This window comes from Alnus glutinosa, chromosome 5 (assembly GCF_958979055.1).
Source record: "Alnus glutinosa chromosome 5, dhAlnGlut1.1, whole genome shotgun sequence".
In the NCBI taxonomy this organism is placed as follows: domain Eukaryota; kingdom Viridiplantae; phylum Streptophyta; class Magnoliopsida; order Fagales; family Betulaceae; genus Alnus; species Alnus glutinosa.
In genome coordinates, this window is record NC_084890.1 from 9682359 (window position 1) to 9970716 (window position 288358).

Genomic DNA, 288358 nt, shown 5'->3' on the forward strand with positions numbered 1-288358 from the left:
TATTTGAATTAAACTTGAGCTTAATGTTTAGGTTGAAGTTTTTAAACCTATAATGCTTTGATTGAAATGTGCAGGAGGAGTTCTATCTACCTGTATCAGTTGACATGCGCAGGGCACAACAGGAGGCGTGGAATGATATTGGACGTAAGCACCGCTCGTGGAAGTCGAGGTTCAAAACCCAACTAGGAATTGGAGACGGTGACACGCCCGAGAGTATCCGTGCGAGAATGCCGGAGAAATTTTTTGAGCAGTATGATGCAGAAGATGTAGAATTCCTGCTGAGAGATTGGTGCAGAGAGCATAAAATCGTATGTAGGCCAAAAAATTGTCAACTATTTTTTAATAACAGTTCATTTAATTTTAGTTTTAATTTAAGTGTGTCAATTGTTACATGTTTACTTTCATGTTCAATGCGTAGGCAACCTCTGAACGGATGAAGAGGTTGCGGGAGCGGAATGACCTACCCCATTGTGCGGGATCTAAAAGTTATGCCAGATTTAATCACGAGGAGGTAATTAAATATATATGTTTATGTTTTTAATATTTGTTGGTAATTGTTTTTCTTTTTCTTTTTCTTTAAACTATTTTTATCGCTATCTGTTTGTTATATATGTCAACTGCATGACGACAGGCATGTACATCTGGCACGCCCCCCACTCGCGCCGCGTCGTTCGTGAAGACCCACACAAAGAAGGACGGCACTTTCCTGAACGACCGTACACGGGTCTTATGCGTATGCTACTGATTTAGTTTACTAATATTTTTAAATTATGTGTGATATGTCATTATTCAATATATGACTTTTTCATGTTGACGACGTACAGGAGAGGATGACGCAGAGTTTAGCCAGTGATCCAGCCGCCACGCAAAGCGTCTCCGCAGACACGGTGCGTTGGGCACCGAACGACGCTTACGAACAGGCGATTGGGAGGCCTGAGTATGCAGGGAGGGTTCGGCAGGTTGGCCCGAACGTCACACCTGTTCGAGGGACATGTTTTTCATATAGGCCTCGGTCACAGGGGGGACCATCTCAGGGGACGTCTCGGGATTGGGCCGAACAGTCTCGGAAGATGGAAGAGATGCAAGCGGAGCTACATGCTGAGCGAGCGAGGAATGACCGTTTGGAGCAGCGCGTGCAACAGTTCGACGGCATAGAGCAGCGCTTGCGAGAGATGGAGGTCTTCATGTCCTCCATGGCAGTACCAGCACCATGTGTTGGTAATCAGTCTTCTCCTGCACACGTAGGTAGTACGTCGTCCGTTGGTAGTGCATCTGCAGGTATGGTTTATATTGTGTATAGGACAAAATTAATTTCAATTTGTTTTCATTACCCCTTTAATTTTGCAAGTAATATTATATACTTTAATTGTCTATATTATTTGCAGGTAATTCGACAACGGTTGGTACGTTGTCGCCTGTTGGACGACAGCTGAGCCAGCACTCCACTGTCGCTACACCTTCGCCCGCTACACCATTCATTGCGCAGCAATCGCCGGTGGGCGAGAACACGCCTGGGACGGTACCTCGTGATTCGCAGAGACGCCTTTCAGATTTGTAGATATTTTGTGTAATTATTTTTTGTTCGTAAATATTTGCTTGTTAACGAATATGTTATTAATTATTTGTTTGTGTAGTATGATTTCGTGTTGGTTTTGGGTAAAATAAATGCTGCGTTATTTGTGGTCGAAAATTACAAAATTTGAAAAATTCAAAAAAAAATTTAATTAACCCAAATAAATTTTATAAAACAATAAAAAATTTATTTTTTTTTTAAAAAAAACTAAATTCAGTTTTTTATTTAATTAAAATTTTTATTTAATTTTTTAATTGTATTTTTATTTTAATTAAAAATACAATTAAATAATTAAATAAAAATTTTAATTAAATAAAAAACTGAATTTAGTTTTTTTTTTAATTAAAAACATTTTGACACGTGTATCGGAATACACGTGTCAAATTTGACATGCGTATTCCGATACACGTGTCAAAATGTTTTGACACGCGTATTTGGAATACGCGTGTCTAATTTGACACGTGTATTCCAATACACGTGTCAAAACATTTTGACACGCGTATTGGAATACGCGTGTCAAATTTGACACGTGTATTCCAATACACGTGTCAAAACATTTTGACACGCGTATTGGAATACGCGTGTCAAATTTGACACGTGTATTCCGATACACGTGTCAAAATGTGCAGTTTGTAACATGCACATTTGACACGCGTAATACGCGTGTCAAAGTACACGTGTCGAAATGTTTGACACGTGTACGACACTGTACACGTGTCAAACTGCACGTGGCTATTTCATGCCATTTTTGTAGTGGTACTGGACTTTCAAGGTAGACATTTTCTTTCTTTTTTTCCTTAACTCTCCATTTGTTATGAAAAAGCAATATCGCAAAATTATCGTGACTTCTCAAAATAGTTATGATATAATAGAATAGGTCAAATTTCAGAAAAGGATTGACCATTTTCATCCGTAACTCAAAAATTCAACACGAATTCAATATGAAATTAACGGATTAAGGTTAAAAAGTATGCATTTAATTAAATAAGTCGGACTATGATTAATCTATATACTCTTATACCTATGCATGCCTACGATTTTTTACACGAAATTAGCGGGTTAGGTTGAGGGGTTGGCCTAGACTATAGTTAACTTATATAATTTTATACCCTTATATAACACAAACCCGACATGTGAACACGAATTGCTACCTCCGATTTTTAGATACAAAGTTTAAATCTTGTGATTAAAGATTTGTTACATAACAATGTTAGTGAGAATGGTTTGAGTGTGCGGATTTTTTTTTTTTAAGTTTTTTATATTGTTTTCAAAATTGTGAATATCAAAAAAAAAAAATAAAAAAAAAAAATTGGAAAAACATGTTTGGAAATGTGAATTAAATTGAATATAATACAAAATTCATGTTTCTTAATTTGTCAAATCTATTTAAAAATAATGAATATATGTTTTAATATAAAGATTAAAACGTATCATGAATTGCTCAGACAAACTATATATAAACAAAAATTAGTTCAATTGAACTAATCTGCATCCAGTTCTTCGTTTGTCAAACAGGAGAGAAAGGGAAAAATGATCGTCGGTTGGGCCTCACACTATTGCATTGGGTTGGGCCACTTGATATTTACCAAATCCAGGCCTGACAACTGAAAAAAATAAAAAAAAAATTGAAAAATGATTTGGTAGTTTCTTGCCTTCAACTTGTTTTAAACTTTCTATTTCTCTCTTAAACCCTGAAATTATGGTGATTTTTTTTTTTTTTTTTTTTTAACACATTCATGATTTGCTTCATCTTTTTTTAGTGCTTTTCTTTGATTAACTACCTTCTTTAGATTTGTTCTCAAGCAGCTAAAAGTTTGACATATATATATATATATATATATTATTAACACTAATTTTGTGGATTCAGTCTATTTCTTCTTCTTCTTCTTCTTTTTTTATTTTTTTTTATTTTTTTTTATTATTATTTTTTTAAGTACAGATAAAACAAGATACAAAAATTAAGGAACTAAAAAAGAACCGGATGGAACTTTCCCAAAACAGGGGGAAAAGGATCCAAAGGAAAAAGAAGATACGGGAATGCAGCTAAAAAAAAATTTAGTTGCGGCCCATTTTGCCACATGATAGGCACAGAAGTTTGCACTTCGGTTGACAGAACTAGCAGACCAGCTAATTGTGGATGGAATGAGAGAATGAATCCGAGAGATAGTAGCAGCAATACGCCAGTCTTTTGTGATCAAAGGATTCTGTAGAATCAGAGTGACTGTAGTAGAATCCCCTTTTAGAATAAACGAAGTCGCATGTATAGAGATAGCCAAATTTGTAGCTAGTCTGTTTCTTAATTGGCCTAAATGCCACTAAACTTTTAAAGAATTTCTTGGACAATCATACATCTTGGAAGTTGTTATCATCTTTTCTACTATCTCATATGCACTATGTAGAAAAAAATGTGTGCCCTATCTTGTATAATCTCTCTCTTTAATTAATTGAAATATATTTTATAATCTATATAAAGCATGTTTTTGTACTAGTAATTAATTATTATTTTTTCTTATTTTAGAATTATATCTTATCTCCTTAGATAAACATTTTGTTTTCATCATTGTATGTAATTATATATTTATTTATGAGCATGGTGTCATTTAGTTTGCTAGTAAATCTTTTGCTCTCATACCAAAGACTTGTGATTGAATCCCTTTTATTAATTAGATCAATCTATATATATATATATATATATATATATATATATATATATATATATATATGGGCAGGAGAAGGGGCTACCCACTGTTTAACCCTACCCACTGTTTAACCCAACCTTTTAACAGATAAAAAAGATATAATATTCGTTGCCTTTGTAAAGTAGTCATGGCTATCAACAGAGTCAAAACTTTTTCTTATCAGAACTTTGCTTCAATTATTGGAGACATTTTCATTTGTAACTCCAAATATTTTAACATTTTGACTGTTTTTCGAAGATTTCCCGTGATGTCAATAGAATTTTCAAAAGCATTCTGGAATGGTTATGTTTTTGGAGGCAGCTTCCTAAGTCATCATCACTACTTTTGTGGACATCCAATTGCTTTGGGCAGAGAGAGTGCTTTTGTGCTGGCATGGTCCAGAAATGATCTTAGTGGGGTTTCTTTTTCTTGTGTGACACATGTGGAAAAACACCCATCTCTTCCAATTCCATTGCCCCTATTTTCTTCTCATCTTTTTGTTCTTTTACAGTTTCTTAGAAGAAAAAAAAACCAAGAAAACGATTGTTGAAGGTAGTCAGAATAGGTGAGCTGATGATAAGTAAAATTAGATCATTTGAATCAATCTTGGGTTTGGGCCTAAGCAAGATCAAACTTGTTAATTATGTCATTTTTATGTGCTGAAAAGACTAAATGTTGTTTTACCTAACATATTCAATACCTACTTGACGAGTACTTAGTTGCTGGAAGAAAGTTCATAGAAATTGAGATTCATCACTTTCACATAACTTTTCTTTTAGTTTTCACCGATCAGCTGGAGATAAGCATAAGATAGCTCAAGCTTGATTTGTTAAATTATCGAGCTTGAAATTTGAAGTTATGTTTGATTTATTTAACTCCGAACAAAAATAAAAGAGCCCAAATAAGAAAATTCTTGTTCGAATTTCATGAAATGAGAGGGATTACGAGTTTGAGTATTCCGAACAAGTGAGTCTCGCATCTATGACCGGTTCAAAAGACACTCGGATCTACACCCTCTCTCATTTTTAGTCAAATTTTGTAAAATTGGAGAATGAAATTTCATAGAAGACCAAATACCAATAGCTTGACTGGTCTTACGTAAGATAAAGCAAGGATTGGTAGGCCAAAGGAGATTGGGAAAAGCATTCATGGACCGAAAATGGTTGACTGACTAAAAAGTGGATTAATTTTTGTGCCCCTTGCTTTTTCTACCCACTTCCCATCCCCCCCCTTGTTCTTAAAAGGATTCCTATTTCATTACTTCTTCTATGGCCTTTTCTCTTGGTCATGGCAACAAATTTTTTATTTTTTATTTTTTATTTTTAATTTACTCGATAGATATGCAGAACGATTTTTCATCCCCTTGGAGTGTCATGTGACATCAAACCCAGTTACATATTCACCAATACAACCAACTTGTGGAAAATTAAGCACTCCAATAACAAAATACAGGCTAAAAACACGTCTTACTGTTAAAATATTAATTAAATTATTAAGTCACATATATTATTTTTTTGAAAAATTACAGTTTACCCTCTCAAATTACCACTTATTTTGCGTTTAGCCCCACAAACTGCTAACACTCTGACTCCGGCCCCCCAAACTACCAAAACCTTTGAAAAATGCCCAATTTGACAAAATATTTCCGTATTACCCTTGCCACGTGTCATTTTAAAAAAAAAATAAAAAAGTAAACTAAAAAAAAACTTAATTTTTTTTTTTCAAAAATAAAAAAGGACCATGGGGTGCTCGCAGGCCACCCCCCGACCTCGAAAGCCACCCCAAATGGATTTCGGAGTGGCCTAGGGCTCGGGTGGTGGCGCGCGGCCACCCCCAAGGGATGGGTGTGGTCGCGCGGCTACCCGCAGTGGCCAAGAGTGGCCGCGCGCCACCCTCAGAGCCCTAGGGGTGGCTTACGAGTCACCCCGAAATCCATTTGGGGTGGCCCGAAAGCCACCCCTAGGGCTCGAGGGGTGGTGCTCGGCAGCTACCCCAAACCCCATATATTTTTTTTTTAAAAAAAAAATAAAAATTTAGTTTTTTAAGTTTTTAATTTTTTTTTTTAGTTTTTTTTTTAATTGAAAAATGACACATGGTAGGGGTATTATGGAGATATTTCGCCAAATGGGGCTATTTTCAAAAGTTTTGGAAGTTTGGTAGGCCAGAGTCGGAGTGTTGGCAGTTTGTAAGGCTAAACGCAAAACGGGTGGTAATTTGGAGGGCTAAAATGATATTTTCGCTTTTTTTTTTAATCAATATAGGTTTTTGAAATAATTGGTAATTAGTGATGTTATTTACTGCCACACCATCAATTAAGTTGTATGACAGTCTACTAAATAACATTAATTATTAGTTTTTTAACATAATATCATAATAGAGATTTTGAGTTCTAACCGTGTCTCCATAATTAAACTTTTATTTTAGGTAAAAGATAAATGATTTTGGAGCAGTTTTTGGTACGACTTCACTGGTGATGGGCTATCTACAAAGTAGTTGAGGTGTCAAAGGATTCATCGATATCTTGGGATTTGAAGAAATATGATTCCCTGCCAATTAAAAAACACAACTTTTTTCGTACTAACTTAGGTGAAAAGGAATCATATCTCTTTGAAAAAAAAAAAAAATTATCCTAAAGGCCAAAATTTATATAAGATTCCCTACTACGTAGACTAATCGGTGAAAAGTTGTGTTTTTAATTGGCAGTGAATCATATCTCAGATTTAAATCTCTCTTTATGAGCTAGAAATATGATTATCTACCACCTAAATATACAGCTTTTCATGTGAGGGACTACCTTGCAACATAAATAAGATGATAAAAAATTGTATATTTAGGTGGTAGAAAATCATATCTATATGAGCTATTACGATGGATATTTGTTATCATCCACTTAACAATTTATTTGACTTAAATCATTTTTCATGTACTAATTAAAGTGATTATCTGGTATAAAATGAATGTGATAAAATGATGTAAAAAGTGCATTACTATTACAAAATGTTTGGATTTCAGCCGCCATTAGACACGTAGAGAAACTAAAAGAACTTTCTTATAATTAGATAATATGGAGAAATAGTCTAATAAATATGGAAAGAAAAAAAAAAAATTCAAAACCTAACAACATTTGACATGTCCTCAAAATTAATGTGTTCGATTACGACTCTTGTTTTTCTCGTGAATTAGTCTTCGTCCATTCAAAGCACGTGCAATCCCAGTCTTCAATTTGGACCTTCTCTCTTTCTCCACCGAAAGTTTCGGACACCTATCCTTTTCGGATTTTTCTACGGTGCTGGAAAGAAAAATTAGAGCATAATTACTGTAATTTTTTCAATGATTAACATTTAATTGAATTTCTTATTTATTTTTTTATTTTTTTATAAAATATTTAAAATTAATAAAAAATAAAAATACGTATTTTTTTTAAAAAAAAAACAAAAACAAAAAAGAAAAGAAAAACGAAAAGCAAGGAGTGGTTGGATCACCCATTTAAGACCCAGGGGTGGCATTGGTGGCCCGCGGCCACCCCTTGCTTTTTTTTTTTGAATTTTTTGAATTTTTTTTTTTAAAAAAATAAGTTTATTTATTTATTTTTTAATAAATTTATATTTTTTATTAAGATGGACACGTGTCGCCATGGCGACATGTAACGCTGACGTGGCATTTGACGGAATTTGTTAAAAAATTTAACAGAATTCGACGCTAAGGATCGATTTGTAATTATTGCATACCACAGAAATTTCATGAACTTTTTAAACAATATAAATAAAAAATAATTACGACATACTACATGAACTAACGGTGTAATTACCTTATCTTCTTTTTCTAGCAGCATATTCCTACTTTGAAAAGTCAAAATCAAGACCGATGGAACGTCTCCAAAACCAAAGACATCTTACGGCACTGCTGACCTCACCTTCCCACAATTATGTTGTGTTAAACTCCAAATGCGTGCGTCGTCGCACCGCAAAAGTCTCTTCCTATGACCCATGTATGTCCACATTGATGACGTCATCAAACAATAGTTTTTTTCTTCTCTTTTTTTTTTCTTTTTTTTTACATAAATTGACAACCTACCCTCTATTAAATATTTGTGAAAAATATCTATTTTTATTCTCTGACATATTATTTATTTATTTATTTATTTCTGGACAAAATATAAATGTATCATTAAATTTATAAAATTTATATGTAAATTCTACATCTTCAATAATAAATTAAAAATTAAAAATAAAAAAAATAATACATCTTTTATTTTTATTTATGAAGGCGGAGGTGGCTCCTCTTAACATAATTTTCTATTATGACAGTCATTAATGGTATCCATTAATTTTTTTTTTTAAGAAAAAACAACTGGATAAGATCTTAAGATTTTTTACAATAAAATATTTAACAAAAATATCGTACGGATACATATGTTACTGATCGAGATTGACTTTTAGTAGCTCATTATGCTTTTAACAGTCAAATCCAACTAATTAAGGGTGTTATTTATTTATTTATTTTATATAGATTAAGGGGTGTTATTTAAACGAGTAGTAGTTTGGAATAACAAGTTACAGTGAGTCGTAATTTATGAATGTAAAGGCAAATGAGAATCTAATTTTGGGGGCACAAAGTGCAATTTACCCAAATTCTAACCGATGGTGGAACATTTACTTAGACTTTTTTCTTTTCTTTTTTTGTACGCAAATCACCAATAAAATTCAACAGATCACCTGGAAAATTAAGGTACTTTATACAGAAACTTATAATTAAATGAAAAATTGAATAGAAAATTGAAAAAAAGAAAGAAAGACAAAACGAAGACAAATATATTTACGGGTGGTTTAATATTAGACACCTATGTCCACTACTAGAGAAGAGCCCAATAGGGCTACATTATGCTCTTATTGAATTAAGAGTAATGATTCACTACCACCTAAATATACAACTTTTCACCATCTTGTCTATGTGGCAAGGTGGTCCCTCACCTTAATTTATTTTTAAAAAATAAAAAAACTCAAAAAGTAGTGGGGGACCACCTTGCCACATAAGCAAGGTGGTAAAAAATTGTATATTTGGGTGGCATTGAATCATTATTCTTGAATTAATATTGTGTTCAAAACTCTATTTATATGCCTTACAAATGATTTGAATTTTAAAGTAATCTAATTCTAGTCAAATTCTTTAACTTAGGCTAAACAAATCATCATTTATCACAAAGGATTTATGTCTTTACCATATACTCTAACACCTCCACTCAAATTCAAGTAATTTGTTGAAGCTTGTGTTTGAAAAGATAAATGATTAATTTTTTTTTTTCTTATTTACTTTCTTTTTTCTTTGTTCAAACGGATCTAGTGTGACAACGACGAAATTCTAAACGTGAGTTAGATCTTCAGATCTACAGATGAAATGCTGATGAAATGATGAAAGTGGTAACAATCTTGTGTGGCAATAGCAAAAAGTTAGATGTGAGCTCAACTAGAGCATTAATCAAGTGTGACGCACAATAGAATCTGTTTGTGAGCTTGAGTTGGCAGGTGATGGTGGCATTTGGGTGGTGGCAGCCAAAGTTAGCCATCTAGGGCAACTATAGGCAAAAGAATAGGCCCAACTTCGGTCGATAAGATCGGCCAACAATTGGTTGAAAATGGGTTTGTATCATCAAACAAGACGAACAAAATTGAAGGTTAAATGACTGGGCCAACAAAAGGCCAAAAGATGGGTGAAGGCGCGTCAAGAGTAGGTTTGGCAATCCGGGTCGGCGGGTCGGGTTCGTGTCGACCCGGATGACCTGATTACACAATCGGGTCAGACACGAACTCGACCCGATTATTAATCGGGTTGAAAACCTGAAACCGAACATGACCCACCTGCAAAACGTGTTACCCGAACACGACCCGGGTAACACGTTTACCTTCAACCAAACCAGCAAACCCAATTTGTTCAGAGAAGACTGAGATTTTGAGAAGTAGAGAACCCATTGTTTATCAAAACAAAACCAATACAACTATACAAGCGCTAACAGTAACAGATCTAATGGAAAATTCACCTAAATCAACACGATTAAGCTCTGAAAAAAAAAGTGAAAACAGGTTGATTCGTGAGGCTATGTGAACTGTGAAGGTTGATTCGCAAAGGAGGCGTGAAACTGTGAAAGTGAGAACAGAAAATTGAAAAGAAATGAGATACGAGTCGTGGGTCTTTCGACGGTCATGGGTCAACCGGTCAAGCTCTTCCGGTCGTGAATCAGACGCGGGTCTGTCTTCCGTTCTCCTCCCTTGCCGGCTCCGGTTTTGAATCAGACAGAAGCTCTTCCGGCGGTTGTGGGTTTGTCATCTTCTGAGGGCAAGTCAAGCTTCTCCGGCGATCGTGGGTTTGAGAGGGGGGAGGGAAAAGGTTGGCGCAGAGAGAGGGGGAAAAGGCCGGTCCGGCCGAATGGTTGGCGAACTTGGCGGTTGGGCGGCTAGCGGCGGGCTCCTGGGCTAGGGTTAGTGAGATTGTGAGTATCAGTGGACAATGAATGAGAAATGAGAATCACAAATGGAAATGGGCATTTCGTAGCTTTCGTTTCGAGTGGGTTTTTTTTTTTTTTTTTTTAATAGTAATCAGGTCAAAATCGTGTCTGGCGGGTCAACCCTGTAATCGGGTCATAATCGAGTTGACCCGATTATGACCCGAACCCGATTACAGTAAACCCTAACCCTATTTTCCCGTGTCGTGTTCGTGTCAGGTTCGCGGGTCGTGTTTAAAATTGCCAACCCTAGTCAAGAGTGTGACATAACTAACATAATCTTCTAATGGCGCGTGTGGGAGTGTGAGAGTTCCAATTCGGTTGGTTTTTGTGGGGTCGTATAGATCGGCCAATGAGCTTTTGATTAATGTGGTCAAAAGGTTAATAGGATGGCGAAGAGTCCCAGGGGGGAGGCACCAATGTGGAAAAGAGGAAAACAAGAAGGGAGTTCACAAGACCATTTGGGATCGAATACTATCATCTGATGACTCTAATACCATGAAGAAACTTGTCATTACATGGAAAATTAAATAGAAAAAGAGGAAGAAAGAGAAAATGGAAACAAACGATTTAAAGATATGTTAGCTGCACAACTTTTAAACAACAATTGCACAACAACAATACTTACATGTAAGGGAAAATTATCTCGATCCCCTTTGTAGATGGTTTATCTTTATTTCATTTCTTGTTGTTCTTGTTGTGTGTGTCTTATAAAGCAAGATCTACATATTTTTTATTTTTCAAAAAAAAAAAAAAAAGAACCAAATGAAATAGTCACTCTTGGGTTAATATAATGAGGCATCAAAAGTACCTAACATGGAAGACCTTGTCCCTCAGGACGATCTTTGGGGCATCTTTAATTAATTTAACCCCAAGATTAGCAGAGAAGCTAATCCATTAATTTGTATATATAATATGGATGGAGAGCACAAGTTGGCGTAAAAATAATTTATTTATATATGTTGGCCACGATTCTTTTCACACCAAAATCTAGGGAGCGAGTAGAGAGATGTAATATCAAAAGGAAATCAATTGTAATGTACTAATGTCTACAGTCCACCCACCAACCAACAAGTGGAAAGAAAAGTTGTACGTCCATATATTTCTTCTCTTTGGTTCCTAAATTAAACCTTTCCCTCTTCGCCTATCATATTTATTTATTATTCCCACCATAAGTATAAGTCTAGAGCCACCCCAAAGACTCTTCAGTCTTGAAAGAAAATAAACAAAGAGATCGATCGAAAGCCATGGGTTTAGCCTCCCAAAGCGAGCTACCGTTCAACGAGAACGATCCGCAAGACATGGTTATATATCAAGTCCTGAACGAGGGCTTGGCTACCAACGGCTCCTCTGCACAGCAAAGGCACCAAACCAATGGGTCGGGCGGCCATCAGCTGGAACCGACGCGGACCATTGGCAAGAAACACTACAGAGGCGTGAGGCGCCGGCCGTGGGGGAAATACGCTGCGGAGATTCGTGACTCGGCTCGACACGGTGCGCGCATATGGCTAGGCACGTTCACAACCGCTGAAGAAGCTGCCATGGCTTATGACAGGGCAGCTTTTAGGATGCGCGGCGCCAAAGCCCTCCTTAACTTCCCGGCCGAGGTGGTGGCTGCGTCGACCGCCGGCAGCTTGCAAAGATTTCATCCAAATAAGCTGCAAGACTCGGCAGATTCTTCAAGTGGTAGCTCTAGCTCTAGCACCGTCGGGGAGGCTCAAGACAAATAGCTAGTCATAGTTTTTTCCAAAAACAGATAGAGACAACTCAACATGATCAAAACATTCATGTTTTTCACCATGTAATACAAGGCTATAGATAGATGCATGTTTGAAGGTTTGTATTTTTTGTACATAAGAGGGTGTCTAGCTAGTACTCACAGAGTTTGTGTCGCTGATTAATTTGCCTGCATGCTTGCAAATTGTAACAAACGCACAAATGTACTGGAAAAATTATCTTATTGTTTTGTGTTGTAATAAGAAGAAGCTAGGAAGGCCTTGAGGGCCTGAGGCCACAGAAATTAATATGCAAGAAGGTGATCATGGCTTCAAGAAATTAATGTTTGTCAACAAGAATCATCAAATCCAAGCCCATTTCAATCTAATAATATGCTTTTGATATTTTGGGTTAATTAATTTTTATTTTTTTTTTGCGAAATTTGTTGGATCTTGTAAAATGGTGATCGATTTCTCTCTTAATTTGAGGGTACGTGTTGATCTAATCAGAGACACTCAGCATGTTAAAATTCATCTGCTGCCGTACAGGTAGCTGGACAATTAATTTAGATAAATTTCATATAGACTTTTTCGTATTTTCTGCTTAAATTATTAATAAGAACATGTGGGATCGAAGGCAGGCATATGTCATTAATTAGCTGATCAGAAGACAATTGGGATGATTTATACAGTGATGCCATTGACCGACTAAATTACACATTTCTAGCCTTCTGGAAAGATATAATTAAAGATAAGACTAGACTTTTGTTTCTTTCCACAAGTCACCGATTGATTAATGGAAATAATTTTGATATTAATAAATTAAAGTAATACAAGTAAAACATATATGTACAGCTGGTCCAACACGACAAGCATATTTTTTAAATCGCTTCTCTGCCATGTGGTTAATTAATTACCTCGAGGTTGTCAAATTGTTCCAGAATGTCCCTTACTATTTTTGGAATAAGATCTCTTCAAATTATTTATTCGAATTTTAAGAGAATTTAAACAGGTGATTGTGAAAGAACACTTAAAGTCCGTTTAGATTTACGATTTCAAAAAGTACGATTTTAAAATATCCGATTTTAAAAAATAATTTTTAAAAACACAGTTAAGCGTTTGGCAAAATCACAGTTTGGCCTTTAAAATCGCAGTTTAACCTTTTAAAATACTGTGTTTTCAAAAAAGCATCTCATTGCCTGCAATTTGAATAAGCATTTTTCTGCGTTTTCAAATTGTAATTTTTTAAAAACGCAGTTTTCAAACGGTTCATTTTCTGCGATTTAGTTTAAAATCGCACTTTTTCTCTACGAAATCGCAATCCCAAACGCACCCTTATAAAACTAACTTAATCAAATAAATGGTTGGACAACTTAATTTTTATTTGGTCAAATAAGTTATATAAGTGATCTTTCACAATTACCTACTCAAATTTTTGAAATTCGAATAAATAATTGTAGAAGATCATAATCCATATACGTTTGTTTCTTCTTATTTTTTATTTTGTTTTATTTTTTCAATCGTTCAAAGGTCAAAACTAAGAAGAAATCGACCGATCGGCTATATTCAATGAATAATTATCTCTTCTTCTTCTTTTTCTTTATTATATTTATTCAAATAAAGTGACTTTATGCAGAGACGTAAGGCAACTACTTTAAAGATTTTTCTGGTCCATAATTGAAAGATTTGGTATATATCATGTTATTTATGAAAACATTTGAACAGTCTCATTCATATACAAACATCCAGTAATGGGATTCTATCATGTGGGCTGCTTCATTTTGTTGACCCACTGATGATATATATTCATATATATATATATATATATATATATAACAATTAATATAATATCATTAGATCTCGATCTGCTTATTAAATTTTTTTAAAAAAAATTTGATGATCTTCTTTTTCGCCTAAAGTTTGGGTGTGGATGGGAGGAGGCCACGCTAGAAGATAAAATGGCGTGAAGAAAATGATTCAATAATTAATGAAGGTTGTCTTCATATATGTTGCGTTGTCGATATGAGTAAGACCCGCCACAATAAGCCAAAATGCATTTAGGTTATAGGCTTTGGCTGCTCGACAGTTGTAATTTGTATGCCATTAAGGTAGTCTTTTCCTGTGATATGAACCGTCGCATTCTGTCATTCTAAACTCGTCCAATTCTTTTGTTTTGCCTCGAAAATTCCATAGGGAGTTTGGATTGCTTACGATTAGTCTTTACATCGTTATATATAGTACTTCACGTGATTAGACAATGCGATAATGAAAATTAATTTTTAAATTCTTTTTTTTTATAAGTTTTGACTAATCTAAATATTAATTTTTACTGTTACATTATCTCAGTTGTATGATCATCAGGGACGGAACCAGTCTAAAGTTTTAAGGTTCTAAAGGATGACATTAATTGGAGTACGTTTGGCATCCTTATTGATGATGCTCGTGGAGCCCCTCCTCAAGCGGATTCCTCCTTTTGCTACTCAACTTACGGGGTATTAGCAACCGTTTTCAGTTGTTGTTCCCTTCCCAATGACAGGTTCTTACGCATTACTCACCCATCCGCCACTGGAAACACCACTTCTCATCCGACTTGCATGTGTTAAGCATGCTGCCAGCATTCTTCCTGAGCTAGGATCAAACTCTCCATGAAATTCATAGTTTCATTACTAAATATAATTACTAACCGCTAAACCTTACACGCCATGCATCTTTTAAGGTGGCCATTTAACGGGGGCAAATCCTAAATTATTCTCCTATAGCTACTATAAGAATAGAAATTGCAATAATACAACATTGTTTTTTATTATTTTTTTATGAATTAATTTATGACGACATTAAGCAGCAGTCTTATTCCAAATATGAACTGTCGTCCATCGAGTAATGATACGACAGTTGCTCAATAGTCTAGGCATGGACATCGACTAGCAGTCTAGCTCATTTCGTCATTCCAAACTCATCCATCTTTGTGATGCCTGGAAAGTTTTGAGAGATTGTCGTGTTATGTGAAAATAATACTAACAAAACAGGGAAAAGATATATGGCCAGCTATTTGGGAGAGTCGTGACTTTTTATAGATCTTTTTAAGGAGTCGGGATCTTTGAAATACAAAAAATTATATATGAGTAATGATTCACTACCATTTAAATATATAATTTTTTATCATCTTGCCACATAGGTAAGATGGTGAAAAATTGTATCTTTGGGTGGCATTGAATCATTACTCATTATATTATAAAATTAATAAATCGAAGAACAAAATTATTGCTTAATTACATAAAAGAAAGGGAGAGGTATTCAAGTAAGACTCTAAATTATCTAAGATTATCTAAGTGGCCGGCTAGGACCTGACTTTAGTTAGGACTACAATTTTATTAAGAATCTTATTCAACTTCGAATTTTGAATGATTTTGTCTCTGTATGAGAGTGAGATTTGGATGTATTGGAATTTTGGGCTTTGAGTGATTTTATCCGTGTGATCATCTTTATAGTGAATTTCTTTGTGATTGTTTTTGCCAATGGACGTACCTCATATTGAGGGAGCCATTTCAATCTTGGTGTCCGTTGCGATTGATTTAATTTTGTTGTCTTCTTATTTTTCGTATCTCACGAGTCTTAAAAAATACAATAAATTTCCTAACACCTAACTGTAAGACTAAGACTCTATTAAGAATCTAATTGACCTTGGACTTGGAGTCGGACTACTTATTGACTAAGATATATATATAATGAATAAAAGGGTTACATAAGAGGGTCCTTGTCACTCTGAATCCGTATGGAAAAGAGAATGAGGGAGCCCATGGAAATGTATGCTACCAAAAACATGATTGGTAGCGACTTATTTTGCTAAAACATGTGCCCTAAAATTGGCACTACAAGATATTTTCAAAGCATTTCAACTACTTTGAAATGAAGATAAAATAACAATAATTAATATAGGAGACAATATTAGAAAATCACCAAAAATAAAAAAATAAAAGGACTATTAATGGCTAAAATCGCTAAAAGGGCATATATATATATATATGGAGAGAGAGAGAGAGAGAGAGAGATACTCTTAATTAGACTAGAACACTACCGAGTCTCGAATGCATTACCAATGATTACATCATTATTGTAATGCCTCTGAAAAATTATGAGAAATCATAAAATAGAGTTTCGATAGATATGCAAATTCATTGCTTACAAACAGAACTAGGAAGTCTTGCTTTACTTCTTTAGTTCTGGTGTTAGAAAGATCACCAAGAAAAGGGCTAGTTGATTTGCGGTATATATATCCACGTGGACAAAAATTAGTTATAAATCAGTCTAATAAAGTGACGTATATTCGTACATGTAAGAAACACATGTTTTCTTAAAATAATATATAAGAAGTACATACTATTACAAAAACATATGCATCTCACACGTGTTAAGAGACATTTGTTATTTTATTAGACTGATTTGCAGCTAACTTCTGACCATATCGGATATGGAATCAACGCGCCAAGCTCACTCCCAAAAACAATCAATCTATTGGACTTTTGATGTTCCCTTAATTGGGTGAAGTTTTTGTAGTCCAAAATTGATGCATCTCTAAATTAAAGTAAACTTGTCATCAAATTCTAAACATAAAGTAAACTTGTCCTCACATTCTAATTGGACCGTCGACACCCCAGTGATTACGTGATGGTTGTTAGTGGAGTACTTTGTGACCTGAATTAGGAGATAACCAATGGAACCTAAATAAATGATTGTTAGTCTCTATAGCAATAGTAGTATGATAAGGGCAAGTAAAAATTTGTTAGAATGATTATAATTGAACCCATTCAATGTTTTTCAGCTCAACTAATTAATTGCAGGAGACTCCTCTAACTGGGGCAGTCCTTCATTATCTTTTATTTTGTTGTGACACAATTACTTGGGCAGATACAATTTTTTGCACAGCCCGAATGGAATGTGGGTATTACAAAAACAAGAGAGAGAGAACTGCTAGAATGGTGCCGGTCCTCGGGCCGGTGGAAAAGCCTTCGATATTTAAGTCATTAAAGGATTTTGAGTGGTAGACTGAATGAAGAGTACTATTGAGTTCTGAATACCATACCTCTTTTCTATAGGAAAAATTGCATCATTAGTTCATATAGTTAGCCTAAATTACAAATCGCTCCATCTAATATCAAAATTAATTCAGAAATTCTTGTAATTGGCTTAATTTACAAATCACTCTATTTAGTATCAAAATTAGTTCAGAAATCCTTGCAGTATCAAATTCCGTTAAAAATTTTAATAGATTCCGTTAGGCGCCACACCAGCACCAATAAGATCGCAACTCATGTCGATCATAATAAACAAACATAAATCTATTAAAAATATAAATAAATAAAAATTCAATTTTTTTTTATTTTTATTTTTTCTAAAAAAAAAAAAAAACAAAACAAAAGGAGTGGTTGCCGATTGGGCATCCCCAAAGGCATCTAGGGGTGCCCCCCCTCCCCCCGCGCGGGCACCTTTGGGGATAGTCACGCACTACCCCCAAAGGGCAACCACCCCTCTTTTTCTTTCAATTTTTTTTATTTGTTTGAAATATAATTTTCAAGTTTTATTTATTAATATTTATTAATAAATTTAAATTATTTTTTCTATTAATATCAACACGTATCACTATCTTATTGGTGTTAATATGACACCTAATAGAATCTGTCAAAATTTTTAACGGAATTTAATTTCAAAGAGCGATTTATAAATTAAGCCAACTACAGGAATCTCTAAATTAATTTTGATACTAGAAATAACGATTTATAATTTAGACTAATCACAATGACCAATGATACAATTTTCTCATTCTTTTATGTATGTATCTCTTTTCTTTTTGACATATATAAGACTCCTTCTGAGATGGCCCCTAGTTGTCGTTACCTGACTGCCACGTAGTGGGCCCTTAGTATTTTATGGGCCTTTTCATTGAGTGGGCCTCTTTGTTAATTGTGCTTACGGGCTAGTTATTCCCTTTCTAGTTAGTAGTTGCCCCCTATTCTCCCATGGCTGACCAGTCTAGCCGGTTTGGGTATTGAAAATCTGTTTTTTGCTTGCATTTAAGGGTTATTCTTTTAAGTTTGGCACCGGTTCGTAGAAAATTTCATATAATCCATATGAAAAATTGATATGTGTCTTCTAAATATATAAGAAACACATATTTTTTTATTAATGCTATTAAAAAAACATGTGAGAAGCACATGCTATTAAAAAAGCATGTGAGAAGCACATGCTATTAAAACAACATGTGTTTCTAACATGTCAAGGAACACATGTCCATTGTATATGTGGATTAAATGAAATTTCCTATAAACTGATTTGTAAGAAATTTATATTCTTTAAGTTTTGTCTATGAGTTGCTTCCCCTTTTAAGGTTTTTCCATCTACCATTTTCGGATTGCCCCCCATTCCCTTTTCGGTAGTATGGAGGCGTAAATAAAAATTCTTCGACTTGATCGCAACAATTTTCACCTTGCGATGATATGGTATATCCTTTGATTCAAGAATTTGCTCTATTGTATGAAATCAATCAATTAACTCGTCTAGATGTGTTCTCTTTCGTAATTCGGAATATCAACTTTGATCTCGAATTCTCAAAAATTCATAGGTCGTTCAAGAATAATGATTGGATGTTGGGTTTGCGAATTCAGAAAGTGCAATTTAAAAATAGCGATTTTAAAATGTAATTTTTAAAAATGCAATTAAGCGTTTGGCAAAATCGCAATTTGACCTTTAAAATCGTAGGTTAACCTTTTAAAATTCTGCGTTTTCAAAAAAATATCATATTGTCTGCGATTTGAAAAAATAATTTTCTACGTTTTCAAATTGCAATTTTCGAAAAACGCAATTCCGAAACAGTTCATTTTCTGCGATTTAGTTTAAAATTGCATTTTTGTCTATGAAATCGCAATCCCAAACACACCCTAAGTACTGCAAAAGGAAAAGAAATGAGAACATGAAATTTAAAGAGGAGACAAACTCTTGTCTTGAGATTTGGCTGAAACACTGATCGATCGTGCATGGATACGAATCCTAAAGGAAGGATATAAATTTCTTATAAATTGGTTAGTATAAAATTTTCTATAACTCACATATAAGAGTGACATGTATCCTTTAAAAATGTAAGAAGCACATTTTTTTCATTACTACTATTAAAAAACAGTAAGAAGAATATGCTATTAAAACAACATGTGCTTTTCACATGCCAAAAGACGTGTCAATTTTAGATATAGTTTGTATGAAATTTTCTACAAACCGATTTGTAAGAAGTTTTTGTCCGTCTAGAGGAGGGTGCCGTACGCATACCACAGTTGGCTAAATTTTCTAGAGCCAAGTTCTGAAATTTTGGGGTATCATTATTTCTTTTGGTGTAATATTTTCGTAAGCTTCTCAAATTCAATGGATTCAATGATAATTGTAATTATTTTTATTTTCATGAGAGGCTAAAGATATGGATTGTATGAAATTTCCTACAAACCGATTTGTAAGAAATTTTTGTCCGTCTAAAGGAGGGTGTTGTACGCATACCGTAGTGGGCTGAATTTTCTAGAGCCAAGTTCTGAAATTTTGGGGTATCATTATTTCTTTTGGTGTAATATTTTCGTAAGCTTCTCAAATTCAATGGATTCAATGATAATTGTGATTATTTTTATTTTCATGAGAGGCTAAAGATATGCTTTGTATGAAATTTCATATAAACCGATTTGTAAGAAATTTTTGTCCGTTTAGTGGAGGGTGCCGTACGCATACTGCAATGGGCAGAATTTTCTAGAACCAAGTTCTGAAATTTTGGGGTATCATTATTTCTTTTGGTGTAATTTTCGTAAGCTTCTCAAATTCAATAGATTCAATGATAATTGTGATTATTTTTATTTTCATGATAGGCTAAATCTCCAACTAAGGTTGAAGATGAAGCCTCATGATCAATAACTAGCAAATATATGTTCATGTGATTTGATATTTTCTAAATAAATGAGCTTTGATATTTAAATGTTCTTGCTTCAATTTAATTAATGAGATGAGTATTGGATATGAGTTCAATCATGTTTTTTTCTCATGACTTGGGATAATCTTCATTAATTAATTGCTTGGATTTTCATTTCAAAATAGTAAAATTGAATATTCATTGTGATTCGTTTTATAAATGGATACATCAAATGGATTGATTTTATTCTTATAAGTGAAGAAGAAGATGCATAGGATTTTTATAGAGCCTTAATGAGAAGAATATTATCCATGACAACGTGATAAAAATCAAAATTGTTATGAAGTAAGTTCCAGATAAATTAATGACCATAAATATATTTTGCTATGAATTGATGAGTGTGGATTTCTAAACCTTAGTAATTTGTCGATCGGTCAGTAAATTTTATCTTTTGATTATTTTGGTTTATTCATTGCATATTTTTAGGATCAATTTTAGTTTAATAAAAATTCACTCATTTTTCTAACTAGATTAAGATTTAATTGGTGTAAGATTTAATTGGTTTCTTAACCTAATCTAATTCCCTGTGAGTTCGATAATCCCCAAAATCACAATCTTTCTCTTTTAATTTACTTTATTCTTTCACAGGTATCTCTAAAGAGACCTCAGGAATAGGAAACTAATTAGGCCGTCCAATGCATCTATATACATTGATCAATCTCTCTGTTCTGCTAAATAACCCAAAATGCTGGCCTCTATGAGCAACCAACAAAACTTATGCTAGATAAATGCCTAACTACAGATAATCCATCCCATCTAATTCCATATTTGGATGATCCATATCGGAAAGAAAGTCATCTAGATGTATTTATAAGTATTTTACATAATATAAGAAATTGAGTGTTAATCTTTTCTGGCTCCTATCATTGTCTATGAATAACTTATCCTGTACTTAAGTCAAAAAGAAGACAGCAAACTGTCCAAGTAATCACTCCCCAGGTCCTGAAACTCAAGAACATGATCAGCAAATTCATTCGCTTGTATCTTTTCAATGCTTGTCATTCTCTTCACTGCAGGCTGTTCAATCACCATGTCAATATCTTCTTCCCACTCTCTCAGTGCTCTCTTTCGAGGATTGTAAACTGTGAAGCTATCTTCTTGAGAAGTTATAGAAGAACAGTTCACATAATTTCCTGAGCAATCAAGTTTTAAAGCCTCAGCAACCATCTCAAGTGGGAAGTTAAGATATGCCTTGGGGCCTCTAATTCTCAAAGCCGCCTTGTCATAAGCTAAAGCCGCTTCCTCAGCCGTGTGAAACGTCCCAAGCCAAACTCGAGTGCCTTTTCTTGAGGAGTCTCTGATCTCTGCAGCATACTTTCCCCATGGCCGCCTCCTCACTCCCCTGTAGTGCCGTGTCGCCGCCTTCTCGACTCTTGCTTTCATCTTTTGTAAGCTCGAGCCAGCGCCGTCGGTGGCACTTGCGGGTTCCACATTGTTTTCAGGGATAATACCATCAAGGGGTTCTTCCCAGGCCTCAGCTCCCATTGATATCCACCTTCCAAGACTTGGTAGCCGTCCTAGAATTTCCATCGAGCCATCTATCCCATCAAGACTAGGCAGTCGTTCTTCCCAGGTTCTGGACGATTCTGGTGCATTTCTTGTTCCATTCCCACCAATAAAGCTCGCCCACACGTTCTCTAGAATTGCTCCGGATGTTGCAAGCTCTTCACCATTCTCAGCCATATTGACAAACTCTAGTATCTCCAAAAGTCAGGGGGGGAGGAGATTTGGAATTAATAGAGAAATATAAAAGCATTAGAGCAAGACGCGTTTAATCTGAACAGCTCAGCTATGCTTTATCCTACTCCATCAATGGAAACCCAGTCGGAAACTTGTGGTTTCATCCATTGACCAGCTAAAATGAAGGAGGAAGATAGGATTTAAACACTAAGAAAAAGAGATCAGGTTGTATATTGCGGCTACTATGTTGACTTGTGTGGTTTCTTCTAACCGTTGATTGTGCTTAATCTATGTAGATACTATGTACTTTGTATAATGTAGAGGAAAACCTTCCTGCAATTCATATATGATTGATTGCATAAGGAACAGAGAGGCAGAAGACTTGAAAGCTGGCTTAGAGTGTCATGTACATTTTTATATATATTTCCCTTTGCATTTGTTACCCACAGATTTTGGCATTAGCATGTCTACCTGCATACAGCTTAAAAAACAAATTCGTCTACCTTTTCAGATTTTTGGCCCGTTGTTGGCCCCTTTTCAGTTTTCTAGCTCGTTGTTTATTTAGAGTAATGGACGTAGGTGTCTAACGTAAACCGACCACCTGTAATTCCTTTTTTTTTTTTTTCCTCTCTTGCTTATGCTATTTTTCCCATATTTCTTATTCCCCACATGCATATTTCAACATAGCTATATACAACTTCAAAGCCCTATTATTGCAGAAGACTTGAAAGATCATTTGTGTGCATATTTTCATTTTTTATTCTGCAGGGTCAGATTGTAAGAATTTACATTTTTCGGGGGATTAGCGGAAATATCCCAGATAATAGGAGCCTCTGTGCAAACCAAATTGACCAGTTCATGTTGAAGTTATTGAATTTATAAGGATAATGCTTGTGTAATTCTGAAAAAGAGTGGAAGAGAAGTTAAAGAACTTCGAGGTTTCTTTGGAAATACATATCATAACAAATGCATTTTTTAAATCTTTGTTCCAATTGAATAGTCATAACCTAATATTTCGGCCCAGCCTTTTCAGACATTCCCTTCCTTCAAACTGAAACCTTCAAAGACACGACATCTCATTTCTCAAGCTCTTACAATGAACGTTAATCATATGTTCTTTTACTTTTTCCTCATCTTTTTAAATAACCAACTGTAGGCAATGGGGGATTGCTAATCCACACGTTTGAAGCTGCAAACTAATGAAGTAAAAGCGTAAAAAAAAACAGAGAGCAAATCAGAAGATCATTACCATTAATTTGTCATTTGGGTAGTTAATTTTGCCACATTATGCATGGTAAACAGAAAATATAGAAAATGTTGGGCCAGATCACCCGGTACCCGGCCCACTGACCAGTCGGATCACCCGAGTACAGCCGCAGAGCACCACACCGCATCCAGTCCCACGTGATCTCAACATGAAGTAATCGTTTGCATAAGTCGCTGTACCTCGGACATGCAGCAACATGAAAACCTCCAATGAGAGCGTGCCTTATTACGGCGAATCAGTTATAAGAAGTAGAGGAATGTTAGAGCATTTCCTTGTTCTTTTCACTTCATCTTTTTTATACTATTCTTCAACCATATTGACTTAAGCATCGGAGCTATTTGTCGTCAGCCTACCTTGACAAGTTCTTAGTGTGCTAAACTTTTACTTTTTTGGCTGGTAATTCACATCTTTACTTCAACATGAGGTTTGCTGTTCTAATAGGGAAAATAATAATAAAAAATAAAAAATAAAAAAATCATATGGGCCTTGTGGTTCTTGCTGATGGAGTTGTGCAATGTACCGTAAACCAATCTGCATATATAGTCATCATTACGCTAGCTGGCCATTTCTTGATGCCTAAGAATGGTTTGGATGGATGGATATCGATGGATGAATAACTGAGAAAATTAAGTAAAATACAATTCAGAAGCCCCGCACGTGCACGTGGGAACATAGAATATGAAAAAGAAAACAAATAAAATCAAAACGACAGAAGGGGGGTGGGGGAGGTTATTTATTATTAATTACGAGCTTAACATCAAAGCAAGGGATAATGTATACATATATAGATCGCGGTGATACGAATTTTCAATGTATCTGCGAGGATTGAAAACTGCGCGCGGCGGCAGGGTTTCAATGAGCGCAATAGGAATGTTTTTCATATAATAAGCCCCAAGGTTTTGAGAAATAGCATTTCTTTATTTTCTCTTTCTTTTTGCGGTTTCTTGATAGAAAAATTGGCTTATATACGTGCAAATTGGAGAAGTTAATTATTAATTAGAGATAAATATATTTTTGTCCATATGGTTTGAAGTTTTGACAAATAGTTTATGGAGTTAAAAATGTGTTTAATCACTTCTTAGATTAGCAAAAAAAAACAAAACAATAGTAATTGTTTTTATAAAAGTTAACAGAATTCGTTAATGTGCTAAATGCAACCCCTAAATGGCCAAAAAAAATATTAAAAAATAAAATAAAATAATTGAGGAGGTGACCAAACCCCCCAATGGCCATGAAGGTGGTTTGGCCACCTCCTCTAGTTGGCTAGCTTGGCTTGTGCTTATATGACACGTGATGAGTTCTATCACCTTTTTTTTTTTAATGACATGGCTAATTTGGTTTTGCTTTTACTTATCACATAGTGATTAATTGCATTTTAAAACTCAAAAGGACTATTTGTCAAAATCTCAAACCACATTGACTAAAAATTCATATATCCCTATTAATTAAGCCTTCGTTTGAACCTTAACTAAAAATGCAAAATTTTGAGTTCTATAGGATGCATTTGGTGTTAAGCGTTCTATATATATATATATATATAATAAAGTTACTACACTTTTATTACTCAATCAGATAATAGAGCAAATTGTTCTAACAAAATAATTTCACAGATACATTAAGAAATTCCTTCTATTCAAACCTAATTTATGATATGTTTAACATAAGCTTAGTCAAATCATGCACCGCATTACTAGCGATTCTATTAATATGGTGAATTTGCCAACTAAAAAATGAGTTAGACAACAAGTAAAAAGCACTTGCATCGATGTTAAGTGTTTTTTTTTTTTTGAACAAATAGCATGTTACTAAAGAAAGCCTCAGGGCATGGACAAATATAAGAAGTACCAGACCCCCTACACCCTAAGCCAGATAAATCTGACTTGAACAGCAACTTAAACAAATCATAAACATTGCAGGGACAACAATGAGCCACTCTTTGCAATTAAACACAAACTAATAAAAGAGGACAGATCTAGTACCTAAGCCAACAATTAATAGTCCAGCAACATTTAATCATGACAAAGGCAAACTGTGAACAGAAAAATAAAATAACAAAACAACCCAAAAAACAAAAGCCAAAAACGGTACCGGTGTCGGGAAACGCCTTCAATGGAGACGGCACGTGTAGAACACGCGCCACCACCAGGGACCTCCCACTTTAGCAGACGGCCACCGGAGACACGAGAAACACTGAAACACCACCAGCCGCATCCTGAGAGACAAGTCGTGGTCCTTACGCGCCAGTCCAGGGAGTGACCTCCCTAGCGCGTGCCGAGCGGGGATGTGCGACATAGCCGAGGCTGGGGGGTACAGGACCGAAAGAGGCTGGCGACCACAGTAGAGAGGTGCGTGAAGTGGAAGACCCAACTGAAGTGAGTAGATCTGACTTATAAGAAAACACCTATCCGAAAGAAGCATGGTCAAAAACTTGGCCGAAGCCACTCCCCAACACCAAAAAGTCCCGTGAAGTCTTCTGCTAGGGGACATCAGCCATCACCGGAAAACTCGAGGGGAACAAAAACTCCACAGCCCTAATGGCTGGGGAACACCTAACCTCTACTAAATCTAACCATGGAGGAACAAAAACTCCATAACCCAATGAGGGCTAGGTGAGAACCACCACCGGGAGGAGGGAGGTGTGAACCCCCCCCCCCCCCCCCCCCCCCCCCCCCCCGGAACAACCAGCTTCCGCTCTCTCTCTCTCTCTCTCTCTCTCTCTCTCTCTCTCTCTCTCTCTCTCTCTCTCTCTCTCTCTCTCTCTCTCTCTCTCTCTCTCTCTCTCTCTCTCTCTCTCTCTCGTCTAGGTTGTTATTTGTGTTAAGTGTTAATATAAGATGTCGTCAAATAAAGGACTCTTAGATTTAAAGACACACCCAAAAAAAAAAAGAAAAAGAATGGTGCTAATCCAAAAAACTAAAAAATATAATAGTAATAATTGAGAGCATCATGGGACCGGCTCATATCCAGTTGACATTCTGCCACGTCAATTAAATTTAATCCTACAAACCAAAATAAGCCAAGTGTCATATATGCTAATTTATTCTCAAATCAGTGGCTCGTGATGAGTGCAAAATATTGTATATTTGAACTCCTTAATTTGCATTGGCTAAACCTTTAGTTTTGTTATTTTCTGATTGTTTTTTGTTAGTTTTGCATTGGAAGAAAACGACAGTTTTAAAGTGAAAAAAGCAAAGTTTGGAAAAAAGCACATTTTGAAAAGACCTAAATGAAACATAACCAAATCAATGAAATGATTAAATCGGAATTTCTCTAATTAGAGTCAAAATCGGATTGGATTAAATTTAAGGTTCTACACAAGTCATAGTATTTCGATCATAACCTTCAGCTTAAGTATCGGATTAAGGTGAAATCAATGGCGTTGGAAAGCTAATTCAAAATTATAGAAATCATTGTGAAATAGGATTTTCCTAATTCGAATGTCTGCTATGTTATAAGTGACCCGCAATATAAGAATGCGAATTTCCTTACTCCTAGCGGTTGCAGACACTTCAAACCCTAGCATTCTTTTCTCTTATTAGGGTTTTGAGGAGAAGATGTGCCATTTTGAAAATATGGCTCCAAACCCTAGCATTCTTTTCTCTTATTAGGGTTTTGACAGGTAGATGTGTCATTTTAAAAATATGGGGTTTAACCTAATGTTTTGCTATAAAAACCCCATAATAGGCACCTATTTTTCATCAATCATTGTATGTGCACATTTTCTCCTCAGAGCATTGTTTTAGCTCTCGTTTTGTTCTTTCTTTTGTAAGTTTAAACTTCTTTTGTATTTCCTTTAATTTATTTATAGTTATTTAGTCTTTATTCTTCTTTCTTTCTTCGTCATTTTACTTTATTTCTTTATGTTTTTATTTCAATATTGTTTGGTCTTTTTAGTCATGAGAGGCTAGAATCTTTAACTGAGGTTGAAGATGAAACTTCATCAACGATAACACCTACATTCTTGTCCTGATATTTGTAGATTCAATGTTTTTTTTTTTTTTTTTTTATCATTTTATATTCGAGTTTTATTTCAATTTATGGATTTATTTCTTTAGATTGAGAATTTTATTTTTTAAGTGGATATTTGTTGTGTTTCAACCAATGGATATATCGGTTGATTTCTTTGAGATTGGGATATCCCTTGTGATTTGTCTGACAAACAGATACAATGGATGATTTCTACTCTAAGGGATAATTGTTGTGATTTGTTTTGAGTTGGATTCATCAAATGATTTCACGCTTTGTTATTTAAGAATTTGAATATCGAGCTCATTTGAATCGAATTTATGAATAGAATGCAAGAGTATACTGTTTGATTTGATTTGGAGGATTCCGATACCTTAGTGTTTTTCTTCTTTGTGTTTCTTTACTCATTTTTTATTTCTTTGTACTTAAAAAAATCCAAAACGCGGCTCTATGTTAAAATAGAATTAATCTAAATAGAAATCGATTTTCTTTTGTTTGCACACACTTCCCCGTGGATACGATCTTGCACTTGCATGCACTATGCTACATACGACTCATGCGCTTGCGAGTAAAGTTTAAACATCAAGTTTTTGGCGCCGTTGTCAGGGACGTGTTGATTTGTAAGAAAAAAAAAATCAAATTTTGTTTATATTAATTTTATTTTTCTACAAGATTTTTTTTCCAACTCTTTTTATTTGTTTATTTTATATTTTTATTAAAAATTTTTTAAAAAAAAAATGAGAAGATTTTTTTTTGGATTTTTGGTTTTCTCTTTCGATTGCTGTTCCAGGTTGTGCTGAATCGCTGAAGTCGATTGATTGACATTCTCAGTCGCTCGAGCGACCAGAGCCAGTGCCAAAAAATTCAAAAACATTGAAGCTCGAGCGCACCAACACACGGGGCATCACCTGTGAAGATTCACTAGCTGAAATTTTTAGCCAAAAATTTATTTTTGGTCCAGTCTTGTAAGTTTTGTACGTTTTTATTTTTATTATTATTATTATTATTTTCAGTATCTTTGTTTCATCTTATGCTTTTGTGTTAGTTTTCACTTTTCTTTTATTTATTTTTGTTTGTGTTATCTTCAAGAAAAGAAAAAAATTGCTAGTATGGGCTTACGGCACTATCCAAAAATGCAATGTTTGGGAAAGTTTTGCCTAGGAAAGTCTTAGGATTTAAGAGTATCCTTGTGACCTCCCTCACTTTCCTATAAACTAACCTGGCTGCACCTTGAATAATTCTGTTTACCCCACGTGCATTTTCTTTTTAGTTAAATTTTAGTAAAAAAAAGAAGAAAAAAAATAGTTTAGTTTGTGGGATATCTGCATGCTAATGAGTGAAGGTGAAACATGAATTTTTCATTTGATGATTTTAGTAATTTTTCTGTACAACATGCTTCACATAGTTGCAAAGCGTCAGCTCCTACCAACTACTCTCAAAATTTTCACCCACATGGACCATGTTCATATTGCTCTAATCCTTACCATAATTCGAGTAATTGTCCATCCTAGGAACAACTCTCCAATTTTTCATAAAAGCAAATGAACATGAATTTCTGCAGTTTAGAGTTTGAATCCAATTCAAATTTTTACAACTCGAACTGAAGCAACCATCCTGATTTCTCGTGAGAAGCTCAAGTCATGGGAAATTGTGCTCCCCAATTTCATGAATTGCATCATCCTAAATATCAGCAATTCGAAAACCAAGTCCTCCATCCTTCATCATATGATCCCTTTCCTAAAAAATCTTCATTGGAAGACACATTGAAGATATTTATGGAGAGAACTGGCCAATCCACTATTCAAGTGCCAGAACCAGACTTATCATTAGAAGATATGCCCAAGGTATTTATGGAGAGAGCTGGCTAATCCACCATTCAAGTGCCACAACCAAAGTTATCATTGGAAGACACATTCAAAGCATTCATACATTCAAATAGCTAAACCATGCAAGAGCTTAAGAATGTCACCATGGTCGATATCCCAGCCATTCAAGAGATTGAAGATAGTCTCAAGGCCATCATGCAGAACACATGCCAAGTGATTGCCAAGTTGAAAAGACAGTTTGATTATCTGGTTGCTGAGTTAAACAGAATGGAGGAAGAAGTGCTTCAGAGTCAACTGATGGCTAGAGGGCATTACATGATTGCAGAGGATGAGTCTAACAATCCTCATCATGAGCATGTTCAAGCCACCACCACACTAGAGAGTGAAGACGTTGTTAAGGAGATTGCTAATAAGCCAAGTCTAGAAGATCCTTTAGAAAAGAGTTGTTGTGATGACTCTTTTTTTTTGTATAAAACATTTATAAAACATAAAAGGGTCATCACAGTGGCACGACTACGTGTCGCTCAGCCAACATATGTACAAGCTCCATATCATGTACCTGATATTCAGAGTATTATCTAACAACGAAATAATTATAACACTAAAACTCATAACGGAAAGTGTATCTAAAAATACATGTGGTCCATACAAAAGAGCCATATATCTGTCTAATTGTTTAAAGCTTACAATTATCCACTAATACAAAAGAATGACTACACAAAAGAATTTGTGACACCTATGTCACTAGCCATATACAAAATACCCCAAAAGAGTGAAATCCATAGTCCAACTCATTACGACTGTCGCGGTGTGCTTCAATCGTAATATTCCAAATACGCAGCTACGGGGTCCTCCTCTAAGTCAGGTGTACCTGCAGTCAAAGGGATATCATCTATACGGTTGTGGGGGTTTGCCACATCCGTATAGGTAAAAATGATGAGTTCACTGTCTCAGTACATAATACTGAGACCTCAGTGATATTTAAATTAACTGAGTTTTTGCAAAGAACCAACTTTTTCCTTTCTAGTCTCGCGTACACTATAACAGCTACCAATTTATAAACTTTTGTTTGAAAACCCCCATAGTTGATATAGCGAACACCGACTATCAGAAAACATTTAAAACATACTATGTAGTTGGACTCATGCATAGAAGTTCCAATAGCTTGGACGCAACCACGTATATACCCACCTGCAATAATACTTTTATGTTGGTAGCTCAAATGCACAGAGATCTAATGTTATTAACTGTAATATCACCGTGCCTCAGGGCATTACAACTTCATGTCTATGGCACATAGTTGTCCATGCGGTTACTAGAGTACAACTCCAATATTCAAGCACTTCTTACTGATGTACCACGACAATCCATCTACCTACTCTCAAGTCACACTGATATCACAACCAATAGCATCACAACCAAGTACACCAAGCTTAAAACATGTCATCTCGCTCTTTAGTGCAAGCTTACTATCATTTTTTGAATATGGTTGACACCGAATCCTAGGGCATTACAACTTCATGTCTATGATAATCCATCTACCTACTCCCAGAACACTGTATTACTCATACCGAACAATGACAATACCCTTGTACGTCCAAGCTCAATGTTCTTAAATCATGCAACTAGATGATATCAATATACATAAGCTCTTTGCCATTAAAACTCTTAGGCATATTAGTACGTCTAGCATAAAAACTATAATATTATATATTATGAAAACATCATACAATTTAAATCATGTTATGCTATGCATGCTGATGTGCTGCTGTTAAACTGTTGAATTGAGCTGTTACTAGGTTGCTGCTGGGTTACTATATGCTTTATGCTCTATGCTACATACTCTATGCTCTATGCTTGACCAGTAAATATTGTCTTACTGTGTCATGCTGTTAAATCAAACTTTTCTAACACATTTTAATATTTCATCCAAATCATGCAACAACACAATACTAGATTTTGAAACTGTCATTGATATATTTGAACATACTCTAAAGTACTCATATCAAACAAAACAAATATATTCAACATTCAGTTGGTTCGGATTTATAAAACAACAAATATATTTCGCAATTCTATGTGTATAAAAATAACAATTTCTCAATGAGTAAAATAGCACCTAACTGCTTGCACACCAAAACTTACAAGTCCTAGGCTCAATCCACAAAGTGCCGCTGTACATAATATATTGCATCCATTTAGTTTCCATCCAATTATTACACTAATTTTCACTTTGAATTGCTCTATGACTATTTTACCCAGCAATTGCCTAAACTCATACTTAACAATATCCCTAGGCTTATAAATAAAACCCCCAATTTTGTACAAATTACTAACATTAGAACCTAACCCCACAAATATATATTTTTTTACAAAACCCATGATTAATTTGGGGTTAATCATCACTATCACCACAATTAGCCCACAAATTAACAATCTAATTTTAAATAATTAAAAATCTCAAATTAATTTAATCCATCAAATTATGGTTTCCCCAAACTTAACCCCAATAACAATATTATTAACTCAATGGCCTTTACTAAGGGTTAATCTCATAAAATCCCACAAATATCAAATACCCAAAAATTAAGGTTTGAGGAAAAGCTTACCCAAATTCACTAAACTTCAACCCAAAGTTTGGGTAGCCTCAAGTAAGTTCCAATAAACTCAAATACCTAAATAATATAGAGGATTAAACTCATCTTTAGGATTTTACCCAAAAATCACAAAACCATGAGTTTAGTGTTTTACCTTAAAACAATCGGTAAGAACGTAGATCCGAGTGCAATGATCACGTTTTCGAAAACGGATTGAAGATCCGACTGTTGGATCTTTGTAGATCAATATTTTTGTATGAAAATCCTTAAGAGAACTCTCTCCCCTATTTTCCTTTTCTCCTTACTAATAAGAAGGAATGAGGCACTGTCTCATTCCTGTTTTCCTTTAAGTGAGGTGCATGTGCGCCTCACGTTATTCTTTTTTCTTTTTCTTTTTTAATAGAAGAGGCGGTGCCTCTTTTGGTTGAAGGGTCGTACGGCCCTTCAATGTTCACAATGGTGAGGCCCACGACTGTGCGCCTCATCATTTATTTTTATTTCTTTTCTTTTATTTTTCTATTACTTTTATTTCTTGTTTCTTTTGCAATTCCTAATTCTTTTTTTTTTCGACTTTAAAAATATTCTCTTGCATTTTATTTTCTTGGCTACCAATTACAAGTCTATAGGATCAAAATAAAACCACACCAAATAGGCTTATTTTATTTTATCATAATAAACCCATTAAATATTTTCTAAGATATTACATCCTCCCGTCCTTATACAAATTTCGTCCTCGAATTTGGACATTAGTCCACTATACGATCATGCAAACATGCACTTCTATAGAGAATCTAACGCTCAATCGATATGAATCGAAGAATCATACCTGGGTTTACTCAAACAAGTGGGGATATTTATCTCGCATCTGTTGTTCAAGTTCCCATGAAGCTTCCTCAACTCCGTAATTTCGCCATAAAACTTTCACGAGCGGGATTGTCTTGGTCCTCAACTGTTATTCCTTGCGATCTAAAATTTGTACGAGCAACTCCTCATATGTCAGGTTAGGCTGAATATTAAAAGGGTCATGATTTATCACTTGAGATGGATCGTGAATGCCCACTCAATTATGAGGCATTTCGATATTGTATGCCGAGGAACTTATTTGTTTCAACACCTTGAATGGTCCAACATACCTTGGATTAAGCTTGCCCTTGTTGCCAAAACGGAATACATTCCGCATTGTTGACACCTTGAGATACACAAAGTCACCAACTGCAAATTTTAACTCACGACATCGCTTATCCGCATAGCTTTTCTGTCGACTTTGCACGGTATGCATTCGCTTTCGGATCAGTGCTATCTTTTCTTTCATCACTTGCACTAATTCTGGCCCCAATAACTGTCTCTCATCTACATCATCCCAATATAGAGGCGATCGACATTTGCGCACATACAACGCCTCATAAGGTGTCATGCCAATAGTTGTCTGATAACTATTATTATAGGCAAATTCAACTAGAGGCAAATGATGTATCTAGCTTTCCTTGAAATCCAATATGCACAACCTAAGCATATCCTCAAGAGTTTGAATGGTTCTCTTCGATTGGACGTCAGTTTGCAGATGGTAAGCCGTGTTAAAGTTCAACTTTGTTCCCATTACACTCTGTATTTTCTCCCAAAACCTCGAAGTGAACCGTGGGTCACGGTCCGAAACAATAGAGGTAGATAAGCGTCGAATGTTACACATTCAAGCCCCTTAACTTATATATGTTAATTCCTTAGCATTGTTATTTGTTTGATTTTGTGTTGTTTTATTGTTTTCAGGTTTTAAATAAAGATGCAATTAATTCCATTAATTTTGGGCTTAAAGCACACTTTGAGAAGACTTAGAAGATATGTTTAAGCTTAACCAATCATAATAGAATACCTATATGATGTAGTTAAGTTTAATCAAATCAAGTGAAGGATTAAATCGGAATTTCTCTACGAAGAGTCAAAAATCGGATTGGATTCAAATTTGGATTCTGCATATGTCTCAGTGTTTGAATCATAACTTTTGCTGCAGAAATTGGATTGCAATAAAATTGGTAGCGTTGGAAAGCTAATTAAAAATTCAACAAATATGTCAGAAATAGAATTTCCCAAATTCCGACGTTTAATATATCAAAATCGCCTCGCAATAAAGGACCACAATTCTGGCCGAATTTGGAATCCTTTTCCTACTTGGATTGAAGTTTCAATCTCCTACTTAGACAAGAAGACTCAAGAGACGATTTTTCTGGAATTATAAGAGCTTCTAGGCCTCTCCTAATCTCTATAAATAGGCCTCTAAACATTGAAGAAAGACACACTGCTACCTAGAGCAAATTCAGAGAAAAACTTCTTGAAAGCTTGAAGAGTTGAAGAGAAGTAATCATGGCAAGAGGCCATTGCAGCAACTTCATGAGCGGCTAAAAACCTTTGTAGGGTATTGATGTAGCCCTATCCAAGCACAATGGTTTGATTGTATTTTAATTTAGAGAATTTTAGTTTATGCATGTTGGTTATATAATTATGAGAATTGCTACAATTTGATATTGTTCTTCATCTTTTAATGTAATTGTTCTTCAATTCATAATCAATATTGGTAGAATTCTTCTCTTGTCTTAGAAAGCTTTTTACCTTTATTGAACTCAAATCATTCTTATTTTCTGTGATTATGAGAATGATGATTATACAATGGGTTTAATTGACATATGATCAAGAGGATTAGATAGGCCATGCCTAGGGAAGACGAATCGTACTACATCCTAGTTTAGTGTAATTTAGGTAGACGATTCGTGCCAACCGAAGATGGGTTATACTTTTTCATTGATTGTATGTATCCTATTAAAGACGTAGCTAATCCATGCCTAGGGAAGACAGGTCGTACCGCATCTTAGTAGTTAGGTGGACGGTCCGTGCCAACCGAAGATGGATTATACTTATGCTTTAATATGGTAATTTCTTGTTTATTTATAGCATGCATAGAATGAATTTCTCTAATTAAATATGATTAACCATTGATGTGCGGATAGCGGTGAAGTCAATACTCTACTCTTTCTCTCTCTATTATATTTCAATTCTCTTTTACGTTTATTTTATGCACTTTAGTTAATTACAAATTCAACAATCTTTTCATTAGTTATTTTTAATCTTCATAAACTTGATAGCAATACCCTTGCAGTCCTTGAGGTTCGACACCCTCTCTATAGCCTTATCCTACAAGGATTCGTCCTATTGCGAGTGGTTATTTATTATTGATATATTTTGGTAAACAAAAGACCACATCAGTACTCCATGTAGCCTCACAATCTCCCGCACATATAAATTTGCTAACCTTTCCATCGAGTCAGTGATCTTGATGGGAAGGAAATGGGCACTCTTTGTCAACCTGTCAACAATAACCCACATAGCATCTTGTCCACTTGGTGTTCTTGGAAGACCCACTACAAAATCCATAGAGATCTAATCCCATTTCCACATAGGCACTTCAAGTGGTTTAAGTAGCCCTGCTGCCTTCTGATGTTTAGCTTTAACAAGCTGGCAAGTATGACACTGTGCAACATACTCTACAATATCCTTCTTCATGCCACGCCACCAAAATCTCTTCTTCAAGTCCCGATACATCTTGTTATTGCCTGGGTGGACAGTGTAGCGTGTTTGGTGCGCTTCATCAAGGATATCTCTCCTCAACTCAGTATCACAAGGGATGATTGTTTTTCCACTGCTGGTCTTCAAAGTCCCGTTTTCAGTGAGATAGAACCCATTTGCCTCTCCTTGTCTGGCTCTAACTCTGAGATCTTGCAACTTAGGGTCGCTTTCCTGTGCCATTCTGATTCTTTCAATACTCATAGGCTCTACCACAAGTGCCGTCATAATAGGAGATACACCTGTCATCACTTCATCAATCTGCACAAGGGCGAACTGCTAGGATAGCTCTCCCATAATTTCTTCTAGATTAGTCTCTTCTTCTTGATACTTTCTACTCAATGCATCAGCTACTACATTGGCTTTAGCTAGATGGCAAAACATCTTGCCATCATAGTCCTTCAAGACATCGAGCCATCTTCTTTGCCTCATATTTAAGTCTCTCTGTGTGAAAAAGTATTTGAGACTCTGGTGATCGGTGTGAATTTCGCACTTCTCTCCATAGAGATAATGTCTCCATATTTTCAACGCATAGACAACTGATACCAACTCTAAGTCATGAGTAGGGTAATTCTTTTCATGCTCTTTCAGCTATCTTGAAGCATAGGCCACAACCCGACCTTGTTGCATAAGAACACATCCCAAGCCGTTATTCGATGCATCCGTATAAATCACATACCCAACTGACTCTGTAGGCAATGTCAACATTGGTGTAGTCACTAATCTGCGCTTCAACTCCTGGCTTCACATTTATCACTCCATACAAATGGGACATTCTTCCTTGTAAGAGCAGTGAGTGGCCCTGACAATGAAGAAAACCCCTCAATAAACCTCTTGTAATACCCTGCTAAGCCTAAGAAACTACGGATTTCTCGTACACTAGTTGGCCTTTCCCATTCCACAACTGCTTGTACTTTGGCTGGATCAACTGCTAGGCCATCCTTGCTTACACCATGGCCCAAAAATGTTAATTCTTTAAGCCAAAACTCACACTTCTTGAATTTGGCAAATAATTTCTTTTCTCGCAGCTTCTCCAACACAATCTTCAAGTGTTCCTCATGCTCCGAACGATTGGCCGAATAAACCAATATGTCATCAATAAATGCCACCACAAAAGAATCTAAGTATTCGTGGAATACCTGGTTCATCAAATCCATAAACATCGAAGGAGCATTAGTCAATCTGAAAGGCATCAAAAAAAATTCAAAATGGCCATACCTTGTTCGAATCGCCGTCTTGGGAATATCTTCTTCTCTTACCTTCAACTGGTGGTATCCCGAAAGAAGGTCTATCTTTGAAAATATTGAGGCTCGCTTGAATTGATCAAATAAGTCATCGATCCTTGGTAAGGGGTACTTATTTTTTATAGTAACCTTATCTCAACTCCCGGTAGTCTATACACATCCGCAGGGATCCATCTTTTTTCTTCACAAATAACACTGGCGCTCCCCATGGTGATACACTCGGGCAGATGAAGCCTCGATCAAGCAACTCTTGAAGCTGCTCTTTCAATTCCCTTAACTCTGTTGGTGCCATACGGTAAGGTGTCTTGTGAATAGGATGAGTTCCCGGCACTAAGTCAATAGAGAACTCAACTTCACGGTTCGGAGGCAAACTCGTGATTTCAGAGAAAACATTCGAATAGTGACATACTACCGGAATCTCTTTCAACTTTGCCTTAGTCTCTAGCTTAGCTTGTACATACGCCAAGTAAGCCTGTGCCCCATCTCTAACATTCTTGATAGCTTGAACAGCAGACAGAAGTGGCGGAGAAGACCGCACTTTCGACCCACAATATGTGAACTCTTCCATGCCAGGCGGTCAAAAAGTGATTTCCTTCCTCCGGCAATCCATGTTGGCATTATACTTCGATAGCTAGCCCATTCCCAGAATGACATCGAAGCCCATCATGCCAAATACCGCTAATTTTGCCGGTAAAACTCTCCCTTTGATAACAATAGGACAATTGCCTACATATTTCTTACAAGTGACAGCGTCGCCAACAGGAGTGGCCACACATATATTATGCTCTAAGGGTTTAGTACTCACTCTACATAACTTCACATATGATGAGGAGATAAACGAGTGCGAAGCACCCAGATCAAACAATGCACAAGCAACTCTACCAAACAAAGGGATCGTACCTGTAACTACATCAGTGGCATTGTCCTCAACTAGGACGTTCTCCAAGGTGATAGCATAAACTCGGGCTGGAGCTGTAGGCCTAGGCTAATTGATGCTAGCCAGAGACCCTTGTCCTCTGCTTGCTCCTGACTGTGAACAATCTCTGGCAAAGTGGCCCATCTTGACACATCTGAAACATGCATTCGATCTCATTCTGCACTCTCATGAATGCTGCCTCCCACATTTACTGCATCGTGGATTATTGGCACTACTCTGCCTGATCTGAATGTTCCTCCTTCCCTACCACCCAAAGCTACTACTGGTAGCTTGTTTCTTGGGCGGTGGTGCAGAAGAAGTCCCCATAGACATGAGCCATTTCCTACTCATGTAATCTGCTGTTGCGGTCTTAATCCATATCTCAGCCATGGTGGCAACATGCACCATCTCATAATAATCTGCCACCTTTACGAAAATGACTCGCTCCAGAATTCGTGGCGCCAAGCCACCCCAAAACTTCTTAACCTTGATCCCTCATTAGGAATAAGATATGGAGCATACCTTGATAATCTCATAAATTCCGCCGAATATTGCTCCACAAACATAGACCCCTGTTTAAGCTCTAGGAAGTCCCTTGCACATCGTTGCCTTTGAGCAAGTGGGAAGAAACGGTTCTTTAAACTTTTGCTTGAAGCGTTCCCACGAAATGGGAACTCCCTGTCCATATTCTATCACAAGATGTAGTTTCTTGGATTTCCATCACTATTGTGCTTCACTACGGAACACAAGACTGGCGTACTCAACTTTCTGCTCGTTGGTACACTTAGCCGTTTCGGCTAACCCCTCATAAGAAGTAAGCCAATCGTCGGCAACTATAGCTCCCTCATTTCCATGAAACTCAGGAGGATGAAGTCTGAGAAATAAGGCTGAAATACAACCCTCAGCTGGAGCTCGCTAAGCTGCCCTAGGTCCAGCAGCCATAAAAGCTTCCCAAAACAGCCTAAAGTCAGGCATCTAGGGTGGAGGAGGCGGAGGAGGCGGTGGGGGTGGAGGTGGAGGGGTTTGGCCGCCACTCCCATATGTAGATCCATCTTCCTCAACTCGTTGTACAATTCTACGTCGTCTTGGCTGCATTATCTTGACTGCACCAAGAAAAGCCACATAAACAACATTGTACATAAATTAAATGCATCACCTTATACATACAATGCACACAAAGATTTCAATAAGGCTCTTCTTATCTATGTTAAAGCTTTAAAATCCTAAGACTCTTTTGTATTCTTAGACTCTAAGGCCTCGTTTGGTTTGCGGAATGTCTATTCCATTAGGAAAAGGAATAACTATTCCTAGGAATAGATGAAGGTGAAATGGAATAACTATTCCTATTCTTTTGTTTGGTTGTAACGGTGGAATAGAACATTGCATATGTATTCTTTTGTTTGGTACAGTGCAATATATTGGTGAATGGAATCATATTATAATCAAATTTTCTAAAACACCCTTATAATAAAAATATAATTTATATTCTTATGGACATTTTTTTTCTTTATTTTAGAAACATAAACAATCATATTATGACCTTTTTTTTGTTTTTTTTAATTTCATAGAGTTCATGGCTTTTTTTTTTTTTTTTTTTTTTTCATATACAATTACGCTACAAAATGATTTGTAAGGAAAAAAAAACACACACACACACATATAATCATCATATCACCATCATAAAAAAATAAAAAGAAAAAAAATAGATCATCTGCAAAGTCCTTTTTATTTTATTCTTTTTTATTTGTTTTACAGCAACAAACATTCATTCTTTGCTTACAAAGTAAAATGATTTATAAGAAAAAAAAAATAATAATCATCATAAAAAATTAAATCATCTGCAAAGCCATTTTTATTTTATTATTTTTTATTTGTTTTTCAGCAACAAACATTTGTTCTTTGCTTACAAAGTTTTTCTCAAACCTCCGCCAGGCAATTGAAGTCCTCCCGATATTAAGAGGTACTCATTTTGCTACGTCTAAGTGCATTTTGTAGGCTAAATCATAGGAGGAAAAAAAAAAAAGAAAAAAAAAAAAAAAAAAAGACTAACCCACAACAAATTAAGTTGGGTTGAGAAACAGAGAGAGGGGGATGAGAATATAATTGCAGAGATGGAGAGAGATACTGATGGTGCATTTGAGTAATGAATTTTTGAAATCAGAATTAAATTCTTATTCTGTTTGCGAATTTTGAGTTTTGACTTTTTAGAAGAAAAAAAAAATTGAATAAAATATGATTTGTTTATAAAAAGTTGAATAAAATATGATTTGTTTTTGAAAAAGTTGAATAAAATATGATTTATTTTTGAAAAAAGTAGAATCAGAATTATATTTTATTTTCAACATTTCGTATCCAAATACACCATGAGTTGAGAAACAGAGAGAGAGAAGGATAAGAGACTTGGGTGTTGAGAGAGTTGGGGTTTTTGGGCAAAAGAAGAATTTTATTTATTTCCACAGGAAAGGAATAGGTATTCCACTCCTTTTTTAGTGGAATACCTATTCCTCTTCGTAAGGGAATAGCTATTCCGTGGGAATAACTATTCCCTTAAATAATATACAACCAAACAAAGGAATAGCTATTCAGTAGGAATAGTTATTCCTTTCCATGGGTCTAATCCGCAAACCAAACGAGGCCTAAGGCAAATCCTAAGTTCCGCATTCCGCTTTTCCTAGCCAACCCTAGAGCTAACTGCTCTGATACCATTAGTTGTGACGACTCATTTTTTTTTTTTTGTATAAAATATTTATAAAACATAAAAGGGTCATCACAGTGGCACGACTACGTGCCGCTCAGCTAACATACATACATGCTCCATATCATGTACCTAATATTTAGAGTAATATCTTACAGCAAAATAATCATAACACTAAAACTCATAACAAAAAGCATATCTAAAAATACATGTGGTCCATACAAAAGAGCCATATATCTGTCTAATTGTTTAAGGCTTACAATTATCCACTAATACAAAAGAATGGCTACAAAAAACAATATGTGACACCTATGTCACTAGCCATATACAAAATATTCCAAAAGAGTGAACTCCATAGTCCAACTCATTACGACTGTCGCGGTGTGCTTCAATCGTAATATCCCAAATATGCAGCTACAGGGTCCTCCTCTAAGTCAGGTGTACTTGCAGTCAAATGGACATTATCTATACGGTTGTGGGGGTTTGCCACATCCATATAGGTGAAATGATGAGTTCACCGCCTCAGTACATAATACCGAGATCTCAGTGATATTAAACTATTTGAGTTTTCGCAAAGAACCAACTTTTTCCTTTCTAGTCTCGCGTACACTATAACAGCTACCAATCTATAAACTTTTGTTTGAAAACCCCCATAGCTGATATAGTGAACACCGACTATCAGAAAACATTTAAAATATACTATGTAGTTGGACTCATACGTAGAAGTTCCAATGGCTTAGACGCAACCACGTATACACCCACCTACAATAATACTTTTATGTTGGTAGCTCAAACGCACAGAGATCTAACATTATTAACTGTGATATCACCGTGCCTCAGGGCATTACAACTTCATGTCTATGGCACATAGTTGTCCATGCGGCTACTAGAGTACAACTCTGATATCCAAGCACTTCTTACTAATGTACCACGACAATCCATCTACCTACTCCCAAGTCACACTAATATCACAACCAATAGCGTCACAACCAAGTACACCAAGCTTAAAACATGCCATCTCGCTCTTTAGTGCAAGCTTACTATCATTTTTCGAATATGGTTAACACCGAATCCTAGGGCATTACAACTTCATGTCTATGAGAATCCATCTACCTACTCCCAGGACACTGTATTACTCATACCGAACAATGACAATATCCTTGTACGTCCAAGCTCAATGTTCTTAAATCATGCAACTAGACGATATCAATATACATAAGCTCTTTGCTATTAAAACTCTTAAGCATATTAGTATGTCTAGCATAAAAACTACAGTATTCTATATCATGAAAACATCATACAATTTAAATCATGTTATATATGTTATGCATGCTGATGTGCTGCTGTTAAACTACTGAACTGAGCTATTACTGAGTTACTGTTGGGTTATTGTTGGGTTACTGTATGCTTTATGCTCTATGCTACATGCTCTATGCTCTGTGCTTGACCAGTAAATATTGTCCTACTATGTCATGCTGTTAAATCATACTTTTCTAAACATTTTAATATTTCATCCAAATCATGCAACAACACAATACTAGATTTTGAAACTATCATTGATATATTTGAACATACTTTAAAGTACTCAAATCCAACAAAGCAGATATATTCAACATACAATTGGTTCAGATTTATAAAACAATATATATATTTTGCAAATCTATGATATATAAAAATAACAGTTTCTCAGTAAGTAAAATATCACCTGACTGCTTGCATACTAACACTAACAAGTCCTAGGCTTAATCTACAAAGTGCCGTTGTACATAACATATTGCATCCATTTAGTTTCCATCTAATAATTACACTAATTTTCACTTTGAATTGCTCAATAACTATTTTACCCAGCAATTGCCTAAACTCATACTTAACAATATCCCTAGGCTTATAAATAAAACTCTCAATTTTGTATAAATTACTAACATTAAAACCTAACTCCACAAATATTTTTTTTTTTTACAAAACCCATGATTAATTTGGGGTTAATCATCACTATCACCATAATTAGCTCACAAATTAACAATATAATTTTAAATAATTAAAAACCCCAAAGTTAACCCCAATAACAGTATTATTAACTCAATGGCCTTTATTAAGGGTTAATCTCATAAAATCCCACAAATATCAAATACCAAAAAATTAAGGCTTGAGGTAAAGCTTACCCAAATTCACCAAACTTCAACCTAAAAATTGGGTAGTCTCAAGTAAACTCCAATAAGCTCAAATACCTAAAGAATATAGAGGATTAAACTCATATTTAGGATTTTACCCAAAAATCACAAAATCATGATTTTAGTGTTTTACCTTAAAACAATCGGTAAGAACTTAGATCTGAGTGCAAGAATCACGTTTCCGAAAATGGATTGAAGATCCGACCGTTCGATCTTCGTAGATCAAGATTTTTGTATGAAGATCCTTAAGAGAACTCTCCCCCCTATTTTCCTTTTCTGCTTACTGATCAGAAGGAATGAGGCACTACTTCATTCTTGTTTTCCTTTAAGTGAGGCGCATGTGCGCCTCACGTTATTCTTTTTTATTTTTTAATAGAAAAGGCGTTGCCTCTTTTGGTGAGGCGCATTGTGCGCCTCATCATTTTATTTTTATTATTATTATTATTATTATTATTATTATTATTATTATTATTATTATTATTATTATTATTATTATTATTATTATGTTATTTCTTTCCTTTTATTTTTCTATTATTTCTTTTATTTCTTTTGTAATTCCTAATTCTTTTTTTTTTTTTACTTTAAAAATATTCTCTTGCATTTTATTTTCTTGGCTACCAATTACAAGTCCATAGGATCAAAATAAAACCACACCAAATAGGCTTATTTTTATTTTATCCTAATTTTTATTTTTTTACAGCTGTGCTCAATTTGAATTTGATCTGGATCTTGACATGCTATGTGAGCAAGCTGAGGCCTTATTGGATTCCACCCCTGAGATACGACCTGAGAATGGGGAAACCACAGAGATATCATTCCCTTCTTCATCAGCAGCTGAGAAGGAAGATAAAAATGAGGACTTGGAGTCTGTTGAACACCTGGAGCAAATTGAGCCTCCGTCAACTCCAAATTTGTCCAATGACAAGGAAATGAGTATTGAAGCTCATTCCTTCATCATCATCCAATTTGATGATGAAACAATGTGTAATTCAAATTTGAAGATATGGAAAAATACTCTGTCTATTTGTTTGTTTGTCCTTTTGTTTTAGAAAATTTTCAAAAAAAAAGAAGTGTTATGTTGTTGATTAAGCATGATTACATCGCAACTGTGGTTTGCATATCATTGGTTTATTTAACATCTTAAACACTGCATGTCATTAAAAATCTGAATCTTTTGAGTCATCTGTTGGATTAGAGATACCTTACTTGTTTGAATTGTTTTTCACAAGCACATTAACATTGGTTCTGTGAGGTTTTAGATTTGAATTGAAGAATGTGTATCTTGCGATTTGCAGGATGATTTGTTGGTGAAACCTTGGCTTAAATTCAAAAAAATTAAAAATAAAAATAAATAATAATAATAAAAAAAATCATCGGTTTGAATTCTTATTAAGTAACCAGACCTATTGCCTTACTAAGCATTGAGCGTTCGCATAAAAATATGATAAATTCAATTTGGTTAATTGTATGGCTAATTTGACATCGTAGCCTTTTTGACTTGAGTAATTAATCCCTTAGAGATGTTTTTACATCTAGTGTCCTAAAATCATCTGGTTTGAGAGTCACTAGTCTAACACTCGTTATATAGGTCAATTAGAAAGCATAAGGGAGTCAAGCATTGCATAGCCTATACCAAAAAAAAAAAAAAAAAAAAATGATTTAAGCCTTGGTTGTTTTCATTTGACAAGAATTCTTACGAATTTAAGGGTACACAAACTTTGAGAAAAATTGAAACCTCATGAGTCTATGTTGGATCAGGATCCCCTCAAATTTTTTGCCCAAATTTGATACAATTCGGGCAGGTTGTTGTGAGTAAGCATTTATGAGATTCACCTGACCGGATAAGCAGTTGGGCAGCCCAACTTTTATTTGGTCAGGTGGGTCTCATAAATGCTCACTCACAATTACCTGCCCGAATTCTATCAAATTCGGGCAAAGAATATGAGGGGATCTTAATTCGTCTATGTTAATCTCACTTTACACTGATTGGAGCATGTGTTGTTTCAATTTTTCAGCTATGAGTTGATTGGTTTTTGATGTCTTGATGATGTGATTGTGGGGTTCACCTTGTTAAACCTGCTCATGATGTGTGAACTATGTGTTTGCGTGAAAATCTTTGTTTGTCAATAACATAGTGCTTCAATGTTTGTGGGTATCATTTTTGGCAAATCCTCCCGAGACTTAATTCGTCCACTACGGAGTCATAGGGGTTTAAAAGGCTTGTTGCATAGGGTAAATGCAATCGTTTCTCCCACGACAGCGGACTTATGTTTCATGCTTTAATTTTATTTTTCGTTTTGTTTTACTAAGGGACCAGCAAAATGTAAGTTTGGGGGTATTTGATGAGTGCAAAATATTGTATATTTGGACTCCCCTAATTTGCATTTGCTAAACCTTTAGTTTTGTTATTTTCTTATTGTTTTTTGTTAGTTTTTGTATTTTGGTATTTTGCAGATCATTGAGAGAAAACGACAGTTTTAAAGTGAAAAATGCAAAGTTTGGAAGAAAACACATTTTGAGAAGACCTAGATGATATGTTTATGTTTAACTAAATCAATGAAATGATTAAATCGAAATTTCTCTAATTAGAGTCAAAATCGGATTGGATTAATTTCAGGTTCTGCACAAGTCATAGTATTTTGACTATAACTTTCAACTTAAGTATCATATTAAGGTTAAATCAGTGGTGTTGGAAAGCTAATTCAAAATGTTACAAATCATTGTGACATAGGATTTTCCTAATTCAAATTTCTGCTATATTATAAGTGTCTCGCAATATAAGAACACGAATTTCCTTGCTCCTAGCGGCTGTAGACACTCAAAACCCTAGCATTCTTTTCTCTTATTAGGGTTTTGACAGGTAGAAGTGCCATTTTAAAAATATGGAGTTTAACCTAATGTTTTACTATAAAAACCCCATGATAGGCACTTCTTTTTCATCGATCATTGTATATACACATTTTTTCTTCAGAGTATTGTTTTAGCTATCGTCTTGTTCTTTCTTTTGTAAGTTTAAACTTAATTTATTTAAAGTTATTTAGTCTCTATTCTTCTTTCTTTCTTTGTCATTTTACTTTATTTCTTTATGCTTTCATTTCAAGATTGTTCGGTGTTTTTAGTCGTGAGAGGCTAAAATCATCAACTAAGGTTGATGATGAAACCTCTTAATGATAACACCTACATTCTTGTCATGATGTTCGTAGATTCAATATTTTTTTTATCATTTTATATTCGAGTTCTATTTCAATTTATGGATTTATTTCTTTAGATTGAGAATTTTATTTTTTTAAGTGGATATTTATTGTGTTTCAACCGATGAATACATCGATTGATTTCTTTGAGATTGGGATATCCAATGTGATTTGTTTGACAAACGGATACAATAGATGATTTCTTCTCTAAGGGATAATCGTTGTGATTTGTTTTGAGTTGGATTCATCAAATGGTTTCACGCTTTGTTGTTTAAGAACTTAAATATTGAGCTCCTTTGAATCGAATTTATGAATATAATGCAAGAGTATGGTGTTTGATTTGGTTTGGTGGATTCCGATACCTTAATGTTTTTCTTTTTTGTGTTTCTTTACTCATTTTTTATTTCTTTGTTCTTAAAAAAATTCAAAACGCGGCTCTAGGTTAAAATAGAATTAATCTAAACAGAAATTGATTTTCTTTTGTTTGCACACACTTTCCTGTGGATACGATCTCGCACTTGCATGCACTATGCTACATACGACTCATGCACTTGCGAGTAAAATTTTCACATCAGCTGGCTCACTCAACTTGGCCACTTGCTTATCTTAATTTCTCCTGTCACTACCAGTACTGGTCCATTGCTAACCCTTCCATCCCAACAACGCTTTCTTCTCCCTTCTTCTTTCTTGCTTATCTCGACGGGCATGGTGGTCATTAGTCATGGGCTTCGCACTGAAGTTTTAGGTTGTTGTTGGCCATGACCTCCTTTTCAGAAGTTAGGTTTTGACATCTTTTTTAAGGTCCATACATGGGATATATATATGGTTTTGGAGTAGTTGGGTTCCAAGGGGTTGAACCTAACACATCCATTCTTAGAAAAGGAGAAGCGAAAGGAGGAGGATACATACTTTTTATACACTGGCTAATATTTTTGGTTATGCTCCATTGCTGGAATTTGGCAGGGATGGCTGGAGTCCGACCAATACAGCCAGATTCTGACTATTTTGTCCAGATTCCGGCCAGTTTGGTGAATGCTACAACTTTGCCAGAATCCAGCTAGTATGGTCGGATTCGAGCCGTTTGTCCAGATTCCGACAAGTTTGGCCAGATTCTAGAAATTCTTGCTAAAATCTGACAGTCACCGAATTCCAACAGGCAAGAATCCAACAACTTTCCCAGAATCTGGCTAGTACAGCCGGATTCCTACTGTTTTGTCCGAATTCCAACCAGTTTGTCCGAAATCTGGTCTGTCGGAATTCGGCCATACTGGTTAGATTCCGGCCAGTTTAGCTAGAATCCGACGACGACGACTGGACTTTGCCGGATTCCGGTGATGTTGCTAGATTCTGTTTTACGCCGTTGGTATTTTTTTGTACAAGCCAAACACTAAAAAATATTTTCAGGAAAATTATTTCTTACGACGGAAATTTTACATCGAAACAAATGGAGCATTAATGTTTGTAATTTTCAACCCCGGAGAAATCCCATGCATACATGGGTTAAATTTGGACAGAATATGCTCTTTGGCTAATTAATCAGATATTGAATAGTAAAGGGGAGTAACGGAGATAGTTGAACTTGCCCAACTAATTGTAACAAAAAAGTACGTACTAGGATGTTGTGTATATATATATCTAGTATAGAATTTAGTCCTCTAAGCATAATTAATTGGGACAGAAATTTCAGAAGAAGAGCTCTATATATTCTCTATATATGGTCTAATTAACCTGTTACTGTTAATGCATTAATATTAACAATATGTTGTCTTCAAGGGGTAGCTCAATCGGCTGGAGACCACGCTTTATGAAGTGGATTGGAGGTTACTAGTTCGAATCTTCTCTCCCCCTACTGTGTGAACATGTAAAAAAACAAAACAAAAAAACAATACGTCAATTAAAAACCAAATTAATAAAATGGTTTACAACCGTACTAATTAAATATCCTTCCTTTCTTGTCGCCAAATTGTATTGCCATCGAATGGCATTTCCAGTAAACAAGTAAGGAGTATGGAGTGTTGACCTGGCACTTGGCATAGGTAGTTGACAACCTAAGACTAATCAGACAAGGTTTGGTGATTTGGTTCCCAAACCACAGCAACCGACACTTATAGAAGTCAAATCTACCATACTCGCCGACGTGACCCAACAACAAGATCTCCTACTACATAATATGAAAGATATCTGTTTGATCAGTTACATTCATCATATTATCAGATAACATGGGATTCTCCGATAAACATTCTCTACCTCTTCTTCTTTTCTTTTTCCACTTGTTATTATTCTTCATGTCAACAGCTGATCATAATGATCTACCAAAGCTTGGGGCTTCGAACAAGAAGGTTTCAGCCCTGTTAGTGTTTGGTGACTCCACCGTCGACCCCGGAAACAATAACAATTTAAGCACTGTTTTCAAAAGCAATTTTCTTCCCTACGGGAGAGATTTTGCAACCGGCCAAATGCCCACCGGCAGGTTCACAGATGGACGGCTTACCACTGACTTCATTGGTAAGTCTTGCATAGGCTTGTAAAAGCTTCCAAAGATTGAAAAACTTGTTCTTTTTTTTTCTTTTTCTTTTTCTCAGCTCCTCCTTCCTTTCTTGTTTCCTTTTGCTTCTGCTATTGTTCTTTTTAGTTTATTTCCCTCAAAATCAAAGCTTTTGTTTATGAATGTAAAATGTGATTGGTTTGGTTTGGGTACAGCTTCCTATGTAGGTGTAAAGGAGTATGTGCCAGCATATTTGGACTCAACTCTTAGCATTCAAGAGATGATGACAGGAGTCAGTTTTGCCTCAGGCGGCTCTGGATATGATCCACTTACACCAAGGCTTAGTGTAATTCTCATCTCTCTCTCTCTCTCTCTCTCTCTCTCTCTCTCTCTCTCTCTCTCTCTCTCTCTCTCTCTCTCTCTCGTAAATATAGACAACAAAATATAGTATATGTTTACGCATGCATTCGTACTACCTCAGAGTGGAGAATTGAGATAAGAAATATCATCTGAGGCGCGATCAATTCCTTTCTTTGTTGGAAAGCTTCATAAATTGATAGAAAGGCTAACAGGAACTCATTTAATTTGCAGTAATGGGATGCCACACATCCCTTCCATTTGTATATTTAATTAATTTGCTGTATAATTTGCTCAAAAAAAAAAAGAAAAAGATAAATGGGGCTGCCACACATAATTCCTTTGGTTTTATATATACCTAGTTCTTCTATTTTCTACTCTATTTTAAACTCTAGCTAGTTTATAACACTTTTCCTTTTTCCTGTATTGCTTAGAAAAATAAAATAAAAATTGAGGGGCCATACGTCTCAAATTGAAAAAGGTACACAAACCTTCCTCGAACTATATCATGCAATTTGTAATATTCTCACCAAACTTTGAATTGAAACAATATTGTTCTCTCCCCCAAAACTATTAGAAAATTGCAATGTACCCCTTTTACCTTGCAAAAAGATAAAAATGCCCCTAAATTTTTGCAATTTTTTGATAATTTGAAAAATACATTACTTCGATCAATTCAATTGATATATAGTTTGAAAAGACTTTAGAAACTGAATGATAATTAATTGAAGAGAGTACAAGTCAAATTCTAATGTGGTATACCCAAGCTTGTTTCGTGTTATTTCCAACTGCTTTTAAAAGCAGTTAAGCGGTTTAGTGATTAACGATTATAAACGGTTATACAAGCTAACTAAAACGGTACGTAAAACTAATTAAAACCTTTTTATACACACCTATTTCTAGTTCCTAAAAGGTGAAGACTTTTTTTTATCACTTCAAGTCTACACGGATTACCCAAGTTCTACTATACTAACTATGGAGAATGTTGTCAAAATTTTCAGCAACTCTTTGTTTTGCTACAAAATATATATATATATATAGACGTTTGCTTATCGATCTGGAAATTGAACTCAAATATTTGTGTGGGTTTCGATCAGAATGTAATTCCGATATCAAAGCAACTGCAGTATTTCGGAGAGTATAAGAAAAGACTAGAGTCGGCCAATGGGAAGCAAAGAACCGAAGATCATATTAACAAGGCAATATTCATCATTAGCGCTGGTACAAACGACTTCGTAGTCAACTACTTTAGTTTACCAATTAGACGACGGAGCTTTACTGTCCCAGCTTACCATCAATTCTTGCTTCAACACCTTCAAGACTTCATACAGGTTTGGCTCTCTCCTGCCGCCACTGTTATATATATAATTAACTACTATTAATTAAACTGCATGCAGGCTATATATTTATATATATCCGGATCGAGAAGCTTTACTAATTAACTCTCATTAATTTTCATCATTTTTTGTAATTATCCTTATCCCCTAATGTTTAAAAACTCTTAATTTAGTATATATATATTCAACTTTAATAATAATAATTAATTTCACCCCTCCGTTAAGGTAATTTTGTAATTTAATTTATAAAGTTTACATCGGTATAAGAGTCATTTTATCTTTTGATTGTCTGATTTAACCCGAAACCCTAACAAAAGGGATGAGATCGATTGTTCAAAATTAAAAGTTCGATACACTAATTAAATTAAGAGTTTTTAAACTTTGAAAAATAATTACAGAAGTGAAAAATGTCCAAGGCCTGAGGGGTTAAGTACCAAAGTTTCCCCTATATATCCTTTAGACAAATTTAGGTCTTGTTTGGTAAGAGAGAGAAAATTCTCTCTCCCCCTCTTCACTTTTTCAAAAAACAATTAACTTCAAAACATTCTAACTTTATATCACATATGTTGGTACAGTTTCCGGTACGGTGACGTGTTGCCTTGTGATTCGTTGCCTTCCTCGGTGCTCACTCCCCTCGTAATCTGCAAAATAATAAACGGCTCGTCGGGGGTGCCGACCTCACCCCCACTCCGATGCCTAAGTCAGTTCAAATAAATTTTCTGGAGAATATCAGTAATCTCAATAGCTCAAAGAACCTGTGTGTCTTTTTTAATATCTGACGCCGTAGTCTTATTTATAGACTCACAGTTCACAGTTATAAATCCGCTAGAGTGCTTGGAGTATAATTTAATTAGGAGTCTGAGTCCTAGATCACATAGTCTTGAATCTTGTCTTTCTGATTAGGAGTCTGAGTCCTAGATCACATAGTCTTGAGTCTTATCTTCATAGAATTCAAATTGGGTAGTAGAGTCCAAACTGGATAGGACACTACCCCTTTAGCTAATGTCATTCTATTAGGTACCTTATCCCATATTTGATGGGATAAAAGCCTATTTTGATATATTCTGAATATCTGTCTTTTTGGAGATAACGAATGGTCTTGTACTTGGGTCTGATTTGGCCGGGCCAACCCGATGGGCTCGGCCCCGATACTACCTTAGGCCCACATGTCTTTGGTGTTAATTATTTCTCCAACAACATAAATAATTTTTTATTATTATTTAAATAAAAAAAATTCACTACAATACAAATTTTTTTCACTTTTCCATACAAATTCTTTTTACTTTATATCACATTTATCACTTCTTACTACTACCCCCAACTCACACTCCCTTACCAAACAAGGCCTTATTTTTTCGCTAATCTTTACACCTATTTATCATACTTATTAATTCACATTAGTTGCTGCGACATGCTTTAAGGGTCTTTTCGTGTCAACTATTTAAAACACATTATATCAGTTAATGTAAAATGAGTTGAATAAATAAATGTAAAGAATAACATTATTGTTTATATATATATATATATATATTATGCCAATCCGATGAGGTTTTGACCGCGTTCATAGGGTTTGTGTGACGGAGGAGCTCGAAAGATAGCGGTGGTCGGGCTACCTCCAATAGGCTGCTTGCCAGTTGTTGTCAGCCTTTTCTCCAACACTGCTGCCATTTCCAAACGTGGTTGTATCGATCAGTATTCCTCCGTTGCAAGAGATTACAATCTAATGCTTCAAAACGAATTGAATTTGATGCAACCAAGTTTAGCAAATCATGGTGCTAGAGTCTATTACGTTGACATATATGGACCACTGATCGACATGATTCAAAGCCCAGGAAAATTTGGTGAGTGGATTCTTTATAGTATTCCCAGCACTTGACTCCAGAGAATTATAATTAACAAAATCTAGGAACTTTAAGACAATCCTGACCGTCTGATCAATATTCATGATGTTTGTTTCAGGTTTTGATAAGGTTAATGTCGGATGTTGTGGGACCGGATATGTTGAAGCATCACTCTTTTGTAATCCGACGTCGTATGTGTGCAGTGATGCATCCAAGTACGTATTTTGGGACTCGATACATCCTACGGAAAAGGCTTATCACAACCTCTTCAATGGCATTCGTTCTACAGTAGACCTCATCGTCAATAGTACTTAACAATCGATCATGAATCGATTTTATCATTCCATGGGCCATCAAATTAAATATCTGCTATTAATTAGAAGACATGTTTAAGTGTTTTAAATATACATATGGTATGTGAGTGAGGAATAATTAATGGAAGCTCATGGCAAACTTCTCAACGGTTTTTTGTTTAATGACTGCTTTATTTATTTTGGCATAAAACGTTTTAGTCAAAAAATAATTTCAACTTAGAAAAAATGATTTTTTGAAAATATTTTTTGTGTTTGGCTCGTACGAAAAAAAATAACCGACGGCGAAAAATGACTGATGACAGTGACCAAAATCCTGAGGCACTAGCAAGATTCCCGCACAGCCAGTCGAATTCCAACTGCACTGGCTAGATTCCGACGCCCGACAATGGTCGGAATGTGACAACTGTGCCAAATTTCGGCGTATTTAGCACAATTGTCGGATTCCAACAATACTGGCCAGAATCTGGCACACTAGCCGAATTCCACTCAGTATCACCGGAATATGATACAGTTGCCAGAATCCGGCCACTGCGCTAGATTCTGGCGGCACTAACCAGAATTTAGCCAATGTGGCCGGATTCCGGCAACTGAATCCCAAAATCTGGGGACCTTCAACAATAGACTCGGACTACCAATAATTTAACATAAACAATTTGAGGCTTGATATGGCCTTGAGAAAAGCTCACAAAGAATATCTAACATTGTGCCCACTATTTTATTACTTGCTAAATAATAAAAGTTGTGATCCATATTTAGTCCTAGCTAGTTTTTTTGAGAGGTGACGCCGAACAGAAATATGATTGTTTTAACGGCATGTAACAATAAACAAAAATTAAAAATTGAAGACTGCAAATAAAACTCAATATGAGAGAAAATTTGAAAAGTTTAATTGATCGAGATTGGAGCTCGACCGATCGAGAAAGCATCTCCGCGTGATAGTCCCCCGGCCGCGCAAGAGCGGTAGGTAAAAATGATCAAAATCTACTTCCAGTTTCTTCCTATACCCTTTCAAACCATAAGAAAGCCTGCAGGCTGCATGCAGCCATCGGAGTTCTGGTTTTAAATCAGAAATTTCATTTTTCATATTTAGATCCCAGTTTTTAATTGGATGAAATTAAACCATATATGTAGTTTATACATTTGCAAATCAAGTCGTTATTTAAATATTTAGGCTTTTTCCAACAAATTATTAATTAAAAAAAAAATGGTCCACCTGGAAATTCGTCGTCAACGAAAGGTTGAACTTTGTTATAATAATTTTTTAAAAAAACAAGAAGAAATTAAAGAAGAAGCACGAATTACTCATCCGATTCTTACATTTGAAATAACAATATTAATTAGTTCAAATTCTTAGATTTGAAAGAACAAAATGTCCTTAATTAATTAGCTTAAGAGTTCAACGCCGATCGATTTGACAGCCTCATCGGCGATGATCTTATTCATTTTTTCCGTGGGATGAACAGCATCCCAGAATACGTATTTTGATGGATCTGTGCATGTACTCATGCCCTTGCATGAATCCGCATATTCTATGGTTCCTGTCCCGCAACACCCCTTCGAAGTTTCCCTTAAATCTGCAAAATTTTACAAAAATATTAATTTCTCAGGGCAACTTCATCAAAATGATCATAATTATATGCATGCAGATTATAATCCTCATTAATGTTATGCACTGTATTAATTAATCACTTGTTTTGGCATTATTATAAATCAACTTTCCTAATTCTAAATCAATTCCTAAAAGCATACTCAACATATATATATGAAAAGTTCAATAATTCATATATATATGACTATATATACCCATGTTATCAAAATTTTCAATGTCGTTGTCTCAAGTTTTAACCTCTTCGTTATGATTTTCAGTTAAATTCTAAGGGATGATGCTAAAATGCTCAAAATATATACCCATGTTTTTGCAAATTAAAGAAAAAAAAAAAAAGTAAAACAGAAAAGAAAAAAAAATGATGTGCTAATTAGTGTCATTCTCTTGCCCATCTCTATCAAATTTACTATTAAATCTGTGGGACTATATGTGGATTCCACCAATTTAGTGGTAGATTTACAAAAGAGATGTGCAAGAGAATGACACAAAATGCATCCATTCTTCTTTTCTGTTTTATTTCTTTTTTCTTTAATTAGGGTAAATTTATATTTTTATAAATTTTACATGGGTGTAAAAGACATTTTTCCTGTTTACTAATTTAGCTATAAACTCTAACAATAAGGATAAAATTAAAAAGAGCTGAAACATGAAATACCAACCTTAAAATTTTTGATAATTAACCATTACAATTACATAACACGTGATACTTCAGAGGCCGGGGATAGCTCTAGTTTCTCTCTTTGACCTTTTAGGCCTTAACTAGAGCTGATTCATATGGCTTATATCCTTCAAATATTAATTAAGTAATTAAAATTTTAATTTTTTTTTTTATCATCTTAAGGTTTTGGGATAAAGCAATAATTTAAGATTTTTGAGGTCGAAGATCTCTTCAGTTGACGAAAGCAGGTGGAAATTAATTATTTGTTTAGAGAAATTAATAATTATTTGTTTAATGCACTAACCGTATAGGGTGGGGTTCTGTACAGCATGTTCTATAATTCTGTAGGTATCAACAAACGCAATTTTCATCCCCAACGTTGCCTTGATGCTTTCCAGCTTTTCCCTTATCTTGGAATTGAATGAGAAGGCCGCTGTGTTGTAACTTTCCACACATGTTGACGTGCCCATTAGTGCCTTGACAAGTGGCATGCATCCAAACGGTGGGACCCCAACAACAACCAATCTTGCGGCTCCTAGTCTATGCATCACCTGCCATTTCAACACACTCAACAAACATCATATTTTGAAAATGATGGAATTATAGGATTAATTCCTGAAAAAGTGAGAGAAATGAGAATACATTTATTTTAGAGATTGTTCGAACTCTTATTCTCATCACGTGTTGTCTCGTCCCACCCAAAAAGAGTATTAAATTATTAATTAAATTTATTTTTATTTTTGATAATTTAAATTTTTAGGACAAGTAATAATTTTTTTTTTAAAAAAAAATGAGATCAATGAGATCATATATATACCATGCATAGCCTCACATGTCAGCTAGAAGAATTGATTACCCCGTTAAATACTGTGAAAGGCATAACGATGGAGTAGGATCATCTTCATTTCAAATTATTACGTTGCTTTTTTTGTCGTAAAAAAAATAATTAATAACCATATATTTTGTATTAGAGTAACATTAGAATTCATATTTTTATTCTATAACTATTTCACAATATTAATGTTACAATTTCAACAATGTTTTTATTTTTAATTTTTTTTTTTACCCTAGCTAACTTATCTAAGAATTGTTTGGCACTATAGTACAAACCAATTAATAACTTGTTCAAAACAAGAAGCAAACCAATTAATCTTTTTAGGGAGAGAGAGAGAGAGAACCTCAATGTCATGAGACATGCAAGAGACCAAAAAATTCTGGTACTCTTGAAGGCTGAATTGGTCTGTGCGCATTGATTGCAAGAAGTAGTTTTGCAGGAAGTCATTTGTGCCCATACTCAAAACAAACACAGCATTTCTGATAAAATCTTTCGCCTTCTTCTCACCCACCAACTTTCTCAGGTGGATTTTGTAATGCAGAAAATACTCGAGCTGTTTGGAAACGGGTAATACATTCTGTTTGATCCAAAAACAAGGAACAAAAACATGTGAAAAAGGGTTTATATATATATATATATATATATATATATATATATATATATATATATATATATATATATGGACGGATGGACCTTCTTATTAATGTGGTGAATTTGATTCAAATAAGAAGCTAGGGTTTAAGGACTTCACCGAAATATTGGCAGTAAGATCATCGTAACCTGAAGCAGCTGATGCAAAACTAACACCATGTAGCAGATCTGAAGGCCTTAATTTCGGGTCAAGAAAGGCTGGAACTATTTTCGTGTACCCAATGTCCTCAGCTGAAAAAGGTTATGGAATTGAAACACAGACACTGAGTTTTAAGGTAGGTGTTCACTAAGTTGCAGAATAAATGCTGATATATATAGATATATATGCACAATGACATTCAAACTAATTAAGAGTTGATAAATATTAAGATGTTTATAAAATCAATGTTAACACATCGTATATATACCGTCGTTAGATGCATTTGTTAAATGCATCATTTTTAAATCTAGATCAAGAAAATGAATATCATTTGACGGGCTTGATGATAAATAGACCAACCCAATCTCCTGACAAGGATGTATATCGATCTTCTTAATATGCGCAATGAGATTAATGGCGATATACGACAATTAGAGGCGTGTGATAAATACACAAACCTAATCTTCTGACTAGTATAGATGTATCTTCTTCTTCACATAATTATCGGATGTTATTACATATATATATATAGCATGAGTCCATGTGTGTACGTCATGACTTCTTCGAGACATGAACGAAGTGACGGCATGTTAACAAGTCCTAATCGACGTCTCTCCAATTAACACAAGTTTTCCCTAACCCAAAAAATGATGAGCACAAAGCGACAATTCTACTACTTGTATGTATATATGTATATATATATATATATATATATATATATATATATATATATATATATATATATATATATATATATATATATATATATATATATATATATATATATATATATAATGTGATATAAAAGTGAAAGTAATTTGAAGTTTTTTGTATATTAAGTTGTTTATTAATGTTTTTGCTTTTTTGTTAAAAAAAAAATTCCTAAAAACTATTAGCAAAGCCTGTTTGTTATAACATATAGCTTCCTCTAATGATTATTGAGCTAGCTAGTAAAAGTGCAAAGATAATGCGATAGAAAAGCATGCATTCAAGTGGGTGATGATATGGGTGCGAATTATTACCAATGAAGTCAGTGGCAAGTCTTCCATCACTAAACCTTCCGGTGGGGAGGGCATTAAAGAAGTCCTTCCCATAAGGAGGGAAGTTGCCCTTCATGGCCGTCTGAAGAATGTTGTTGTTGCCGGGATCAACGCTCGAATCTCCAAACACTAGAATACATGTCACGTTATGTCGAGCTGCCAATCCCCTCACTTGGCCCATCTCCACGGCTCGCGAGAGCAGCGGCATCAGAGCCGCCGCCAAGGCCAAAATCATCACCATTGTCACCCTCCTCCCCATAATCGATCGAGCAACTTTTCACAGTGCTAACACTGAAGAGCTGAGAGATACAATTAATTATGTTGATTTTGATTTTGAAATGGGATATTGCACTTTTCCCCATGTCTTCTTAAATAGGCCAGTGGCAATTGTTTTTGTTGGTTGGGCATTTATCATATGTCTGAAAAGATTTAACGATTCTTGGCCATTCTGTCAGGGCTTGGACCGTAGATTGAAGCAGGAATTGAATTCTTGAAATAGGGCACGTAATCCTCGTATTTAATGTGGACACTAGTATCTGGTACCACAGTATCTCACTAGTTGGTCTCTCTATTTGGACCTATTGGCAGAGAATTGCTGGAGAAGCCTAGACAGTGAGAAATTGTATGCGCTCTCTTAAGACTAATTGAATCATTGCTTGATTCAGTACCAACAGGGTATTAGTGAAACTCAAGGTGTCTAACATTGATCAAAAGTAAGTGATTTTCATTGCGAAATTCGAACTCGCTCCCTATTGCGTGCCTAACCACATGGTAATTGCTTGGAGATCATTGAACCACCGTTATTGATCATGGTCACTAGCTCATCTATTTAATTTGATTTGTCCATGTCACGTGGGTAAGAAAATTGATAGTATTTATTTTATGATCATGACTGAAAGCTTGTACATCTAACAGTGTATGATTTTTTAAAAAAAATGCATGTCAATATTGACTTCATATGCACTATTAATTAGATGCATCAACTCTCAATCATAACTATGAAATTGATATTACCTATTTCATTTAAAATTGAGAGGATCCTTATCCTTTTCATGTTGCATGCCCCTTAATTAGGTAGTAAGGGGTAGTTGAATCATTAACTAATTAAGATGTTAAGTGAGATTTAACATGACTAATATTTAATTAAAAATGAAAACTATAAAGAAGATTTGAACTCTGCTTTAATGGGATATTAAATAATTGATTATATCAAAAACTAAAATAATTAAGAATAATAAATTTAATTATTCAAGGGACACACGTGGCCGCACGTGACTTCGGCCCCATGCTCGTTGATTATTGGGTTGGAGATTAGTTGGTCACATTAATTACTGGTTGAAACAATATTAATGGTTGTATATATGTTGCAATCATCTATCAAGTAGGGAATTTTCTGGATTGTTACTTCACGCGCGTCGATATATTTTTGGGGAAGAATTTTGTTACGATACTTTTTAGTGTCTCAAGTAGTTTAAGTGTAACTTTAATCATATTTATATAAGGTTTTGAATATCTATCCTAGGAGTGGGGATCAATTCGGTCGATTTAGTTATAAGCATTTTCGGTTTGGTTACCACCAAAGTCGGTTAATTCACCGACTTTATTTTGACAATTTTTAATTTTGATATTTTCGGTTAAATCAGATAAGTCTGTGAAATCGGTTAAAAAAGGTCGGTTAGTGTTCGGTTCGGTTCAATTGTAATGAAACGATGTCGTTTTGTTTTCAAGAAAACTACAAAACGACGCTATCTTTAATGTTTCGCTTTGGCTCTGTCGGCTATGTAGTGGTTCGATTCGGTTTGGTTAACCGACCAAAAAAAAAAAACTATTCCGATTAATTGAACCGGACCGACTTCGGTATGGATTTTTGAGAAATGATATGGGTACCAATTTTTTACCAAGAGATGAGTACTAAAATGATGTGGAGTTTATTCATTGGAGATGATAAAAATAATTAATGAAAAGAAATGCTACGGGTACCAATAAATAAGTTCAACATCATCTTGGTACTTATCTTTAATTTAATAAAAGATTTGATACCTCTAGCATTTCTCTAGATTATTTTATGCCGACTAACCACCCACCGAAACTCGGTAGAGACGGCGGTTCGGTGGTGGTCGGTAGGTGGTAGTCGGATATTTTGCCCATTTATAATCTATCATTTGCAAGTCGATTTTAATTTTAAGAATATGTCATACTTAAGGTTTATATCGTTTGGTATCACTTATCAGAGCCAAGTTCTATGTTGAGTATAAAATTAGACGCAGCTCGTCAAATACGGAATCGAATGCATGTGTTGTGGCTTTGCGGATAGCAAATGCGAATAGTTCTTATCCGTCCGTATTTTCACACCTATCTCGCATGGCTTAAATACTTAAGCATAATCATGTCCATATAATTTCTTAAACATACTCTCCTTACATACTGGGTTCACTATTTTTCTTTTTGTAATAATTGTTACTAAAAGCTTTGTGCATGAGAGAAAATAACTGTCATGGTGTACAAATTAATCAAATACATAAATTTGACCCAGAAGAGAAAAACATAATTTTGACCTTTATGTTTATCATATCTTATGGTTCATATCAATAGATCGAGTATATATACTAAATGGTGTAGAACGCATCATGGAAATTACAAGCCTATTTGATAAAATTTTGAAAAATGTTTTAACTAATTAATTAAGAAATGTTTCTGCAAAAAAAACTTATTAGTGTTTAAAAACAAAATCCAAAAAAAGAAAAGAAAAATCTACTTGTTGGAGCTAGCCTCCACGAGTGACTGCCACTGCCTTTGTGGAGGTCGCCATACAGATCTTTAGGCCATTATGGGGTCGCAAATAGATTGGTTATCACACAAATCCGAAAGCAGCCACAGCATTAATGGTTGCTAGTCATAATGTAGTGGCCGCCACACAGATATGACAATGGCCACCTCGGTGGCTGCTAAATAGATCTTGCGGCCGGTGACTGGTTTGAGGCAATCAAATAGTTCGGCAAACACCGTGAAGGCCACCAAGAACATCTAACGTCTAACAACCATCGTGATGGCCTTTTGATAGATTTGTGGCCTCCATCCGTGGAGGCTAGCTTCCACTTTTTTTTTTATTATTATTTTTTATAAATAACAAGTCTAAGTATCTACACCTAAAAAAATGAGCATGTATTTTTAATACATTCCTTTACGAAGATGTACAAAGTTAATTTTTTAACAAGTATTTTGCCATATATTTTTGGGTGAATTGCATTTTGCCCCCTACAAACTACCATTTTATTCTTAAGTTAACCTCCAAACTAAAACTCACTGCAACTTAAACGTATAAATTACCACAATTTATACTTCAATTTGCGTCCTGTGTTAATTAAATGGACCATTATTTAAGATGGAAAATGTCAACACATTCCTCTGAGACCACTTTGCATTATGAAGTTGCCCTCATGACTTAAAAAAAAAGAAGGAAAAAAAAAAAAAAAAAAAAAAAGACACAAAGGCATAATTGGTCACCCGTTTGTAACTAGCAGAGGTAGCCGTGCAGCCATCCCAATCTATTGTGAGAGAGAGTTACCCATTTGTTATGGTAATCAGGGTTGTGCGACCACTCCCTCAATTATGTCTTTTGTATCAATTTTTTTTTTTTTTAACGTGAGAGTAATTTGGTAACTCAAACTAGTCTCAAAGCATGTGCCTTGCACGTGCTAATGTTTACATTCCAAATTAAATGATTATCAATTTTAGCATAGGGACAACTCAAAACTTTAAAGTTTCGAGTTGCAATGAATTGTAGGTTAAAGATCAACTTGAGGATTGAGTAGTAGTTTAGGGGATGAAGTGTAATTTATCTTTGAGATGTGTTAGCTACACATCAATATTGTTGTGTAAGAATTATGCAAATAACATATCTTTTTACCTTTTATTTATATTGTATTCACCTAACACATTTTTCCTACAAATAAATATTATTTATATTGTAAAGATCATCTAGAATAAAAACAAAAATATAACCTATAAAACTTTAGTGATAATTCAATTTCTTATACAATTATTTGCAGCAATCGGTGTCAAAGCCATCTTGTCGGCATAATAGATAAGTGGAAAATGAAATGCAAATTTTATCTGAAGCAAAGAGATTGATTTTAGCGAAAGGGAACAATGCCTTCAATGTAGACATCAGTCGCCTGTAGAATAAATACTTTTGTTGAGCCACCTGCCTCCTTCATCACTCTTTTTAGTACTAAAGACCAAAAAAATATTAGAATCTACTCAAATTATTTATTTAAATTTAATAGAATTCGAGTAGATAATTATGAAGATTACTTATAAAATTCACCTTTATCAGATAAATGGTTGGGCAGGTCAAATTTTTAGTTGGTCAGGTGGATCACATAAGTAGTCTCTCACAATCACTTGTCCAAATTCTCTCAAATTTAGTTAAATAATTTGAGAGGATTCTGACAAAACAAAAAGTACTACTCTTTAAGATGCATGAAAGGACCTTCTAGAGACAATTATTGCTTTGTCGGTTAAAGATGGTGGTGGGACATAAAAAGGGAATAGGAGAACCAGCTTCATTACACTGCTTTGATAGTCAGGTTATATAGAATAAATTAATCCTTGATACACAGCCAGTGAAGTGGAAATGATGTGCGCAAACCATATCATATGGCTAGGACCATTTGTACTTACTACCAAACTACCATAGGCGACACCTAACCCGCTCCCATTACCATTTCAGGGTATTAAGACCTTTGTGTTAGCTTATTAGCTAGCTGTTGACGTTAAAATAAACGAAATAAAAGAGCACGTGTTTTTTACGTGCAAAATTAAAACTCTAAATGTATAAAATGATTCTTGAAGGGGTGATCTGGCCGGTCTCAAAAAAATTTTATTTTTTATTTTTAAAATTTTTTTTAATGAATAAATATGTAAATGGGGGTATTAAATCGTTTAATCAAACTGATGATATATATAGTTGAAGCTCATGTTTCAATATATCACGGTTCGTGATTGGTTATGGATCCCAAAACATCTCACATGGATTTCCGATCCTACTATTTTAACTGTAAAGCAACTATTTATTATATATGTCTTTTCTCAATACAAACAAAAAGCAATGCGACAACAAGCCATGCCTTGGAACAAACATGGTACATGGACCCTCTCCGGTAAGGAAAAACAATATATGGTTTGAATTGCTGGCAAATACAGCTATGCTGTTGGTGATTGTCGGAGAGCCTTACCCTTTTCTAAAGTCTACAACATTAATTGGACGGCTAACACGTTGGTTGCGAGATCGAGGTAAAACTATGATACACAACTGCCTTTTTTAATGCTTTAAAATTTCAACAATTACCTATCGATCTCTTCTTCTTCTTTTTTTTTCTTTTTTTTATCATAATATTCTGAGTCACTTATAACCGCACATACCTCTTTTCGTTGCTGTCCAACACATAGTGGAGTCCTTCTACACATGCGCACTTCATCCGTCCCTGTTTAGTCTTTTTTCCACGGGGCTTTTTTTTTTGTTTTTTTTTTCTTAACAAAAAATTTCCCCCATTTTTCAAATCCTCCCCTTTCCACAGTCACCTCCCCCATCGACTGACTACCGCCCACCCTCTCCATCGTCCGACCCTCTCAAACCGTCGTCCCCAGACTAATGGCGACCCAACAAATCGTCGTCCCGCGACCCAGCAAACCGTCGTCCCCAGATGAACGGCGTCCTCGACCCATCTCCATCTTTTCCGACCGACACCATCCCGGCAAGACTCTCTCTCAGACTGGCGACCCATTTCTCTCGGAGATCTACTGACAGCCGTTTCTCCCCATTTCCCCTACCGGCCGACACTATCCCTCGCCCATCTGTCTCTGTCTCTGTCTCTCATCCAACAGACCGAGCGCCGCCTACGAGCACTGCGAATCTCCGACCACCCCGGATCTCCGACCACGGCAGATCTCCGACTCTCAAAAATGTTAAAAATGCGGGGGGTCCGGATATGTCAAATTAAAGATTTTCAAAATAATTTTATTTTTTTAATAAATTGTTAGTGTCACGCTGAAAAGTGACGGACATGAAACGCATGAAAAGCCCATGTTTAGCATTTCCCCACGGTGATAGCCTTAAAGACAACAAGTCTTACCATTTAGGCCACCCCCATTGGGTTGCTCTCTTGTCATTTTACTCGTAAATCTTATTAGAGAATATATATATATATATATATCAGGTTCACTTCCCGATAAGGAGACATAATAAAGGCTAGGATTATATGTAGATAAATGTATATATCCCGAACCAGAGAGTTGGGCAGTGGGTGATAGCCTGATAGGTGAGGGCATTTACTCTCAGTGGATGATGGATCCATGATTTATACCAACCAGGAGATATGTGGCATTAATGTTCTTGTTGGGAAGAAATCCCACTGTTTCTCTTACTCAATCGCTCCTATATGGAACATAATCAAGTCAGTCAAGTGAATTTAAAAATGAGATGGCTAAGAAATAGATTTGTATTATTTTTCAATTAATTAAGATCTGCTCCTTATGAAAATTACTGTATTTATATAGTTATTAACGTGATATTTAGAAGATTACATTCAAATAAAACAATGTTACTGTATGTTAGAAGTTAGAATCCCCTTTGATGAGGGAAACAAATCTTGATATTGATGAAACTGATATCAACGTGAGATCCTATCTCCCCAGCTATATTTAACGGCAGATCAATTGACGACTTTCTTTCTTTTACAGGTAGTCCATCACCGATTAGGCCATCCGAAAAACTGCATTAACAATTTGGCTCCATATGTGGAAACGGCTGTTTTCATCTCTCAAAAATCAGGACTAAGACCGGCTAATGGTACGATCCGAGCTACCCATAAAATAAAATAATAATAATAATGAGAATTTTTTTTTTTTTTTTAAACTTCACCGGAATGTGGTTGTTGACGGTGGCATCGGTGGCACATGGAGGTAGGCGAGGCTGCTTTTGGTCTTGCCAATGTTGGCCCAACTAGATTGGGCAGGAATGATGAAGAAGCTTGTTTGGCCTTGAACTTGTTGAACCAGGTTGAAAGAAATGGGTTGGTCCGGGCCAAAACCCGTGAATTGTTGAATGGATCAATCTGACCCAAAACCCGTTTGGATTGAGGAGAAAATTGATCTGAAACAACCTGGACCATTATTGGACCAAGGTTGATGGTTGGCTTAGGCAACTAAGGCGAAAGAAAACCAGTTAGCTGGGTTGAACCCAGGTTTGGGAATTGGACCGACTAGCCTAGTCAGTTGGTTCGGGCTGTGAATTGGGCAATCTAGCTTGGTCAATTGATCAGAGTTGAGGCTGGTTTTGGGCCGTTGAACTTGTTGGTTTCGAACGGATTGAATCATGTCTAACTTGGTGGACTGGGTTGCCTGGCTGGACAGATTTGGGCCGAATTGGTTAGGTTGGCTAGCTTGCTTGGATGAGCTAGGTTGGGCCCTAAAACTCGGTGACCCTATTTGAAACTAATTTTGGATAGGGTTGACGCGCCAAAGAAGATATGTTTTACATGTAGCGTATGAATATGACGCGCAGAGGCACGTGGTAGCGTGTGAGCGCACTTGGCCCGTGAGATGACGTGTAGAGGATGTTGTTGGTGCGTGGGTGCACGAGAGAAAACTACATAATGTTGAAGCGGCGCATGAGAGGTTCAATGAGGCGAATCTTGACAGTAATGGACTTGTAGGCTTCGAATTTGTTGAGTGGCATTGTTACCGAGGCAGTTTGGACTTTTTTATGATCAACAATTAGATTTGTTTTCTTACATGTGAGCCCTAAATATTAAATGATTGATTTAAAAAAAAAAAGTTGTTAGAGTTGTGCAAGAGTCATTACTCTAACATCTATCACTTTTAGATTTTGTGAGTGGATTATAATTAGAAATATGAGACTACATATTATATATACTTAAATTGTCTGGACATTCATGTCTTCCGTTGTAGTCTAGTTGGTCAGGATACTCGGCTCTCACCCGAGAGACCCGGGTTCAAGTCCCGGCAACGGAACCACTTTTTTAATTTCTCTTTTCTCTTCCCACCTCTTAACATAGCGGGTTTGGCATTTGGCGGGAAGAAAACAATTTATTTATTTATTTATGCATCTGCTTTCCATTTACCCTTTTTTCACGTATATTTGATTCTCCAAAAGATGAATTAGGGTTTAAAAAAAAATAAAAAATTCCTGCTGAGAAGTGGAAGATGGAGAGCCCTAGCATTTGGAGAAGCATCGGAGGAGGAATCGAAGAGAACATCTTGGCTATTCTCGACGCGTCGGATGCTAGAGACTCTCAGGACGCCATCGATGATAGTATGTAATCATTGGACTAGTTATTTGGTTATTTCTCTGTTTGTTATGAGAGTTTAAATTTCTGAACTTTTCCTTCATTTTCTCAGCAACCAAACAGAGGTTAAAATACGAGTAACCGCTGATTTGACCTTTTTTGTCGTTTCATTCTGTTGATTGATGTACAGGGATTGCTTTTCTGGATGCTGTACGCGCTGCTTCGATTGTTCCAGAAAGTGGAACACCTCCAACCAAGTAATTCTCTGAGTGCCCGCGCGTGTTTATTATGAGTTCGTATTTAATTATTCATTTGGAAATAAAGCCATGCTTTTTCATTTTTTGGTGAGGATATTATGTATTCATTTTGTGTGAATAACCACATTTTTTTATTTATGTGAATTTGGTTATGAAGCAAAATGTTTGAGGCGGTGTTCCAAATCTTGAGGGTTGGGAAATCTCTAGAACTGATGATGGCAAGCTTTCAGCTTTTGAATGAGTTAGATAAGGTGCTTAATTGGTCCCTTTATTTTAATTCAATTTACATTTACATTCTCTGATGCCACATAATTCTCACAAGTGCCATTCTGGTGCGAGTTTCTTTCTCAATGCAGCGATACCCTCGGGTGTATTTATCCAATTCAGATAAGTCCAAATCATCGTCGAATGCTCCGCTCGAACTAGTTGTGGTTAAAGAGGTAGTAGATAGATTATGAGTGCCTAATGTGTTTCCTCATTCTGTAGTGTAAACTGTCAGTTTAATTTATACATCTTGTATGATAATCAATAGTAGTTCTATTTGCTTTTAGGCTTGGTCGCCATTTTTTCCTGGCTTGGGTACGAGTAGTAGTGAGAGGGAAGCGGCTGGTAAAGACTCTGGTGGACCACTTGACTCCTCTGTGAGTTCGATTTGCTATTATTGGCTTCTTGCCTTTGTCATACTGCTCCCTTTAGGTAGCATTTTGCACATTGATCGCTATGACTAATCGACAATAATCTGCACTTTTCTTTGTAACTACACAAGCTACTTAAGTTTCCATGAAAACTTTCCTCGTATACGTCTCCTCACAAAAAGAAAATGAAATTACTGAATTGCTTAAGAAATTAAGTTCCTTGAACATTTTTGCACTTTCCTTTCATTTTCCCTTTTGCTTCCCAGATTAAAATGGACTATAAAAGATATCTCAAAGTTACTCCTTTCTTTTTTTTTTGGATGAATAAGTTACTTCTTTCTTTTCTTCTAATTTCTACAAACTTTCTATCTTAAAGACTGGAACTCTTGCTGAATGAAGTTCTGAACCATGCCTTCGAGTCTATAACAAGTAACTTAGCTGTGAATATCAAATGCATGCTTCCATGTGATTATATAACAGGTTTTTGCATTATATGAGCATGTAGACTTTTTCCGTTGTGGGGTGGAAGCTAGAGGTGGTGCTTCATAGCACATAGGTACAGAGTATGGATGATACTTCTTTATGTTACAATAAAAATATTAGTGATGGAAGATGTTCTTTGTTCTTACTATATATATTTACTAGAGTGCGATTTTTTTTTAAAAAAAAAAAAGAAATAGTTGATTTTAAGTGGCTCAATTTCTCAATTCAACCTTTCATTTAAGTGTCTCTGCCAACTGCAGCATTTCCAACTTCTGATACAAGAACTTGCTGAAGTGAATCGTAAAGCAAACTTTCAAACATTAGACACCAAGGTTGGTTTACTTATTTTCAGTGTTTGTTGGATGGGCACGACATATTTGATCATAGGTCATAATAGTGAAGCCAAACATGTTTAATGTAGTCACATGAAGACATGGATGCTTATCTGGTTGGATCATGTTTAGAGTGCAAGTGGATCTTGGTTCTAAACCCTATCTTTACAAGTATAAGCTTAGAGTGCAAAAATGTAAAGATCATTTTGAGGAATATCAATATAAGAACTCATTTATATGCATAAATGAATAGGTACAAAGTTGAATTCATTAGATTGTATACATGTATTTATTGTTAATATGGTGACATGTATTTAGGAAATATAGGAACGGAACCTCATATGGCTGTTGTCTCATATTTTTCTAGTTCATCTTTTGATACACTCTTCCTACTTGTCGAGTTAAGCCTCTTGTAGAGGCACATATTGTAAGTTTGAAAGTTTAAGATAATAATCTAACTGCAGGCACAACCTTATGTTGAGGCATGTATGTCATTTATTTAAAAAGAACAAAATTCCACCCTAAGATTATAACGTCCTTAAAATATGTCAGCCTTTTTCTTGCGTTAAAACTATTATCTCATCTTGTTTTTTTTTTCAAGGCTTGGAACTTATTTTGAAGCTTTATTCTTTATTAATATGATAGGGCATTTCAACTTTTTGCTTGAAATGTTGTATTGTTTGGAGTGCACTAGTTAATTCTTGCATAAAATGCTGTAATGTAGCACACACCTAATATTTTTGTTACTAATGTTAAAGATTTCCTTTCTCTTTCTCTCTCTCTCTCTCTAGAGTGTGTGTGTGTTAATATATACCAGTTTGCAGTATGATTTGCCTGTCCTTATTACGAGTCTTCTGATGACCATGTATGCGTGTAATCATGAACTCCACATTGTAGGTTTATTTCCTAAATGTTTTCACTATTTCTGGTTTGGTTTTCTTATTTGAAATTTTTTAAAACATTATTCATGGAATAGTTTCCTTATTGAGACAGGATACATCATCCAAATCCCCTACTGATATTATCTTTTGTTTTAGATTTCTTGACCTTTAATTCCTGGTCTGCTATAAGTATGATTTATAAACTTTATATTGGAAAGGGGGCTGTTATTTGAGGCTATTCTATAATTTAGTGTGTTATATATGGTAGGTTTTTGCTATCAATGCTGTGAATTTATCATTTTGCTTTAAGACAATTGTGCTAGGTTCTTACTTCTTACTTTATCTTTCTGCAGTCCTTGGGGAGGATGTTGCTGTTCCAGTATCTTGTGAATGTTCTTGAAGGAGATGTACTACCTCGTAACAGTGTACATGAAGGTAGCTGATATCTGTTGTTTCTATGCCTTTAAATCTTTGGGAGGTTTAAGTAGCCAATTGTTGTGCTGCAGAGACTATGAAATGGGCCTTTCTGAGGGAATCTTTTCTCAACATGCTTCTGGTATACTCTTGTCCTTCAAACCATGAACGTTGACGGGATTTTTATGTCTTCCATTATTAATACACTAGTCATTATGTGATGCTGTATATCATGGCTCTTACATTTTCTTTATTTGCACTCAGATTTAACTTCTTAGTACTTCCTGGGAGGTACTATTTCATGTTTATTTGAAAGAATGCAAGGTTGTTCAGACTAGATTTCTTTTTCAGGGGTCAAGAAAATTAAACTACAAAGGCTTAGTGAGGGATTGCTTGGCCATTATGTGTGGACTATCTGAAATTCAATCTGCATTTAGTAATAATCAGATATATCCAGAGAATTCTGTGGCAAAATCACCTGATACTTGTGACACTGCTGTGGCAATTGCTTTGCCTGAAATAGGAAATAAGACCTGCACTGCCATGCAGAAATTTCTGATACTGGTATGTTCCTCAAAATCCTTTAGTTCAGGACATTTTGAATCAGTATCACCTTGGGCTCTAATATGGTTGACCTTTTAGATTATGGAGCTTGATATATCTAAGAAGAAAGCAGAAATGCAAGGTTATACTACCAGAGCTGATGGTGTGAGGTTACTGTTTCTTATTTACTGAAATTCTTGGTGTGTGTGTGTGTGTGTGTTTACGTATGTATATAGTTGTTGGAAGATAAATGCGTACTTGAATTTGGTGCAGAACCCCACTGGTAGAGGTAATTCTGGATGAACTAACTTACAATAGTGAGATCCTTTCCCCATTTCTTCAGGTATTCATCCAAATATGTTCTCTCTCTTCTCTCTCTCATAATGCATGGAAAATATGGTGAAGTTGAAGAAAATAGAAAGAAGGGAGAAGAAAGCTTGTATTCTTCAATATCTAACCATACGGCATATACATGCTTAAATAGAAAACCTAATACAAATTGCTATGGTAATATAGTTAATGCAGATTACAACAATAATGAAAATAAAAACTAACAATAATGACAATAAAATCTGATTAGTAATTAAGTTTCCTAATCAACACTCACCCTTAAACTGAGGCAAAAATATCTCTCATGCCCAGCTTACATAAGGCTGTGTGAAAGACGCTACTGGATAGTCTTTTTGTCAAAATATTTGCAAGTTCTCCTGACTTTACATGTGCAGATTAATCCTGCACACAACTTTTCCTTGATAAAATGCCTATCCAATGTGGTTGGTTCAATCATGTTGGGCTGGATTATGGGCAATGTTTGTTGCAACTTTATTGTCATAATACAATCTCACAGGGTCGTTAAAATCATAACCAAGTTCCTTCAACAATATTTTTAGCCATAATAACTCACATATCTATGTGCCATGGCTTAGAATTTAGCTTTTGCACTTGATCTAGCAACTACCGATTGTTTTTTATTATGCCAGGTAACTAGATTACCTCCCACAAGTGTACAATACCCTGAAGTAGATCTATGATCTGTAACTGATCCAACCCAATCTGCATCTATATAGGCCTCTAGTTTCAAGTAATCATCTTGAGCGAACAACAAACCTTTGCCTGTTGACTATTTTAGATAGCAGAGAATTCGGTAAGCTGCATCCATATGGGATTTTTCGAGGTGAGTACATGAATTGGCGCACTACATTAACTGCATAGGCGACCAATCATTGGTATCTACCAGAGGATTCTCATACCTTTCTCCTAATTTTTTATTTGGCTCTGCTGGATTGTCAACATCCTTACACCCAAGCATCCTTGTTTCCTTGAGTAGATCAAGAACATATTTCCGCTGGGAGAGGAAGATACCGTGTCTTGGTCTTGCTACTTCAATACTCAGAAAATATGTTAGGTTGAAAAAATTTCTGGCCAGTGAACTTGACTCTCCCATATATTATTTTTGTGAAGGGCTCTCATCTCTTGCTGCATTTCTTTTCTCCACTTTGGATCATTAATTGCCTCCTATAAATTTTGAGGAATAGATTTGGAAAACAATTTGGATACAAGGGAACGAAATGAAGTTGAGAGATGTTGATAGGACACAAAGTTAGATATAGGGTGCTGAGTACAAGATCTGTCCCCTTTGCGTTGAGCAGTAGGATGGTCAATGTCATTAATAGAAGGGAGCAAAAAGTTTAAGCTAGGTGTAGAGATTGGGTTACCTTGGTCAAGGTTCAATGCTTGGCATGGTTTTGAGGAAGTGGTCTTACTCTTTTGGCGTCTGAAGTAAATTCTTAACTCCTCCATTGGTGATTCACACGACTCATCAGTCGGTGATGATGCATCAGCAAGTGGCTCCTCAGCAGATGGCAATTGATTTTCATGTTCCGTTAGAGAAGCATTTATAGGGAAAGGACTCACAAACGTCTCTTCATATTCTCCCTTTGAAAAGAAGTCCAGAAAGAGGAAAAATAAGTTTGTGATTTAAAGAAAGTGATATCCATTGACAAAGCATTTTTTCAACGGAAGCTGATAATACTTGTACCCTTTTTGGGTAGGTGAGACCCCAAAAAATGCATTTGAGCACTCAAGGATCTAATTTACCCTAAGTTGAATCATGAAAGTGAACAAAGCAAACACAACCAAACACTCGAGGAGGGATAACAAAATTGGAAGAAGAGAAGGGTGGTGACAACACCTCAATAGGTGTCTTGAAATTCAAGACACAAGATGGCATCCGATTGATGAGATAGGCAGCTGTGAGCAAAGCATCACCCCAATAAGATTTGGGAACATGCATAAACAGTAATAAGGCTCGGGTTACCTTCAAAAGATGCTGACTTTTTCCACTCAGGAACTCTGTTTTGTTGTGGAGTGTTGGCACAAGTGGTTTGGTGAATAATGTTAGGTTCATTAAAATAAGTGCAAAGACCACTAAAAAGGTACTCACCCCCATTATCAGACCGAACAATTTTGATGTAGGTGTTAAATTGTGTTTGAACCATTTTGTGAAACGATTGGAAAACAGAGAACACCTCACTTTTAGTTTTCAGCAAATACACCCATGTGGTCTAAAAAAAATCATAAATAAACGAAACAAACTAACGATAATCAGTTATAGAAACAACCCGAGAAGGGCCCTAAATATCAATATGAACAATAACAAAAGCTTCATAACTTTTATTAAGACTCAAAGGAAAAGACAGCCAATGGTGTTTGGCAAGTTCACAAGTTTCACATTTAAACTTAAAAATATTCTTATGCAAAAAGGAAGAAGGAAACATGTGTTGTAACAACAGAAAAGCTGCCTCAGTCTCTAATGCCAGAGCCATTTCCTGCAATAGTCATCAGAATGTACGATGTGATAAGCTTGTTTGAGCCTATCAGGAGTTTGGGGTTGAGAATCCAAGTAGTAGAGACCATCCCATAGGCTACCACTACCAATCATCCTCCCCATAACTAGGTCCTGGAAAAAAACAGTAATGAGAATTAATGAGGAATCTACAATTCAAATAATGGGTAATGCGAGCAATAGATAGAATGTTAGTGGCAAAGTACGGTACATGCAGTACAAAAGAAAGTGACATAGAGGGTGTTACAGGTCCAGAAGATATGGGTGATAAGGAACCATCAGCCATTTTTACTTTGTCGTTGTCTGAGCATAGACGATAAGAATAGAACAAGGAGGATGTCATATGATAAGAGGCCGCTGAATCAATGATCCAAGGGTTTGATTCGGTGGAGGTTGCATGCAGAGCAGAGGTGAAATTATCTGTATGCGCAAAAGCGGAGGATGCAATGGTGGGTGCGTCCAGTTGAGACTTAAACCAACAAAGAGTTTCTATTTCTTCCTTGCTAAGTGCATCGGTATTAGAAGCAGAGCTCAAAGTAGGTGTGGAAGTTGTCACCTCTACTTTAGAAGAGTGATTTGTACAGGATTGTGGTGCACCTCCTGAATGAGCCCCTCTTCCTCCTGCAAGACGACCATGAAGTTTCCAAGATGTCTTCTGAGTATGTCATGACCTGTTACAATGATCACAAAAATGTTTCTTTCTCAATCTGAGGTAGAATCTATCATCTTACGATCAAGACTCTTGGCATCCCCTTTACTATTGTGTTGGGAGATAGTGTCTAAAGGAGAGTGTTCCTTGCAGCATTCCTCATCTTTGAGTAAGTCTGAGTGGTTGCATCCCAGATTTCCTTTGTAGTGGAGAAATAAATAACCCTAACTAATATCCAGGTGCATAGAATGTAACAACCATGACAGTATCGTTGAATTCTCTGCTTCCAACTTATCATAGGTGGGATCATCGAGGGCTGGTTCTGGGATCTTTTTTTTTATTTAAGTAAAGTATATTGAAAAAGCGCAAAGGGGCGCAACCCATAGTACACAGGACGTATACATGAAGCCCTTAATTCAAAGAAAAAAGAGAGCACCTATCAATGAATTCAAAATAAGAACACTCATGCATAAACTGAATTTTCTCTCTCCACATAAACAACGTTTGTAGCATTATTTTCTTCAAGTTCATCAAATCAGTCTCGCAATCTTCAAAACAACGTGCATTTCGTTCCCTCCATACACACCACATCAAACACAATGGAGCCATACGCCAAATCGGTATCAAAGTCCGATTACCCTTTTGCCCCCTCCAACTCCCCAATATATCTTTCACCGATCTTGGCATTACCCATTTCACCCCAAACATTTGCAGAATCGTCCTCCACAATTCTATAGCAACCATACAATGCAGAAACAAATGGTCAATAGACTCTCCAGAATTCTTACACATATAGCATCACTCCATCACAATAATGTTTCTCTTTCGTAAATTATCCAAAGTTAAGATTTTTCCTGAAGTTGCTGTCCACACAAAGAATGCCACTCTCGGGGGGACCTTAACTTTCCAAATACTTTTCCACGGAAAAGAAGACTGAATAGGACTACATAAAACCTTATAGTCAGACTTTACCTGAAAAGATTTCTTTCGCCCTGGAATCCAACACATTATCCTCTCCCTCACTTCTAACTTTAAGAGTATACAACATCTCAAAAAATCTACTAACCCCTTCCACCTCCCAATCATGAACTGGGCGAGAAAACAAAATATTCCACAGAATTGTGCCATTTTGTTTCTGCATATTCTCCTCCACCCAGGCATCCTTGCCTCTAGCAATGAGAAACAATTATGGAAAAATAGTCTTCAAAGGAATCTCCCCACACCACACATCATGCCAAAATAGAACTTTCGAACTATTCCCGATCTCATATCTCACATGAGCTGCAAAAGCATCCCATCCCCTCCTAATAGTCTTCCAAACTCCGAACCCAAAAGAACCCCAAACCTCCTTAGAGCACCAACCACCCCCCATACTTCCATATTTGGAATCCACCACCTTTCTCCACAGAGCATACCTCTCCAAAGCATATCTCTATAACCATTTACCCATCAAAGCTTTATTGAACATAACCATATTTCTCACTCTTAGTCCCCCCGAAACCTTTGAAGAACAAATCGTATGCCAATTAACCAAATGAAATTTAAATTCATCTCCAATACCACCCCAAAGAAAGTCTCTCTGAAGTTTTTCCAAACGATTTGCCACTCCCATTGGAATAGGGAAGAGAGACAAAAAATTCGTAGGTAAACTTGAAAGAGTACTATTAATCAAAGTTAACCTCCCACCCTTAGATAATTACAACCTCTTCCACCCCGCTAATCTCGCTTCCATCTTTTCAATAACGCTATTCCACATATGAGCGTCTTTATACTTAGCACCCAATGGCAGACGCAAATACTTCAATGGAAGTGAGGCCACACCACACCCAAGAATACTAGCCAACTCCTCCACATCTCCTACCTCACCTACCGGAACCATATCAGATTTAGACAAATTAATTCTCAAGCCCGAAGCTGCTTCAAAACAAAGCAGCAAACACCTCAAGTCTCGGATTTGGTTAGCTATAGGATCACAAAAGATCAACGCATCATCTGCAAATAAAAGATGGGATACCATCATAGCATCTTGCGTACTTGATCCCACTGAGAACCCCAATAGGCGCCCACTATCCACCGTCGCATATATCATCCGACTGAAAGCCTCCATCACCAACACAAACAAAAGCGGAGACAAAGGATCCCCTTGTCGAAGACCCCGTGAGCTAGGAAAAAACCCTAAAGGCGACCCATTGATATTTATGGAAATATCCTATTTTTCCCTTACATTCAATGTATAAAAAGCGTTGACCGTGACCAAGCAAGATAGTTGATCCCATCCAATATCACAATTGTGATATGGAGGGTTGGATTTTCACTTAGAAAGTCATCGGACTCTTTATACCTTTTTTAGACTTCCTGGGGTCTGATTCTTTTCTAACATTTTTCGATCATACATCTAACCAAATAGTTCCAATACACAACCAGGCTTGACAATGATTCAAAATGAATGACTAAGCAAGATAAATCATAATGTAGAAGTAGATATGAAGCAATAAGAAATATACTGGTCTTTTTCTTTTTACCTCACTAAAAGACTTGTAGTTGAGGCTTGTTTGCTGTCGTAAGTCATTGCATTAAACGACATGTCATTTTGTCTTCCACTATATGACTTTGCACCAAATGACTTACAGGCATACAGCTTGGCCCTCCTCCAACGACTTGCAATTTACATTCCAGAAAGAAGACTTATCGTTTTAGCCTTGCAGAACATTGTTATAGTCAGTCATCGAAAAACACACTACTGTCACCGGAAAACATGAGAAGTGTGTCGAAATAACCCAGAGAATTTTGCCTGATGCCTTAGCATCCAAAAGAAAAAAAGAATGAAAAAACACAAAGACACCAATTACAGATTGAATCTTCCAATCTCTTGGTTGCCGTTTTCTCAGGTGAATCAAGGGTAACCAGAAACCACTGTGCTTCGACCACCTTCGGGGTACACATAAAAGAAGGTCATGAGACCCTGAGTACAATTTTAGTAACTCCTACCCCCACGGTGTCAGCATCTGGACAACCCAAGAGTCTTCATTCGAGTTTGTGTTCTCCTATCACCGTTGACAGCCTCACCTAGGATTCCAATGCTCTAATACCAAGTTGAAGAAAATAGAAAGAAGTGAAAAATAAAGAAGGGAGAAGAAAGCTTGTATTCTTCAATATCTAACCATACGACGTCTACATGCTCAAATAGAAAATCTAATACAAATTAATATGGTAATATAGTTAATGCAGATTACAGCAATAATGACAATAAGATCAAGAATAAAATCTGATCAGGAATTAAGTTTCCTAGTCAACAGGTGATTGCCTTGATAAGGCATCAGGCCTTTCCCCGGAAACAATGGCATAGGTGTCAACTTGCACCTCCGACCACATCCTAACAAAACCAATATCTCTTGTTACATATTGACAATGAGGATACATCATTGCCACCGTGATCTACACTATTTGATGACTTTTACGCTAGTTCTAGGCAGTTCTTAAACAACTATAATTTCAGCTGATTATTTAAATCCTAAGTTGGCAGAATTTTTCTGATTGTATAAGTTTTCCCCTGCGTTTATTGTGTATTAGTATTTGCTTTTAGTTTGTAAAGGTCCATGTTTCCTTAGTTTCTGCCTTTCTGGTGATTCTAGTTCTTTGTGTTTTGGTGAGCTATAATTTCAGAGTACTTGTTTTATTAAGGAGGCCCAAGATTTTTTATTTTGGTAATGAGGATGGTTTGCAGGTATTCAATGAACCTAAATGGAAGCTGGAAATAATTTTGCAGTATTTCTGGAAATACACTGCTAAGGTAACTAAGTTGCCAGATTTTTTGTACTCCCATTTAAATTGTCCCCAAAGATTTATGTCTATGGTGTTTTCCATTATATTGTCCTGAAGTCTTCTTGACTTAGTCATGTAGTTCAGCCAATATATCCCACTATAATAATATCTTAGTATAGTTAATTATATCTTATTCTGCACAGCCTTCTATTCGCACTCGGAGATCGAATGGTTCTTCAGATGATGCAACTTTTAGTGGAGCTTTGAAGTGCTTTTCAAGTAGTACTAGCACAAAAGGCATCATAAAAAAGATTGGTATAGAAGTAGTTCAGTTGCTTTTAGCACATGGTTTTAAGGTGATTTTTCTTGTTTGTCAAACAACATTTATATATAATATTTAATCTAGAGTGGTGCTATGAATTGCTTTGTTCTTTTTGCCATTCCTTGATGCCCTAAGCTACAGGTTATTGGCTGTGATGTATAATGTTTTACTGCATGACTCGTTCTTTGCACTATATTTGTCATTACTATATTCTTATTTTTTCATATGAATTATTTCTATATATATCTTGACATACGACGTTAATATATAACTTGGTTTGTCTTATGCTTTGATACTTACCCTCATCTTGTTGATAGTTAATGCCTTGCGTGACAATTTGACCATTTAGAAATGTTGGTCAGTTTTTTGTTCACTTGTTAATCACTTATACCATTTTTGTCTTTTTATTTTAATTTGCTTAGATGACTCTCTTTCAGGCTCATTTGTTTCTATTGTCCGAACAATGTCCTGCTCTAGGCATCTCAGATTTCAACGAAGATGTGAGAGGGAACTCTCTTGTGGAAATATGCAAGAATATGATCTCTGCTTTCAATAGTATGAAAAGAGCAGATGAGTAAGGCTCATCAACATTCAGCAGTTTTACTTGCTTTTGCTAATTCTCTTCGCATGAGTTTTCCTCGTGGTACTTACCAAAAAAAAGAGTTCTCATTATTCTTTGCAATAGTCTGTTATCTGTGATAATTATATAGTGTGAGTAACCAAACCCAGACCTAGACTTTTTTTAAATGATATAACCATACCCCTTTGACCCAAAGAGCATGCTTCTTCCTGTTGTGGTTTGACCATAATTCTTGAATGTAATTGAGGCTATGCTTGTTTTGACGTAAAACGTTTTTCTTATTTTTTGGTGTTTGGTACGACTAAAAATCGTAGTCAAACGAAAAACATTTTCAGTTGACCAAGATAACCTTCTTTGATTTCCGTAAAATAGTTTCTATTTTTTATAAGTGTAAACCATTTTCTGACTTTGAGTTTCTCCTTCTCAAATTGCCGAACATCGGCCAAGGTTGCTAGAAGTCGTCGGGCATACTCCGCGGTCTCTCATTTTTTGTACAAACCAAAAGCCGAAAAATAGTTTTAGGAATTTTTTTTTTCTCAAAAATGATTTCGTCGAAAATATTTTCCGACGGAAAACATTTTACGTCGAAACAAACGGATCATAAAATCTCATATTTTTATTTCTTTCCCATTATTACTACAATTGGTTTGATCCAATGGATGCTGTCTTTGTTCCACTTGGTTAGTGGGATCATAAAAGAATTAATAGAGCACAAAACTATCATGTAAGAAACTGTCTAAATCTGTTGGCCTTGAACAGTCAAATTATTTACCAAAGGCCAAATCAACTTGTGTCTTTCTTATTTAGGTTTCCCTGAATTCAACATGGCATGCTTCCTCCAAAAAGGAAATATTATTTCCTCTGATTACGTTATTAGTTGCAGCATTAGTTTTAATACATTATCCATGGAAGTCTTCATAGTTCATTTTGAATCATGCCTATACTAATTCTTAAACTGAGATAGGACCAGTAGTCTTGATACATTAATATTACATGATAATTTCTAGAAATTCAAAATATTAGCAGTCACTGTCCTTCCTTGAACAGGAAATCACAAAAATTTACATATGCCTTGGACGAAATAATTTGCGTTTCTTACTCATATTAAGAGTCTGCATGACAAAATCTTGAGTCTAATAAATCAATAAATGGGTTGACTATTTCATTATCATGGTTTTTTATTGTTAGATTAATGTTAATTGTAATGGTGTAGGCACATGGAGGTTTTGTCATTTGGAAAGGAAGCTCTGTTTACAGCAGCAACAATACTCTCTACAAAGACATAGGAGCTTGGAATCATGGATTTGTTGTGGAGGATGCCATGCTGCATGTGTAACCTTATTGTGAGCCAGTCCCACATTATACATGGAAGTTTTTTCTCTTTCTTTCTGTTGTTTTCTTTCCCCTCTGTATATATTTTTGGCCCGTCATACTCACGAGCTGACCCAATCACCCTAAGTTTATGGTCCCTGTAATTCAATGGGCTTAGTTTAGTTTGTATATCTGGTTGGCCTTGATTGGATGGGGGACTCACCAGACGAAACAATGGCTAAGAAATCAAATTTTGTATGTCTGAGAAAGACGGCTACTTAGCGAACGAGTTGTATAAGAAGTAAGAACTGCTCCTGGCTGATTGCAAAATGACATTTCGAACTGACTGATTAATTCTGATCGAAACTGCTAGAGAGAAAAGAAATGTGTGCATTCATGAGCTGGTTCCTCGGCATCTAATCAGTTTGTAAGAATTTTCCAAAGTCGTTACTAATAAATTTTTTTTTTTTTTTGTTTGATAAGTCGTCACTAATAATTGAAGCTAAAAAAAATGACTTATTGGATTGAGAAATGATCCCTACACTCATTTTTCACAACAGCTCCACAACAAGCTGACGTGGCTGGTAATATTTTATTATTATTTTTGTTTTGTTTTGTTTTCTTTTCTTTTTGTAAAAAAATAATAAAATATTATCAGCCACATCAGCTTGCTGTGAGGCTGTTGTGAGAAATAAGTGTAGGGATTATTTCTCTATTGGATTGGTGGTGTGAATATAAGTAACCACTATAGGCCCACCTAAGCAGCCGCCATGTGCCAAGTATTCAGGGTAATGAGCAATATATAGCTCACAATTAGATCACAACTGGAGAGAAATGATTGAGGAGGGACTTTTAACTAGCCTCCCTCGCCCATTTGAATTAAAAAAGGCAATTTTATTTAGTAAGTATACCTTTTTATTGTTTTGTTTTTTCTTTTTGAATAAAATTGCATTTTTTATTCAAAATTGGGGAAGGGGGGCCGGTTAAAGGTCTCCCCTCAAATCATTTCTCCATGACCGGATCTTTTTCAATTCATTAGTTCAAAAGAATTGGAGAGGAAGAGGAGTCGGTTCCTTGTATGTGAGGGGCATTGTTGTCATTTCATTTTTTGTTGGACAAAAATGCCCTTCAAGAATAAGGAACCGGATTTGAACCAAAGAGGATCTGAATTCTTAGATCACACAATCACCTTCAAAAGAAAACTAACTTAACAGGTTGTCTTCACATGAAAACCAAACATCCTTATCAATCACTAACATTCATTAATTGACGCAGAACATAGGAAGAACAAAACAAAATAAAGATAAAATCACACGCTAATTCAAAGTCTCACTGAATAACGATATGAATTCACATCGCAATCAACAAGAAAAACTGCATCATTATCATATCAGACCAAGGAGCCTCTCCTATAAAAAGGGGCATACATTTTGTTTTCTCTCTATAATATTTTGTTGAATTTGTTTTTTTGGGTGATTATCTTCTCCATTTTGCAAGAACTCCATCACCAATCCGGCCATTCAAAAATTACCTATGAATTGATGAAAATCAGATTATGTAATGGGTATATTAGATAAATGGGCCTTAGGCCTTGATAGCTTAGTGGGCTTTTATTAGTAGTGGTTTGTAGTCTATATAAATAAGACTAGTAATAGGTATTAAGCATTCAAGTTGATGATATAATTCAGATTTGAATCTAAAGGGGGAGTACCTCGAATCGCTCATAGAGGTTGAGCACCTCGAAATGCTCTAGGAGACCAAACATCTCAAATCGTCCATTTCCATCCAAATTATGTTAGTATTTTCTTTTATCAATTTTGTTCTATCATTTATTCATTTCAATTTCAATTTCTTCTTTATACATACCACTAACCATTACTAATAAAAGCCTACTAAGCTATCAAGGCTTAAGGTCCATTTATCTAATATACCCGTTACAGATTATAGTTGAAGTCAAGTCTCCTCGTTTGTTAAACCTTATGAAATTTAAGGACGACAAATTTCGTCTCTATCACTATTCAAATATCACTCCTTTCACATATCCCTAAATTTAATTTACTTTCGTTAACACGAAAGACTTTGATGTTTACCTCATTTAAAGTAGACCTATGAAATTTAAGTCTTGAGCCAATTTGAGGCAATTTTTTCTTAAAACAATTCATACACCTTTTTGAAATCTATGCACGAAAGAATGATAGAATGCAATTTATCCAGTCTAATATTAAAATTATATTAATTATGTAAAAGTAAATGTTAGATGTTTGTTCTAATAAAAATCTATGTGGCACAGGCATAGCCCACATGGATCATGTATGTTCAATATGCCTGTAGGGTGTCTAGGTGGGTGGTTAAAAACAGCTCCGTATCTACTATTTGTTCGTTCGCATGAGTTACAGGTAGATTTTAACCCCTAATTTCAGATAAGTGAATACCGTAATTGTTATCTGCACATATACCGACAGATATCCGCTTCTGCATACCCATATATGTATTAAAAAAATAGTTTTGTTTTTATCCAAATAAAACTACGTTGTTTTAGGGAAAGGAGTAGGGCTTATGGGTTTTATTAACAAATTAAAACTGGATGTGTACAACGTAGAGGTTTATAGGTGTTAATAGTTCTTTCAATTTACTTGTATTACCCAAAGTTTTTAAGTATATGCATTTTTTTTTTTCTGATTAGAATTCAATTTATAAATATTTGTGTTATCCAATGTTTACAATTCAATTTGTATTTTCTTATTACAATTTACAGGTATATTTAGTTCAAAAATTGGATTAAGCCCATCTAAAAAAGCTCATAAAAAGCTCCTTTCTATTTTTTTTTTTTCCTCTAAAAAAAAAAAAACAAACAAAGAGCCAAAAACTACATGGATGTCACAGGCAGTTAGTACAAAAAAACCGCCCACACGTGCGGTTATGGACAGATTTTGCAAAGTGCGAATATGGATACTAAAATTCGTTTTCCACAAAGTGTGGATGCGAATAAGGGTATTATCTACCCATATAATGCAATTTACACATTGTAGCCACAAATCCACTCGTAATCAATCCCCACAAGAGAGGCAAGCATGCAAGTATATAAGTGGCTTCTATTAGCTACATCAACATAAATCATACCTACATCTTCATAAAAAAATAATAATAAAAATAAAAATAAAAACATAACTCATGCCTACATAAAAAAAAAAAAAAAAAAAAAAAAAAAAAAAAAAATGTGACACATCATCAGTTTCTATAAGACCAACAGACAGGATTATTGTATTTTTTATATAAATTGAGAACTTAATTATCATATTTTAAGCTTACTAAGGACCAAATGAAACTTCATACATTTTTCATGGACCAAAGTACGTGTTTCCCTGAATTAAATAAAAGAATTGTATTGTCCTTAAGATCCTCTCAACAGCAATTTCTCTCACTTCAAAATTCCTTTCTTTATAAAGCCCCTTGATGTCTCCTAAGGTCGCCTCAACAAGCAAATGGAAATACTCTTAACATTGTTGACCAAAATTCGAATGCTTAATTGACCTAATGCTTAGGTGTGAGATAGCTCAAGTGTTCAGGTTTTATCTGTGCATTAGCACAATGTAATCTTATCTATTCGTACGGAGTTTTTATTCATTGAAAAGAAAAAAAAAATTAAAAAAAAAAGGTTTCCCTCACTAGACTCTTTTGCAGACGCTCAAAGAAACACCCATGAGAAGTCTAAGCTTCACTTATCTCCCCCGCCATCATATACTGTTCTAACCTACTTTATCATCTTCATTAATCATCAACTTTATTAAGAACGAGTCATTAACAAAGAAAGCAAGAGAGATCCCAACAAAGGAGAAAGAGCTTTACTGTAGTTAGGAAAATCATGTCCTGTATCCTGTAAAGCTACTTTCCAAATTCTGCAGCATAGAAGTAAGAAACACTGGTCCATAGCCCAATTACAGTTGATCCAAGCACAAGCAAAGCAAGCTTTATGATTCCTCCACTGTACCATTTGTATTCCTGAAATTGTTTAACATTCTTTTACTTAAACAAGTGTAACAAAAAAGAAACAATATAATGAGATGACATCTTAAGCAGCTGCCAGCTGCTAAAGCTCATTGAGGCAGGTACTACTCACTTTGGGGCATGTGAGTCCAGCTGCATCGTGACTGGTCCATCATTAACCAAATTGACCTATATGGCAATGAAAATATCAAAGTCTGGTGTTCTCAAGAAAATAAATGAAACAAAAATTAGAACAAACAGAGAAAAAGGATTTGAACAAGGTATTACCTTCATCATTGCTCCAAATACACCATCTACAAAACCGAAAGTGGAAAACAATTATGAGAAATCAGACATGACCATGATATCTATTACCTAGCACATTGAAGTCTTAATTACAACAGTGTAGTTATTGCAAAGCCTACATTGGATCATAATCTTTTCAAAGAACAAATAGTGTAGTAGGGAGATTAAAACTGGTTAATGCTTTGCTTTGTGGAGTGAACAATTACGGGACGGATAGGAACAATGCAATTGTTATCTAGGGTTTCTCCACAAGTCCCTCAGAAGTTTGTGTCATATATACTTTAAACAGATTAACCCAAAAATCAACTTTCCAGCAAACAGGGTACCAATATCTATCATGAAAATACTAATTACCCCTTCAGTAATAGAATGGCATAGTTCCCAATACAGTATTTGAAAACCATTAATGTAAAAATCATCAGTGTGAAATTGTTTTTCCAGTAACAAAGAAGATAATCATAAAACTGCGAACAATTACATCCACGGGATTCTGTTTAAGGTGAAGCTGTTTGGTGTTGCGTGGGTTATGCCTCGATCAGTGAATGAGATGTTGGGGAGTTGGAGGGGAAAAATGGGCAACCGGCTGTTGGTGCCGATTTGGAGAATGGCTCCTTTGTGTTTGATATGGTGTCTATGGAAGAAACGGAATGCACACAGTTTTGAAGATTGTGAGACTAGTTCTCTTAATTTGAAAAAGTTGGCGATACAAACCTTGTTTACGTGGAGAGTGACACTACATTCTATATCTGATTGTTCTTTTTCTGATTTTTAAGATTTGTGTTCTTCTTTTTCTTTGGATTAAGGGTATCATGTATACATCCTGTGTGCTTTGAGTTGCGCCCCTCTTGACTTTTTTGAAATATACATTACTTTAAAAAAAAAAAAAGTGAATGTTACTTGCTATTTCACCCTCAGTAGCACTACAAATAAAGAATAGTCCCAAACAGCATATGTGCGCCATATCAATTCCACACACTACTAGAACCACGATGAACCACCATAATTCATCAACTATATCAACAAACGTAAGATCACAGAACACATTGGAACACAATGCATACAATGCAAGCAAAAGTTACTAGAATTTTTGAAATGCGCCTAGTTTGTGTTTCGAAACACCTTTAAATGGCTTAAAACATATGCACAACTACTTACATGTTCAAGCAAAAATAGCCATCCATTCACACCGTGAACAATACATTTAAGAATTGACATTTTAAAAGCATAGTGTCAATACTAAGAGTGCGATTAGCACTGTGATTTCGCAATCAAAAAATGCAATTTTAAATCAAATCGCTGAAAATGTATCGTTAGGAGTGTATTTTTTAATATTACGAATTGAAAATATAGAAAATCTGCGTTTTCAAATCGTAGACAAGGGGTGCATTAAAAAACGCACGATTTTAAAGGATAAACTGTGATTTTAAAGACCAAATTGAGATTTTACCAACCTCTTAATTGTATTTTTAAATGTCGCGTTTTCAAATCGCACGTTTTAAAATCACAAACTCAAACGAACCATAAAACAAATCGGCCAAATAAGCAACATCCACATACTGTATTATCAAAATACAACATTTCTGTAACTGGTGCCACCTAATACAATAACAACAACAATATCAAGACAATCAAAACAAACAAAAGTAGCAACATCTACCTTTGATAGCGCCCGGATCATAGGACTTCCGGAACCTCTCAACTAGAGATGCATAGAAGGGCTTCGCCATCTGGGGCGGCATTGCCACGTGGAAGTCCGGCTTGTTACCCTTCAAGAATCCATATAATGTAAACTGACTCACTGTCAAACACCATACACCATCAAAAATTTCACACAATGCCCACTTCATTTCTAACATCGTATCCCCCTATGATGTAATATTATGCTATGTTACCTAGTAGAACTTCATACTTTCTCTGCATTACCTGCACTCCAAAGTGTAATTCAAAAAGACCGTTACCATAGCAGTAATTACAGTTAAACTGGCAGTTATATAAGCACAGGCAAAAAAAAACAAAAACACGAGGGGAAATTGGAAATTACATTTTGGTCCCACCCTTTGCCGGTATTTTCATTAGGGAACAACCTCATATTCAAGACCTTACGACAACTGCACAAAATTAATTCATGAATTCTAATCAACGAAATTGACATTAGATAAACAAAAAATGAAAATAAAAATTAGTACATGTAGTCGGCATCGGAGTCGGAGTCGGACTCGTGGACTCCGACGAGGACGAGCAGCCCCGGTCCAATTTCCGATACAATGCGCCCATCGACCTGGAAAAATGTTATTATGCGCCGGTGACGTAGGATGTGAGAGAGATATAGAGAGAGAGAGAGAGAGAGAGATAGAGACCTCGACGCTTGCGGAGGCGACTCGCTGAACCACGGCTCGCATTGCTGTGATTGGCTGGGCCTTGCTGGTACTGGCCGACGTTGTGGGCTTGGTGCGTGTGGTTATTAAGGAAGGGAAGGCAGAGAGAGTGAGCATGTTGTTTTATTTTCTTTATTGGTCTCGTGAATGACTTGAATTGAAAAGTCTTGATCTGGGCCCAAATCAGTTTTCAATTCCAAATTGGTTTTGGAATCACTAGAAGACGCCGTCTTAGAGTTTATTGTAGCCGGAGTAATACTATATACTATACACTATGTTTTATTTCACAATTGAAGTCGTAGTCTCAGCCAACCGTTAGATCAATTTATGTTAAAAAAAATTGAACCTAATTATTCCAAAATGATGAGACACCACATATAAAATATTTAATGAATTGGGAGGTAAACTGTAGAGCTATGATCTAAACTGCGGACATCTACTTAAGATACAACATTAAATTACAAAAAAAACAAGAAAATAATGAATTTATCATTTAGTTAATATTTTAATACTACCAATCTACCAATTTTAAGTTCTCTGTTATGAGGAAGCTTTTGTGGTTTTGTGTTTGGTTCTTGTTTGAACCGAGTTTCCAGGCCTCTCGAGTGTTGTTTTGTTGTGTTTGAGCAATAAAGTTTTTATTCATCCAAAAAAAAAAAAAAAATCTACCAATTTTAAGTAAGAAAAGAAAAGTCATGAATTGAATCCAGAGGACTCAGATAGCCACCAATTCTCCAAGCATTCACAAAAGCCTCGTCCAAATTGAATCCAGAGGACTCAGGTAGCCAATCGATCATCAGGAGACATGCATAGTACAATCTTTCCTTTTCTCTCCATGTTTTCCTCCCCTCTTCACACCCATTGAACCCATTTTCTCCATGGCAGCTGCAAAAGCTTGGAAAAACTTGTTCTTATCCTTTGCCAAAGCTTGAACAACTGGTTTGGTCCGTGGGTCCAAAAACAAAGCTTGATCCGTCGCTAATAAGCCTAGTTTAGCTTCCAAATTGCCATAGTAAGCGTGGTCAAACGAGAATGGGGTGGTGACATCAAATGGTGCAACAATGTCAGCATTGCCACCATAACGTGGGCATGACATTGTTAGTGCCTTGAGGAGCCTTGGATCGATGGCTGGGTCAGATTGCTTGGTGCCATGATAGTTATAGAGTCTGCTCACAAAATTCTGGCAGTGTGCAAAGCCGATTGTATGTGCGCCCGAGAGGACCACTAAGTCTTCCGTTGTAAGCCCTTTGGAGCCGAAGAGTTTGAGTAGCTCATCGACGGTGGAATTTGCGCGCGGGATATTTGAGGCTACCCTTGATGCCATTGATATTTTTCCATCCCACCTTCCTTTTTTCACTTGGTAGTAAGGACCCCCTGCCTGCACCAACATGAATTTGGAAATTAATTAAAGAGGGTGCCATGGCAGGAATAATTGAAGAATTATGGTGCTTGTGAATTAAGTAATGGATGCAGATACTGCAACCAAAACGAACATAAATTTAGGTCTTGAGGTAGCCTGTAGCCAGGAGGTGTTGTACTGAAGGTCAACTCAAGCCTGACACAAGGTCAATCTGAAATTGGATCCATTCCAGAAATCAGAAATATATATACAGAGCCATATTCAGCCAGCCCCCACATGTTTTTTTTTTATCTTTTTTTTTTTTTTTTTTTTTGAGGAAATGTTTTTTTCTATCTTGTGTCAGGAAATGTTTTTTTTCTTTTCTTTTCTTTTCTTTTTTTTTTTTTGAGGAAATGTTTTTTTTGGATAGTTGATGATTTAATACAATGGGCTCGTCTGACAACAAATTTTAGATAGTATTTCCCCGTGTTTTTGGTTGTGATGTTACGTAAAGTAAAACTTATTTTCTGTGTTTTATGAGTGTTTTTAATATATTTTGAATTGTTTATTAATGCTTTTACCAAAATGGTAAAAGCTACCCTAAAAAAGCTTTACCGAACCAACCTGACTTGTAGTAGTTTTTAGAATTTATAATGGTTTCTTTTTTATCTTTTTTTTTAAAAAAAAAAATGAAGGCACTTTTATCTTTTTCGAGACAAAATGTATATATTGCAATTTTTTAATAATTTGAGAGGACATTGCTTTAATTAAAAGTTTGAAAGAAACATGGAGAATTGCATAATAGTTCGAGAGGAGATTTGTGTAATTTTCCTTACCTTTTTTTTTTTTTTATTTTTTTTTTATGTCTTTTATTTCAATTAAAATTTAAAAGTGAGTTTGAATTGACATGTGAGTAGAGTATTAAAATATTAAATATATTTTTTTATCCACTTAAACTCTTAACACAATTGGTAATTTAACAAATAAATACTATTTTAGACCTAAATTAGAAATCAAGCTTGGCGCCCTCCCCCCCCCCCCCCCCCCCCCCCAAAAAAAAGTACATAGTCAACTCTAAAACTGCACCACATGAGGGCAAACTGGTAGGCTAGAAATATCTCAGAAAAATTAAAAAGAAATTAAATAATGGGTTAGAAACCAAATCGGACAGGGGCTAACACAATTCTATACATATATGAAACAAAATTAATTTGTCTCTTTACTGAGGCATTTTGCATTACTGTACTACTAATAGGGGCAACTTAGTATTTTAATGGCAATTAAGATGGCTGGGCTGCTGCTAAGGCCGAAATCATTGATCTTGATTTTCATAAAGACTGACTTCACTGGTTTTGGATACTCAAATTGTTATAACCAAGATGAGGGTAGGACAAATTGATACTTATTACGACAAATTTTTTTCTTGAATTGACTTATAACGACAAATCAGGCACATGGAGATCTGCATTAATCCAGTTGTATGGGTAATTTGTTCAACAGATAAGGAGGCATCAGGTTTGTTACAATTTCTTTAAAATTGTAGGTTCTCAGATTATGTGAATTTAGATCATTTTATGCATTGAACGGCATAAAAAAAATGCTATATATTAAAAATGTGACATGTTAACAATGAGAATTGAGTGTATTTTTATCAAGTTTTTTACATTTTATGTCGTATAAAAGTTTTGAGCAAAAAACTGTCTTCTGATTTAGTAAAGAAGAAACGTCTATTCAAAAGTTAAAAAAAAAAAAAAAAAAAAAAAAAAAAAAAAGCCCTTTAGAATATATGTATTTTTTTTTTTTTTGTTGCCTTGATAGCATGTTATATCTTAAATATATAACCTTTTTCACGTCGTTCGATGTAACAAATGGTTTGAATTCACATAATTTGAGAATTTAAAATTTACCTGAAATTATAGAGGATTTTAATCCGATGTACATCCAATTAATATATCTCAATAATCACTCTTATATTCTTACTCTCATACTCATGAGCGTAATTTTCAAAATTATTATTGCATTAAAATTTAATAATAATTTTAAATAATAATAATAAAAAAAAAAAAGCGCTATGAAAAGAAAGAAAGAAGGCACTGACCAAATGCACAAAGTCTCTGGCAGCAATTGCAAGAATGTCAGCACAAGAAACAACACCAGAGCACTTGCTCTCCACCAAGGCCTTGGCCTTCATTACCGTCTCAAACCCCTCCGCCCTTAGGTCCTTGTTATCCTCTGCATCCTTCTCCGCCAACTGTTTGCTTCCCGGCTTCGATGATATCAATATCGATGCATCACAGCCCTGATCAGAATCAAGAAGAAGAAAAAAATGCACTGAATTAATGAACGAGCATTGCAGCATTGATATGCCAACATGGGCATGCATTCAGTGGGATTGTGCTTACTTCTACAAAGCAGTCATGGAAGAAAAGGCGAATGGTGGCCGGACCGGAGACTGGTTCTTCTTTGAACCGTTGGCTGGTGACAGACCCAATGAGCTGCTCCAGCTGAGGGCATGATGTGGCGTAATAGTCAACGGAGGCTTGGCTGTGGCGGCGAGTGGCATTGGTGTCTTTGGCTAAACAATTTGAGGGGTAGTGGAGGGTAGTCAAGAGGATGATGATCAGCAAACAAGTAAAAAAAACAAAGGAAGAAGAAGAAGAAGAAGAAGAAAGGACAGGCATGGTTTGGAGTCTTTGGACTAATGGGGCAGTTCAGGACAAAGGAAGAACAGTGGGAGAATATATATATAAAATAAAAGTGAAGACGATGTGTGAAAGTCTGTTGCGGGACAAATTGCCATGTAGAAAAATAGTTGTAATCAAGACCCGTGAAGCCCAAAACATTAGAAGAAAGATTGTGGGAGAGAGAGAGAGAGAGAGACCAAACATTGGGTGAAGAGAAGAGAGATGATGCTTAAAATTGAGAAAGAGTCAAAAGAAAGCCCCTTGGAATTATTGAAACAAACTTAAGCTGGATCCCAGCTGATATAGCTCGATCGGTGACAACATTATGGTTTGATTTTTGGGTACTCAACTCAAGTCAAATAAAAACGTGGGTCTAGCATCTAGAAGACAATTTTCGATACACTACGAATTCAACTTGAATTCAATAAAAAATTAGTAAATTATGGTTGAAGAGTCTGATCTGTTTAATTAAAAGGGTTAAGATCATCTTAATAAACCTATATAGTTTTAAATACATGGCTCGACACGATCCAAATTCGACACAAGATATTTAAAACTGACAATTTTTTACATAACCTGTAAATTCACTTGATATAAACTCAACACGAAATTAACGAGTTATGGTTAAAGAATCTGACTTATTTAATTAAATGGATTAGATTATTATTAATTTATATAGTCTTATACTTATGTCTCGACGTGGCTTAAACCAATTTCTAGATGCTTTTTGCCCAATTATACAAGATTGCATGTATTTAGGATGCAGAATCACTCACCGGTACAAGCAATCATCAATCATCATCAATCACTGTTTACTCAGGGCCAAATCATGGTCCACAGCTTTGCCAATCACTATCTAACAATGCTCTTTTATTATACTCTTTTGGCCGACAAAAAGAAAAAGGCAGCAATTAATCAACGTTAAAGACATTATTAATAGTGAGTTTGACAAAAAGACTAAAGGCATGCAGTCAAGAAATGGCACTGATCATTGCGTTTGCAAAAATAGAAGCATGAGCAGATGGAGCAGGGATAGAGTGAGACCCCTAGCAGCCCACGCATGAGTTCTTCAATGCAGGCATGTGCAACGGGGGACCTCACTGAATAATGAATAGCATGTGCATGGACGATCAATATCTTTCTTATTTAATTTTGCCTCTTTATTAAGGTCAGTGTTGAAGTGGTGCGAGCTTTTTGTTGTGACAGCAGTAAAAGCTGCTGATCGAGGGACCATGTTACTCTCTCATTCCTGTGACATTAACTGGTATATATAGACCTGAAAGAGAGAAAGACAGAGGAGAAAGGGATGCAAAGCCCTTCTACTGCTTCAGAAAGATTTACTTGGCAGGGTTCATGGCGCAGAGGAAGCTTGTGGGATGAACAACAGAAGAACAGAGCCTGAAAGAGGAAACTTCAATTGTATTTGATTCAAAACTTAGGAACAATTAACAAACGTGTGTCCTGCAGTACTTATTAAAAGACTGAAAGCTTCAAAATGGAAAATAATTAAAACTTTTCTAAAGAAAGACATCCAGCTCAACAAAAGCAACAAATTTGAATCTAGTAAGGAAACTATTGATGTTGAAATTGGAGCAAATTCAGACAGAAAATTGGAATGGATAGGGATTTTGTTTCCTCTTAAAACATCGGCTACATATCGAATGTCAAGATCATGCTCTCGTTCGAACGTAGGTGTAATCGGTGCATTCTGCCTCGTATTGGGACGGTGTTACAATAGAAACTAATAATAATTTAAAGAGATAAAAAAATTAAAAAAAATTAAAAAAGAAAAAAGAAAAAAAAAAGAGACAAAGACACATAGGTTAAAGTGTTTATAGTCTATATCTATACGTTAAAGTCTTATAGGCTACATTTTTTCCTTATATATAATTTGAGTACAATGCTCTCTATTTATAGACCTTTACAAAAATTTGAATAATTTCAAATATAAACTAAATCCCTTAATTTACGATAATCAAATCATATAAATCCTTTGATTTAGAGTAATCAAATCATCAACTATTTTTTCCAATCAGATTTGTATATATCAGTATTTCACCCTACAAACAGTACTTACAAATTTTTTTCTTTTTTAAACAACTTAATTTACCCTTAAAATTAAGGCTATTATGCATGTCTATAATGGGTTTTATCTATTTATTTTGATGTAGATTCAGAGGAGTGGGTACTACCTCTGCCAGAGTATGTACCAGGGAGTAAAAAGAAGCTGAATTCATGTGAGTGTGAGCTCGTAGCCACCCACTGTTTTTTCTGTCTTCCTTACTTTTTTATTTTATTTTATTTTTAATAGATTCTTCCCCCACATTTTCTACTGTCCCTTGTTCACTTTTACTTTTGTTTTTGCATGTCTTTTGTCATTTCTACTTTGTCGAGGGCTTATAATATAAACTAATGATCAAAGTCAGAATCAGAAGCCGAAAGAGGTTAAGGAAGTGCAGATATTCATAATTTCTTTTTGTCATTTTGGCAGAAGCCCACAACCTACTGCTTTGGATATTTCTTTCACCAAAATAAATAAATAAGTAAATTTCCAAATACTTGGAGAGGTTATTGTATTAGGGAAAACCGAAAAAGAATACTCCGTTATGATTCAACATAAAATGTTTTTCATCGTAAAATATTTTCAACGAAATCATTTTTTTTAAAAAATATTTTTCAGTGTTTGACTTGTACGAAAAAATCACCGGTGATGAGATTCTATCATTGACCGGCAGGATTCTGGCCACAATTACCGAATTCCGGCTATTGTTGATGGATTCCAACATTGAAGGTTGAAATCTGGTGATAATGGCTAGATTCCGGTGAAGGTGGTTAGAATCTGGCCATTTGTGTCAAATTTCGGCCAATTTGGCCGGAATCCAGCGATCAAAAACCAAAATTCGAAGACTTTCGACAATAGATTTAGGCCACCAACAAATTCTAAAACCTAACGGTGGCAGATTCCCACAAACTTGCCTACAATAATTAAGAGTTTAAATTTAAAAAATAATTTATGGTTTTTAAAACCGTAAATCGTTTTCTAAAAATTAAATAAGCTTTTTTGGTCAAACTGAAAATGATTTTTGTTGACCATATTTTTTTATTGCACCAAATAATAAAAATTACAAAAATTATTTTACACCTAAACAAAAGAAAGCATAAAAGAAATTAAAAAAATTGAAAAAAAGCCTGTACACCAATTGAGGAGTCACACCGGTGACTGGACAGTGGACTCTCACTTGAGTAGAGGTTAAATTTATACCTGGTTGAAGTCACCCTGCCCCACCTTGATCTTGCAACGAGAGCATATGGTCCCATCAATATTATATCTATCAGGACGCGTCTGATTCAATATCTATCGGTCATTTCCTATGTCTGCAAATCTAAAAGTGGCTTCAATGGTGTACTTGCATGACCCTCCAAAACAACAATACCAGATGGGTTTGGCACCAACTCCCTTGGATTGATTGTCAATTATTTCCAACATTCCAGTCGATGGATAGGGATCCCAACATAAAGAAGGTTAAATGATCACCTCATGGAGAGCCCGAGGAAGAAATTTTTACATTTTAACTGTTTGAATTGTTAATAATTTGGACAAGTTTATATAGTAGGGTTGCGGGGTCTAATTGTTTAAAGCCCTGCTTCAAGTAGGTGAGAGCTGCTCAAAACAAATAGGGTTCAGATTTAATTTAAAGTTTTTTTTTTTTAAAATAAAAAAATAAAAATAGAAAGAGAGTAAAATCAAATGTAGACGGTTGAAAAAAATTACAATACATGTGCTGTAGTATTTTTTTAAAATTCCTCTATAAAACTTTTCGAATTTCTAACAATTTCGACACTACAAGCGTAGGGGATTTAGAACTGTGAAGCCTTCTTGTTTTGAACAGTTTAGGATGCAAAGCCCATCATTTAGAACTGTGATGGGATGGTTTGTTGGGTAAGTAATGCCGCCCGGTAGTATTTAGGGGAATAATTCTAAAAGTTCCTTAAAAAATGAGGTGGCTTTTAAAATTACTATTTGATCAAAATTTAATAGTGATTAATCACAAACTCAATTATGATTTTAAAAGTTACCTCGTTTTTAGAAGGACATAATAGAGTACAAGAGATCTCAAACATTACTCTTTTGGGGCATGGCCCATAGAGTATGGGCTTTACACGAAACATTCTCAATTCGAGCCCAGTTGAGTTCAGCGCTTCAGCACCTGCCAGGCCCAGTCATTCTCCTACTGTCGCATTCCCTCGCCAGTCGCTACCCACTCTACAAGGTTTTGTTCTCCCTTCCCTCCCCAACAGTAGCTACCTGTATCGAACTCCAACTGTTTGATAAAATTCTTCAGTAAGCCCCTCCATAGTCTTCCTCAAAGTAGCTAGCTCTGGAGCAAATAGTCACGGCCACAAGTAGGACCTCAGCTCAGAAATTGGTTTAAGAGGACGTGCTGAACTGAATCGGAGACCGTACTGACTCATCTGGGCTCACTCATTTGAATCCCAACTCACACCCAATCCCCCTTCAAAAGCGTCATACAATAGTTTTGAACTTAGCATTTAAAGCCTCAAAATCATTAATTTGATTAAAATTCTACATTTTGACAATGCAACGGTTGTCGTCAAGAATTTTAAGGACCGTAGCATCTTCTTCTTCTTCATTGACAACTCTACCCAACCATGCTTCACCAACCTGTGTTGTCCCGAAACAGTCTTTCAGTGCTTTGTCTTTGCAGCCAAATCTCCAAAAACTGCAAGAGAGAGCGATCCCCGGAGATTTTGTGAAATGGGCTTCGCTTGGTTTCTATAGGACTTCAAGCTTTGCTTCTGGATTCACGCCGTTGCAGCAGAAGCCCCTGGACTCGATTATGGATATCGAGAGGGTGAAGGACCGCTCGCCAGAGAACATCACTTCGATTTGGGATGATGTAATGTCTCAAATTCTCAAGCCCATGATTTGAATTTTCTTATGAATGCTAGTTTTAGATGTACTTTCCTTTTTTGAAATGGGTTTTGGATGAATGCACTAGTTCCTTTGATTACTTTGCAAGAAGTTAGAACAAATTGAATGGTTTCCTGATGGACGAAATTTGCTATTGATAGAGATTGTGTTCCCAAAAAAAAAACAGACGCTCTTTGTATATGTCATGCTTTTCTCTTTTTGAAAGTGCAACCAGTGTATGTTATGCTTCAAGAATGGATGGAACTATATGGGCTAATTGAATAAATAAATAATCATTAAGCTAATTTCTCTAGTGTAGATATATTGCTCCCTATTACTTGTTTGTGAGAGCATTTGGAGGACTAAATCGAATTGTAGAGTGGATATTGCTAACCTGGTTTGCTGAAAGAATAATATCAAGCATATTTTCGTGATGCCTTGTAAATGTACCTATTTATGTCTGTCATCCATCTCACATTATTGACTTGTTTTAAAAGAGATGGATGTATCACTACTTCTTTATGTTTTGAAACTTTAATTATTAGAGGGCTAGGCCAGAGTTAGATCATTAACGCCCTCTGTCTAATTCACCACTTTAATATAAATGAGTTCTTAGAAGCAAATTGTTTTACTTATCAAAAAAAAAAAAGAAGCAAATTGCAAAGTGTTATCTCTAAACAATTCTATTCTATACTAGTATATGATTTTTTTATTTTTTTTTTTGGGATTTTTAAGAGAACGTGATCAGATGATTCTTGATGCAACATTTAACTCCATATTCTTTCATGTCAATATGTTACATTTGCCATCACCAAACTAGATTTTGAAAAATCCACATATGTTTCTCTTTAGCTTCTAGTGAGAGGAAATGTCTTTATGTACAGGACTCTAGATTTCTTATTTACTTGCTTGTGAGCATAATCACACTTTGGTCAACATTGCCAAATGAAGCATGCTTCATGATCCCTTCTAGGTTTATGAGCCTTTCTAAATTTGTTGGGCAAACTTAGAACATGTTTTGTAGAATTAGCTTAATTTCATCGAATAGGCTATTGTAACTTCATAAAGTAGCATCTGGGGGGTTCCTTTCTGCTGTCAACCTCTTCAAATTGTCATTTCTGAGTATTTTCAGTCTGGACTATGCCTTCTTAAGGGATATTGCTTCTTAAACCTTAATGTTGTATATTTGGGAAAGATAACATTTTTACGCAAACTAGCTTTTTTATGAGTGAATTAAATTTCCTTTGTTACTTGAAGAAAATTATAATGCCATAGAACTCTGGGACCGTAGCCTATAGATTGTTTTTTCAATGTAGATATTAGTAATTTTCGGATGTGATATCATTTTCAGTATCACTTGGGAAGAGGCCATATTGGGGCATCAATGACAGCAAAACTTTATTACTTGATGGAGCAAAGAGCAGCAGATTGGTAATCCATTTAGATGATGTTTGCATCCCCTTTGGCACATTCTTATTAAATTCTTACTTACCAAGAAAAAAGAAAAAGATGTTTATATTGCATATATATCCTCTTTCTATATTTTTCTATTCATGCTTATGTCTATCCTTGCAGCCGGTATTTTGTCATTCCTTTGTGGAAAGGAAGTGGTTATACAACAATGTTTGCTCAAGGTTAGGTTTCTAATCCCTGTCTTTATATCATACATGCAGTTGTTCATAATTGTTAGAGGTTGCCTCTTAATTAAAATAAATATATATGTTGAGCAAATTTCCCTTAACCTTGTTGGTGGAGTGATCTACCCTTGGATATGAATTGAGATAATTAATCACATCATCTGATGCAACTATACCTAAAATGCTTTTATAAGTAACTAATCTACTGATCTACTTAGATATGAAATATAGTAGTTTTTTTACTTTTTGTTAGTGAAGCATATACACAATTGAGTAGGAGTTGTAACACATGCAAGTGGGGAACCCCAAATAGAGGCTGCAATTGCACTTAATCAAGCTGGTGTTAGTTTATCATCATTAATATATTGGAAGTATCTATTCTCTTCTTTGATGTTTTCTAGGCATTAGGTGAAGCCTATGTGATGGAAAGTTCGAAGGAGAAGGATGCATTGGCAAGGCCTGGGGTTGCAGACTAAAACAAAAAGGAAAACAATTTCTGGGATTATAATTTATTAGAGCTTGAGGCCTATTTGTTCTTATTTAAAGGTGATATGCATAAAACAATGAGAATTGAAGATAGTGTAAAATACTAGTCAATTTGATGCTTCCCTAGAATCACTTATAAAGTCCAGTTTCATCTAGTAAGAATCAATGTGAGACTTAGCACCCATGAGTGTCCTTGTAAAATACTAACATTATGTAGATTACTCATCTTCCTAATATGGGACCACGGGGGGTCATATTGGAATTGGGATCCGAAGGAAACTTGGTGTTACAGTGTATTCAACAAACAAAAGAAATAATCAAACTTTTCAGTTCATTTGTCTCCTATTATTGCTGCTGTATGCGAAAATCGCCTACTCTAATGGAATTTTCAACATAACTATGGAAATGCCTAAAATAGCAATTAAGGCAAAGAAATGCAAATATATAGGTTATGTTTGTTAATGTGTTTTGAGGAGTATTTTGTGTTTTTTTATTTGAAAAAGTGTTATGATGTGACCTAGTGGTAAAAATTGCTTTTAGAAGTGTTTTCTAGTGGGGTCCACATTTGAAAAATGTTTTCTATGTAGTACACCTACTTCTTTTGAGAAACCCAAATAGATGTAGAGCTTTACTTGTAAAAAAATTGAAAAAAAAAAAAAATAGGTCAGCCAGGTGGCCACATGGCCACATGGCCACCTTAATATTTTATTTTAAAAAATAAATAAATAATAAGTTAACTCTTACTCTTGCAAAAGTTAAGCACAATTTTTTTCAAAATATTCCTACAATAAGGGAAGAATACATATTTATTAAAGTGTTTTATGTTTTGAGTTGTTTGTTAATGTATTTGTTTTGAAAACTAAAAACAAAAAACAAAAACGTTGGCAAACATAGCCATAATCGTGAGTATGTTAGTAATGGAATTAGTTTCTAAGCAATATTATTATAAGATATTTATTTTTGGGGTTAAGGTTCAAAGTTATACTTGGTGTAACTTTTTCTATAGTTACACAACTCAATATCTTTTAGTTGGACCAATATTTTGATAAGCCATCTTGATAACATGGTCTCTCTTTGCTTAACATGCATGTTAAATTTCATGTCATTTGGGTGTTATTTTTTAATAGAATTTATATACTCATGTATTCAAGCACGCAGGATTTACTTATGCATTAGCATGGTACAACAAACTGATTATTGGCCATGTGTTCATGATTTCTTCTTGTTAACTAAAAACAAATCTAATAATCTATGTAGTCATGTATTATATATGATAAAATATAAAAAACGAAAATTTTGAACATTTTATAGATGCAAGAGTTACTAATTTTTTAACATCTTGATGCTTTTAGAGTTTTAACCTCAAGGGGTTGGCTCAAGTGGTAAGAGTCTTGGTCTTTGTGATAGTCCCATAAGGTCTAAGGTTTGAATCCTCTTGGGTGTAAACAATTGTTTGGGACTAACCTTCCAGCGAAGCCGGAATTTTACCCGATCCGTATGAAGGGGCGCTTTACATGGGTCTGAGGTTTACCTGACAGGAGTAGGTACACGAAGTGGTCCTGCTTTGGAGGGGTTCTTCGCCATAAAAAAAAAATAAAAAATATTGAAATTTCGTGAGTATGGAGGATATTGTGAGAGGATGTAATTTAATATTGAGTTTGATAAAATCTTTAACAGTGAAATTTTATTGAGTGATGTAATATTGACAAAAGTTACATTAGGTATAGCTTGAACCCAACTCTTATTATTATTTTTGATTTCTCAAAATGCATTGCTTCTGTAAAAGCTCCGACCAGGATATAGGTACAGACGAACCTGAATAAGTGGAGCAGCCACCTAGCAACATATGGTCTCTTGTTCTAGCATACAAGGCTTGAAATGTGAGTATTGAATAAAGAATGGATGTAACAGAACTACTGGACGATAATACCACATTATTAAGCCCTTTGTTTAATATGATAATTTACTAACCGGTGGTGCACCATGCATATAGATTGGATCTGATCAAAATTGGTACAGATTTAAGCTTTGGATACTGAGGTTGTTAAGTAATATTGTCGCAAAGTATAATCTAAGAAACTGTGCAGCTGCAAGGTGAGATGATCTTCAAACTGAGTGACCTCTTCTCTTACGGTGAACAGTGTTCATCGCATCAGGCTACTCCGCGATGATGGGCATTCAGTTTCATGCCTTGAACTTTTTGCCATTCGCTTTAACTCATGTCAATAAGAGAGATGGAACAAATTCTTTGTGACTGTCACTGTTTTTGCTTGTTCACTCAAATGTTCATTCAAACCTTTCTTGCAGTACAGATGCCACACATGCTTTTCACTGGTCTTGAAGATTACAAGGCAAGAGGAACTCAAGCAGCTCCATACTTCACTGTATCTTATTACAAAGAATTTGCAGAAAGCAAGGACTTGGTGCTTATCCGCGGTGATGTTGTGTTCGCAAGCAAGCTTAGTGACGAAGAGGCCAAATGGCTTTTGGAAACCACCCAATCTTTTTATTTGAATGATGTGAGATACAAGCTGGTTGAACGGTTTAACAAAGAAACTCATGATTTTGAGTTCAAGGATGTCTTGCAAGCCTTAGACATGCCTGGTTTGTGATCTCCCAGAAGACAGGGACTTTGACTACTAATATGATGGTAAAAGAGAAGGGTTTAGTCAGTAAAGGAATTGACATCTCTTAAATTGCAGCGGAAGATTGTTAGGCATTGCCCGCATGAGAGTTTCCTCCAGCAGTGGGGTATATTGGACAACTGAGTGGGAGATGTGGTAGTATATTTCATGTTATAGATCGAATTGAAGGTTCTGGTTTTCAATGCAGTTCCTTTTTCTACCAAAAAAGGTTCTGTTTTTTTTTTTTTTTTTTTGGGTGGTTTTCTTCTTTTTCCTGAATGAAATTACAAACTATTGTTTTAAGCATTATGGTACTCTTAAATCCTGGACTGTTATTTCATTCTCATGTCGGTGGAGTAATATTCAACAACTGTCTCATTGCTTCTGAAGCAAAAACATATATGCATATAGATTGATCAGATTCATCCCCATATGCCCTATTTGATCAAGATCTTTATGGACAGGTGGATGTGGATTCTCCATTAGCCAGATTAGGAAGGTGTTGCCCAAGTCACCCATGAAGATGCCAAAACGTGACCATTTGTTAAAGAAGCAAAAACTGGCTCAGATAAGAGTAGATCCTAAACTAAAATGTTGCCTAACAAAAAAGTGAGAAATAAAGAAATTTCATGTCGGAAAAAATACATTAAAAATTCAAAACAAAGGTTCGAACGATGTCCAAATCTTAACTAATAAAATTCTGAAATTCAAATAAATTAAGAGAAAATAAAACAAGAAAGGGACTCATTTATGACGAGAAATGCTAGGGGTACGAAGGGATTTACAACACACGCTTACATACTGACGTGATTCAAAAGCAAGAAAGCCACCCTGATATTCAAAGTGGACGTGTCTTGGCCTGTGATTTCTACACGACGTGACAAGCATTAGTTTGGCGGAAGTGATGAGACTCTGAATGGCTGAAGTATTTTGAAAAAAACAATGCGGCTTTCTCTTAAATTTGGGAATCAAAAAGCAAATTTGGGGACGAACCAATAAGCAAGGAGAAGAACCTAAGAGCTCCATTTTAGACTAACCAAAAGGCAAACAAGGGACAAAGAAAACTGAGCCAAAGAGCTTCATCCAAAAAAAAAACCAATATTTGTCTGTATTGTCAATCCCCGTTTTCTACTCCCAATAGTTTTACCCATCATAGTGTGCTGCGGCTTTCAAATTTCATTGAATGCATTTCCAAGTGACTTCTACCTTCCTGGTGTCCTTCCAGTATACTGAGGTGTTAGTAGTCTGTCTAGATTGAGTTTCTCAGTTGTTAAACTTGTATTTGTTTTTGCTTTTTTATATTCTTTTCTGTTGCCATTTGTAAGCTGTTTTTGATGTACTTTCAAAAAAAAAAAAAAAAACAAAACAAAAAGAAGAAGAAAGAAAGAAAGAAATAAGAAGAAGATGGAAGCAGCCCCTCCAGATCCCCTCTACCAAAAAAAAATTGTAATATTTCAGGTCTTTATTTAGTTATTTATTTTTTAGTTAGGCTCTTAAAAAGAAGGGAAAAAATTATATTTAGTCCTTAGGTATTTTATCTTATTTGAATTTAATAATTGAGTTTTCAATTTCAAGAATATGATCTTTAGGTTTTACACAAATTTTAAATAGACCTCTCTGTCACTTTTTTCTTCAAAATTAATAGTTTGTCATATGTCACATGTGTGTCTCAATTAACACATCAACGTCTATATCAACACCTAATATTAATGCCACATCATTAAGTACCAAGTCATCCATAAAAAAAAAAAAAAAAAAAAGACCCAACTCTAAAAACAAAAATCATATTCGTTGTCATCTTAATCTTCTAAATTTGATGCTAACATGGACATTGACATTGTATTAGGTGCTAACATGAATTTAAGAATGTCAAATAAACACATGTGATAAATGGAAAATCGTTAACTTTGACGGTAAAGTAATAAATGGATCAATTTGAAACTTATGCTCTGTTTGTTTCGACATAAAATGGTTTTCATCGTAAAATATTTTGGACGAAATTATTTTCAGTAAAAATGATTTTCTCGAAAAAAAATTTGGCGTTTGGTGTGCATGAAAAAATTATGAAAGGCGAAATGCAATTGTCGCCGGAATCCGGCAACGTCCGGTCGCCGTTGCCCAGTGGCGGAGCCAGGATTTTGACTCAGGGGGGTCAAGATTTTATATTTTATTTTTATATATTTTTATGAAAGAAAAAAAAAAAGTTAAACAAAAATTAATTAAAAATATTATAAAAATGTAACTAAAAAAAATTAATTATTGTTTAAAACATATAAATGTAATATATAATTTATTCTGTAAGTCTAGCCTAGCTTGTTACTTTATTAATTATCTACGGCGAGTCTTCATAATTGGTTGACAGGAATTTTTTTTTTGGTAGATATGTCATTTGAATTTAGTCTCTATCACTAGGATAGTAAAAAAAAAAAAATTCTTAAGCAAAGGTATGTTTTTATATTTGTTAAATCTACCTCTGCAGCTGATTTAGAATTTGAATGGCGCATAATAAAATCATTGTTCTTCTTGATAATTTCAGATAACTACGATTATATACTAAGAAAATCTATATATATTCATAACAATTAATTTAATTAAGCAGTCTAAATTTATATGATTAATCAAAATTAAAGTTTGATTGCATACTTTAAATTTTTTAAGAAATAGGAATTTTTTTTTTTTTTTTAAAAAAAGAAAAATGAAAAAGCATTTGATTTAAATTGTTAAAGACTTGAATAAAAAATAATTGACAAATTGAAAGAAAAACTTTAGAATTTCAAAAAAATCTATATCGCAATTTGCAAATTTGTTTTTCCCAGTCAATGACCTTATTTCTTGCTCAGTTTTTTCTTCTTGATTTAGGCCTTAATGTATTATTTGCTTCTTCTTTTTCCTTTTTTATTTTTTATTTTTATTTTTTTTATTTTTTTTAAAAGTATTCACTTTAGACACATCGTTGTTTTATGTAAGTCACCACGTGGCCCACATATTTTTTTTTCCCCCAAAGCCCACTAACGTAACTTACAAAAAAACAAATAAATAAACAAAGGAAAGAAAGAAGCTAAGGCTGGGCCCACATGACCACAAGGCCACAAGGCTACAAACAATCCGACAGTTTATTAAAACGGTGTGTTTAAGGCCTCATCGTGATTCTCATCTTCTTCTTCCCCTTTCATCTGGTTCTAACCTAAACCTGACATTCAGAAAAATTTCTAGACATCCCTTCTCTACAACTGAAGTTTGCCCCTAAAGTTTGGTGATTGGTTTCGATTGCCCCGGATTTTGCAGTTGAGGGGGGGGGCAAAAAGGACATCTAGAAAATTTTATACTATAGGTAAAAAATATTTTTGGAGGTTGAGGTGCCCCCTCTCGACCCCCCTGGCTCCGCCCTTGCCGTTGCCGGAATCTAGCGAGCATGTTTGGCCAGATTTCGGCCGGACTCCTCCAGATCCGGTCAGACCCGGCCGGATCAGTTGCCAGATCCTAGCCATTTTGACCAAATCCGATCAGATCCATTTGGCCAGATCCGATCGGCTTCTGACCATTGTCGAATTCCGGCTAGTTTTGACAGAAATTTGGTCCGCCGGCATCCAGCGACGGTGCCTGGATGTTGTCGGATTCCTGCGCCATCAGTATTTTGGTGCCCGGATATTGCCAGATTCTCGCGTCGCCTGGATTCCCGACAACCGACCATTGCTGAATTCTGACAATCGGATATCAAACATGCATGCAATGACCAAAAGTTTAATTTCGGAAAACGATTTACTGTTTTAAAAACTGTAAATCGTTTTCCAAAAATTAAAGAAACTTTTACGGTCAAACCGAAAATAATTTAAGATTTTCGTTGACCATTATTTTCGCCCCTACCAAACACTATAAAATGCCGAAACCGAAATCATTTTCCAGAAAATCATTTTACACCGAAACAAACGGAGCATTAAGCAAAATTTAAAGACCTTATTTTTTAAATTGAAAACTTAAGGACTAAATCCAAATCACATGAAAACTCATGGGCTAAATATGATTTTTCTCTAAAAAGAATTTAAATTTCTATTACCGTATCTGCACAGTATAGGTTTTTTTTTTTAAAACTGACGTGTCAGTGTGTGTAAGCTTGTGTGTAAACCTGTTGGTATCCCAACCATTTTCTCTTATGAGAAAACAAAAGAAACGACATCGGTTAGAGAGAGCAGATAAGAATAGGCTATTTGGACCCGGACACAACCCAGTCGTCGGCTCTTCTCTCTTTGCTCGCGAATCTATAACCCTTGTTGTTGAGCTCTCTCTCATAACTCATAACTAGCAGGCAAGCAGCACTCCTCGCAAAGCCCCAACTCAACCTACGCCCCTCTATTTTACAATCTCTCTTTTGGTTCCTAAATTGCTGTTCTTCAATTTGGCTCTGAGTTCCCACAATGAGTGACGCCTCGGCGGCCGACGACTCGAAGCACATCGAGGAGCTCTACCAGTACGTGGAGAGTCTGAACGAGGCCAAGGACAAGTCCCAGGTGCGCTTCCCTGCTAATTTCCACTCTTTCTGCTTCTGGGGTTTCTGTGTTTCTAGGGTTTTGTTGACCCCACACGCTGTTGCCGGGGTTCCTGTACGAGATGGGTTATGGGTTTTTTGGGTTGTTGCAGAATGTGAAGGACTACCAGGGGATCATCGACACGGCCAAGTCGAGCATCAAGGCTAAACAATTGGCCGCGCAGTTCATCCCCAGGTTCTTCAAGTTCTTCCCCACTCTCTCCGGGCCCGCAATCGACACGCATCTCGATTTGATCGAAGAAGAAGAGCTCGGGGTCAGTAATTCTATCCAAAATCCTATAAATAGCTTGTCATATTGTACATAGCTTTATTTGGTAAATGAGAAAATTTGGGAAATGGTGCTTTCTTATTCATTTCAAAGATGTGAGTGTTTTTGTAAATGCTACTCTATTGTACAGGTTCGGGTGCAAGCAATTAGGGGACTTCCCCTTTTCTGCAAGGATACGCCGGAACATATTGCCAAAATTGTAGACATTCTTGTCCAAATCCTTGCAGCAGGTAAATTACTTCTTTGCATTGTCTGTGGTATTTTGCTTGCCGTTTTAGGCAGTTCCGGAGCTATCATATATATATATATATATTTTTTTTTTTGGGGGGTGGGGGGAGGGAACTAAAATTATGATGATAATTTTTTTTTTGGTGATATTTATAGTACCACACAAAGATAATCATAAAAGCAATCCAAACAATATGCAAATTAAAGCAAATTTTTTTTCATAAAAGTACACTCTTTGGAGCTCTCTTAAGCATACATGTTTAGAGATTTCTCAGTCCATTGCAGGGGCCATGGATCCCCCTGGGCTTCATGTGGCCTTGCCATTCTGATATTGGATTTCTTTCATGCTTTAGAGGAATTTGTGGAGCGTGATGCTGTGCATAAAGCCCTGATGTCTCTGTTGACACAAGATGTGAAAGGTACTTTGTGTTATCTTATAATTTGGTGATTCTGTGTAAGTGCATGTTCTGTTATGCAGCAGTTAGAAGATAGGCTATTTTTTTGCAACAGAAGTGCTATGCATTTGTTTATTTATCTATTTATTCATCATAATTGGAATAGGTGTTGTATAGGATAAGTAAGATTATTTACCTATTGTATTGTTTCCAAGATATTTTTTTCTGCTGTACGTTTGATGGAAGATAATATCTCTCTTCGTGTGAAGTTGGAAAGGTCTTTAAAGCTGTATGGTCGTGTATCATGTGATTATATCATTTGGAAAATGTTGATATAGATATGCTTTCCTATTAGTAGTGGTTTGTATATTTTGTCTGCACAACTTGCATGGGCATGGAACATTTACTTGGGTGGAAATTGAGTATCAGTGTTAAATCATGCATAATTATTTGCAAGAATAGACAATGGTGAGGTCGTCCGGTTGGTGGTCAGTCGAGTCAAAGGAGTTTGCTTTGTCAGTGGTGGGTGGTTTCACAGGCATTAGGATCCATGAAAAACGTAAAGGAGTGACGAGGTCCATTCTCATAGGCAAAGATGAGGCTGCTTGGTTGCTTAAGTCTTTTCATGATCTGGTTATGGTTCACGACTGTAGAGTGTTTTGGAACCAATCCGTCTCAGGTTTTCCTCGGATTCCTGCGCAGCAACGCGCAAATAGGCATGGTCACTTTCTGACCATAGAAGAATATGAGGGTAGAAGAAGGAAAGGTGCTGTCTTGGTACCTAAAGGGAAATTTGGTGAAAGGTGGAAGCATTTCGGGCACAAGCTACTCGAAGCATTTTCAAGAAAAGGAAGTGTCATAGCCTAAGCCTCATTCTGAGATGAGGAGGAGCTTTGCTGAAGTTTTGAGAGCTTCTCTGCCGAAAGTTAAGGTGTCATATGCTGCTTCGGAGGAAGATTTCCAGGCTCGGGTGATGTCTCCGGCAAAGGGCTGTCGTGATCAAGCGCTTCTAAGGGTAAAGCTGCCTACGGCGAAATCAGCTGGGTTGAAGAAAGAAAAGATGGTGAAGGATTTTTCGGCGAAGGATTATTTACAGATGACAGCTCCGGCATCTCTCTCTGATTTGTTGGAAAGAGAGTCTGCGTCAGGCCTAAGGGGTAGGGTGGCGGGCTCTATGTTGCCCTCTGCGTCACGCAAGTCACATTTCGGTGATTGCCTTGATTTGCGCAGCATTAGGAAGACGTTGGAGACGTTGCATGTGGAAATTGGGTATTGTCTGAAAGGTTTGCACCTGTTGGAAGATGAGTTGATGGGTAGTGGTCCAAAGCTTTCTGGTCCCATCTCTTTACCCAAGACCCAGTCTAAATCCTTGGGCTCCAGTCTTCCTCGGCCCAATTCCATGATGCCCGCAAGCCCCTCTTCGACCCGAGGTCCTTCAAAGTCAGCCCAACTTTCTAAAGGTAAAGCCCCTTTGCATTTTCCCATTAAGAGGCCCAAGATTATGATTACGACCAAGGCTGGGTCGGTTCTTCGTCCTATTCTAACACCCCAGTTCTCGTTGGACGCCGGTGCTTCTACCTCTGATGTGCAGTCGGAGTCGTTAGGTCTGGGTTCTGCCACTTCGAAGTCCGCGTTGAGACCATGATTATCTGGTCGGGTTTATCAGCGTCGGAAATTTCGAAAACATCATTCTTCGACTGTTTGGAGAGTTAAGCAGGGACAGACCAAACCGGACGCGGGAATGAGTCAGAGCAGGGAGAAGGTTGCGGTTTCTTCGATGATTGGGGAAGAGGACACCTCTCCGGCGTCCGAGGAGATGTTGTGTGGTGGGGAAGGAGAGTCGAAAGTCTTGCAGTTAGCTAATAGACAGTCGAAGGAGATAGCAGTCTCTTATCATGGGTTGGATTCAGATGGTTCTCGTCAGACTGGGTTGGGCTCAATTGAAGCTAGAGAGTCCACCGATTTAGGGGAGAAGGGCTCTGTCGTTGGAAAAGGAGATAGTTTGGCTTTGTCGGAAGAGGGTGGAGGTTTATTGTTGGTGCCTCAGGTTTCTAGTTCGCAGTTGTGTGCTGGAATGGGTAGTTTTGGGTTTGGTGGAGATTTAGTGGATCAGAGGCAGGAAGAAGGCAGTCTTGAGCTGGTGATTTTTTCCTCAAAAGAATAAAGTGGGTATTGAATCAGAAGCAACTTCAGTGGGACCTCAAGTGGAGATATGCCGCTGGGAAGGAACAGGAGACAAAATGGAGATTGGGTCTTCCTTTAAAGGCGTGGTGGCTGAGGAGGGAGCTCATCTAGAATGTTCTTTGAATCTGCTAGAGCATTTTCCTGAAGGCCTCTTGCTTCAAGATAAGATAAGGAATGGTAAGGGGAAGTTAGAGAGTTATGAGCCGATGGTTATTACTCCACTGGCAGTGGAAGGTGAAGACAGGCAGAGGGTGTCGCCTAGGTGGGTGGTGGAAAGAATCAAGAGGTTTTATCCAATTATTGGGCTGCCGTGTGGTCGCTTCGAGGACAGATATTGGCTTTGTTTGAGGAGATTGAAGTGGCCAGAGAACTCTCTTTGGCAGAACCTAAGACTAATTATTTGCCTTCACAAGGGGTGAAAGGGCAGAGGGAATTAAATAGGTTGGCTTGGTCTATAAACTATGAGAAGAAAGGGGCTCATTCTGTTAGAGGCAGGCATAAGGGTAGGGGTCCATCTCGCTTATATGACGCCTAAAATATTAATGTGGAACGTTAGAGGGCTTAATGCGATTGAGAAAAGATTGGAGATTAGAGGGCTTCTAAGGGATTGGAAGGCGGATATTGTTTGCTTGGTGGAGACAAAGATGGCAGTTATCTCAAGGGAGGTGGTGTGAACTTTATGGGGTTGCTTTCATGTTGATTGGTGCTACTTAGGTGCCAATGGAGTGTCGGGTGGGATTTTGTTAATGTGGGATAGAAGGGTGGTGGAGAAAGTGGAGGAATGTATAGGTAGATACACTGTTGCTTGTTCTTTGCGCAACACTGGAGATAATGTAGTTTGGGCTTTTGGGGGGGTTTATGGTCCGAATGATGACAAGGAGATGAGGGATTTGTGGGCTGAATTAGCTGTATTGATGAGTTGGTGGGAGATGCCTTGGTGTATTGGGGGAGATTTTAATGTGGTTCGTTTTCCTAGTGAGAGATCTAGTGGTGCTGGCTATTCTGCAGCTATGGAAGAGTTTTCAGACTTTATATTCATGCTTAATTTGGTGGACCTACCTCTTGAAGACGGCCAGTTTACTTGGTCTAATAATCAGGAAGATCAAATATGGTCTAGAATCGATAGGTTCTTAGTTTCTTCGGAGTGGGAGGAACGCTTTCCTGAAGTGTCACAAAGGAGATTGACAAGTCTTCTCTCCGATCATTTTCCTTTGTTATTGGATTGTGGGACATCAAGAGGGGGAAACAGGTATTTTAAGTTTGAAAACATGTGGCTGAAATACGAGGGTTTTGTTGAGCAGGTTAAAAAGTGGTAGATGTCTTATGAGTTTTCTGGTTTGCCAAGTTTCATTTTGGCTAATAAATTGAAGGCTTTGAAGGCTGATTTGAAGAAATGGAATGAAGAAGTGTTTGGTGATATAGGGAAGAAGAAGAAAGAATTATTGGAGGGTATTCGAGAGCTGAAGTTAATTGAAGAATGCCGTTGCCTAGAGGAGGACGAAAAAGTTCGAAAGGTAGATATGTCGAGAGAGCTGGAGAAGACTCTTCTTTTTGAGGAAATGAGCTGGAGGCAAAAATTTAGAGCTTTGTGGTTGAAGGAGGGGGACAAGAACACAAATTTTTTTCACATGGTGGCCAACTCACATCGTAAATTCAATCAAGTGGATTCTTTGAGTATTAATGGTATAATTTCCAAGAATCCTGCGGAGATTAAGGAGCATTTAGATCAATATTACAACAATTTGTACTTCGAGAATTGTTCTTGGCGGCCTAGGGTGGAGGGTCTATTTTTTTATCCATTGATGCGGATGAGAGCATTTGGCTAGAAATAGCGTTTGAGAAGGAGGTGTGGGATGTTGTCAGGGATTTGAATGGAGATAATGCGCCGAGTCCTGACGGATTCACTTTGGCTTTCTTTCAGAAGTGTTGGTTTTTTTAAAAAACTGACATTATGGATGTTTTTGCAGAATTTCATGCTCGAGGCAAGTTTGAAAAGAGTTTGAATGCTACTTTTGTCTCTTTGATTCCTAAGAAGACTGGTGCCATGGACGTGAGAGATTTTTGCCCTATTAGTTTGGTTGAGAGGATTTACAAGATTATTTCTAAGGTCCTTGCGAACAGATTCAAATCAGTTTTGGGCAAGAAATTTGAAATTTGAAATTTTCTCCGTTCTCTCTCATCTTTTCCTCCCGCTCCTTCCTTTCGGTCCTGCTAGTGGTGGCGCGTGTAGGCGCGTCACACTAGTTCTTGATTCTGTTCTGTCTCGCTGGGTGCGTCTGAAGGGTTCGTCTCGTTTCTCTGGAGTTGGCCTTTAGTCAAGATGGATAGACGACTTTTTCTAGGGCTCTGAGGCGCGTCACGCTTGGGCTGTGAGGGATGGATAGACGATTTCTGGTGGAGGCAAAAGCGTTTGTCTTCTCGGTTATTGAAGGGGCGTCAGTGTTAAGGGTGGAAGAAAATCAGAAATTTTATTCCGGTGCGGTACTCCTTAGCAACCAGTGCATCGATTGGCTGGTTTCGACTATGGAGGTGCTGAGGGGTGGTAAGGGTATGCCCGATTCTGTCAAATCTTTCAGGGAGGGGGCGAAGGTGACGATAGTCCGCACTGGAGGTAACATTAATGGCAGGTTTATGGAGGTAGCGGTCTATGGGGTGGGCGTTCAGAGAGGGTTTCTTCGCATTCCTGAGGGGCGGGGTGGATGGGGTTGGCTCAAGTTTATCTCTGAGCTGCGTAAGGCTTTTGAAGTGGTTGGTACTGCGGTAGGGTGCGGGCTCGGTGGTTCCTCGCCGGAAGAGAAGTCAAGGGGGAAGGAGGTGGGGGTTTGGTTCGGAAAAGATGCGGGAACTCTGTCTTACGCGGAGGCGGTTCGCTCGACGCCAACCATCTCTGCCTCTGGTGGCCGGAATCTGGTCGCGCAGGAGGAGGCGGCCTGGTGCGAGGAGCAGTTCCCGTTAAAGGACCGGTCTTGCGCGATTGTTCGGCAGGCGGTGGACTGTTACGCCTGGGAGAAAAGCCTTTTGGCTCCGGCGGGGAAAAACCTCTGTGGCGATGGCTTCAACGTTCGAAAAGTCAGAAAGTGCAGTTCAAGGGACAGCGATGTCAGAGTCTGCAGAAAGATCCTTGAACAGGTTGGAGTTTGGCTGGATGGGGTGAGTGGGTCTAACGTGGGCTGGAGTAGGAGCTCTTCTGTTGGGCTGAAAATGGGCCGGTGCAGGATCTCCTCAGCTGTGCTTGGTAGGCCACGCTGGAAGGATGGTTCTAAGAAGATGGGCTCTAAGCCCAACCCCAAGAAGGCTAAGAGGGTTCTCCCGGATCAGGTTTGTGGTCTCGACGAAGCGAGGTTGGACTATGGAATTTCAGGATTGGGCTCTTCGGCGCCGGAAGCCGTGGACGGGCCGAGTTCTACCTTTCGGGGGTTCAAGTTAGGCTCGTCGTTGAAGGGGGTTTCTTCCCTGGTGGAGACTCCGGCTTTATCCGCTCTTCCGGTTTCGGCCCGGCCAGATGGGTCTAGGTCGGAGAAGATGACGATTGGCATGGATGGAGGGTTGTCGGATATTGGAGAGCTTCCTAGCGTGTGCACGGCGGTGATTGAAGATATCTCAGTGTGTGCGGCGAAGCCCAACATGCGTTTAAAAGGGTCTGTGCGTGGCTTAACCCCGGGTCTGCGTGGGGGATTGGAGTCGGGCCCTAAAGGATTTGAGTTTCCCTCTTTGGGGGCAGATGCGTTGGGAGAGAGGATTCGGCTGTCTCTTCCAGTGATGGCGGACAGTGGGGCTCTCATTTACCCGTCCGAAACTAAGTCGGTCATGAGGTATCAGCGGAAATCGAAGGCCAAAGCGAGTAAGCTGGATATTTCCCTGATTGATGAGGCAGTGACAGCTTTGAGTGCGCCGATGACACAATGTTCGGGTACTTCCCAGGCTTTGGACGGGTCTGTGGTTCAGAATCTGCCGATGCCAAGTGGGGGAGTGGGTCTTCGGCGCGGGTTCCTTCTCCCGAGAGTTCCCTCCCCTTTGAGCAATTGCAAATCGAAGACCGGTGACAAGGGCGAGAATTCTAACTCGAATGGATTGATCCAATCTCAGGAGTGGCCGGTAGGGTTTAGCCCATCTGGGGAGATTGTTTTGTGGGATCAGGGAGAGAAAGGTAACTCTCCTCACCCCTTGGGCGTTATTCCTCCAGACTTACTCTTGGAGTGGGAGTCCGATGGTGCTGAGGATGAAGATTCGGCCCTGGCTTTGTTGGATGCCATGGGGGAGCGGCATAAGATCAAAGGGAATTCTTCGCGGGGAAGTGGTGTTGAGGCGATTGGTGATTCTCCTGGGGCTGCGATTGATCTTAGCTTCTGTGTTAACACTCTAGGATTATCCCACGAGGGGAATGTGGAGGGCTTTTTAGATTTCATGACTAGTATTGATGCGGAGCATCGCATTGAGGCTTCAGTTTCCTCTTCTAAGTTTAAAGGGAGTCGTGAAGTGAAAAACTTAGAGTGCTCGATTAATTATGATGCTAGAGGGTTAGGCTCTAGTAGGGGCAAGGCTAAGCGGACTATTGCGATGTATTAGTATCGGGGTTTTGTGGGCTGTTTTGTAGGGGTCTTTCGGGTTTTTTCTTTCGGGTTTTCCGGGTGTTTTTTCCCTTTCCCCTCTTTTGCTTTTTGGTGTCCTGTTGTATACTTCCTGTATGCTTTGGGGCGCCTTTACGCTTTTAATAATATTCTCTGCTTACTTATCAAAAAAAAAAAGTTTTGGGCAAGATTATCTCCAACACTCAGAATGCGTTTATTGGTGGTCGACAAATATTAGACACTGTGCTTATTGCAAACGAATGTGTGGATAGTCATATTCGATCGAGGGACCCAGGACTCCTGTGTAAGCTATACTTGGAGAAGGCATATGATCATGTGAACTGGGACTTCTTGCTTTATTTGTTGCAGAGATGTGGATTGGGGGAAAAATGGAGGGATTGGATACGTTTTTGTATATCTACAGTGAGATTTTCTATTATTGTAAATGGAACTCCGTCAGGTTTTTTTAGTAGTACTCGTGGTTTGCGACAAGGAGATCCTCTTCTCCTTTGTTGTTTGTGGTGGTTATGGAGGCTTTGAGTTGGATGCTGACTGCCGCATTGGATCAAGGTAATTTGACAGGATTTTCAGTGGGTTTCAGGGATTCCGAGGCCTTAGTTGTGAATCACCTTCTGTTTGCTGATGACACTTTGATCTTCTGTGGTGCTCAAGAAGAACAAATTCGACATCTGAGATGTATTTTCTTATGCTTTGAGGCAGCTTCTGGTTTGAGAATTAACTTAGGAAAATCAGAATTTGTTCCAATTGGTGAAGTAGAGGATGTCGAAAGGTTGGTTAATCTTCTTGGATGTCGGGTTGCATCTTTGTCTATGACTTACCTGGGTCTACCTTTGGGTGCCTCTTACAAGTCCACTTCTATTTGGAATGGCGTTATTGAAAAAATGGAAAGGAGGTTGGCGGGATGGAAGCAAATGTATTTGTCGAAGGGTGCCCGGTTGACTCTTATTAATAGTACGCTCTCCAATATCCCTACGTATTACTTATCTTTGTTTCCTATTCCAGTGAGGGTAGCCAATCGTCTTGATAAAATTCAAAAGGATTTTCTTTGGGGTGTCATTGGTGATGAGGCCAAATTTCATCTAGTGAATTGGAACAAGATTTGTACTCCTTTGCAAGCAGGTGGGTTGGGAGCTCACAATTTCATCCAGTTCAATTGAGCACTCTTGGGTAAGTGGTTGTGGAGATATGGTAGGGAGAGAGAGGCTTTATGGCGTTTGGTGATTGATGCCAAATTTGAGAGTCTAAAGGGTGGGTGGTGCTCGAAAGAGGTGTCGGGTTCTTTTGGAGTGGGTGGAACACTCCACAAATCTGACAAGCGGGTCTAGCAGGGACAACAGATGGGGTAGGCTGATATTTTGGTGACGAAGAGTTGGGTTTAGGACCATTCCAACGCTTACCAGAGGGTTTAGACTTACGATTTGGAGTGTAGGCATTGGGCTTGGAGGAGAACATGGCAAACTGATTATTGTCTGCAGTATTTGAAGCTGGTTGACTATCCAATAGAAGCTCATAAGAGAGCAATTCATCCTGAAACTCAATGAATGTAAGGGATTTGTACCGGGAAGCCACAAACAAGGATGTGACAACAGGATTAAAGGAAGGGTGAAGTCCACCAATTACATAACCAATAAGAGCATCATCAGTAACGGGTTGACCAACTGCAGCAAGCTGAGCAGAAAACTGCTTAGCAGTTTCAATATAATCAGTACACCCTTTGGAACCTTGATGCAGACTCTGGAGCTGGCGCTGAAGATGAGAAATCCGGGTCTTGGAATGGGAGGCAAAGCGGCTGGAGAGGGAATCCCAGACTTGTTGAGCGCTGGTGACACCAAAGGTAGTTGACATTACCTTCTCTGTGAGAGTGGCATTAAGCCAAGAAAGAACAAATTGGTCTTTCTTATTCCAAAACAGGAATGCTGGATTCAGAGAAGCAGTAGCTTTCCCTGGGTCATCCAGAACGTACTTGAGAGGGCACGGTTCAGAACCATCCTCGAAACCCATCAAGTCGTTGGTCTTCAAAATAGGGATAACTTGGTTGGACCACGTGATGTAGTTAGGTCCTTCTAATTTGAAGGTCATAAGTTGGCCAATACTAGGCGGAATGAATGGGACAGCAGAGCTGGACGCCATTGAGAAAATGATAGAAGCGGAAAAAGAAAAGTAGAAGAGATCGAAAAAAAAATCTGCGTGAGCAATTTAGAGCTCTGATACCGTAATAGAATTTGAAGTTCAATACTTTCTATTGATGTTTAGTAAAGTATATATAGAGGAAGAGATTACATGATCTTCGGATCAGTTACAATCTATCTAGAGTTTGAATTACAAACCTAAAACTTATCTAGATATTTGAATTGAAAACAGAATTCAAATATCTCTATATTTGAATTTACAGAATCCTATCTAAAGGTATTATCTATTAGCTAGGAGTCTTGTATCCGAGTTTGTTGAAATAGTTGGAAGCTGACTAGTATTCTGCACTAGAGAGGAGTCTTCACATTCAGATGTATCTAGACATGTTGAGATGACATTGGTATTGTTTACATATGGAAGCATATTAGGAGGGGGTGGGAGAAGTTTCGCAATTTTGTTCGTTTTGAAGTTGGGAATGGAGCAAATATTAGTTTTTGGCATGATCGGTGGTGTGGGGATAGATCATTGAAGCAATGTTTTCCAGCTCTTTTTAGTATAGTGAGGAATAAAGATGCGATGGTAGCGGATAATTTGGCTGTCCATAATGGTGTAATTCAGTGGAATGTTCTTTTTATGCGACAAATCCAAGATTAGGAGATGGATTTGGTCATTTCTTTCTTCGATCGACTTTACTCTATTTCGGCTCGACATGGAGAGGGTGACAGGTTAGTGTGGAATCCCTCTAAAAAAGGTTTATTTGAGGTGAGATCCTTCTATGAAGAGCTTATTAGGAAAGATGGCCTACCTTTTCCTTCTTTTCCCTGGAAGAATATATGGCGTGTTAAGGCTCCAACAATGGTGGCTTTCTTCGTTTGGTCAGCTGCTCTGGGCAAAATATTGACGCATGATAACTTGCGTGAGAGGAATGTTATAGTGATTGAGTGGTGTTGCTTGTGTAAGAAGAGTGGGGAGTCTATTGATCATTTGTTGCTTCACTGCGAAATCGCCCGAGATATTTGGAGTTACATTCTTATTTTATTTGGGGTAGAGTGGGTTATGCCACGAACGGTGTTGGAGTTGTTGAATAGTTGGGGGGCGGCGATTGGTGTGGTCGTGCTAAAGAAGCTTGGCGGTTAGCTCCTTTGTGCTTATTGTGGTGTATTTGGAGGGAGCGGAATGCGCGGCTATTTGAAGATATAGAGACATCTACGGTGGAGCTTCGGAAGCGGTTGCTCCATACGTTATATATTTGGATAGCGTCCCATCATAGTTTGAGGGTTTTTAATTATGTAGACTTTTTAAAATTATTCTCTATTCATCCCTTTTAGGGGTTCTCTTGTATACTTCCCGTGTATAAGGGTTGCGCCCCTCTGCGCTATTTTTATAAATTGCAATTTCTTATAAAAAAAAAAAAATTATTTGCAAGAAATGGGTTTAAAGTAATTTTTTATATTCAACATTAGTGCAGTAAGAGTCAGATCTTCTATAGTAATTCTCAATGGATTTGGTGTGAATGTAGATGTGAAGATGTATGAATGGACGAGTTTACAACATTTGATATAAACTCAAAATACCATGGGATTCGTAAATAATACAATCAACTAGTGGATTGTAAATGGTCACAAATAACAAATTGCTTAAAGCTAATATAATATTACTGGGGCTAGGATGGTATCTCAATTTTCTAATTTGAGTTAGTTTTGCAACAGAAAAGGACATAGTGTTTCGCAATAAAGTCATTGGTAACGAAATGGTAAAAGTTAATTTATAATTGATGGGGCATGGTGGCTTTCTCGATTTCCAACTTGAGTTTTGTTTGGACCAGAAAATAGTTCATATTACATTATATTGTATATTTATTTTTTTGATTTTACCTCAAAGTTCGTTCTACATGATTGTGAAGTTTATTTTACAAGAATGAAGATATCTTGAAATATGAGACATGCATCAATGCGCCCCATTAGGAAAGTCACATGTGAAGTTTTTTATGGGAAGAACTTTGTAATTTTGGGAGAGAATTTTGTGGGCAGAAGTTTGTTTATGTAGTGAACAAAGACTGCAGTAAATATGTACACTAAACACTGGAATTGATAGATTTGTATTGAACTAACATGCATGTGGCTCATTGCTTCTTACTGTTGTAATTGCATGAAAATTTCATACTGTCCTTTTAATGCAATACATCCATCATTTTGCCTGTTCGGTGTTACTTTTATAGCATGCATATTTTTAGTTTTCATTCTTGGTGGACTTAAATCTTCTTGTTGATGCAGCTTCTTTGACAGCCTTATTTAAGCACATTGGGAGTGTTGATGAACCGAGTACAGATGAAATTATTCGTGAAAAAGTTTTAAGTTTTATAAGAGATAAGGTAAGAAGACTGGCTTGTGTTGTGCCCATTGCAAGTTTTACCCTGCATCTTGGAGACTTAGTAATTGCCTTTGCAGATCTTTCCCATCAAAGGCGAACTCTTGAAGCCTCAAGAAGAAATGGAAAGACATATAACTGATTTGATAAAAAAGGTATTTTCTTGGTTTTACTACTTTGGCCAATGTATTTTCTTCTCCCCATTGAAAGCTTTCGGAATTAGTAAACCTCAGTTTAATTTTGTTGTTCTACTAGAAGAAGCATGCCTAATGTGATTTCAACTCCATTGCAGAGTTTAGAAGATGTAACTGGAGCAGAATTTAGAATGTTTATGGACTTCTTAAAGAGTTTAAACATTTTTGGAGATAAAGCTCCCCCAGAACGCATGATAGAACTTATTGGAATTGTTGAAGGACAAGCTGATTTAGATGCAGTGTTCAATGTGAGTAATTGTTTCTTTGTATCGACAATGGGGCTATTGTAGGAGAAGCAACATTTGAAACAGTCCATTTCAATGTATAATGGCTTGAAGTTGTCTGGAACTAATGCGATTGAAGTGTTGTTGATTAAATCAGTCTATTCTAACAGCCACATATAGTGCACTATCTGTGGAGTTTAGGTGCATTATTTGAGGGACAGAAATTTCCTACAAACTGGTTTGTAAGAAATTTGTGTCCTTATTTGAACAGTTCACATTCTGTTGAAAGAGATTTGCATTTTTTTTTACTGTCCCTTTAAATGATGCCTTTTCCTGTGTACTGTAATTTAGACTCAGTTTAAGGGGTGGTATATATGTGTGTGTGTGTGTATCACATGTTTCTCCATAAATATAAATATATATATACTGAATCAAACCTGTGCTCCTAGGCTGTGGCTGTCCATCTGTGTAGATCTTATGTTCAAATCTTTCCTAGCCAAAAAAAGAAGAAAATAAAGAGAAAACCCTTGAAATGGGCAGGTTCACTGGTTGGGCCAAATTATTTCAAGTTAAGTAGTAATCAGAGGTTGCTAGAGGTACATTAATGCTTTAGGAATCTAATATTATAAAACTTATCAAAAGGAATTTAATGTTATAAGAGTTTGAGAGGATTAAATACATGCATTGTTCTCAAGAACACATAAATCCTGTTCAAGATTTTGGGAAGTTGAATGTTATGCTCTTGAAAATGTGACAATGGCACAATATATTTTGAAATACGCTTAGTGCTATAATCTTATCATGACTTTGTGTTAAATTACCACTTGTCTCAAAAGTTTAAGTTAATAAGAAGATGTAAATTTAATCATTTAATCAATAGTTTAATACACCCCTCACGTGTGGGTTCAAATTACCTTTTAATAGGTGAGACCTAACACGTGAAATATTTAATTGAAATTGGGTAAATGACGGAGTCGAGGTTCGAACTCAAGACGTTTGACTCTGATACCATTTTAAATTACCATTTGTCCCAAAAGCTTAAACTAAAAGGAAGAGGTAAATTTAATCATTTAATCAATACTTTAACTTGTCTGTTTTGGTTCTTGCGGGCTGTGTGGATAATGTGGATGGTTTGGCGGGCATCTTGGGTTGTGGGGTTTTCTCGTTAACTCTAAAGTACCTTGGTCTTCTTTTGGGGGCCTCTTTTAAGGCCAAGTCTATTTGGGATGGTGGTGTTGGAAAGATTGAGAGGTGGTTGGCTAGCTGGAAGCGGATGTATCTGTCCAAGGGTGGTAGGGTTATCCTTATAAAGAGCACTCTTTCCAATCTTCCTGCGTTTTTATTATCTCTCTTCCCTATTCCTTTGAGTGTGGCAAATCGTATTGAGAAGCTCCATCGAGATTTCTTATGAGGAGGTTTAGGTGAAGAGTTCAAATACCACTTGGTTAGTTGGTCAAAGGTTTGGTCCCCAATTTCTGAAGGAGGCTTGGGCATTTGGAACTTGAGGATATTCAACATGGCTTTTTTAGGAAAGTGGCTATGGCGTTATGCGCATGAGAGAGGCTTGATGGAAAGTTACTGCGGATGCTAAGTACGGTGGTGCTCCTTAGATCCCCCTGGGTCTCATGGAGTGGGGCTTTGGAAGTACATAAGGAAGGGGTGGAGTTTGTTTTGTAGTCATACCAGATTTATTTTAGGCCATGAGTCCAGGATCAGAATTTGGCATGATTTGTGGTGTGGAGAGATGACCCTCAAGGAAGCTTTCCCGGTTTTATATGGCATTGCTCGTGATAAGGATGCGCATGTTGCAGCCCACATGGCTTCGGAGAGTGGTTCCCTTTAGTGGGACGTTGACTTTATTCAAGAGGCCCACCATTGGGAGGTGGATATCTTGGCTTCCTTCACTTTGTTGTATTCCATTAGAGTGAGAAGTGTAGGGGACAACATTCTTTGGTGGACTCCTCAAAAGGGAAAGTTTGTGGTTTGTTCTTTCTATAAGGTCCTTACTTGTAAAGAGGAAGATCCTTTTTCCTGGAGAAGTATTTGGCGGACCAAGGTTCCCTTAAAAGTGGCTTTTTTTGCTTGGTCGGCAGCGTTAGGGAAGATCCTTACCTTGGATAATCTTAGAAAGAGGCATGTCATTGTGATTGATAGGTGTTGTATGTTCAAGATGAATGGGGAAACTGTGGACCACCTTCTCCATTGTGAGATTGCTCGTATCTTATGGAATGCCATCTTTAGCCGCTTCAGCTTGTCTTGGGCTATGCCTCTTTGGATGGTAGATTTATTTGCTTGTTGGTGGAGGGGTGGCTGCTCTCGGAGTGCTGTTGTGTGGAAGATGGTTCATTCTTGCCTTATGTGGTGCTTGTGGAGGGAACAAAATGATAGAAACTTCGAGGACAAAGAAATTACATTTGAGGAGCTCAAAACTTTCTTTTTTTGTTCTTTGTATACTTGGACTGCTGCGTTCCTAACTTCCTTAGTGATTAGTTTTCATGATTCTTGTTCTTTTTTCTTCTTCGTCTTAGACGCTATTCTTGTATACTGCCTGTATACTTGACTGCGCTTTGCGTTTTTAATGATATTTCTCTTACATATATATATATATACTTTTAACACTTTGTAGTAATCATATTGGGGAATCTATAGTGTCCTTGGTTATCGCAGTTTTGTATAATGTCTGTATCTTCTTCCTTTTAAAAAGATTGTCTAGCCTTGGTAAATAATATCCTTCGCACTATGATTCTATGGATCCTCTGTTAAGTATGACTTCAAAATGCAGGTTTCAGATGCGGACCATATTGACAGGTTGATATCATGCCTGTACATGGCTCTTCCATTTGTTGTGGTAAGAACTGTGTAGATGTTGCCTTTTTCCTTTAAACCACTCATTATATGTTTGTCTGACAGCACTATGCCTCTAATTAACCACACAGAGGGGTGCTTCAAGCAGCAAGTTCCTCACCTATTTGAACAAACACATCATACCTGTTTTTGATAAGGTAATACTTCAGTTTCCATGTCTTGAAATAGTGAGCATGTAACTTGAGTTCAATGGGCTTTTAGAAATTTTTGTTTCAATATCCTTGTAATCGGTTCTAAGCTTTGCTTGCTTATGCTTTTGGCATCCAATTTCTTTGAGTAATGCTACTCATCACTCTCATTTCACATCGGCTGACGTTTCGTGTTTTTAAGTTATTATTTTTTTTTTTTAGTGACTGACATTGGAAGTCATTTAAAATACGTTACTTTAGCTGGTGCGAAATGACTAGTGAGTGTGATAAATGGGTGTGGAGAGTAGCATTACTCAATTTCTTTTTATGCATGCTTTGGTAGTTATGTTCTTGATCATTGTATCTATAGGTGTAAATGATTTTGTTTACATGTTTTATTGTCATCATTACTCATTCCCTTAGTTGGAAAATGTTTGTGTCTATATTTATATATTATGTCAATAGCTGAACAACGTTTTGATTTATTTTGGTTACATGAATGTTTTGTTGTTGTTGTTGCTTTTTTTTTTTTTTTTTTTATTATTATTATTATTATTTTTTTATTTTTTATAAGTGAACCAATTCCAATGTCAACACGAAACTCTAAAAAATAAGTTTCTTATTTAAGCCACTTTTAGACTTTAAAGTTGATTCCTCCTATTCCCAAATTACTGTACACTTTCTTAATTATTACTTTGTATCTTATGTCACAGCATTTTGCTGCTCATTCTTCCATTTGTGTTCACCAGTGTGAAAATGGGAAATAAGAAATAGGAAAAAAGGGGAAATAATATAAGAATATGAATCTTGCGAATACATTAATGATAGTGGAGAAAGCTTGTTGGCAATGTAATGAGAATTGATTTCAAACCAATAACAAGGATTTCAACTTTTCAAAGAAGTAACATATAAGTCACTAATACGCCCACACAAAATGCATCGCAATTTTTTTTGAAACTCGTAGATGCAGATATTATAGGAGCTTTTCTTATTGGATGATGTTTCATTTCTCTGTCGTTTCAGTGTAATTATCTGAAGTATTTTGTGGAAAAGAAAAATTGGTCTGGAAAGTTCCCTCTAGCTTTAGAAGGTTTCCACTGTAGGAAGAGAGTTTCTTGTTACTCAATTACGTTATAATCAAAAGGCAAGGCATCTTGCAAGAAATTAACTCTACTGATATTTATTTGTGCCAGCTTCCTGAGGAGCGAAAGCTAGATCTGCTCAAAGCCCTTGCAGAAATTTCTCCTTACACAACACCACAGGATTCCCGACAGATTCTTCCTAATGTTGTTCAGCTATTAAAGGTACACACTCTTCTAAATGAAGGAACAAATATGAACCCATGTATTTAGAATTGTTAAATTACTGTACATTTCAAGTCCGCCTTCAGTAACAGGATTGACATTGTACATATACATCAGAGTTTCTTTTGTTTTTGCCTGCTTGAATACTATTTCTTAAGAGTATAAGTGTTCAAACCTTGCTTGAAGTACAAAAAACGGTGTAAATAATGTGTCTCGATCTCATAACATGTTTCTTTTTCTTTCTCAGAAATACATGCCTAGGAGGAAGACTGGAGAAGAGACGAACTTCACTTATGTTGAGTGCTTGTTGTACACATTTCATCATCTAGCTCACAAGGTGGTTGGTTTCAAATGATTGGTTTCTCCGAACAATCATCTGTGTGTCTCTACTGCACAATACCTTATCTAATTTTTGTTGTTCTGTAGGTTCCTAATGCAACAAACAGTCTATGTGGTTACAAGATAGTGACTGGCCAACCATCAGATAGGCTTGGGGAGGATTTCTCAGAGCTTTATAAGGACTTCACTGAAAGGCAATTGATTATTTTTTATTTCATTTTTTCCACACACACACACACACACACACACACACACACACATATATATATATATATATATATTTTTTATGAAAAATTGATTCTTCATATTGTTATGTATTGACAAATTCCTGTTTTACAAAGTTCAAATTTGGTGCATAAACTTTAAAAGTTGTAATAAAATCACAGTTAAGTACTTCCATCAGTCTCACTAATAGAAAGCAATGATTTTTTATTTATTTATTTTTTTTATATGTTAATTTCTTATGTGGCAGCTGATGTTGCTAAATGAAGTGCAATAAAAAATTTAGATGGTAGCCTCACTTAAGAAAAGCAATGATGTTACAACTCTTTGTTCATATGATATTCTGTGACATTTTACTTATATTTATCAAGGAAAAATTACAGTTTAGCCCTCCAAACTATCAAGCGTTTTGCAAGTAGCCCCACGAACTATCAATGTTTGGACTCTAGCCCCCCAAAGTACCAAAACGTTTCAAAAAGGTCAATTTTGTCGAAATATGTCTATAATACCCTTGCCATGTGTCATTTTTCAATTAAAAAAAAATACTAAAAAAAAATTTACAAATAAAAATACTAAAAAACAAAAAAAAAAACAATTTTAATGGGTGTTTGGGGGGTGGCCGGCGCCACTGCAAGCCACCCCCCTAGGGCCGGGGTATTATAGACATATTTCAATAAAATAGGCATTTTTGAAATGTTTTGGTAGTTTGGGAGGTCAGAGTCCAAGCGTTGGTAATTCGTGGGGTTACTTGCAAAACGCCTGGCATTTTAGGAGGCTAAATTGTAATTTTCTCATTTATTAATTAAAACTAGAAGAAACTTTTATCTCTTTCTCTCTTTGTTTATCTCTCCCTTCTTTAACCCAAAATTGCTTTATCAACACTTTCCATCATGTCTTACTTAAAAGACCTGATTGTGATTTTTGAAATCATTTGAGAACTTGATTGCAACTTACTTCAATGACCAAATTGGAATTTCATGTATTTTCGAAAATCCCAAAAGAAATGTTTGTCCTTATTTTGTTCTTTTCTTTGGAGGGTTTATTGTGTGTTACGCGTGGGGGGACATAAAATTTCTGAACTGAAGGCCCTTTCCTTTTTTATTTTTATTTTCTATTCTCTGTTCTTTGGAGATTGTAATGTATCGTTGCTGCCTAATATGGGGTTTAATGTTTCAGCAATCTACTAAAATCATTAACTGGTTTTAGATTTCTACAATTTTGCTGAAGAAATTAGAGAACCAAATTTATCTGTCATAAGATTGATTCAATGAGCATTTTATATAATTGGTTACTTAAGGCTTCCAAAAATTTCTGAACTGTTAGTTACTAAAGCCTTGATTCACATTTAAATTTGGAGCAAGGTTGGAAGAGCGATACCTGTATTTCTGGTGGGCAGTATAATATATGGTTTACTTTTACAGTTGGAACTTTTTCTGTGTATAATTTTCTTACAATTGATTTTGCAGGTTGAGTAATGTTGAGGAGTTAACTAGGGCTACCATGAAGAAATTAACTCAAGGAATGGCTGAGCACAACAAAGCTATGGCAGCTGCTAAATCTGATGAAGCAAAGAATAGCATTGTGAGTTTGTTCTCAGGAGATCCTGGTCATGGTGGAGCTTTTCTGTCACCATTTATCTTACATATTTTTCATATAATGTGCAGAAAACTCAAAAGCAGAATACAACCACTGGGTTGCGGACGTGTAATAACATTTTGGCAATGACAAAGGTACAAAGGAACAAAGATTTTGTGTCTATATATATGGTCGTTTATTTATTTACTGTAAAAACTGATATTTTCTATATCCAGCCATTACATTCAAAAACACCCTCGTTTATTGGAGATAAAAGTGTCAACCTATCTTGGAAAGAAGCAACAAAACCTTCTGTTCCCACCACCGCAGCTACAACTGGGTAAGAGAGATCTTCCTGTTTTCTTCTTCCCCCCTGGCCCCACTTCTCTCTCTCTCTCTCTCAATCAAATTGTGTTTTAATGCATTTTGGTTGCTCCTTTCGATATATGGTTTCTAGCTTTCACAATCTCCGGCTATGTCTGTTGGATGATACATTTTTTTCCCATGGTTGTGGCAATAGTGAAGGGTGATTCACAGCATTAGAGTTCCATTCACGCACTTCCTCGTACACTAGCATTACTTTTCTGCAAGATTTCATGCTAATAAAATGGGAACTTTATCGTGGACACGATTATATCTTGTGTGAACTGTGTGCAGAGGGAAACGACCTGCTACTACTGCTAATGGATCCGGCAACGTGCCAGCTAAAAAGGGCCGTGGAGCTGGTGGTTTGCAAAACCAACTGGTTAATAGAGCATTGGAAGATTTGTCTCATGGTGGGAGAAGTGGGACTAGAGGCAGAGGGAGAGGGTGGGGTGGACGTGGAAGAGGAAGAGGCTACCGGTAGCCTAGGGGTGTGCCCAGAGTAAGAAATTTGGATTTCAGAAAGTCGGTATGGACCAGAAGTATACAACTAGAAGCCATTTATTTATTAAAGTTCTCTGCTGGAGCTAGTTTTGATTCATAGAGGAAGAAACTGATGAGTTTCTAGATTTATTTGTTGTCTAACACTAGGAATCATTTCGAATTTAACTGATGAAAGCAGCAGCCGGGATTGATTTAAGGAATCTTTGCATGCCTCTTACTCTGTGTATGCATGCGTGTGTATCTTATTGACAGTTAACTTGCACCCAGAGGAATCATTTTATAATTCTGACGATTTGTAGAATGTAATATGTTTGGTTGAATGAGAACTTGAGAAAGCTGCTACCCTTTAGATGATTGTCATTAACTGTGAAAGGTATTTGCAAGCTAGCTTTAAATCTTAGTTACTGTGATGCAGGAAATCTTAATCCACGCCTTTATGTGTGATCCTCCTTAACAATTAGGAATCCATAACATTTCAGTTTCTGCAGGCAGGCGAAGTGTGAAGGTGCTCTAGGTAGTCAGAAGCAGGTTTGTAATCGTGCCGAGCCGAGCAAATGTTCGGACTTATTCATTTAATTTTATTTCCAACAGCTTACCATTAAGTTAGATAATTTGTTTAAGCTTTGGCTTATTTATTTTTTGAGCGAACTCGAGTTTATTCATGAATTGCTGAGTTAACTTATTCATTCTTTATATAAAGTAAATATCAGGATATTTTTTTTGTTTTGTAAATTTATATTAATTATTGTTAATTAAATAATTTAATTTCAATCTTAGATGCTCGAATTTCGAGTTTGTATGTATATAAAGTCATTATGCAAACATATTTATACATAAACAAACATGTTTATATTAAGACTCACAATAATAATAATTCAAATTATATCTATTATATTAAGAAGAGAATTTCTCTTTACTTGAGATGTTCTAATTATGAAACTCAAATAATACTAGAAAAATTTGAACTAAAGTGCATTCATTTACATCTAATGTGTCTCATTCGTACGCGATGTGTCTGCCAGAGTTGGAGCGCTTCTTTGGTAGTTGATATAAAAGTAGTATCTTACTAGTTTAGCTGCTTTCTTCCATAAGCTGTCATCTGTGTCCGCCAAAGCTGGAGCTCTTTGTGGATTATTGTTGATGCTCAAGTGTCTTACGAGTCTAACCATCTTCCAAACTCTCTCATCATAGGTAATTCGATGTTGCCGGTTATCTATTACCGATAGTAGAAGACAAATGGTAGAGGTGCCAAAAGAAAGTAGATAGAGAACCTTGAAGCTGTGGAAGCTCAACCTTCCTCGTTTGCTGGAAGTTATGTTGGGTGAGCACTCATGTGAGGGAGTCAACCATTCATTTTGCAGTTGCTTTAATTCTCCTTTCTCTGAAAGCTTTAGAATGGCTTCAGAAAAATCCCTGACGAATGGCGAGCCTTTCTGGAAGGCCTGAATGGGGGGAGCAAAAGAAGATTTCAGAAAGGGGAAAACTCAAAACAATAACGTATGCATGAAAAAAGGCACAAACAAAAGCTACCCACAAAGCCCAATCCTCCAAATCTGTCGGTACGTATGGTGCCAGTGAATCCCCTGCAATACTTATTGAGGAAAACTTTCTCATATGGGAGTTCAAGGAAGGCAGCAGATATATTGTTGCTTTTGAATTCCTTTGGGTAATCGTATTCGTTGGTGACATTCACGATATTCTCCGGCTTGAAGTTAAGCACATTCTGCAAGTATTTCTGTACGAACGAATCGCCATCGCAACCAACTTTCGAGTTGTGCTTCTTTAAACACTCAATATCTGTAACATTTGGTTGGAGTTGTTGCACTGTGAGCATGGAAGACAGACTAGCAGTATAGCTCGAGGTTAGGATCAACACCAAAAAGAGCCACACTGCAACAACCGCACGTGTTAAGTTGTTGTGGACTTTTTCCCCTGCAACATGAAATCGTAAGTACCAAAGCAATGTTTCTTCGATTCAGAAGCATTCTCAAAATTTTCGAAAGGATTCTTCATACTTACTATGAGCAAAGAATAGAGAGGAGAAGGTAAACCAAAGTGCAGTGCTAATCTGATTCTTCCATGGGCCACCAAATTCTGGATTGGATTGGCGCTCAAGGAGCCAAACAATGATCATTGTGTACATCAAGATGGCACCAGTCACCACCCACATTCCCCTGGTGAAAGGCTTGGTAAACGGCAATGGTGACCCACCTTCAGGTTTTACTGCAATTATGATCCCCAAACCTGACTCAGCAAATGGCAGTGTAAAATCCGCGTATTGCAACCGGTCGGCAAGTATAGTCACGTCGCCAATGACAGCATCATAAGTCTTTTATTGTAATATTCCCACCCACATGATCACAAGTATACAATTCTAATAAGAACAAATTATTGTATCCATATAAAAGAGAAAAAAAAAAAGGAAAAAAAGTGTGTTGCATGTTAGACAATATTATGAAAAGTATCACGTTTGGGAGTGTGTTGGAAAACGTGAGAATATCTTATGTTTTCATACCGCAGGTAGGAGTTGCGGACCTCAGATTTTTATTGAATATAGTAAGGACTTCTCAATAACAAATGGCGGAGAAAAAGTTGTTACCTTATTATAGACATGATAAACCAGATCAGTGTAGGTGCCATTATATGGCTCAAATTCGAAAGGCAGATCATACTCTAAGAGTTCCAGCACCTTCGAGAAAATTTGAATGCAAAAACCATCGTATTTGTTCTGTTCCGGTTTCTCCCCATACTCGACCTTCACAAACTTCTCAAATGTTGTTCTTCCTGGGACTCCAATTTTCAGTGGCTTTGCAGGAGTAGGCATTTCCCAACCTTTCGGAGTCCGGTTTAATTTCCCCGGCCAAATTACTCGGCCGGCAAAAGTTTTTGGGCTCACCGAGAACCCAGACTCTGGTGCCAAAAGGTCTATTTCCTCGTATCCCTTCCCAGTGTTCCCAACAACGTTAATAATCGTAAAATTAGTAGTGTCTGAGAGCTGGCCTGCTTCAAAATGTATTTTTCCACTTAAACCAGTGAAATGGCTTGATAACATTTTCTCTAACAACATCTTTGGACTGGTAATGTTAGCAGCCATTTTCTGTATCGCTTGTGTAACAATTCGAATGCTGTCGTATGCTCGCAGGGCATAAATTCCAGGGTCGGAGTTATGTTCCTCCGGATAATTAGTTGTGAAATTTTTTTGAAACTGTGCATAAAAATCGTGATTCTCAGAAGAGTACTTGGTCTTGATTCCTAACGCACCTTCCATGGAGGATATGACAGAGTCATTAACAGAGTGCAGCAAATTTGCAATGTTGTCTGCAATAATCCAAGCTGAGTCATTCCCTACAAGTCCCATCTGCTTAGCTTCTCTGAACAAATGAGTCGCCATCTCCAATGATGACTGAAGAACTATAAAAACCCGAGACTTTGTTTTGTTCAGTAGCTGAACCAGCTCTTCATGGACAACATTTTCCGGGTGATCAGACACCAAAGAATGCGGTGGGAGAACCAAACGGTAATCAATTTCCGAACCAACATTTCGGAGAGCCTTAGATAGAATTGCTAACTTGCCGGAATCACCACCATATTGTTGATCATCTTCATAAATCACTATGACCTTTCGCCAATTGTACCCCTGAACAATATCTGCAATCAACTTAAGTTGTTCAGAACCATTTTTAGCCATTTGTATCAAAAAAGGCCAACGGGGTGACTTTAGAGGTGGGTTGATGGCCGGTGCTGCAAACGAAATGACCGGAACATTAGCTTGCCCTCCAACATCAGCTACTACGGCAGCTTCCTGCCATGTGTGCATGCCAATAATCACTTTCACCTTTTTCTCTCTAATCAAATCTTCAGCTGCCACACCAAAATTTAGAGAATAATATTCCATTAATGTAGATTGTTGGTACATTTTAGAATTAAACAATACTAATATAATTAAGTACTTTCTTATTGTTATGCTAAAACAATTAAGTTGGTAAATGAAAATGTAAGCGAGTTGATAATTTATTAATGGATACTTAGTACTGAGATTCTTAACTCTTTAAGCCTTTAATTTTAGAAATAGTACATACACCATGCATGACAATGAATATTGTTGATACAGTTGACCGCTCCTCTCTAATCCGGTCAAAGGTACTTGCAAAATAAAGAGATAGGGGTGACTTGCCAGGAATGAGAAGTGATTGGTGCACAACACAAGACACATGTGTGTGACCCATATGAGTGAAACCCACCACATGAGTCACACCCATGTGTCTTGTGTTGTGTACAAATTGTACACAACTGTTGTACAAGAATATTTTCCTCCCGGGAATACCGATGGAGGACATTCCAACGTCCAAGTTATTAAGGTTCTATCTGAGTAGGTAAGGTTGAAGTAAGAGTAAGAGGGTGTAATGTGTACGTGTACCTTTGACTTGGAGTTTGTGGTCTTCTTTATAAAACTACAGTAACATCAATACACAACATTCATGAGAATCCGACGCTTTAGAAACACCCACAACCACAACAGGCATGTTCCTGCATCTGTATAAGAAACTTCTTAGAAAAATATACAAACCGTTCTTCGACTTCTACGTCATAATAAGCATCGTGGGCTCTCCTAAAACTATCGTCACCCTGTTCAAATTATGCTTAAAATGTGTGGTTTAAAAAATAATAATTTCAAAAAACATGATTTTTAAATACGTATTTCAGCATTTTGTAAAATTGTGATTTGACATATAAAATATTGCATTTTCAAAAACGCACTCTTCTTGTCTTCGAGTTAAAAACGTACATTTTTTTTTCACATTTTAAAACATCATTGTATTTTTAAAAAAATGCACATTTGACTAGCCAAAAATGCTAAAATGAAACAAAATGAATTACATCCGACTCAACAAAATACCGAAACATTTAATGAGCTACTATAGTGCTCACTAAATTTGAATAAATAAATAAATAAATAATCTAACCATCTCTTTTCTCTTAAAAAAAGAATAAAGAAATTCTTCAAAAAGAATATTTAAATAAAATAGCAAAAACATATAGCTCAAATAGAGAGTTGGACTTTGACTCTTTTTTTTTTTTTTTTTTTTTTTTTTTTTTTTTTTTGTATTTTTAAAATACAAAAAAAAGTAATTTTGTTTAACTAAAATAAAAATAAATAAATTTGTTGAAACCGGATGTAAATGGTCTTGCTTCTCAAATTATTTACATTAACAATCAAAATTAGCCGAAACCATGGCGGCAAAAATAGACACGACAGCAGAGGAGCCAAATCCTGACTTGTAGAAATTGATTTTATGTAATAATCCACAAAAGATTTGTCTTTGAGTAAAATGTACTACGAGTTAATGTATTGTTTGCTTGTTGGAGCAAAAGAAGAAGACAAAAGAAAGCGAAAGAGCAAGTCAACCGTCCTCCTTCCTTCCTATATTGGCTTCGTTCGCTGAGGTCTAAAAAGGCTACCAATGAATTGGAGTATCTAGCATATTAGATTTTGACAGAATTTAACAGAAAATTTTAATGGAGTATTTATTATATATTGAGACGTTTTGAAAATTGAATATTCTAGTTTGAGACGATTTGAAGTTCAATACGCCTAAATCAAATAGGCCGATAGTTCGGTATCCTTAAGTAAAATTTTCTCTTACTTTTTTATACGTGAAAACTGATTTATTACTTTTAAAAAACAACAAAATTAGAGATCCGTGGCCACACGGCCACCTCCAACGAAGAACAGGGGTGGCCGCGCCAACTCTCTCTCTACTTTTTTAATTTTTTATCTGTAAGAAAGTCAGCTTTTTACACTTCATTAGTAAACTGTGTTGCATATGCATAATTAGTATTGTTTATTTGAAACACATGCAAAAGCACATTATTATTATTTTAAAAAAATGTGACCCTACCAAACACACTTCTCAACTTATATTACATTTTTTTTTTATTCAAATCAAAATGAAAATAAAAAATTCAAAACTCTAAACAAAGATACGGTTTGGAACAATAGAATCCGGCAAAATTATGATAAGTGGTTGAAACTCACAATAGCTAGCGACCAACTAAAATCAACTCATGTATACGATAAAAATAACATGCATGTAAATATAAAAGAAACAAAGAATAATAGAACCAATTAAGAGGCAAAATATTAGGGGTAATGAAAGAAAAAGAAGAGGAAAAAGCTAGAAATACAAAAAGAAAGCAGCTAGCACATGCATGGTTTAGCTTGAAAAATTTTAGGGTTTTAAACATGTTAGATGTAAAGCCCTCATAGCATGCGTGCCAAGTGGCCTCCTTTCATTTTATTTTTCTTAAGGCCTTTAACATTCTTTTATTTTGGGGTAGGCAAGTTCAAAAACTAGGTTCTCTGACGTATGTCCTCCTAAATCCGAATATTTTGAAGTTCACAATGAGCAACTGATAATTATAACAAGCAACTTACCGACGGAAGCGACTCTAAGGGCATCCCTGAAATGGAGAAGCACTTTGTGGGTCTTCGAAGTATTGTTGTAGTTTTGAGCTGCCACTTCCATGGCTGTTTTCTCTTCTTTTCCAATACGGGTTTTAACATCAATGATAACACCTATACCCGTAACTTGGTTATTGTTGGCTTCAACTCCATAGAAGACAGCGAGAAGAAAAAATATGAGTACAGAGAAGATAACTTGCATTTGACGGTGCATGAGGGCCGGGGTAGGTGGGACGCCGAGTACTACTGTTTAGGCTTTAGAATAGATCAGACAACCTTATCAACATCTTATGATGTATGCATATGCATCATCTGAGAAGGAAGAAGAAACGCGTTACCAGTGTGGAATTTTTGTATCTTTTGACTATGTCTTCTATGAAGTCGACTTAACTTTCTTGGCATTAATGACTTTGAGGCTGCCAGCCTGCCATAGTCCCCACCCATCTACAACTGAACATGGTTACTCATTCATCCAAAAAAAAACCCAGCTGGCGGAAACGGCGAAGTCAAATCAATAAATGCATTCTCTTGCCTGGAAAAAGATAGGAATAGATGTACGACGAATTCTTAATTACATTGTTGAGAATAATTTTATTCTAAGTTGAATTGGATAGTAGTTTTAATTCAGGTTCAATAAAAACTTTTTAAAGAATCTGGTTAATAGTTCAACTCTTAGTTGAATGGAGATATGACTCATAGATCAAATCAAACTGCAGGCACTTATAGTTTTTATATAATTAAGTGGGAGTAGTAAACCCAATTCTGATTTGACTATACTTCTTTGCTTATAAACAAGCCCATACCCCAAGTATAAATGACAGACTGATTATTTTATGCATTGAGAATACTTTTCTTTCATAAGCTAATTTAAGTATCGGAGTGAGACTCCCGGAAGGGTTTCTTAATTTTAGTTGTTTTGCAGTAATCTTGGGAAGCCTGAAGAACATCGAAGAACGTGTTGTTCACATCGTACCAAAAATTGTACCAACATTTTGGCGCCGTCTGTGAGAACAATTATTTGTTTCTCATAACAAAAAATCTTCATCATGGTGATGAACACACGTTTTGGAAGCCAAGCCAACCAGAAGAGGAGATTCCAGCCAGAGCCGATTGTTTAGCCTAGCCCAGCTACAAAAGTTTAGAACAATCCACTGCCTCCACCATTCCCTCCCCTGGGTGGTGGAGACGAGGATCGCATAGCAGCGTTGGAAACCCAAGTTGAGGCCCTATCACAACAGAATGTAGAGTTGCTTGTTGTACAAATTTATTTAACTCGCAAGTATACGAATTGTTTGCAATATAACGTTTTGCAAGTGCGAGGTCGATCCCACATGGAATTGTGTTGCAAAAAATCAATCTCTATTCAAACTTATCCTATTTTAACCTAATTTCAAATTTAGGGTTTTTAAACAAAATAAAACTTAAACTTAACAAATCAAAAGATAGGGTTCTAAGGTTTTGGAATCCACACTCACCAAATCATAACTACATATTCTCATGCTCATCAACACATATTTGAAGTTCTCACATACAAATCTTAGGTATGCTTTACTTTGCTTAAAAAATCGTTTAAATCATTCAATGAATCCGTTCTTTACACAAATTACAAAAGATACCCGGTGTTCCCCAAATCATCCATTGTACCCATTCAAAGAATAAATCACAATGGATACCCAGTTTTTTACCGAATGATCAAATGTATTCGTTGAACGAAACACAATGAATACCCAACGTTTTAATAAATAAAACCCAAGTACTCAATTAAATGAGACAACCTCAAATCATCACTTGTATCCAGAAATCACAAGAGATACCAAAAAATCATCTCAAAAATCGAATAGAAGTAGAACAAATAGAAATCAAAAGCCCATAAACTCAAATAACATAAACAAGCATGAAAACATTGTTGCTCTTTGTTAGTATTTTATGTTGGTGACATTCTGGTTGACAAAAATACTTTATGTAACGGTTGCATTTTAAACATGTTTATCGGTTTTATTCAGAGTCTTCAAGTTATATGGACAGTGTTTGTTTCAAGCCATGTGACTAGTCACAAGTTTCTAGAAGATGTTCATGAAGATTCCATGCAATTTCGAAGTCAGATCAACCGGTTCCTGTGCAACTGTCCGGACGAGCCTTTGAAGGCGTCCAGACACCTCGCAGTGTCTAGAAGCTTTAGTGTTGAAGACGTCCAGACGTTAGAGAAACACTATCCGGACGCTAGGTCATGCGACTCCAAGTTCTACATGGAGTTGGATTTCAGTCGACACTGTTTGAGAAGTTTCATCAAGACGTCCGGACAACGTGGCAACACGCCTGGACGCTACCTAGCGTTCTAGACTATTTCGGGTTTCCTTTACGGACACGGAAATGAGTAACAATGAAAACCGTTCGGACGCTTGGCCAAGCCTTTCGGACGTGGTCCTGTTATGGGAAGAATCATGCTATTCTGGAAAGGCGGTTACAGAAGATCGTCCGGACGAGGCTAACTTCCGTCCGGACACCAACTCGCTAGAGTTTGAATTTGAGCAGAATTAGGTTTTCTGTAAGCATATAAATAGATGGCTATAAGCTTGTTATTTGTAAGAATTCAGTATATAATTCTATAGTGCTTAGAGATGGTGTTTAGGGAGAATTGTAGATCCGCTAGCTCTCTAGCTTTTGTCGGTGTGTGCTCTTTGTTCGTGTGAAGTCTATCTTAGGGGTCAGCCCTTGGGTAAAATATTTCATCAAAGACCCCTTCAAGTATGAGATTTAGTTGGGAAGTGTTCACGATGGACTTCGTGTTATAGTTAACGGTATGACTACTGCAATAGGTTTTGTGAGTACGAGCGCTTTGTAACTTGCTTTGTCTTTGGATAGTGGATTTCCTGGGTTTGGTTGTCCTGGAGTGGTTTTTCTCTTCATTGAGTTTCCACTTCATCAACAAATATATTTTCTCTTTTATTTTCCACATTTAAGATATTTTGTTGCACACAACACACACTTGGTATTTAGAAGTCAAATATTTATTTTTTCACTCTTCAATGGTGAGGTTTCATCCTCAACCCTAGATGAAAGTTTAGCTATACATGACTAAGTAAAGCATAAATAAACAACAAGAATCCATTAAAAATCAAATGAACTTACAAAATATGGAAGTTCTAGGTGAAAATCACCCAAGAACCCTAAAAAACAGAGAAAACGGCACCTAGCTAGGGCGCTCTCTAAGTGGCCTCCCCATCAAAAAATTAGAAAAGAATGGTATTTATAGAGTTAGCTAGGGTTTCTGCGAATCCAGGTTAGTACAAAATTGATCAATTTTAGATGCGATCGATCGACGTCGGGCAAAATCGCTCGATCGACTTGAGATGCCGATCGACATTGGGAAAAATGCGCTCGATCGACTTGAGATGTTATTGATCGACGTCCCAGCAATTTCGAATTTCCCAGCTTTTTATGTATTTTCACTTGAAATTTGCCATTTTTCTCTTAATGTCCTGCAAAAATGCAAAAAACACCAAAACTAGCAAAAACATCAGAAAATAACAAAGCCAAAGGTCTAACTAGTGTAAATTAAAGGATTCAAATATACAACTTTTGGCACTCATCAAATACCCTCAAACTTACATTTTGCTAATCCCTTAACAAAACAAAATGAAAAGCAAAAGTTAAAGCATGAAACATAAGTCATCTTTCGTGGGAGAAACGATTGCATTTAGCGTATGCAACAAGCCTTTTAAACCCTTAGGACTCCCTAGTAGACGAGTGAAGTCTCGTGAGGGTTTGCCAGAAACGATACCCACAAACATTGAAACACTATGTTGTCAATAAGAAAGAATTTTTACGCAAACCATGGTTTATATGTCATTAGCATGCTTAAAAAGACAAACCACATCATCAACATCAACACGTGATCCAGCATCAAATAACTCATAAATGGACAATTAAGACATCACATTTTCTCAAAAGTGTAGAGTGAAATTAACATTCAATCATGAGGTTTCATTTTAATCTCAAGATAAGTACCTCAAAAATCATTGGAATCCCTATCAAATAAAACAACCAAGGCAAAATACGCAAATTATTTTATTTTATTTTTATTTTTATTTTTATTTTGTTTTGTTTTGTTTTGTTTTATTTATTTTTAAAATTTTTTGTGTAAGCTATGCAATGCTCGGCTCCCTTAAGCTTTCTAATTGACCCATGTAACAAGTGTTGGGCCAGTGACTCCCAAACCAGATGGTCTTAAGGCACTAGATGTAGAAACATCCCTAAGGGCTTAATTACTCAAGTCAAAAAGGCTACGAAGCCAAACTAGCCATACAATTAACCAAATTGAAATTCTCACATTTTGACGCGAACGCTCAATGCTTAATGAGGCAAGATGTCCGGTTATTCAGTGAAAAACTCAAAATGATCTTATTATATATATATCTTGCAAGCCAATGTTATTTATCAATAGGTCATCCAACAACTCTCAAAATACACATGATTAAGCACAAATTCATACCCCACAGATTACATGCTAATGTGATCGTGATAATTCAACTCAAAATAAGTGAAGTCTCACTAGCCCAAAAATAAGTCAAAAGACTTAGATTCCTAATGACATAATGTGTTCAAAACTTAAACAAGCCAATGAAATGCAAATTACAGCTACAGCTTAACTTAAACTTGACAACAACAATATTTTTTTTTTCAAAAATTTCTGGACAAAAAGACGACTAAAAATAAACAAACAAACAATCAGAGTGTTTTTCCATACCCTCAAACTTGAACTACACATTGTCCTCAATGTGTAGTATAGAAATACCATTACCAGAAATAAGGAAATATCAAGGTGTAAAAAAAACCAAGGAGTCTCCCCAAACTTAAACACCAAACACCTGTCAGCAAAACTAATAGCAACATTTCTCATAGAAACAAACGTTAAAAGGTTAATTGCTGTCAGAAATAAAAATAAAATGACAAGAAATCAAATGAAAAATGAAAGAAATCAAATGTACAAAAAGTAAAAGGGAAAAGAAAATTTACAGTGCCTTCCCCGATCATGTGGATGTCCCACCAATCCCTTCCACCATTTCTTCTTTAAAATTTGATATCCCTCTGGTAGAATGGGTCTCCTTCTTAGGTAGCCTACTTGCTTGTTTCGAAGGATCTTCTTAGGATGACGATTCTTAAGTTTTTGACCTTGTGTGCATGGATCCCTGACAGTTTTGGCACAAGATGTGTGACGACCCGTTTTTTATTTTAAAAAAAAAAACATACAAACGGATATTCACAGTGGCACGACTACTTGTCGCTCAGCCAACATACGTACACGTTTCATAACATGTACCTGATATTCAGAGTTACATCTAACACAACGGAATATAAATATCAATGTGCAGCGGAACACATATCAATAGCGGAAATACATATAATATATAACTGTTATCAACAACAAGAACCATTTACATGTCTAGCTGATTAAAGCTTATAAAACATATTACACTAATTACATACTAAAATAGAGGCCCAACAAATACATATGCCACATATGACACGAGCCATAAATAAAATACCCAAATGCAGACTACCTATGAATCTGTGACTTATGACTGTCGCGATGTGCTCCAATCATAGCATCATATACGCTAGGTGGACGAGTCATTATCTATACCCGCAGAACCTGCAACCAAAGTATCAATGTCTGTACGGTTGCGGGGGTTGCCGCATCCGTACAAGTGGAATTATGAGCCCACCATCTTAGCATAAATAAATACACTAAGACTTCAGAGGTATACTATTCACTGAGTTTTCGCAAAGAACCAACTTTTCCCTTTTTAGTCGTGAGTACACTATAACAACCACCAATTTATAAACTTTTGTTTGAAAACCCCCATAGCTGATATAGCAAACACCGACTAATGGAAACCATTTAAAGCATACTACGCAGCTGAGCACATACGTAGAGGTTTCATTGTTGGAAACAACTACATGCATCCTCACCTACTATATTACTTTTGATTTAGTAAGACTTAGAAAACAATGGCATTTAAATCATGCAACCATCCGATAGAAATATACATAAGTTCTTTTCCATTGAGACTCTTATGCATACCAATACGTCTAGCATAAAACTACTATATATCATAACATGAAAACAATTCAATTATCATGAAACAAATGCTATGCATGCTTGTCGTTCGTTTGCCTAAGGGAATTGAACCCCGGTCTTATTCGTATGCTTAAGGGAATTGAACCCCGGTCTTGTCGTATGTCTAAGGGAATTGAACCCCGGTCTTGTTCGTGTCATGCTCAATGCTTATGCTCAAATACTATACATTTAATTTCATAATCATGTCTTTAACACATACTTTCTTTATAAAACATAAACAGTCCAACATATCATATTCATACTTCAAAACATCATCATAATTTCAATATACTCAAAAATACTCAAATCATCCAAAACAGATCATAATCAACATACAGTTGGTTCAGGTTTGTAAAACATATATATTTGCAATTCATCATATATGAAAATAATATTTCTCAGTGAGTAGAATACTCACCTTGGCTGCGTGGATATTAAGCACTAGGTCTCTTAGACACCCCCATACAATGCATTACTGTAAAAAAACAATACATTGCACATTATTGACAACTTTTAATATTTGACCCACATTTAGCTCTTAAATTGCTCAAGAGCTAACCCGTGGAAAACCTATAATATTTATAGGGTTCCAAAATATTTACCCATAGTCCTAAACACTAGCTAAACTCAATTAACACTAACCCAAAGTATTCACTAAGGGTTAGATATTAAAATCACCATTTAATTATTTACCTATAACATTAATTCCACTAACCCATACATTATTTTCACTAACACTTTTATAATAATATTAGCCATAAAATTATATTCACTAATCCCTAGATTATTTCTCACAAACATTTTCTCAATATCATTAACTCTAATATTATGTTCATAAATATTTTTACATCAATTACTAACATATTAACATAATTTAACTATCTAAATTTTAATCACTTAAAACTCCCAAATTAATTTAACTCATCAAATTAGGGTTTCTAAAATTAACCCATAATTTATAAAATACTAAATTAATCACAACAAATATTAATCTCACTAACATAAACACTAATATGTTTAAAATAACATTAATCCATAAATTAGGAATTAAATGAACTTACCCAAAAAATACCCAGTGTTTGGAGAATCTTTACAAGCTCCAGATAACACAAAACCTAAAGAAAACATTATATCAAATTCATATTTTGCTAGATTTAACCAAAAATCTCAAAATATGAATTTAACTATTTACCTCAAAACGATAGGTAGAAACGTAGATCCGAGTGCAAGGATCACATTTTCGAAGACGGATCGAAGATCGGACCGTTGGATCTTCGTGGATCAAGGTTTTTGTTTGAAAAAAGCTTAAGGAAAATGTCTCCCTTTTATTTTGTTTCTCTCTCGGGTCTGATGGAAAGAGGCTGCCTCTTTCCCCTTTTGTTTTTAAGTGAGGCGCATGTGCGCCTCACACTTCCCTTTTCTTTCTTTCTTTTTTTTTTTTTTTTCTTTGGGAAGGGCAAGATGGCCCTTCCATTCTTCTTTTTCGTGAAGGGCCAGGCAGCCTTTCACTTTACAAGTATGTGGGGCGCATGTCGCCCCACATGCCTTCTTAATTTAATTTTTTTTCTTTTTCTTTTTCTTTTCCTCAACTTTTCTTTTACACCATTTTTTTTTTTTTTTTTTTTTTTTTTCCGTTTGTTATTATTTTAATGGCCACTTGGCCATTATTAAAGGTAATGGCCGTATGGCCCTTTTGCTTTAAAGGCCATGAGGCCTCTTTTTTTCTATAAACATATACATATTATTTCATTTTATTTTCTAATTTCTATTTTCTTTTATAATTTTTTTTTCTTTTCTATTTCTTTGGACCTAAAAATATTCATTTACATTTTAATGACACTAAATTAATTTTAATCAATTATTTACTCAAATTTCGTATTTTAATTACTACAAAATGTCTTGGACATTGCAAGATGACTCTTTTGAGACATTGAAGAATTGAAGCTTGGGGCTCATGAAGTGTCTCAAGAGGGATTGCGATGAAGGAATGAGCTTCAGTACTCATTTCCTTGTTATTGGACGAATTTGGATTTGACCGGGGCACTGTTTTTTGTTCTAGGTGCTCCTCTTTTTCTTCCTCCTTATTGCCATCCACAATTTCCTCACTCTCAAATATGGTGATGGCAGGGACATACTCATGATAAGAATTGCTAAAATCATTCTCATCAATCATGTAGTGCCCCGTAGCCATCAGCTAACTTTGAAACTTTTCTTCCTCCATTCTGTTTAACTCAGCAACCAGATGATCAAGTTGTCATTCCAACCTTTGAATCGCTGAAGTGTTGGCCATAGTGGCATCTTTGATCTCTCGAATGGCCGGGCTATCGACCAAGGTGACATTCTTAAGCTCTTGCATGGTTTGGCTATTTAAGTGCATGAAAGCTTTGAATGTGTCTTTCAATGATGGCTTTGGTGATGGCACTTGAATGGTGGATTGGCCAATTGTCTCCATAAATTCCATCAGCGTGTCTTCCAACGAAGATTGTTGAGGAAGAGGATTATATGATGAAGAATCAAGGACTTGGTTTTCGAATTGCGGATATTTAGGATGGTGCAGTTCATGAAATTAGGGAGCACAATTTCCCATGGCTTGAGCTTGCCATGGGAAATTAGGGTGGTTGCTCCAGTCCGGGTTGTAAACATTGGAATTAGAATCAAACCTTGGGTTGGAGAAATTTGTGTTCATTTGCTCATGTGAAAAATTATAGAATTGTCCCCAGGATGGACAATTATTAGAACTATGATAAGGATTTGAGTAATATGAACATGGTCCATATGGGTGACAATTCATGTTTTACAATCACTTGTTAGCATGCAATTATCTCACCAAAAATATGTACCAAATTTTTCATTATTTATTTATTTTTTTAAAAAAGAAGAAAACTAAAACAATCTAAAAAAGAGAGGAAAACAAACAATAAAATAAGGTAAAACAGAAACAAAATATTAACAACACAAACTATTTTTTTTTATTTTTTTATTTTTTTTTTATTTTTTAAACTTAGCTGCTTCTAGTTTGCTACTAGTTGCAGACTTTTGCTTGATCGAATGTAGGTGCAATCGATCGATCTTACATGGCTCAAAATCTGCAGCAGCTGCAGAAACAGAATCCAGAAAAAACACAATTTTTTTTTTGTTAGATCATAAAATAGAAACAAAATAGCAATTGTATGAAACAAAAATTTACCTAAACTAGTAGAAAAATAAAATCAATTCAAATATAAATCAATTTTCACAAACAAAAAAATTCCCTGGCAACGACGTCAAACTTGTTGTACAAATTTATTTAACTCGCAAGTGCACGAATCATTTGTAATATAGTGTTTTGCAAGTGTGAGGTCGATCTCACAGGGAATTGTGTTGCAAAAAATCAATCTCTATTCAAACTAATCCTATTTTAACCTAGTTCCAAATTTAGGATTTTTAAACAAAATGAAACTTAAACTTAACAAATCAAAAGATAGGGTTATAAGGTTTTGGAATCCACACCCATCAAATCATAACTACATATTCTCATGCTTATCAACAAATAATTGAAGTTCTCACATATAAATCATAGGTATGCTCTACTTTGCTTCAAAAATCGTTTGAATCATTCAATGAATCTGTTCTTTACACAAATCACAAAAAATACCCGGTGTTCCCCAAATCATCCATTGTACCCATTCAAAGAACAAATCACAATGGATACCCGGTTTTTCACCAAATCATTAAATGTATCCGTTGAACGAAACACAATGAATACCCAACGTTTTGATAAATAAAACCTATAAAACCTACTCAATTAAATGAGACAACCTCAAATCATTACTTGTATTCAGAAATCACAAGAGATACCCAAAAATCATCTCAAAAATCGAATAGAAGTAGAACAATTAGAAATCAAAAGCCCATAAACTCAAATAGCATAAACAAGCATGAAAACATTGTTGCTCTTCAATGATGAGATTTCATCTTCAACCCTAGATGAAAGTTTAGCTATACATGACTAAAGAAAGCATAAATAAACAACAATAATCCATTAAAAATCAAAGGAACTTACAAAATATGGAAGTTCTAGGTGAAAATCACCCAAGAACCCTAAAAAACAGAGAAACGGGCACCTAGGGCACTCTCCAAGTGGCCTCCTAGTAAAAAAAAATGAGAAAATAATGGTATTTATAAGGTTAGCTAGGGTTTTTGCGAATCCAAGTCAGCACAAAATCGATCAATCGATTTTAGATGCGATCGATTGATCGACGTCGGGCAAAATCGCTCGATCGACTTGAGATGTGATCGATCGACGTCCTAGCAATTTCAGATTTCCCAACTTTCTATGTATTTTCACTTGAAATTTGCCATTTTTCTCTTAATGTTCTGCAAAAACGCAAAAACACCAAACTAGCCAAAACATCAGAAAATAACAAAGCCAAAGGTTTAACTAGTATAAATTAAGGGGTTCAAATATACAACTTTTGGCACTCATCATTGCTGCTTAGGATTCCAAGACAATCCCATCCCGAGGTGAACTGGGATGAGCATGAAGAAGAAGAAGAAGAAGAGTGCAGCATCCATACCAGTGGCCACGATCGTTGGGAAGACGATCACCAAGAAGATAATTTTCAGGAGGATAATCATCGGGAACAAAGGGACGGAGGGGCAAACCGTCACAAAGACCGACGGGAAGATCTAGGAGATCTAAGCAGAATTGTTGCTGAGTTGGATAGACAATGCACATACATGGAGATGGAAAGGAATGGCAAAAGCAAATCCATAGTGGTGGACAATGTAAAGACCAAGAAATTAAATAGGGAATTTGGAAATTTAATAAATTACATTTATTAAATAGATGGGATTTATAATTATATCCTAGGTAATAATAATTGTGTTATCAAAATAAAATAAGCTTGAGATAAAATAATAGAAAGAGTAGTGGGTCCTAGTTGAATAAATAATTAATTACATTAATAAAAGTGTGGTTTAAATATATGTGGGGTCAAATATTAATTATCAAAAGATAGGATTTTTAAATTAGTGGGTCCTACTGTAATTTATATAAGCTAGGGGTTTTAAAAATAAAAGTAATCTCCTTTTACCACGTGTCATAGCCTGATTGGGAGTTGGATTTGTGGATTGGTTGACTAGCATATTGATGTTGGAATTTTGGTAGTGTTAGTTGGTGTTCAATATGCTAGAATGGATTGTTGATTTGATATTGGTAATATGACTAATAGTGGAATTGATCTTTAGTATAGGTTTTGATGTGTAGTTGGTTAATGATGGCTAATATGTTCTCTATGATATGCTTATGATATTGGATATTTTAGGTGTTGATGAAGTTGAATTAATTTGGAGGGCATGTTGTTAATTAATGGTTGAATTCCTCATTTTAGTGTTATAGGTATGGTGACTATGAGATTGTATTAGGTTGAGGTTGTAAGTAATATGGTTCTAATCTTGGCGGTAATTGAGGAATGAGTCAAAGTAGCTAAGTATAGAGCTTTATATGGATAACAAGTGAAGATAGCTAAAATAAATTATAGAACCCATCTATGCCCATAGGTTTAATAAAGAGTAAAGTATAATCCTTACCTTTGATGTTTATGTATATATCTCAAGCTTTAATAAATAAATATATTGCAACACGTGATTATAACCTAATCTAATAATTAATATGTTAAGCAAGATTTAGGTTCTATAATCTAAACTACTTAGATGGTTAGTAGCTAATAAAAGATAAAAAGTATTGAATATAATAACAATGGTGTTTAAGGTTAAGAAACAAAATAATGTTACAAACTTAAAATTTAAGGTTTATATCAATGGGAGACAACAATTTAATAAGAATGTCAAAGAGTAATAAATTACCCAAATAACCCTAAGTTAATAAGTATAAGTTAGTAAGCTTATAGGAACACATAAATGTAATATGAATCCACTATGTGGCAACGTAGTAACTAATCCACTTATACATGCACAAATGATATTTATGTGTTATCGGATTAGGTTAAGCATTGTATGTGTATATATATAAATGTATATATACATATGCATGTAAATAGGTTAAATAAATATTGTTAACTTAGTAAATAAATAACAAGCCAATAATGGGTTAATAATAATAATGTGATGTAATAATAATAAATAGGTGAATAAAATAGTAGACGTGTCTTAAAGATAATAAGCGATGTAATGTTAACCTATAACCAATGTTAACCTAATAATAGTTTAGGATACTTAGATAGACTTAGAAGCGGGTAATGCGACGTGTAAGCACGCGGGTAGTAATTGTGTCATAGAGCATAGGGTTCAATAGCGTAGTCTAACGATACCAATGTTTGCAGGATAGTGTTCGGATTGGAGACTTCAATGGATTCTCCAATGTAGAGTTTGAGTCATAAGTCCAATGCAGCCAAGTGAGTATTCTACTCACTAAAAAAAGTTACTTTTTATGTATTTTATAGAAATGTAAATAATGTGTTTTTCATATCGAACCGACAATATGTTAATTATATGTTTTGGATGTTTTGAGTAGTTTTAATTATGATGAAATATGACAATAATGTTTATGTGATTTAAGATGACTTGAGATATGAGTATGAAATATATTTGGTGTTTTGAGATATGATTTGAAGTGTTTTATTGCCTGCTGCGATTGAAATTTTAAGTTATGTTTTGATGCCTGCCGTGGTTGGAGATTTAAGCTATGCAAATTGTGTTTGAGAAAAATGACATGTTGAATTGTTTATGTTTTACGAAAAAAGCACATGTTAAAGGCATGACCATGAAATTAAATGTATAGTTTTTGAGCATGCGCATTGAGCATGAAACATAAACAAGACCGGGGTTAGATTCCCTTGGCAAATGAACAAGACCGGGGTTCAATTCCCTTGGCAAACGATAACGAATGACAAGCATGCATAGCATTTGTTTTATGATAATTGAATTGTTTTCATGTTATGATATATAGTAGTTTTATGCTAGACGTATTAGTATGCATAAGAGTCTCAATGGAAAAGAACTTATGTATATTTCTATCGGATGGTTGCATGATTTAAAGGCCATTATCTTCTAAGTCTCACTGAATTAAAGTAATATAGTAGGTGAGAATGTATGTAGTTGTTCCCAACGATGGAACTTCTACGTATAAGCTCAGTTGCGTAGTATGCTTTAAATGTTTTCTATTAGTCGGTGTTTGCTATATTAGCTATGGGGGTTTTCAAACAAAAGTTTATAAAATTGGTGGCTGTTATAGTGTACGCACGACTAAAAAAGGAAAAGTTGGTTCTTTGCGAAAACTCAGTGAATAGTATACCTCTGAGGTCTTAGTGTATTTATTTATGCTAAGACGGTGGGCTCATAATTCCACCTATACGGATGTGGCAAACCCCCATAACTCTATAGATGATGTTCCTTTGGCTGCAGGTATTCGGGTCATAGTTGATGGTGTTGTAGAAGTATACTTGGGTTATTATGACTGAAGTTCGCCGTGACGGTCGTAATTGCGGGACCATGGGCGTCCTCTGTTTTATGGGTTTAGTTTATGACTTGTAACGCCTGTGTCACTTATTATTGTATAAACTCATTTATGTTACGTATTTAATTTGAAGAAAGACTTAAATAGATAGATGTAATATTGGTTTTTGATTATGATTAATTTATGATAGATGTTTAAGATGTGATTTCTGTTATTAGGTTTATGTTTTCCACTACATAATAGATAGATGTTACACTCTGATTTACCAGGTACTTATTATGGGGTATGTACTATATGTTGGCTTTGCGACATATCGTTATGCCACTGTGAAGATCCGTTTATATTTTAAAAGATTAATGTTTATGCAAATGTTTTGCATAAAAAGAAAGAAAGAAGGGTCATCACAAACAAGCTTTTATTGGGTATTGGTTCACCATTCACTAGATGGTTAGCAAAATATCGGCGATCTAAGAAGTTCAAGGTCCTTCTCAGATCCTGAGTTATGCTGGAGACGTGGATCCTCTTGATCACTTGGAAAGACAATGCACATACATGGAGATGGAAAGGAAGGGCAAAAGCAAATCTGTTAGTTTTATTGTAATGTCCGGGAAATTATTTAATAATTAAAGCATAAATTTGAGTAAATAATTGATTAAATTTAATTAGGTGTATTTAAAATGCAAGAGAGTATTTTTAAAAGACCAAAGTTTATAAAATGGGTTTATCAGGATTAAATAAAAATAAGTTTATTTAGTGTGGTAAATGAACTTGTAAATGGTAGCCAAGAAAATAAAATGCAAGAGAATATTGTTAAAGCCCAAAGAAAAGAAAAAGAATCAGAAAAGAAAAAAGAAAAAGGATTTGAAAATAAAAAGAAAATAGAAATAGAAAAGAATAAAAAAATGAAAAAAAGAAAAAAAGAAAAAAAAATGGAATAAGAAAAGAAAAAAAAAGAAAGAAATATATATATATATAAAGGGGTGTGGGACACACACCTGCGCCCCACAATCGTAAAAAAAAAAGGTGAAGGGCTACCTGGCCCTTCACATGAGAAAAGAAAGGAAGGGCCATCGAGCCCTTCCCAATGGAAAAAAAGAAAAGAAAAAAGAGAGGCAGAATGCCTCTCTCTCTTGTCCTCTTTGGTTTTTCATACAAAAATCATGATCTATAGAGATTTAACCATCCAAACTCAAATTCGTCTTTGATAACATGATCTATGAAGTCCGATCTACGTTTTCACCGATCGTTTTGAGGTAAAACACTAAACTCGTGTTCTTGAGATTTTTGGGTTAAAATATTGAAATGTGAGTTTAATCTAGTGTTTTCTTTAGGTAATGGGTTATTTGTAACTTGCTTGAAGCTCCCCAAACTATGGGTTTTGGTTTGGTGAAATTTTGATAAGTTTTCCTCAAACCCTAACTTTTGGGTATTTAATTTTAATTGATTTTTTATGTGATTAGCCCTTAGTAAAAGCTATTGGATTAATAATATCATGTTTGTGGTAGTGTTTTGTAAATTATGATTTAAAGTTTAGAAACCTTAATTTGATGGGTTAAATTAATTTGGGGGTTTTTAAGTGATTAAAATCTAGATCGTTAAATTATGTTAATAAGTTGATAATTATTGTAAAAAGATTAGTAAACTTAATTTTAGGGTTAATGTTATTTTAAATACAGTAGTGTTTTATGTAAAAGTTTAATGAATATAATTTGAGGGTTAATATTATTGAGAAAATGTTAGTGAGAAATAATTTAGAGATTAGTGAATATAATTTTAGGGCTAATATTATTATAAGTGTTAATGAAAATAATTTATGGGTTAGTGAAATTAATTGCGGGTTAATAATTAATATTATGAGTAAATAATTAAATAGTAATTTTAATATCTAACCCTTAGTAAATACTTTGGGTTAATATTATTTGAGTTTTAGTTAATGTCTAGGACTTATGGGTAGACGTTTGGACTCTTAAAAATATTATGGGTTTTCCAATTGTGTAGCCTTGAGCTATTCAAGTGCTAATTATGGTGTCAATTATTTAAAGTGCTAAATAGTGCAATGTGTTATTCCACAGTGATACATTGCAAAGTGGTGTCTAGGAGACCTAGTGCTTAATATCCGTACAGCCAAGGTGAGTATTCTACTCACTAAGAAACTACTATTTTCATATATTATAGAATTGCAAAATATATGTGTTTTATAAATCCGAATCGACTGTATGTTGACAATATGTTTTGGATGTTTTAAATAGTTTCTATTATGTTGAAGTATCAATGATGTGTGACTGAAAAGTGTGATTTGAACTGATTTGAAGGATTTGATTGTGAGCTGTTGTTGGGATTTAAATTATGGAAATATTGATTGAAGAATTGATGTGTTAAATTGTTTATGGATTTATATTGAAAGCATGTGTTAAAGACATAATTCAAGAAATGAACTGTATTGTTTTAAGGCATGAGGCATAAGCATATGAACGCTAAATGTGCATTGAAGTGAGGTTTATAGCCCACAGGAAACTATACTTGGGGTTAGTCCCATGAGTTCTTGGATTAATTTCCATGAGGTACTTGGGTTAATTCCCATGAGGCTTGGATTAATTTCCATGAGGTACTTGGGTTAAATCCCATGACGCTTGGATTAATTTCCATGAGGAAACTTGCATAAGCATGTATAGCATTGTTTTTGTGAGTGTGATGTTTTTATACTATGAGTAGTTTTGCTAGACGTATTAGTATGCATAAGAGTCCCAATGGAAAAGAGCTTATGTATATTTCTATTGGATGGTTGCATGATTTAAATGCTATTGTTTTCTAAGTCTCATTGAATCAAAAGTATAATAGTAAGTGAGGATGTATGTAGTTGTTTTCAACAATGGAACTTCTACATATAAGTCTCAGCTGCATAGTATGCTTAAAATGTTTTTTATTAGTCAGTGTTTGCTCTATCAATTATGAGGGTTTTTTAAACAAAAGTTTATAAAATTGGTAGTTGTTATAGTGTACGCATGACTAAAAAGGAAAAGTTGGTTCTTTGTGAAAACTCGGTGAATAGAATACCTATGAGGTCTTAGTATATTTATTTATGCTAAGACGGTGGGCTCATAATTCCACCTGTGCGGATGCGGCAACCCCTGCAACCGTGCAGACGTTTATACTTTGGTTGCAGGTTTTGCGGATATAGATATTGACTGGTCCACCTAGCATATGGGATGCTATGATTGAAGCATATTGCGACAGTCATAAGTCACAGACTCATGGATAGTCTGCATTTTGAGTATTTTATTTATGGCTCGTGTCCTACGTGGCACATGTATTTGTTGAGCCTGTATTTTGGTATGTAATTAGTGTAATGTGTTTTATAAGCCTTAAATAGATAGACTTGTAAATTGCTCTTGTTGTAATTAACTGTCATGTATTAGATGTATTTCCGCTTATGATATGTGCTCTGCTGCACATTGATTATTATATTCTGCTATTAGATGTAACTCTGATTATTAGGTGCATGTTATGGAGCATGTGTCATATGTTGACTGAGCGACATGTAGTCGTGTCACTGTGAAGCTCCGTGTATATGTTTTCAAAAAAAAAAAAAAGGGGTTGTGACATTTATTGACTACATTCTGTTGACAAAATTATTATTATGTAAGGTTGCATTTTTATACAGGGATGCCGTTTATTTCAGAATCTTCGTATTTCAGAGATATATGGAAAGTGTCTTTTTTGACAAGATACAGTGTCTCAAGCTTCAAGAAGGCAATTTCAGAGTTCTAGGAAGATTCTATGGAAGGTTCAGTTCAGCTCCCTAGCAACCGTCCCGAAGGCCTTCAGATACGTCCGGACGTTCATCTGTGTCGAGAACCTTCTGACGGATTCAGCGTGTATCCTTTTGGACGGCATGGCAACACCATCCGGACACTCATCAATGTTCCAGAAGATTCCAGTTCTCCCTTTATTGACACGGAAAGGATACCAGCTTGCAACTGTTCGGACGCTAGGGCAACATCGTCCGAACGCGGCCTTGTTAAGGAAGCTTTATGCACTATTTTGGAAAGGCGGTTATAGTTGACCGTCCGGACGCTCGCTAGAGGACTCTGATTCTAAGTAGAATGTTTTGTTAAGCCTATAAATAGAGGCCTCTAGGCATGTATTATTTACAGAATTCGGTATTTGACGTGTTGCTGGTGTGTGGCTTTTTGTTCGTGTGAAGTCTATCTTAGGGAGGAGCCCTAAGGTCAAGGATTCCATCAAAGACCCTTTCAAGTAGGAGACTTGGTTGGGAAGCGTTCACGTTGGGCTATGTGTTATAGTTAAATGTATGATTACTGCATGAGGGTATGTGAGTACGAGTGCTTTGTAACTAACTTTGTTTTTGGATAGTGGATTTCTTAGGTTTGGCTGCCCCGAAGTAGTTTTTCTCTTAATTGAGTTTCCACTTCGTCAACAAAATATTTGTCTTCTTTTAATTCCGCACTTAATATTTTGTTGCACACTTATTCACACACACACACAACGTAAATTAGAAGTCTATTTGATTTTCAATTGGTATCAGAGTTTGGTACACTTTATTTAGATTAAATTCTTGAGTGTGATCTCTTTTGACTTCGATTTTATTTTATAATGTCTCAATCTCTTAATTTTGTTCCGGCCTTTGATGGCACAAATTATGGCTATTGGAAAGCTTGTATGCGCTTCTTTTTAAGATCTATTGATGTTTGGTGGATTGTTGAAACTAGTTGGATTAAACTAGAGGATACAACCGACGAAATCATTATTGCTCAAACAAGCGCACGACTTTCCAATGATAAAGCCCTCCATGCTCTATGTCAAGCGCTTTCACCATCTAAATTTGCAAGAATTTCAAATTGTGAATCCGCTAAAGACGCATGGCAAATCTTAGAAACAACATTTAAAGGGCACAAAACTTGTAAAATCTGTCAAACTCTAGATGTTGATTTTTAGATTTAAAGAAATTAAGATGCTTGAAGATGAGACATTTGAAGGGTTTTACACTAAGATTAGTGACCTGAGAAACTCGATGGTGAGTCTTAGGAAGTCAATCTCGGATGTAAAACTCATCCGAAAAATTCTAAGATCTTTGCTTGAGCGTTTCAAAATCAAGGTGACTACCATTGAAGAAAGCAAGGATCTAGAAGAGATGAAGATTGAAGAGTTGGTAGGATCTTTTCAAACTTATGAGTATTCCCTACCACCTGTCAAGAAGACCAAGGTAATGCCCTCAAGGCTGCTACAAAGAAAAGCCGAGTCTCCTCTGATGAAGACTCTGATCTAGAAGATGATGCAATTGCCTTGCCTGCAAAGAACTTCGGGAGACTCATGAAAAATCCTATATTCAAGAAGAAGTTTTCTAACAGGTTAAAAAATGAGCCCAAGGGAGCCGAGTGGGAAAAAGAAAAAAAGGATCCAAGAGGTCCTCAATGTTTTGAGTGCTCAAGCTTCGGGCACATAAAGACTAATTGTGGGAACCTAAAGAAAGTAAAAGGGAAGGCCTACAACGCCACCATTAGTGATGAGTCAGAGGAAGAAACCCTAGATAAAGGTTAGAAATTTCTAGCCTTTGTGGCTCCTTATGAAGACTAGGAGGATTATGAATCCTACTACTTTCAGAATAGTGATGAAGATGGGGAAGAATTGAAAGAGGCTTACAAAATCCTCTATGTAAAATTCTTGAAGCTGAGGGAGAAATGCCAATAGCACGTGCAGGAACTAAAAATCCTAAAGACTGAGAGAAGCACGATGCTGATCAAGATCCAAGAGCCGGAGGATAAATTGTTGGGGACACAGTTGCAGTTGGAGAGTTATTGATGAAAAGCTCACTCATATGCTATCCATTCAGAAGTGTCCAACAGACAAAACCGGACTCGGGTATGTAGCTTCCTCCTTTGATATTCCCTCTACTTCCAAAACTACTTTTGTGAAGCCTATAGTCCCAGAGCATCCTCCCACCTCTGTGGATAAGGGAAAAGGCATTATTGGTGGAGATGTTAAGGCTATTGCAAAGCCTCCTCAGATTCCTCATAATAGGAGAAAGCCTCCCATATGCCATCATTGTGGTGAAAGCAATCACATCAGACCCAGGTGTCTTCAGCGTTAGGATCGAAAGGAACTATCAAGACATGCTTCATCAAGGTCTAGATCTCCCATTTGTCACCACTGTGGAGAAAGCGGTCATATTCGACCAAGATGTCCTCACCATCAGACTTAGAAGGATCCACCTAGACAGACTAGACCTCCTGCAAGATATCAAGCTCCGAGGCATCAGCGGCAACATCAGAGATTTGTCCAAGGACAAATCACGACACTATGAGGAGAAGCCGTAGTCGCCCAAGAGAGATCCATCTTATGAAGAACCTCCCATCTTTAGCAATTTTATGCATAGCTTGATAAGATTGATGGAGAAGCAGTTAAAAGATGGAGGACAGGACGGGGTCAGAAAGGATGAGGACACTCACCCCCCGAGGAGGAGTGGACCCACCTGGTTGTTGAGGTCACACATGCCTAGGATTTTGGTTCCTAAATCCTAGTGCATGAGGTATAGTTGCATTGCATTGTTTTATCATGTTTTATATTATTCACGCCTTGCATTCTATTTGAGAAACCAAAATTTTCTATCCCCATATTTTCTTTTGTTGTCATGAGAAAACTTCTGCAGGTACTATTTGGGGATGACAGAAAAAGCACGTCAGGTGGCTGTTTTTCTGTCTTGGTATTTCCTAACCTCTCTCCCCTGAGGACAAGTTTGATTTTACCTTACATGCTTAGATTAATTTCTGATTCTTTTCTAAAAGAATGTGTTTATTTTTATTTTTAATAAAAAAAAAATGGGGGAGAAGATGCAGAATTTTTATTTTCTTTTTATAAGCTTTTCAGATATTGCATGTATCTTTGCCTGACATCTCAATTCATTGAGCCTTGATTTATATGCTTATATATGATTGAGAATTTATGCTTGATATTTGCTAAGTTTCCCTGTTGCATCTTAAAATAGATAGTTGCTTTTCTCATGCGATGAAAAATGTGCACTATCTAAAGCTTCCCTAAGGTATGTTTTTTTACTCTTTGATTTTTAGATTCTGATATTTCTAATGAGAGATATTGTTTTTGCTAAGATGATCAAATTGACCATATTGCTAGTTGAACCTATAACCCATAAATTCTGGCATTCTCACTAAATTTAAAACTCAGTATATATGGATAAATAAAAAGATCCACTGCTTTTGTGCTATAAATTTGTTCTTAAACTTGTCCCTATAGAAAAAGTCAGTGACCTATTCATTGTGGAAATAGACGATCACTAAAGGACTAAGTAAAAGAAAAAATGTTGCATCTTTGGAGGAGTGTATTAGATGAGGGTGATTAGGCCATAATAAAATAAGGTTTGACTTTTGACTGATCTATCTTTGAATTTTTTTCTCTTGTTTAAAAAATTTAGTTGTTTTAAATCTAATTAGCAAACATCATACCTTATTGAGAAAGCTTCCACACACACACACACTCACCCATAACATGAGTTAAGTTATCTATTTAAAATTTCTATCTACAGGGAAATTTGTGCTTATTGAATACTTAACTCTCAATTATATATTTGCATATTTTTGAAATTCTATTTGACTGTCTTATCAGTTATTTATACATGCGTGTTCTGAAGCTAATTTTAGGAAAAAAAAATTTCCCCTATAATTTCAGCTTTCTGGGTGAAGCATCCGGACAAACCCTTTCTTGCGTCTGGACGCGCGCGGCCTTGCTGAACGCTAATCTAGCAGTAGTTGTCCGGACGGACTTCTCCTTGGGTCCGGACGCACGTGGCCTTGTGTCCAGATGGTTAAGTGATACGTTCGGACAGAAACCCTACAGGGTTAAGGATCACGTTCTCCCCTGGTCGCCGCACACCATTTCTTATCTCCTTCGATTTTATTTTATTTTATTTTTTATTTTTTTTTGCGATTTTGGTGTGTTTTCTCGGGTTTTCTCACGTGATTTTCACCTCCTCTTGTCCTTTTCTGCATTACTTCTCCATTACAAGTATATTTTATCCCTTTATTTCATTTTTCAGTTACGAGTTACCTGAAAATATTGGGTTTATTTTGGAATATTTAGGAGTAAATAATGCATGAATATGTTTATTTTGTCTGTTGTTGCCATTGGGGTATATTTTATATGATATTTTTGAACTGCTTGTATTATTTTAATCTATGTGAAAATTTTGGGAAGTCCATTTTACTGCTTTTATAATACCCGTTTTTCTTTTTAAAAAATTAAATTAACTTTTAATATAAACAAGTGTGTGTGTGTGCACAAAGTGTTAACAAAATAATATTAATGCGGAATTTAAACGATACAAGAATTTTGTTAACAAAGTGGAAACTCAATAAGAGAAAAACCACTCCAGGGCAGCCAAACCCAGGATATCCACTATTCAGAAGATAAGACTAGTTACAAAGTAGTAGCATTCACATACCCCTGATACAATGGTCGTACCTTGCACTCTAACGTGTAACCTAACACGAACTCTTTCCAACCAGGTCTCCTACCTGAAGGGGTCTTCAATGGAAACCTTTACCTTAGGGCCAACTCCTAAGATAGACTTCAGATCAGCACAGCAACAATACACATAGCAATGGCTTAAGAGAGACTAACTCAGTACAATAACCTTACAATATAACTCTCTAAGCAATGAATTCAATACAGAATTCTTGCTGTTCTCAAGCCTAGAGACCTCTATTTATAGGCTGCAGGTTCAACTGAGCGTCTGGCTTGATAAAACCTAGCCGTCGTCTGGATGGTAGTCATAGGGCGTCCGGACGGACAACTGTGAGATCGGCTTTCCAAAAATTCGCTAAAATTCTTTCCTGATTTGAGCCGCGTCTGGACGGTGTTGCACTGTCGTCCGGACGGTCGCACTTCAGCTGCACGCAATTTCCATATTGAGGCTTAACGCATTTGGACCAAGGGAATGGTCGTCCGGACGGTTGATTTGATGCACACAATTTCCTTATAAATAGCTCGCGCGTCTGGACCATGAAGGCTAACATCCGGACGTCTGAATTTTGAATGCGCGACTTGCCTTATGGATGAGTGCGTCCGGACGGGAATTCACATCGTCCGAACGATTGTAGCAATCTAGCCATATCTATGTTTTGGAAGGAAATCCCATAGCTGGTCAAACACTGAGTGTCGTCCGGACGTGCTGCTGAAACGTCTGGACGGATGCAGGCTGGAACAGTTCAAAGCTTCTCGACACAGAGGAAGGTCTGGACGCAAAGTTCTCGTTGTCCGGACGGATGATTCTTTGGACAGTTGGGCGTCCGGACGGTATATCACGTCGTTTGGACGGCTGTAAGGGATTCGATTTTTCTGAATTGTAGACTGTGCATAATCTTCTAGAAGCATTATGAATAGCAAAATCCCTGTTTAAAAGCATCATTACAAAGAAGTGATTTTGTTCAACAGAATGAAGCCAATTACAAACAAACACTTTTGAACTAACAAGATTTAACATTTTTGTGTGGCATTGTTTTGGCAATATATTCTTGAAACAAGATGTGAATCTCTTGAAAATTGAACAAAGACTTAAGATAAACTCCAGCAACCAAAGTGATAAAAGCAACGCTGAATCTTCCGATGATGAAAAACCAGTAAATGAAAGCACCTTACAATTTGAAGAATATTGTCTAAGCCTTCTTAACCGAATACAAACTAAAAAATGGCATTCAAAGGTTAAGATTAAAGTTCAAGATCTTGAGTTCACTGTTATTGTCTTAATTGATACAGGCGTAGATTTACACTGTATACAATAAGGACTAGTTCCTACAAAGTATTACAGTAAGTCTACAGAAACTCTAAGATCTGCCAATGGCAGTAAAAGAAAAATTAATTTTGAGATTAGCAAAGCCTACGTTTTTCAGGACAATATAAGTTTCAAAGTATCCTTTGTCCTAGTTAAGAATATGACTGACAAAGTCATTCTAGATCTTCCTTTCATTACCTTGTTGTATCATTTTACAACAGATAGTGATGGATTAATTACCTACCCTTTAGATGAAAAGGTCAAGTTTAAGTTTCTAAAAGAACAAGAAGTTAACTAGTTGAATGCTTATAAAAGCAATTCAATCTTTAAGTCTATTAACTTAATTAAGTCAAAAACTCAACAAATAGAGTTTCTACAAGAAGAGATTAAAGTTAAAAGAATTGAAGAACAACTAAGTCAAAAGGTCCTCCAACAAAGAATCCAACTCTTTGAAGATAGGATCAGAAATGAAGTTTGTTCTGACCTTTCCACTACTTTCTGAAATAGGAAGAAGCACACGGTGAGTCTTGCTTGTGTTAAAGATTTTAATGAAGGAAAGATCACCACTAAGGCCAGACCAATCTAGATGAGCCAAGAGACTATGGAGTTCTGCCGAACCGAAATAAATGATTTATTACGTTAAGGTATAATCCGTAAAAGCAAGTCTCCTTGGTCATGCTTAGCTTTCTATGTTCAGAAAAATGCTGAAATAGAAAGAGGAGCTCCAAAATTGGTTATCAATTACAAGCCTCTTAACAAAGTCTTAGAATTGATACGATATCCAATCCCTAACAAAAGAGATCTAATCAATAGATTAAGTGGAGCTATTATTTTTTTCTAAGTTTGACATGAAAAGTGGATTTTGGCAAATCCAAATTCATGAAAAAGATAAGTATAAAACAACATTTGTTACTCCTTTGGGGCAATATGAGTGGAATGTAATGCCCTTTGGCTTAAAGAATGCTCCAAGTGAGTTCCAAAATATCATGAATGATATCCTTATCCCCCTAGGTAAATACTCTACAGTTTACATTGATGATATCATCATCTTTTCTAAGTCCATTGAAGAACACTGGGAACATTTGAATTCGTTTTTAGAAGTTTTTAAGGTTAATGGTTTAGTAGTTTCCGCGACTAAAATCAAGCTATTCCAAACAGACATCAGATTTCTTGGATACAATATTCACCAATCAAACATAAGTCCAATCATCCGAGTTATCCAATTTGCTGATAAGTTTCCTGATGAAATCCTTTAAAAAACCCAGCTTTAGCAGTTCCTTGGATCTCTAAACTATGTTACTGATTTCTATCAAAACCTTCATAAGAAATGTATGCCTTTATTTGATAGACTTCAAACTAACCCTCCTCTGTGGACTAATATTCACACTCTCCTAGTCAAGGAAATTAAACTTCATGTCCAGACTTTACCTTATCTAGGCATTCCAACTATTGATTCCTTTAAGATTGTTGAAATTGATGCCTCCGATATTAGTTATTGTGGTATTCTCAAACAACAAGTTCATTCCAACCAACCTGAACAACTTGTTCGTTTCCATTATGGTGTTTGGAATTCTGTACAAAGTAATTATAGTACTATTAAAAAAGAGATTTTATCTATAGTACTATGTATTTCAAAATTTCAAGATGATCTTTTGAATCAAAAGTTTTTAATAAGAGTTGATTGCAAGAGTGCAAAACATGTTTTAGAAAAGGATGTTAAAAATATTGCATCAAAATAGATTTTTGCAAGATGACAAGCAATTTTAAGCATATTTGATTTTGACATTGAATATATCAAAGGAAGCTAAAATTCTATCCCTGATTTCCTAACCCGATAATTTTTGCAGGGACAAAATGACAGATAAGAAATCCCAAAAAACTTCTACCAAGGCTTCAACCAGTAAGCCTAAACTAAGCCCAGATTCTAAACCTTTTGAGATGGTCACCCCTAGCACCCAAGATCTGGTATTAAGAAATTCCCCAATACAAATAACGAATCGGTATACCACTCTGGGTACCATTCCCCCAAGGCCTACTTTTTAGTCCACCTTAGTAAGCCAGTTTGACCCTTTTCTAGTGTCAACACCACTTAAGCCTTTCATCTCTCCCAAAAGGTTTGAAAGAACTTCCCCGAACCATCCTAAGTCTCCAAGTCATATCTTGGTTTTTTTGTTGAGTCAGATTTTACCCACCTAAAATCTCCTGAAGCCATTGCTAAAGCCTACTACCCATCAATTTGGCATGTTCCAACCATCCACCTTGAAAAGTCCCTTAAGTTTTACAGAGACATCCTCTTCCAAACTAAGTCCATACAAATCAACCCAATCTATTGTAAATGGGAGACGACCAAAGTCATCTTTCACTCACTTTTTATTATGAAGTTCATTTCTCAAAGTGAATGGGGAACTCCTCGTGACTTCAGGAGCCTTGAGAATCATGACGTGCAATTTAGCTATCGTGATTACATTGAAGCCTGATATAAGATTTTCCTGTATCAAAATGAAACCTACACCCACTCTTGGTTCATTAATTTTGATAAAAACTTTAAGGACCAATTCTTTTATGGTTTCACAAGTGGTGGCAAGTCCATGGTCCAGTCAACGAGATCATTCCAGAAGAAGTCCAAGAAGTTGTTCGATACTTTTTGACTGTCAAGAAGTTAAGTTAGTTTGAAGCCTTGTTGCCAATCACTCTCCACTTCTTTTCTCAATATAAAGTATCGTGGATTCTGAAATGACAATACAATCTAAGCCAGAATTGTATCTATAGACAATTCTCTGTCAAATGGTGGGACAAGTTTGACTTCTCTAAAGTCCAAGCTCACCTTGATGCTGAGTTCCCTACCAAGCCAGCTACTCCAGTAGCCCAAGTCCAGGCTCCTCAAACTGAGCCTACCAACAAGCTTCTACAAGCACCTAAGTCAAGATCTTCTACCTCCTCAAAAGGCAAGAAGCTCTCCAAGAAAGACCTCAAAGAAATTGCCAGAGCTTTCATGCAGCAATTCTTAGAGGCCAGTGATGATGAAGACAGAGACACTACAGAGGAATCTTCTATTAATCTAAGCCAAATACAGATTGACCCCTTCTTGGGACATTATCAGGATGCCCAAGACCCCTTCTATGAGTTAGACGACTAAGTCTCCACAGTGCACTTTTCTGTGGATTAAAAAGACAAATAAGTTGATAAGTTATGACAGCCTGCATATAAACTTTGTCGGTTTTTAGACAAAGTACTATTTTATGAATAGTGATTTTTTTTACTATTCATCTGAGTTTACCCCTACTGTCAGTACATTTCACTCAAGTGACTGCAAAAACAAAGGAATTTGATGCTTCTAGCTCTCGCCTTGAGTCTATTTAAGAACCATAAGCTAGTTGTTGAAGGGCAGAGGCAATTGCATACGCAATTCCATAACCTCTCTAGAAGCGAAACACTTGTAATATTTCCTTTGTTATATTTCAAGATGTATCCATCAGAGCGATTATGATCAAGCTTTTTGTAAGTTTTTAAGTTGTTTTAATCAAGTACTACTTTGAATTAAGTTCATATTTTTATCTATTTTGTCATTACTTGCATCCCTGCAAGGCTGGCTCTGCCGCCTAATTATCCTATCTCTTGCATATCTGTTTTATTATTTGCATTCCTGCAAGGCCGGCTCTACCGCCTGATTACTCTACCCCTTGCATCATATTTCATATTCTGTTTTATTTGTCATTCTGCTTCGCCCACTGTTTTAATCAAGTACTACTATGAATTAAGTTCATATTTTTATCTATTTTATCATTACTTACATCCTTGCAAGGCTGGCTCTACCGCCTGATTATCCTATCCCTTGCATATCTATTTTATCATTTGCATTCCTGCAAAGCTGGCTCTGCAGCCTGACTACCCTACCCCTTACATCATATTTCATATTTCATATATATATTATGTTTCATTTGTCATCCCGCTTCTCCCACTGGTGTATATATATTATGTCTCCTTTTCGTTCGCAGGCAGAGTTAATCACCAAGATAGACTAACAATAAGTGTCTTCTTATTTCTTATATACTGTTAACAAGAAAAACCTCATAGGTAAAAGAAAAAAGAGCTCTCGCCACGTCATCACCTACTCCAGAAGTTTTGAGCGGGAAAAGTAGTTAGAAGGAAGGATCGGCGCGTGTGAGCACGTTCGGGCTGGAAACGATTGCCGAAAGATGGTGCTGATGATTGATCAGGTTCTTTTGAATGTTCAGATTGATTTTCTTTTCGATTTGATTGATTGATAGTATCTGTATTGGGGTGGGGCGGAGCTATGGCGAAGAAAGCTGGAAGGGGTAGTGGACGAGGAAGAGGAAAAGGGAAAGGAAATGTGAGCGGGACTATTGGGAAGGGTGATAATAATTCAGTTTTGGAGGTTGATTGTGATAGTAAGAAGGAGATTTTTGTTGATGCTTCTGAGAATGGAGTTTTTCTTGATATGGAAGCTGAATGTTCAAAGCCGGTCTTCCGGGATGTATGTTTGGAAGGAATTCTTGAACAAGGGGAAGATGAGGTTGAAATTGATGATATAGATGATGGTGAAATGGATGAGATTGATGATGTTGAAATTGATGAGGTCCGGTTTGCTGCTGAAAATGAGGGTCAGAATGAGGGTTTTGATGAGGATTTTCCGATTATAAAGATTCTGTTTTTGAACAGGGTCAAGGTTCTGGTGTTCTGGAGGGCTCTAAGGGTTGGATTGAACTTTTCAAGGGTGATTCTTTGGAAAATTCTAATCATGATCAGGATTCATCGAAAAATTCTAAGGGCTAGAGTGGGCTTTTCAAGGAGAATCGTACCATGGGTAATCTTCAATATTTTCAGCCGAAGAAGGAGAGGGTAAAACCTTCATCTATCCTCCTGATGAAGTTGTAGAAGAAGGGATTTCTCTTTGGCGTGCAAGCTTTGGTAGGACAATTCATGGATAAATCTCTGCCCTATTTTCTAGTGAAAAAAGTAGCAACTGTTATGTGGCAACAATATGGTGATGTTGAAGTCTTCTCATTAGAGAATGGAATGTACATATTCCATTTTCAGGATGAAGTGAGCTGTGATGAAATTTTGGAATCCAGATTGTGGCACATTTCTAATAAACCACTGATTCTAAGAAAGTGGAAACCAGGTATGCAGGTTCTTAAACTTGCTCTATCTTCTGTTCCTGTGTGGATTAAAATTTGCCAGTTGCCAATGGAGTTTTGGACCTCTAAATCCATTAGTTATGTGGCTAGTGGTGTAGGAGTTCCATTTTATACTGATAGGGTAACAGAGGAACAGAAAAGACTTGGATTTGCTAGAGTTTTGGTGGAGATAGATTTCAATTCTGATTGCCCTAAGGAATTGGTTACTTGCAGAAGCAATGGGGAGACTGTTACTGTTGAAGTAGTCTATCCTTGGTTGCCTCCAAAGTGTACTACTTGTGGGGCTTTTGGTCATGCTACCTATGCTTGCTCTAGGAAAGAACAAAAGGTGTGGGTTCCTAAGAAGCCTAGAAATGCCAACTCTAAGAAGAATAGTCCTGTTAAGAAGCATTATAAGCTGGCTTTTGACAAGACCATCAGAAAACCAGTGGGTGGATCTCAGGCTAGGACCAAAGTTGGGGGGCTTCGATTATCAAACTCTTTTGATAAACTGAGTAATAATGAGGATTTTGAGGTGGCAAAGCCTAGACCTCCAACTACGTTTCTTCAGGTTTTTGAGAAGGCTTTATCAAGCAAGGGGAAGGGGAAAAGGGGAGATAGCTTTGTTGTTGAAAGGGGTTTTTCACCTACCCGTGAGTTATGAAGCTCCTTTCTTGGAACATTAGGGGTCTAAACATGCCCCTAACGCAAAAGGAGATTAGGAAGATGATTCTTAGCCATAGAATCTCTATTCTGTGTGTTGTTGAAACTCGGGTTAAGTTGCATAATTTTCCTAAGGTTGCTTCTTCTATGCTGCCTGGTTAGGAAGTTATAAACAATTACTCTAAGCATTGTTTGGGTAGAATTTGGATTTGTTGGGATCCGGGTGGAGTTAGTCTCGAGGCTTTTGATGTTCATTCTCAAGTTATTACTTGTAGGGTGATATCAAAAGATTCGGGTGCTAATTGGATGCTCTTTGCTGTTTATGGAGCAACACATGGTACAGATAGAAGGAATTTGCTTAAAGAGTTAAGATTGATGAAGGATACTATGGGTAGACTACCTTGGCTGATCACAGGGAATTTTAATGTTATCAAATACCCGGGAGAAAAATGGGGCAAAGAGGGGTTTTCTTGTTATGAGAAGGAGTTTGTGGAGTGTATTCAGAACTTGGAGGTTGATGATATTGCTTATACGAGCTATTTTCATACTTGGACTAATAACCAATTTGGGCCTGATTTTGTTTCTAAGAAACTTGATAGGGTGTTGGCTAATGGTGATTAGTTGGCCTCTTTTGGGAACACTGCTGTGGAGTTTCTTGAGAGGGGGATTTCTGATCATTCTCCTGCCCTAGTGACTATTGCTAAGATGGTTAGTTATGGTCCAAAACCTTTCAAATATTTCAATTTCTGGTCTGAACATGAGAATTTTCTGCAATGGATTGAAGATGGTTGGAGGGTTGAGGTGGAAGGTTTTTCCATGTATCAGCTCTATACTAAACTCATATCTATTAAGGATGTTCTGAAGACTAAGAACCGTGTGATTTATGGAGGTTTGGGTCAAAAGGTAGTGGAGGCTAGGGTTAATCTAGCCACTGCTCAAGAAGAATTTCTTTCTTCCCGAGGTAATGCAGATTGTCAAAGGAAGGAGAAGGAATGCTTGCACTTACTGGTTTCTCTCACGGGTACAGAAGAGAATTTTCTTGAACAGAAATCTAGGGTGAATTGGCTTAATCTTGGGGATGAAAATAGTGTTTTTTTTCCAAAATTCTGTTAAGGTTAGGAATTCTTCCAACCTTATAAAGATGCTAAAGGATGAACATGGTACGTAATAGTATCATTGATATTCAGGAGATTAAAAGGATGGCTATCAGCTTTTATAAGAATCTGTTGGGTTGTTCTACTCATGATTTCTCCTCGGATAAGGCAGACAGGATGGCTGGGCTTATCAAGAAGAAGTTCTCTGCTGGTTGTATTGAAAGTATGGGTGCTCCTGTTTCTAGATCCGAAATTCAACAGGTTGTTTTTGCTATGAATCCTAGTAGGGCCCTGGGGCCTGATGGATTCTCTACAGGTTTTTTTCAGAAGGCTTGGGCTGTGGTTGGAGATGAATTCTGTGAGGCTATCTTGGAATTTTTTACTTATGGAAAGCTGTTGAAGGAAGCTAATTCTACAATACTGACTTTGATCCCCAAGAAGAAGAATGCATCCTCTATGAGTGATTATCGCCCAATTTCATGTTGTAATGTTGTGTATAAGTGCATAACAAAAATCCTAGCTAATAGGATGATTCAGGGGCTAAATGAGGTGATTAGCTCCAACCAAGGAGCCTTTATTCCTAAAAGAGGCATTGCTAAGAACATTCTCTTAGGCCAGGAGGTTGTGTGTGATTATCATAAGGAAAAAGGTGCTCCTAGATGTACTCTCAAGGTAGATTTGATGATGGCATATGACACTTTGGATTGAGGTTATATCCTGCATTGTCTAAAGTGTTTTGGAGCTCCTTCAAACTATAATTCTTGGATGAGCTTGCATCACTAGTCGAAGTTTTACTATTGCCTTGAATGGTACTTTGGAGAGTTTCTTTCGACGGAGGAAGGGGCTGAGACAAGGGGACCCTATATCCCCTAATCTTTTTGTTTTGGCAATGGAAGGGCTGTCTATACTGATGAAGGAAGTTGCTGGTTCTCCTTCTTTTGGGTTTCATCCAAAGTGTGCTGCTATTCAACTAACACATCTGTGTTTTGCAGATGATTTACTGGTTTTTTCTGCAGCTAAGGTCTCATCTGTCTCTTCTATTATTGAAGTCCATGCTGAATTCGAACTTCTTTCGGGATTGAAGGCTAATTCCTCCAAAAGTTCCATTTTCCTTGCTGGAGTTGATCATAATGTGAAGCAGGAAATTTTAAAGCTTCTGCATATGCCGGAGGGAAACTTCCTGTTAGATACCTTGGAGTACCTTTAATCACTAAGAGATTATCTTCTACTAATTGTGAGTTGTTGGTGAATAAAATTACAGCTAGAATTGATTCTTGGCTTGTTAAAAATCTTTCTTTTGCTGGACGGCTTCAATTACTATCCTCGGTTCTCTTTAGTATTCAAGTCTTCTGCGCTAAAGTTTTTATTTTGCCTAAGAGGATTATCCGATTGATTGAGCAGAAACTCAATCGGTTCCTTTGGAATGGCAAAGATTCTAAGGCACATGCTAAGGTGGCTTGGAGGAAGATTTGTGTTCCTAAACAAGAAGGGGGTCTTAGATTCAAGGATATTGAAGTTTGGAATAAGGCTTCCATGCTTAATCATATATGGAACTTATTCTCTAAAGTTGGTTCTTTGTGGGTTGCTTGGGCCAAGGTTAATAGGCTTAAAGGTAGAAGTTTTTGGAAGATTTCTATCCCTAACTCATGTTCTTGGAGCTGAAAGAAAATTTTAAAGCTTCAAGATTTAGCAAAAGACTTCATCCGGTTTCAAGTTGGAGATGGTTCTCGGGTGTTCATATGGCTAGATCATTGGCACCCTGCAGGATACCTCTTGGATAAGTTTGGCTATAGGATTGTTTATGATTCTGGTTTTCATTTATAGTCCAAGCTTGACGTGATTATCAAGAATGGAGAATGGTTTTGGCCTCATGCTTGTTCTGATGCTCTTGTGGAGGTTCAAAGCAGGCTTCTTGAGGTTGAGATTGTGGATGTTGATTTACCTGTGTGGAACTCTAGTAGTGGCCAGTATAGCTATGCGGAGACATGAGAAAAATTGAGAGAGGTTCACCTGGTTATTAATTGGTGGAAAATGGTTTGGTTTCCAATCTCTATACCTTGCCATTCCTTTATGCTTTGGCTTGTGTTCCGTGATGCTTTGGTAACCAAGAAGAGAATGTGTGGTTGGGGCTATGCTGGGGAAGTTTTGTGTCCTTTCTGCTATGGCTGTATAGAGAGCCGTGAACACCTTTTCTTTAAGTGTAGTTTTAGTCGTCAAATTTGGACTAAAATTATGGCTAAGTGCTCCATTTTGAATGCTCCTTTGGAGTGGGAGAATATTGAAGAATGGGGCTTACATGTGCTGCTTGGTAAAGGAATTCGGGCTTGTATGGGTAGATTGTGTTTTGGGGCCACGGTCTACAATTTATGTAAGCAAAGGAATGATCTTCTGCATAAAAATACTCCACATGCAGAAGAAGCTATCCTGGATTGTATAAGATGGGAAGTTCGAAAGAGAATCTTGGCCAAGGGGTGTCTCAAGAATATCAACAAAAATTTGTCAATTGTTCAGAGATGGAAGCTTTAGTTCTCTGAAGTAGGGGGTTGTGGAGTTGAGGATCTGATTGTTTAGCTGCTGCACTGATGCTGTTTCTGTCGTAGCGGTTTAGCTGATTTGTTGCTGTCCTTAATTAGCTTGTTGTTGTTTTTGGAGTGTATGTGTACTGAGTGCTTTGTGAGTTGTTTTGGTGCTCTGTTTTTCTGAGCAGTGTTGATAAGCATGGCCTGCTGCCTTGCTGTTTTGGTGGGGTAGCAGGGATGTTGAGTTGGTGTGTAAGCTAATTTTTTTGCCTTTGATAGTTGTATTCCTGTTGGGATTGTGTTCCAGTTTTTACTGGAGTGTTTTAGTGTTTGTTGATCAATGAAAGATTTTAATCATAAAAAAATAAAATAAATAAAGAACAAAAGAAAGAGAGAAGAGAGAGAGGAAGCTAGCACAAATGAGCTACATCATAGAGAACAATATTATAATAGTCTCTATAAATAGAGAACTTAGGAACAGTGAACAAAAAATCCTAATATAATTAAGGTAAGGTAGCTAGTAAACCTATTGAGGAAACTAAATGAATCAATAATGTTGAGAATTTAAAATATTCTAATTATAACACTTATGGTGAGGAGTTCATAGTACATATTTCGACTTCAGCTGTTGGGGAGGACGGTTCCAGAGTGTCAGAAATGCTTATGAATTCCCACCTCGAAGAACATTCATTTACATTGTCCTGCGTGTCTGGATTTATATCCGATGTGTCCGCTAAAGGAGGAGCTGTTCCTGTACTTTTGATACGAAAGTATCTTACTAGTGTAACGGCCTTCTTCCAAACACTTTCATCATCTGGGGTTACATTTCCTTCATATGCATGCTGATGTTTCCGACGATTTATTGGTGAGCAAAGTAGTGATAGTAGAAAACAAATGGTGGAAGTGGCAAAGGATATTTGATAGAGAACCCAAAAGCTTTGGAGGCTCAGGCTTTGAGTTGTGCTGGAAGTTGTGTTGGTTGGACACTCGTCCAGAGGAGTCAACCATTCATCTTCCAGTGCCTTTAGTTTACCGTTCTCCGATAGAGACAGAATGGCTTTAGAAAAATCCCTGGCCATTGGAGAGCCTTTCTGGAATATCAGCATCGAGAGAGAAAAGAATTTTCTTATTTTCTTTTGTAGTAGATTTCGAAAGGAAGAGAGAAAGGGGAGTTGCTACTCACAAAGCCCAATCCTCCAAATCTGGTGGTGGGTCTGGAGCCAATGTAGCCGTTGCAGTACTTATTGAGGAAAACTTTCTCGTATGGGAGTTCAAGGAAGGCAGCAGATATATTATTGGTTTCAAATTCCCCTGTGTAATTGTATTCGCTGGTGACGTTCAAGATGTTTTGTGGATTGAACCCAACATTGTTCAGGTATGTCCTTACAAATGAATCACCATCGCAGCCCACTGTCAAGTTATTCTTCTTTAGCCAGTCTACATCGCTTGTAATAACACTGGGGGGCAGCTGTGGAACAGTCAGCATTGAAGACAGACTAGCGGTGTAGCTTGATGTCAGGACCAACACGACAAAGAGCCATAGTACAATCACCAAACGACTGAGGTTGCTGTAGATTTTTTCCCCTGCAATATGAAACCACGTGCTATATATATATATGGGTGCATTCAAGTGGCAAGCAAAGCAATGTTACTCTCTCTCTCTCTCTCTCTCTCTCTCTCTCTCTCTCTCTCTCTGTGTATATATATATATATATATATATATAGCGAGAGTTATATAAGAACATAAAGTAAATTAGAACATCGATCCAGATAGAGAGACTCGTAGGTTTTGAGAGAAACATAAGAATATATAATTTTCTCTAGACGTACTAAAACTTGTATGCAATGGACTCTTTATAATGTCAAATCAGTAGTTTTAATGTTTGCTCACTACCAGAAAAGTATTTAACTGTTAATCTAATAGTCATTAAAATTTGACCATCATATATTAATAGGCACTTAATTTTCCGTTAGATTAAATTAGAACTAATGATTATTTAATTTTAACTGTTTGATCGTAATTGTTAGTAACGATCACTTAATCTCAACCGTTAGATTAAATCCAATTTAATCTTAATTAGAGTTAACTTTACTAAGGGTTATATAAATCCAATTGTTGGATCTACTTTATAAGCATCATATGATCTAGATCTCAAATCACCATATTGTATGATCAAGACCGTCCTAAAATTACAGTTCGCTCCGAGTTTCGATGCTTTATGCCAAGTGCGCCATTAAGGCACCTTACGGCCCATTGCCAATATTTTGCACTGTATTAGAGTTTACACACAAGTGCATATATCCAAACATTACTTATTTTAAAGCAATAACTTAGTAGGTGTTGGCCTTATAAATTTCAATTTTCCTCTCTTTATATATATGTGTGTGTATATATAAAATTTAAAAATTGTTTAAAAATTTCGATACTTACTATGAGCAAAGAAGAGAGATGAGAAGGTGAACCAAAGCACAGTGCTAATCTGGTTGTTCCAGGGGCCATTAAATTCTGGATTGCATGGACGCTCCAAGAACCAAACTACGAGCATTGTGTATATCAAGATGGCACCTGTCGCCACCCACATTCCCAATGTGAATGGCTTCATAAACATCCATGCTGACCCTTCCGGTTTTGCTGGAACGACAATCATCGACAAACCTGACTCCGCAAACGGCAAAGTAAAATCAACGTATTGCATTCGGTCAGCCAGTAAGGTAATGTCGCCAATGGCAGCATCATAAGACTTCCGATCCATTGTGTTTTTACCCACATGCATGACAAGCGAGCAGAAGATCTTAATCAGAAACAAACGAATTGTCAAAGAAAAAAAGACAGGCTATACTACTACTTGCACGTTTTAATTTTAGTCAAAGGTCGATTGATATATTGCTTTTCCACGGGGCCTCTTTGTTTCTAGCTAGTCTTAGTCTTAGTCTTGGATTACTGCTCTTACAAGACGCTTAATTCTCTCTCTCCCTCTAAATGGACCATGCAACTTCTTAATAAACACACAGAAAAGTGTGATATATATGCTTAATCATTAAGTAAAAACTGCTTATATATATAGAAACTTATGATTCCTGGAGTCCACAATTGATTTTTTTTTTCTTTGATATTCTTTATCATTTGGACCCTCGATTTTAAAAAATTCAAAACTTTTCGAAATAGTTTTCAAGTCACACAACACTTTGTAGAAAACTTTTCACACCTTCTTTTAAGAATATTTTGAAAAAAAAAAAAAGAGAATTCTTTTATTAGTTCACAAAATTAAAAATAAATAAAAAAAAATTTAGCCATACGACCGCCCCAACAAATTAGAAGTGGTTGCATTGGCACCACAATAGGATGAGGTGGCCGGTCACATAAGATTTCTAAGGTCTAAAAGGTCACAATTGTGGACAATTGGAGTTATTCCATTATGATGTTAGGAGTTGACAAGGTAAATGATAAAGGAAATTTATGAGAAACGATCAATTACATAAATTGAGGAAGGTTACTCTCCATAGTGATGCAATAATACGACCAATTTTTATTAAGGTTGCTTGAGGAATAAATTTCATGGATAAAGTTTTGAGGATAGTTTACCTCAATGACTAAGATTGAAATACTTAGGATAAGTTAAAGTATACAGTATAGAGGAATATGATTGATTCAACTTAAGTCGTATTTTGGATAATAAGATTTGAAGTAAGGAGGGGAGACTTAGTGAAATGACTTGGATTTGTGACGAATATATACATAGAAGAGACAAGTGATACTTGTAAGGTTTTGTATAGTAAAGTAATATAGGAGTTAAAGTGATTGAGAATTTTAGAGGACGATGTAAGCTCCTATGAATGAAGTATGGGTTAGCCAAGTATAAAGATTAGTTATGACCTTGAGGTTATGGATATAATGCTTAGGGCAAATTACTTTGAGGATAGTTGGGATAGTTTCATGTAAGCCTGCGGGATTAAAAGAGTTGTATGCAAATTTCGAGGACGAAATTTTATAAGGAGGGGATGATGTAAAGACCGAGAAAATAAATAAGAAATTCAGTAATTAATAAATTACATTTATTAAATAGATGGGACAAATAATTATATTCTAGGTAATAATATTTATGTTATTGAAAATAAAATAAGTCTTAGATGAAATAATAGAATTACAATAATAATAACGAGTCATAATGGAATAAATAATTAATTAAATGGGTAGTGAGTAATTAAATTAAATGTGATGTTGTGTACTAATTGTTAAAAGATAAAATTATTAGAAAGAAGGTCCTGAGGTAATTAATAAAAGTTGGTGTTTTAAAATAAAAATGGAGATTTCCCTTGCCACGTGTCAACACACGGTTGGCTAAGAAGAGATAACATTATCTCCTCCCAACCACCCATAATGGGACAAGTGTCCCACTAACTATCTCTTTCCCTTTTCTCTTTCTTTTCTCTCCCTTTCCTCTCTTGCATGTCAATTCTCTCCCTCTCCCTTTCATTCTTTTCCTTTCTTTCAACTCCTCTCTTCTCACCCACACGACCAGCCCTTCCCCTTCTTCTCTTCATCTCGCTTCATCACACACACGCACGCCCAAAAAGAAGAAAACACAGTGAGAACGAGTGAGAGATGCAATGATGGAGGGAGCTACTGAGATCGAATTCAAGTGGGAGATGAAATAAATGATGGGACAAAAGGAGAGTTCCGGCCTAGAGAGATTTTTGAGGTAAATCTCTAACCTTTTTATTATGATTTTCATAATACCCATGGAGTATAGAGCTAGATAATAGTGTAGATTGCTATGACTTTTGTTATATGCGAATTTAGGTTAATTTTGGGGAAAATACTGAATGGGCATTGGGAAATTTCTAGATTTTGTGATTTTTGGGTGTTTTGATTTCTTTTTGTTGGAATCGATTGGGTATTGCGCTTGAATGGTGGATTTATAATGTTGTTAAAGTTTTGGTTGAGTTCCATGGTGGTTGGATTGATTGGTTAATAAAGGTTTGATTTTGAGTTGTTAGCCGAATTGTGCATGTCTTTTGGGATTTTGGTTTTGTGATTCCATATTGGTATTTGATGATTCTAAAATAGGTTTTGGATTTGTATTTTAGAATTGTTGATTGGGTGCTGGAAATTCTGGATTTAGTTGATGTTTGGTGGAAATTGTAGTTGATTGGGTTAGTTAAATTGGGGGAAATTCATGGGATGCTTTGGAGTAAATTTTAGTAGGTTAATAATGGGGTTTTGTGAGTTGATTGGCTTGGTTTTGTGGGCTGGTGGTTGCTGTTTTGTGGGTCACGGCAGTATTGATGTATGGTGCTTTGGTTCTTTGATTCTTATTGAGTGTTTGAGTTTGCTTGGATTGGTTGGGTTCTTGAGCGTTAGGTGGATTGTGGAAATGCTAGGAGTGTTTGGAAGGGTGGTTCTCGGGCTGATTCTTGTATTAGGAGTGCTCCAATTAAGGAAACTGGTTAGGTTAGTTTGTTGGAGTTGTTTTGATAAGCTGAGACTCGTATGAGCTAAATGACTATATGTGGATGGATATTTTGGTGTGATTGATGATGTTGGTTGAAATTATGGATTGAGTTCTTGATGGAATAAGGTTTGATTAATTTCTCTATCATGGTTATTTGTATTAAAATGATGGATTGTTGGTGTTTTAATGTTTGAATTTTTAAAGGATCTAGTTAGTCTCTTTGTTGTGGCCGTGTGAGTTGAAATGCTAGTTGATGAGTGTGTTCTTAGTTTTGATTGTAATGTTTTATGGGTATTTTTCCTAGCTAGGCCGAATGGGTGATATGGATTGTTAATAGTTGAGCGATTTTTTTTAAGAAGATTGTTTAGGGAGATTATGTTAATGGAAACTGGAGGCATTTTGTAGGGCATTTTTACTTGGCTATAGTTGGTGGAAAATTCTGTTTTGGTATGCTTTGGGTTGGATGGTTTCTTAGTGTGGGAAGCCAATGAGGAGTTGATGTTTGATGTTAAACGTTAATGTGATATCTTTCGGTGTAAATAGCAAAGATGATGGAAATAGGAAATGAAATATTATGTAGGTATAGTTATGTGGTTTTGAGTGCTAGTCGGGTATTTGGTTATGTTCATGAGCTTAGATTGGGTTGGATTTTAGAAAAGGCATGAGGAAGAATTAATGTATACGAGTATTAGAACAATATGATGAATGGGCAAGTGTTAAATGTTAAGCCTTATGAGTTAATGGTCAGAACATTTACCAAACTCGAAATAAATTAAGGAAATGAGTAAATAGTGTAGGTGAAATGGGTATAATAAATAAATGGAATACATAAGGATCATATAGCGTTGGAGTCATAGCCTATATACAAGGAATCACTAAGCGGCATCTTTATACGTATTTGGATTAGGTTTTAGATTGGTGAGCATTTTATACGTGTATATACACACACATGTATATACATGTACATATACAAGTATGTAAGTTAGATGTATATTACTAACCTAGTAGATAAATAAAATGTTATAAAATGGGGGTTAGCAATGATAATGTAATGCAACAACAATTGATAACCTAATAAAATAATAAACTCACCTTAGTGTTAATAAACATGACATAATAAGAACCTAAACCTAAGCGTTAATTTAATAATAGTCAAGATACTTGGCTAGACTTAGAAGTGGGTAATGCGACGCGTGAGCACGCGGGTAGCTTATGTGTCATTAGGTCTAGAGTTCAATAGCATAGTCTAACGTCATGAATGTTTACAGGCTTGTGTCATTATTGGAGATTTTAATTGGTTCTCCAATGTTGTGTCCAAGTGACGAGAACCCAGTGGGATGTTCGAGTCCAGAGTCCAATGCAGCCCAGGTGAGTATTCTACTCACTGAGAAAAGATATTTTTGTGTATTTTATAGAAATGCGAATGATATACGATTTTCTTATTGAACCAACGATATGTTAACATGTATGTTTTGGATGTTTTAAGTAGTTTCAATTATGTTGAAATATCAATGATGTTACGAAATGATGCATGAATGAAATGTTTTGAATCGATTTGAAGTATCTGAAAGTGTGTTGCAGTTGGGATTTAATTATGCAAAGAAGAATGATGAAATTTCATGTTGATTGGTTCATGGTATTTGAAGAAAGCATGATTTGCAAAGAATAGGAATATAGAGTTAGAAAGCATGATTTGCAAAGAATAGGAGTATAGAGTTTGAATTGTAAAGCATAAAGCATGAACACATAATAATGGAAGAGAGCGTAAGGCTCATAATAACGAAGAGAGCGTAAGGCTCATAATAATCGAAGAGAGCGTAAGGCTCATAATAACGAAGAGAGCGTAAGTCTCATAATAATCGAAGAGAGCGTAAGGCTCATAATAACGAAGAGAGCGTAAGGCTCACAATGAATAAGAAGACTATCATGAGCATGCATAGCATTGTTTAAATTGTGTGATGTTTTCATGATAATTATATTGTAGTTTTGCTAGACGTGTTAGTATGCATAAGAGTCTTGATAGAAAAAGAACTTATGTATATTGGTATCGGATGGTTGCATGATTTAAATGCCATTGTTTTCTATAATGAATCTCCTACGAATAATATTAGCTGCCTAGTATGTTAAAATGCTTTCTATTTGTCAGTGAATGCTGTATCAGCTATGGGGATTTTCAAAACAGAAGTTTATAAAATTGGTAGTTGTTATAGTGTACGCATGACTAAAAAGGAAAAGTTGGTTTTTTGCGAAAACTCAGTGAATAGTATACCTCTGAGGTCTTAGTGTATTTATTTACGCTAAGACGGTGGACTCATAATTCCACCTATACGGATGTGACAAACCCCTACAACCGTATAGATGTAGTTTCTTTGGCTGCAGGTATTCTGGTCGTAGCTGATGATGTTGTAGAAGGATACTTTGGATATTATGACTGAAGCACGCCGCAACGGTCGTAATGGGTGGACCACAGGTTGTCCACTTGTTTATAGGTTTAGTTTATGGCTTGTGACGTTTGTGTCACTTGTTCTTGTAAAGCCATTTCCGTTATGTAATTATATTGAGAAAAGACTTAAACAGATAGATGTAATATGGCTCTTTGTTTATGATTATTTGTAATAGAAGTTATGTTATGATTTCCGCTATTTAGGTTTATGTTTTCCGTTGCATAGATGAATTGATGTTATACTCTGATATACCAGGTTCATATTATGGGAAATGTACCATATGTTGGCTTTGCGACATATCGTCGTGCCACTGTGAAGATCCGTTTATATTTTAAAGGACTAATATTTATGTAAATGTTTTGTAAAAAAAAAAAAAAAAAACGGGTCGTCACAAAACATGTTTATCACATATATATCACTATTTAAATAAAGTTATAATTTTCAATAAAGTTAAGTTAATCATATTCCTCTTCTTTCAAAGTATAACACAATATAGTTACGTACTTTCCACAGCTGAAAACCTCATAATAAGGCCCTATACAATGTTGATGGAATACCACCTTCGAGTAGAGTCTCCTTTGGTGGTTGCGCCATGGGGCGGAACCAAGATTTTTGGTAAGGAAGACAAACTTATATAAATAAGTAACTAATAATGATAGTTTTTATCTATGTGTGTGTTTGTGAGTGTTTATGTAAAATAAAAAATGTAAAAGCCTTAAATTTAATTTCATATTAAATTGTAAGTCACGATATCACAAACACACATGCAATGGTATAAATTACTAGTAAAATAAACTAAGCACATGCAATAGCAGGCTTGTGATTGACGACGAGCAAACACCAATTAGAAATCAGTAGTTAAGCAATCCTTCAGATGTCAATTAAAGGACCATCATATTCCATGAACAAAACTCAAGTTCTATTGGCATGTGAAATCGGTATTAACAGCACAATTAACCAATTACAAGGAATGAAAATACTAAAGACCCCAAATTTGAATATGTTTTTCAAAAAAAAAGGTTTGATGGATGGGTTTTTGTATATAGAATTATCACATTCAGCTTCAAAGATATAAATAAAAGATATTCAATGACATATGACTGGGCAAAGAAAAAAGGAAAAGAGAGAGAAGGAGATCTTGAAATAATGGTGGAGGCGAGTCGACCTCTATCTGCTACTGCAGCCGTCTAAAGTGACCACCTCAAAACCCACCCTCTCGCTTCCTTGTCTAACTTCACCTACAAAACCACCATCACAAAACTTCATACAAATAAATAGACTCAATCCATCAGAAAGCAAGACAAAGAGATTGAGAGAGCATACGACTGCAAAAGCCTTGAACTTTCAAGTTGGGGTTAGAGGCTTTTAGGGCTTCAATAACTCTTATAATCAGTGTTGTTTTACCCACACCCTGCAAGAAAAAATACCCAGACATAGTCTTTACAAAAAGAAATAAAAAAGACATTATATTACAAGCTTCTATTACAAAATGGAATTCGCTTCCAGGAGGACCTGTGAGTCAGAGAAGGGAACGGTAGAAACAAATTTATTTTTCTGGCCCTGTTGAGATTCTCAAACTGCTGCGGAGCCCCTTAGTAATCAAACGACAAATCGAAATGCTCGTTCTTTATCCCTTTCTTCAACCCTTCAAAAGGTTGGGCAACGTACATATCAGAAATCTGAGGAAGATTGGTCTCTGTTTTTGGAGGGTCGCATCTCTTGGACGAGGGTTTTTGAAAAAACCCATGAATAATCTCTTCCAACAAGCCAGAGTATGGGGACTTGAATATAGAGAAGGGAACGGTAGAAAGTTAGAATTTAGAAACATCAAACAAGGGCTAGCACAATGCTGGTCCTTAATTGCAGACGTGCGGGCACACTTTTGATTGACTGATTGTGATGTTAGCTCAAGTCTCAAGGGAAAAAAAGAAGAAGAAGAAACTAGTTGGGTATTCGGTTAGAAGGGAAGGTACAAAAATGATAGTTTTGGCCTTTTAAAATAAAATAGAGGTCAAAAGAAAAAGAAAATTTTTTAGGGGGATAAATTTTTAAATTTACATATTTTAAGTTAAATTTCAAAACTTTTGGGGAGACATTCATGCCCTCACGCATACACGTGGGTCCGCGCTTGGTTGCGCCTCTATCCCAGCATCGGTATCGAGTCGTATTTTTTCTGAATTCTCTTCTTCTTTTTTATTCAATTCTCTGAATTGTTTTGGGCCAAAATAATCTCCTCCACATGTGCATGCCCTTATCTCATAAACTTTTCATTTCTTTTACTTCTTTTGATATCTTTAGGGCGACGTGTATGAGGGTTTTCCATCTTCATAATTCTCATAATTATTACCTTCTAACAATAACGATTTCCCAATTTTAGAACTTTCCAAAATTAAAAATTGAGTATATATATCTAGAAATTATTTCACGATAAGAACTTTCTAATACAAACATATTTTCTCAATGATATAATTTTTCATAGACAACTTTCATTTTCAAAAGTTCTTTGGAAACCCTTTATTTATGAAAGAAAGGTAAATTCACTATACAGTAATAAAACAATTATTCACATATACGTACCTATAGCTTCTAAGAACAATGGATAAAATATCATGATATAAAATAACTTTAGAAGGGGTAGAGGATCTACTTACCTCTTGTATAATACAGCTAAGAGAAATCTTTGATAGTTAGCTAGTCACGTGTGTACTGGTTTAAACAAATTACTACCATCATACCCACGACTAGAAAAGCATACTAATACGTCCCCAAGGGTTAGTTTAATCGACTGGGGACCACACCTCATGAAGCGGAGGTCACTAGTTCGAATCCCCCATCTCCCTCTTGTGTGGATATGTTAAAAAATAAAAAATAAAGAAAGCATACTAATACGAGTAATTCTATTCGGTGATCAGATGTCCAGCAAAAGTCCATCTCTGCTGACGTGGCACTACGCCACGTTAGCCCTCATTTAAAAAAAAAAAAAAAAAAAAATTCAAAATCCATCGTTAACAATACGCATAAGCCATTTTCTTTCTTCCCCAAAAGTAACAATACGAGTAATTCTATTCGGCTGATATGAAAAAAGAGGTATGTGTCGGTCTGATTTTGTTGGTTTTAGTGAAATGAAAAGGGTTATGTGTGCTTTGTAGACTGGTTTTGTTTGAGGGGTGATTTGGAGCCTTTTGGTTTCATTTATGATATGGGTTCGATGTCAATTTAGTGAATTGAAACGGGTTTTGTGTGTTTGGTGGCTGAGGAGGGAGCTCATCTAGAATGTTCTTTGAATCTGCTAGAGCATTTTCCTGAAGGCCTCTTGCTTCAAGATAAGATAAGGAATGGTAAGGGGAAGTTAGAGAGTTATGAGCCGATGGTTATTACTCCACTGGTAGTGGAAGGTGAAGACGGGCAGAGGGTGTCGCCTAGGTGGGTGGTGGAAAGAATCAAGAGGTTTTATCCAATTATTGAGCTGTCGTGTAGTCGCTTCGATGACAGATTATTGGCTTTGTTTAAGGAGATTGAAGTGGCCAGAGAACTCTCTTTGGAAAAAACTAAGACTAATTATTTGCCTTCACAAGGGGTGAAAGGGCAGAGGGAATTAAATAGGTTGGCTTGGTCTATAAACTATGAGAAGAAAGGGACTCATTCTGTTAGAGGCAGGCATAAGGGTAGGGGTCCATCTCGCTTATATGACGCCTAAAATATTAATGTGGAACGTTAGAGGGCTTAATGCGATTGAGAAAAGATTGGAGATTAGAGGGCTTCTAAGGAATTGGAAGGCGGATATTGTTTGCTTGGTGGAGACAAAGATGGCAGTTATCTCAAGGGAGGTGGTGCGAAGTTTATGGGGTTGCTTTCATGTTGATTGGTGCTACTTAGGTGCCAATGGAGCGTCGGGTGGGATTTTGTTAATGTGGGATAGAAGGGTAGTGGAGAAAGTGGAGGAATGTATAGGTAGATACACTGTTGCTTGTTCTTTGCGCAACACTGGAGATAATGTAGTTTGGGCTTTTGGGGTGGTTTATGGTCCGAATGATGACAGGGAGATGAGGGATTTGTGGGCTGAATTAGCTGGATTGATGACTTGGTGGGAGATGCCTTGGTGTATTGGGGGAGATTTTAATGTGGTTCGTTTTCCTAGTGAGAGATCTAGTGGAGCTGGCTACTCTGCAGCTATGAAAGAGTTTTCAGACTTTATATTCATGCTTAATTTGGTGGACCTACCCATTGAAGACGGCCAGTTTACTTGGTCTAATAATCAGGAAGATCAAATATGGTCTAGAATCGATAGGTTCTTAGTTTCTCCGAAGTGGGAGGAACGCTTTCCTGAAGTGTCACAGAGGAGATTGACAAGACTTCTTTCCGATCATTTTCCTTTGTTATTGGATTGTGGGACATCAAGAGGGGGAAACATGTATTTTAAGTTTGAAAACATGTGACTGAAATACGAGGGTTTTGTTGAGCAGGTTAAAAAGTGGTGGATGTCTTATGAGTTTTCTGGTTTGCCAAGTTTCATTTTGGCTAATAAATTGAAGGCTTTGAAGTCTGATTTGAAGAAATGGAATGAAGAAGTGTTTGGTGATATAGGGAAGAAGAAGAAAAAATTATTGGAGGGTATTCGAGAGCTGGAGTTAATTGAAGAATGCCGTTGCCTAGAGGAGGACGAAAAAGTTCGAAAGGTAGATATGTCGAGAGAGTTGGAGAAGACTCTTCTTTATGAGGAAATGAGCTGGAGGCAAAAATCTAGAGCTTTGTGGCTGAATGAGGGGGACAAGAACACAAAATATTTTCACAGGGTGGCCAACTCACATCGTAAACTCAATCAAGTGGATTCTTTGAGTATTAATGGTATAATTTCCAAGAATCCTGCGGAGATTAAGGAGCATTTAGTTCAATATTACAACAATTTGTACTTCGAGAATTGTTCTTGGCGGCCTAGGGTGGAGGACCTATCTTTTTTATCCATTGATGCGGATGAGAGCATTTTGCTAGAAAGAGCGTTTGAGGAGAAGGAGGTGTGGGATGTTGTCAGGGATTTGAATGGAGATAAGGCGCCGGGTCCTGACGGATTCACTTTGGCTTTCTTTCAGAAGTGTTGGGATATTTTAAAAACTGACATTATGGATGTTTTTGCAGAATTTCATGCTCGAGGCAAGTTTGAAAAGAGTTTGAATGCTACTTGTCTCTTTGATTCCTAAGAAGACTGGTGCCATGGACGTGAGAGATTTTTGCCCTATTAGTTTGGTTGGGGGGATTTACCAGATTATTTCTAAGGTCCTTGCGAACAGATTCAAATCAGTTTTGGGCAAGATTATCTCCAACACTCAGAATGCGTTTATTGGTGGTCGACAAATATTAGACTCTGTGCTTATTGCAAACGAATGTGTGGATAGTCATATTCGATCGAGGGACCCAGGACTCCTGTGTAAGCTCTACTTGGAGAAGGCATATGATCATGTGAACTGGGACTTCTTGCTTTATTTGTTGCAGAGATGTGGATTAGGGGAAAAATGGAGGGATTGGATACGTTTTTGTATATCTACTGTGAGATTTTCTATTCTTGTAAATGGAACCCCGTTGGGTTTTTTTAGTAGTACTCGTGGTTTGCGACAAGGAGATCCTCTTCTCCTTTGTTGTTTGTGGTGGTTATGGAGGCTTTGAGTTGGATGCTAACTGCCGCATTGGATCAAGGTAATTTGACAAGATTTTTAGTGGGTTCCAAGGATTCCGAGGCCTTAGTTGTGAATCACCTTCTGTTTACTGATGACACTTTGATCTTTTGTGGTGCTCAAGAAGAAGAAATTCGACATCTGAGATGTATTTTCTTATGCTTTGAGGCAGCTTCTGGTTTGAGAATTAACTTAGGAAAATCAGAATTTGTTCCAATTGGTGAAGTAGAGGATGTCGAAAGGTTGGTTCATCTTCTTGGATGTCGGGTTGCATCTTTGCCTATGACTTACCTGGGTTTGCCTTTGGGTGCCTCTTACAAGTCCACTTCTATTTGGAACGGAGGGTTTAGACTTACGATTTGGAGTGTAGGCATTGGGCTTGGAGGAGAACATGGCAAACTGATGACTGTCTGCAGTATTTGAAGCTGTTTGACTATCCAATAGAAGCTCATAAGAGAGCAATTCATCCTGAAACTCAATGAATGTAAGGGATTTGTACCGGGAAGCCACATACAAGGATGTGCCAACAGGATTAAAGGAAGGGTGAAGTCCACCAATTACATAACCAATAAGAGCATTTTCAGTAACGGGTTGACCAACTGCAGCAAGCTGAGCAGAAAACTGCTTAGCAGTTTCAATATAATCATTACACCCTTTGGAACCTTGATGCAGACTCTGGAGCTGGCGCTGAAGATGAGAAATCCGGGTCTTGGAATGGGAGGCAAAGTGGCTGGAGAGGGAATCCCCGACTTGTTGAGCGCTGGTGACACCAAAGGTAGTTGACATTACCTTCTCTGTGATAGTGGCATTAAGCCAAGAAAGAACAAATTGGTTTTTCTTATTCCAAAGCAGGAATGCTGGATTCAGAGTAGCAGTAGCTATCCCCTGGTCATCCAGAACGTACTTGAGAGGGCACGGTTCAGAACCATCCACGAAACCCATCAAGTCGTTGGTCTTCAAAATAGGGATAACTTGGTTGGACCACGTGATGTAGTTAGGTCCTTCTAATTTGAAGGTCATAAGTTGGCCAATATTAGGCGGAATGAATGGGACAGCAGAGCTGGACGCTATTGAGAAAATGATAGAAGCGGAAAAAGAAAAGTAGAAGAGATCGAAAAAACAATCTGCGTGAGCAATTTAGAGCTCTGATACCATAATAGAATTTGAAGTTCAATACTTTATATTGATGTTTAGTAAAGTATATATAGAGGAAGAGATTACATGATCTCCGGATCAGTTACAATCTATCTAGAGTTTGAATTACAAACCTAAAACTTATCTAGATATTTGAATTGAAAACAGAATTCAAATATCTCTATATTTGAATTTATAGAATCCTATCTAAAGGTATTATCTATTAGCTAGGAGTCATGTATCCGTGTTTGTTGAAGTAGTTGGAAGCTGACTAGTATTCTGCACTAGAGAGGAGTCTTCACATTCAAATGTATCTAGACATGTTGAGATGACATTGGTATAGTTTACATATGGAAGCATATTAGGAGGGGGTGGGAGAAGTTTCACAATTTTGTTCATTTTGAAGTGGGGAATGGAGCAAATATTAGTTTTTGGCATGATCGGTGGTTTGGGGATAGATCATTGAAGCAATGTTTTCTAGTTCTTTTTAGTATAGTGAGGAATAAAGATGCGATGGTAGCGGATAATTTGGTTGTCCATAATGGTGTAATTCAGTGGAATGTTCTTTTTATGCGACAAATCCAAGATTGGGAGATGGATTTGGTCATTTCTTTCTTCGATCGATTTTACTCTATTTCGGCTCGACATGGAGAGGGTGACAGGTTAGTGTGGAATCCCTCTAAAAAAGGTTTATTTGAGGTGAGATCCTTCTATGAAGAGCTTATTAGGAAAGATGGCCTACCTTTTCCTTCTTTTCCCTGGAAGAATATATGGCGTGTTAAGGCTCCAACAATAGTGGCTTTCTTCGTTTGGTCAGCTGCTTTGAGCAAAATATTGACACATTATAACTTGTGTAAGAGGAATGTTATAGTGATTGAGTGGTGTTGCTTGTGTAAGAAGAGTGAGGAGTCTATTGATCATTTGTTGCTTCACTGCGAAATCGCCCGAGATCTTTGGAGTTACATTCTTATTTTATTTGGGGTAGAGTGGGTTATGCCACGAACGGTGTTGGAGTTGTTGAATAGTTAGGGACGGCGATTGGTTGTGGTCGTGCTAAAGAAGCTTGGCGGTTAGCTCCTTTGTGCTTATTGTGGTGTATTTGGAGGGAGCGGAATGCACGGCTATTTGAAGATATAGAGACATCTACGGTGGAGCTTCGGAAGCGGTTGCTCAATACGTTATATATTTGGATAGCGTCCCATCATAGTTTGAGGGTTTTTAATTATGTAGACTTTTTAAAATTATTCTCTGTTCGGCCCTTTTAGGGGTTCTCTTGTATACTTCCCGTGTATAAGAGTTGCGCCCCTCTGCGCTATTTTTATAAATTGCAATTACTTATAAAAAAAAAAAAAAAAAATTATTTGCAAGAAATGGGTTTAAAGTATTTTTTTCTATTCAACATTAGTGCAGTAAGAGTCAGATCTTCTATAGTAATTCTCAATGGATTTGGTATGAATGTAGATGTGAAGATGTATGAATGGACGAGTTTACAACATTTGATATAAACTCAAAATACCATGGGATTCGTAAATAATACAATCAACTAGTGGATTGTAAATGGTCACAAATAACAAATTGCTTAAAGCTAATATAATATTACTGGGGCTAGGATGGTATCTCAATTTTCTAATTTGAGTTAGTTTTGCAACAGAAAAGGACATAGTGTTTCGCAATAAAGTCATTGGTAACGAAATGGTAAAAGTTAATTTATAATTGATGGGGCATGGTGGCTTTCTCGATTTCCAACTTGAGTTTTGTTTGAACCAGAAAACAGTTCATATATATTACATTATATTGTATGTTTATTTTTTTGATTTTACCTCAAAGTTCGTTCTACATGATTGTGAAATTTATTTTACAAGAATGAAGATATCTTGAAATATGAGACATGCATCAATGCACCCCATTAGGAAAGTCACATGTGAAGTTTTTTATGGGAAGAACCATGTAATTTTGGGAGAGAATTTTGTGGGCAGAAGTTTGTTTATGTAGTGAACAAAGACTGCAGTAAAATATGTACACTAAACACTGGAATTGATAGATTTGTATTGAACTAACATGCATGTGGCTCATTGCTTCTTACTGTTGTAATTGCATGAAAATTTCATACTGTCCTTTTAATGCAATACATCCATCATTTTGCCTGTTCGGTGTTACTTTTATAGCATGCATATTTTTAGTTTTCATTCTTGGTGGACTTAAATCTTCTTGTTGATGCAGCTTCTTTGACAGCCTTATTTAAGCACATTGGGAGTGTTGATGAACCGAGTACAGATGAAATTATTCGTGAAAAAGTTTTAAGTTTTATAAGAGATAAGGTAAGAAGACTGGCTTGTGTTGTGCCCGTTGCAAGTTTTACCCTGCATCTTGGAGACTTAGTAATTGCCTTTGCGGATTTATTTGCTTGTTGGTGGAGGGGTGGCTGCCCTCGGAGTGCTGTTGTGTGGAAGATGGTTCATTCTTGCCTTATGTGGTGCTTGTGGAGGGAACAAAATGATAGAAACTTCGAGGACAAAGAAATTACGTTTGAGGAGCTCAAAACTTTCTTTTTTTGTTCTTTGTATACTTGGATTGCTGTGTTCCTAACTTCCTTAGTGATTAGTTTTCATGATTCTTGTTCTTTTTTCTTCTTCGTCTTAGACGCTATTCTTGTATACTCCCTGTATACTTGACTGCGCTTTGCGTTTTTAATGATATTTCTCTTACATATATATATATATATATACTTTTAACACTTTGTAGTAATCATATTGGGGAATCTATAGTGTCCTTGGTTATCGCAGTTTTGTATAATGTCTGTATCTTCTTCCTTTTAAAAAGATTGTCTAGCCTTGGTAAATAATATCCTTCGCACTATGATTCTATGGATCCTCTGTTAAGTATGACTTCAAAATGCAGGTTTTAGATGCGGACCATATTGACAGGTTGATATCATGCCTGTACATGGCTCTTCCATTTGTTGTGGTAAGAATTGTGTAGATGTTGCCTTTTTCCTTTAAACCACTCATTATATGTTTGTCTGACAACACTATGCCTCTAATTAACCACACAGAGGGGGTGCTTCAAGCAGCAAGTTCCTCACCTATTTGAACAAACACATCATACCTGTTTTTGATAAGGTAATACTCCAGGACCTAGCCACGAGGAAGCTGATTGGAATGGGTGAACTTCGTGATGGGCTATACTACTACAAGGCAACCGCACCACCACCTTTCCCTGCAACTCCATCCGCCATGTATTCCCAACAAAACCTTGACTTCTCTTAGTGGCACCAACGTCTTGGTCATCCATCTCCATCCGGCATGAATAAAGTCATTTCCATTCCTAATTCTTGTTTTCACTGTGATGTATGCCAATGAGCTAAACATACTCGTCTTCCTTTTTCATTGAATCACAATAAAAGCAATGCCATTTTTTCTCGAATTTATTGTGACATTTGGGGAGGTTACCCTACCCCTTCACACACAGGTGCTCATTATTTTTTGACTATAGTTGATGATTATTCACGCAACACTTGGGTATATCTTATGCGTTTAAAATCTGAAACTTATTCTTGCTTAAAACATTTTTGCCTTCTCATCAAAAACCAATTTGCTTGCTCTGTTCAGCACATCCGCACTGACAATGGGCAAGAATTTCTATCACATCGGATCCAACAATTCTTTCATGACAATGGTATCATCCATGAGCGTACTTGTGTGGAAACCCCCAACAAAATGGAGTTGCAGAGCATAAGCATCGACACCTACTCAATGTTGCACGGTGTTTATGCTTCCAAGCTCATCTTCCCATCTCCTTTTGGGGTGAGTTTATTTTGACTGCCACATATCTCATCAATAGAACCACCTCTCCTAGTCTTGGAAATAAATCACCCCATGAACTCCTTTTCAATAATCCTCCCGAATATCATCATCTTCGAGTATTTGGCTGCCTTTGCTATGTGCAAACTTTTCGTTCATCTCGCGACAAATTCTCACCCCGTGCCTTAAAATGTATCTTTCTTGGTTACCCGTTTGGTCATAAAGCATATAGAGTATATGATCTAACTACAAAGAAAATCATCGTATCTCGGGATGTCACTTTTTTTGAGAATGTTTTTCCATTCCAACATCATTCTCTTCCTCCAACTGCATCGGTTATACCCTATCCCTCCTCGATCTTTCCCTTCCTAACCCATCTACTCCAACTCCTCCACCATCCATCCCTGCCCCTAGTCCCGCCAACCCCACTGCATCATCTCGTCCTTCTACGCCTCCTGCACCTTCGCCACCTTCACCCATACCACCACCACCACCCATTATCACTCGGCCTACACGTACCATCTCCCGACCCACCTATCTCAAGGATTTTATTTGTGCACCTCTACCTACCAAGTCCATCATGACTTCCCTGGATCAGTCCTCGGCAAGTATGGTACATTCTCTCTCCCATTTTCTTTCATATGATCGTTTTAACCCCAAACACTTGGTTTTTTTATCTGCATTGTCTCACCATAAAGATCCCACCAATTATGCTCAAGCAGTCCAACATTCTCATTGGCAGGATGCTATGGCTTCTAAAATTCAAGCCTTGGAGGCCAATCACACTTGGACACTTCAAGTGTTACCTTCTGACAAACGACCAATCGGCTGTAAATGGGTCTTTAAAACGAAGCTTCGAGCAGACGGCACCATTGAAAGGTACAAAGCTTGCCTTGTTGCTAAAGGCTACACTCAAATTGAAGGTCTTGATTACCACGATACCTTTGCACCTGTTGCCAAGCTTGTTACCGTTCGTTGTGTTCTTGTCGTGGCTGCAGCCTGCCACTGGTCTCTCCATCAGCTTGATGTTCATAATGCTTTCTTGCATGGAGACCTTGATGAAGAAGTCTACATGACTCTTCCACCCGGTTTTTGCGAAAAGGGGGAGACTCGAGTTTGCCGTCTCAACAAGTCACTTTATGGCCTCAAACAAGCCTCTCGGAATTGGTTCTCCAAATTTTCTTCTGTCCTCATTGCTGCTGGTTTTCAACAATCTCAAGTAGATCACTCTCTATTCACTCGGTCACAAGGCTCTTCCTTCACAGTTGTTCTTGTCTACGTTGATGACATCTTGGTGGCTGGTAACAATCTGGATTCTATTAACAAACTCAAAGTCTTCTTAGCTCAACAGTTTCGGATCAAAGACCTTGGCACTTTAAAATATTTTTTTGGGCCTAGAAGTTGCTCGTTCTCCATCTGGTATCTTCCTTAATCAATGAAAATATGCCCTGGATATTCTCAGCGACAGTGGTCATCTTGGTGCTCGGCCAGCTTCTTTTCCAATGGAACAAAACCTCAAGCTCACCAATGAAGAAGGTACTCTCCTACTTGATCCTAGTTCTTATCGGCGCCTTGTGGGCCGTTTGATTTATCTCACTATTACTAGGCCAGACATTGTGTATTCCGTCAACCTTTTGAGTCAATTTATGCATCAACCCCGCCAGCCCCATTACGATGCTGCCATCAGAGTTCTCCGTTATATCAAATCATCTCCTGACAAAGGTATTTTTTTCTCTTCTGATTGTGATCTCCAAGTCTATGGTTATTCAGACTCTGATTGGGCGAGTTGCCCCATTACTCGTCGCTCCACCACTGGCTATTTTACTACACTCGGCAATAGTCCTCTCTCATGGAGAACCAAGAAGCAAACCACAGTTTCCCGCGAGTCCGCTGAAGCTGAATACCGAGCAATGGCAGCAACTACTTGTGAACTCCTCTGGCTCAAAAAGCTTCTTCAGGCTCTCGGGGTTTCTCATTCTCAACCCATGAAACTTTATTGCGATAATCAAGCAGCTCTTCACATTGCTGCCAACCCCGTTTTTCACGAACGAACGAAGCATATTGACATTGACTGCCACCTTATCCGTGACAAACTCCGTGCTAAGATCATTTCTACAGCTTACGTCCCCTCTAGTCATCAGCTTGCCGACATTTTGACTAAAGCTTTGGGCCGTGACAACTTTCATCGCTTCCTTAGCAAGTTGGGCATTACGGATCTTCATGCTCCAACTTGAGGGGGAGTATTGAGATATGAATTAATTCCATGATTTGATCCCTTGATTGCCTACGATTGATCCCTTGATTTTCTATGATTTATTCTTTTTTTTATTAGTTTCCATGTATATAGATACACACCTGTACGTCATTAGCAGCTTTTACATTTGAGTTGTATTTTCCTTTCTTAGTCCATAGATCATGGGATTTTGTTCCCTTGGCTGTAATATAAAACAGAGAACAATGATACAGAATAATACACGAGAATTAATTCTCTTTTCATTTCCTTGTTCAATATTGGTCCCATTTGTCTTTCTTAACATATTATGTCAATAGCTGAACAACGTTTTGATTTATTTTGGTTACATGAATGTTTTGTTGTTGTTGTTGCTTTTTCTTTTTTCTTTTTTCTTTTTTTTTTTTTTTTTTTTTAAAAAAAAAAAGTGAACCAATTCCAATGTCAACACGAAACTCTAAAAAATAAGTTTCTTATTTAAGCCACTTTTAGACTTTAAAGTTGATTCCTCCTATTCCCAAATTACTGTACACTTTCTTAGTTATTTATTTGTATCTTATGTCACAGCATTTTGCTGCTCATTCTTCCATTTGTGTTCACCAGTGTGAAAATGGGAAATAAGAAATAGGAAAAAAGGGGAAATAATATAAGAATATGAATCTTGCGAATACATTAATGATAGTGGAGAAAGCTTGTTGGCAATGTAATGAGAATTGATTTCAAACCAATAACAAGGATTTCAACTTTTCAAAGAAGTAACATATAAGTCACTAATTAATACACCCACACAAAATGCATCGCAATTTTTTTTGTAACTCGCAGATGCAGATATTATAGGAGCTTTTCTTATTGGATGATGTTTCATTTCTCTGTCATTTCAGTGTAATTATCTGAAGTATTTTGTGGAAAAGAAAAATTGGTCTGGAAAGTTCCCTCTAGCTTTAGAAGGTTTCCACTGTAGGAAGAGAGTTTCTCGTTACTCAATTACGTTATAATCAAAAGGCAAGGCATCTTGCAAGAAATTAACTCTACTGATATTTATTTGTGCCAGCTTCCTGAGGAGCGAAAGCTGGATCTGCTGAAAGCCCTTGCAGAAATTTCTCCTTACACAACACCACAGGATTCCCGACAGATTCTTCCTAATGTTGTTCAGCTATTAAAGGTACACACTCTTCTAAATGACGGAACAAATATGAACCCATGTATTTAGAATTGTTAAATTACTGTACATTTCAAGTCCGCCTTCAGTAACAGGATTGACATTGTACATATACATCAGAGTTTCTTTTGTTTTTCCCTGCTTGAATACTATTTCTTAAGAGTATAAAGTATTCAAACCTTGCTTGAAGTACAAAAAATGTGTTTTTTTTCTTCAAAACGGTGTAAATAATTTGTGTCTCGATCTCATAACATGTTTCTTTTTCTTTCTCAGAAATACATGCCTAGGAAGAAGACTGGAGAAGAGACGAACTTCACTTATGTTGAGTGCTTGTTGTACACATTTCATCATCTAGCTAGCTCACAAGGTGGTTGGTTTTGAAAGAAAATATGATAGGATGGAAAACTTAAAGACAAATAGTAGAATAAGGCCTCGTTTGGTTTGCAGAATGTCTATTCCATTAGGAAAAGGAATAACTATTCATGGGAATAGATGAAGGTAGAATGGAATAACTATTCCTATTCTTTTGTTTGGTTGTAACAGTGGAATAGAACATTGCATATGTATTCTTTTGTTTGGTACAGTGCAATACATTGGTGAATAGAATCATATTATAATCAAATTTTCTAAAATACCCTTATAATACAAATATAATTTATATTCTTGAGGACATTTTTTTTTCTTTATTTAAGAAACATAAACAATCATACTATGACCTTTTTTGTTTTTTTTTTTCATATACAATTACGCTACAAAATGATTTATAAGGAAAAAAAAAAAACACACACACACACACGTAATCATCATATCACCATCATAAAAAAATAAAAAAATAGATCATCTGCAAAGCCCTTTTTATTTTATTCTTTTTTATTTGTTTTCCAGCAACAAACATTCATTCTTTGCTTACAAAGTAAAATGATTTATAAGAGAAAAAAAAAAAAAAAAAAAAAAAAAAAAAAAAAAACATAATCATCATAAAAAAATAAATCATCTACAAAGCCTTTTTTATTTTATTATTTTTTATTTGTTTTTCAGTAACAAACATTCGTTCTTTGCTTACAAAGTTTTTCTTAAACCTCCGCAAGGCAATTGGAGTCCCACTGATATTAAGAGGTACTCGTTTTGCTACGTCTAAGTGCATTCTGTAGGCTAAATCATAAGAGGAGAAAAAAAAAATAAAAAAAAAATAAAAGAAGAAGAAGAAAGACTACCCCACAACAAATTAAGTTGGGTTGAGAAACAGAGAGAGGGGGATGAGAATATAATTGCAGAGATGGAGAAAGATATTGATGGTGCACTTGAGTGATGAATTTTTGAAATCAGAATTAAATTCTTATTTTGTTTGCGAATTTTGGAATTTGACTTTTTAGAAAAAATTGAATAAAATATGATTTGTTTATAAAAAGTTGAATAAAATATAATTTGTTTTTTAAAAAGTTGAATAAAATATGATTTATTTCTGAAAAAAGTAGAATCAGAATTATATTTTATTGTCAAAATTTCGTATCAAAACACACCATGAGTTGAGAAACAGAGAGAGAGAGAGGGATAAGAGACTTGGGTGTTGAGAAGGTTGGGGTTTTTGGGCAAAAGACAAATTTAATTTATTCCCATAGGAAAGGAATAGGTATTCCACTCCTTTTTGAGTGGAATACTTATTCCTCTTCGTAAGAGAATAGCTATTCCGTGGGAATAACTATTCCCTTAAATAATATACAACCAAACAAAAGAATAGCTATTCCGTAGGAATAGTTATTCCTTTCCATGGGTCTAATCCGCAAACCAAACGAGGCCTAATAGAATAAAGACAAGAGAATTTTATGTAAGAAAGAGAAAGAAAGAGAGAGAGGAAGAGAGAAAGCGGAAGCTTATAATAGACTACATTGTGCTTCTTTATTACTTAATTGTTTACAATACAGAGGTCCCTATTTATAGGGTGTAAAGTAAATACAAATATGGTAATCAAATTCTCATCAAATATAGTAATTAAATCCCCATAATTTGATTACAACACACCATCAATGTAGAATATTACAATATCAATCAAATATGGAATATATGGAAAGTATATTATACTTTCCATATATTCTAGCCCTTCATATCTTCTAACAGGTTTCAAATGATTGGTTTCTCCGAACAATCATCTGTGTGTCTCTACTGCACAATACCTTATCTAATTTTTGTTGTTCTGTAGGTTCCTAATGCAACAAACAGTCTATGTGGTTACAAGATAGTGACCGGCCAACCATCAGATAGGCTTGGGGAGGATTTCTCAGAGCTTTATAAGGACTTCACTGAAAGGCAATTGATTATTTTTTATTTCATTTTTTCCATATATATATATATAATTTTTTTTTTAATGAAAAATTGATTCTTCATATTGTTATGTATTGACAAATTCCTGTTTTACAAAGTTCAAATTTGGTGCATAAACTTTAAAAGTTGTAATAAAATCACAGTTAAGTACTTCCGGCCATCGGTCTCACTAATAGAAAGCAATGATTTTTTATTTATTTATTTATTTTATATGTTAATTTCTTATGTGGCAGCTGATGTTGCTAAATGAAGTGCACTAAAAAATTTAGATGGTTGCCTCACTGAAGAAAAGCAATGATGTTACAACCCTTTGTTCATATGATATTTTGTGGCATTTTACTTATATTTATTAAGGGAAAATTACATTTTAGCCCCCCAAACTACCAAGCGTTTTGCAAGTAGCCCCACGAACTATCAATGTTTAGACTCTAGCCCCCTAAAGCACCAAAACGTTTCAAAAAGTTCAATTTTGTCGAAATATGTCTATAATACCCTTGCCATGTGTCATTTTTCAATTAAAAAAATACTCAAAATAAATTTACAAATAATAATACTAAAAAAAAAAAAAAACAATTTTAATGGGTGTTTGGGGGGTGGCCGGCGCCACCGTGAGCCACCTCCCTAGGGCCGGGGTATTATAGGCATATTTCAACAAAATGGGTATTTTTGAAACGTTTTGGTAGTTTGGAAAGCCAGAGTCCAAGCGTTGGTAATTCGTGGAGTTACTTGCAAAACGCCTGGCAGTTTGGGAGGCTAAATTGTAATTTTCTCATTTATTAATTAAAACTAAAAGAAACTTTTATCTCTTTCTCTCTTTGTTTATCTCTCCCTTCTTTAACCCAAAATTGCTTTATTAACACTTTCCATCATGTCCTACTTAAAAGACCTGATTTTGATTTTTAAAATCATTTGAGAACTTGATTGCAACTTACTTCAATGACCAAATTGGAATTTCATGTATTTTCGAAAATCCCAAAAGAAATGTTTGTCCTTATTTTGTTCTTTTCTTTGGAGGGTTTATTGTGTGTTACGCGTGGGGGGACATAAAATTTCTGAACTGAAGGCCCTTTCCTTTTTTATTTTTATTTTCTGTTCTCTGTTCTTTGGAGATTGTAATGTATCGTTGCGGCCTAATATGGGGTTTAATGTTTCAGCAATCTGATAAAATCATTAACTGGTTTTGGATTTCTACAATTTTGCTGAAGAAATTAGGGAACCAAATTTATCTGTCATAAGATTGATTCAATGAGCATTTTATATAATTGGTTACTTAAGGCTTCCAAAAATTTCTGAACTGTTAGTTACTACTTAAGCCTTGATTCACATTTAAATTTGGAGCAAGGTTGGAAGAGCGATACCTGTATTTCTGGTGGGCAGTATAATATATGGTTTACTTTTACAGTTGGAACTTTTTCTGTGTATAATTTTCTTACAATTGATTTTGCAGGTTGAGTAATGTTGAGGAGTTAACTAGGGCTACCATGAAGAAATTAACTCAAGGAATGGCTGAGCACAACAAAGCTATGGCAGCTGCTAAATCTGATGAAGCAAAGAATAGCATTGTGAGTTTGTTCTCAGGAGATCCTGGTCATGGTGGAGCTTTTCTGTCACCATTTATCTTACATATTTTTCATATAATGTGCAGAAAACTCAAAAGCAGAATACAACCACTGGGTTGCGGACGTGTAATAACATTTTGGCAATGACAAAGGTACAAAGGAACAAAGATTTTGTGTCTATATATATGGTCGTTTATTTATTTACTGTAAAAACTGATATTTTCTATATCCAGCCATTACATTCAAAAACACCCTCGTTTATTGGAGATAAAAGTGTCAACCTATCTTGGAAAGAAGCAACAAAACCTTCTGTTCCCACCACCGCAGCTACAACTGGGTAAGAGAGATCTTCCTGTTTTCTTCTTCCCCCACGGCCCCACTTCTCTCTCTCTCTCTCTCTCTCTCAATCAAATTGTGTTTTAATGCATTTTGGTTGCTCCTTTCGATATATGGTTTCTAGCTTTCACAATCTCCGGCTATGTCTGTTGGATGATACATTTTTTTCCCATGGTTGTGGCAATAGTGAAGGGTGATTCACAGCATTAGAGTTCCATTCACGCACTTCCTCTTACACTAGCATTACTTTTCTGCAAGATTTCATGCTAATAAAATGGGAACTTTATCGTGGACACGATTATATCTTGTGTGAATTGTGTGCAGAGGGAAACGACCTGCTACTACTGCTAATGGATCCGGCAACGTGCCAGCTAAAAAGGGCCGTGGAGCTGGTGGTTTGCAAAACCAACTGGTTAATAGAGCATTGGAAGATTTGTCTCATGGTGGGAGAAGTGGGACTAGAGGCAGAGGGAGAGGGTGGGGTGGACGTGGAAGAGGAAGAGGCTACCGGTAGCCTAGGGGTGTGCCCAGAGTAAGAAATTTGGATTTCAGAAAGTCGGTATGGACCAGAAGTATACAACTAGAAGCCATTTATTTATTAAAGTTCTCTGCTGGAGCTAGTTTTGATTCATAGAGGAAGAAACTGATGAGTTTCTAGATTTATTTGTTGTCTAACACTAGGAATCATTTCGAATTTAACTGATGAAAGCAGCAGCCGGGATTGATTTAAGGAATCTTTGCATGCCTTTTACTCTGTGTATGCATGCGTGTGTATCTTATTGACAGTTAACTTGCACCCAGAGGAATCATTTTATAATTCTGACGATTTGTAGAATGTAATATGTTTGGTTGAATGAGAACTTGAGAAAGCTGCTACCCTTTAGATGATTGTCATTAACTGTGAAAGGTATTTGCAAGCTAGCTTTAAATCTTAGTTACTGTGATGCAGGAAATCTTAATCCAAGCCTTTATGTGTGATCCTCCTTAACAATTAGGAATCCATAACATTTCAGTTTCTGCAGGCAGGCGAATTAAAGTGTGAAGGTGCTCTAGGTAGTCAGAAGCAGGTTTGTAATCGTGCCGAGCCGAGCAAATGTTCAGGCTTATTCATTTAATTTTATTTCCAACAGTTTACCATTAAGTTAGATAATTTGTTTAAGCTTTAGCTTATTTATTTTTTTAGCGAACTCGAGTTTATTCATGAATTGCTGAGTTAACTTATTCATTCTTTATATAAAGTAAATATCAGGATTTTTTTTTTGTTTTGTAAATTTATATTAATTATTGTTAATTAAATAATTTAATTTCAATCTTAGATGCTTGAATTTCGAGTTTGTATGTATATAAATTCATTATGCAAACATATTTATACATAAACAAACATGTTTATATTAAGACTCACAATAATAATAATTCAAATTATATCTATTATATTAAGAAGAGAATTTCGCTTTACTTGAGATGTTCTAATTATGAAACTCAAATAATACTAGAAAAATTTGAACTAAAGTGCATTCATTTACATCTAATGTGTCTCATTCGTACGCGATGTGTCTGCCAGAGTTGGAGCGCTTCTTTGGTAGTTGATATAAAAGTAGTATCTTACTAGTTTAGCTGCTTTCTTCCATAAGCTGTCATCTGTGTCCGCCAAAGCTGGAGCTCTTTGTGGATTATTGTTGATGCTCAAGTGTCTTACGAGTCTAACCATCTTCCAAACTCTCTCATCATAGGTAATTCGATGTTGCCGGTTATCTATTACCGATAGTAGAAGACAAATGGTAGAGGTGCCAAAAGAAAGTAGATAGAGAACCTTGAAGCTGTGGAAGCTCAACCTTCCTCGTTTGCTGGAAGTTATGTTGGGTGAGCACTCATGTGAGGGAGTCAACCATTCATTTTGCAGTTGCTTTAATTCTCCTGTCTCTGAAAGCTTTAGAATGGCTTCAGAAAAATCCCTGACGAATGGCGAGCCTTTCTGGAAGGCCTGAATGGGGGGAGCAAAAGAAGATTTCAGAAAGGGGAAAACTCAAAACAATAACGTATGCATGAAAAAAGGCACAAACAAAAGCTACCCACAAAGCCCAATCCTCCAAATCTGTCGGTACGTATGGTGCCAGTGAATCCCCTGCAATACTTATTGAGGAAAACTTTCTCATATGGGAGTTCAAGGAAGGCAGCAGCTATATTGTTGCTTTTGAATTCTTTTGGGAAATCGTCTACGTGGCTGACGTTCACGATATTCTTCGGCTTGAAGTTAAGCACATTCTGCATGTATTTCTGTACGAATGAATCGCCATCGCAACCAACTTTCAAGTTGTGCTTCTGTAACCGCTCAATATCTGTAACATTTGGTTGGAGTTGTGGCACTGTGAGCATGGAAGACAGATTAGCAGTGTAGCTCGAGGTTAGGATCAACACCAGAAAGAGCCACACTGCAACAACCGTACGCGTTAAGTTGTTGTGGACTTTCTCCCCTGCAATATGAAATCGTAAGTACTATAACAATGTTTCTTCGATTCAGAAGCATTCTCAAAATTTTCGAAAGGATTCTTCATACTTACTATGAGCAAAGAATAGAGAGGAGAAGGTAAACCAAAGTGCAGTGCTAATCTGATACTTCCATGGGCCACCAAATTCTGGATTGGATTGGCGCTCAAGGAGCCAAACAATGATCATTGTGTACATCAAGATGGCACCAGTCACCACCCACATTCCCCTGGTGAAAGGCTTGGTAAACGGCAATGGTGACCCACCTTCAGGTTTTACTGCAATTATGATCCCCAAACCTGACTCAGCAAATGGCAGTGTAAAATCCGCGTATTGCAACCGGTCGGCAAGTATAGTCACGTCGCCAATGACAGCATCATAAGTCTTTTATTGTAATATTCCCACCCACATGATCACAAGTATACAATTCTAATAAGAACAATTTATTGTATCCATATAAAAGAGAAAAAAAAAAAAGGAAAAAAAGTGTGTTGCATGTTAGACAATATTATGAAAAGTATCACGTTTGGGAGTGTGTTGGAAAACGTGAGAATATCTTATGTTTTCATACCGCAGGTAGGAGTTGCGGACCTCAGATTTTTATTGAATATAGTAAGGACTTCTCAATAACAAATGGCGGAGAAAAAGTTGTTACCTTATTATAGACATGATAAACCAGATCAGTGTAGGTGCCATTATATGGCTCAAATTCGTAAGGCAGATCATACTCTAAGAGGTCCAGCACCTTCGAGAAAATTTGAATGCAAAAACCATCGTATTTGTTCTGTTCCGGGTTCTCCCCATACTCAACCTTCACAAACTTTTCAAATGTTGTTCTTCCTGGGACTCCAATTTTCAGTGGCTTTGCAGGAGTAGGCATTTCCCAACCTTTCGGAGTCCGGTTTAATTTCCCTGGCCAAAGTTTTGGGCTCACCGAGAACCCAGACTCCGGTGCCAAAAAGTCTATTTCCTCGTATCCCTTCCCAGTGTTCCCAACAACGTTAATAATCGTAAAATTAGTAGTGCCTGAGAGCTGGCCTGCTTCAAAATGTATTTTTCCACTTAAACCAGTGAAATGGCTTGATAACATATTCTCTAACAACATCTTTGGATTGGTAATGTTAGCAGCCATTTTCTCTATCGCTCGTGTAACAATTCCAATGCTGTCGTATGCTCGCAGGGCATAAATTCCAGGGTCGAGGTTATTTTCCTCCGGATATTTAGTTTTGAAATTTTTCCGAAACTGTGCATAAAAATCGTGATTCTCAGAATAGTTCTTGGTCTTGATTCCTAACGCGCCTTCCATGGAGGATATGACAGAGTCATTAACAGAGTGCAGCAAATTTGCAATGTTGTCTGCAATAATCCAAGCTGAGTCATTCCCTACAAGTCCCATCTGCTTAGCTTCTCTGAACAAATGAGTCGCCATCTCCAATGATGACTGAAGAACTATAAAAACCCGAGACTTTGTTTTGTTCAGTAGCTGAACCAGCTCTTCATGGACAACATTTTCCGGGTGATCAGACACCAAAGAATGCGGTGGGAGAACCAAACGGTAATCAATTTCCGAACCAACATTTCGGAGAGCCTTAGATAGAATTGCTAACTTGCCGGAATCACCACCATATGGTTGATCATCTTCATAAATCGCTATGACCTTTCGCCAATTGTACTGCTGAACAATATCTGCAATCAACTTAATTTGTTCAGAATCATTTTTAGCCATTTGTATCAAAAAAGGCCAACGGAGTGACGTTAGAGGTGGGTTGATGGCCGGTGCTGCAAACGAAATGACCGGAACATTAGCTTGCCCTCCAACATCAGCTACTACGGCAGCTTCCTGCCATGTGTGCATGCCAATAATCACTTTCACCTTTTTCTCTCTAATCAAATCTTCAGCTGCCACACCAAAATTTAGAGAATAATATTCCATTAATGTAGATTGTTGGTACATTTTAGAATTAAAAAATACTAATATAATTAAGTACTTTCTTATTGTTATGCTAAAACAATTAAGTTGGTAAATGAAAATGTAAGCGAGTTGATAATTTATTAATGGATACTTAGTACTGAGATTCTTAACTCTTTAAGCCTTTAATTTTAGAAATAGTACATACACCATGCATGACAATGAATATTGTTGATACAGTTGACCGCTTCTCTCTAATCCGGTCAAAGGTACTTGCAAAATAAAGAGATAGGGGTGACTTGCCAGGAATGAGAAGTGATTGGTGCACAACACAAGACACATGTGTGTGACCCATATGAGTGAAACCTACCACATGAGTCACACCCATGTGTCTTGTGTTGTGTACAAATTGTACACAACTGTTGTACAAGAATATTTTCCTCCCGGGAATACCGATGGGGAACATTCCAACGTCCAAGTTATTAAGGTTCTCTCTGAGTAGGTAAGGTTGAAGTAAGAGTAAGAGGGTGTAATGTGTACGTGTACCTTTGACTTGGAGTTTGTGGTCTTCTTTATAAAACTACAGTAACATCAATACACAACATCCATGAGAATCCGACGCTTTAGAAACACCCACAACCACAACAGGCAGGTTCCTGCATCTGTATAAGAAACTTCCTAGAAAAATACAAACCGTTCTAATTCTACTTCTACGTCGTAATAAGCATCATGGGCTGTCCTAAAACTATCGTCACCCAGTTCAAATTATGCTTAAAATGTGTGGTTTAAAAAATAATAATTTCAAAAAACATGATTTTTAAATACGTATTTCAGCATTTTGTAATATTGTGATTTGATATTTAAAATATTGCATTTTCAAAAACGCATACTCTTCTTGTATTTTGAGTTAAAAACATACATTTTCTTCACATTTTAAAACGTCTTTGTATTTTAAAAAAAGGCACATTTGACTAGCCAAAATGCTGAAAAGAAACAAAATGAATTACATTCGACTCAACAAAATGCTGAAACATTTAATGAGTTATTATAGTGCTCACCAATTAAATTTGATAGGCATTGTTCCCTCATCAAATTTGAAAAAATAAATAAATAAAAAATCTAACATTCTCTTTTCTCTTAAAAAAAGAATAAAGAAATTCTTCAAAAAGAATATTTAAATAAAATAGCAAAAACATATATAGCTCAAATAGAGAGTTAGACTTTGATTTTTTTGATTTTTTTTTTTTAAATTGGTAGTTAAAATACAAAAAAAAAAAGAAGAAGAAGTAATTTTGTTTAACTAAAATAAAAATAAATAAATTTGTTGTAACCGGACGTAAATGGTCTTGCTTCTCAAATTATTTACATTAACAATCTAGATTAGCCGAAACCATGTCGGCAAAAATAGACACGACAGCAGAGGAGCCAAATCTGATTTTATGTAATAATCCACAAAAGATTTGTCTTTGAGTAAAATATTCTACGAGTTAATGCATTGTTTGCTTGTTGGAGCAAAAGAAGAAGACAAAAGAAAGCGAAAGAGCAAGTCAACCGTCCACCCTTCCTTCCCATTGGCTTCTTTATATATTAATTCGCTTAGGTCTAAAAAGGCTACCAATGGGGCTTCTAGCATATCAAATTTTTGCAGGATTTAATAATAAATTTTAATGAAGTACTTGTTATATATTAAGACGTTTTGAAAATTAAATATCTTAATTTAAGACGTTTTGAAGTTTAGTACTCTTAAGTCAAATAGACCGATAATTCGATATCCTTAAGTAAAATTTTTCCTTATTTTTTAATATATAAAGGCTGATTTATTACTTTTAAAAACAACAAAATTAGAGATCAGTGGCCACAGGGCCACCTCCAATGAAGGATAGGGGTGGCCGCGCCAAATCTCTCTCTCTAGTTTTTTTAATTTTTTATCCGTAAGAAAGTCAGCCTTTTATGCTTAATTAGTAAACTGTGTTGCATGTTTATTTTTTATTTTTTTGAAGAAGTGTTGCATGTTTAATTAGTATTGTTTATTTGAAACACAAAGGCACATTATTTTATTTTATTTTTTTAAAAAAAAAAATGTGAACCCTACCAAACACACTTCTCAACTCTATATTGCATTTTTGTTTTCAAATAATAATAAATAAAAAAAACAATTTTCAAAACTCTAAACAAAGATACAGTTTGAAACAATAGAATCCGGCAAAATTATGATAAGTGGTTGAAACTCATAATAGCTAGCGACCAACTAAAATCAACTCATGTATACGATAAAAATAACATGCATGTAAATATGAAAGAAACAAAGAATAATAGAACCGATTAAGAGGCAAAATATTAGGGGTAATTAATGAAAGAAAAAGAAGAGGAAAAAGAAATACAAAAAGAAAGCAGCACATGCATGGTTTAGCTTGAAATATTTTAGGGTTTTAAACATGTTATATGTAAAGCCCTTATAGCATGCATGCCAAGTGGCCTCCTTTCATTTTATTTTTCTTAAGGCCTTTAACATTTTTTTATCTTTTATTTGAAAAATGTTAATTTTACAAAACCAACATAATAACCTCTCACATGAGGGTGGACCCCATACACTGGGCCCATTCTCATGTGAGGAGTTGTGATGATATTGTTTAAGAATCAAAGCCCCTTTTCTTTTGGGGCAGGCAAGTTCAAAAACTAGGTTCTCTTACGTATATCCTCCTAAATCCGAATATTTTGAAGTTCACAATGAGCAACTGATAATTATAATAAACAACTTACCGACGGAAGCGACTCTAAGGGCATCCCCGAAATAGAGAAGCAGTTTGTGGGTCTTCGAAGTATTGTTGTAGTTTTGAGCTGCCACTTCCATGGCTGTTTTCTCTTCTTTTCCAATACGGGTTTTAACATCAATGATAACACCTATTCCCGTGACTTCGTTATTGTTGGCTTCAACTCCATAGAAGACAGCGAGAAGAAAAAATATGAGTACAGAGAAGATAACTTGCATTTGACGGTGCATGGTGGCCGGCCAGGTAGGTGGGACGCCGAGTACTACTTATGTTTAGGCTTTAGAAATAGATCAGACAACCTTATCAACATCTTATGTATGCATGCATCATCTGAGAAGGAAGAAGAAGAAACGCGTTATCAGTGTGGAATTTTTGCATCTTTGACTTTGTCTTCTATGAAGTCGATTTTTCTTGGCAATAACTCCAGGGAATCCCCCAACGTTAGTCATTGTTATAGTGAAAGTCTCCGAACCTCGATTTGTATATATAATTAAGGAAAAAAATTATGTTTATTCCTTAAATTTTTATTTTATTTAAATTTAATTATTGAGTTTCTAATTTTAAGAATAAGATCTTCAATTAAGTTTTACACAAATTAAAAACTTAAGTACTCAATCTAAATAAATAAAAATTTAAAAGCTAAATATGGTTTTCCCCTGTAGTTAATAATAAGGTACACTGTGATTCTTCCAGGAAATTAAGACATCTTGGAAAGCCCAGCTAGCGGAAACGGCGAAGTCAAATCAATTAATAACGTACTGCATGCATTCTCTTTCCTGGAAAAAGATATATAGGAATAGATTGACGAATTCTTAGTTAATATCAATGCCTGGAAAATTTGTTTGCCAAAAATAAAATAGAAAGACCTTTCTATTTGGCTGATTACTCCTGTGCACTTAAACTGATCATGATCATGCATTGTTCATGGATCCTCTTGTCATGTAAATTGAGTGTAGAAATTTATGGGGGAATTATGATATATGGAGAGGAAAAGTGGAAGCAAAGACGGAGAAAAAGTATTTATGAATTGGTCAAAAGTAGAGGTGTACAACTGGTTGCGGTAGCGGTTATTTGCTCAGAACCGCTATCGCAACACCGCTACCACAAACGGGGTCTCCGGCCATTCCTATTTTAACAACTGCAACCGCAACTGGTAGGTCGGTAGCGGTTTTTATCAATTGTCGGTTAACCGGTTATTAACCGGATAACTGATTTTCTTTTATTGTTGAAATTTTTATTTTTATTTTTTTAAAAAAAAAAAATCCAAAATTTGGTTGGGTAACGTAAGCAAAAATCGTGATCCCTTGAAAAATAAACAAAAAATCAACCAGTTCACTCAAAGCCATTAATTAACTGCGAATACTGTGACCAACATTGTGATGACCCTTTTTTTTCATATACAAAACATTTGCATAAATATTAATCTCTTAAAATATAAACGGATCTTCACAGTGGCACGACGATATGTCGCAAAGCCAACATATGGTACATACCCCATAATATGTATCTGGTAAATCAGAGTTTAACATCTATCTACTATGCAGCGGAAAACATAAACCTAATAGTGAAAATCACATCTTAAACATCTATCATAAATTAATTACAACAAGAACCATTAATTAACATCTATTAGATTAAGTCTTTCCTCAATATAATTACACAACAGATATGGTTTATACAATAACAAGTGACACATGTATCACAAACCATAAACAAAACCTATAAAATAGAGGACGCCCATAATCCCACAATTATGACCGTCGTGGCGAGCTTCGGTCATAATATCCCAAGTGCTCATCTACAACACCATCAACTACGATCGGAGTACTTGCAGCCAAAGAAACATCATCTATACGGTTGTGGGGATTTGTCACATCCGTATAGGTGGAATTATGAGCCCACCGTCTTAACATAAATGAATACACTAAGACCTCAGCGGTATACTATTCACTGAGTTTTCGCAAAAAACTAACTTTTCCCTTTTTAGTCATGCGTACACTATAACAGCTACCAATTTTATAAAATTTTGTTTGAAAATCCCCATAATTGATACAGCAAACACTGACTATTAGAAATCATTTAAACATACTAGGCAGCTAAAATTATACGTAGAAGATTCGTTATAGAAAATAATGGCATTTAAATCATGCAACCATCCAATAGAAATATACATAAGTTCTTTTCCATTGAGACTCTTATGCATACTAATACGTCTAGCAAAACTACAATATACTTATCATGGAAACATCACACAATTTAAACGATGCTATGTATGCTCATGATAGTCTTTTTATTCATTGTGAGGCTTATCCCCTCTTCATTATTATGAGGCTTACCCTCTCTTCGTTATTATGTGTTCATTCTTTATGCTTTACAATTCAAACTCTATACTTCTATTCTTTGCAAATCATGTTTTCTTCAAATACGATAAACCAATCAACGTGTAATTTTATCATTTTTCTTTGCATAATTTAAATCCCAACTGCAGCACATATTTAGACACTTTAAATCAATTCAATATCTTTCATTCATGCATAATTTCATAACATCATTGATATTTCAACATAATTGAAACTACTTAAAACATCCAAAGCATATATATTCAACATACAGTTGGTTCAGATTTATAAAACAATATACTGTTTGCATTTCTATAACATATTTAAAAGTAGTTTTCTCAGTGAGTAGAATACTCATCTGACTGCATTGGACTCACCACTCAAACTCTACATTGGAGAACCCATTGAAGTCTCCAATACGGACACTATCCAGCAAACATTGGTATCGTTAGACTATGCTATTGAACTCTACACTCTATGACACATAGACTACCCACGTGCTCACACGTCGCATTACCCTTGTCTAAGTCTAGTTAAGTATCTTAAGCTATTACTAGGTTATCATTAGTTTTAAGTTCACATTTTATCTTGTTTATTAACTACACAATGCATTTACTATTTTATTTGCCTATTTATCATCATTACGTCACATTACCATTGTTAATCTTTTAACGACTTGCTTATTAATAATAAGACGCATTTACCATTTCATACAATTAGCTAAATACTATTACCCTAATATGCGAACGCAAATGATGACTTTTTCTAATTAATTACATTACTCTAAGATATCCAAGGTTATTATTATTATTTTTGATAAGTAAGAATTCATTAAAAAGTGCAAAGGGGCGCAACCCTAGTACACAAGAAGTATACAAAAGTGCCCCTAAACAAAGGAAAGGAAAGAACAAGAAAGTAAAAAGTCAACGAACAACAAACTACCTGGGCTATGTGCCGACACCTAAAGATATAACAAATTAAGCACCTTTCTACAGATAGCCCCAATTGAAAACTCCACATCCTCAAAAAGCCTAGAATTTCTCTCACGCCACAAGCCCCATAAAACACATAAAGGAACCTGCTTCCAAATACGAAAAACAGGACCACGACTCAGCAAAGTGCCCCAACCCCTTAATAAATCCACGACACTACTAGGCATAACCCACTCCACCCCAAACAAGCTATAAAAAAAAAACTCCAAACAACCTGTGCCACATCACAATGAAGAAGAAGGTGATCAACGGACTCCCCATGCTTTTTACACATAACACACCACTCAGCCACCACAATACCACGCCTACGTAAATTGTCATGAGTTAAGATCTTTCCTAAAGCCGCTGTCCAAACAAAGAACGCCACCCGCTTCGGAGCTTTAACACGCCATATACCCTTCCAAGGAAAAGAGACCGCCTCGTGACAAACTAAAGCTTTGTAGAAAGTCTTCACTTCAAAATTCCTCCTCTTGGAAGGATTCCACACCACCCTATCAACCTCCCAATGCCGAACCCGAGTAGAGTATAACTGATCAAAGAAGGAAATCACCATCTCCACCTCCCAATCCTGAGCATAGCGTGTAAAGAGAACATTCCAATGAACCACGCCTCCAACCACAGACAAATTGTCCACCACCCAAGCATCAGGAGAACGCGCAATAGAGTACAAAGTTGGAAAATAGAGCTTGAGAGGCTTGTCCCCACTCCAAAGATCATGCCAAAAGCGAATATGAGACCCATCTCCCACCTCAAAACGCAAAAACTTGGCAACACTATCCCACCCCCTTCGAATAAACTTCCAAATACTGACACCATAAGGCCCCGTAACCGGTAAAGAACACCAACCTCCCCTCACACTCTCGTACTTCACCTCAATCACCGATCTCCACAAAGCATCACGCTCCTGAGAGAACCTCCAAATCCACTTTCCCAATAAGGCTTGATTAAAATTAATAACATTACGAACACCCAGTCCACCAGCCTTAATTGGAGTACAGACTCGATGCCAATTGACTAAATGAAATTTAGTCTCATCACCCAAACCACTCCACAGAAACTCCTTTTGAAGCCGCTCCAGTTTCTTCGCTACACTCACAGGAATAGAGAACAGAGATAAATAATAAGTAGGAATGCTTGAAAGAGTACTGTGAATCAAAGTTACTCTACCACCCTTGGACAAATATAGTTTCTTCCAACTAGCCAACCTTCGTTCCACCTTCTCAATAACCCCATTCCAAATAGAAATAGATTTGAACGACGCCCCCAACGGCATACCCAAATAAGTCATCGGTAGAGACCCAATTCTACAACCTAGAATATGAGCCAAAGACTCTACATCTTCCACCTCGCCAATAGGGACCAATTCGGATTTGCCTAAATTGATCCTCAACCCTAACACCGCTTCGAAACATAAGAAGGTACACCTCAAATTTCGAACAAGCTCAGCTTGAGCTCCACAAAAAATTAAGGTATCATCCGCAAACAGTAAATGATTCACCACTAAAGCTTCATTACCCATGAAGCCCACTAAGAAGCCTGAAAGCAAGCCTTGGAGCATAGACACATTCAACATCCTACTAAGCGCTTCCATAACCACCACAAACAGCAGAGGAGAAAGAGGATTACCTTGCCTAGTCCCCCACGAGCTCTGAAAGAAACCAGAAGGGACGCCATTTACCAAAATGGAAAATTTTACCTCAGAAACGCAAAATTTAATCCAGTTCCTCCACCTCTCCCCAAACCCACATCTCTGAAGCATGTAAAGGAGAAAATCCCAATTCACGTGATCATAAGCTTTCTCCAAATCCAGTTTGCACAATAATCCGGCCTCCCCTGACCGCCTTTGGCTATCCAGACATTCATTAGCTATAAGAACCGAATCCAAAATTTGCCTACCACCAACAAAAGCATTCTGAGAGTTCGAAATAATTTTCCCCAACACTAATTTGAGCCTATTAGCAAGGACCTTAGAAATAATTTTATAGACCCCTCCTACCAAACTGATAGGCCTAAAGTCCTTAACCTCCAAAGCATCAGCCTTCTTAGGAATAAGGGAAACAAAAGTTGCATTCAAACTCCTCTCAAACTGGCAACTATTATGAAATTCTGAAAATACCGCCATAATATCTTTTTTGAGAAACCCCCAACATTTCTGAAAGAAAGCCATAGAAAAACCATCTGGACCCGGTGCCTTATCCCCGTTCATCTCCCGCACCACCTCCCACACTTCCTGCTCCTCAAAACCTTATTCTAACCAAAGACACTCATCCGCATCAATGGAGGAGAAAGAAATACTATCCACCCTTGGCCGCCACGAACTCTGCTCGGTGTACAGAGAGTCATAATAATTTACAATATGATCCTTAATTACCACTGGATCAGAAGACAAAGCCCCATTGATCCTCAAAACTCCCACATGATTGTACCTCCGATGCGAATTGGCCACCCTATGAAAGAATTTAGTGTTATTATCCCCTTCCTTCAACTACAGAGCCCGATATTTTTACCTCCAATTAACCTCCTCAAACAAGAGAGTTTTTTCCAGCTCCCTGACCATGTCTGACTTCTGAACCCGCTCCTCCTCCACTAACCCCTGAGCTTCTTCAAAACACTCTAGCTCTTTAATACCTTATAATAATTCCTTCTTCTTCTTCCCTACATCACCGAAGACCTCCGCATTCCAAATCTTCAAGTCCACTTTTAAAGCTTCCAACTTGCTAGCCAGCACGAAACTCGGCAGACCTTGAAAATCATAAGACTCCCACCAACGTTGCACTTGTTCTACAAAGCCAACAGATTTGAGCCACATGTTTTCAAATTTGAAGTATTTTTCCCCTCTCTATGCGATCCACAATCCAACATCAAAGGAAAATGGTCTGATAAAATTCTAGGCAAACGACTTTGTGACACATCAGGGTAATGTTCTTCCCACTCCGGAGATAACAAAAATCTATCAATTTTAGACCATACCTGATTATTGGACCAAGTGAACTGCCCTCCTTGGAGAGGAATATCCACCAAACTTTGCCCATGTATGAACTCCGATAAATCTTTCATAGCAGCAGAAAAACCACCAACTCCCGATCGCTCACTCGGAAACCGCACCACATTGAAATCACCCCCGAAGCACCACGGTCTACCCCACCAACTCATCAAGCCAGCCATCTCATTCCACAATACCCTCCTCTCCCCATCATCATTAGGCCCATACACACCCCCAAAAGCCCATAAGAAATTATCTTCAGCGTTACACAATGAAACAACTAAAGTATACCGTCCCATGCATTCATCCACCTTCACCACAACCCTTCTATCCCACATAATCAAAATCCCACCTGATGCCCCACTAGCCCCCATATAACACCAATCCACAAGATGGCAACCCCATAAACTTCGAACCACCTCACTAGTAATGACTTCCATTTTTGTTTCCATCAAACACACCAAATCAACCTTCCATTCTCTAATGAGCCCTTTAATACGCAATCTTTTATCCAGCTCATTAACCCCCCTTACATTCCAAGAAAGAATTTTAAGCTTCACTAACACAAGACACGCCCTTGCCCTTTCCTCTCCTTCTGTAAGATTGCTCTCCCTTCTTTTCATGGTCAATGGAACAATCCAGCCGCTTAATATCCCTCTGGCCTTTTACTCCTGATACAGAGGTAACCAAAGCCAAAGAATCAACCAAGGATTGGTCCCGCTTGGCTTCAATTTGTTCAAACAAAGCCAACAATTTATCTTTAAATTGGTCACAAGACACTCCTACTAGTTTGTAGTAACCCTTCACCCTCTCCATCACCCATCTAAGAGACACATTCGAAGCATAATCCTTGTCCAAATCCACTGCCAAAGGTAAAACCGATAATGGGCCCAAACCCTCCACCTCATCCCCTACACCACCCTCCACATTTACAGACCTGAAATTAGAATGGAAACTGAAAGAGGACAACTCCTTTGAGCCCTCCTGCTCTCTTGCAATGCCCACAGAAGAAACACCCTCCCCCTCAGAGATCAAAACAGAAACCAGCCCATTCCTAGACCTCAAACCGAGAGGGCCATAAACCAAAGAAGGAGAGGGAGAAAAATCTGAAACAACCAAAGTGTCTGATGGGTCCGAAACAGCCTCGACCACCAGCGCATCTTCTGCCTTCAACGGAAAGTCGACCACAGCAAGATTGGCCTCCGGACCCTCCAGACCAAGAATGGAAGACACAGCCCCAGAAAAAGGTTCCGGTTGATAGACCAATCTAACCAAATCGTGGACAGCAGTAGAAGAAGACGACCCACCGGAACCCTCTGGAGTCACCGGAGAAGAACCCATCCTCACCGAAGGACCCGTTCCATCCTCCCTAGCCGCTGCGACAGAATCAGGCCAAGGGCCTTACACGAGACTGGAAAACTGATTCTCCGAAACAGAGAGACCGGCCGTTAACATGGGACACGACCCACCTGGAGGCTCAGAGACTGCCGGAGGATTCTCAAACCTGCCGCAGTCCAACGTCGACGACGGACCCACCTTAGGACGCCCTACCGATTCCGCTAACGGGTCAAAAGAGCTGGGTTTCGGGGCTTTCGGAACCCAACGCAGTCTTCTCTTCCTATTCTTAATTTTTTTCTTCCGCCCAATACACTTGGACTTAGACCCAGGCCCAAATGAGAAAAGCCCTTCACAAACCCTGCTAAGAGCTTGATCCACATCAGCCTTCAGCTTCTCCAGCTGGCTTTTCCACAACAAAAGAGAGGGAAACGTGTGTTCTTCTCCTGTCAGCTGATAAACTGCAGAATCACCACAGAAGCTACCACCCTTGCCTCGAGCAGCAGACTTCATAGGCAACAGACTGACACCCATTCCATCCTTCACGTTCTCTGCGCCACAACGGTAACAAAAATCCTTCTCCAATGGCTTCTCTGTTCGAGACAGCTCCTTCTCCTCAACCGAGTGATCACGACGCTTCTCACCTACCGGAGCCACTGGATGAGGCAGCTTCTTTTCCACCCTCGGACAATTGGCACCTCTACGCAGAACTTCCACGAAGGAAGAAACTCCATTTTTGCCGGGAGAACCAACCGGGATAAAGGGGACAGAAACTTCATTGACATCCACATCTGCTCCACGAATCCTATCTGGAACTGAAGCTAAACGAACCGTGCCATGCCCATCCAGAACATTGAGAAAATCTTTGACCTTACCCAGCTCAAAAACAAATTTGCTCCAACCTCGCCCCTCATATCCTTCAGGGATGCAAATAAACCCTCTCAGACCCCCCACAGCGTAAACAGCCACTTCGAGGAATCTACCAGCTACATTACCACCTCGTCTAGAAATAAGAACCTTTGACCCTTCCCTGAAAGACCTAACAAAATCCTTATCCCCCGGAAACCACAACAGACTCTCCATTGTCGAAACTAGCCACCCAATACTTTGAGCACCAAGCAAAACCAGTCCTGAAAAGTTCCTCCTCCTTTCTTCCACTCTCACCATCGAGGCTCCTTCTACCACCGTAAACACAAACGACTTCGCCTCCACCCAGCACCAGCTCTCCATCTTAACTAAGAACTAAAAGCCTCAGCGCTTAAAACTGTTAAGGATACAACCCTAGCCGCCGAACCCTCTACAGAAACCCTAGCCGCTACTACAGCTCACAAACAAACCCTAGAGCCGTTAGGAAGATTTCCTAAATTAGACAACCAATTATCTCCTCCATATCTCTCATTAACTCCACCTTAGCCAACGGCTATATTGCCTATGAGGACATGATATTCATTCCTTATTTAAACTCTTGTAATTATAGAATAGAATTACTACTGTATAATATGCCATATATACATGGCAGCCTGTAACTCTATATATACTGCATCAATATCAATAAACAATCATTCAGCGCCTAAAGCTTTTACCCTAATATTATATTTAGTTTACAAAAACTTCACTAAATGCATTAGGAAATAGATTGCGCCATAAGCACAAGGAAATAACCCCCAACTTATAGTTTCACCTATTTAAGTTAGCAAAGTATACTTGGTCCAATATATAATTAGAGTGCTTATTAAACTGAGCCCAATTTACTAAGACCCTTTATCCCTTAACCAATTAATAAACATAAACTAATGCATTAGTTGTTTAATCATTTAATAACCTCTCCAAGTGAATTCAAAGCCTACTTATTTTATAGCATTACTAATTTATTTACTAACTCATATTGTAATTTTGTGGATCTATTTATCATAATCAAGTTTAATCAATTCATCTACATAAACACCTAGAGTATCCAACTCATGAGTTTATCATGGAACACACTTTAGCCCCATTCAACAAACCACTAAGATGGCATCACTAAAAATCTAATTTCACCATAACACATATATACTCGGCCCTATACCAACCAAACATCCAAATAAACCATAATAAAGAATCTAACTTTAATCGATTCAACAAATCCAACATATCCTAAAATTCTCATCAAGACCAACTTCTCTCTCAAGTGAGAATAATCTCATATTTTCAACCAAAATATCATAACACCAATCATCAACAATCTTAATACCAAAATATCATCACACCAATCATCAACAATCATAACTTAATGCAACTTCATAATTAGTATGCCCTCTCAACCATAATAAGGAACATGACCTTAAATCACAACTCCTTCGGCTCTTATAATACAATTAAAACCTCAATTCCCTTCAAGCTCTATTCCAACTAGCCATTAACAATCTTATCCTTAGATATTAAAACTAAATCCCATTTTTCTACAAAAAATCACATACCAAGATACAACTAACATTTCTCCAAATCAATATTCTCAAATCTCTAGATATCAATAAGCCCAAAGAGACACTTCAATAATCAACTATAATTTAATCTCTACACCATCAAGCCAACATTTTAACAACATCCACAAATCCAACTACAATAATCGGTCTATTAAGAGGGTCTAACAACCAGATAAGTTCTAGCCTAAAGAGGACCCAATTCAATTCTTCAAATCAGTTCATGGAAAACCCAATCAACAATCCAACAACATTGCATGGTTCAAAAATAGGGAATCACACCCAAAATAACCTATTAACAAGAACCCAAATCTGTACAAACACATTTCTGGCCATAACACCATTCAAGAAATCCCTTATACCATTTCAACCATACGGGTTCCATCCAACTACCATCAACCCAAAAACCCATAAAATTCATCCCATAATATTGCAACCAAAAGGCAAAAACCCACAACGAGTTCCAATTTCGGTTAACATAAACCCTAAACTTACAAATCCAAACAATAAACCATTCGGTTACTACACAAAAATCAACCCATTCGGTCTTTCCACCAACAATCCCATCAAACCACACGGCCAACAAAACAAGGGATTGAACTACAAAATCACACGAAAATTACATTTGAAAGCTTCTCAGGAAACCACCGGAAATCCCCACTGATTTTCACCGGAAATCTCTTCATTTCGCCGGAGATCGTGCCTCCAATTGATCCAAATCTCCTTCAGTTCTCTCTCGGGTTTGATCGGTCGTTGGGTCTCCCTCAAGCCTCGGGTTTCTCCTGGCCCAGACCTTCGGCTCTTCCTCTCCATCACGGTCTCTCTCTCATGGCATCATCTCTCTCAATCTCTCGGCTGGATAGGAAGGAGAAGAGAGGAAAGGAAATGGAGAGGAAAAGAGAGGAAAGGAAATGGAGAGGAAAAGGGTTCGGGTTGCTGCTGGCTTGGGTGACCGAAGGAGAGGAAGAAGAAAGAAGAAGAGGAGAGAAGAGGGGGAGAGAGTGTGCTGCGGAACCGAGAGAAAAGAAGAGAAAAGTGAGAAAAGAATGGAAAAGAAAGAAAGAGGAAAAGGAAGAGAGAGAAGTGGGACACGTGTCGTGTGTGGGGTTCCAAAAGAAGATAATGTTATCTTCTTCTAACAAATCATGTGCTGACACGTGGCAATGGAATATTACATTTTATTTTAAAGCCCAGACTTTTATTAATTGCATTAGGACTTCATTATATTAAAATCCTATCTTTTGATAATTAATACCTAACCCCATATTTAAATTAAATACATTCTATCCATAAAATTAGTTATTTATTACTCTTATTCTATTATTTATTTTAAACACATTTTATTTCCATAATACAAACATTATCACTTAAAATCTAATTATTGGTTCCATCAAATTAATAAATATAATTTATTAATTGCTAATCACCTATTTATTTTCTTGGTCTTTACAAACATTTTACATGATACAAATAAAGTCCCAATAATTAAGACCTCAAGACCCGCTATGTGTTCAGTACACAGAATATCACTTAGAGTTAGTGAAAAACATCATTTGAATTTCTCGGATCCAAGTATTAATAACCCATTACCTAACAACGTAAATAGTTACATACAAAACACAAATAAAAGGAAAACAAAGTACCGCTTGGATGCAGAATGGTTTGGCAATTCAGCGACTCGGCTACGTGGGCACTGGGCAAGTCTTCTGTGTGTGTTGAGCATGAGCCGTGAGGTGGTATGCGTGTGTATATATATATATATATATACATAAGGACGGAACCAGATATTTGGCTGGGAGGGGGCCAAACAAGGGCTCAGGCCCAAGTCCATCCATTTTAAACACCTCACCCACATCCCTTTCAACACAGAATAACGAGTTTATGAAGGGGCGCACTTCGAGCCTATCACTCTGTCATTTCTCGAAATTTCTTCTTCACCGGCATCTTCTCCAATTTCGGACGAAACGTCAGAGTCCCTTGGCCCATCAACATTAGCTGCTACTTTGGTACTGGCATTTTAGGGAACATGGAACAACCCTTCGGAGACTCTGCCTCCTTCGCCGGAGGCTTTCTCGTTTGAGATATCATTGGAGAAGCCTTATCCATAGACAACAGCACCTCAGCGAAACTTCTATTTCCTCCATTCTCCGTCGTGGATTTAAATTCTGACGTCAATTTCTTACCTCTGCCATTGTGTATTGACAGAGAAAAATAAACGACTACTCTCAACTCTGAAGCAAAAAACCTCTAACCTTTGCCATTTCTCCCTTTCGACTCGATGATAAAGCCCCTCCTTCTACCTCCACCATAATCCTCTACAACCAAGAATCAACCATTCCTGTTGGGACACTGCTGAGCAAGGAAACTGGGGAAGCCATCCTAGGATCGTTTCCAAAAAACCAAAGAAGTTTTCTTTGTCAACAACTCCTCAATAGTGTCAAGTAGCCAATAATCTTGATTTTTTTTTTTTTTTTTTCAAATGAGCTGGGGGGGCCATGGCCCCTACTGACCACCCCCTAGCTCTGTCCCTGTGTATATATATATAATAATAATAAAAAAAACCGGTTGCGGTTACCTCGGTTATTAACTGATTTTTTAAACTACAATAACCGGTAACCGCAACCCGGTACCCGGTTGCAGTTATTTCCGGTTTCTCCGGTTAGCGATTGTTGCCGGTTATTAACGATTATTGGTTATTTCCGGTTAATAACCGCACCACTTGTACACCCCTAGTCAGAAGTGTTTTACTTACAAATTTTACTAGACTTCTAAGTGTTAACTCCATACCGCGTGTTTGTCTACATTACATATGTACGCTCAAAACCCTAAATAACCCTTTCCCCTAGGAATGCCTTAATCTTTTACATCTAGCTAGATAGTCCCGTTCGAATGTACTACGATCACAGTAGCGGCTGGGGCTCTTTAGACCTAGCTTGATCGAACAAAATTCGACCGGAACTTCGACTGGGGCTCTCGAGTATGGCCTTGTTTGAACGCCATTAGTGCTGTTCGAATGGAAACATGTAGAAATTGCACCCCAACATGAAAAACTCACTCAAACCCGATTTTAACAATCCCAAAATATCATTTTACACCATACAACCTCATTCCACTCTACATCCACTTTTTACGTTAAAAAATCTTCCTTTTCTTGAGAACCTTAATTCTCTTTACTTTTTTCCAACAACCTTACAACAACAACAATGACCACCATAGTACTTCCACAACAACTTCCTAATATTCTCTATTCAACATATCAACATTCATAAATTTAATGGAATTGAAATGAGAGCAAAAAGAGTGTAAGAAATTTATACCTCTAAGTTGTCTTCCAAGCTCCTCCTTCTTTCTCTCACTATTTTCTTACTTTCTCTCTCTTTCTCTTCACTCAAAAACAAGTCAGAAACTTCATTACACAAACTCTCAGAATTTGAAAGAAAGACAACTTACATTTTTCCTTCAGCTTTGATTTCTTTCAATTGGCAATTTATTTTTTTATTTTTATTTTTTTTTAAATAAAACTGTGTACTCGAGTTTGAACAAGACATGCTTTTGTTCGAAAGGCATTGAACTAGCATCATTAAATACGTGTCAAGTCAGCACCATGTCTCACCGCATAATTGTTGACACGTGGAGATGCTTCTCTGCTCAAACGATTTGTTCTTCCATTCAAATGCGATATACTCAACATTAAAATGCTCATCCCATAAGTCATTTTGGCACGTGACAAAATCATGACCATTGATATCTGCTACCATTCGATCGCGAGCTGACACGTGGAGATTCTGCGATGTTAGAACAACACGTTCTTCCGTTCGAACACGATCAACCAGATATGATATTGGCCATTCATTTTTCCACACTTGCATTTGGTTGCCATGCGACACTGTGTTTCGTTCGAACGGGATCACCTTCCATTTGAACGAGACATTCTATTCCTCCAAAAGTTTTCTAAGTTTTGAATCTAAGTTCCAACTTTAATTGATTTAACACATTAGATCTAACCATGCTTCATTTCAACATGACCAAGACATATCATTTATTATTACTCTATCATCCTTAATTAGTATTTTATTATTATTTATATCCTCTAATTTACTCGGGTGTTACACGTCCAAAGAGTGTTGTTTGAATGCTCTTTGACATCCTTTTGTCTATCAAAATAGGTATTAACTAGTTGTTTAGTGTTGAAGCTTCTGTTTCTAATAGATGGTTGGTGAGGGGTTGGGATCTTTCAAACAATGTATTTGCGTGATCATCTCTCTCCTTTGCTTAGCGGGGGTTCTTGCTCCCTTTGTCTAAAAAAAAAGGGGCTTTTTGAGCCGTTTTAACAAAACGATTCAAAATGAAGCCGTTTTCTCAAACGACTCTAATTCGAACCGTTTTTAAAACAACTTCATATTGGAGCCGTTTTAACAAATAAAAATGACTCAATTTATAATAACTAACCCTATATATTATATATAACATTAATTAATATATATATAAGTTGTATTTAGGATTGTAATCGAGACGAGGTGAGTTTTAAGATTTTAAGACTAGATCATTTATGAGTTGAGCTTAATTAAATAGTTGATCTTGAACTAGAGCCGATCAGAATAGGATCATAGGATCGATAGAAGATCTGATCTGTGACGAACTTTTATATATATATATATATATATATATATATATATATATATACAAATCATTTGCTTAAACATCAATCTCTAAAAATGCAAATGGATCATCACAGTGGCACGACGATGTGTCGTAAAGCCAACATATAGTACATACCCTATAATATGTACCTGGTAAATCAAAATACAACATCTAACTACCATGCAGCGGAAAACATAAACCTAATAGCGGAAATCACATCTTAAACATCTATCATAAAATAATAACAAGAGCCATTTAACATCTATGTGTTTAGATCTTTCCTCAATATAAATACATGACAGAAATGACTTTATACAATAACAAGTGACACAGGCATCACAAGCCATCAACAAAACTTATAAAATAAAAATAGAGGACGCCCATAGTCTCATAATTACGATTATCGCGGCGAGCTTCGGTCATAACATCCCAAACGCACGTCTACAACCCCATCAACTATGACCTGTGTACCTGCAGCCAAAGGGACATCATCTATACGGTTGTGGGGGTTTGCCACATCCGTATAAGTGAAATGATGAGTTCACCGCCTCAGTACAATATACCGAGACCTCAGTAATATTAAATTGAATTTTCGCAAAGAACCAACTTTTTCTTTTTAGTCTCGCGTACATTATAACAACTACCAATTTATAAAATTTTGTTTAAAAAACCCCCATAGCTGATATAGCTAACACCGACTATCAGAAAAACATTTAAAACATACTATGTAGTTGGACCCATACGTAGGAGTTCCATTGGCTTGGAAGCAATCCTGTATACACCCACCTACAATAATACTTTATGTTGGTAGCTTAAATGCACAGAGATCTAACGATATTAATTGTGATATCACCGTGCCTCAGGACATTACAACTTCATGTCTATGGCACATAGTTGTCCATGTGGTTACTAGAGTAAGACTCTGATATCCATGCACTTCCTACTGATGTACCATGACAATCCATCTACCTACTCCCAAGTCACACTGATATCACAACCAATAGCGTATCAACCCAGTACACCAAGCTTAAAACATGCCATCTCGCTCTTTAGTACGAGCTTACTATCATTTTCCGAATATAGTTAACACCGAATCCTAGGGCATTACAACTTCAGGTCAAGGCACATAGTTGTCCATGCGGTTACTAGAGTAAGACTCTGATATCCAATCACTTCTTACTGATGTGCCACGACAATCCATCTACCTACTCCTAGAACAATGTATTACTCATACCGAACCATGACAATACTCTTGTACCTCCAAGCTCAATGTTCTAAAATCATGCAACCAGACGATAGCAGCATACATAAGCTCTTTTGCCATTAAAATTCTTAGGCATACTAATACGTCTAGCATAAAATCCATAATATTCTATATCATGAAAACATTACACAATTTAAACAATGATATGCATGCTCATGATTGTCTTTTCATTCCTTGTGAGGTTTACCCTCCCTTTCATTCTTTTAAGGTTTACCCTCCCTTTCATTCCTTTGAGACTTACCCTCCATTTCATTCTTATGAGGTTTACCCTCCCTTTCATTCTTATGCTCATGCTTGATGCTTTACAATTCAAACTCTATACTCATATTCTTTAAAAATCATGCTTTCTCGATAAACCAATCAATACGTAATTTTTATCATTCAAACTCTATACTCCTATTCTTTGCAAATCATGCTTTCTTCAAATACGATAAATTAATCAACATGTAATGTTATCATTCTACTTTGCATAATTTAAATTTCATCCGCAGCTCCCTTTCAAACACTTTAAATCAATTCTACACATTTCGTTCATACATCATTGATATTATTTGAACATAATTGAAACTACTCAAATCAATCAAAACAGATATACTCAACATACAGTTGGTTCGAATTTATAAAACACATAATTCTAATAAACATAAAAATAATAGTTTTTCAGTGAGTAAAACATCACTTTGGCTGCATTGGACTCACGACTCGAACATTCACTTGGATTCTAGTCACCCGGACACAATATTGGAGAACTAATTGGAGTCTCCAATCATGACATGAGCTTGCAAATACTTATAACGTTAGACTATGCTATGAAATTCATTCTATGACGTTTAGACTACTCGCGTGCTCATACGTTGCGTTATCCGTGTCTAAGTCTAGTTAAGTACCCTAAACTATTATTAAATTAACACATAGGTTTAGGTTCCTTTATTTTATTTATTAACACAAAGATGTATCAACTATTTTATTAGCTTATCAGTTATTGTTGCATTACATTATCATTACTAACCCCCCTTTTATAACTTATTATTTATTTATCAAGTTAGTAATATATAGCTAACTTACATACCTGTATATGTACATGTATATACGTGTGTGGGTGTGTGTGTGTATATATATATACACACATATAAAATGCTCACTCAGCTAAACCTAATCTGAATACGCATAAAAATTGGCTTAGTTGTTCCTTATATATAAGCTATGGCTCCAATGCTATATAATCCTTATGTATTCCATTTGTTATTATACCCCTTTCACCTACACTATTTACTCATTCCCTTAATTTCTTTTTAGTTAAGTATATGTCCTATCAATCGGCTCATAGAACCCACGCTCAACACTTACCTATTTATCATATTGTCTTAGAGTCCTTATACATAAGTTATTCTCATGCCTTACCTAAAATCCAAACCATCTAAAGCTCATAAACGTAACCAAATACATCTATTAGCACACAAAACCACATAACCATACCTACATAACATTTCATTCCTCATTTCAACCACCCTTGCTACTTACACCAAAGGATCACACACACTAACTTCACATTATACACCGACTCTCAATAGCTTCCCACATCAAGAAACCATCCAGCCACTATATATATAACCCCATATCACCCTTTTCACATAGTCATAAATTCACAACCTAATACCATTTCATATGTATATAATCCTCTACTAAACAAAAGTATCCCAAAATGTAATCCAAACATCCAATTGGCCAACTACCGAGTCACCAAAAATCTCCACATTAGAATTCCACCATTGATAACCAATCGTCCATAGCCAACAAAAACTACTAAAATCAACATCAAGAATGCAAACCAACCGACAAAAGCCGTCAAAACCCTCTAAAACTTCACACGGCCATAGCCATCAAGGTTCACCAAGTCAATACCAAAATGCCAACCAATCAACCATAAGCATTAACTTCTATCCTTAACAAATAATCATTAACCATTTATTATTAAAATACCAATCCAAATCAGATTTGCATTCCATTGAAACACCCATCATAATTTCAACAATCATCAAGACAAAAATCCACATCAAAGCCCCCAATCGGGACCTATCAACGTCACCTCTAAAAATCACATCTTCCCACAATCGGTAAGTATCAAAAGCCTAAAACCAACTCCAATATCATTAAAACAATACAATGGAAACTTATTCAAAATCCCACAATCCATTTTAGAACATTGAACACAATCAAGCCTCACAAAACCGAAAATCCTTCAACAAAATAGACCCAAAAATCATAGTCAAAACAACTCTCAAATCTACCACCAAATTTCCAACAATCATTTACTAAATTTCTTTCCAAAACCGAACCTAACCCAACCAACATTCAACAATTAATAATAGAGTATTAACCATAAACTAATACAATCAAAAATCACAATGCTTAGTTCCAATCTCAATTAACATCAACACTAAATTTACCCATTCCAAAACCAACAAAATCAAGACCCATACAATCTTAGAAAAACCCATACCCATTTCGGTTATCACCAAAAACCTGGATAAAAATCAAACCCTAAGAACCCATTCGGTATTAGAACAAATTCAAGGAACCTTACAACAATTTGGAACACCCATTTTCAAAAATCCAAATCTAAAACTTAAGGAAATGTGATTTTTACCTCTCTTGATTCCCATAGCTAAAACCCCATTTCAGCCAATATAATTTTCTAGGTCTACAATCAAGGGGTATAATGAAATTCACAAGAAAAAAAGCTAGGGATTTACCTTACAAAACTCCCATGGTCGGAACCCATGAAATTCACCGAAAAACTAGCTTAGCCTGCCGGAAATCAGCTCCCTCTCAGTTGCTCGGGTTTGATCACACGGTTGGATCTCTCCCTCACGATCTCTACGTGCGTGTGTGATGGAAGAGAAAGGGAGAAAGGAACGGGATGAAGGGAGAAGAAGAGAAGAAGAAGAAGGAGAGGAGGGGGTGTCGGGCGTGCAGGTTGCTGGAGGGGAAGGAAGAAGAAAGAAAAAGAAAGAACAGGAAAAGAAGAGGAAAAATGAAGAGAATGCGTGAGAGATCTAGGAAAAGAGGGAAAAGGAAGACAAAAGGAAGAAAGAGAAAGAGCGGGCCATGTGTCATCACGAGGGTGGTGGGGAGAAGATGCTTATCTTCTCCTAGCCAATTCGATGGCGACACGTGCCAATGTGAAATTACCTTTTTATTTAAATGTATAAACTTCTATAAATTACATTAAGACCCCACTATATTAAAACTCTATCTTTTAATAATTAATATTTGACCCCACATTTATTTTAACTACATCTTTACTAATGCAATTAATTATTTATTTATTGAAACTTATTTTTATTTCAATTATATAAATTTGGGATAATTGCACCATTGGTCCCTGTGGTATGTCATAATTATTTTTCACTCCCTATAGTTTAAAAAGTGCATGGAATTTCCTTGTGGTATATAATAATTACAAATCGATCCCTGGCGTCAAATTCTGTTAAAATTTTTAACAGATTCCGTCAAATGCCACGTCAGCGCCACGTGGCTCTGACATGCACATCTTAATAAAATAATATAAATTTATTAAAAAACAAATAAAAATACTTATTTTTTTTTTTAAAAAAAAAAAAATGGGGCAAGGGGGTGGCCAGGCCACCCCCAGCCAATGGGGCTGGCCGCGCGACACCCCCAGTGGCCGCCGGGGGTGGCGCGCGGCCACCCCCAGTGGCCGGGGGTGGCGAGCGGCCACCCCTAGATCTACTAGGGGTGGCCCGATGGCCACCCCCTTGCCTCATTTTTTTTTTTTTTTAAAAAAAATAAGTTTATTTATTTACTTTTTAATAAATTTATATTATTTTATTAAGATGTCTGTGTCAGTGCCACGTGTCGCAAATAAGACGTGGCATTTGACAGAATCTGTTAAAAATTTAAACAGAATTTGACGTCAATGATCGATTTGTAATTATTGCATACTACAAGGACCTCCCATGCACTTTTTAAACCATAAGGAGTGAAAAATAATTATGGTATACCACAGGGACCAACATTGCAATTATCCCTATAAATTTATCTCCGTAGAAATTATTATTAGTCTCATCCTATTAAATAAATATACTTTATTGACACTAAATTTCTTATTTATTTTTTCTTGGTCTTTACGTGATCGATCCAAGTGTATTACTCTGATCGATCGAACATTCAATTAATCATAGTGTATTAGTCTGATCGATCGTGATAGAGTTCAATCAATCAAACTTGACTCAGAACTAAGTTTAACTCTAAGAGACACTAACAATATGTACGTGATCTTCTAATTTCTTTTATATATATATATATATTAAAGAGAAAATAACAAAAGAAAAAGAGAAAGAGAAAGATCGAGGAAGCACGTATGAGCTATATTGAATTATCTCAATCAAATAATATTATAATAGTCTCTATAAATAGATGGAGAACTTAGGAACAGTGGAAAAAAATTGTAATACCTTAGATTTTAAGACAAAACACCTTATATAAAATTCAAGACCTATGGCGATCAATTCACACTTTTAATCGATCGATCGACAATACCTGTCGCTCGATCGACCTGTCGATCGATCGACAATACCTGTCGCTCGATCGACCTGTCGATCGATAATCACTCGATCGATTTTATTTACTCATCATTATTAAGTCGCTCGATCGATTACATAATCGATCGATTTATTTTATTTGCTACACATTCGCTCGATCGATTACATAATCGATTGATCTATTTTATTCGCTATACATTCGCTCGATCGACATTATTCTGATAATTGCATATTTATGCGCCACTTGGTCTAAATTGATTAATAGACAAATTTAAATATCGTGAATTAGTTGGGATAATAGTATTTCCAATATTATTGTATGAGAATATTTTGTGGAATAATATTATTGATATATAATATTATTGTGAAATATTTAATGTACATGATATTATTTTGACCTAATATTATTCTGATAATTGCATATTTATGCGTCTAAATTGATTAATAGACAAATTTAAATATCGTGAATTAGTTGGGATAATAGTATCTCCAATATTATTATATGAGAATATTTTGTGGAATAATATTATTGATATATAATATTATTGTGAAATATTTAATGTACATGATATTATTTTGACCTAATATTATTTGGTACGATAATATTATCAGTGTAATAATGTTATTTAAAAGTTAATATTAATTATGAAACGAACTTGGCTCAAAACATGTTTAAAATTATACCCTAGTGATATATTAAATGAGAAAGACCTTATATAGAAATACCTATAATTAATAATAGTTAGATTTTATTAAAAAATAACTCTAGTTAACCTAACTAGATAAAAGTTAACTATAGATTAATTAGATATTTTTAAAGATTAACTCAAGTTAATCTGATTTAAGTAAAATTTAATTGTAGGTTAATCCGATATTTTATTTTTAACTCACGTTAATTTTAACCGAAGTAAAAACTAACTACAGTTTACAAAGCTTATAAAATCCACCCTCAATTCCCTCGTTAATCTTGCACCTCTCAGTGAAATTCACTGGGTTTCTTCTTCATTTTCTATTCTTTTCTTTTGCTTCTCGAGGCTTCTTCCTCCTTTTATTTTTCTCTTCTTTCCTCTTTTATGTTCTTTCCTTTCTGTTCTTCATCCGAAACAGAGAGAGAGAGACAGAGACAGAGACGGTGAGAGTGAAAGAGAGAATCATCCCCTTCCTCTTCCTGATTTTCTTCTTTCCTCCTTTTCTCTTTTCTTCCTCTTACTCTTTCTCTTCCCTTTTCCATCCGAGTCTCTGAGCAAGAGACGATCGTGGTGAGAAGGGAGAACTAGAAAGTGAGGGAGATAGAGAGGGGAAGATGAGGGAAATTCAGAGATAAAAGGGAGAGATTGAGCGAGTCTGAGAGAGAAATTGAGAGAGTGAGACCCGGTTCCCCTTTCTTCTCCCTATTTCCTTTCTTCCTTTCTTCTTTCTTCTCTTCTTTTCTGAGACAGAAAGGATGAGAGAGAGAGAATCAGAGAGACATAGAGAGAGAGAGAGAAGAAGAAGAAGAAGCATCGATCGTGAGAGAGAGAGATCGGAGCTGAGAGTGAAACCGGGAGAAGACCCGATCGGAGGTTGAACTTCCGGTGTAGCTAGAGGACCCGACGGACCTAGAAAGATCCGAAACCCAGGAGAACCGGAGCAGAAACCCAACCCTCCGACGAGTTCCAGTAGCTTTTCCGGCAACTTCCATAGGCGAATTCCGACGGTTCTAGCTCACTGATTTTCAGTGGGTTTCTTTGTAATTGAACAAAAATTCTCTAGTTAAATCTTGTAGTTTAGTTTTGATTAAATCAATCTATTATTATATTTAACATGTTTGATTTTCCTGTTGGTGGTTCTTGATCAGTTATTGATGATTTCTCTTCTCTGTTTTGGGTGTGAAGTGGTTCGGCCGTATGATCCTCTGTTTTGGCCGATTTAATGGCTGGGTATTGTTCTGTTTGGCTCTCGGTGGTTTAGCCGAATCCTCTGTTGTTTGATTGTGGCCATTTGTTCTTGGTTGATTGCTTATGTCTCTGTTCAATTAAGTGTGGGTGTGATTGAGTAGAGGTCATATGGACTGATTAGTATTTGGTGTGAAGATTTGGGTATTTTCTAAAGGGAGGAGTCACTGTTAGTTTGAGGTATATTCTGGGTATCCTCTGTATTGTGATGATTCTTGGCCATATGGGTGTTAGCCGTGGATAATATGGATTTGATTGGGTTAGGTTGGTGGTTTTGGACTAACCCGTGTGTTTTGCTTGTGTTCTCCCTTGCTTTTGGCCGATTTAGATCTTGTTATGGTTCCTGTTTTGGGTGTCTTCAGGGGGTTGGAATTAACGGCTGTGTGTGTGTGTGTTTTACTGAGGATGGGTTCTTGTTAATAATCCCTGGCCATGTTCCTGTTTTGGGTTGATTTGAGTGTGTTGTTGTGTTTTGAGGTTTCAGCTAAGTTTTGATGGTTAAAATTTGGGTTATCCTTAATTGTCAAGGATTTCAGTTGATGATGGATTGGGGAATTCTTTGGCCAGTTGATCTTTGGGTGGTTGTTGTTATGGTATATTTTATGGTGATAAAATATTATGGGAATGATTTTAATGATTAAAGAAAATGGATCTTGGGTATGCTTTGACGTGAGTAGGTTTTAGTTTTGTAATTAACCGATTAGCCTAGTTCCTGAAAATTGTGTATTTTTTTTACTATATGGTATTTTTACTGGAAAAGAGGTTTGATGTCGTAATTATTTATATATAAGGTTTTACTGATTTTAGATATTAAATATTGACAGTCAAAGTAGGATCATTATGTCAAGTCTAGCTCATGATAATAAAAATGAATGATTTTTCAAAATTGATAATTGTACTTATGAGAATATAATTAATATTTATGAGTGATGATGATAACACTCTGTTTGCATCAATATATATTCATTGCAGATGATGAGCTAAAAGACTGCACCAAAAGGCTGTAAGTATCTCTCTACTTACTGAGGACGAAGCTAGTAGATTTTTTTCTATAATATTTTGATTACTACTTTATTTACTTGTTTGCGCATGTGACTTTGCATATTTTATTATTTTAATAATCTGTCTAATAACAAGCTGCTGGATCTAGATCCACAGTGGGTATATGAGGCTTCACAGGAGTTTCTACGTTTTCGGTGAATGGGGAAGTATCCTAAAAGAGAATAATAAATACAAAAACTGATGTAGCTAAGTCATCAGGGAAACCTAGATTTTTAGGAGCCTAGGCTTCTAAAGAATATAATTAAGAGTTAAAGTGAGGAAGCTCATGCTTCAAATAAGACGCTAACCGTGCTTATGCCAATAGAAGAGTGGAAAAAGAGAAATACCTAAAACTCTGTATTTAAAACTGTCATATTACTGCTTCATAATTATGTTTATATTCAATTTATGTTTATGATTCGTGACCATAGATCATATATTGCGTATACATGTGATTATGAAGCCATATTACATTGTGTTGCATTTATTAAATAAATCAGCATTCATTATATTATTGAAAACAGTGGACTCGCTTAGTGTATTTTGTGTTTTTATTTCTATATATATGTGTATATTGGTGCAGGTTTTATAGATGAAGATTAGAGCTCAAGAGGTTTTAAAGCTAAGGACGCATAGATTGTATTTTGTTTGTAGTCTTTTGTGTTTATAACATTTTATGTTGAGAAGATTGCTAAAGTGAGGAAGCTCAGGCTTCAAATAAGACGCTAACCGTGCTTATGCCAATAGAAGAGTGGAAAAAGAGAAATACCTAAAACTCTGTATTTAAAACTGTCATATTACTGCTTCATGATTATGTTTATATTCAATTTATGTCTATGATTCGTGACCATAGATCATATATTGCGTATACATGTGATTATGAAGCCATATTACATTGTGTTGCATTTATTAAATAAATCAGCATTCATTATATTATTGAAAACAGTGGACTCGCTTAGTGTATTTTGTGTTTTTATTTCTATATATATGTGTATATTGGTGCAGGTTTTATAGATGAAGATTAGAGCTCAAGAGGTTTTAAAGCTAAGGACGCATAGATTGTATTTTGTTTGTAGTCTTTTGTGTTTATAACATTTTATGTTGAGAAGATTGCTAAAATTTTCATGTATTCTTTTGTGTCACTATTGACACCTGTTTCCATGTATTTGTTTTAAGTATTTTCTTTAAATTGATGACTAGAGGTATTTCTTTTAGAAGCTCTGATGTGTTATTTAATTCCAAGTCTGTTGGATATATTATATTCTGCTGTCAAATCTTAACTCTGATGATGTTGTAGTAACGTCACGTAAAAATTGAAAATTTTTTGATTACGCATTAATTTTTGTAAAAGGCGGGGCTTTACAAAAAATCCTATTATAATTAAGGTAATGTAATAAACCTATCGAGGAAACTAAATCAATCAATAATGTTGAGAATTTAAAATATTCTAACACTTACGGTCAGGAGTTCATAGTAGTAATTTCGACTTCAGCTGCTGGGGAGGACGGCTCCAGAGTGTCAGAAATGCTTATGAATTCCCACCTCGAAGAACATTCATTTACATCCTGCGTGTCTGGATTTATATCCGATGTGTCCGCTAAAGGAGGAGCTGTTCCTGTACTTTTGATACGAAAGTATCTTACTAGTGTAACGGCCTTCTTCCAAACACTTTCATCATCTGGGGTTACATTTCCTTCATATGCATGCTGATGTTTCCGACGATTTATTGGTGAGCAATGTAGTGATAGTAGAAGACAAATGGTGGAAGTGGCAAAGGATATTAGATAGAGAACCCAAAAGCTGTGGACGCTCAGGCTTTGAGTTGCGCTGGAAGTTAGGCTGGTTGAACACTCGTCCAGAGGAGTCAACCATTCGTCTTCTAGTGCCTTTAGTTTACCGTTCTCCGATAGAGACAGAATGGCTTTAGAAAAATCCCTGGCCATTGGAGAGCCTTTCTGGAATATCTGCATCGAGAGAAAGAAAATAATTTTCTTATTTTCTTTTGTAGTAGATTTCGAGAGGAAGAGATCGAGAAGGAGTTGCTACTCACAAAGCCCAATCCTCCAAATCCGGTGGTGGGTTTGGTGCCAATGTAGCCGTTGCAGTACTTACTGAGGAAAGCTTTCTCGTATGGGAGTTCAAGGAAGGCAGCAGATATAATATTGGTTTCAAATACCCCTGTGTAATTGTATTCGCTGGTGACGTTCAAGACGTTCTGTGGATTGAACCCAACAACATTCTTCAGGTATGTCCTTACAAATGAATCCCCATCGCAGCCAACTTTCAAGTTATTCTTCTTTAGCCAGTCTACATGGTCTGTAATAACACTGGGTGGCAGCTGTGGAACAGTCAGCATTGAAGACAGAGAAGCGGTGTAGCTTGATGTAAGGACGAACACGACAAAGAGCCATAGTACAATCACCAAACGACTGAGGTTGCTGTAGATTTTTTCCCCTGCAATATGAAACCACGTGCTATATATATATGGGTGCATTCAAGTGGCAGCAAAGCAATGTTACTGTTATCCTCTCTCTCTCTCTCTCTCTCCCTATATATATATATATAGGGAGAGTTATGTAAGAACAGAAAGTAAATTAGGACATCGATCCAGATAAAGAGACTTGAAGGTTTTGAGAGAAACATAGGAATATATAATTTTCTCTATTCTAAAACTTTTGTATGCAGTGGACTCTTTATAATGTAAAATCAGTAGTTTTAATGTTTGTTCACCACCAGAAAAGTATTTAACTACTAATCTAATTGTCATTAAAATTTGACCATCATATATTAACATGCACTTAATTTTCTGTTTGATTAAATTAGAACTAATGATTATTTAATTTTAACTGTTTGATCGTAATTGTTAGTTCCGATCACTTAATCTCAATGATTAGATCAAATCCAATTTAATCTTAGAGTTAACTTTACTAACTGTCACATAAATCCAATAGTTGGATCTACCTTAGAAGTATTATACGATCTATATCAAACCACCATATCGTATGATCAAGACCGCGCGTCTTAAAATTACAGTTCGTTGCTAGATCCGATGGTTTATGCCAAGTGCCCCGTTAAGGTCAGTACTGCCATTCTTTCTCACCGTATTAGAGTTTACACACAAGTGCATACATTCAAACATTACTTATTTTAAAACAATTACTTAATATATGTTGGGCCTTATAAATTTCAATTTTACTCTCTTTATATAAAATTTGAAAATTGTTTAACAATTAATTTGGATACTTACTATGAGCAAAGAAGAGAGATGAGAAGGTGAACCAAAGCGCAGTGCTCATCTGGTTCTTCCAGGGGCCATTAAATTCTGGATTGCATGGACGCTCCAAGAACCAAACTATGAGCATTGTGTATATCAAGATGGCAACTGTCGCCACCCACATTCCCAATGTGAATGGCTTCATAAACATCCATACTGACCCTTCCGGTTTTGCTGGAACAATCATCGACAAACCTGACTCCGCAAACGGCAAAGTAAAATCAACGTATTGCATTCGATCAGCCAGTAAGGTAATGTCGCCAATGACAGCATCATAAGACTTCCGATCCATTGTGTTTTTGCCCACATGCATGACAAGAAACAAACAAATTGTCAAAGAAAAAAAGACAGGCTATAGTACTACTTGCACGTTTTAATTTTAGTCAAAGATCGATTGATATATTGCTTTTCCACGGGGCCTCTTTGTTTCTAGCTAGTCTTAGTCTTAGTCTTGGATTACTGCTCTTCCAAGACGCTTAATTCTCTCTCCCTCTCTCTCTCTCTCTAAAAGGACCATGCAACTTCTTAATAAACACAGAGCAAAGTGTGATATATATATATGCTTAATCATTATGTAAAAACTGCTTATATAGAAACTTATGATTCCTGGAGTCCACAATTGATTTTTCTTTTTCTTTGACTTTCTTTATTATTTGGGCCCTCGATTTTAAAACAATTAGCAAAGTATTCAAAACATAAAACTTTTTGAAATGGTTTTCAAGACGCACAACACTTTTTAGAAAACTTTTCACACCTTCTTTTACGAATATTTTGTAAAAAACAAGGGTTTAATTTTTCAGGTGTAGAAGCTAATTAACTTATTAGTTCACAAAATAATAAAAATAATAATTAAAAAAAAATTTAGCCACACAACTGCCCCCAAAAAGTTAGAGGTGGTTGCATTAGCACCACAATAGACTAGAGGTGGCCAGCCACATAGCCTCCCTCTCTTCCGCTAAGAGTGGCCACATGACTATTTTTTTTTTTTTTTTTGTAAGTAAAAAGTTGGGTCTAGACTTGCATATGTATTCTCAAAATAAACATTTTAGTATTTTTTTAAAAAAAAAAAACAACCAAACAATTTTCTTAAGTGGGCTCCACAAAATAACATGACAAAGCTGAAAGCTTCACTTAATTACCACACTTGATATTTCATTACTTTTGCAATTATACCTTAAAATTAAAAAAAAAAAAAATTGTCAATTTAGTGTATCCATCTTTAATTTTTTAATTTTTAATTTTATTCATCCGTTAAATCCCGTCAAAATTCCTAAAATACCCCTATTTTTTTTGTTAAAAAAAATTCAAAGATTCAAGTATGGGTACTTTTGCAAATTCCATAAAATATTGACCAACGCCTAAATCCTTGCAATTTTTTTATTTTTTATTTTTTATTTTTTCTAAAAAAGAAGAGGGATATTTTAAAAATTTTGACACCACACCGTTAAGATTTAATGGAAAATTTTAACGGAGTGGTGAAATTGAAAAAAAAAAATTTGAAAAATGGATATACTAAATTGACATTTTTAAAGCTTATGAATATAATTACAAAAGTGGTAATAGATAAGGGTAGTAAGTGAGGTTTTTCCAAAAAAAAATGTTTTTTGTGAGAAAACATTTCTCACCGCCTCATCAAATTTTTCTCACCAAAATAGTTAAAAATCACTTTTCTCTATTTTGGTGAGTCACTTTTTTAAAATTCTTCTAGCAGCCTCACTATTTTAATTATTCACTATCACTATTCCATAAAATAAGGTCATCATCGTGTGTGAGAGATAGGAGATGGGAGAAGAAAATGAGAAAAAAAAGGAAAAAAATGTGCTGATTATGTGAGAGAGAAATGTGAAATAAAATTGGTGAGTGAATTAATGAGTGAAAATGCCTCACTTAAATTGGTGAGTAATTTCACTCATCAAAACTTTTTGGTTAAAATAGTGAGACTGCTGAAAGCTACTATGATGAAACTACTAAAGAATGCTCTTATATCACCTTAAGAAATTTTTTTAAAACCAAAGCAATAAAAACAGTACTTCTCACCTTAATGTCACGTGAAAATACTTTTTTTTTTTAAAAAAAAAAGAAAAAGAAAAAAAAGAAACAACACTTTTCAAAAACTATTAAAACATACATATAGTCGTTTCCGTCAGAGAGAGAGAGAGAGAGAAGGTGATTTTGACTAATGGGTCCACCAAGTAAGGAATATTTAAGGTGGCAAGTGGAAATTTTCGCAAATTAAATGAAGTTACCTCAAAAGTCTATATATGAATTTCATTTCCTTAATCTCCTGTTTTTCTTACCAGAGTGCTGCTGGAAACTAATTTGATTTATAGCCTCTCTACTAGTATAAGGGGCAAAGTACAATTATTAATTACTTGTTTTTAATTAATCGCAGCCTAATTAATTACCAAATATATAGCTAGAAAAAGCAAGACATACACGAATATTATATAACTTAATTGGCGGAGTATAATAAGCTGTAAAAATAAAAATAAAAAACAACATAATATATATATATTTTTTTATTAAGAAACCTATTTTCAAGGGAATATTAAATTGTGAAGTTGTTACCTTGTCATAGACATGTTTAACCAGTTCGTCGTAGGTGCCATTGTAGGGCTCAAATTTGTAAGGCAGATGATAGCCTAAAAGGCTTAGCACCTCATAGAAAATTTGAATGCAAAAGCCATCGTATTTGTTCTGTTCCGGTGTCTCTCCATACACAACCTTCACAAACTTCTCGAACGTTGTTCTTCCCGGAACTCCAATCTGCAGTGGCTTTGCATTTGTTGGCGTTACCCAACCTTTCGGAGGACGATCTTGCAAGTTCCCTGGCCAAATTACTGGACCGGCCAATCTTGTTTGAGTTGTTTCATTTTGCTCTTTCGCTTTTTCTATGGCAGGGTTTTCTGAAAACCCGTGCTCTGGTACCCAGAAGTCAATTTCTTTGTATCTCTTCCCAACCACGTTTACGATCCTCAATATGGGAGTGTCCGATAGCCGGCCTTCTTCGAAACGTATTTCGCCGCTTAAACCAGAGAAATTGCTTGACAAGAGATGGTGTAGCAACTTCTTTGGACTGCTAGCGTTACTAGTACTCGTTATGTTTATCGCTTGTGTTACAGTTGTAATGCTATCATATGCTCGCAAAGCATAAATCCCAGGCACAGAATTATCTTCCTCCGGATATTCAGCTCTGAAATTCTTTCGGAACTGGGAATAAAAATCTTGATGCTTGGCGATATCAGAATATTTAGTCTTGATTCCTAACGCACCTTCCATGGAGGAAATAACGGAGTCGTCAACAGAGTCCAGCAAACTAGTAATGCTTTCTGCAATTATCCATGCTGAATCCCTCCCTACAAATCCCATCTGCTTAGCTTTTCTGAACAAATGAGTCACCATCTCTAATGATGACTGAAGAACGATAAAAACCCGAGATTGTATTTTCAGTAGCTCATCGAGCTCTTCTTGGACAACCCTTTCCGGATCAGACACAAAAAAAGAATATGGTGGAAGAACCAAATGGTATTCAATCTCCGAACCCACATTTTGGAGAGCCTCGGATAAAAGTTCCAACTTCCCAGAATCACCACCGTACGGTTCATCTTCGTAAATCGCAACGACCCTTTGCCAACTGTACGCCTGAACAATATCAGCAATGCATTTTATTTCTTCAGAAACATTTTTAGCCATTTGTATTAAGAAAGGCCAACGAAGTGGCATCCGTGGTTGGGTAATGGCGGGTGCTGCAAATGAAATAACGGGAACTTGAGATTCATTTCCCACATCGGCTACCAGAGCTGCTTCCTGCCACGTGTGCATGCCAATAATCACTTTCACCTTCTTTTCTTTAATCATCTCTTCAGCTGCACGCAATCAGAATTCAGATATTCCATCTGGGTAAATGCAATAATATCTTTTAAGTTAGAGAAAAGTAAAAGAATTCGTGATAGATAGAGATAACACTAACCAACAGAAGTTATTCTATGAGGCTTCCGGATATAGAGGGAGAGTTTGTGAGTGTTCGAGTTTTTGTTGAAGTTCTGAACCGCAATTTCCATGCCTATTTTCTCTTCTTTGCCTATACGGGAATTAACATCAATGATGGCACCTATGTTCGTAACTTCGTTAGCGATGGCGGCTTCAGCTCCATAGTAGAGAACGAAAAGAAAAGTGATTGTGCTAACCGTTAAAACTGAGAAAGCCATTGGGGGAACTTTTGGGATCGGAAGTTACTGATTCGGCTTTTTATGGGTTAGGAAACGAGGAATTGGTAGGAAACTGCATGGGCGTTAAATTAAGTCCATTTCTTTGACTTGGTTTTGCTAGAAGACAACGTTACTCGGTTACGTACAGTGAAGGGGAACTTTGGGACCTTTTACGCGTTCATGCTAGTGGTTTGTAATCCGGCCTATATACGTACGTACAAAGATAGGATTCATCTGGGTCTCCTTTCTTAAATGGTGACAAAAGTCTATCGTGTTGGCATGTGGTGGACAATTTCACACGTCCTTCGCAAGTTTGTTTGCTTGACTATTTCTAATAGAAGAGAGGGACGACTGGTGATGAGGACTGGAGGTGACTGAGGAGCTACGGGCGGGACCAGAATATTTAATGAGGGTGGTTCAAACGTACGTAAATAAATAAATGCCTAAATAAATATAGCTATTTATGTATGTGTAAACGCGTGTTTATGTAAAATAAAATTGAAGCAGACCAATTCACCCTTGGATGCTCTATTTATATACAAGACCATAATTTCTATATATATTGAAGTTGTAACCTGAGATTTCAATGTCTTTCTTAAGTTCACGTTTATTTATAGCATTATATATTTTATTTCATTATTTTATTTGTAATGGAAGCTTATGGGTTTTACTGTTCATGTACCACTGCACCTTCACACCAAAAAGTGAACCCACCAAGCACCAAGTCATGACCTAACGCCGCCCAACAAAACTAGACACAGTTTCACAGTTTCAACTTTCACATCAGAGCAAATGAATGAAAAAACAAAAAATGTACAGACTAACAGACCAATACATTATGCATACAAGCCACCTTACACAGGTTACAAATATTTGACATTAATTAAAATCCAATCCAAAACAAAACTAGAACTCATAAAAATCAAAGTACCCAAAAGAAAACTCGATCTTTAAGAATCCATTAAAGTTCAATTTATATGAAGCTCTATGAGGAACACCCAACTAGTCGTTGGCCTTTATCTATAGACTACACGGTGCGTTTAATCGATCACGATTCAGGAGAACCATTGTGTTACGAACCTAAGTTCATAATGGGATAATTTAGATTCTTAGAGGGAACCTGAACCTCATAACGTAAGCACTGATTTTGATTAATTATTCTTTTACTTTATTCCACTACAAAAAACCTTGTGTTTAGTAACCTGACTTTAGTAACGTGCAAAAGCGTTTTCCACGTTACTAGAGTCCAGTTATGTGGTATTAGTAACGTGACACTCAGGTTACTAAACCTTCGATTACTAAAATAAATTTAGTAACGTGGGTTCCAACGTTATTGTTTAGTAACGTGATAAACTATTACAACATTCTTAAGGAAAATTAAGATTGAGTCATCAATCAAGCGATCCTTATGAAAATACATACATAATATTACGTACTTAATATGACTATAATTGACTTATACTACTTAACGTGGAAACAGTAACTAACAAGAAAATAAAGAGAATAATAATTACATGAAAAGAAATAAAATAGTTACTACCCTTAGTAGGTATTTATTTTCTCAAATCAATAGAGGATTGTAACACATTCTCCATCACTCATCAGGTTTTTTTGGGCCGAGAGATATTCTTCTGGTTCCAAAGTTTTGGGTGAGAATGTTTAGGAAGAAAAAAGTGACCAAGAAAAACAAGCAGCTTAGCCTAGGGGTGAGATCGATTGCGTTAAGATGGGGCTGGTAACTGGCCGGTAAGTATGCAAATCTGAATTTTTTGAAGTCTGCAATCGTCTTTACATCCCCACTACACATACGTAAGTCTCCCTTTGAGAAGAAAAACAACCAATTTCAAGGAGGATTTGACATCTGCTTTTAAAATAAAAATTAAGAGGATTAATATATTTGACGTGATGGGGGCAATATGTCATTGAGGGGGTAGAAATGTTTGGGAATTGGGGGGTTTAAGACTTTTTAATTTTTTTTATACGGCTATTTATGAGTTTTAATTTTACACAACTTTGGGGTTGCCATATATTGTACCCGACCCATCTACATAGTTCTGCCCCTGCTGAGGAGGGTACAAGGGGTCGGTGCTGCCTAGCTATTTAATTGGAAATTAAGGACCACCACCATGAGAATTAATGATAGGTTTCTATTTCTTTTTATCAAAAATTTGGTTCTTAAGTAACCTGTACGTCATCGTCCCATCACTTTGTATTCTATTTACTAAAACAATAAATTACATGAAATCCACTTGAAAACCAAATTTTTGAAAAACCTAGTGATGGATGTAACAATGACGCTTTGTTTACGTGGACGACTCTTAGAACATGTTTTGTAATGTGCGATTTTCAATGCCATAAAAGGTTTTGGCTTCCTTCACTGGACCAATTGAATTTTAGATAAGATGGTCAAAGGTTTGATCCAACATAAATAATATTAATTATAGCTAGCGTCATGGGTTTGAATCGCAGGAGCGTCACGTTGAGAGAGGGATTGTTGGAGTGTAACAGTGTCGCTCTGCTCACGTGGATGACTCTTAGAACATGCTTTGCAAAGTGCGATTTCAAATATCATAAAAAGCTTTGGCTCCCTTTATTGAACACCAATTAATTTTCAGATGAAATAATCAAAGGTCTGATCAAACACCTAGCATTTCTCTCACCAACATGTTCAATTAAGAAGATTAGACATGCGATAGCATTGAAAATGAAAGATGCAAACCTTTTCTTGTTGGACGTTAAATAAGTGCAGCTAGGGCGTTGCAATGGCTGTGCATTAATAGGCATAACTTTGATATGTTGGTAGGACATGCACTACGACAAAAATCAATGAAATTGCAGAAGTTACAACATGTAGATGGAGAAAAGAAGTGTCTTAATTGAGGTTTGGAGTTAAGGATTTGAAATCAAACATGTGCGTGCGACTCGGTCGTAGCCTTTTTGCTTTTTTGTTCTTTTCGCCGTAAGGTGTTCCCCAAATAACGTCATTGACCCGTGATGGCTAAGATTTCACCCGACGTCGTGTGAGAATGACGAGAACTCTACGGTCAGTCACCGTTGAACTGTCATAATTAATCTTCGAGAATGATCACAACAAAAAAGGAAAACAAAAGTTGATCTCCGAGCTATTGACTAAAACTCATGTGAAGAGAATTGAACCCGCGGCTCCAAAAACATTAGAATATTCTTTTTTATATTCTATTTTCTTTGGTTTTTGTTTGTTTAAAGTACATTAACCAACAAGAAACAAAAGAGTAATTCTTTTCGATCTTCTCTCTCGCGCTTGTCTACAACTACAAGTCTCTTAAGACTTCCAACCTCTCATTTGGACATCCGCTCTGCTTGGATCCCTACGATCCCCCTCTTAAGCTTTCTTCAAAATTTCAGAAACCAAAATTTTCCATTTTTATGTATTTCGAATCACTCTTTAGGGCTATGAGGTGCTTCGGCTGCCTCCGTATAGCAGGTCTGGTGGTTCGATTATCCCTTAGAGGCCAACCCTACAAACAAATTTTTAAGAGTTAGCCTTTAATTTGGGGTTTATTTATAGACGAAAGTTAGACAGAGGATCATAATTTTCATTTTTAATCATAAGCGAGGTACTATTTATGATATAATTCAAATGAAACATGGGTAAAAAAAATAAAATAAAATTGTTAAACCACATTTAACCCTTATTTGAAATCTTTTACTTTGATTATGAACACCTGAATTTTGCACTTTTTTAATTTACTCAAATTGGGGCTAGGCATGTGACTCTCCATTAGGAAAGACTCGTTGCCAAGTATTCTTAGAGTTATAAAAAATGAATTGGATAAGCATCTGGTAGATTTTGTTTGAAAAATACAACTTATCTTGTGATTATTCATGCTGGGTGGATCTATATATTGCATGATTGGGCTGCCAATTCCAAAGGTAATTCCCTTCTCTATATGATCGACTTGTCTCGTCGGTCTATATGATTATTTTACTGGGAAGTGTAATTAAAGATCGAAGGACCAACATTTGTTCAGAGTTCAGACATCATCTTACTTTTTAGATTTCAGACTAATTCCCTCTCTTTTAATTCTAACTCTACCAGCAGAATGTTTATTTTTAGTTCTTCCTCCAGCCCACTGGGGCGAGGTCTGTCAACTTACTCTCTCTGAGGGGCAAATTTTTTTTAAAGTTTACCAGAGTAATTAACTAAGAGAGATAATAAATGCATGTAAAAGGAACTTTAATTTAAAATTCATCTAATGCAGGAAAAGCTTCAAAAATAATATCATATGAGTAACCAGATTCAAAACAAATATTTCTTGTGCTGTTGCACTTATTTAATATGAAGAAAATTTATTTATGACATGCTCCTTATAGATTTCCTAGCCCCACATTCTCACCGCCTAGTCTTGCTCAACACCTAAAATAAAATAAAAAAAAGAGAGATAAGAAAACATAATCTGAATGAGCTGAAACGCCCAGTAAGTAAATCCTCAACTACATAACAATTGGATTAAATTCATTTTCTTTAAAATCTCTTGCTTAAAATGCTTTCTCCTTTTATACCAGGTCAAAACATGTTTATCACATATATATCATTATTTAAATAAAGATATAATTTTCAATAAAGTTAAAGTTAATCATATTCCTCTTCTTTCAAAGTATAAAACAGAATATAATTACGTACTTTCCACAGCTGAAAGCCTCATAATACGGCCCTGTATACTGTTGATGGAATACCACCTTCTAGTATAGTCTCCTTTGGTGGTTGCGCAACCACGATTTTTGATAAAAGGAGAAACTTAAATAAGTAAGTAACTAATAACGTTAGTTTTTATCTATGTGCGTGTAACGCGTGTTTGTGAGTGTTTATGTAAAAGCCTGAAATTTAATTTCAAATTAAATTGTAAGTAACAATATCACAAACACACGTGCAATAATATAAATTGCTAGTACAATAAACTAAGCACAATGGCAGGCTTGTGATAGACAACAAGCAAACACCAATTAGAAATCAGTAGTTAAGCAATCCTTCGGATGTCAATTAAAGGACCATCATATTCCATGAACAAAACTCAAGTTCTATTGGCATGTGAAATCGGTATTAACAGCACAATTAACCAATTACAAGGAATAAAAATACTAAAGACCCCAAATTTGAATATGTTCTTCCAAAAAAAAAGACTCCATACAAATAAATAGACCCAATTCATCTGAAAGCAAGACAAAGAGATTGAGAGAGCATACAACTGCAAAAGCCTTGAACTTTCAAGCTGGGGTTAGAGGCTTTTAGGGCTTCAATAACTCTCATAATCAGTGTTGTTTTACCCACACCCTGCAAGAAAAAATACCCAGACATAGTCTTTACAAAAAGAAATAAAAAAGACATTATTTTACAAGCTTCTATTACAAAATGGAATTCGCTTACGGGAGGACCTGCGAGTCAGAGAAGGGAACGGTAGAAACAAATTTATTTTTCTGGCCCTGTTGAGATTCTCTAACTGCTGCGGAGCCCCTTAGTAATCAAACGACAAATCGAAATGCTCGTTCTTTTATCCCTTTCTTCAACCCTTCAAAAGGTTGGGCAACCTACATATCAGAAATCTGAGGAAGATTGGTCTTTGTTTTTTGGAGGGTCGCATCTCTTGGACAAGGGTTTTGGAAGAAACCCATGAATAATCTCTTCCAACAAGCCAGAGTCTGGGGACTTGAATACAAAGAAGGGAACGGTAGAAAGTTAGAAACATCAAACAAGGGCTTGCACAATGCTGGTCCTTAATTGCAGACGTGCAGGCATGCTTGTGATTGACTGATTGTGACGTTAGATCAAGTCTCAAGGCCAAAAAAAAATTAAAAAAAAAAAAAAAGAAAAAAGAAAAAAAGAAGAAGAAACTAGTTGGGTATTCGGTTAGAAGGGAAGGTAGAAAGAGGATATTTTGTCTTTTAAATTGAAGGAGGGTCAATACATGAGACATATTTGGTAAGGTAAGGAAAATTGATAGCGAGAGTTGGAAGTTATAGATGTGATATAAAGTAAAAAGAATTTATATAGAAAAGTGAAAAAAAATTTATATTGTAGTGAATTTTGTTTATTTAAATAATAATAAAAAATTATTAATGTGATATAAAGTTAGAATGTTTTGAAATTGATTGTTTTTTGGATAAGTGAAGAGGGGAAGGAAATTTTTTTTTTTTATTGCCAAACAAGGCCATAAATAAAAAATTTTAGGGGACAAAAAAATTATTTTGGGAGGATAAAGTTTTAAATTTACATATTTTAAGTTAAATTTCAAAAATTTTGGGGGGACATTCGTCTTCTTCTTCTTCTTTTTTTTTTTTTATTCAATTCTCTGAATTCTTTTGGGTCAAAATCATCTCCTCCACATGTACATGCCCTCATCTTATAAACTTTTCATTTCTTTTACTTTTTTTGATATCTTTAGGACTACGTGTAGGAAGGTTTTCCATCTTCATAATTCTCATAATTATTACCTTTTAACAATAGCGCTTTCCCAATTTTGAAACTTTTCAAAAATAAAAATTGAGTTCATATCTTTAAAAATTATTTAACGATAAGAACTTTCTAAAACAAACATATTTTCTCAATGATATAATTTTTCATAGAACCTTTCATTTTCAAAAGCTCTTTGGAAACCCTTTATTTATGAAAGCAAGGTAAATTCATAATACAGTAGTAAAACAATTATTCACATATATGTACCTATAGCTTCTAAAAACAATGGATAAAATATCGTGACATAAAATAACTTTAAAAGGGGTAGATGATCTACTTACCTGTCGTATAATACAGCTAAGAGAAATTTTTGATAGTTAGCTAGTCACCTTAGTACAGGTTTAAACAAATTACTATCATCATATCCACAACTAAAAAAGCATACTAATACAACTATGGGTTATGCTTGCTAGTTAATTGAGAATGGATCCATGAGGTGTTTTTAAGTTAATTTGGCATGCTATTAAAATATAAATTCTAAACTTAAATTCTACTTCCTTGATAACAATAAATTTTATAAGCAACTGCAACGTAAATTTATAAGATAAATATATTTTGCTATTTTTTTTAACTTGTTCCGGTGGGATTTAAGTGTATAAAGTGATCCCTACCAATATTTTGTACCAAAACTAATGATCAAATTCTTTGCAGGCAAAACTTACAAAAATTTTGTTGTTGGAGATAGTCGAGGGTAGCCATTACACCACATAGGTAAATAAAAGCAGATTTTTGAGGTATGAACTATATCATGTCTAAACCGGAGATGGGTGTAAAAATATATAGATTGTTAAAACAAGGTTTTAAAACAAAAGAAAACAATAGCTTCTCTGTTAAGGATAAGGACTTTAAATATTTAAGTCAATGGCTATAAAGGCTAGGACATGCAATTGGTTCAAGTGTTAGGAATAAAGGCTTAAAAAATCTAAAACAATGGCCTTGAACTATTTTAATTTTTAAACCATCACGGCTATTAGAAAACACTACAAAAGAAAAAGAAAAAATAGAAAATCATTAAAAGCAAAAGAAAAGTCACACCACAATATCTGGACCGAAACATTGCTACGGCTTGTCGTAGAAAAATAAAAATAAAAAGAAAAGAAACTTTGTTTATAGAAGGAAATATATGCTGGTTGTCAAAGTTAAAAGTGAAGGAAAACGTTCACTCCTTAAAGACAAGAGAATAAAACGTACAATGCAAGAAGGAAAGAAAATAGATGAAATGCTCTTTAATTACCCGAATTCATGTTAAGGCTAAGAGAAAGAAAAGACAGCTTAGAAAAAAAAAATAATGTAAAGAAAAGACAAGATAGAAGAGAGTGACATCCGGGCCTGCAGTCTACTGTGAGATGTAGAGGTGGAGAAACCCAGAGTTTTTTGAAAGAGAGAGATGTGGGTGTTGGAAAAATATGAGAGAGAGCGACGGCAGCTATGCAAAAATTTGTCAATTTATAAAGTTAGGTTTCTGAGTTCTATCGTGCTGTAGAGAAAAAAGAAATTTTATGGGATTTAATTCCATAACAGGACAGGTTTGCTAGCGGCTAGGCCGGTTTGGATTAGTGAAGTAAAATATTAGTTTTTGCTTAAGACACTTAAAAACATGTATAAAAGTAGTACTGTTCTAGAATTCTCTTTATTATCATTATTATTATTATTATTATTATTATTATCTCTCTCTCTCTCTCTCTCACACACACACATATATATAAATTTTAATTGTATTTTCTTATTATATTTATGTCTATATATCTATACAACTATATTATGCGTATAATTATCCATTCTCATTACTAGACTGAACCTACCCTTTCATACCGTCTCAATTATAAATAAATTACTATTATCGATCTCCCCCAAAAAAGATCAGGATCTCTGCATGTAGATGTTCTATGTGCCAATTAATCTTCCTTTGGTTTGGTTTGGTTTGGTTGTGGGGTATTGCCTTTTTAGCTTTTGTTTTTTGATTGTTAGCCGTTTCTGGTTTTGGGGTGCGACTTACAAGCTTGTGTGTTTGATTCATGTGCTGTTTCTGCTGTGAGGGCCTTGCGCAGGTTTCTCTGCTTTTTTTTTTTTTTTTTTTTTTTTTTTTCTAGAAAAATACTTATTCATCCATAGAAACAAAATGGAAATGTATTTATTATAACAAATATATTATATATGACAATAACCTTTCGTACTTGGTGTATTCGATATGTAACAAGTTTTATGCAATTTCAATTTCAGCAGATGCGAATGCATGAATATTGTCCGGAGTATCGGTGGTGCTCACGTACGCCCATGACCTTGAAGAACTCCATTCATCTCGAACCATGGTGGGAGCCAAAGTACGAGCTATCCCTGGAATATTGATCTCTCCATTGTATAAGAATCTTGCAAGTCTAAGCGCCTTGTTCCAAGCACTTGTTCTGCTTGGAGTTGCATTGCCTTCGTCTGCCTCTTGCTGATGTTGATAATTCTTTAGTAAGGGGATTAATGATAGTAGAAAACAAATGGTAGAAACTGCACCAGATATAAGGTAGAGACCCCAACAGCTCTGGAGGCTCATATTGGATGTTACATTCACCGAACACTCATTTGAAGGAGTCAACGATTCATCTTCAAGTCATATGAGGTTGCCGTTTTCTAATAGCCTTAAAATTGATTTTGAAAAATCCTTGGCTATTGGGAAGCCTTTCTGGAATGCCTGCATGGAAGATAAATAAGAATTGATTCCTATCAGAGAAAAGATGCTACTTTCTTATAAGACTCCAAATTAAATGGATGATAGAAGAAAAGGTAGAGGAAAAAAAAAGGGGCAAAATGGTGTAAGTAGTTAGATATACTCATTTATATTTTTTTTTGTTTCTTTTATATCATAGCATGCATGTACTGCAAAGATTTTTTTTATTAGTATTTATTTAAAATTTGTGTTTAAACATTTGGCTACCATAATGCATGGAAAGTTTGAGAAAGATCTACAGAATTATTTCTTCCCATATTTAAATTGTCTGAAAGACATTTTCTGCAAGGAAATCTCAAAGACATGAAATTGAAGTTTAAACAAGGACTTTCACGAAACTGAACGGCAAAGTTGAAATTGTTACCTTGTCGAAAACTCCGTTAACCAATTCGTCATAGGTGCTGTTGAAGGCCACCAATTTGTAAGGCAAATCATAATTCAAATTAGATAGCCCCATCTCGAAAACTTTTATGCACCAACCACCATATTTGATATCATCTTTGCTGCTGTCATCTACCTTAACAAACTTCTGGAATGAAGTTCTCCCGGGAACTCCAATTATCAATGGATTCTTGTCAGTAGGCATTGCCCAGCCTTTTGGTCTGCTTAAGTTCATCCCGGCGGGCCAAATCACTGGGGCAGCCAAACGTTGTCTACCTTTTTCTGTCACGAGGCCTGGCCTTTTGAGAACCTATCATATGGCGTCCAAAAGTCTAATTCTTCATACCTCTTATTTCGTACATTTACAATCCTCAATTTGGGGGGAGTTTGCAACAGCTTTCCTCCTTCGAAACGTATTTCGCCACTTAAACCAGAGAAACGGCTTGATGCTATATTCCTTAACAAAATCTCTACGCTACTGATGTTACTGGCCTGTGAAATGGTCCTAATGCTATCATATGCTTGTAGAGCATGAACTCCCGGCTTAGGATTAGCCTCCTCTGGATACTCGGATTGGAATTTTTTTGAGAACAGGGCATAGAAATCTTTGTAAGAATCAGTAGTAGTAGAATAGTAGGTCTTGATCCCTAAAGCACCTTCCATAGAGGAAATAGTAGAGTCGTCAACCGAGTCCAGGAAACTTGTTACTCTGTCCGTGATAATCCAAGCTGACTCGCTCCCCATAAAGCCGAGATTTTTAGCTTCTCTGAACAAATGAGTCGCCATCGACAACGATGACTGAAGAACAATAAAAACCCGAGATTTTGTTGCGGTCTGTAGCTTCAGCAGCTCGTCCAGAACAAACCCTTTTGGAGAAGACAGAGAAGAAGCTGGTGGAAGAACTAAACGATAATCAATCTCTGAATCAACATCCTGAAGAGCCTTGGATAGAAGAAGAGCTGACATCCCCGAGTCACTGGCATACGCACCATCTTCATATATCACCACAACCCTTTTCCATTGGTACACCCCAACAATATCTGCAACGCATTTGATTTGTGAAGAACCGTTGTTAGCCATTTGTATTAAGAAAGGCCAACGGCGTTCCATTTGCGGTGGGGTTATGACACGAGCTGCGAGTGAAATAATCGGAACTTTTTCCTTGTTTCCAACAGCAGCTACGAGTGCGGCTTCCTCCCATTTGCTCATGAAAATAATTACATCCACTTTCTTTTCCTTAATGAGCTCTTCAGCTGCAGTAAAAGTAGGAGATTAATTCTATAAATACAATAGAAATATGATATATCATCGTAAAATTTACTGACCGGCAGAAGCAACTTGAAGGGGGTCTAACTGGCCGGAGTCCTGGAAATGGAGGGACAGCTTGTTAGACTTTGAATAGCGGTTGAAGTTTTCAGCGGTAATTTCAATGGCTATTTTCTGTTCTTTCCCGATTCGGGACTTGACATCAATGATTCCACCAATATTTGTAACTATGGTTGTATTAGTAGCTTGACCTCCATGGGAGATCAAGAGAATAACAGAGATGAGTAGGGAAAAGAGGTGGCAAAACTTTAGAACTATGTTATTGGTAAAAAAAAGAAATCCCGTTTTGTATGTGATAATTGTGTACACAAAAGAATAAATAAATAAATAAATAAAAGAAATCCCATGGGCTACGGGAGTGATTCAGCCACCCCCAGACTGGCCGGCCTACGGGTGGCCGAATCATCCCATTGCCCTTAGGGGTGGTTCGGCTACCTCCAAGAGCCAAAACCCATCAATTTTAATTATTTTTTTTGCCATGGGGTGGCGAACCACTCCCCAAATTGGCCAAGAGGTGGCTCAACCACCTCTTTTTTTTTTTTTTTTTTCTTTTTTAAATTGTATTATTTTATTATTTTTATATAATATTTAAAGATTTTTATTTTTAATTTTTTTTAATATAGTGCTACGTGTCAACCGTTGGCAGACTGTTAATATTTATACAGAAAAAATAACAGAAGTACAAAAGTGATTTTTACCCCTAAACTCAGGTCCACCTATGAAACAAATGAAAAACTCAGGTACTAAATTTTTTTAAAAAAAAGTTTAAAACTCAGGTACCAATAAGGTATTTATCTCTTAATTTTAAATTAAAAATTAAAAAAATAATAACTTAACATTTTTTTTTTTTGGAAAAAAGAAAAAAGAAAAAAAAAAGGTGATCTTGCCTTGGGTCTGGTGAGCCACAACTGTGGTTCACCACGAAACCCACTGTGGTGATCCCGCCATGGGTCAGAGCCCACATTTTTATTATTATTAAATGAGAAAAGCAAAAAATAGATTATTTTCGCCAATTTCTAGGATTTCACAGAAAGTCCTAATGAATATGGGCATTGCATCAAATTAAAAGTTCGATAATTGAAATTGAGGGTTTTTAAACTTAATTTAGGATAGTATTTTCAAAACGAGTGGAAGTTTAGTGAAATTTTGTGAAGTTTCTCCTATATTTTTTATATTATTAGTAAGGGTAAATGTCTAATAAATCCCCGAGTCGGAGCGCCATTTGAATTCGATCCCTCACTTTTTGAAAATCAGTATACGGTGCTTAACTTTTTCGCAAATTTGAAATAGGTCATTCCGTAATTTTCCCGTTCATTTTCGCAATCACCGTTAGTGCCACGTCAGCATTTTCGCCACATCATATTAAAATATTAATTTTTTATTATATTATCAATTTAAAAAATTATTTTGTATTATTATTATTTTAAAAAAAAATGATAGGGTTTGGCCTTTGGAGGTGGCTGCCACCGTGGGAGGGGGTGGCTCGAGGCCACCCCCAGTGTGACGACCCGTTTTTTTTTTTTTTTCCACAAATTAGAACATTTGCATAAACATTAATCTCTTAAAATATAAACGAGGCATCACAGTGGCACGGCGATAAGTCGTAAAGCCAACATAAGGTACATACCCTATAATATATACCTGATAATCAGAGTAACACACCTAATAACATCTATGCAGCGGAAAACATAATCTGAAAAGCAGAAGTCACATCTATAAACATAAACTGATATTTACACAAAAAGAGCCGTACTGTCTATCTGTTTAAGGCTTATCCAAATAATAATTGCATCAAAGAATGGCTTTACAAATATTATGTGACACAAGCGTCACATGACATATACCAAACCTATAAATTAAAGGACGCCTATAGTCCCACAACTATGACCATCGCGGCGAGCTTCAGTCATAATATCCCAAGTACACTTCTACAACGCCATCAACTACGACCGGAATACCTGCAACCAAAGGAACGTCATCTATACGGTTGTAGGGGTTTGCCACATCCGTATAGGTGGAATTATGAGCCCATCGCCTTAGCATAAATAAATACACTAAGACCTCAGAGGTATACTATTCACTGAGTTTTCGCAAAGAACCAACTTTTCTTTTTATAGTCATGCGTACACTATAACAGCCACTAATTTTATAAACTTTTGTTTGAAATACCCCATAACTGATATAACAAACACCGACTAATAGAAAACATTTAAACATACTAGGCATCTAAGATTATACGTAGAAGATTTGTTATAGGAAACAATGGCATTTAAATCATGCAACCATCCGATAGAAATATACATAAGTTCTTTTCCATTGAGACTCTTATGCATACTAATACGTCTAGCAAAACTATTTATAGTATAAAAACATCACACTCATGAAAACAATGCTATACATGCTCATGTGAGTTTCTGTTGTATTCCTATGGGGCGTTGGTCCCCCCAATACTAGTTCATGCGTATGTTCCTAAGGGGCGTAAATCTCCCAATACTAGTTCATGTGTACGTTCGTATGGGGCGTAAATCCCCCTGGGGCGTCGGTCCCCCCATAGTTCATGCGTGTGTTCGTATGGGACGTATGTCCCCCACTAGTTCATACGTAAGGGGCGTATATCCCCCACTAGTTCATGCGTTTGGGGCGTATATCCCCCACTAGTTCATGCATTTGGGGCGTAGATCCCCCTGGGGCGTATGTCCCCCTTCTAGTTCATGCCTATGGGGCATAGATCCCCCTAATAGTTTGTTTATGCGTTCATGTTTCATGCTCAATGCTCATGCTTAAATACTATACATTTAATTTCATAATCATGCTTTTAACACATGCTTTCTTTATAAAACATAAACAGTTCTACATGTCATTTCTTAGACAATTTTCATAACTTAAATTTCCAACTTATACTTGCTCTAAAATCACATATCATATTCATATTTCAAAACATCATCATAATTTCAATATACTCAAAAGTACTCAAATCATCCAAAACAGTTCATAATCAACATATAGTTGGTTCAAGTTTGTAAAACAATATATATTTTACAATTCATCATATATGAAAATAACACTTCTCAGTGAGTAGAATACTCACCTTGGCTGCATAGGACTTATGACTCAAATACTCCCCGTGTTCTATTTACTTGAACTCTACATTGGAGAACAAGTTGAAGTCTCCAATCATGACACGTGCCTGCAAACATTTATGACGTCAGACTAACTATTGAATCTCATACCCTTATGACACATAAACTACCCGCGTGCTTACACGTCGCTTTACTCGCTTATAGTGCTAACTGGGTATCCTTAGCTATTACTAGGTTATCATTTAGGTTGTAGGTTCTTATTATATCATGCTTATTAATTAGAATATGCATTTGTTATTTTATTAGCTTATTTATAATTACTGTATTACATAATCATTATTAATCCATTTTTGTAACACGTTGCTTATTTATTAAGTTAACAATGTATATTTAACTCATATACATACATATACGCATACAACACTTAACAAGCTTAAACCTAATCCTATTATATATTAAAATACTTTAGTGTACATGAATATGTGGATTAGGTACTAAGTTGTCACATAATGGATTTATGTTACATTTGTGTTTCTATATGCTTACTACCTTATTTTTTACAAACTTATGGTTATTTGAGTAATCTATAGCTCTTTAACACTCTATTAGGATCGTTGTCCTCTTTCGATATTAACCATAGGCTTTAGGTTTATAGTTTATTTCATTTTTTTATCCATTAAATACAATTACTAATATATTCAACACTTTACTCATTAACTACTAACCATCTAGGTAATTTAAATTATAGGACCCAATCTTGTTTAACATATTGATTATTAGATTAGGTTATAACCACATGTTGCAATATATTTATTTATTAAAGCTTGAGGCATATACATAAACATCAAAGTTAAGGATTATATTTTACTCTTTTTTTTTTTTTTAAACCTATGGGCGTAGATGAGTTCTAGAACTTATTTTAGCTATCTTCACTTGTTATCCATATTAAGCTTTATACTTAACTACTTTGACTCATTTCCCAATTACCACCAAGATTAGAACCATATTACTTACAACCCTAACCTAATACAATCTCATAGTCACCACACTTATAACACTAAAATGAGGAATTCAACTATTAATTAACAACCCGCCCCCAAATTAATTCGACTTCATCAACACCTAAAATATTCAACATCATAAGCATATCATGGAAAACATATTAGCCATCATTAACCAACTATACACCAAAACTTATACTAAAGATCAATTCCACTATTACTCATATTACCAATATCAAATCATCAATCCACTCTAGCATATTGAACACCAACTAGCATTACCAAAATTCCAACATCAACATGCTAGTAAACCAATCCACAAATCCAGCTCCCAATCAGTTCCAAAGAAAGCACCTCATTAACAATAATCCTCAACAATAATTAGCCCCAACATCCCGAGTTCACAATAAAGTCACAAACCAATGGGTATTGAAAATTCCAATACATAGAGTCAATCTCTTCAACAAATCACAATTCATTTTCTAAATTCCATACACATCATCACCAATTTACTACTCCCTTTTAGAACATTAAACATAGACTAATATCATCAAAACCAAAACCTATAGGAAAGGCGTCATTCGGCCAACCACAACCAAAAATTATAATCCATCTCCAATCAAAATTCTACTACATCACATACTCAAAATCCAACACCAAATTCCAAATAATAATCCATTAAATCACTACAAAATCAGTAGCTACAAAACCCAACGAGAAGACCCATTCATTATAGGACAAATTCATAGAAATTCCATACCCAAAATCATTACAACAAAACAAAACTAATAATCCACCAAGAACAAGACAATACCCGGCTAATCACAGGGGTTAACATTTCCGGAAAAACACCCACTGAATTTCAACACCCATAAGCGAAACATCACAACCAATGTAACGACCCACCCCCAATGACACAATACTGTCCGCTTTTGGCTCCCCATATCAGACTTCCCAGGAGGTCACCCATCCTAGGATTGCTCTCGCAGCGGCTTGCTTAACTGCGGAGTTCTGATAGGTTCATTGCCATCACGGCTTTAAAACGCGTTGTGTCATATAGGGTGCATTTATACATATAAGCACATCCTCATTCCCAGGCGATGTGGGACGTCACAATCACCCCCCCTTGGGACCCAGCGTCCTCGCTGGCGACCCTCATGGGATCCCCCCATTCTTGGCATCCCAGCGAGTGCCCGCCGGCAACCCTCTTTGGGCTTGTGCACGCTCCCACCATCTCAGGCTGGGCAATGGCTCTGATACCATTTGCTGTGACGACCCGTTTTTTTTTTTTTTTTTTTTTTTTTTTTTTTTTTTTTTTTTATACAAAACATCCACATAATCATTAATCCCTTAAAATATAAACGGATCTTCACAGTGGCACGACGATATGTCGCAAAGACAACATATGTACATACCCCATAATATGTACCTGGCAAATCAGAGTATAACATCTATCAACTATGCAGCGGAAAACATAACCTAATAGCGGAAATCACATCTTATACATCTATAACAAATAATTACAACAAAGAGCCATTAAATAACTATATGATTAAATCTTTCCACGAATTAAATACTTGACATAAATGGTTTTGTACAATAATAAGTGACACAAACGTCACAAGCCATAAACCAAACCTATAAACAAGTGGACAACCCGTGGTCCACCAATTATGACCGTTGCGGCGTGCTTCAGTCATAACATCCAAAATACCCTTTTACAATGCTATCAACTACGACCGGAATACCTGCAGCCAAAAGAACATCATCTATACTGTTGTGGGGGTTTGCCACATCCGTATAGGTGGAATTATGAGCCCACCGCCTTAGCATACATAAATACACTAAGACCTCAGAGATATACTATTCACTGAGTTTTCGCAAAGAACCAACTTTTCATTTTTTTTGTCGTGCGAACACTATAACAGCTACCAATTTTATAAACTTTTGTTTGAAAAACCCCTTAGCTGATATAGCAAACACCGACTAATAGAAAACGTTTAAATACTATGGACAGCTAGTATTATACGAAAAAGATTCATTATAGAACACAATGACATTTAAATCATGCAACCATCCGATACCAATATACATAAATTCTTTTTCTATCAAGACTTTTATGCATACTAATACGTCTAGCAAAACTACAATATACTTATCATGAAAACATCACCCAATCCGATACCAATATACATAAGTTCTTTTTCTATCAAGACTCTTATGCATATTAATACGTCTAGCAAAACTACAATATACTTTCATAAAAACATCACGCAATTTAAACAATGCTATGCATGCTCATGATAGTCTTTTTGTTCATTGTGAGCCTTACGCTCTCTTCCATTATTATGAGCCTTACGCTCTCTTCGTTATTATGAGCCTTACGCTCTCTTCTTTATTATGAGCCTTACGCTCTCTTCTTTATTATGAGCTTTACGCTCTCTTCATTATTATGAGCCTTACGCTCTCTTCGTTATTATGAGCCTTACGCTCTCTTCATTATTATGGGCCTCATGCTTTATGCTTTACAATTCTAACTCTATACTCCTATTCTTTGCAAATCATGCTTTCTTCAAATACCATGAACCAATCAACATGAAGTTTTCTTTATTTTTCTTTGCAGAATTGCAGTACATATTCAGACACTTTAAATCGATTCAAACATTTCATTTATGCATCATTTCATAACATCATTGATATTTCAACATAATTGAAACTACTTAAAACATTCAAAGCATACCTGTTAACATATCGTTGGTTCATTAGAAAATTATCTATCATTTGCATTTCTATAAAATACGAGAATATATTTTCTCAGTGAGTAGAATACTCACCTTGGCTGCATTGGACTCCAACTCGAACTCTACATTGGAGAACCCATGAAGTCTCCAATCCAGACACTATCCTGCAGACATTGGTATCGTTAAGCTATGCTATTGAACTCTGCACTCTTTGACGCATAGACTACCCGTGTACTCACACGTCGCATTACCCGCTTCTAAGTCTATCTAAGTATCCTAAACTATTATTAGGTTAACATTAGTTATAGGTTAACACTATATCGCTTATTATCTTTAAGACATGTCTACTATTTTGTTCGCCTATTTATTATTATTAATCCATTATTGGCTTGTTATTTCTTGACTAAGTTAACAATATTTATTTAACCTATTTACATGCATATGCATATGTATACATTTATATATACACATACAACGCTTAACCAAATCTGATAACACATAAATATCATGTGTGTATGAATAAGTGGATTAGTTACTATGTCGCCACATAGTGGATTCATATTATATTTATGTGTTCCTATAAGCTTACTAACTTATACTCATTAACTTATGGTCATTTGGGTAATCTATAACTCTTTGACATTCTTATTAAATTGTTGTCTCATTGGTATAAACCTTAGACTTTAGGTTTATAACTTTATTTCGTCTATTAACCTTAAACACCATTGTTATTATATTCAATACTTTTATCTTTTATTAGCTACTAACCATCTAGGTAATTTAGATTATAGAACCTAACTCTTGCTTAACATATTAATTATTAGATTAGGTTATAATCACGTATTACAATATATTTATTTATTAAAGCTTGAGACATGTACATAAACATTAAAGCTAAGGATTATACTATACTCTTTATTAAACCTATGGGCATAGATGGGTTCTATAATTTATTTTAGCTATCTTCACTTGTTACCCATATAAAGCTCTATACTTAGTTACTTTAACTCATTCCTCAATTACCGCCAGGATTAGAACCATATTACTTATAACCTCGACCTAATACCATCTCATAATCACCATACCTATAACACTAAAATGAGGAATCCAACTTTAATCGATTCAACAAATTCAAACATTCTCATCAATACCTACTTCTCTCTCAAGTGAGAATAATCTCGTATCTTCAACCAAAATATCATAACACCAATCCTCCACAATCATAATACCAAAATATCATCACAACAACAATCAACAATCATAACTTAATTCAACTTCATAATTAGTATACCCTCTCAACCATAATAATGAGCTCAACCTAACAACCATGGTACCAATTCATCATCATCAACTAATTCAAAACCCAACCATCACCTATACATCCCAATTCCACCACAACTCATACTATGCCATACAACCATCCATACCAACCATAATTTATAACTATCAAAAATACCCCCAATCTAACTCACACAATCAATTACAACTTCAACCAACCAAACACACCATGTAATTAACACCACCATTCGGCCACAGAAATTAAACGTTACCACATTAACCCAAAACACCAATAAATCAATTACATCATTAAACTCGATCCTTAACAATCAAACACTATCCAACATCATCAAGTTACCAACCCCGAAAACCAGATTTGATTTCAATTAAAACACTCATCAAAATTAGCTCATACATCCTCTAAAACTCAAAATATCAATCACCAAACTAAGCCCTAAAGTACATCATCAAATACATCAAGATTTTCTTCCACATCAAACCGCCCAAAATTCCATCATTCATCTAACGAATTCCTTTCCAAAACTGAACTCAATCCAACCAAACATTCTACAATCAATAATGGAGCATTAATCATGAATTAACACAATTATCCCTAATTTACAAACACAAACCAGATTTGACTTTCACCAAAACATCCATCAAAACTCAATGGAAATCAAATAACCAAAACATCATAAATCAACTCAATCAACCATATCAACCTTAGAACCACAATAACCTTAATCCCTAGCAAGCAAAGCCCCAAAAATACACAATAAGCCCATTCAAAATTCCCATAACCTAAACTAAAATCATCAATCAAATTTACAAATCCACACCAAATTTTTATTCCACCAAGAACAACATTATTTAGGCCTAAATAAAATCCAACAACTTCTTTTAGAACATCAAACACTATCTAACATTATCAAAACTGAAACCCCTAAAAGAAAATGCTACACGGCCATCCATTCCAACAAATCATGATCAAACCCTTATTTTTCATCTCAAACCAAAACCCAATCAAAACCCTCAATTTTCATCCTAAAGAAAACTCAATCAAGACCCAAATCAAAATTCATTTTGTTATAACAAAATCCCTAAAATACCCATATGGTAGTCAAACCAAAAAGCTAGAGGAAAAGGATTTTACCTCAAGAAGCCCATGGCCGGAGTCTACTTCTTCTTCAACTTTGCATCGTGACTCTCTCTCTCTCTCTCTCTCTCTCTCTCTCTCTCTCTCACTGTGTCGTTCTCTCTCTCTCTCAGCTGGATCATCACGGGTCCTCTCATTTTCTGCAACTAAGGGAGGAAATGGGAGAGAAAAGAGAAGAGAAAAGAAAAGAAAGAGGGAGAGGGGCTGCGTGGAAAAGAGAGAGGAGAGTGAGAAAAGAAAAGGGAAAAGAGAAGAAGAGGAAAAGAGTGAGTGGTGCGTGCATGTGAGGGAGAGAAAAGGGGAAAAGAGAAAAAGAAGGAGAAAAGGAAGAGAGAGAAGAAGTGGGACACTTGTCCCATTGAGAGTGGTTGGGAGGAGATAATGTTATCTCCTCCTAGCCAACCATGTTTTGACACGTGGCAAGGGGAATCTCCTTTTATTTTAAAACCCCAACTTTTATTAATCACATCTAGACCCCCATTATATTAAAATCATATCTTTTAACAACTAACATTTAACCCCGCGTTTAACTATATATTTACCTATACAAATAATTATTTATTCTCTAGAATCCATCATTATTATTTCCTAAAGACCCGTTAGTAGTATTTTATTATTCTATTTTTTTTCATTATTCATCTTAGACTTATTTTATTTTCATAATATTAATATCGTCGTCTAGAATTTAATTATTAGCCCCATCCATTTAATAAATACAATTTATTAATTATTAAACTCCCTATTTATTTTCTTGGTCTTTACATCCTCCCCTCCTTATAAAATTTCGTCCTCGAAATTTACACATTTTTTGATCTCACATGCTTACATGAAGTTAACCCAATAGTACTCGAAGATAATTTGCAGTAAGCATTCTAGCTTTTATCATAAAAGTCATAACTAACCCTTACACTTAGCAATCCTATACTTTATTCATTTGAACTTTACATCATCCTCTACAATCTTTAATCACTTAAACTCATACTACTTTACCAGTATCACCTGTCTCTTCTAGGTATATATTCATCACAAGTCCAAGTAATCTCACTTAATCTCCCCTCCTTAGTTTCAAACTCATTATCCAATCTATGACTTAAAGTGAATCATTCTCATTCATCTAATACCATATACTTTGATTTATCCTTAGTACCTCAAACTCTTAGTCTTTGCGACAAACTATCACCAAAACTTTAGCAATGAAGTATATTTCCTAAGCAACCTCAATAATAATTTGGTTGTTTCACATAAATCTCCTACATCATTTACCTTGCCAACTCCTAACATCATCATGGAGTAACTCCAATTGTCCACAACTGTGACCTTTTAGACCTTAGTAATCTTGTGCGGCCTTACAAAGTGTCTCCCAATATTCAAAATCTGACTTACCCCATGTGGTTTTATGATTTATTTCCCTTAATTCATAAGTACTGCTATCCTCAAATAGGTAAACCATTTAGATTTTCATATTTAACCAAGCATTACTATGCCTCAACTTGTTCCTAACTCATGATCGGTGGCTTATCCTCAACATTTTATCAATCCAATCCGTTAATTTCTTACTATTCCACCGTTATCAATACCTTCAAAACATAAATTTTCCTAAATATCGGTTTCACGACCGCAAATGTGCTATGACACCATTATTTCGTCAAAGGTCAACCGGCAATTAACTCCTTTCTAACACTTGGACCTAATTCAAACTACATTTTCTAATACGTACAATTATATATATTGAAAGTTCATATTTGAACTATCACTTTGACTTTAATAATCATTTGTAAATTCTATACTTTACACATAACCCATGTTTGAACTACTAACTTTTAAGTTAATCCTTATGTTTGAAATCGTGTTTTAAAAGTATTTTGGCTTAGCCCATAAATTTTATTTAGTCATATTTAACTTGACTACTTGTTTTTAAATCATTCTTTAAATCACGATTTATTTAAAAATAAGATATCTTGAAATTTATCATTTTAGTTATTTACTTGTTAAATCTGTTTCATTAATGTTTTAGTATCTTAACTCGTACCTATCGGTCGGATTCCTCGAAAACGTCTCTCGTCATTAAGTAGTTCTCTCCTCGCTAGGGTGTCGTCCTCATAGTTGTAGCTAGGCAGTTTTCTTGAATTGATCTCATACAATGGTCTCGTGCTCTTCAAGATTCGAGTCTCCTTCGATGCGCCCAAAGAATACATCATCACTTCTCGAAGGACGGTTATTAGTCTACCCTCACGAGAAGCTCTCTCTTTTACTTCGCCTATGGCCTAACACAATCATGCTAGACTCTTATGAAAGACTAAGTGACTAGACACCTAGGCCTACCCATACAGCGTCACCACAAGAGTGGTCACGTATATGTTTTGATCTAAGGGTTCGTACTCTACCTACACGACTCCACATACGTGGACGAGACACAGGAATGTGTCACACTTGAATCAATTGAGACGCATGCAACACTTCCAAACAAAGGAAGAGGTCATTGTCTAGGTGGCATGACTTGTCTACACAGAACTATGCTACATGACCAACCCAAATCCTAGCAAATGCATTACAATAATTATGCAATGCACACACAGAACTTTATTTAAATCTTTTTATCTTTGTTGAAGCTTTTACATTCCTAAGGCTCTTTTATTATCCTTAAACTCTAATACCAACCTAGACTTCCGCTTTTCCTAACCCTAGAGCAAACTGCTCTGATACCATTTGTAATGACCCACCCCCAATGACACAATACTGTCCGCTTTTGGCTCCCCATATCGCTTTTACATTCCTAAGGCTCTTTTATTATCCTTAAACTCTAATACCAACCTAGACTTCCGCTTTTCCTAACCCTAGAGCAAACTGCTCTGATACCATTTGCAACGACCCACCCCCAATGACATAATACTGTCCGCTTTTGGCTCCCCATATCAGACTTCCCAGGAGGTCACCCATCCTGGGATTGCTCTCGCAGCGGCTCGCTTAACTGCGGAGTTCTGATAGGTTCATTGCCATCACGGCTTTAAAACGCGTTGTGTCATATAGGGTGCATTTATACATATAAGCACATCCTCATTCCCAGGCGATGTGGGACGTCACAATCAAAATTAACCCACACAACCAAACCCATCACTCACAGCACACACACACTGCTAAAAATCAACCAAACTCCAAATACCCATTATTGGCCGAATCCTCATCATCAACTAAAATAATCTACACTCAATTACACACAATCGGTTGAACTTCTACACAAAGCCGAACCCCACACACATGACCGCTCGGGACAGCAAACCAAGAACATCTATGACCCATAGCCGATCAACAGTAAAACCAACCAAATATTAAACCCATACACGACTAAACACAGTCCCGCATCACACGCACAATGAAATTAAGGAATCTAAAATCTCTAAAATTAGTCAGAAAAATCAGTCGAAATCTAACCCATAAATTTCTTGTTTAATTACAAGGGAATCTACCGAGAAGAACGGTAGAATCAACAGTGGGCGATCCCCCTTGAAGATTGCTGGAAAACGCACCTCAGTCCACCGAGATCGCGCGTCAACTTCGTCGGCATCACCCATCGGAAACCCATCGGGAAATCGGGTCAAGAACCACCTTAAATCGCCTCCTATTTGCTTCTCCGGCAACATCTGGCTCGGAAAGATCGAGTCTCTCTCTCGATCTCCATGTGCATGTGTGATAGAAGAGAAAGGGGGAAATGAACGGGAAAAAGGGAAGGCAATCGGATGCTGCACCGAGTAGGAAAGAAGAAAGAAGAGAAAAGAAAGGGTGAGGGGCTGCTATGCATGCGTGAGAAAGGGAAAGAAAAGAGAGAAAAGGGAAAAGGAAAGGAAGAAGAGAGAGTGACGTGTGAGTGAGTGTGTGGCTGAAAAGTGAGGGAGAGAAGATAATCTTATCTTCTCTCATCCATCCAAAGGCCGACACATGGCAGTGGGTGGGATTTTCTTTATTTTAAATGCCCATACTTTCTATAAATTATGGTAGCACCCCACAACAAATTAATTCTCTCATTTGTTAATTAGTATTTAACCCTTACATTTTATCTAACTACATTCCACTCATGTAATTAATTAATTATTTCACTAAGCTCATTATTATTATTACTATTATTATTTCCTAAGTACTCATTAGTAGTATTTTATTATTCAAATTTTCATTATTTAATTTTAGAATCATTTTATTTATGGAGGATATAAATATTATCATTAAAATATAAGACTAATTCCATCTTATTATATAAACGTGGTTCATTTAAATGCTAAATTTCCTACTTAATTTCTTGGTCTTTACACCCAGGCCCCGGTCAATCCAAGCAAGGCTTCTTTATTTCAGGAACTACCAACCAGTACCCTCTGTTTCTCTCTCTCTTCCTCTCTCTGTGATCTACAAGCTCTGCTTTTTGTGATCTCTCAGGTACGCTTCTTGATAGCGCCAGATCTGAGCACAAACTAAAATATAATTGCATTACACTTAGATCTGTACGCTTCTCGATAGCCAGATCTGAGCACAAACAAAAAATATAATTTCAATACACTCAGATCTGAATAGTGGTAAAATCAAAAACCATGAATTCGAATTACGGTAAGTCCAAATCCAACTTTGACTTCGATCTGGGTCTCGAGGCAACAAAATGTTTGATTCTGATATTAGTAACTGTAAATTCTGAGATTACCGTCGTCGTCAAGCATCAATCTATGCCATCGGCTATCACCAAGATCTGCAGTAACGAAAGAATCTCCATTCACCTGGACCAGTTTCCCGCTATCGTTGAGATTTTGGAAAGCGTTACCGTTATGGGCAGTCCAATAACTATCGGTGGAATCAAAAACCAGGTCCATGGAGTTGGAGAAGCTGTACTTACTGTTTTTTATGCTGGTACCATTTATATTCTGGTTCGGCAAGATTGTATCTGTTGGAAAGTTGAAACTCTGCCAGTCTGAGTAAATAAGATTGCCGTATCTGCTTAGGCTGAGCGTGGAGTTTGGGTTTCCGGAGGCATTCGACGGCCACAAGTTCTGGCCCGAGAAGTCGTTGAGACGGAGCTGGCCAGAGGCGATGATGACAAGGGCGGCCGAGCCGTTGACCGGAGACTTTCCATTGGCTGACCAAACGATGGTTTTTTCTGAGACATTGTGGTACCGAACTGAGAAGGTGTAGAATTCTGGGGAAGTGGGTTGGGACCGGAAGCCGACGGTGAAGACGGAGTTGGGAGAAAGAAGGATTTGGTTCTGGTTTTGGTTTGGTCGCCATGGGGAGTTTGAAAAGTTGAAGGACGAGAGAATCAGGGGTGGTTGTTGTTGGGCTGAGGATGGTGGAGGGTTGGAGAGTAGGAAGGCGAAGATGAGGAAGAGGAGACAACGACGGTTCAACCACTGGTTTCACGACTGGGGGTGACCTGGCGGCCATCGCCAAACCCCTTCATTTTTAATTTATTTTTTTAAAAATAATAATAATACAAAATAATTTTTTAATTTGATAATATAATAAAAAATTAATATTTTAATATGATGTGGTGAAAATGCTGACGTGGCACTAACGGTGGTTGAGAAAATGGACGGAAAAATCACGGAATGACTTATTTCAAATTCGCGAAAAAGTTAAGCACCGAATACTGATTTTCAAAAAGTGAGGGATCGAATTCAAATGGCGCTCCGACTCAGGGATTTATTAGACATTTACCCTATTAGTAAAGTACTTTTCTATTTTCTATTTTTATTTATTATATATACCTAATAAATAAAATGATTTGATTGATGATCTCATCAAACAAGCCATCCATCGATCCCTAGACCGTCGCACGAGGAGATCAAGAGTACGCAGTTCAACATCTAAAAGTGGATGGTGGAGATCCCTCTGGCTGAGTATCACTTGCAGAATATTATTTTCAATTTTCACTAGACACCAGAAATATCAAAAGTTGAGATAGCAACTGATACTCTGGAAGGGAAGGCATTATAGTTGTTTGATAATTGGTTGGTAGTGTGCCATGGAGAACCAACTTGGAAGGAATTTGTGGAATGGCTCCTTGTTTGATTTGGTTATTTAACATATGAAAATATGGATGGCAAGCAAGTAAAAATTTGGCAAACATCAACAGTTAGTGCGGACATTCATTGAAGGACTTCGGCCGAAAATCCGACGAGAAGTCATGACTCATTAAACTCAAACTATGATAGTTGTTGTTTCACTTGCAAGAAAAGATGATGAGTAACTCAGGGAGGAAAGTTGTCAAATAATTAAGGTGGTAGATCAACCAACAACGAGAAAAGAAACTCATTTTCTACCTTGCAAATTAAACTCCCAAAATATAAGAAGAGTGAGTAGTAACAAATGTAAAAGTTTTGGAGTTGAAATTTATTTTATCAGAAGTTTTAGATGCCTCTGATATTGATAATTGTTATATTTTTGAGGAGGTCATGAATCTCGTGATGGATGAGGGAGAGTAAATTGTTAACCTTAGTGAGTGCAGGGTATACAGTGGATAAATTACTTGTTGAAATATTATCTCTACAATCTTGGGAAGAAACCAGTTATGATCAAATTTAGCAAAGCTTTATTAGAAGGGAATCGATTCTACTAAGTCAAACAAGTGTAGAGATAGTTGTTTGCTCCAAATTCTAAGGTTCAATTATATGGTGGGTAATATTGATTCGGAATTTTTTTTTTTTGTGATATTTTCGATAAAAAGCGCAATAGGGAAAAATATTTCTCTTTGCTGCATGCCAATTTTGAGACATTACCTTAAGGAAGACATGGTCGCCGCCATTTACACTAAGGGACTATTACTTGGAGGCCAATATCTCTCGATGCTGTTAACTTAATAATGTTATAACACTACCAGAAAAAAGGGAATTATTGACGGTTTTTTGAACCGTCTATAAAAAAAAAATTATGGACGTTTTTTTGGTTAAACCGTCGGGAAAAAAAATATATAGACGGTTTACTAAAACCGTCCTTAAAAATACGGACGGTTTTAATTATATAATTACAGACAGTTTTTTTAAAACCGTCTATAAATAGTATAGACGGTTTCAAAAAACCGTCTGGAATTTTATAATTCCGGACGGTTTTAATAAAAACCGTCTATACTATTTATAGACGGTTTAAAAATAACCGTCTGGAATTTCTAATTCCGGACAATTTTCTCAAAACCGTCGGAAACCTAGATCTAAATAGGGAAAAAACACAGCTCATCTACGTACACAGAGCTGCGTTTTCCAGAAAGTTCATCCCCACTCTCTCCCTCTCAGAGTCTCTCACACCCGGCCGCCGCCAGCACTATCTCCGGTGCTATCTCCCTCCGTCGGCGCTCTCTCCCTCTGCCGGCGCTCTCTGCCTCCGTCAGCTCTCTCTCTCGCTAGCTTGTATGTCGATCCATCCGGCCTCTCCCTCTGGAAGTCAAACCCGGCCTGCCTAGCTAGCTTCCTCATCTTCTCCGGCGGTTTAAAGGTTGGTTTTTTCCCAGCTTCCTCTTTACTTTTCAACAAAAATTGATGTAATTTTCCTTTGATTTCTGTTGAATCGATTGGGTCCTCTTTGGTTCAAACCGATTGGGTTATGGTTCTAGGTTGTGAATGGCCGATTGACCCTTTGATGCTCAAGTTTGGTAATTTAGGCATAGATGCACAATCACATTAGGAGATTTATTTCCAATTACCGCTATTCTTTCAAGTACTCTAGGTTAGAACTGATATTTCGCCGATTGTAAACTGTTATATTTGTTTGAAAAGACTTATAGTAAAAATTGTTATATTAAAACTGTTATATTTCACCAATCTAATAGTTGATTTGTAAATTAAAAAAAAAAAAAAAATGGACTAGAAGGTCCATAGAAACTCGCTTCGGATTTTCTTTCTTTTTTTAATTATTTGCTAACAAATTGCACAATGAGAACAGTTTACAAACAATCCTTTGTAATTTGAGTTTTTAGAGATAAAAATGCAGATAGTATGTGTTTTTCCCTTCAAATAATACTTATTAAATTTTGTTTCTTGAATGGGATATTTGCTTTAATTTATTCGGGTATATTAGCTTAATATAATTATGTGATTAGTTGTGCCTACACAATTTATCTTTCTTTAAAATAAAAAAAAAAAAAAAAGGGCTTACGCTAAGCATGTCAAATCTCAACCATAATTTTAAATTAAATGGTGAAAATTTTTGTCGCATCAACATTTATCCTTTCATTATTTACGGAATTTATACTTCACTGATGAAAGCATCCAAATCCATTCCCATTTCTTCACTTTCCATGTCTTGGTAATCTAAAAAGCCAGAGGACTCCTCATCAGTCCTACTTTTTCCAATAATTTCTTGTATATTATCCAAAGAAAGCTTTGCCTTGGTGAATGACTCCTTGTCTAGCTTCAAGAGCCTCTTTATGGTACTTTCTTTTGGCTTCAATATAACAAGGTACTTAAAAATGACTCGTTTACCCAATCCTCATTTGGTTGGGATGCTAAAATTTTCCTAGGTTGCTTCCATAGGCTATAGGAGAACATGCTTTTTGGTTTTGGGGTCCCTCATTTTTTTTTTCTTGTAAATTAAGGGTTAAAGGTTAATTTGCTTTTGGAAGGCTTTGATTTCACTAAACTCCACATCTTTATGCAGTGGACCTCAAAACATACTTCGATTTGTTATCTTTCTTAAAGCATTTATGAATACAAAAGTGTCTAAGCTGTGGTCTCTCGGCCCAATTAAATATAGAGAACATGGTTTTGGGATCCCCATTTTTTCCTTTCAAATTATTGGTTCAAGCTTAATTAGCTTCTGTTAAAGTATGATTAAGATGGCTAAATTTATCTTTTTTCAACCATAAACATAACAAGGTAATAAAATTCCCTTTTAACTTTATTCATTATCAATCATGGAAATATTTCTGCATATAGGTTACAATCAATAAACTTATTCATCATTGCCAACATCCTAAAACATCAACTTCAGGCCTTGGCATATTCTCATGGTCTTTTTTTGAATTAGGAATCCCAATGTAAAGGATTTTCTATCCTTATTAAGTATTTTTCTTGCTTTTGTGTATCTTTTTGGTTTGTATGATGATGGATGAATGAATGTTCAGAAAATTATAGATGGAATTCCGCAAATATTCTTATTCGGTGGTAGACCGAATGGATGTTGGTTATTGTTAGAATGTGTGATTTTGGAACATATATTTCAAACATAATAAGTAAAATTGGCTAACATTGTTAATTCTTCTTTCCTCTAGGCTAAAGTTAAAAAAACCTGCCCAAAACCTTAATGTTTATCTTATGGTTGTCTAAACCTTTTCGAAATTTCCTTTCCAAGTAAAAAGATAAAGGCTGTTTGTTGTACCACCATATAAATCCATGAGGTACAAATTACAATTATTGGACCATATTGGACTTGTCATACCACAAAGACCACCAATGATTGTATCCATGTCTTTTCAGTTTTCAATATCTTTTTCTTCTTCACATGGTGTAGTTAGAAAGATGGACAAGAGTTGGATGAAGTTGCCGCGAAGTTTCCGAGAGTATATTCGCGGGGTTATGGAATTTGTGAAATTTGCACGTGAACATAAAAGTAGAAAAGGGGTCATTGTGTGCCCTTGTAAGAAGTGTTTGTTGGGCAAATCATGGTCCAGTGAAGTCGTATTTGCTCATTTAACATCAGGTGCTGTGATTATTGAGGGTTACACTGAGTGGATAATGCATGGGGAATCACTTGTCCCTCCTGTTCAGAGCGAGACAATACATGAAGCTCCCAAGAGGCTTCAAGTGGATAGCATTCCACTACATGGGGGGTCCAGTGGGATGCAAGATATGCTTAATGATGTTTTCGCCATGCATGATGTCTGTGTAGAAGCCGGTGGGTCTCAAGTGCGAGTTGAAGTCGAAGCCGAAGCTGAGCCCGTGGATGTTGAAATTGAAGACTCTAACAGGGTGCCGAAAAAGTTAGAAGAATTGCTAAAGGATGCCGATACGCCACTTCATGGAAATACAAAACATAGCAAATTGGGAGCTATTGTGCGCCTATTTAGTATTAAGTGTATGGGAGGTTGGAGCAATACATCGTTCTCCATGTTGCTTGAATTCATTAATGAACTGATGCATCTAGATGCAAGTTTGCTGCCTAAAGACACATACGAGGCAAAAAAATACTTGAAGGATTTGGGCCTTGAGTATGAGAAGATATCGGCTTGTCGCAATGGTTGTATGTTGTTTTGGAAGGAAAATGAAAAATTAGACAAATGTACATTCTGCAATGAGTCCAGGTGGAAGGATAACTTAATTAATGAAGATGGGTCGACAAAATGTTCGAAAAAAAAGCCGGTCAAAGTGTTGCGTTGGTTTCCTCTAATACCAAGGCTGCAGAGGTTGTTTATGTCACATCATACATCGCCACATATGAAGTGGCACGCTCAAGGCCGTACAAAAGACGGTGTGTTGAGGCATCCGGCCGATGGAGAAGCATGGAAGGCATTCGATTCACGTTACCCAGTATTCGCATCAGACCCGCGAAATGTTCGGCTAGGTTTAGCGTCAGATGGCTTCAATCCTTTTGGAACATGTCCTCTAGTCACAGTACTTGGCCAGTAATGTTAGTACCTTACAATTTACCTCCTTGGATGTGTATGAAGCAGCCGTATTTTATGTTAACCTTGATTATCCCTGGTCCGAGTGCACCAGGACAGAATATAGATGTGTACCTAGCTCCCCTTGTAAGTGAGTTGAAAAAATTATAGGAAGTAGGGGTACAAACTTTTGATGTAACCTCGAGAAAATATTTTACAATGCGTTCGGCCTTGATGTGGACGATAAATGACTTCCCGGCATATGGTGATTTGTCAGGTTGGAGTACACATGGACGAAAAGCATGTCCTTGTTGTATGCATGAAACGCAATTAACGTGGTTAACTTATGGTAAAAAGTCCCACATCGCCTGGGAATGAGGATGTGCTTATATGTATAAATGCACCCTTTATGACACAACGCGTTTTAAAGCCGTGATGGCAATGAACCTATCAGAACTCCGCAGTTAAGCGAGCCGCTGCGAGAGCAATCCCAGGATGGGTGACCTCCTGGGAAGTCTGATATGGGGAGCCAAAAGCGGACAGTATTGTGTCATTGGGGGTGGGTCGTTACAAATGGTATCAGAGCCATTGCCCAGCCTGAGATGGTGGGAGCGTGCACAAGCCCAAGAGAGTTGCCGGCGGGCACTCGCTGGGATGCCAAGAATGGGGTGATCCCATGAGGGTCGCCAGCGAGGACGCTGGGTCCAAAGAGGGGGTGATTGTGACGTCTCACATCGCCTGGGAATGAGGATGTGCTTATATGTATAAATGCACCCTTTATGACACAACGCGTTTTAAAGCCGTGATGGCAATGAACCTATCAGAACTCCGCAGTTAAGCGAGCCGCTGCGAGAGCAATTCCAGGATGGGTGACCTCCTGGGAAGTCTGATATGGGGAGCCAAAAGCGGACAGTATTGTGTCATTGGGGGTGGGTCGTTACAGGCGATGGTTGCCTCTGGATCATCCATGGAGAAGAAATAAGAGACGATTCAATGGTGCGCAGGAAATGGGTAGTCCTCCCAATGTGCCGAATGGCGATGAGATCATCCGACAATTAGAATGTGTTGTCAATCGGGCAAGGACCGGACAGAAGCTACCGGTTGGGGAAGTTGATTGGGAGAGGCGAAGTATATTATACGATTTGCCGTATTGGAAAGATTAGTTACTACGCCATAACATTGATGTGATGCATACAGAAAAAAAATATCGTTGATAACATACTTGGCACGCTATTGAACATGAGTGGTAAAACCAAAGACAACCACGAAGCACGTCAAGACTTGCGTAAGATGAAATTGAGACCAGAACTTCATCCATTTACCGCGGAAAACGGCAAAACACTTTTGCCCGCAGCTTGTTTCACAATGACGAAAAAAGAGAAGACTGACTTTCTGCAAGTGTTACATGATGTTAGAGTGCCAGATGGATATTCTTCAAATGTGTCACGTGGTGTAAAGCTCAAGGAATGTACTGTTGGGGGTTTGAAGAGTCATGACAATCACATAATCATGCAACAATTCATGCCAATTGCACTTCGAGGAACCTTATCAGATGATGTTGTGAGGCCTTTAATCGAGCTATGTGGGTTCTTTAAAGATATTTGTTCAAAAACATTGCGGGTGGAAGATCTGGATCGTCTTGAAAATCAAATTCCTATAATATTGTGCAAATTGGAACAAATATTCCCTCTGAGTTTTTTTACATCCATGGTGCACGTAAGCATACATTTAGTACGTGAATGCAAACTGGGTGGACCGGTACACTACAGGTGGATGTATCCCGTTGAGAGGTAATGTTAAAATTTTGTTAAATTAAGGTTTGTTCTTATATGGCAGTCTCATAGTCTAACTTTAATGTAGGTGCCTTGGTAGATATAAACGTATTGTTCGTAATAAGGGCGCACCCGAAGGGTCTATTGCAGAGGGTTACATTGTAGACGAATTGTTGACATTTTGCTCTCGGTATTTAGTCAACGCGCCAACGGTTCACAATAAGACCCCAAGATACCAAGATGAATCAAGAGGGGCGACCAATTGGTTAAAACTTGACAGTTGCACGTTGGAGCAAGTACACCGATATATTTTATTCAACTCTGATGATTTTCTCCAATTTCGCACGTGAGTCAGATTATTGCTAGATATTGTTAGTTGCTAAATACAATGAAAAGTAATCAACATCATCTGTTGTTGACGTATAGGATGCACATGGAGTCGTTAATGGAACAAAACAATAGGGAACGTACCTCGCATCAACCTTTGCTGAAGCAACAGCGAGACCAATTCTGTAGCTGGTACAAGTCATACGTAAGAAAATTGTTGATTCGAATAATTATTTACGTATAACAACATCATGAAACTTTGATTTTTAAATAAGGTTTCTAAATCACAGGTTGATAAGTTGACCGAGGCGAAGAGAATGACATTAGGAGAGAAACTTGTTAGTCATGCCAAAGGCCCAATGTTCGATGCTGTCGAATGTAAGCGGTATGTGGTTAACGGCGTGTTGTACCGCACCCTAGATGTCGACGAAGAGAAAAAAAGTCAAAACAGTGGATTGTGTGTCACCACTGAAGATGGTCCCACCTACTACGATAGGCTAACTCAAATAATCGAGGTTACATACTACGACTTGACGCGGTATGTCATTTTCAAGTGCGATTGGGCCGACATTCAACCGAATAAGGGATACAAAAAGGACGAATATGAATTCGATCTGGTAAATTTCAAGAACCTAATACACACGGGTGCGCGAATCACTGATGATCCGTTCGTACTACCTAATCAAGTATCGCAAGTGTATTATGTCGAGGATCCCAAAAATCCAAATTGGGCTGTTGCTGTAAGGACAAAACCAAGAAATGTGTACGATGTTGGCAGTGGTTAAATATGGTTAAACTATTAAATAGAATCCAAATATATGGTGTGTCCAGAAGGACTTACTTATAGTTGTCTCAATTTCATTTTTTAAGCATGTCGTTTTTGCATGCTACATATTGTATTTTTTATATTGTATTAAATGTGACTCATTTTAATGTGTTTGCAGATAGACATGGCCCCTAAAAAATGGAAGCCGCAATCGAGAAATGATTTTTGGACGCCTATGGACCGCACATCAGAGGGGCCATCAGTTGTGGGGTCAGATGATACGACACAGGACCCTAACGAGACACAAGGGAACGTAGATTCTCAGCATGTACGACATGAGCAACCGATTGTAGGGTTAGACGAAACGACACAGGACCCTGACGAGACACAAGGGGACGTACATTTTCAGCATGCACTTGATGACCAACCGGTTGTAGGGTCAGACGATGTGACACAGGACCCTGACGAGACACAAGGGCCGGTAAATTCCGAACAATGTATAGCACCTGAGATGGAGTTTGGATCGTCAGTACAATCAGGACCTGATACTTCACATCATAATGGTACTACTCGGGTGCCACGTATGTTACGGGGTGGGAAAGTTTACACAATAGGCATGAATTAATTTTATATTTGATGATAATCAATTACTTTGATAATATTCTACCAATTTAGTGATAATCAAGTGTGACATAAATTTTTTTAGTGGTTTGCAGATGAGCAGGGTAGAAAGAATGTTAGGACTGTTGGTAGTCCTAAGGACATATGGCACGTACCTGTTGGAGAAAAGGTGGTGATCGAATTCAACACGTTGTACCAACCAACCGGCCCGGGGGTCGAGAAATTTAGAAGGATTTGTGGGAAGATCATAAGAAATGGTCGATTTGTACAATTGCATGGTAACTGGAGGAAATTACCATTGGAAGGGAAGGAAGATATGTGGCACACCCTAACGGTATGAAACGATTTATTTTCATGTTTATCACTTATTTATAGTTTTGTAGTCCTACACTTTTAATTAACTTGCGTTGATTTCATTTTTGGTGTAGAAAAAATTTAATTTTGAGCCTGTCCACCTAGTTGATCACATTAAGGAATTAACATTGAAGGACCTAGCAAAGAAAAGAAGGCAATACAGATACGAGATCAAGTGCGTAAAACCATTTGTATATAACCTGGAATTTTTTCATTTGATGATTGTTATGTATTTTCAATTTTCCGAATACAATTTCTTGTTTCTAAAGACTACCCTTGTCATGTGGATCAAAAACAATGGAAGACTTATGATGCTGTCGTTGGTGACGTGACCATATTAGCTGACAGATTGGAATACGTGGACTTTACTCAGCCATACACCGAGTCAGGGTTGTCCATGATAGTTCCTGCAAAACCTGATGGGGCAGCATGGATGTTTTTGCAGCCTTTCACGTGGGAGGTGTGGGCGGCGACTGGTGCCATCATGCTTTACACAATTCTTATAATTTGGTTCTTGGAGCATCGATTCAATCCAGAATTTGGTGGCCCATGGAAGAATCAGATTGGCACCACATTTTGGTTCATATTCTCCTCTCTGTTCTTCGCTCACAGTAAGTACCAAATTTCTAGAATTATGACAAGAAATATTCTATGATGCTTACCCCAAAAACATGACTTGCATTCAATAATGTTATCTAAACAACTCAATATTGTTATTAGTGTGGATGTCATTCAACTTAATTAGTGAAGTTTCTTATTGTTGGACAAAAGGGTATAGTACCTTAACAACACAATATTGTTACTCCTCTATATGAGACAGTACTTCAGAGAAATTAGTCGGAGTTTAAGGGTTAGGATGCCAGAATACTAAAAAAATTACAAGGTTGCACCCCTGAGTTTGTATGCATAGACACCGAGTTCAAATCGTATCTGACTTGAAAATTTACTTGTTTGTGAATCAAACACTACATTATTTGAAGCAAGAATTTGTTGACAACATTGACCCCTGCAGGATTATGCTAAATCTAATATGATAAGGCTTTCTAATCAACATGAGCCCCAGATATGGACTTCACTAACTTAACGCTTCATCATATTTATTCATTTCTTTATTTAGTCTAAGGTTTCTTATTTACCAATCATAGCCTCTTGATCTATAAATATAGACCATTATAATACAGTTCATCATAGTTCAATATATTCAAGATGTAGCCCTAACGCTTCATCTGTCTCTTTCTCTCTCATATTATATGATGTCCCATTATATATTTCTATAATAACCAATTTGAAATATCTAATGAATGCTTGTGATCGAATCGAATCGTCGCCTTTTTTTGCTAAGTTAGAACTGCCAGTCATGAACTCCATGTTTTTTCTTTGCAGAAGAGAAAATTAATAGCAACTTAACTCCAGTGGTGGTGGCAGTATGGCTCTTTGTTGTGTTGATCTTAACCTCGAGCTACACTGCTAGTCTGTCTTCTTTGCTCACCGTGCAACGACCACAAACAGATAATACAGATATCGAGTGGCTAAAGAGCAGCAACTCAAAAGTTGGTTGTGATAATGATTCATTTGTCAGGAATTACCTGGAGGATGTGATTGGATTCCATTCACAGAACATCATCACAGTTTTGGACGAATCTGAGTACACAGGTCTATTTGAGAAGAAGAACATAACTGCTGCCTTTCTTGAACTTCCGTATAAGAAAGTTTTTATCAACAAGCATTGCAAGGGATACATTGCCACCACCACACCCACTACCTATAAATTTGGAGGATTTGGATTTGTGAGTAGTTACTACAACTTTACTGTTTCAATTTCCACAGAACTTCAAGTTGATCGATTGATCATCCCAAATTTCCATAGTAAATATTGCCAAAAAAGATTTAAAATACACCACTTGAAGATGGTAAGCTAGCTCCCCAATAGCCACTTAAAAGAATCTTTTTTCTCTAATAGGTATCTATTCTTATCTTTCATGCAGGCATTCCAAAAAGGCTCCCCAATAGCTAGGGATTTTTCAGAATCAATTTTAATGCTATTAGAAGACGGTAAGCTCACACCACTTGAAGATGAATGGTTGACTCCTTCAAATGAGTGTTCGGTCAATGTAACATCCAATAGGACAGAACATTTGAGCCTCCAGAGCTTCTGGGGTCTCTACCTTATATATGGTGTAATTTCTTCCTTTTGTTTTCTACTATCATTAATCCGCTAACTAATTAATTAAAGAGGTATCATAGGCATACGAATTGAAGGCAATGCAACTTCAAGCAATAGAGTTGCAAGATATGTACTTTTACAATGGAGAGATCAATATTCCAGGGAGATCTTTTTTGCTCCGGACAATATTCATGCCTCTGCACCTGCTGAAATTGAAATATATGCCATAGAACTCAATATATATATATATATATTGAATGCACCAAGTACGAAAGCTAGGTACGTATTAGATGAAAAATTTATGAGCTTCTTGTCGAATTGGTTATAAATAAATTTCAATTCTTTTTTTTTTTTTTTTTTTTTTTTTTTTGATGAATAAGCATTTGTGCAAACTTCTTATACCGTTCGATCTAAATTTATGAGCTCCTTTCGTTTAGCTTGTGTCGAACTTCTTGTACGTACCGTTGGATCTAAATGTGTTGAATGTCCTCATCCAGTACTCAACCAAAGAACTAGGGTTGAGCAAAACAAATAATTAGTACATAGAAAAGAGCTCTTACAAGAGGATCGAGCTAGGGCATCGGCGTGGAATTTTGTATCTTTGAATTGGTCAGCTAAGAAGAAGCTAGTCGACTGAAATACGTACCTTAGACTAAGTCACCAACGAAAAGGTTATAATTAAGGGAAAATGATTATGACACTCACATTGCACAACTCTAACACTCACACTAGATACAAGGAAGTAGGATCCACATACTGGGTCTCACTTCCTTGTGTCTGGTGTGAGTACTGGAGTTGTGGAGTGTGAGTGTAACAATCACTTCTCATAATTAAGTACTATAATAGGATTTGACAACATAACTTTCGTTACTTATCTCTAATTCTCTATTCGTTTCCACATAAATTATTTTTTGTCGTAAAATATTTTAACGAAATTATTTTTTAAAACAAAAATTTTTTAATTTTTTTTTCGGCATTTGGTTCGTACGAAAAAATCACCGGTAACAAGATTTCATTACTGGCCGGTAGGATTCCGGTTACTGTTGTTGGATTCCGGTGATGTAGGCTGGAATCTGGCGGCAATGGCTAGATTCCGACCAGTTTCAACGGAATATGGTCCGCGAAATCTGGCAACGGTGGCCAGACGTAACCGGATTCCTACGGACAAATGCCAGATTCCAGCACCTATCAGATTCCGGCGACGGTCGCCGACGCCGAAATCTGACGATCAGATACCAAAATTCGAGGACTTTCGTCGATATATTCAATTCGAACTACTAACAAACTCCAATACCTGACGGTGGCAGATTCCCACTACCGTACCTGCAAGAACGAAGAGTTTAAATTCAAAAAACTATTTACGATTTTTAAAACAGTAAATCATTTTCTAAATTAAAATTAAAGAGGATTTTACGGTCAAACTGAAAATGATTTTTGTGGACTGTCATTTTCAATTGCACCAAATATAAAAAAATACAAAAAAATATTTTACGTCCAAACAAACGAAAACGAAAAGGATCATAAGTCAGTATTTTTTTGGAAATGGAAATTATTGTTTGAATGGGAGTAAACTTATTGGTCGGCTGAGATTGAGTGCAGAATTTTTTGGACTTTTCAATGTCAAACATCTCGAATCTTTGAAAATCAAAACTAACGATCCGAATAGAAAATGAGTGGTTTGCACGGAAATGCGGGCACAGAAGCACTAGATGTTAAGATTGAAAACAAAAATTCTACGATATAATATAGCTAATTAATGTCACAACACTATATCTTTCAATTCACCCGACGTCGTATGAGAACGACGAGAATTCTACTGTCAGTCGCCGTTGAACTGTAATAATTATTCTTCGAGAATTAATGATCACAACAAAAAGGGAAAACAAAAATTGATCTCCGAGCTATTGACTAAAACTCATCTGAAGAGGTCGAATTGAACCCGCGGCTTCAAAAACATATATATGTATATTCTTTTTCTTTTTTCTTGTGGCCTTAGGGGGGGGGGGGGGGGGGGGGGGGGGGGGGGGGGGTGGTTCAGCTACTTGTCTATTTTTGAAGGGTATTGACGTGTATTTTTGTTCATTTATAGACGAAAGTTAGATAGATAGACTATTTCTGTTTTTATCTATAAGTGAAATATTATTTATGATACAAAATAAAATTTGGATGAAAAAAATAAAGTTGTTAAACCACATGGGCAAAAATGAATTTAATTAACTCTTATTTTTAATCTTTTACTTTAACGTTATTAAACCACATGGGCAAAAATAAAGTTGTTATATTGTGACGGGTTAACCCTCAGGAGTTTGACACGTAGCGGACCGTTAGTTTTTGGACAAAAAACTTAACCGAGGTATTAATTCGGTTTTTTTTCCAAAATTGAAGTACCATCTGTGATGCGAATTGAAATCCAGGAACTAAAAAATAAAGTTTTCAAAACTCAGAGACTAAAAAATCTGTTTAACTCTAAATTTTATAAGTAACTACAACATTTATACAATTAATAAATATATTTTACTATTCTTTTTAACTTGTTATGGTGGGGTTTTAGTGTATAAAGTGACCCTACCAATATTTCGTACCAAAATTAAGCAATGATCAAATTCTTTGCACATAAAACTTATAAAAAATTTAGTGTTAGTACTCAAGGGTCACCATTACACCACAGAGGTAAACAAAAGCAAAATTTTAAAGTAAGAACAATATCATGTCTAAACCGGGGATGGATATAAAAATATATAGATTGCTAAAACAAGGGTATAAAACAAAAGAAAACAATGGCTTCTGTCAATGAAAAGACTTTAAATATCCAAATCAATGGCTATAAAGGCCAGGACAACTGGTCCAAGTATTAGAAATAAAGGCTTAAAACATTTAAAACAATGGCCTAGCTTGAACTATATATTTTAAACCATCACGGCTAACTAGTACAAGAAAACACTACAAAAGAAAAGAAAAAAAAAAAAAAAAAATTAGAAAATCATTAAAAGCAAAAGAAAAGTCACACCACAATATCTGGACCGAAAGATTGCTACGGCTTGTGGTAGAAAAATAAAAATAAAAGAAACTTTGTTTATAGAAGGAAATACATGCTGGTTGTCAAAGTTAAAAGTGAAGGAAAACGTTAATTCAATAAAAAGTTTTTTTATTAAATAGATGAAATGCTCTTTAATTAATTACCCGAATTCATGTTAAGGCAGGCCCGGTTCTACCCGTAGGCGATCGCCTAAGCCCCTAAGGGAAGCAGGCCTCAATAATAAGATTTATATTAGTGTAAATAAAAAATAAAAAATGCCCATTTTTTTTTGCAATCAGGAGAGGGAGAGGAAAAAAATAATAATAAAAAAAGGCCCAATTAAAATACACAAACGATTTTGTAAAAAAAAAAAAAAAAAGTGTTTTATCTCTCCACGGAAAAACTAACAGTCAAGCTCATAAACATGATTTTGCCAAAAAAAAAAAAGAAAAGAAAAGTGATTAATCTTTCTGCAAACTCTATAACTCTCACATAGAAAAACCAATAATTACATGTTTGGGAACACAACGATTTTGTAAAATAATAATAATAATAAAAAAAAATCATTGCCCATTTGGCGACTCTAGAACTCCCACATAGAAAAAATCAATCGTTAGAATACAAGAACACAAATTTATTTAATTTTTTAGAAAAAAAAAAAAAAGACAAACACACAAATCAACAGTCTCTCTCTAGCAAATTACCACAATAACTCTCTAAAATGCATTGCAATTTTTCCCAACAGTCAGAAAGTAGGAGACGTATAACCACCGCTACAAGCTCACCCGCTTGACCACAGCCAGCTCTCGCGTTAGCCTCTCCGCCTCCCCTTTGAAAAATCTCTCGCACCGTAAGCTTTCATTTTTGTAAGAGAAAGAAAGAAGACAAACAAAAAGAGAGATAAGAAGAGAGTAGCAGGTGGACGTTGGGGTTTGAGTTTGAGTGTTCGAATAGTCTAGCATCGAGCAATGTGTGAAGTGGACTGAAGTGATGGAAACAGTAGAAAGCTGGCAAAGAAGAAGGATCTGGAAGCTTATGGCGATACAATCATTTCAAACTGGTATTAGTTTTATTAAATTGTATTCTTTTTTTTTTTTAGTAACTTTTCAATGTCATTTGTGGCGATGATAATAGCCACACTTCATTTTTCTTTTTCTTTTTTATAAAATAGTATTATATTATTTTTGTCAATAAAACTTAAATTAGCAAATTAATATTAAAGATGTAATTACGTAAAAGGGGTTATTGAAGTGTTATTATTCATAAATATAAACAGTACATTTTACATTTTTATATTTTTATAAAACAGTATTATGTTTTATTTTTGTCAATAAAAACTTAAATTCCTAAATTAATATTAGGCAGATAAAATGATTCTAATCAATTATTAATTAATGGATTACTAATTAATAGGTAGGTCAAAAGTGTTATATTTTCTTGTATGAAATGAAGCTGATAAATCAGGTTCAATTATTCTCTAGGGTAAAATTTTTATTTATAAATGTTAATTAAAAATATGCATTAGATATTAAAAACGTTAAAAATAAAATAATAAAAAAAATTAATTGAACCTAAAAAAGAATCTCTAACAAATTTATTACTATCAATATGATAAAATTGTATCTAAAAATCGAAAAATAAATAAAATAAATAAATTTTATATATAAATATAATATATATATATAAAAAAAAAAACTTACTAAATATAAAAATGCCTCATTTAAAATTGTCGCCATACGCCTCACAATGTATTGAGCCGGCTCTAAGGCTAAGAGAGAAAAAAAAATAATGTAAAGAAAAGACAAGATAGAAGAAAGTGACATCCCAGCTTGCAATTTACTGTGAGATGTAGAGGTGGAGAAACCGAGATTTTTTTTTTTTTTTTTTTTTTTTTTTGAACTAATAGCATGTGCTATTATAACATCTGAAAGCCCACAGGCGACATCATGAGAAATGAGGGACATACCCTCCACACTCTTAAGCTAGAATGATCTAGCTTAAAAAACAATTACCTATGCAGAATCTTAAATTTTACTAAAATTACAAACCAGCCCCCTAACAAAGAAAATTCCAGTAAAACTTAAGCCGCACATAAGCAACTGTACATAGTAACTAGAGAATACACAAACACATCTAACAGAAATTCAACCCAAGTCGTCGGAGGAGAGCACTGTCGTCGCCGGAGACCGGGGCGTGTACAACACGCGCCTCCCCCAAAGCTGCCAAACAACAGATCAGCCACCCAGTGCCCGGCCACCGCCTTTGCACGACGAAAAACGACGGAGCGAGACCTCCACGCGCTGGTCGAAGAGAAGACTTCCCTGGCGCGTGACGATCACGAGCCGGTCACCGATGACCCCTACGGCCGGAACAAACAACGGCGAAACCAGAAAACACGGTGAACCCATCTGAGCGGCGCATGTCTCTAAGAAGCCGATGGATAAGCGTAGATCTAGCATCAAAAAGTAGAACAGATTAGGCCCAAAAACGCTCCACCGACGAGACGAAACGTGTGAAGACCAAGAAAATAAATAGGGGGTTTAGCAATTAATAAATTGGTGTTTATAAATAGATGGGATTAATAATAGATTTTAAATGATTATATTTATATAATTGAGAAATAAAGGGTATAAAGTAAGGGGTAAAATGTAGTTAGATTTAATGTGAGGGGCATTTCAGTAATTTTCCCCTCATTTTCTCCCTTATCCCTTGCATCACTGAATCCTTCTCCTTTCTTCTCTTTTCTTCTTCTTTCTTTGTTTTTCTTCCTCGCATGCTCGAGCAACTCACAGAGAGTGAGATCGAGAGATTGAGAGAGAGTTTCAGAGGGAGAGATCGAGAGATGCTGAGAGAGAGATGAGATCGGGGAGAGTTGAGGGAGATGGAGCCCGATCCTTCGGTGGGTGGCGCCGACGAGACCAGAGGACGCCGGCGATGCGATCTCCGGTGAGCCAGCGACCCGTAGACCCAGCGCAACCGCCGATCCGTGAGACCCGGAAGAGAACCCGAGCAACCCGACCCATGACCCGCTGAACCGTGTGGAAGACCCAGTCCCCCAGCAGCGATTTCCAGTGAGTTGAGGAAGCTTCGTGGGAACTTGAACAGCAACGCAGGATAAATATTCCCACTTGTTTGAGTGAACCCAGGTATGAATTTTCGATTCATAACGATTGAGCATTAGATTCTCTAGAAGTTCATGTTGGCATGATCGTATAGCGGTCTAATATCCAAATTTCGAGGACGAAATTTTTATTAGGAGAGAATGATATAATGTCCTAGAAAATATTTAATTGGTTTATTAGGATAAAAATAAAAATAAGTCTACCTCGTGTGGTAAAATAAAACAAAATTCATTTTGATCCTATAGACTTGTAAATTGTGACTAAGAAAATAAAATGTAAGAGAATGTTTTTAAGTTTAAAAGAATTAGGAATTGCAAATTGAATAAATAAATAAATGTATAAATAAAATAATAAATAAATAAATATCAAATATATATATATATAGCAGCAGGCCGCACGGCCTTTCATTTGAAAGGCCGTACGAACAAATTGGTGAAATGGCCGAAACGAACTGAAGGGCTTGGCCCTTCGGTTCCAAGGAAAAAAAAAAAAAAAAAGGATAACGTGAGGCGCATGTGCGCCTCACTTAAAGAAAAAGAAAGAAACAAAAAGAAAGGGCAGTGCCTCATGCGGTCTGTGGCCGGAAGAACAGAAAGGAGAAAGGGAGGGAGAGTTTTAAGCTTTTTCTAACGAAAATTGCGATCTACGAAGATCCAACGGTCGGATCTTCAATCCGTTTTTGAAAACGTGATCCTTGCACTCGGATCTACGTTCGTACCGATTGTTTTAAGGTAAAACACTAAACTCATAATTTCGTGATTTTTAGGTAAAATCCTAGATATAAGTTTAATCCTTTATATCCTTTAAGTGTTTGAGCTTATTGGAGCTTACTTGAGGCTAGCCAAACTTTGGGTGGGAGTTTGGTGAATTTGGGTAAGTTTTTCCTTGAACCTTAATTTCGGGTATTTGATATTTGTGGATTTTAAGAGATTAACTTTTAGTAAATGTGAATGTGTTTAAAATAATTGTTATTGGGGCTAAGTTTGGAAAACCCTAAGTTGATGGACTAGATTAACTTGAAGCTTCTAATTATTTAAAATTTGATTGTTAATTTGTGGGTAAATTGTGGGAGATAGTGATGATTAATCTCACATTAACCATGGATTTTGTAAGAAAAAATACTTATGAGGTTAGGTTTTAATGTAGTAGCTTGTATAAAAAATGGGGTTCTATTTATAAGCCTAGGAATATTGTTAAGTATGAGTTTAGGCAACTGTCGAGTAAAATAGTCCTTAAACGATTCATGAGGCAGTGTAATTATTGGATGGAAACTAAATGGGTGCAATATGTTGTATTCAGCGGCATTTTGGGGGAGTGAGCCTAGGACTTGTTAGTGTCGGTGTGCAAGCAGTTGAAGTGAGTATTCTACTCACTGAGAAAAGATATTTTTATGTATTTTATAGAAATGCAAATGATATATGATTTTCTTACTGAACCAACGATATGTTAACATGTATGTTTTGGATGTTTTAAGTAGTTTCAATTATGTTGAAATATCAATGATGTTATGAAATGATGCATGAATGAAATGTTTTGAATTGATTTGAAGTATCTAAAGTGTGTTGCAGTTGGGATTTAATTATGCAAAGAAAAATGATGAGATTTCATGTTGATTGGTCCATGGTATTTGAAGAAAGCATGATTTGCAAAGAATAGGAGTATAGAGTTTGAATTGTAAAGCATAAAGCATGAACACATAATAATGGAAGAGAGCGTAAGGCTCATAATAACGAAGAGAGCGTAAGGCTCATAATAATGAAGAGAGCGTAAGGCTCATAATAACGAAGAGAGCATAAGGCTCATAATAATCGAAGAGAGCGTAAGGCTCATAATAACGAAGAGAGCGTAAGGTTCATAATAACGAAGAGAGCGTAAGGCTCACAATGAATAAGAAGACTATCATGAGCATGCATAGCATTGTTTAAATTGTGTGATGTTTTCATGATAAGTATATTGTAGTTTTGCTAGACGTGTTAGTATGCATAAGAGTCTTGATAGAAAAAGAACTTATGTATATTGGTATCGGATGGTTGCATGATTTAAATGCCCTTGTTTTCTATAATGAATTTCCTACGAATAATATTAGCTGCCTAGTATGTTAAAATGCTTTCTATTTGTCAGTGTATGCTATATCAGCTATGGGGATTTTCAAAACAGAAGTTTATAAAATTGGTAGCTGTTATAGTGTACGCATGACTATAAAGGAAAAGTTGGTTCTTTGTAAAAACTCAGTGAATGGTATACCTCTGAGGTCTTAGTATATTTATTTATGCTAAGATTGTGGGCTCATAATTCCACCTATACGGATGTGGCAAACCCCCACAATCGTATAGATGTAGTTCCTGTGACTGCAGGTACACCTGACTTTGAGGAAGACCCTGTAGCTGCGTATTTGAGATACTACGATTGAAGCACTTCGCGATAGTCGTACTGAGTTGGACTATGGAGTTCACTCTTTTGGGGTATTTTGTATATGGCTTGTGACGTAGGTGTCACATATTCTTTTGTGTAGCCATTCTTTTGTATTAAGGGGTAGATGTAAACCTTAAACTGTTAGACAGATATGGCTCTTTTGTATGAACCACTAGTTAATTTTAGATGTGCTTTCCGTTATGGTTGTTATATTACAATTATTCCGCTTCTAGATAATACTCTGAATATCAAGTACATGGTATGGAGCATGTACGTATGTTGGCTGAGCGACATGTAGTCGTGCCACTGTGATGACTCGTTAATGTTTTATAAATGTTTTGTACAAAAAAAAAAAAAACGGGTCGTCACACGTGACGATCACGCGCCGGTCACCGATGACCCCTACGGCCGAAACAAACAACGGCAGAACCAGAAAACACCGGTGAACCCATCTGAGCGGCGCATGTCTCTAAGAAGCCGATGGATAAGCGTAGATCTAGCATCAAAAAGTAGAACAGATTAGGCCCAAAAACGCTCCACCGGCGAGACGAAACGTGTGAAGACCAAGAAAATAAATAGGGGGTTTAGCAATTAATAAATTGGTGTTTATAAATAGATGGGATTAATAATAGATTTTAAATGATTATATTTATATAATTGAGAAATAAAGGGTATAAAGTAAGGGGTAAAATGTAGTTAGATTTAATGTGAGGGGCATTTCAGTAATTTTCCCCTCATTTTCTCCCTTATCCCTTGCATCACCGAATCCTTCTCCTTCCTTTTCTTTTCCTCCTTTCTTCTCTTTTCTTCTTCTTTCTTTGTTTTTCTTCCTCGCATGCTCGAGCAACTCACAGAGAGTGAGATCGAGAGATTGAGACGAGAGATTGAGAGAGAGTTTCAGAGGGAGAGATCGAGAGATGCTGAGAGAGGGATGAGATCGGGAGAGTTGAGGGAGATGGAGCCCGATCCTTCGGTGGGTGGCGCCGACGAGACCAGAGGACGCCGGCGATGCGATCTCCGGTGAGCCAGCGACCCGTAGACCCAGCGCAACCGCCGATCCGTGAGACCCGGAAGAGAACCCGAGCAACCCGACCCATGACCCGCTGAACCGTGTGGAAGACCTGGTCCCCCAGCAGCGATTTCCAGTGAGTTTTCCGGCGGACCCAGCAGTGATTTCCGACGAGCTCGTTGAACCAAGAACCCATGGAGACCTGAAACCCATTGAACCCGAGAGAGAGACCCATGACCCAGACCCGTGTGACCCGTAACCCGGGAAGAAGACCCGGTTCTTCAAAGTTATTTCCGGCGACTTTCCCGTCGGAATCAGTGGTGTTTTCCAGCGGATTTGTTGAGGAAAATCCCCAAGGTATAAATTCTATAATTTATATGAATTAATTTGTTGATTGTTGAATTAGGGTTTTATGATTTTGGGGGTTTTGTTCGGCCATGTGTGATGCTTGTATTTTCTGGATTGTTACCATGAGCTTAGCATTTTTTGAGTTGGTATTTGTTGTGGATAGACTATGTGTATGTCGGCCGTGTTCTCTGTTGTGGCCGGTTGTGTGTTGGCAGGGACTATTTGGGTGTTTTATGGACTGTTGGCAGATTGAGAATTTGATGGGTTCACTGTGGTTGGCTGAATTAGGCTGATTATTGAAGTTGTTGAGGATTTTGCAGTGCTTCCCTGTTTTGTGGATTTAGATTCGTTTAGTGACGATTTTGTAGGTTTAGGAGATTGAGTATTATGTTGTTTTGATGAGTGTTGCATATGGAATTTCAGTGTGAGTACCATGGAGATGTTGGGTATTTTGTAGTATTGTTTCCCTTGTTGGCCGTGTGGACTGAATTGGATTGTGAGTTGGCTAATTTGAGGTGTGATTCTAGGGACTATTGTGATGCTTTCTCTGTTTAGTTATTTGGATTTATGTTCTAGGGTTAAGGTAACCGAATGGATTGTTGTTAAGCTTGATGTATCAAATGAGTGATTTATGATATTGGTTTATTTAGGTTATGATTAACCGTGTGAGATTTTAGAGTATTTTAATGGGCTGATTTGGTGTGGTGCCTATTGGGTTTAGTTTTGGAAGAAATTTGGTAGATGAATGTGGCTTATGATTATTGGAATTTTAGTGAGTTGATATGAGGGAAAACCTTGCTATATTTGATGTTGTGTTTTAATGGATTCAAATATGGATTTTTCGATGGATAATTTGATGATATGTTAGTTTATGATTAATTGTTGAGGATTAAGGTTAATGCTTGTGATGGATTTATGGATTTAGTTTTCTGTGGCGTCTACTGTTTGTGGTTGATCCTTGGTAGTCCTTAATGACTATGGATGATTGTATGTAAAAGAGGGGATTTGACTTATTTTGAGAGAAGGAATGGGGAAGAATTAGTGTACAATGGATGTACTAAGTCAACACAATAAATACATAAGGGTGAAAAATAATAATGTGGTACAACAAATTTGTATAAGCTAATGAAAATAATAAATACTTCATTGTGTTAATAAGCTAGATATAATAAAAACCTAGAACCGAGAATTAGCCTAATAATAGCTTAAGATACCTAGTTAGGCTTTGAATCCATTTGGAATAGTTAAATGCACTATCAAGTTAGGCTTAAACTTAACTTGCATTGTGTATATATATAAATATGTATATATATGTATATAAGTTCGATATATATAATGTTAAGTTGGTAAATAAATAAATAAGCAAATAGGATAATATGGGTATCTTAAAGATAATAAGATGAATAAATATGAACCTATAACCAATGATCAACATAATGGTAACCAAGATACCTAACTAGCCTTAGAAGTGGATTACGCGACGTGTGAGCAAGCGGGTAGTTTATGTGTCATAGGGTTTAGGTTTAATAGCATAGTCTAATGTTACCAATGTTTGCAGGATCGTGTTGTAATTGGAGACTTCAATGGGTTCTCCAATGTAGAGTTCGAGTAATTGGAATCCAGTAGGAGTTCAAGTCTAGAGTCTAATGCAGCCAAGGTGGGTATTCCACTCACTGAGAAAATATATATTTTTATATGTATTGGATTGATAAGAATATATATGTTGTTTATGAAACCGAACCAACCATATGAAGAAATGTATGTTTTGAGATGATTTGTTTAGTTTCGATTATGTTCAAATATTATCAATGATGTTTAAGAATTGATGCATGAGTGAAAGGTGTTAATTGATTTAAAATGTTTGAGTATGTTTTGCAGTTGAGATTTAAATTATGCAAATTGTTTGAGAACATGTCATGTTGAAACTGCGTAAATTTTATAAAGAAACTAAGTTTTGAATGATTTCAAAGTATTGGATTAAATGCTGGATTTGTTTAGTTTTAAAAGGACGTGATTTAACAACTGCATGATTTCAGCGTGACACAGTAGGAAATATATACTGGTCAAGCACGGAACGTTGAGCATGTAGTATAGAGCATACATATCAGAGTAATAGTATCAGCACATTGAGGCAGTATCAGCAACACATTGAGGCATGCATAGCATATATAGCATTGTTTTGTGAGAGATGTTTTTATGTTATGAGTAGTTTTACTAGACGTATTGGTATGCATAAGAGTCTTCATGAAAAGATCTTATGTATATTTTTATCAGATGGTCACATGTGTTAATAGCATACATTGAACTTGAAAGTACATGGATACATGATTGCCCAGGTGCGAGTAATGGCATGTCTATGAGTAGGAAGGTTGATTGTTCTTGTTTTCCAGGAAAGACGTGTTAGCATGATCGAGTTTAGCTCTAGTGCTCTCATGATCTACTGGCGTCAAGGCACGAAGCTGAAATACGATTAGAGATGGTGTTGCGAGTGTTTTGTTGACGGATGTTGTCCTAGTACGGAAGAGTAAGATGCCATGTTCTTTGCTTAAGACTTATGTGTATACGTGATATCTGTGATGGAGTGATCGTGTGCACATATGTCCAAGCGACCGGTGAAAAGTATTATTATAGAGGAGTCTATATGTAGAATCTTCCAAGCGGTAGATTGGAACTTCTACATATGTTCACAGCTATATAGTATGTTTTAAATGTTTCCTGAATAGTCGGTGTTTGCTGCATTAGCTGTTGGTAAATTGTGGCTAATATAGTGCTCGCACGACTAAAAATATAATAAAGATTGGTTCTTTGTGAAAACTCAGTTAGTCTTGTACCACTGAGGTCTTAGTATGTTTCATGCTAAGGCGGTGAACTCATTCTTTCACCTATGCGGATGTGGATACCACCACAACCGTGTAGATGATGTTTCTTTGGCAGCAGGTACTTCGGTATAGTTGAGGGGTTGGTAGCAGTGTACTTGGGATATTATGACTGGAGCTCGCCGCGACAGTTGTAATTGTCGGACTACGGGTTGTCCACTATTTTATAGGTTTGGTATGGCTTGTGACGTTTGTGTCACTTATTCTTTGTTAAGCCATTATTGTTATGTAAATATTGTGTTAATAAGACTCAAACAGATAGATGTTAAATGGCTCAATATTGTAATTAATTTGTGATAGATGTATAAGTTGTAATTTCCGCTATTCAGATTTATGTTTTTCGCTGCATAGATAGATGTTTGTTATACTCTGATTATCAGGTACATGTTATGGGGCATGTGCCATATGTTGGTTGAGCGACACATAGTCGTGCCACTGTGAGGACTCGTTTTATGTTTGTATAAAAAAAAAAAAAAAAAAAAAAAAAAAAAAACGGGTCGTCACAAAACGATAACAGAACTCCCCACCGGACGCCTCGAGATGAACCCCCTGCCAGAGAAAACGAGAAGAAGGAAAAGAAAAACCAACCAAAATCAACACAAAACTCCAGAGCCCAGAAGACTCGGAGAACTAAAACTCCACAGCCTAAAACTGGGAGACAAACTACCCTTCCCATGGTACACACCATGGAGGAAACAAAAAACTCCATAGCCTAAAAGGCTAGGAGGCACCACCACCGGGGAAGGGAGGCGTAGAAGCCTCCCTTCCCGGTGAACATCAAACTGCTTGGCTGTTTTCTTGTTCGGCGGGTTGAGAGAGAGAGTTAAATGATGACTTGAAACCGAGATTTTTTTGAAAGAGAGAGATATGGGTGTTTGGGAAAATATAAGAGAGTGCAACAGCAGCTATGTCAAAATTTGTCAATTTATAAAGTTAGATTTCTGAGTTCTGGCATGCTATACGTAGAGAAAAAAGAAATTTTATGGGATTTAATTCCATAACAGGACAGGTTTTCTAGCGGCTACCACTACAAAAAAAAAAGCAAATTCTGGACGGTTTTAAACCGTCCAGAAATGCAAAAAAACCGTCTGGAATCAATTCTAGACGGTTTTTTATGGACGGTTTAAAACCGTCTAGGATATAGCGTCGGTAAATCAATTTCTGGACGGTTTGGACAAAACCGTCCGGAATTCTAGACGGTTTCACAAAACCGTCCATAACTAATTATGGACGGTTTGGGACAAAACCGTCCAGAAAATTCTGGACGGTTTGGTCCCAAACCGTCCAGATTTGCTCCTTTTTTTTTTTTTTTTTTTTTTTTTTTTTTTTTTTTTTTCTGCTTTCAGTTCCCGTTTTCTTTATATTAATATAATTAATAAATTAATTATGTAATGAAAAAGTAAACAAGGCGTCAAAAGACTCAAAACAACGAATCAAAACAACGAATCCGGCCGACGCCTCGAGCTTGCTAGGGTTTGAGCGGGACCGCTCGATTTGCCTCTGGTGGGATACGCGCCGAGGAAGGGAGGGTAGATCCAGTCGTTGGCGTTGTTGGGGTAGGGCCAGGAGGGGCCGTCGCCGTCGATGAAGAAGACGCAGAGGTCGAACGACCTTGGAGGGGTGGGAGTTGGGGAGGGTGGAGATGCGGCGGACGGCCGGGAAGAGTGGGCTAGGGAACTGCGGCGGACGACCGAGAAGAGTGGGCTAGGGAACTGCGGCGTGGACCGCGGGCCGTGTAGCCGGTGGATCCGAATCGAGGGATAGAGCCGTCACCGTCGATCTCTCCGTCAACGCCCAATCAGGTCGATCTCACTCTCACCCTGAAATGTTACTGTAGATCCGTGAGCATCGATGATGGCCGGTTGTGAAGTTTCAGGGCAGCTGGGTTTATAATATCTATGTACAATTTTGTTTTGGTTGTCAAATGAAATGGATGGTTGTGATTTTGGCTGGTAACAAAATCAAACGGATGTGGTGAAGTTTCGGAGCATCATGCGGATCGATGACATGGGTGAGGAAAAAAATTTCCAGACGGTTTCATTTGAAACCGTCTGGAATTGAAATGTTATCTCTAAAAATAATATTTATAAACGGTTTGGATGAAACCGTCTATAAATTTCTAGACGGTTTCATCCAAAACCGTCTGGAAATTTTAATTTCCAGACGGTTTAGTTCAAACCGTCTGGAATTTTATGGACGGTTTAATCAAACCGTCCATAAAAATTTTTTTGCAGACGGTTTCAAAAAAACCGTCTGCAAATTTTTTTTTCTAGACAGTTTTTAAAACCGTTTAGAATAAAACCGTCCATAAATGCCTTCTTTTTTGTAGTGTACGGTTTGGATTAGTGAAGTAAAATATTAGTTTTTGCTTAAGACACTTAAAAACGTGTATAAGAGTAGTGTTTGAGAATTCTCTTTACTATCATTATTATTATTATTATTATTATTATTATTATTATATATAAATTTTAATTGCATTTTCTTATTGTATTTATGTCTAGATAACTATATTATGCATGTAATTATCTATTCTCGTTACTAGATTGAACCTACTCTTTCCTACCGTCTCAATTGTAAATAAATTACTATTATCTCCCCCAAAAAAGATCAGGATCTCTGCATGTAGATGTTCTATGTGCCAATTAATCTTCCTTTGGTTTGGTTTGGTTGTGGGGTATTGCCTTTTTAACTTTTGTTTTTTGATTGTTAGCCGTTTCTGGTTTTGGGTGTGCCTTACACGCTTGTGTGTTTGATGTGCTGTTTCTGCTGTGAGGGCCTTGCGCATGCAGTTTTCTCATTTGCTTTTCTTTTCTTCTAAAAAAATACTTATTCATCCATAGAAACACAACGGAAATGTATTTATTATAACCAATATATTATACATGACAAGAACCTTTCGTACATGGTGCATTCAATATATAAGAAGTTTTATGCAATTTCAATTTCAGCAGATGCAGAGGCATGAATATTGTCTGGAGTATCGGTGGTGATCACGTACACCCATGACCTTGAAGAACTCAATTCACCTCGAACCATGGTGGGAGCCAAAGTACGAGCTATCCCTGGAATATTGATCTCTCCATTGTATAAGAATCTTGCAAGTCTAAGCGCCTTGTTCCAAGCACTTGTTTTGCTTGGAGTTGCATTGCCTTTGTCTTCCTCTTGCTGATGTTGATAATTCTTTAGTAAGCGGATTAATGATAGTAGAAAACAAATGGTAGAAATTGCACCAGATATAAGGTAGAGACCCCAGAAGCTCTGGAGGCTCAAATGTTCTATACTATTGGATGTTACATTCACCGAACACCCATTTGAAGGAGTCAACAATTCATCATCTTCGAGTCGTGTGAGGTTGCCATTTTCTAATAGCCTTAAAATTGATTTTGAAAAATCCTTGGCTATTGGGGAGCCTTTCTGGAATGCAATCATGGAAGTATATAAGAATTGATTCCTATCAGAGAAAAAGATGCTATTTTCTTATAAGACTCCAAATTAAATGGATGATAGAAGAAAAGGTAGAGGGAAAAAAAAAGGGGCAAAATGGTGCAAGTAGTTAGATATACTCTTGTATATTTTTTTGTTTCTTTTATATCATAGCATGCATGTACTGCGAAGATTTTTTTTTTATTAGTATTTATTTAAAATTTGCGTTTAAACATTTGGCCACCATTATGCATGGAAAGTTTGAGAAAGATCTACAGAATTATTTCTTCCCATATTTAAATTGTCTGAAAGAAAAATTTTCTGCTAAGAAATCTCAAAGACATGACATTGAAGTTTACTATAGAAATTTGGGATGATCAACTTGAAGTTATGTGGAAATTGAAACAGCAAAGTTGTAGTAACTACTCACAAAGCCAAATCCTCCAAATTTATAGCTAGGTGTGGTGGCAGTGTACCCCTTGCAATACTGGTTGATGAAAACTTTCTTATGTGGAAGTTCAAGAAAGGCAGCAGTTATATCCTTATTCTCAAATAGCTCTGTGTACTCAAATTCGTTGAAAACTGTGATGATGTTCTCTGAATTGAATCCAATCACATCCTCCATGTAATTCCTGACAAATGAATCATTATCACAACCAACCTTTGAGTAGCTGCTCTTTAGCCGCTCGATATCTGTATTAACTTCTTGTAGTCTTTCCACGGTGAACATAGTAGACAGACTAGCAGTGTAGCTAGAGGTTAAGATCCACACAAGAAGGAGCCATACTACCACCACCACTCGAGTTAAGTTGCTGTTAATTTTCTCTCCTGCAAAGAAAAAACATGGAGTTCACAAGCACTCGATGCGACGATGTTTCTGACAGAAACTTAACTGAAAATATATAAATAATCGTGTATGTTGTAATAATCAGATATTAATCATAGAATATTTCTTGTTATAATTCTAGAAATTTGGTACTTAACTGTGAGCGAAGAGCAGAGAGGAGAATGTGAACCAAAACGTGGTCCCAATCTGATTCTTCCATGGGCCACTAAATTCTGGATTGCATTGATGCTCCAAGAACCAAATTATAAGCATTGTGTAAAGCATGATGGCACCAGTCACCACCCACATTTCCCACGTGAAAGGCTTCAAAAAGATCCATGCTTTTGACTCTTTAGGTTTTGTAGGAACTATCATGGACAACCCTGACTCGGTGTAGGGCTGAGTAAAGTCCACGTATTCTAATCTGTCAGCTAATATGGTCACGTCACCAACGACAGCATCATAAGTCTTCCATTGTTTTTGATCCACGTGACAAGGGTAGTCTTTATCAGAAACAAGAAATTGTATTCGGAAAATTGAAAAAACACAATAATCATCAACTGAGAAAATTCCAGTTAAGAGCAGATTTTGCTGCTCTTCCTGCAACTTCCTAGTGTTAGAGCAGATAATGCAGCAGATGAAAACAACATTTCAAATTCAACACAAAGATATAAACCAGCAGCTCAAGATCATGATAGACACATTAACTCAAACTTAAGATAGGATAGAATAACATTTTGAATTTGTAATGCTATCTTGTATCGTTATCTGATTGTGCAATCCTCTGTAAATAGTTATTTACAAATACAAGTCGAAATCTCGACACCAAGTGTGTGAAAATGATCTCATCAAACACCTATAGTTCAGTTTATTATACCAAGGGGCTTGAGAAGATTCAGAGTTTTGAGAAACCAACATCAGAAGAAAGTCCCATCAGAAAAGCATATGAAATTTTCAATCATCAAAAAATGCTTCTCAAACAAAAGTTATCTAATTAGTTTTTTCAATTCTATTTACTTTTCAATTCTCACTTTTTCAAGAACTCTGTTCGAAACCCAAATCAATTTTTTGAAAACTTTTGTAAAGTACTTTCGAAAATTAAAATGGAAGTTGTTTGTTTGTGTCATGCACTACATGAAGATTAATAAGGAGTTTCACGAAACTGAACGGCAAAGTTGAAATTGTTACCTTGTCGAAAACTCCGTAAACCAATTCGTCATAGGTGCTGTTGAAGGCCACAAATTTGTAAGGCAAACTATAATTCAAATTAGATAGCACCATCTCGAAAACTTTTATGCACCAACCTCCATATTTGATATCATCTTTGTTGCTGTCATCTACCTTAACAAACTTCTGGAATGAAGTTCTCCCGGGAACTCCAATTATCAATGGATTCTTGTCAGTAGGCATTGCCCAGCCTTTTGGTCTGCTTAAGTTCATCTCGGCGGGCCAAATCACTGGGGCAGCCAAACGTTGTCTACCTTTTTCTGTCACAAGGCCTTTTGAGAACCTATCATATGGCGCCCAAAAGTCTAATTCTTCATACCTCTTATTTCGCACATTTACAATCCTCAATTTGGGGGGAGTTTGCAACAGCTTTCCTCCTTCGAAACGTATTTCGCCACTTAAACCAGAGAAACTGCTTGATGCTATATTCCTTAACAAAATCTCTGCGCTACTGATGTTACTGGCCTGTGAAATGGTCCTAATGCTATCATATGCTCGTAGAGCATGAATTCCCGGCTTAGGATTAGCCTCCTCTGGATACTCGGATTGGAATTTTTTTGAGAACAGGGCATAGAAATCTTTGTAAGAATCAGTACTAGTAGAATAGTAGGTCTTGATCCCTAAAGCACCTTCCATAGAGGAAATAACAGAGTCGTCAACCGAGTACAGGAAACTTGTTACACTGTCCGTGATAATCCAAGCTGACTCGTTCCCCATAAACCCGAGATTTTTAGCTTCTCTGAACAAATGAGTCGCCATCGACAACGATGACTGAAGAACAATAAAAACCCGAGATTTTGTTGCGTTCTGTAGCTTCAGCAGCTCGTCCAGAACAAACCCTTTTGGAGAAGACAGAGAAGAAGCTGGTGGAAGAACTAAACGATAATCAATCTCTGAATCAACATCCTGAAGAGCCTTGGATAGAAGAAGAGCTGACATCCCCGAGTCACTGGCATACGTACGCACCATCTTCATATATCACCACAACCCTTTTCCATTGGTACACCCCAACAATATCTGCAACGCATTTGATTTGTAAAGAACCATTGTTAGCCATTTGTATTAAGAAAGGCCAACGGCGTTCCATCACCGGTGGGGTTATGACACGAGCTGCGAATGAAATAATTGGAACTTTTTCCTTGTTTCCAACAGCAGCTACGAGTGCGGCTTCCTCCCATTTGCTCATGCCAATAATTACATCCACTTTCTTTTCCTTAATGAGCTCTTCAGCTGCAGTAAAAGCAGGGGATTAATTCTATAAATACAATAGAAATATGATATATCATCGTAAAATTTACTGACCGGCAGAAGCAACTTGAAGGGGGTCTAACTGGCCGGAGTCCTGGAAATGGAGGGACAGCTTGTTAGACTTTGAATAGCGGTTGAAGTTTTCAGCGGCAATTTCAATGGCTATTTTCTGTTCTTTCCCGATTCGGGACTTGACATCAACGATTCCACCAATATTTGTAACTATGGTTGTATTAGTAGCTTGTCCTCCATGGGAGATCAAGAGAATAACAGAGATGAGTAAGGAAAAGAGGTGGCAAAACTTTAGAACTATGTTACTGGTAAAGAAAAGAAATCCCATTTTGTATGTGATAAACCCAGGTGATAGTAATGATGTAGTACAGTATAATAATGAAGATAATGAGTATTATAAAAGACAGAGAAATAAGATGATGAAAGTAATTAAAAGATAATTTAATATAATGATTTAAAATAATTCAAAAACATAATACAAAAGAGAATCATATAGTGAAGAGAAAGACGATGTAATAAACATTCTTACTTGATATTATTGATGGAAAGAAATATGATACAAGCTTCAAAGCCTTGATACAGAGGCTGGAAGATTTAAGGAAAGGAAAAGGAAAAGTAATACTGGATACAAAGGATAGGATAGCTGATAGGCGAGATAGGCACTTAAGATGCTTACAGATTGGCTCTCAAATGGCTTCTCTCTAATTGCTCCTATCTAATGGCTTCTGCCTTCTAACATATCTTACAGGCCTTTTATAGGCTAAAAGAAAATGAAAATTACAAATATGAACAGTAGTAAATATTATACATATCTTTTTGAACAGTAATGTAGGCAATAATTCAATATTCCGCAGCAATAATTCTGAGTCTTTGGCAGCAATAATTCAATAATTCTGAGTCTTCTGAGTAGCATTTGTCTTTTGCGTCGGCTGATATAGTAAAACTGAAAATGCTTCTGCTTCATAAAGTCTTCTTGCATTAAAGTCTTCATTTTGTCTTTTGCGTCGGCTGATACAGTAAAGCTGATAATGATCATAAATGATTCTTCAAAAGTCTTCATTTCAATTGGCAGATGTGAAATTGATTCATAAAGTCTTCATAAATGATTCTTCAAAAAGTCTTCATAATAAAGTTTGTCATAATGCATCTTCATAAAGTCTTCATATCATCAATTCTTCCTGTTTAGTCGTCACTATAATAATCATCATATAAATCATAATCATGATCAAAGAAAGTAAGTCGCCATTCATCTTTTGAATAATCACGTATGAATGTATCATGCCCCCATTTATTACAGTATGTGCAATATTCTAATCGTTCTGTACCATCTGAGTCTAATGCAATGCTTTTATCTATAATATCCAACGGACTTATGTCTGTCTGATTTCCCCATTTCTCATTCTAGTAACTATATTTGCTTTGACGAAGAAGTTTTTCCCAAATTCCTAAATCAGAATTATCTTCTCCAAAAATAATAATTCTATCATCCTTAGCTAAGACTTTTCTTACTGGAGATAATTCTTGGACAGCATTTATCATAACTTTTTTCTTAAAAATTCTCCATAAGTTCATGATTCCTAATGGATCATGTAATTTAAGAGGAATCCTTTCCATTCTTAATTTAGCAACTTGATCACTACTAGAAGGGTTGATTAAGATGCAATGTTGGGCTGGTTTGACTTCCATATAATTCTCTTGATCAAATTCTGGAACTGTACTCCAAATTCTCAGGACAGTAGTCTGATTAAAACTCATACCCTTATGCCTTTTCCATAAATCATTATGTATAGTTTTTACAGTATTACAGACTATGAGGGGAAAGTCACGTAATTCTTCATTATACCTGACAGGATAATACGATAAAAATCATTCTTCAAAAAGTTGAGCTCCTAATTCAGGATTTCCTATTTCATAATATTCCCAATCTCCATTCATACTTTGCTTGGATATACCATAATCTTTTTCAGGAATATAAATTAATCCCAGGAAACTACAATGAGGTTCAAAGACCCTAAGAGACTTTTCACCATAGACTTTCTTATATTCTATATCTTCTCCATTGGCAATTATTATCATTCTCTAAATCCATCTATCAAAATATTCAGTATATGAAGGATCATGGAAAATAAGATTTTGGATCTCGCCAGGAAGGTCGAGAACCATTTGTCGAGCTATTCCCATTTTCTTAGAACTAATTCTTTGGATCTGGTAGATCTCAGTGGGAGATCTGGCCCGATTAATAATCTTCACTGTTGGCGGATTATTATAAGAAGCAATGGATTGTAACAAAATCTCATTGCAGATTAGATGATATTCGAGAGCTTTCATGGATTTTTCATGTAGATTTCTATGTTTTTTAATGAAAGCTCGAGTGAGATTATCCAATAGTATCTGAATATGAATATGATAATTAGTGGAATTATCCCTTAAAAATTTGGCAGAAGTTTGAAGAACTTCTTCCAAGATGATACTATTAGTATGATCCGGATTAAGAAACTCAATCCGTTGATGAATTTTCCGTTGAATTTCTGCTGGAAATTCTCCATACTCATTCACCTTAGCCTTTCCTTTCTTTGCTGGAGTTAGGCACTTAGGATTTTGAATTCTTCTAGATGTCATTGTTCCTGATATAAAAAACATATTAATTATCTGCAAAATTAAGTACTTGCCATTTAAAGTATTAGTTATAAAATTCAGACTTTCTAAATATTTGCAGAATAAAATAATCCTAATAAATGAGACTATTATTTGAAATGATTTTGAGAAGATTAAAACATCATTTGAAGAGAAACTGGTAAAAATAATAGAATTAAAATAATTTGATTCATGATTTTCTCTATCTTTTATTTGTTTGGAAATAATATTAATTTCTTTGAATATGGAAATATTTTTTATCATATTAATATCTTTAGCTATAAGAGGTAGAATAAATTTGAATAAAATTCTTTCTCACAATTTCAGTGCTAATTCCTTCTTCTGTTTTTGTAAAAGGGTCAAGTAATGCTAAAAATGGAGTTCCTAATATTATCTTTGAGGTAATATTTTTTATTAAAATAAATGTAGTTTTAAAACATATTCCATTATTACAAACATGTGCATTAGATAATTTATACTCTATATTCAATCTTGCTCTACTAGGTTGATGCAATTTTTCAGTTGTCTTTTCATAATATTTTGTGGGTATAATTCATTCTTGGATACAATTCATATCTGTGCATGAATCTATCAAAGCTACAGTTGTAATTTGGAATTCATTATTAATTATTAATGTTACTTCAACATTCCATTTTTGAAAGATTATTCTATCTATAAAATTTATTAATAAATCATTATGTTCAGAATCTTATTTAGCTTTATTATTATCTTGAATTTATTCGATTTTAATTTCACTATCATTCTACAAGATTTTATCTGTTTGTCGTGTTTCTGTTTTTAGTATTATAATTTCTTGTACTAATTGTTCATTCGAAATATTAAAACTAAGTTTTAATTTTTTAATTTCTTGTTTTATATTATTTATTTCTAATTGTAAATCTTGAATTGTAATAAGACGTTTTTCCTTTTTTAAATCTATTAGAAACATCAGTAAAATTATAATTTATGCCATTAGTAATAATTTTCTCATTTTGACTAATTTGTGACAAATACTTTATTTTTATTTCTGGATCTTCAATTTGATCTATTAGTTCTAAAATTATTCTTTCTTCTCTTGTTAAAGTATTTATTTCTTTTCTACAGGTACATATATTCTTATCTTTGCAGAAATATAATCTTATTTCATTTTCTTCACTTGAATCAGAATATTCATCTTGGGAAGTAGTATTATTATCATCAATTTGTAATAATTCTTCAGATTCTGTATCAGATTCAGATAATATATTTAAGAGTTGAGATTTTAATTTATCATTAATATTTAATTCTTTAATTTTATCTTTTACTTTGCAATTATTTTTATAATGACCAGTTTGTCCACATTTATAGCAAACAGGTTGTTTTTTATTATGCTTAAATTTATTTGGCCAAAAATTATTAGAGTTTTTTTATTCATAATATTTCTTATAAGGTTTATATGATTTCATTTTCTTATTACTATATTTTTTATGCTTATGTTTAGTAGATGGTGCTATTAAAGGAGGAAAACCATATTGTTCACAAAAAGACCCTAATTCTTGTTTGGCATATTTCATATCCTTTTTTAATTGATTTGTTAGTCTTAAATCATTACAAAAATTTAATCCTATATGTTTTATTGCATTAATAATTTCTCCATACGTAAGACTCGTATAATCATTGTGACCATCATTATTCAATTTTTCTCTAACCTTATGAGCAAAATATTTGGGTAATCCTCCTATAAATTTTTTTTTCCAATATGGGGCTCTATTGTCTGTTCTGATTAATACTCTTGAAAGAAATACATCCTTATACCACCTAAAATCTGTTAAAGTGGGGCATTTTAAATGTTCTAAACTTTCTAATTTATCACCTAAAACTTTTATATATGTGGTTGTAAAATTATTCTGTTGTATAATATTATCCATATTCTTATTATCATCACTAAGACTTACTTTTTTAAGAGGAGAAGCAACTATTTGCGATCCTCTGTGTGAAAGAGTTATGGATTTATAAGGGGGATATTCTTTATGAACAACTTCATTAATTTGTAATTTCATCCAACTATTTTTAGCTCTACTGATTGTATTGACTTTGCTAATGTTAATTTTGGCATAATTATCTTCAAACCAAGGGAAGAAATATATATCTGTTCTTAATTCATTCATATGATTATACCATCTAGTTCTTATATGATTTTGTTCTATTTTTGAAAATTTATTAAAAAACCATGTTCTCTTATCATCATATTCAGGAAACATAAAGTCTTTTCTTAATATTTCCTTATTTATCTCATAATTTCTAATTATCACCATGATTTGTGGATCTTCCATTTGAGATTGAGTTGGAGAGTTTGGATTATTCATTTCATTATAATTTCTAAGAGGATTATTCATTTCACTAATACTGGCTGCTGAGGCTACAGAATAAAAAGGAGTATCTACAAATTTTCCTTTGTTAATTCCTTGTAGATTTGTTTTTAATTGACTTAAATTATACCTAGGAGGGGAAACAGGTTTATCTATTATTTCATTATACGAAGTTGGAACTCTTGAGCCAGAAGCTCTTGAGCATGATTTTGATTTTCTATAAGGCTGGAAATTTAATCCTATAGTACCATCTCTTGTTTGAGTAACATAATCCAAATCTGTAACATTATTCTCTATTTTTGGTAATGGAATTAAATTTTCTAAAGTCCACTTATTCGGTAAGACTATATCATCCTAACAAATTTGTTTTGGTATGCAGATTGTAGAATTTTGTGTGTTACATTGTAATAATAAAGTTTGACCTTTTGAACTTTCTAATAATGCTTGAGGTTCTAAAGTCGTTTTCATAAGCTTATAATAAATTCTATATACAATATTCAAAGGTATAGCATTTTTCATCACACTGTAACCATCAGTTTTAACATTCAATTCCAAGGCATGTAAAAGAGTATGGT

At 36.3% G+C, this 288358-nt stretch overlaps 17 protein-coding genes, 8 long non-coding RNA genes, 1 other non-coding gene and 2 pseudogenes across 31 annotated transcripts in view; 12 read left to right on the forward strand and 16 right to left on the reverse strand.

The window, feature by feature from the left end:
• Nucleotides 1-1681, forward strand: part of LOC133869583 (uncharacterized) — a 3141-nt gene extending 1460 nt beyond the window's left edge. Inside the window, exons 4-8 of the mRNA XM_062306617.1 lie at nucleotides 75-308; nucleotides 419-511; nucleotides 632-733; nucleotides 825-1278; nucleotides 1386-1681. Of these exons, the coding sequence (XP_062162601.1) occupies nucleotides 75-308; nucleotides 419-511; nucleotides 632-733; nucleotides 825-1278; nucleotides 1386-1558 (1056 nt within the window). The 3' untranslated portion in view covers nucleotides 1559-1681. The remainder of the gene's footprint in view (nucleotides 1-74; nucleotides 309-418; nucleotides 512-631; nucleotides 734-824; nucleotides 1279-1385) is intronic.
• Nucleotides 1682-11837: 10156 nt separating this feature from the next.
• Nucleotides 11838-12878, forward strand: LOC133869833 (pathogenesis-related genes transcriptional activator PTI5-like). Its single transcript, XM_062306917.1, has one exon. The coding sequence runs from the start codon at nucleotides 11995-11997 to the stop codon at nucleotides 12475-12477; it is 483 nt and encodes a 160-aa protein (XP_062162901.1). The 5' UTR covers nucleotides 11838-11994; the 3' UTR covers nucleotides 12478-12878.
• An 8443-nt stretch (nucleotides 12879-21321) lies between these two features.
• Nucleotides 21322-22147, reverse strand: LOC133869951 (ethylene-responsive transcription factor ERF091). The gene has a single exon (XM_062307051.1). The coding sequence runs from the start codon at nucleotides 22136-22138 to the stop codon at nucleotides 21353-21355; it is 786 nt and encodes a 261-aa protein (XP_062163035.1). The 5' UTR covers nucleotides 22139-22147; the 3' UTR covers nucleotides 21322-21352.
• Nucleotides 22148-47826: 25679 nt separating this feature from the next.
• Nucleotides 47827-52098, forward strand: LOC133868740 (GDSL esterase/lipase At5g45960). Its single transcript, XM_062305725.1, has 5 exons — nucleotides 47827-48122; nucleotides 48318-48448; nucleotides 49557-49790; nucleotides 51364-51637; nucleotides 51756-52098. The coding sequence occupies exons 1-5, from the start codon at nucleotides 47837-47839 to the stop codon at nucleotides 51950-51952; spliced, it is 1122 nt and encodes a 373-aa protein (XP_062161709.1). The 5' UTR covers nucleotides 47827-47836; the 3' UTR covers nucleotides 51953-52098.
• Nucleotides 52099-53171: 1073 nt separating this feature from the next.
• Nucleotides 53172-57211, reverse strand: LOC133869731 (GDSL esterase/lipase At5g45950). The gene is made up of 5 exons (XM_062306809.1): nucleotides 56863-57211; nucleotides 55802-55932; nucleotides 55394-55627; nucleotides 54520-54766; nucleotides 53172-53525 (listed from the first exon to the last, which is right to left on the reverse strand). Exons 1-5 carry the CDS (start codon nucleotides 57137-57139, stop codon nucleotides 53335-53337), a joined length of 1080 nt encoding a protein of 359 aa, XP_062162793.1. The 5' UTR covers nucleotides 57140-57211; the 3' UTR covers nucleotides 53172-53334.
• Nucleotides 57212-64841: 7630 nt separating this feature from the next.
• Nucleotides 64842-64914, forward strand: TRNAE-CUC (transfer RNA glutamic acid (anticodon CUC)). The gene has a single exon. It is a non-coding gene; the product is annotated as a tRNA-Glu (tRNA).
• On the forward strand, nucleotides 64868-78538 carry LOC133868646 (negative regulator of systemic acquired resistance SNI1). Of its 3 annotated transcripts, XM_062305576.1 has the most exons (15): nucleotides 64870-65215; nucleotides 65380-65446; nucleotides 65604-65697; nucleotides 65803-65886; nucleotides 65998-66087; nucleotides 66825-66896; nucleotides 68131-68212; nucleotides 68284-68333; nucleotides 68543-68755; nucleotides 68834-68904; nucleotides 69008-69077; nucleotides 75953-76018; nucleotides 76194-76346; nucleotides 76750-76886; nucleotides 78106-78538. In XM_062305576.1, the coding sequence occupies exons 1-15, from the start codon at nucleotides 65107-65109 to the stop codon at nucleotides 78176-78178; spliced, it is 1431 nt and encodes a 476-aa protein (XP_062161560.1). In that variant the 5' UTR covers nucleotides 64870-65106; the 3' UTR covers nucleotides 78179-78538. The 3 variants fall into 3 exon arrangements, with proteins under 3 accessions (XP_062161562.1, XP_062161561.1, XP_062161560.1); XM_062305578.1 differs by lacking the exon at nucleotides 76194-76346 and having other exon boundaries at nucleotides 64868-65215; XM_062305577.1 differs by lacking the exon at nucleotides 66825-66896 and having other exon boundaries at nucleotides 64869-65215.
• A 3429-nt stretch (nucleotides 78539-81967) lies between these two features.
• On the reverse strand, nucleotides 81968-85007 carry LOC133868763 (uncharacterized). The gene is made up of 8 exons (XM_062305760.1): nucleotides 84851-85007; nucleotides 84680-84771; nucleotides 84535-84601; nucleotides 84386-84416; nucleotides 84151-84291; nucleotides 82476-82501; nucleotides 82321-82376; nucleotides 81968-82202 (listed from the first exon to the last, which is right to left on the reverse strand). Exons 1-8 carry the CDS (start codon nucleotides 84983-84985, stop codon nucleotides 82172-82174), a joined length of 579 nt encoding a protein of 192 aa, XP_062161744.1. The 5' UTR covers nucleotides 84986-85007; the 3' UTR covers nucleotides 81968-82171.
• A 492-nt stretch (nucleotides 85008-85499) lies between these two features.
• On the reverse strand, nucleotides 85500-89123 carry LOC133869556 (peroxidase 19). Its single transcript, XM_062306583.1, has 3 exons — nucleotides 88610-89123; nucleotides 88306-88506; nucleotides 85500-86246 (listed from the first exon to the last, which is right to left on the reverse strand). Exons 1-3 carry the CDS (start codon nucleotides 88886-88888, stop codon nucleotides 85665-85667), a joined length of 1062 nt encoding a protein of 353 aa, XP_062162567.1. The 5' UTR covers nucleotides 88889-89123; the 3' UTR covers nucleotides 85500-85664.
• A 3994-nt stretch (nucleotides 89124-93117) lies between these two features.
• Nucleotides 93118-98917, forward strand: LOC133867849 (uncharacterized). Its single transcript, XM_062304611.1, has 4 exons — nucleotides 93118-93810; nucleotides 95176-95255; nucleotides 95400-95458; nucleotides 98255-98917. The coding sequence occupies exons 1-4, from the start codon at nucleotides 93490-93492 to the stop codon at nucleotides 98557-98559; spliced, it is 765 nt and encodes a 254-aa protein (XP_062160595.1). The 5' UTR covers nucleotides 93118-93489; the 3' UTR covers nucleotides 98560-98917.
• Nucleotides 98918-102744: 3827 nt separating this feature from the next.
• Nucleotides 102745-123342, forward strand: LOC133867905 (apoptosis inhibitor 5-like protein API5). The gene is made up of 16 exons (XM_062304675.1): nucleotides 102745-103076; nucleotides 103207-103368; nucleotides 103513-103612; nucleotides 103964-104029; nucleotides 115182-115279; nucleotides 115356-115430; nucleotides 115568-115717; nucleotides 118476-118541; nucleotides 118630-118695; nucleotides 119880-119990; nucleotides 120238-120327; nucleotides 120417-120523; nucleotides 122018-122132; nucleotides 122216-122281; nucleotides 122363-122466; nucleotides 122784-123342. The coding sequence occupies exons 1-16, from the start codon at nucleotides 102984-102986 to the stop codon at nucleotides 122971-122973; spliced, it is 1659 nt and encodes a 552-aa protein (XP_062160659.1). The 5' UTR covers nucleotides 102745-102983; the 3' UTR covers nucleotides 122974-123342.
• A 516-nt stretch (nucleotides 123343-123858) lies between these two features.
• LOC133867771 (glutamate receptor 2.9-like) lies at nucleotides 123859-129742 on the reverse strand. Of its 2 annotated transcripts, XM_062304531.1 has the most exons (6): nucleotides 129430-129742; nucleotides 127411-127526; nucleotides 125593-126854; nucleotides 125013-125322; nucleotides 124528-124925; nucleotides 123859-124435 (listed from the first exon to the last, which is right to left on the reverse strand). In XM_062304531.1, the coding sequence occupies exons 3-6, from the start codon at nucleotides 126808-126810 to the stop codon at nucleotides 123980-123982; spliced, it is 2382 nt and encodes a 793-aa protein (XP_062160515.1). In that variant the 5' UTR covers nucleotides 126811-126854; nucleotides 127411-127526; nucleotides 129430-129742; the 3' UTR covers nucleotides 123859-123979. The 2 variants fall into 2 exon arrangements, with proteins under 2 accessions (XP_062160515.1, XP_062160514.1); XM_062304530.1 differs by lacking the exon at nucleotides 127411-127526.
• A 2801-nt stretch (nucleotides 129743-132543) lies between these two features.
• On the reverse strand, nucleotides 132544-134641 carry LOC133869914 (uncharacterized). The gene is made up of 2 exons (XR_009900576.1): nucleotides 134473-134641; nucleotides 132544-132935 (listed from the first exon to the last, which is right to left on the reverse strand). It is a non-coding gene; the product is annotated as an uncharacterized LOC133869914 (long non-coding RNA).
• Nucleotides 134642-134979: 338 nt separating this feature from the next.
• Nucleotides 134980-136945, reverse strand: LOC133869811 (uncharacterized). Of its 2 annotated transcripts, XR_009900548.1 has the most exons (4): nucleotides 136770-136945; nucleotides 136639-136692; nucleotides 135996-136052; nucleotides 134980-135130 (listed from the first exon to the last, which is right to left on the reverse strand). It is a non-coding gene; the product is annotated as an uncharacterized LOC133869811 (long non-coding RNA). The 2 variants fall into 2 exon arrangements; XR_009900547.1 differs by lacking the exon at nucleotides 134980-135130 and having other exon boundaries at nucleotides 135220-136052.
• Nucleotides 136946-160619: 23674 nt separating this feature from the next.
• On the forward strand, nucleotides 160620-161719 carry LOC133868934 (uncharacterized). Its single transcript, XM_062305928.1, has 3 exons — nucleotides 160620-160912; nucleotides 161110-161326; nucleotides 161555-161719. The coding sequence occupies exons 1-3, from the start codon at nucleotides 160620-160622 to the stop codon at nucleotides 161717-161719; spliced, it is 675 nt and encodes a 224-aa protein (XP_062161912.1).
• Nucleotides 161720-162836: 1117 nt separating this feature from the next.
• Nucleotides 162837-165002, reverse strand: LOC133868935 (glutamate receptor 2.9-like). The gene is made up of 3 exons (XM_062305929.1): nucleotides 164681-165002; nucleotides 163433-163833; nucleotides 162837-163340 (listed from the first exon to the last, which is right to left on the reverse strand). The coding sequence occupies exons 1-3, from the start codon at nucleotides 165000-165002 to the stop codon at nucleotides 162837-162839; spliced, it is 1227 nt and encodes a 408-aa protein (XP_062161913.1).
• A 1676-nt stretch (nucleotides 165003-166678) lies between these two features.
• On the forward strand, nucleotides 166679-170344 carry LOC133867777 (uncharacterized). The gene is made up of 3 exons (XR_009900175.1): nucleotides 166679-166949; nucleotides 168971-169070; nucleotides 170061-170344. It is a non-coding gene; the product is annotated as an uncharacterized LOC133867777 (long non-coding RNA).
• Nucleotides 170345-177592: 7248 nt separating this feature from the next.
• On the forward strand, nucleotides 177593-189255 carry LOC133868936 (apoptosis inhibitor 5-like protein API5). Its single transcript, XM_062305930.1, is given in 12 exon segments — nucleotides 177593-177608; nucleotides 179167-179264; nucleotides 179845-179870; nucleotides 179999-180065; nucleotides 184028-184138; nucleotides 184409-184486; nucleotides 184488-184502; nucleotides 186333-186439; nucleotides 187902-188016; nucleotides 188100-188165; nucleotides 188247-188350; nucleotides 188674-189255. Coding segments are annotated over 12 exon segments (993 nt in total). The 3' UTR covers nucleotides 188864-189255.
• Nucleotides 189256-189818: 563 nt separating this feature from the next.
• Nucleotides 189819-195815, reverse strand: LOC133867918 (glutamate receptor 2.9-like). Its single transcript, XM_062304703.1, has 5 exons — nucleotides 195503-195815; nucleotides 191489-192732; nucleotides 190908-191217; nucleotides 190423-190820; nucleotides 189819-190330 (listed from the first exon to the last, which is right to left on the reverse strand). The coding sequence occupies exons 1-5, from the start codon at nucleotides 195741-195743 to the stop codon at nucleotides 189875-189877; spliced, it is 2649 nt and encodes an 882-aa protein (XP_062160687.1). The 5' UTR covers nucleotides 195744-195815; the 3' UTR covers nucleotides 189819-189874.
• A 14648-nt stretch (nucleotides 195816-210463) lies between these two features.
• On the reverse strand, nucleotides 210464-214610 carry LOC133869858 (uncharacterized). Its single transcript, XR_009900564.1, has 2 exons — nucleotides 214280-214610; nucleotides 210464-210754 (listed from the first exon to the last, which is right to left on the reverse strand). It is a non-coding gene; the product is annotated as an uncharacterized LOC133869858 (long non-coding RNA).
• A 5788-nt stretch (nucleotides 214611-220398) lies between these two features.
• LOC133868655 (glutamate receptor 2.7-like) lies at nucleotides 220399-226606 on the reverse strand. Its single transcript, XM_062305592.1, has 5 exons — nucleotides 226311-226606; nucleotides 224909-226206; nucleotides 222314-222620; nucleotides 221117-221520; nucleotides 220399-221030 (listed from the first exon to the last, which is right to left on the reverse strand). Exons 1-5 carry the CDS (start codon nucleotides 226546-226548, stop codon nucleotides 220527-220529), a joined length of 2751 nt encoding a protein of 916 aa, XP_062161576.1. The 5' UTR covers nucleotides 226549-226606; the 3' UTR covers nucleotides 220399-220526.
• A 4185-nt stretch (nucleotides 226607-230791) lies between these two features.
• LOC133867937 (uncharacterized) lies at nucleotides 230792-232241 on the reverse strand. Its single transcript, XR_009900237.1, has 3 exons — nucleotides 231953-232241; nucleotides 231772-231859; nucleotides 230792-230944 (listed from the first exon to the last, which is right to left on the reverse strand). It is a non-coding gene; the product is annotated as an uncharacterized LOC133867937 (long non-coding RNA).
• Nucleotides 232242-235238: 2997 nt separating this feature from the next.
• On the reverse strand, nucleotides 235239-238425 carry LOC133868937 (glutamate receptor 2.7-like; annotated as a pseudogene).
• A 730-nt stretch (nucleotides 238426-239155) lies between these two features.
• LOC133867906 (uncharacterized) lies at nucleotides 239156-250563 on the reverse strand. 2 transcript variants are annotated; one of them, XR_009900232.1, is made up of 3 exons: nucleotides 250182-250563; nucleotides 240550-240648; nucleotides 239156-239440 (listed from the first exon to the last, which is right to left on the reverse strand). It is a non-coding gene; the product is annotated as an uncharacterized LOC133867906 (long non-coding RNA). The 2 variants fall into 2 exon arrangements; XR_009900231.1 differs by having other exon boundaries at nucleotides 250242-250552.
• On the reverse strand, nucleotides 242933-246994 carry LOC133869432 (uncharacterized). Its single transcript, XR_009900449.1, has 3 exons — nucleotides 246715-246994; nucleotides 244377-244447; nucleotides 242933-243311 (listed from the first exon to the last, which is right to left on the reverse strand). It is a non-coding gene; the product is annotated as an uncharacterized LOC133869432 (long non-coding RNA).
• A 5633-nt stretch (nucleotides 250564-256196) lies between the features above and the next one.
• Nucleotides 256197-257303, forward strand: LOC133868939 (uncharacterized). Its single transcript, XM_062305932.1, has one exon. The coding sequence runs from the start codon at nucleotides 256197-256199 to the stop codon at nucleotides 257301-257303; it is 1107 nt and encodes a 368-aa protein (XP_062161916.1).
• Nucleotides 257304-270229: 12926 nt separating this feature from the next.
• LOC133869754 (uncharacterized) lies at nucleotides 270230-272033 on the forward strand. The gene is made up of 2 exons (XR_009900521.1): nucleotides 270230-270293; nucleotides 271754-272033. It is a non-coding gene; the product is annotated as an uncharacterized LOC133869754 (long non-coding RNA).
• A 6905-nt stretch (nucleotides 272034-278938) lies between these two features.
• Nucleotides 278939-283129, reverse strand: LOC133868940 (glutamate receptor 2.7-like; annotated as a pseudogene).
• Nucleotides 283130-288358: the final 5229 nt, after the last annotated feature.

Coding starts and splice junctions, on each gene's coding strand:
- LOC133868763 (XM_062305760.1), bottom strand. CDS start 84,985: ATGCTCACTCTCTCTGCCTTCCCTTCCTTAATAACCACACGCACCAAG. Junction 84,772..84,850: donor TCGCCTCCGCAAGCGTCGAG/GTCTCTATCTCT, acceptor ACATTTTTCCAG/GTCGATGGGCGCATTGTATC. Junction 82,502..84,150: donor TGATCCGGGCGCTATCAAAG/GTAGATGTTGCT, acceptor TCGGTTTTGTAG/ATGGTGTATTTGGAGCAATG.
- LOC133868934 (XM_062305928.1), top strand. CDS start 160,620: ATGGAAGGGCTGTCTATACTGATGAAGGAAGTTGCTGGTTCTCCTTCT. Junction 160,913..161,109: donor ATGCCGGAGGGAAACTTCCT/GTTAGATACCTT, acceptor TTTGCCTAAGAG/GATTATCCGATTGATTGAGC. Junction 161,327..161,554: donor TGTGGGTTGCTTGGGCCAAG/GTTAATAGGCTT, acceptor TTTCATTTATAG/TCCAAGCTTGACGTGATTAT.
- LOC133868939 (XM_062305932.1), top strand. CDS start 256,197: ATGGACAAGAGTTGGATGAAGTTGCCGCGAAGTTTCCGAGAGTATATT.
- LOC133869556 (XM_062306583.1), bottom strand. CDS start 88,888: ATGCCTGTCCTTTCTTCTTCTTCTTCTTCTTCTTCCTTTGTTTTTTTT. Junction 88,507..88,609: donor TCCATGACTGCTTTGTAGAA/GTAAGCACAATC, acceptor GATTCTGATCAG/GGCTGTGATGCATCGATATT. Junction 86,247..88,305: donor CCAGAGACTTTGTGCATTTG/GTCAGTGCCTTC, acceptor ATGTTGGTGCAG/GCAGGGGGTCCTTACTACCA.
- LOC133869951 (XM_062307051.1), bottom strand. CDS start 22,138: ATGGCTGAGAATGGTGAAGAGCTTGCAACATCCGGAGCAATTCTAGAG.
- LOC133867849 (XM_062304611.1), top strand. CDS start 93,490: ATGCAACGGTTGTCGTCAAGAATTTTAAGGACCGTAGCATCTTCTTCT. Junction 95,256..95,399: donor GAGCAAAGAGCAGCAGATTG/GTAATCCATTTA, acceptor CTATCCTTGCAG/CCGGTATTTTGTCATTCCTT. Junction 95,459..98,254: donor TACAACAATGTTTGCTCAAG/GTTAGGTTTCTA, acceptor CCTTTCTTGCAG/TACAGATGCCACACATGCTT.
- LOC133868655 (XM_062305592.1), bottom strand. CDS start 226,548: ATGGCTTTCTCAGTTTTAACGGTTAGCACAATCACTTTTCTTTTCGTT. Junction 222,621..224,908: donor TTAAACATGTCTATGACAAG/GTAACAACTTCA, acceptor ATGGATCGGAAG/TCTTATGATGCTGTCATTGG. Junction 221,031..221,116: donor GATTTGGAGGATTGGGCTTT/GTGAGTAGCAAC, acceptor CTCTCGATGCAG/ATATTCCAGAAAGGCTCTCC.
- LOC133869833 (XM_062306917.1), top strand. CDS start 11,995: ATGGGTTTAGCCTCCCAAAGCGAGCTACCGTTCAACGAGAACGATCCG.
- LOC133868935 (XM_062305929.1), bottom strand. CDS start 165,002: ATGGATCGGAAGTCTTATGATGCTGCCATTGGCGACATTACCTTACTG. Junction 163,834..164,680: donor ATCTCTCTTCTTTGCTCATA/GTAAGTATCGAA, acceptor TTCATATTGCAG/GGGAAAAAATCTACAGCAAC. Junction 163,341..163,432: donor GATTTGGAGGATTGGGCTTT/GTGAGTAGCAAC, acceptor CTGATATTCCAG/AAAGGCTCTCCAATGGCCAG.
- LOC133867771 (XM_062304530.1), bottom strand. CDS start 129,670: ATGCACCGTCAAATGCAAGTTATCTTCTCTGTACTCATATTTTTTCTT. Junction 126,855..129,429: donor CCTTAGAGTCGCTTCCGTCG/GTAAGTTGCTTG, acceptor TTGGTGTGGCAG/CTGAAGATTTGATTAGAGAG. Junction 124,436..124,527: donor GATTTGGAGGATTGGGCTTT/GTGGGTAGCTTT, acceptor CCCCCCATTCAG/GCCTTCCAGAAAGGCTCGCC.
- LOC133867918 (XM_062304703.1), bottom strand. CDS start 195,743: ATGCACCGTCAAATGCAAGTTATCTTCTCTGTACTCATATTTTTTCTT. Junction 191,218..191,488: donor TTTATCATGTCTATAATAAG/GTAACAACTTTT, acceptor TTACAATAAAAG/ACTTATGATGCTGTCATTGG. Junction 190,331..190,422: donor GATTTGGAGGATTGGGCTTT/GTGGGTAGCTTT, acceptor CCCCCCATTCAG/GCCTTCCAGAAAGGCTCGCC.
- LOC133868646 (XM_062305576.1), top strand. CDS start 65,107: ATGGAGAGCCCTAGCATTTGGAGAAGCATCGGAGGAGGAATCGAAGAG. Junction 68,334..68,542: donor CTTTTCTCAACATGCTTCTG/GTATACTCTTGT, acceptor TTTCTTTTTCAG/GGGTCAAGAAAATTAAACTA. Junction 76,019..76,193: donor TCTGGAAATACACTGCTAAG/GTAACTAAGTTG, acceptor TATTCTGCACAG/CCTTCTATTCGCACTCGGAG.
- LOC133869731 (XM_062306809.1), bottom strand. CDS start 57,139: ATGGGGAGGAGGGTGACAATGGTGATGATTTTGGCCTTGGCGGCGGCT. Junction 55,628..55,801: donor ATCTTACTGCCAATATTTCG/GTGAAGTCCTTA, acceptor TGGATCAAACAG/AATGTATTACCCGTTTCCAA. Junction 53,526..54,519: donor ACAGAACCCCACCCTATACG/GTTAGTGCATTA, acceptor AAAATTTTGCAG/ATTTAAGGGAAACTTCGAAG.
- LOC133867905 (XM_062304675.1), top strand. CDS start 102,984: ATGAGTGACGCCTCGGCGGCCGACGACTCGAAGCACATCGAGGAGCTC. Junction 119,991..120,237: donor ATGTTGTTCAGCTATTAAAG/GTACACACTCTT, acceptor TTTCTTTCTCAG/AAATACATGCCTAGGAGGAA. Junction 122,282..122,362: donor ACATTTTGGCAATGACAAAG/GTACAAAGGAAC, acceptor TTCTATATCCAG/CCATTACATTCAAAAACACC.
- LOC133868740 (XM_062305725.1), top strand. CDS start 47,837: ATGGGATTCTCCGATAAACATTCTCTACCTCTTCTTCTTTTCTTTTTC. Junction 48,449..49,556: donor CACTTACACCAAGGCTTAGT/GTAATTCTCATC, acceptor GGTTTCGATCAG/AATGTAATTCCGATATCAAA. Junction 49,791..51,363: donor ACCTTCAAGACTTCATACAG/GTTTGGCTCTCT, acceptor CCGCGTTCATAG/GGTTTGTGTGACGGAGGAGC.